The sequence below is a fragment of the Colletes gigas genome, unplaced genomic scaffold (assembly GCF_013123115.1).
Source record: "Colletes gigas isolate AHSC1104 unplaced genomic scaffold, ASM1312311v1 Colletes_gigas_Sc00002, whole genome shotgun sequence".
Lineage (NCBI taxonomy): Eukaryota > Metazoa > Arthropoda > Insecta > Hymenoptera > Colletidae > Colletes > Colletes gigas.
In genome coordinates this window covers 5,257,996-5,546,353 of record NW_025106631.1, presented here as the reverse complement: position 1 = coordinate 5,546,353, position 288,358 = coordinate 5,257,996, and the positions used below count along the sequence as shown (strand labels likewise).

The following is a 288,358-nucleotide window of genomic DNA, read 5'->3' as shown; positions in this document are numbered from 1 at the left end:
CATCCGTTTCATATAAAACACGACTTTGCTTCGAAACAACATTTAATACTCAAAAGATTATGTTGTTAAATAACTTGTTACAAATGTTAATAATTTCGTAAGAAAATATGAAGGAATTATTTAGTCGTTTCGATAAATTAATTCGAAGCAACATTTAATACTCAAAAGATTATGTTGTTAAATAACTTGTTATTAGAGGATTACGTATCGTATAATAGAAGGACGACACTGTTGTAAATGTTAATAATTTCGTAAGGAAATAATGAAGGAATGATTTAGTCGTTTTGATAAATTAATAGAATGCTGATCGTTGCGGGTAAAAAACCGAATGGAATATTTTCCATATTATTCATACGGTTATATCAGTCTTTTCGTAGAATTCGGGAGTCAGAAAGTCCCGCGGCGATTTTTAAGACGTTTTACGCCTGTTTCGGGGTCCGCGTGGCAATTTAGTGGAATTAAATAATAGTCCGTCCCATTAACGTAACGACTCGGCCGGGGATGTCCCGCAGGAACCACGAAAGGATATCGAAAACGGATGGAGGCATACCAGGTACGGTTCACGTTTTATTTCATCGTAACGTGCCACGAGGTATATGTATACCTTCATCTCAGAAGTCAGGACCCTCCAAGGTTATATCCCCGATCCTGTGTGGTCCTGAATGGCTCCTCGAATTATTACCGCCGATTTCGGGGATTCTTACGTCAATCTTAAAATTTGTCAGGAGTCCCCTATCTCCCGATCTCACGCTCCCGTTCACATATTCCGGAACCGATCCTCGTGAAAACTTACAAACATTCGCCATTGACGCCATCCATCTCTTAATTTCTGGCAGGATCAATTATTCGTAAAATTATCCAGAGTTTTCACTTTATTCGTTATTTCGAAGCTCTGGTTAATTTTGTTTGACAAATTAGGTGAACTCAGGCTATTCAACAATACTAACTGTTAACACGTTAATTGCCAGTTTTCCATGTCCAAAAATGTCCTTAACATTTGTTCAAATTATAACGTGAAACATAGAAATATTTGATAATTTAATGGTGAATTTATTATTTTAGAATATTTCAAATTAAAGTAGCTTTATTTACTATTTTATATAGGATTCTTCCATTGTAAATAAACACGTTGTAAGTTCGAAGTGTCGGTCACCGGTGACCACCATGGCGATCGTGTTAATTATGTGTTTTTTTTGACAAACTCTGTTGTCAATTATAATTTTCTTTCCACATACAATTGATCCTCGAACAACCCAAAGGTTAGTATGTACTCTTACAATGGAATTAATTGGAGAAGAGAAAAAGTTATTTTAGAGGGAAAATATACAACCTCAGAACAGAACAGTCATATATAATATATTGATTAACAAACCCAAAATTAAATTTCTGTCATCGATAATACTTTAATTATTGTATCTTAACTTTTAAAATATAGTTTGCAACAATTACGATGTCTGCTATTGCCTGCCAAATAATTCTATTCATCTTACATTGTTACAATTTATTTACGGTATCTCCAAACAATTCAAATATTTTTTTAAATATGTATATTTTTTTTAAATGACCTTTAATCGAAATTTTCGGAAAGTTATCTTTAATTTTAGATTACATACAGTTAGTATGAGGTTTGCAAGTGTTTAACACGGTATGACGTAAAGATGGAGATGTTCCTAATAATAAAATTTGATGAATTTGGACCAGTTGCAGGTCATCGGGGTTGAGGTGCTCACATTGCAACATCGTAGACAGTTTCTTAGCGATTATGTTCAAGCTCGAAGCACACCGGTATATCTCTAAGTGATCCGCGCACGAGACCCACCGCAGCTTTGTGACATCACAACTTTCCGCTGCAATAACATTCGCGCCTTTACAACAACAGCTCATCTTCTGAGACGAGAGACCCACTCTGCAACAATAATACTGCATGTGTGGCCGCCACAGTGGTGCTCATGCTATTGACATCGTTTACCACCGACACCAGACACCAAACTCAATATTTTTCTATATTTGTTCGATCTATATCGAGGAAACACCCACCTCGATACTCGAAGAAGTGTACTATTTTGTTTTAATTTTTACTCGAGTTTATGCAGTGAATTGACTTGGAACATCTTCAAACATGGTGCAACTCATCGTTCGTCACACAAAACTACCATTTGTGATGAAAGATCATTAGTTTAGGAGACTTAGATACTCGAAATTAAGTATTTTTGAAGAAATGTATTATTTTACTGTAATTTTTACTCGATTTTTATGCAGTGAATTGCATACAAACATCTTCAAACATCTTCAAAAGTACCACTTGCGATGAAAAATCATTAGTTTACAAAATATTTTAATAATATCATACTAGTAATGCTACTATCCAAAATATTACTCTTAACATACTTTCTAAACTAATACTTTTTCGCCATGAGTGGTTTACTGCTTTTATGTACGATAGTCTTATCGAATGATGTCTTAAAAAAATGTGTAATTTCTTTCTGGAAAACAAAATTGACCTACGTGAGCTCTTCATCCATTTATTTAGGAAAAATTTACTCATATCAGAATATATGTATTCCCTGAAACTAAAATTACGAAGTCAATTGAGACGATTTAAATGGATCACCTCTATGGAAATGGGTTAATTCCTCACAAATAAGTCCAACATATATCATGCTTAATTATATTCCCAAAGTTAGTAAATATTTTTAATATTTTGGGGTTGCACCTCGAGCAACGGAAATGAATTTTTTTTTTCGATAGTAGTGGTTTGTTAGGATTGTTGATTGTCCTCGAAGGAGACGCTGGACAACGGAGTACCTCTGTGAAGTTTTATAAAGAAGCTATAATCCGAAGAGAACTCACAAATAATGTTTAATTAAATTCCCAAAGTCAGTAAATATTTTTAATATTTTGGGATTGGACCTCGAGCAACCAAAATGAATTTAGGATTGTAAATTGTTCTCTAAGGAGACGTTGGACGACGGAGTACCTCTGCGAAGTTTTATAAAGAAGCTATAATCCGAAGAGAACGCGAGGGAAGCGTGAGCCGGACTAAGCGACGCGGCGAAGAAAATGTTCTAAACTACGAAGGAAATATTTGCAAACAAGTAATGGACGCATTAGGACGGCGCCTCGATAAGTGACAGACCGTCCCCTTGTTGTTCGAATGGGCAGAAATGTGTGAATGAATTTTCTGTTCGCAGAAAGCGCGGAAAGTTTCACAAGATTTCCATTCACAATGACCGGTCCCGATGCTCTTTCGCTTCCTTCGCCGTCAATCATCGGGCCGTTGTACGAAACGCACGTACGCTCACGGAAATAACGCAAAACAGTTTTAAAACGACGGCGTCGAACACGTGGCCCTCGACCAGAAGCTTGAAATTGATTTTATTCGGAACTTTTACGTCGGTTCACCGCTCGTAAACACGTTGGACGCTTTGGCAGAAACGTTGTCAATCTTTGGATTATTATAATTTATAAAATAAAAGAAATATAATACAATCTTTCTGGGGGAAGGTTATTTTAACACTTTTTACGAAAAATAGGATAAGGATTGTGAATTTTACAAAAATGTTATGTTATATAATTTATAATTGAAGACCTTGTAGCGAGAGGAATGCAACTCAATTTTTTTTTAAATGTTTTATTTATGATGTGTAATTATATAGGGTGTTTGACCACTCCTGGACAAAATTTTTGATCGATTTTTTGACTGAGGCTTCGTTAAAAAGTTATTAAAAAATTAAATTGAAGAATTTCAAATCATTCTGGAAAAATTATTTTTGGTTGCGGAGATCGATTAAAATCATTTTTGGTGAATAGACATACCCCCGAAATCCTACGCATTTTCGAGAAAAAAATTCCTTACCGAAAATCTAATGTGAGGCCAGAAATGTCACTCCAAAATTCCTTGCGTATCTTTAAAATGTCATAACTTCTGAACGGATCGGAGGATTTTAACGTTTCAAACGGCAAACTACGCGTATTTTAATGGAGAATATGTAGACATTCTAAAAATATTCGAAAAGTTGATGTTTGATCCTGCAAAATGAGAAAAACCCCATAAAAGTGGTTCAATTTTCAAATAGTCATAACTCCTACAATAGTAAACATATTTCAATGAAACTTTTCTCTGAAGTAGAGCTCATAGATACCTACAAAAAAGTACTAAACAAAATTTCCGTAGGACGTCAAACGAATTTACTAAAAATGAAAAACGGGTTTTCAAGAAAAATCGACCAGGGTAGGCGCTTAAATTTTGTGCCGAAAAAAACAATTTTGAATCGTTCTAAAAAAATTATTTCTAGATTCTGTGGTCAAATACAACCGTTTTTGGTGAATACACATACCCCCAAAATCCTACCCACTTCCGAGAAAAAAATTCGAGAATGTGTGAAATTTTTCGGCGAAAAGAAAAATTTCAAATCGTTTTGGAAAAAATATTTTCGATTGCGGGGGTCAATTGCAATCATTTTTGGTGAATAGACATACCCCCAAAATCCTGCGCATTTTCGAGAAAAAAATTAAGTATTACATTATTACATTTTCGTCTTATTTTGTCTTCTAGAATCTTTCATTAAAATTTTTCCCAGAGATGGCTGAACACTCTGTATATGTAAGGAAAATCTGTATCATTTGAGAGAATATTTAAAAATATTTAATTATATTTTCGTTCTTAGAAAGCAACAAAGGGGATAAATCTCCATTAATTTGATACTTTTCATTCTCATAATATTTTGTGTTTAAAAGTGAAATATATCTGGAAACTTTCAAGTTTGGCCAATTAAAGTTTGTTTAATTAAGTATGAACAATACGTTTTATAATCGTTGACTCGACGATCGTCCTCGAGATTGGATCTCCTCGAATAAAATAATAATGTAACGGAAAATATTGATGTCAGGCCTGAAATACTAATACATAAACGGGTCCATGCGAACACGGTCGGTTGTTCGTGGCGATAATCGTACGTAGATACGTGTAATAGAAACACTGACGCTGATTGAAAAATAAATTCGAGACATCAGCGTGCCTTCGATAAGATTGCACTTCGTTTGTTGCTGTTACTCTCTCGTTATCGTGCCTTATTTATTGTTTGCAGATACACCTATACCGGTGTCCAGCGGCGATTAGACGAGCGCGTGTTCCATTTTCATCGAATCTGCCGCTAATACCAATTGACATGATTAATTATGCGATTTTAACGTGGGGGTCCTTTTCTTTCTCTTACGTCCACGAACAAATCCTATCGATAAAATCTGTATAGATTCATATTTGAAAACAATCGTTCAAATTATTAAAATTTTTTAGAATAAAAATCGTTAAGTAAAAATTAACTTCTACTAAGATGAATATCAATTATTGTCAATTCTCAATGAATGGAGTTATTAAAGAATCTTAATTTTGATTTATTCAAAAAGTTGTTGAACATTTAAAACGTCAAAATAATTATTACAATTTTTTAGAATAAAAATTGTTAAGTAAAAATTAATTTTTATTTCGTTGAAAGTCAGTTGTCAATTCTCAATGAACGAAGTCATTAAAGAATCTTAATTTTTATTTATTCAAAAAGTTGTTGAACATTTAAAGCGTCAAAATAATTATTAAAATGTCTGTCATTCTATTCTCTGTTTCATATATTTTCATTCTTTCTGTAAATTATTTTAAGCTGACGATGATTCAGTAGAGAAAAAATTTCGCCGTGCATATTGTTTACTGGTAATTAAAGAAATATTCGTCGAAATAGATTACTGTAATTAAGAAAGAAATTTAATCATTTGTAATGCTTAATTAATGATCAAATAATTTAATTACGGATATCAGTCCATGCGTGTCATAACAATTTAAAATGTATCTCGTGGCAGTTATGATATCTGAATAAAAATATACTTCGTTCGAGGAAATGGATGCAGTTTCCTCGTTAATCGGGCCAATTGTGCCTGCACGATCGAGTTGAAATTGCAAACAATTTTCACTGACCGATGATAGAAATAAACAATTGCATTTTGTTCGATTTGTAATAGCAATGAAGAACTTTTTCAAATTTATCAAAATTTAATACAATTTTGCACTTTATTGCATTGTTACCAAAACATAATTGAGAACTAATGCAACGAGTAGATAAACAATTAGAGAAACGAGAAAATTCGACGTAGAAATTAATATTGTGATTAAACTAAAATATAGTAATTTCAATTACAAAATCTTGTTTCCATATTTATAATTCTATTAGTCAGTTCGAACGAGGTTCGATATTATAAAATATAAAACGAATCTCAGATTGAGCGGCAAATATTGTTTAAAAATTCCATCCGGATAAGGAAGTAAATGTTTTTTCGGAAACACGTCCGTCGAATGTTGTTGGAATAATTGGTACGTGCAAAAGAAACGAAAACGACGTTAATTTTTGCGGTAACGACGAAGGATCAAGCATAAATGGCTCCAGGAAATTCAATGACTCACGAAAGTATTCGAACGCTATTAAAATTTTAAACAAAGACAATAAACATACTGCCATATGTAATAATAATGGACAAACAAATCTAGAAAGTATACAATAAATAATATAGTTAATATATAATTTTCTGAAGAAATCGGATATATAGATTTCATAAATATCTATAATTTACAATTCGATTTCTTTTTAGTTCTTTTGCAATTTATACTTGATTTTTCCCCATTGAATTTTAACTGGAGTATTTTAATTTCATAGTTCAATTTGAGGGATAAGAAATAATTCAATATTTATAAATTAATTATTAACAGGTAACTTCTATAGAATAGAGTTGCACAGATCAGCAAATTACATTAATTTCGAATAATTGGAGAGGCGTTTCAAGAACTTTAGGGCAGTAATTCGATAGCCAACTTTGAACCACATAAAAATCATATTGCGAGTCGTCATCGGTATAAAATTAAAAATTATTCAAAAGTCTCATTTTTTCGGTACTTTAAATTATTCTTTAATTATTATTTTCAACTAAATTTACTATTTACCAAATATTAATCTACCAAATTTACCTCACGTTTCAAGGTTTATCAATGGAAACTGATACATGTACGATTTTAAATTCATTCACTGTGTTTACTAAAAAATCACAATTCACTATCACCAAAAAGTGTTCCTACCTATACCAAGTTCGATCAATTTAAAAATCATAATATTTACAGACTTCCAACGTCCACTACACAAGTCTCAAAGTTCGTGATATGTGAAATTTTCGATGCGTATGGCGGTGCCTTATCATTTCGTCCCAGCAGTGGGGTACCAGTCGCCGGTGTTCGTTACCGAAGGCAACATAACAACGACGGGACTCGTACCGAAAAAGAAGTTTCTGGGAAATACGACGCTGAAACGGGACGTGTCCATGGACGAACAAAAGATCTGGCTGGTTTTGAAAAATGGTCAAGCCCGTTCACAAAGCGGACGGGGCACGGGCACGTGGCCCGTGGAACGAAGGTTACCGCGGTCCACGTGTCGACGTGGTATAGCCCACGTGTCGATGAGACTGGCCCACGCGAATGCGTTGCGCGGTTAATCGGAAGACTTAACACGGCTCTTTACGCAAGCGCCAAGTACCCATCGTACCAACGCAAAGCCGTCTTATCGAGTTCCCTCGCGTAAGCCGTGCCTAAGAATCGTTTAATCGAGGATCAGCCTGATGTTACTGCCCATAAAACCGACCGACCGAGTACCCGCGGATTAAATGGAAGAGGCTGTTGGTCGACTTCCGACTCTCCAGAGGGGTTCTACGCCGGCTCCAGGACCGTTTCTAACAGGTGATATTAGCGCAACTCGCGACCACTGTCGTTTCTCGTTAATGTCAATGTTAATATTAATGTTAGCCCTTTGCACTATGGAGCCACCTCTTGGACGTGGCAGGACTATTTGTCCCTGAAACTCTTGTAAAGACCTGAAATAAAACGTTTTTTTGTGATTGTTAACGAGAATGTTATTAACCACGTCGTTAAGTGTTAAAAAAAACAATGTTTATTCAAAAGTTGTGCAAAACGAAGACGCTGGAGCCATTCTCGCGAGGCGTGTTGGAGACTTGAAAGTCAACTTTGTTTCTTTAAATGGTATACTGTACTTTTTATGTCAAAATATGGAGGAATATGAAATTTTGAGTAAAGAAGTGTTGAACTATGTTAGCTCTATACCTAATAACTAGTAAGTAATTTCACTTCGTTTTTTGACAGTTTTTTTCAAATTGAAGATTCATCCTTATCGCAGATTGTGACAAATGTCTAGTGGTAACTGTTGCTTCAGGAGAAATGTTTATGATTTTGAAGATCATAATTTGAGTTCTGGAAAAACTTCTCCAATAGTCCTATATCACATACATTAAAACAAAAGGATGAATTTGATTGATTAAAAGTTGAATAAAATTTAATTAAATTTAATATTAAGCATGAAGGTCGCCTATGTCTTTATCGACACGATTAACTATAATAAGACACAATGCATATACAATAATTAGATCGAATATAGAGAAAACCAACAGCTAATTTCCAGTCCACCAAACTTGCAAGGGTAAATCATTTTGTGGTCAGCAAACGCCAAAAGAATGTCAGCATTTTGAACATGATGCATCAGGTTGCACGACAAAATATCGCCAAGCAGTAAAATTACAAGAACTGAAAGGAAAAACTTACGGCAGAATATTACCAAAAAATATCGCGATGAATTTCATTTTAGTCGAAAATATAGATCAAGTTTCTCATTAAAATCTTTATTTTCACCGTTAAATCAATTATGAAATATATCTGTACTATTTAAAAAATTTATCTACAATCATTTTTCCTCCTCTGTTAAAAAAACAGATTTATTGAAAAAGACTATCCTAAATTAGATCTATTTTGTAATTTTGAATTTAAACTCAGTTTCCATCGAGAGTTAGAAGTTTAATTGACGCGCAAAGAATGTTATTTATTTTGAATGCGAATGATAATGGTTAATTTTAAGTGCTTTTATAAAAACATCTTAATTGCGTATTGTTTTCGTGGCACGTGACATAATTCATCCGATTTTGTACTCTTACGTAAAGCAGCTGTCGAATTAGCGTGCATATTATTATATTAAATGTTTGATCGATCACGTCCTTTTTCTCGCTGTCCTATAATTTCCTCCGCTATTTATTGATAAATTTCCTTATCGAACGATTGAATTAATTTTATCATTTCGTACTTCAGCGATTCGAGTGATTATTTACACGCTACCAAATATATCGCATTGTCCATAAACCGGCGTAACGCTCAGATAATGTCGATCATGGTTAAGATTAATCATCTTATCGCGGATGTTATTTCGAATTGGTACCGACGGTTTTTTCCACGATAAAATACCTTTATGCAGAAACTATCGATTACAGAATATTTCTATTATTTTTAATAGCATGATTAAATACTACTTGAACGTTAAAAGGGGGCATATCGGGGAACATCATTGATTTTCACAAATAATTTCTTATTGGCTTTTTTTTCACTCTATTAATAGATACGAATTATTTTATTTAGAAATTATTTTATAATGACGTTTTCCATATTATTAATAACACTAATTTGTTCATATTTATGCATCCAGCCTGGAATAAATTTCACTAATCGTTTACAACTTTATTTTGTTTTCCTATTGTAATTTTAAACTCTCCTTAAACGTAATTTTGTTTTGAACTTTATTATTTGTACGTTTACATAAAATAGTATAGGAATGGTAGAATTGTTCCAAAGTTATTAAAAAAGGAGTTGTTCAATGAAATTTTTCAATTCTGAGAAAGTTTGTAAAATCTTATGAAATTTGTATATATAATGAATACTATAACGAGTATTTTTTATACTTTTTACTTTCGTTCACTCATTGATCAAATTTTATAAATGAAATAATAATTGTTAATACCTTGGTTAATGTTTTGGGTCGAGCAATGCTTTGGTGGAACTCGTAGAATTTAGTATAGTGTCGAAAGAAAGTTGTTCAAATAATACAAAAATACATCTTTATCGATACATAGCCAATCATGTTGTCTGATAGCACAAATATTCTGTTTGACACAATTTCGATAAGGAATTTTATCGCATATTGCAACTCAAAGGAAAAGGTGTATAATAAGAAATTCTTACTCATGGTTCTTCCCTGTACAAGACAAGATGATCGGTGTCATCGGGAAACAATCCTGGTTTTTCCCTGAACACACCTTTCACAGTTTTAATTCTAACAAAATCAAACTATTCGATCTGTTTGTTCGAGAAATCTTCCTCCTAGGTATTAGTTTCAACAATAAGAATTGATATTTTGTTCCACAATATTTAAAAATCTCTCTGCAGTTATAGATATTCGTTAATAAATGCATCTTCATTTTTGTGGTTAAATTACAGAAAAGGATTCTTTAACTCGTTGAGGTAGTTGAAGGTCAAAACTTGCATCGTCTAAGCACTAGAGACATCGAATACTTATTTATTAAGCTTTCGAGAAAACCTTAGGGGAAATTTTTAAAAATTGTAAGACTTCCAAGGCAATCAAGATTTAAAATTTAAAAATTCAGATGAGAAGCGACTCGAATCGATTCGAAATGGTCCCAAATCCCATTACAATGCATGAAACCACTGTGTCTTATGCGTTTAGTATCTTTGAGAGTCGATGAGTGAATGAAAGTATCAAAAATTACTAACAGGAATCTGTAGAAGGCCTCAGTGATTATTAAACTTGGCTATCAGAGTTTTCCAAGGGTTTCTAATTTTTTCTGAAAGAGTGACAAATGAAAAACGATTCAAGTGATTCTAATTCGATAGCTAGGATAGTATATTAGAGTTTTCCAAGGGTTTTTAATTTTTTCTGAAAGAATGACAAATGGAAAACGATTCAAGTGATCGTAATTCGATGGCTAGGATAGTATATTAGAGTTTTCCAAGGGTTTTTAATTTTTTCTGAAAGAATGACAAATGGAAAACGATTCAAGTGATCGTAATTCGATGGTTGGATAGTATATTAGAGTTTTCCAAGGGTTTTTAATTTTTTCTGATAGAATGACAAATGATAAACCTTTTGAATGATCCTAATTCGATGGCTAGGATAATATATTAGAGTTTTCCAAGGGTTTTTAATCTTTTCTGAAAGAATGACAAATGAAAAAAGGATTCCAGTGATCCTAATTCGATGGCTAGGATAGTATATTAGAGTTATCCAAGGGTTTTTAATTTTTTCTGAAAGAATGACAAGTGATAAACGTTTCGATTGATCCTGATTCGATAGACAGGATAATATATTAGAGTTTTTAATTTTTTCTGGAAAAATGACAAATGATAAACCGTTCGAATGATCCTAATTCGATGGCTAGGATAATATATTAGTTTTCCAAGGGTTTTTAATTTTTTCTGAGAGAATGACAAGTGATAAATGTTTCGATTGATCCCGATTCGATAGACAGGATAATATATCAGAGTTTTTAATTTTTTCTGGAAAAATGACAAATGATAAACCGTTCGAATGATCCTAATTCGATGGCTAGGATAATATATTAGTTATCCAAGGGTTTTTAATTTTTTCTGAGAGAATGATGAATGATAAACGTATCGATTGATCCTAATTCGATGAGCTAGGATAATACATAAAAGCGTGGAATTTCGCTTTTCCAACTTACGTCGGTGCGATTCGAGCGATAGTGGAATGTGTCGGACAAATAAAAGCGTAGACAAACATAAAGAGGCTACAACGAAGAGGTCGAGAGGAATGTTCTCCGCAGAAATACAGCTCGACTGGGCCCAGAATGTCCGGTTAAAAGTGTTTGCATAAGGGTCTCGTCCGACTTCTTCGCCGGGTTCTTCGATGCCGAAACTCACCGCGAGGATCTATCAATATCAGTTGCCATCTATGTGGTTACCGACGAAACGATACGTGGAATTCATATCGATCGATCGACGACCAAAATTGCATAAAAATGAACAATTTTAATGATAATGAATAATCTTTTAAAAACAAGAGAAAGCTTTCGATTTGTCGTAGTATTTATTTTTCTAATCTCTTTAAAATTCAAGTGTCCTGTCTAGATTTATTTCTTTCAACATTTTCTCTTGAGAATCAATCTTTTTAGCTGCTCAATGAAAAGTTGTTTCATCCATGTATGAATTAGAAACAAATAAAAATAGTATGACTATTTTGTACATTTAGTAGTCTTAGAAAATGCAATTGCACTCTTTTCATGAACCCATTTCAATGTGACTAGTCAATTTTCTAATTTCTACAAAGAGATCTTACATTTGGTCGAACAATTAACAAATCGACTATTCGATTCCAATTAAAAGAAGTATCTTCAGACTATAAACTTCATTTCTATCTCTTAGAATTACCAAAAATAAAATCGAGAAACAGCTAAACTTTCAGGAGTTAATTTCGGGCCTCGAAATTAATTTAAAGTGAATTTAGGCAGGAAAATGTTTTACACATCGATGCAAATTCAAAAACAGTCGTAGCAACTATACAGTAAACTTTAATACAAGTCAAAACGAAACAAATGAAAATAAATTTAATTTGGTTTGAGGATCTTTGTTTCTCATTTTTAAGAATGTCAACGATAGTGAAATTGTTTCGATAATGGCGCAAAAATCGATGCATCGAATATTTCTTCCACCGTGGCGCAAGTCTGAGTGGAAAAACAAGTGCCAAGCGAGTTTAGCAAATAATCGAGGGATTAATGATTTATTGACACGACGATTGCAATAGTTATGTGTAATGGGCAAATAGGAATGCGTGCTTTTTCCGTGAAAACGAGAGTACGGAATACCGATCGGAACGGCTCCACCGGAAGCTCTTCGAACGATGACTGTTTCCTGACTTTCGCAATTTTCTCTTCACATATTTGTGATTATTCATCGACGTTACGATCATCGGAGTACAATGGCGCCATATACTCAACCCTTAATCAGTATATTTGCAATAACTAGCATCGTGACACATTCATCTACTCCAAAATATATGAAAAAACAGTTAACTTCCTTGCACAATTATTTTTATTTTATGGAATTAATTGCAATGAATAATAGAGTACAATATTGATTACTAAAAGTTTTTAACCCAGTTAAGGGTTGAGAACAACTTACAAAAATTAGTTAATTAGACGTATAAGATTGTTCAATAATTTTATACTAAAATCATTGACAATATTATTTATATTTCCACTGTAATCTGAGGAATTGATGAGAGTTTCGTTTCACAATGACGATGCATTCTGATACTGCATTTATGTGTTTTATTTTATTTTTGACGTATCATAAAAAAAACACTGATAACTTTAGTAGCAGACTATAATAAATTTTTTGATACGAATCGTTTAAAATTGAATTTAGCAAGTCACAAAAACCGAACATCGATAGTTCTGGAAAAGTATGTTAGTAAATTTGTTATTCTATATTCGATCATCACATAAATTCGTTTCAATTACTAATTTTTAAGATAAAGTGTTTCGCTTTAAATAATATCCTTACTTTTCTATATAAGATTCTCCAATAAAAAGTTATTACCTATTATATAAATATTTTGACTACCACGTCACCCATAAACAATTCACCCAAAATTTGCAACCAGAAAAATGAATTCTCAAGTTGAGATGTCGAGGAAACTAAATTTGGATAAGATGTATGAATTTCAGCGAATTTTACGTTAATAAATTATGTTTTAACACTATGAAACTAGAAAAATTAGTTCTGAGACGTCGAGGGAAAGTAAATATACGAATTTTTCCAAGGATACAAAATATAACTACTGAAACAATTATGATCTAAAAATTTTAATCTTGCAAAATGTTATACGGTTTTAATCTGTCAACTTGTGAAGTTACAATTGTCAACATCGTCAAAAAGATCCCTCCTCCAAGCATCAAATATCAAAACAGTTTTCTAAACATGAGATCGATTTAGAATGTTTCGAACGTTGAGATCGGAGATATTAAAGATTACGAAAAATGTGACTTATCGAGGTCTTCGTCTTTTAATATAGAAAGAATAGCGTTAAAAGAAGGCGACGTGTACGACTTACCGTATAAAAATCCGATTCGATGATTCCTGCGTAGCACAAAAGGATAAGCAACCGGAACGTGGGCGACGGGAGCACGCATTTTAATATAACTAAAATCGATCGCAACGAGACTCACGGTGGACTGTAGATACGCGAATGGTCGATGCCTTGGCGTTGGATTTGATGACTTATTGACTCTGGTCCCGTGTTTACCGGACTCGGTACGACGGCCATGCGGCGCCAAGCTTCGAGAAATGCGGCCACCTTTGGAAGCGAACACATCCGACCGACCGATTGATCGATCCCGTTTTTTTTCCCCCCCTGCTTGTTTTCCAATTCGTTTTGCTACCTTGGTCGGCTGGGATCATCGTTATCGTCGCTTAATTTACGAATCTTAATCCATTTTCGTGCCCCATCTTGCATTTAACCCTTTGCACTATGTCGAGTGCGATTCGATTTTTATCTCAGGAGCTCCTTCGTCGAGTTTTAAGTCCAGACCAAAGAGATATCGTGCACTTGAAAATTACAGAATGCAACAACAGTGTAAATAAAACAGATATTTTAACAGGTCAATTTCAAATAAATGCTCCTTCGTCGAGTTTTAAGTCCAGACCAAAGAGATATCGTGCACTTGAAAATTACAGAATGCAACAACAGTGTAAATAAAACAGATACTTTAACAGGTAAATTTCAAATAGAACACTTAAAGGCATTGGGAGCTGCTGGTAACAAAATTGAAATATAATTCGGAGTGCAAAGGGTTAAGCTCTTAACACTCGTGCCAGTGACTCGTACAGTCACCTCGAAATGGCCATTTTGTGCTAAACTTGCGATACTCGCGAGCACAATCGACACGTTTGGCGATTAACGGTGAATTTTTTATAATTGCACTGCGGATGTTCATGCATTTATGAGAAATATTTGATGTAAGATACGAGTTGTTATATTTAGGGGTTGAAACAACCCTCTACAATGCACCCGTTTCATTAATTAAGAGAACCATTCCATGTTAAATAACATTTATTGGACACTCAATTTGATAACAAAATTCAAAGATATATAGCTGCATTAAAATGCGCCGTGATTGGTCAGTCAAAACGAAGCCCCATCCGACATTTTTGCAAAGGAAATTGTTGTTCAGAATCGTCTCAGCTACCCCCCATTTCCGGTTCTTACACTATTTACGGGACACCCTGTAGATGTTGGATGTATTCAATATTTTATAGAAGTTTCTACTCATGCTAATCTAAGCTCTACCTTCACTTTTCATTTTGATATATATTTGAACATTGCTTGTATATTGAATGTTAATTAAAATATTACAGAAGTGTTTGTTGACAGTTATTAGAGAAAACTAGCACGAAAACCATTGTTTTCAACGTGGCATAATCATTGACAAAGTTTTTGTTTTTAATTTATTCAAACACGAGCCCTTAAATATCTCAATATTTATACCAACTTCAGAAAAAACGGTTCAATTCATAAGAAACAAGTTCTTTTTCATGAAGTTAAGTGAATCACCCATTGTAGTGTAGAAATACGAGTGGGAGTGACTGTATATCAAGTAGACAGCAAAGCAGGATCATCAAATATATTATATATAGAAAAAAAACTAATGGACTAGGGGAAAAAGTAACATTAGATCTATTATGACCAGAAAGTGGAACGATTTCTAGGTTATCTTCCAATTCGAAATGGACAATGTTCGTAAGCATGGTAATATTTCGATTTTAATGGAATCCAAGTAACGTGGAACATTTTTTACGCGATTTCGATTTAATATTTCTTTATTACTACATAGTTTTGCGAAATATAATTCAGAGAAGCTTGGATCGCCATTTTATGTGCGTCTAATTCAAACAAAGCGCCATGAATACTCAGATACTTCCGTTTTTAAACAAAACTGAGTATTTTAATTTCAAATAGCAAATTTTATTCGCGTACAACGAGTAAAAATATTAAATTCGTAAACTTTCTCGATTTAAATTTTCTTCAAAAAATTGTTCAAACATTCTTGTGGAATTTTTTGCGAATAAACTATAATACCTTTTGCAGTCAAATTTCGAAGGTTCATTTCTACACGTTTCAGTGACATTTTCAAATTTTTTGGACGGAAAAAGAGTTAAAATTGGTGGCACTGCATACTCTCAAACATAGTCAAACATAGTTGCTTTCAAAAAAGGTCGTCTCGCTATGTCCATGACTCAGATTCTGTTTGTTTAAGATGAAATAACGTGAAAAATTCTTAATTAGTATGAGTTTTGCTAGAACTGGTTACACTGAACAGTAAAATCATGCAATCAAATGTAATAAATAAAATGTTTATGTACAAAAATAGCCACTGCAATCAACTGCTTTTCACAAACATTGAAGAGAGAGAACAGAATGAGTATTTGAGTCTATAATTTGAGTCATAACATTGAGCAGTTAAATCACGTAGCCAACTTTAATCAAAAAGCTGTTTACATACAAAAATTGCCACTATCAACTATATTTGAGTACATAATTATTCACAGCACCGTGAATGGTTGCCCGCAAAAGGGTTGAACTTACTAAAAAAAAAAGCGTAAAATTTTGCAGCAGTTGTACGTTAAACTTGTTTTCATTCGAATCATCGAAGGCGTCGTGAAAATGGCCGTTATGAAATTCGTCGAATATGGAGTACATGAGCCGTGTTAGAGGATGAACAACACATTAGTCAAAAGCAGTTCACGTGGTGGACGAGTACGCGCTTGGTATTTGTGAGCTGTCTACCAATTTGTTTCACCGTTTGACAAATGCATTCGGGGCCAGGATGGGCAAGTAGTTCGGCAAACTCGTTTGATGGAACGAAACGGCGGAGGGAAAAGTGGGGAAAAATAAAGTGATACGAGTACTCCCCGTGCTGGTAACGACGTTGGTAGTGGTGGGTCTTGTATGGTAGGATTGACGTTCGCGTTTGTGTTATCATCGTGGGTATTGGTCTTCACGTTCAATGTAGGTGTACGTGCGTGTACGTAAATCGCGAGGATGTCGGGGTGATATCGATGATGACGGTGGAGGAAAAGAAGCGTCCGTATTGGTCGGAGACGACGACACCGGTGATTGGTGTGGCAAGAGGGGAGTACAACGGAACGAAAGGGGAAAGGACAGCGAAGGGTGGTGGCGGCGGTGGTGGCGGCGGTGCTCTGATTTGGGTTACTAAACTGTAAACAAATTCTAACTTTTCGTTCCATCGATTATCGATTGGCGCCGAGTGCACAGACCTCCGAGTACACTGGCACGGTATGTGCGGTGTACACGTCGATTTCATGAGTAATACGAGCGTGGATGATAGCGGGTGTCTCTAGGAGCACTATTCTTCCGTAACAGCCGACGACGATCGTAAAGAGATCACGACGCGAGTTACGATTCAAGTTACGATACAAAACTTTCTTCCCCCGGGCACCGAAATTATGAAGTATTCATCGGGCCGGACAAAAAAAAACGATAAACACCGATTTGTAATGTCGATTCTTCCTCGAGCGGGAACAAAAGTTGCCCGAATTTTAGATTCGTAAACCAACTTCTGTTTACGCGTTGTTCGTAAATCTTTTTTAGGTCTTCTAACGTCAACCTTCGACTAAATCGATCTTGAAGTTTCTTAAAGAATATAGGAAAATATATAAGGAAAATGTTATGCTTGAACTCCTGAAATTAAGTTATTTCAAAGGACGTGATTTCTAATTAAAAGCGTCCAGGATATCTCAAAATTTACTCAAACAATTGGCTTACAATTTTAAGTGCACGTTCTGTACATATATCACTATAGCTTGTACCAACATGAACCTAAAATTTGTATTTTTTATCTTACTTTAAGCCCCCTGAAGTTTACAAAAAAAAGCATGAAAAGATCGATGATCAAACTTCGAAATATTGTCATTTCTTTAACTATCGAGTTTTTTCTTTTATTTTACTACCAGCTATATCTAAACTCATGCTAATTAATATACAGGGTGTTTGGCTACCCCTGGGAAAAATTTTAATGGGAGATTCTAGAGGCCAAAATAAGACGAAAATCAAGAATATCAATTTCATGAGTTATTTCATTAAGCAAACATAATTTTTAATATCAATGATGCAATTGCACACAAAATGTTTAGCATCATCTACAACCAGAATGAAATATTACCGAATACTTTTATATTTATCTTTAGTTAATTATAATTTGACATATTTCAAAAATTTCATTTATTCCAGGAGTTACAGAAGTTTTAGTATAGCCACATTCAGTAGTAAAATTGTTAAAATGTTTATTTTCTGTAGTTTGCAGTATAGAAATAAAAAATATTGTGCTACCTCTTTGCCCGGTAGTGTAAATTGTTTTTTTATGCACAAGAACGTTTGTTCGAAATTTCTTTTCCTTATTCGTCGGTATGGAAACGCAACAAAATATTATCGAGCGTCATCGATGAAGAATTTTTATCGGATACAAGATGTACGACGATTCCCCGATGACAATCGAGGGCGAGGAAGACCGCGACGTCCCGCGTATTCGCGACAAATATAAAAATGCAAATGCGAGTGGAAAAGGCGAGGTAGAGCGTAGAGGAAGAAGCCCGCGATCGTAAACCGGTGTGACGCCAGCAGAGACGCGCGAGAATTGCAACTCAAACATAATACGGCTCCGAAGAAGGACGAAGAACTGCTGGTTGCTTCGTTGGAATACTTTCGGCTACCGCGTAATCGGAGTTCAAACCGGATCGAGGGTGTAAAGCACGTCACTACCGGGGGACCCCACATCGAGGAACACTCTATGTACCTTAATGGCGCCGTGGAAACAATACTTTATCAAAAAAGATAGAGTCACAGAACCAAAACATTCGTAATTAATACTCGTAACGCCCAGTAACTCGAAAATCGGAAGAAATCTGAATAGAATTTGAAAGAGATGGCTGAAGATACTCGTTCTTCCTACGAATTGGGGAAGAACACTTTTAACATTAGAACTACCAAACCAGTCGAAATGACCCATTCATAATTTCTAATAAAACTTGTAAAAAATTCACTCGACTGAATTTTTGAAAATTTATCGTAATTTTCTAGAAGAGAGTGTTTTTCGTTAATAATTCAAAAACGAAGCCCCATCCGACATTTTTGCAAAGGAAATTGTTGTTCAGAATCGTCTCACCTACCCCCCATTTCCGGTTCTTACACTATTTACGGGACACCCTGTGTAAACACTTATTTCCATTGGATCTATCGTTTCAATTTCTTTGGTACAAATAAACACATAATTGTCAGTAGTTCTGGTGTTAATATTAGGTTGGTGCACAAGATATTTTAATGGACTAAAAAATCCTCTAGAAAATTCTACAAAACAATAAAAAAAATTAATTTCCTTAAGGAGGTATTTTATTGTGAAGCTCTAAACAAATTTTTTTTTATATCTTCTTGAAAAGTATTTTGTGAAAAATTTAGTGTGAAGTTATGTCCTTTCGTATCTGTTTAGTCCACGAAAATAATAAACTTTTATATTTTCTAACTGGTTTCAATGACATCTGAAAATCTACTCTTTAATGTGCATCTTCGATATATTTTTTTATTATATGAAACAGAAGATTCGAAGTCGAAAATTTTTCTAGTTAATTAGTAGAGAATAATAAGGTTGATTGTTTCTTTTTACCTTTTAATAAAACTATAATGGTAGGAGCAATACCAGTTGCATCATTCTTCTTACATAAATCGATTCTGCGTGAAAGGTGTAAGATCGTCGAAAACTGGACACTTTGGGAGACATTTTTTTCTGTTTTCTTAAATATTACAATTATCTACCGAAGTATCGAGTTCTCGATAACCATTACCTTATGCTTTCTGCACGTAGAACGGTCTACTTCGCTCCAATTCAGCTAATAACCACAATCTGGAAACTAAGAGCACTCAAGATACAAATCTATCGCAAACTGATTGAAATGTGTTTATAAATCGCATTCCTTTCTTGGCACTTGAAACCACGGCCATCGGCGCGTTGCACAATTTTCAACAGAGAGAAAAATACGAAACATATAATCATTCATAAATACAAAAAACACCTGCATACTGTATACAAAATTGAATATTAATATTTTCAATTCTTTCTTAAACAGTTCTGATACGCAATCGTTAAAATTAACGTGGATTTCACAATCCAAATACCGCGTCGTGTTTCATTTCATTTTCATCGCGAAAACTTTTTAATAAAACATACTCTTTTGTTAATAAATTAAAAACAATTGCAGACAAAATTTCTTATTTGAATCTAATTTCTAAAAGATTCCATATTTTCTGAATAGAAAAATTGAGATTTTCGATCTTTCATAGATTATTCGAACAATTAAATATGGATTCGAGTCTTTTTACAGTTTTAAACTAATTTTCTCACATCTAATATATCGTCAATTCATTTATAATATTATCATGACGATACTAGCATCCAATTGGAAACAGTCATTCTTTTTAATAAAACACGATACTCCTTTGTTAATAGCTTGAAAACGATTGCAGACAAAATTTCTTATTTGCATCTAATTTCTAAAAGATTCTATATTTTCTGAATAGAAATCATTCTATGCATATTTTTATTATTGAGGTTTTCGATCTTTCATAGATGGAATGCTCAAGATTTGGAATTAATTCTAACAAACAAATATGGAGTCTTTTTACAGTTTTAAACTAATTTTCTCACATCTAATATATCGTCAATTCATTTATAATATTATCATGACGATACTATCATCCAATTGGAAACAGTCATACTTTTTAATAAAACACGATACTCCTTTGTTAATAGCTTGAAAACGATTGCAAACAAAATTTCTTATTTGCATCTAATTTCTAAAAGATTTTCCGAATAGAAATCATTGTATGCATATTTTTATTTTGAAACATTTTCTCGATCTTTCATAGATGGAATGCTCAAAATTTGGAATTAATTCTAACAAACAAAATATAGTCTTTTTACAGTTTTAAACTAATTTTTTCAGGTCTAATATATGCACGGTGAACTGTTAAACTTGATAAAATATCTGTAACGTGATTTAACAATACGGAACCGCTTCGAAAGTTTCGACCAGGCACGTTTCGGAGGAAATATTTATTATCGCGTTTAAACTTGGACGCGTACGACTTTCGATCGAGTTAATTGATCGATAATGGCGCCCGAACGAGCGAAAATTTCCAGATTCCCGAATAAAGTCGTCGCGGTTTTGTAGGAATGATAAACAGCGAAGGCGGTCGTTGATTATTACGTAAAAAAAAGTGATACTTTATTAGAGCCAGTTGGTGGGTATTAAATCTTGCAATACCGAGGATACGGTGGCGGTAAAGGAAGGTCTCCTATACAGTTGTGGCATCCTTTAGCTCAGCATGAGGTACATTGTGATGCATTCGAAGTTCCATCGCTTACTTTTGCTCTCTTTGAGGGCTGACCCATTCTCACGGACCGGAGGAGTCCGATTCTCTCTCTCGGTGAATACAGCCGATGTATAAATGACCATTCAAATGAGGCTCACGATCGCGCGGCCATGACGTTTGTTTTCTATTCGGCTTAAATCCAAATGGCAGCCCGAGCCGAGCAAGGAGGATTAACGGCCGTCTTTTTTTCTAAATGGTCCGCAAGGAGGCGAAAAGAGAGGACGAAATGTCGTCAGTCCTTTTCACTTTTTCGCTTAGCATTGTGCCCCTTGTATGAAAATCCTTTTCAATACAGAGCCAATAGTCGCAAGACACACGCTTGTCATCGCTAATAAACCGCCTCGACTTCCATTAACGTTCCGAGAAACGTTTTTCACCTACGTTTCGTGATCGCGATTGTTTCGCAACCGCTGCATTTCAAGAACCTTATTCACTATACCGTAAATACGAAATTATACACTTTTCTATACAGAGTGAATCGTCCGGGATGTTGAAATACTTTCGAAACCGCTGGCTGTATTCCACATCGTTATTCAATGTAATTAGTATTTTTCTATATGGATGAGTGGATGACATTTGAAGGTCAAAGATAGAAAGAAGGTTAAACAAAATATATTTTTTGATATGCTAATTGATTCAGCTGGTCATTCTCTATAAAAAAGTATAAAGCTAGTTGCATCAAAGAATCTTTACTTTAGGAGATATTTTAATTCAAATATGGTACAACTGGCAGCCATCTTGTTTTAATCAGATGTGGTACTTTTGTCTACAAAGTGATAGAGTCTAAGGAGTTGGATTTATCTATTATTATATTTACTGAAAAACCTTCATTTTCGAAGATATTTTAATTTAAATATGGCGGAATACTGATACGACTGAATGTAGATGACATTTGAAGGTCAAAGATGCTTTTTAAATAAAATATATTTTTTTATACGCTACTCGATTCAGCTGGTCATTCTCTACGAGAAAGTATGAAGGTAATTATATCAAAGAACCTTCACTTTAGGAGATATTTTAATTCAAATATGGTACAACTGGCAGCCATCTTGTTTTAATCAGATGTGGTACTTTTGTCTACAAAGTGATAGAGTCTATGAAGTTGGATTTATCTATTATTATATTTACTGAAAAACCTTCATTTTCGAAGATATTTTAATTTAAATATGGCGGAATACTGATACGACTGAATGTAGATGACATTTGAAGGTCAAAGATGCTTTTTAAATAAAATATATTTTTTTATACGCTACTCGATTCAGCTGGTCATTCTCTACGAGAAAGTATGAAGGTAATTATATCAAAGAACCTTCACTTTAGGAGATATTTTAATTCAAATATGGCGTGTTACTAGTACTGCCGAAGTCACATGAAAGATACTGCAATCAGAATTCCATCGATAATGCAGACATTCTTAGATTATGTATTACGTTTTACTTGAATTAGTATACAAAACGTTATCTCTAGTAAACATAATAACGTATAAAGATAAATCCAACTCCTCAATCTCTATCACTTTGTAGAGAAAAATAACTCATGTAATTAAAACAAGATGGCTGTAAGTTGTACCAGCACTCTGCAATATTTAAATTAAAATATTTCCTAAAGTAAAGGTTCGTACAACTAAAAAATACATAATATTTAAAAAAATAAATTTGACGTACGTTTGACCCGAAAAGAAATGGTTCCTTCCATGTTGCACGATTTATTTTTCGCTCATGCTCGGTTGTAGTAGCCGCGTGGACGCGACTTCTGACATTTAGACCCGTTAATAGAATTATTGAATTATTACGCCGCGCGTCTTACAAATCAAATTAACCATGAAGGATTGCTTTATGAACAGAGGAGAAAGAAAACTCAAACTGCGACTTTAACCGACGGCTGTTCCATTATTGCTAAATCCCTAACAAACGGCCATTGTCGCGAGTGTCAACGGCTTTCTGGACGCATAATCGAGCCAAGATGAACTGCAACGAGCCCAAAAGAGGAGGGAAGAGATTTTCGTCGGCCTAAGCTGATTAACTCGACCGCCGTTTAGCAACCGGTGATCGAGACTCGTTCTGGATATCTGCACCCGGGATAAAGGGATCCTTTCCCCATCTGGTTTGCTCAGCTGTGTGAATCGACCTGCAAACTCCGCGTTCCACCAACAAATTGTTTGCAACCGTCGGTGGATCGTTTAAACAACTAGTTGACCGGCACAGACTTCGTCGATCAGGATTCATCGATCAAAGCACGAATGATCATCGAACGTACAACATTTATTTGTTTGCATAGGCAATACACGTATTCACGTGTTTATTCGTATCTTATTAACGGAAGAATTTTTGAAGTGGGTGTAATTTAGATAAGGAAAATGTATCGATTCTATTTTCAGGAGATTATGATGAAATATCTGTGTAATATATTCTGTATATTACGAACAGCGATAGAATAAAATATTTATCCATTTTTATGTACAGAGATTGTTTGTTAATGCTGGTTAATTAATATTGGTTTTTGAGAACTCTGGGTCGGCCATTTTAATGGAAACAGATAATTATTACGAGCTAATATATTTATAATATATTTTATATAAAATTTCCATGTAAATATATTATTCCAGTTTGCTTCTATTTTATCTAATTTATAATAACATTTTATTTTTCTGCTCAAATTTATAGAAAAATTGTTTGTTAATGCTGGTTAATTAATACTGGCTTTTGAGAACTCTGGGTCGGCCATTTTAATGGAAACAGATAATTATTACGAGCTAATATATTTTATATAAAAGCATTTCCATATAAATATATTATTCCAGTTTGCTTTTATTTTATCTAATTTATAATAATAGTTTATTTTTCTGTTCAAATTTATTTGCATATGATAGAAGTTTCAATTTTAAATCAAATGTTCTTTTTGTACCTGATTTTATCAATTTGTACTTGGTACGTATCTCAAATAACTTGTTTTAAATTCTACTTGAGTTGCAGTTTATAATTAATTTGAAAATAATCACGAGAAGAAGTAATTATTTTTGTCTAAATATCTAAACAAGAATTATCAATTTAGATTTGATACATATCCTAAATGACTCATTTTGAAGATTTGCATTGCACTTTATAATTAATTTAAGAATAATCAAAAAGAGAAGAAGTAATTACTTTTGTCTAAATATCTAAACAAGAATTATCAATTTATATTTGACACATATCCCAAATGACTAATTTTGAAGCCATCCATTTGCATTGCACTTTACAATTAATTTGAGAATAATCACGATGAGAAGAAGTAATTACTTTTGTCTAAATATCTAAACAAGAATTATCAATTTATATTTGATACATATCCTAAATGACCCATTTTGAAGACTTCCACTTGCATTCCACTTTATAATTAATTTAAGAATAATCACGACGAGAGTAATAATTTTTGTCTAAATATCTAAACAAGAATTATCAATTTATATTTGACACATATCCCAAATTACTAATTTCGAAGCCATCCATTTGCATTGCACTTTATGATTAATTTAAGAATAATCACAACGAGAGTAATTATTTGTAAAAATATCTAAATAAGAATTGTTTAAACTAAACATGAAAGTTGCCAGGGATTGAACGATTGGTTCGTCGGTCGATTAGCCCTAAACGGGGCTTAATTGTGAGCAGACTAACGAGGTGTCTGGTCGTTTTGTCCTCGTCTGGCCTCCAGCGTGGGTGGTACTCGCGTGGTCGGGCCTCGAACGAACGAGGTTCGAAAAAAATCCATAGGAATCGAATAACCGAAATCCCGAAAGCCAAGGTTGTATTACGTTCTGATTGGCAGACAATCATATACGAGCCGGTAAATTGAAAATAAATACCGTGCCGTGGAATTATAATTACTTGTTAAAAAAATCTTTCAACGCCCCCGTCGCCCCGGGGCAGAAAAATATTTTTGTCGAAGTCCGGGAGGGGCGTCGAAAGATATTAGCGAGCCATACGCCGCCCTTTTCTGCGCGCCTAATATACGAAGAGCTGCGAAGCGACGAATATAAAACCCCGCCGCCTGCGGTCGTTTCTTCTTTCTGCCAGCAGGACTAATGGCTAGCATGGTTTTGCAACTGAAAGGAACAGCGACGCGGTTGAATCCGCCAGCGTCAGTCCGCGTAAATTGCCTAATTTAGACGCGAGGCCAGACGGGTCACCGTTTCTTAGCGAGGGCAATCAAAGGTACGCCAGAAGGGCTCGCGTAGCTCATTAGACTACCGCATTCCGCCGATCATACGGCTTCTGCGTTAGACCCTTTTCGGTTCCTTTTCAATTAAGACGAGATTTCTGTTAGAAAGTACGGAACAGAGGCGGGGATCGGGCAATATATGGGGAAAACTATCCACATAAAATAGAGAGAAATCATAGCGTGGCATCGCCCGGACGACGATGCATCGCAACATTCGCGCCCGGAACAGTACATCCTGCGGGATGGAGAACAACTATAATGCTTTGATCTATTGCTCCGCGAAACGCGAAAGCAAGATGCGAGATAAAGGTTGCACGATCGTAACTTTAAAAAAATTGCGAGGCAAAATATTATATTCGATGTTTATAGCATCTGATAAATTCATCACCAAAATAAGAAAGTTTCATTATAGATAAAAATATAGTTTTTTGATCCACTTTTATTTGACACAACTTGTATTAAATGTTTTGTTAGGGATTTGAATCACTTTTTAACCAATTTTCGGCTCGATTATTTTCAATTTTGCTGAATACAATTTAATTTTTTGATAGTTGTATATTTTTGTGCCTAACAATATTCTACATCAACCATTCTAAAGTTTAAATATTTGGCTGTACGAAGTACCCTTCTTCCATTGAAAAATCAAATTTTCGAATCTCTCAAATTGTCCACGAAAACGAAATTTTGTTTTTAAACAATTGTAAATTAAAATTCTCATAATTTGTCATATAATTTATTATTATAGACTCGTTGATATTCCCAATTATTTTTTTTTAAATTTACTCATGAGAATTGATTTTTTCAGTTCCTCGATGACAAACTTATTACTCATGATTGATGTGGAATTTAATATGTTAACTCTTTGCACTCCGAGAGTCTTCATTAACATGAACAATTAGCAATTTTGACTTTAAAGAATTGCAATGTATTATTGCAGCTTGAAATTCCAAGAGTCCTATCTAGATTCATCGATCTTGAGAAAAATCATGTCAGCCATAAAGGGTAGCGAACGTGTTAAGAGGTAAATAAGTCCACGTCGACCATAAACGACGCGGGTATCAGAGTTGTCTTTTAACAGGAACGAATAAAGCAGTCGGTCTGGGAAGTGGTTATTGAAACGACGCGTAATCGTCGCGGTATGAAATAGTGCAAATAATTTTACGCTATTTCGAATCACGTGTGTGCTCCATATAGAAACGGAGCGGCGCGTGGCGAGCGCCCGAGGCGAGGCGCAAACCTCGCGTGTCACAAATTACTTTGGCTTGTCGAGGTTCAGTAGGTACAGCGAGGCATTTGCACGCTTACTTATTTACTTGCTCGCTTTGGAACATAGTAATATATCGACTTTACACCGTACACCACTACCGTCCGGGCTTCCGTTATCCGCAGCCTCGATGCACCGACTCGGACCTGTATTCTTTCCGTACTGTATTTACTGCCTACGATCTATTTCCCCGTTTCTGCGCGTAGCCGGCCATTTTGTTGACAGGAAACAACACGCCTGTTACGTGCAATTTGTCTTTCCGCGTTATTACCGCGCTCCTTTACGGCTCAATTTAGGAAATCGACGCGTCTAGGATTAGAAAATGAATCGCACTCGTATAACTTTATATTTTTTACACGCACGCTGTATTAACTTTACGGCCACTGAAACATACCGGGCTCCTCACTTTGACAACTTTAACGAATTTCCACTCGACGGTCTGCACCCCGGGATGATTTTACAAAATTTACTGTGTTTAAATTATTTATATTTTTTATTTAAATATTATTACTTATTAAATTTTAATACTTATTAAAAATTATAAATCACTGAACTTTATTAGAGAATTCCATTTTGTTATGTTTCAACCCCCGTCTAGCTTCGGGTCCATTTTGAAACGTGCAAGCTATCTACTTCAGAGACACCTATTATCGAGTTTTAGTAAATGAAAATAATAGTGAATATAGCTGGGAAATCGTGTGTATGTATACAAAGAACGATTGATTTAGATTTGGGTGAAAATAGACCCATTGGGTGAAAATATAGATCGTAGTTCGAGGGTTAAAACTGCGTGAAAACAGTTTGTTGTTTGGGTTCGAAGAACGATTCCCCGACGATTTGTCATTTAATTTCGAAGGGGGTTGTCAGGTCGGAAGAAAATCTGATCCGCGACGAAGCGTCAATGGAGTCTGGGATCAATAGAGCGTTCATGCTCGAGATTCTCCGCGAGTAAATACTTTGATAAGCCATCATGGTGTTTGTAAGAGGATTCTTATGCAGTCGAAAACTTTTAGGTATCCGGCTATCTTATAAATATGTACGAACACCATGTGCACGTATATCAAACGAGATGGGTTGAATGTCTCGGTTTCCTCGAAGCAACCACGGCGAGCCATATATCGATCAATATAGCTCGTAAATACGACTTTACTCGTATCTATTTATTGGCTCGGTATATAAATAGCTGTTGCTTGTAACCTTTTATCGTCGATATCACTGAAAAACAAATTTCTAATATTATAGTCCGCTTATGGGAACTTTTAATTCGCGACAGGCATCTCTACACTGTTCCATGTCGTTCGTGGCACGAAATAGGGGATGATTCCTCGAGAAGAAATAAATAAAACTTTCCATTAAAACTGTTCTTCGACCAGATATTTTCAAACTGAACATTATATATTCAAACAAATTGAATTTGAAATTGAAAATACATGTAATTGAATTATAGAAATTGAAATAATATGTTTTGGATAATAATTAATGATAAAATTATTTATAGCTGATCTGATTAATCGAATGGATAAGTATTATGGTTGAAAATATTTAGTTTTGAATAAAGTTTTAAAGTAACTGGATGTATGAAAAAGTGGGTTCATATTAAAAACCATAAAAAATTGATAATCAATTTTATTACTGTTAATATTCATATTAGAGAAACGTAAGGACCATTTTCGAGTTTTTTTTATTTAATCTTCTACGAGATTAAAGTAATGAAATACCAAATTTCCCTGGAAAACTGTTTCGAATTAGAGAAATCAATTTCCTGTATCGACGATAATTAGATAATGGCGGCTATTGAACAGTATACGCCAGAATCTTGTAAGACTCGATCGACGTGACAATACGAGAGGATAAATTCATAAAATGACAACCACTGTGCCTGGACGAGCCGCGTGGCCGCGGAAGATAACCAAGAGCTTAATTGTTTCTGGTCTGGCAACTCTCTATGCAGTCTGCAATACGTACCAGGCGAAGGTGCGCCTTTGTTCATCGAATCGAACGCAAAATTTGCATGCACGGCCGAACGTAAGCCGCCCTCTGAACTTTGAACCATTTCAGACGCAAAAAACAATGACCACACCTTTCTCCAAATGCGATTCATTTATGCAACATGTTGATCCCCGGTTGCTTTCCAAGTATTGAAATTGAAGCTCGTCTCGAGCCGCGTGTACATCCTCGATTTAAAACTCCGTTTTATCGGGTCTTGATATCTCGATAGTCGGGACAACCGTTGCGTCCTTTGGCTGTATTTCAAGATACAGATAAAACTTGGAAACAGGAAATCCCATTTCGCGAGATTTAACCCGGTGTCGCGGCCAACGCGGTACTGATTATTAATTTCACAATTATCCTTAATATACAGCCGGGCCGAATTCGAATCTCGCGGGGGGAAAAAATCTTCGAACCGCGGAGATATTTCGTTTTATCGAACTTTCGATGGTGAAAAATTCAAATTAGAGAAATAAACGGAGTCGTGAAGACGTATTTTGATCTTCAGCGCTCCTTTGGATAGTAAATTAACAAAATTGTTATTTCACCCCTTAACTGGAGTGGTGAGATATTTCAACTCTTCGATGATTACATTAATTTATTCGTAAATAATATTGTGGTCTGTTATTATGTGTGACTAAATGCTTGGAATGAAGTAAATCATATAAGTGCTGCTTGTTACTTTTTCAAAGTGATATTTTGAAATGCTCCACGATTTCATAATTATACAATATCAATTAAGGGTTAAAGAGACTGTTTTTACATTTGTTACTGTTGGAGCTTTGAGGTGCAAGCAGTGTCTTTACTTAAAAGGATTACTGTAACGTTTAACCCTTGAAATCATTCAATATGAGCAGCATAAATCTCTACAATTTGCACAAATGCATATATCTATAGAAACAAAATGACAAAGAGTCACATTTACAGATGAAAAGAGATTTAATTGAGACGAATCTAACAGTCTTGTTACTGTTATCACAGTAGAAGTAAAATGAACGTACAATATCGAGGCGTCAAATTCCAAAATGGCCGAAGCAAATTACTATGTTGATAGAAACGCTACTGTAAAGAATATACAGTTGTGTTCTGCAAAAATAAAAACACTGAATACAATGAAAATTGCAAAAGAAACTTCTCAATACGAAAGACTGGAAAACAAAATGGCGAAGAGTCAAAAGAAATTTAATTGAAACGAATCTAACAGTCCTAGTTTTTATTATCACGATAAAAGAAATAATACTTTCTAAGCTGTCGTATAATGGAAGCTAGGAGAATAATGATTTAGTTAAATAAAATGTATAACACGAAGGATAATAGTAAATAGTATATGGTGGATCGTAAAAGGGCAGTAAAGGATTTAGGGAAAGCGTAATCATTGTTTTATATCCGACTTATTCGAACTGGATACTTGGAGTACCGTGGTTATTGAACAACTGTGAGTACTTTGGTAATTAGGGTTAGCTGCAGCGAGTATTAGGGTTAACTACAGTGCTTCCAGAATGGCGCAACTTCGCCATAAACGTTACACGCGATACTAGAAGGTAAAACCAATTTGTTTTTATATTTTCTTTTGCTATTTCGAATCTCGTTCTAGTTTCAGTTTCAGAATAATTTGTACATGTATTAGTATAAATGATCCAAAGCCAAATAGATCATTTTTGTTCTTTATGAATTTTTAATGCCCACATCTGTTAAACGTACGAATATCTATTTTATGTTATGAAAGGAATACATTGTGATAAAATTTCGAAAAAAGTTTATGGTACAGAGAAACTCGTTTTGAGAATCCTTGATTATGCTTTGACTATTTAAATTTACGTTTAAGTCGCATATTCTCATCCTGCAACCATATTCGAATGGATAATAGTTACTCACGATTTATATAAAAATTGAAAAAATCTTTTCTGATAAAGAAAAATTAAATGAAATTTATAGATCACGTTAATAACGTTCACCATAAATTTTGTAATTAATATATTCATGAAAATATTGTTTCCTCTCAACAATTATCCTCAATGTGAATTAAAGTGAGTTTATCTCTGTTCACTCACAGTTTTAATTTCAAAGGACTTTTTATTTTGTTTATAAAGACAAAGATATTAAAAATAATTCGAAGAGGGAAAATATTTCCATATTTCTCGACGTGGATTTTCAGAAATTATTGGATGCAGAACACAGAAAATTGCAGAGAACATTCGTTGAACAATCTATGACTAAACCACATTTCTCTTAAACGCGAGAAGACACTAAATCAGACATAAAAATAGGGGTGTCGAGTTTGGAACACATTCTCAACGATCATTTACACCACAACTTCGTAAATTTTAAAATTCCTCGTAATTTTTCGCATCAGATCCGTTAACATAGATTCTGAAATAACAGATTTCGTGGAGAAATTGATTCAATATTAAGAAACTTGTAGGAAATAATTTAGTTAATTTTCCTCCCGCGAGGAACCGAATGAAAACTGTCAATTATGGACGATCATGACGAACACGAACGTTATGATTACCGCGTGTTAATTCGTAACATAATAAAGACGTTAAACCGCGTACGATTTGATCGGATGATTCACGAATCGTAGCGTAATTACTATATAAAATGCCAAAACACGGCTGTTACGGCGGAATAATAAAAAGAGCACTAACAAAACTGGCCGAACGTTTTAGCGTCTATAATGGCCACCCATATCCTTTTATGCTCCATCCTCCAGCTTTCCACTGTGCTGTTCGAGGCCGACTATATAACATCGACGTGTGCGTCGAATTTAAAAGAATTTTTTTAGGAATACGGGTATCTCGGTATATTTACCAATCGCCTTTAAATTTTACGCCGCCCGATCTATCGATGCTTCAAAACTTTATCTTTGACATTTTATTATCATAAAAAAATGATGGTATTATAACGTACGAGCTCCATAAACATAGGTGTAACGTAATATACGACGCGTCGGTTTATGATTTTTTTTTTTTTTTTCTTTTTTTTCTTTGCACCGCGCGTGTATTTGTTTACGCGTGTGCGGACGAGAAGAAAAAAAAAAAACGAAAGATCGCGCGTATATGTGTCAGCGTACGTACGCGGCGCTTATTTAGTGGCGCGTCGGCGCCTTTTTCCCCCTTAGGGCCTCGAGGTCGTGGGGGTCAGCTGGGCGGGGATGGAAGTCCTTCTCTTCTCTGCCCTTCTAAGACCCTACCCAGATCGCGTGTCTTTAGAACGAATGAATATGTAAGTATAGGCTCTTCCAAGTAAACCGACGCTAGCGCCGACTCACCGCGTTCGCGATTCAAAATCACGGGGAATCCCAACAGGGGAACCGCGAACGACCGCCAAACAGGCGGCCAAAAACTTTACCAATAAACAAAACTGACAGGATTTACCGCTTAATAACTTTGGTAACAGACTACATTACAACTGTATACAATTTTTTGATACGAATCGTTTAAAATTGAATTTAACAAATATGGAAGTGAAATTGTTATTTTATATTTAATCGTCACATAAGTTCGTTCGAGTTACTAATTCTGAAGATAAAGTGGTTACTTTAAATAATATCCTTACCTTTTTATATAAGGTGTTCGAATAAAAGGTTACTACAATACTTATTATATGAATAAGTTGACTACCACGCCACCTATACACAATTCACCCACGATTTATTACTATGGAGTTTGAAAAATTAATTACCAAGCTGAGATGTTGAGGGAAATGAATTTGAATGGGATTCTGTGAATTTTAGCAAGGTTACTAAAATAAGTACTGAAACAAATTTTAGGTTATGTTAATAAGTACGTGATTTACTACTATGGAGCTAGAAAAATTAATTCTCCGGCTGAGATGTTGAGGGAAATAAATTTGTATAGAATTCTGTGAATTTATCAAAATTACAAAAATACGTACTGAAACAAATTTTAGGTTATGTTAATAAATACATGATTTACTAATATGGAACTAGAAAAATTAATTATCCAGGGAAATATGTTCGGATAAGATGTATGAATTTTAGCAAGTTATGTAGATTACAATGGTCTAAAATTAAAATTTTAGTCTTGCAGAGTATGGTTTCGATGGAAATTGAATTTTATGACAAACATGAACACTATTATTTAAGAACGAATGAAGAATGCTATTTAAAATAATTTCTTTGAACAAAAGAATATCAGTTGCATTTATTCCAACTAACCGAATGTCTTCCCACGTACAAGTAGAATGTAAAAAGTTTGTTACGCGTCCATTAAAAATGATTATTCTCGGAATGTGATCCTTTGTTAGCTCGCGCCAATATCCTCGTCGTTTAGCAATTAAGAAGTCCGCTGCTCAAATTTCATAGCGATTTAACGACGTTTCGGGCGAAATTTAAACAGCTTTTCCTCACTCGGGAATACCAACATTATAAAATAACGAGCATAATGCGACGGAGTTTCGCGGAAAGACCGTAAGTCGGTACTTTATTCGGTGAAACGGGGACTAGTAGCCGACCAGATACAAGAATGATGTCGCAAATTTACAATCAGTAAAGTCGAAAGGGGTATAAGAATGCGAAGGTGGACGACAATGCGTAAGTGCTGAGGAACGGCGCGAAAAGGAATACGTCGCTATTGCCCATAAATAAGAAACAAGCAAGGTAATCACAAAGCTGTGAATGTGGCTTTCCTCGAGAGGTGGAGTCCTTCCTTTATTGTTGGCCGGATATCTTCCTTTCCTTGCTCGTCTTTTTGCCCTTTCTTTGGCCCGTTTCTCTCTCTAGTTTACTCAACAACCATGGCTGAGTTCTATGATACTTTACACCCATCCTCCATCGTCTCTTCTTCTTTCCTGGTTACACTTAAACGTTGTTTACTTCTTTCCTGTTTTCAACGCTTCCCTTCTCCGTGTTTATTCTCGACACATTCGCTGCCGCGTCATCCACACATGGGTGAAATGAGTTTTAAGGAATAAAATTGATTCTCAAGATTATATGTTAAAGAAAATAAATGACAAACTGTGGGTTAGGTTCCAAATTATCTAAAAAAGTCTCGCTTTCGTGGACTATTCGAGAGGTTTGGCACTTAAAGCGTTAACGTTTGCAGTTGTTGTGGCCAAACTTGTCCAGAATAATCGGTTTTCTTTGCTAGATTACGTTATAATGTGTGTATAATCTTCCAAACCGATGCTTTATTCGTTCTTATTAATAGTTAACTTTAGAACGTATCTAGATCGTATCGATCTTTCACTAAGAAGCTAAAAAAATGAGTTCTCAAGATTGGATATCGAAGAAAGTCAATTTGGATAGGACTCTTGGATTTTAACGAGGCTATAAAAATTGTGAAATTACTAGTTTCTAATTGTCTAAAAACAAAGTCTCAATTTCCTGGACAATTTAAGAGGTTTGGTAGTCAACGTGTTAAAGGGTTACACTGTCTATTTCACGGTATTATCATGAATTTTTTGCAGGAAATATGTGCATTCAATTGAAATTACCTATTTACCATGTACGAAGTATTTCTTAAACTTGCGAAAACAATTTTTTTTAGAAGTCTACGTTCATTTGAAACGAAGAAAATGGCGTTTATTCCGAACCATGTAGCATACGCTGATAAACGTGATAACTGAAGAATCGTTCGATCGAATTTAATGAAATTTGGTACATATATTTCCAAAGATCTCTTTTTTAAAACCGCTATAATCTCCACAATTTTTTGAAATTCAAAATATGGTTTACGAAGTTTGTTTCTATGAAAAACTTCCCGGTGGATGAGAAAAACCCCATTTTGTTTTTACATTTGGCACGCCTTTGGAGATCGGTTTCGGTACGGTGGATGAGTTAATGTTTTAATGGTTTTAACGCGTATGTTCTAGCGTATGAAAATACAGAAAATCGTACGTGTACACGGAACCTAGTATCTTAAATCCTTCGTTTCCATATATGTGCCGTAACAGTATATTTAGGCGCTGTCCGTTTGTCTCTTCTTTCCACGCGTCCCCATCCTGCTTTCGTTGGGTACCACGTACCTTCCGCGCGGCAAAGGCTGTAAACATTTTGGCACCGCAATACAAGAACAATAATTTAGTGTTCGCAAGAGGTCCGGAGAATGCGCCGGGCCTTTTTTGTCGGTACGCTCCGGCCCTCGATGTACGTTGCAAGTGGTGTAACCAGGCACGAAACGCGCGCCGCACGACGTCGACTTGTCGATTTTTGTGAAACGACGCGTATCCATCTTGTCCGTGCCGTTCCCAGTCGTTCACTTGCCGATTCTCGCTACGAGGGTATAAGCGGATTCACACGGGACGATAATTAGCAGTAAATCACGGAAGCCAATATACAGAGCTCGGTTTGGTACTCCGTAAAACACGAGGACGGTGAAATTATAATAATCGTGCCGCGCGCGGCAAAGAAAAATTACCGGCCATTTTTGTGCCTCGAAAACCCTTCAAACGACCGACAAGAATTCCTCGATCGCTGCTTTATTTATTTATACAATCGTTTGATGGAACAAATCCAGCGAAAATTATTCGTTATTGTTATTGTCGTTTATTAAAATTCGGTAAGTCCTGTCTTTGAGACGAATATCTTGTGTGGGTCAAAATGGCCCCAAAACTAGACGGGGGTTGAAGGATAACCGAATGAAATTAAAAAAATTCGACGATTTATAGTTTTAATGAGAAAAATATTTACAGATGAAATACGAATATTAAAACATAGAAATTGTTATCATCGAACTAACTTCTTTTCCCCCGGTTATTTTTATGAAGAAACTGTTTTAGCCTCTGTTTGGTTTTCATTTTATTACGTTAAAAATGTAAGATACAATATAATTAACGAAAACCACATTATACTGAAGCCTAGAGAGAAATTTAATAAAGAAAACCGATCATTCTGGGCGAGTTGGACCCAAAAAGTGCCAAACTGCCAGACCAAACCTCTCAAATTATCTAGGAAAACGAAACTTTGTTTTTAGATAGAATTGGTAACTAGCATACTCATAATTGGTCATAGAATTTATTTTTACAGCCTCCTTTAAATTTTAAAATATTTATCTACCTACTTTCTTTAATATTTAACCTTGAAAATTAATTTTTTTAGTTCCTTAGTGAAAAATCATTTACTCATATGTGGGTCACGTGACACTTGATATGTTAACTGAACAATGATGTGAACAATTAATAATATCAAATGTAATTTTCTGATGTGACTTCTAAAAATAAAAAAATATCTTTTTATTTCATTTTGTAAATAAGCTTGCTGAAGATTCTAATATTTTCTTGCTTCGTTCGCGTTTAAAACACTGTTCTATAGTTTTGTCTACGTATTATAATTATCTCTCTAAAATCTCTGGCAAAATTCTCATTATAAATGAATATACAGTGGTTTTTGTAAAACAACAATTTTTATATTTTTGAAGATTATAATATTTTCTTGCTGCATTCACTTTTGAAACACTGTTTTATCGTTTGGTCTACGTATCATAATTATGTCCCTAATCCAATAGAACGCTATTTCCTGAGATTGAGCCGGTTCATGTCAATTTAGTATACTCGAGTTCCTGTTTGCGTTTAAAATCATGAATGGGGATTAGTATTTGTTCTGCGTTAGAACATCGTGCAAAGCTGTATGGAGAAAACAACAATATCGATAGGTTATTCATTAATGTTAATAAGTTCTGCAAGACTCGAAATTTTGCCTCTAATTTCCATAGCTTTGAGGGGTCATTCCCCTGTGGAAGTTGCGAAATCGAGCGATTTACATGAATTTGTTTTAAAGCAAACACTATGTCTAACCTTGCGATTCTTTTTTGTAATTTATTTAACAATATTTTAGTTATACATTCACATTTTTTAAACAGTTTTACGTAATTGATTATTAATGTTATTTCGCTTAGAACAAACACGTATTTAAAAATCACGTCTCGTCGGTCTAAATGATTAGGAGCTCTCAGGAGTGATTTAAAATAAAAAAATTAGAAAGATTCTTACTTAATATGTTTATCATTATCGTCTGTGACAAAATAAATGATTTATATTGAAAATTGACTAAGTGGTCAACGTTGAAAGTGAAAATTTCAGAATTTCGTGCCTCTATCGGTAATTTTTTAATTAAAAAAGCTTTATTATATTCAAATTAAAAATATAATTCTGGTATCAGTGAGAGCTAGTTACACGTGGAATAATCTGTGCAAATTTCAGAGCAATCGACCCTGTAGTTTTCGAGAATTTATTTATGCAAGGTGAACAAATCACGTTTCGCGTTCAAAAATTTATATTAAAATTAACTACCAAATTTTTGAAGACGTTACTCTGAACAATATACTTAAAATTTTTCTTTAGAAATTAAACAGTGGTACTTGAAGGGAAAAATGAAGGGAAAAAAATCGACTTTTTGAAGGTGTCACAGAGTGTCCTTTAAACGTCAAACTCGTAGTTTATTGTCATCTTTAAATTAAATATTAACCCTTTGCACCCCACTGGCGCCAATATAGTGACAATATAGTACAAATTGATACAACTTGAATTTAGGAAATATACGAATAAAATTTAAATCATAGGTATTTATACATTTTACCTCGTACAAGGAACTTGTTTATTCATTTATAATGAGAATTTTGCCAGAGAGAGATTTTAGAGAGATAATTATTGGAGACCAAACGATAGAATAGTGTTTTAAACTCGACCTGAGTAAGAAAATATTACAATCTTCAGAATGACTTTTGCTAGGGCCAGCAAAGGATCGGATATCGTTACGAGGTGAAATTCAGCGCAGAAGAACGATCCGTTAATTGCAGTAACGCAGATCGAATTGCGTTTGTCGACCGCAATCGATGACAAGGGCGAAGAGGAAGTAAGTTAGGCGAAACGTAACCGCAGGCCAGAACAGGTATATGCATACACGTTAGACGTATGGATGTACGTTACGGGACGCCATATAGACTAGCGCCACATTATTATTTTTAAGACTGGTCGGATTGAATTTTTATAGGTCTGTTCGCATACTCTTAGCGGGTCAGTGTCGCTCAAACCGGAGGATGAATTCCAATTTTTATGGTATCGTTAACGAGGCACTCCCGATGCTTGAACACCATCGGTACGGTAACAAGGCCCACAGACAACCCCATGAGTCGTGTTAGCATATGAATGCCGGAATGGTGGAGGTAAAAGGAACGAAATACAGCTAATAAAAGGAAGAAGCTTTGAAAAGGGCGCCGCGTTGGATCGGTTTCGTATAATAAGCCCCTTCCTCGGTACCGAAGGGTGTTAAGGTCCAAGTAAAAAAGGGTTGAATCCACCCTTTGAACCTCACTACCATTGTTAAGGATACAAACGACTTCGGAACTCATAATTTTGGATCGACTGCCGACCGAGGAAATATTTTATCCTCTCCAAAGAAATCCTCGCCGTTTGTCCTACCTCTACGCCCGGTTAATCGTAAACGAATGCTGCTTTGTGAGACCGAAATGAACTTGTTAGGCTCGTTAAGGCCAATATTCGAAATAACAACTCCCAACCTATAATTATTAATAACAAAATTTTGTGCAATACCAAACTTAGTCTTGAAGTGGATGTTACAGCTTGGACATTTTTTATGAGACATTTTGAACGCGTAAAACTTTAGAGAGGTGGTTTGGAAAATGTGTGATTCGAGGGTGTAAAATTCGGGGTAAATATACTGGTTATTCGCGTGCTGGATAATCGGAATACTGTATCAAGCTATTAACAAACTGATGACCTCATGAAATGAACCGGTTTCACCATATTTGAATAGAAAATTTTACTAGGTTCTTGAAAGATCCCAATATTCCAAAGTTGAATGACAAAGAAGTTCGAGTTTTTTCAAGATTTTCAAGCTTTAATTTTAAGTTTCCGACTCCGTGGCGATTCACCGTCTAATCTACTCTGGAGAAGTTCGTTCGGAGGATAAGATCTTCGTTCCGGAATTCCAGGATAGGTTAAAGATCGCGCGGTCCAGAGACGCCTTAATTGTCACATTTAGATACCAGATTATCTATAATGTTCTCCCGTCTCCTTCCTGTCGGGATGCTACCCGCAATCGCGCTGCGAATTCATAGCTCCGTGAATAGAAACCTATTCACCACTGCCAAGGGATCATAATAAAATAAATTCTCGGCGGTGATCGCGTGTCAATAAGATCTTCTTCAATTTTTATCGTTTTACACGGCCATAAATTCTACGCGCTAACAGCTGTTACTAAACACGTCATTCCTTGTGCGCGGAGGACGTTCGAGATCGTTTCTCAGGAATCCTTCCTGATTGATTTAAACCATGAAAGGGTTAACCGTGCAGAGCGGGCCCAAAAATAAGTAGGAAGGAAACGAGTAATGGCGATTTCAGAATGATAGACGCACTGGTGGACAAATTAAAAAATTTCCTGACGCTGTATTTATATTAAACAATATTACGTGCAATACAAAATAATTTTTAAGCAATATCTTGAGGAAGGAATATTAATAATAAACTGAAAATTTGAAACAGCGTTTGGATAAAATTATGAGGTATTCCCAAAATTACTAGATGAAGCTTTCAACACTGTTACGTACAAAACAAAACTATTTATTTTAATTTGAACCGATATAATAAAACTTCCCTTGGATAAAATTATTTAACATCCTCAGAATTAGTGGAATAAGGACTTAATATCATATTTAAATTACACAATGTTACGTGTAAAATAAAATCATTAATTTTCAAGTAATATCTTCTTATATATTATAACAAATTTTCAATTTGAGTAAGAACAATACAATTTTCCTTGGACAAAACTATGAGATAGTATCTTTGAAAGTGTACACAATTTTTCTGTCTAAATATACATTAAGGTAATTTATTAATTTTAAATATTACATGGATGCTAAATAAAATTGAAACGAGGACTTGAAAAATAATTTAAATCCCAGAAAAACCATCACTCTAATCAGAAATAATTTTTTAGTTTCATCTGAAGAAACGAGGCTTCCAAAAGGATGATGCCTGAGGCTGTTAGGCTTCTCTAGGCTCCCCCTTGATCCGTACCTGGAATTACCCCAGATTTCCCTGCGTTTACATGTACATATGTTAGTGACAGTCCTGTGGGGTGTTTTCTTTTTTTTATTCACCAATGTATATAGCACACACACAGAGAGAGAAGATAAAAAAGGGGTTCGCGTGCTGTCGGGGCCACGAAATATACACCGTGTACCGAGTCACGTCCTAGGATAAAAGAAAAGGGAAGAAAAGGGAACAAAGGGAGTGGAAGAAAGAGAAGAAAAATTATGGAGAGCGAGCCCCGGTAGTAATAACATCAGCGCGTCTTAATGGAGGCATCAGCCAATACTTGTGGCACAATTTCATGGGGTTTACGATGGCGTATATCAGGAGTCCTGCGGAGTGGATCAGCCCCCGGGGTACCAGCGTATGTCCCACTGTGAAATTCGTACCTTTGCGTCTCCGTCTTGCACTTTCACACTTTCGCACGTCCGTCCTTTTCTTATTCGCGTTCCGTCGACCCTTTTCGATCGTCCCGGCTCCAATAGAAACGGCAGTAAAAGGTGTTTTTGATATCGCCATAAAAATCCGTTTATGACGTCCTCGAAATTTTTGGAGGGGTGCACGACCGAGGACGTGACGGGGGAAAACGTGGTTGAAACCGTAAACACCGCGTTTACTGCGCGTGGTGGAAAACAGTAAATATAAAAGTCATACGATAATCGCGAAAAAAATATTTTTAAATTGCTCAAATATTTATGAGATCTGGGGAGAAGTTTACGAATTAACTTTTGTGTACTTTTAATAGTTACACGACATGTAAAACTTTTAGAAATATTTTCGTTTCTCTAGTATTAATAACTTCCACAAATACTGTTTTTCAATTTATTTTATTATTAGTTAATGTACTAGTATTGATCTATGACTGTATAAACATTCTATATGGAAAGAAAGTTTACCAAACCGAATATTGCATCGTGGATGCATCGAGATGATAAAGCTAAGTCCACTTTGCATCGACGAAGATTAATTATATCGCAACGATTGTTTCGACGGATAAGTGTATCTGTAAAAAGAAGACTTGCAAGGCTTGACCGACAAGTCATCATATTGTAACGTATTACGTCAACACCGATCAATTAAGGGGGAGCCATCGAAGTTGATACGAGAGATACGATCCGACGAGTGGGAGGGCGTACTCTCGAAGCAGGTGATGGGCACCATTGTCTCGAGTCACTCTGGCCCCAGCAGCCGACTATAATTTCTTTCAGATCCCAGATAACGTCGACATACCTCCAATTGAGATCGATATATGCCCAAGAAGACACTGCCGCTGACAGCTTAACTCGAGCTCGATGGAATTGAATTGAGAGAGGTCAAGATCGCTCGAACTATTGTCAGAGTTTAGGGGAGTCTCGATCCTCCAAGTCTGGGACCCTTCGTTGACACCCAACGCGGGTCAAAATTAACCATTATACAGCAAACGACCCAATTATTATATCTCATTATTTAATATTTCTAATTTGAGACTAAGTTTCCTTTCTTTTTCTAAACTCAATTTAAGAGGAATGTTTTGTAATCTATTACTGTAAATTCTAACAATATTCTTATGTATTTATGAAAAAGGTTTCTCCTTGTATTACTCATTATCTAATATTTTTAATTTTAAAAAAAGGTTTATATTTTTTTTTTTCTAAATTCAATTTAAGAAGAATGTTTTGGAATCTATTATTATCAATTCTAACAACATTCATATCTACTTATCAAAAGCATTTCTCCTTTATTTCTTATCATTTAACATTTTTATTTCGAGAATAAAGTGCCAGTAAGTTTCAAAATTTCTATGTTATTTTCTAAATTGAATTTAAGGGTAATGTTTCAGAATCTATTGGATCGAATTTTTAATACCCCAATTACTACCAACTGACCACATACTATCACGATAAAAATCAATTGCTTCAGGACCATTTATAAATAATAATTGAGAACATGCCAGTATCAATCAACTTACGACGAAAAATACTTAAAAATTCTAATCCAGAAAAATAATATACACACTAAACGTGTTAACGTGTACGTGTTCTAAAAGACACGAAAGTCTTGCGGTTTTCTTGCGAAAAATTCCTGAAAAAGGGGCCGGAATAACCCCTCGAGTCGTGACGAGCAGATCGTTGCAAGAATTTCGAGAGTCACTGTATCTTTTTGTAATGGCCTAGTCCTAGGATCGCAGGGGCCTAAACAGTATTGCTCGCAGTATTTGTTTTCGAACACGGCTCGGATGTATCGAATAATTTCGTCTCGGTCTACGGGGCTGCATAGATACCGCCGTGGAATGAACTCCGCTCGAGCGTGCCTGACATAGTTCCGATGATCGATGTCTCTCGATCCGACGATTCTGGAGGAGGTTCGGGATGTCAGGTGCTTATGGAACACCATGTACGCTCACAGACAGTAGAGAAGCAAGAATGAAGGAATCTTGTTTTTTGAGGACAGTCGTCGTTATCGCGCCACCCTCTATTAATCATCGAACGATGACGGGCACTCGCCCGACGTTTCTCACGCGTTCGATTCATTTAACTTGTATTTCATGGCGAGCCAACAGCTCCCTCTATCTGTTATCGAGACCCGAAGCTACCTTAAGCCCCCTTTGATCCGACGGCGCTACCGTTGTCGTCGGATTTCTCGCGAAACAGCCGGGATAAGATTGCACACGTCGCTGCCATAATTGGATGGATTGTTGCATAAAAACATACAGGCCGAGTTGCGTAACTTCGCCGACGCGAACAGCTCTTAACGCGTTGATTGCCACCGCGGTCACCGGTGACCGACACCCACAACGTATTACAATATTGTTTACTTTAATTTGAAACATTGTAAAATAGCTCATTCACCATTGAAATCATTGAATATTTCAGAGCTTGGTAAATTTTATTCGCGAACAGCTCTTAACGCGTTGATTGCCACCGCGGTCACCGGTGACCGACACTCACAACCCATTGCAACATTGTTTACTTTAATTTTAAACATTGTAAAATAGTTCATTCATCATTTAATCATTGAATATTTCAGAGCTTGGCAAATTTTATTCAAGAACAGCTCTTAACGCGTTGATTGCCACCGCGGTCACCGGTGACCGACACCCACAACCTATTGCAATATTGTTTACTTTAATTTGAAACATTGTAAAATAGCGCGTTCGCCATTGAAATCATTGAATATTTCAGAGCTTGGCAAATTTTATTCAAGAACAACGAACACAGATTTTATATGCATTTCTAAATTTTTGATTAGTTCGTATAAATGGTGCATATTTTATTTGTGTTTGGATATAAATATCTATTATCGTTCATTTAAATCTATTCGTGTATAATTTATTGAAACGTTTTTTTTCGAATTAAAAATCTTTATTCGTTATTTCTGAATAAAATTTGCCTCGATTTAAGGGAACACAGAGGCCCACAACAGTTTTATATCCTTATGTCAATAAATCGAATATCAGAATGCCTTTTCCACGTTTCGTTAAACAATTTATAGCGTCGTAAAATTGCTTTGCTCTAAACCTAATAATTAGCGAGATATTTGTTAAAAAAGAAAACAATTATCTATGGAACACTTTCTCGTGGAACCCATACTTAAGGAATTAGTCGAGAGGGACAATTTAAGTTGACTCACCCTGTGTATATTTTTAACGCCACCGTCGATTAAATATCATTAATTAATTTTATATATCGCAATGTCAACGAATATATTATACAATGTCACTCCTCGTTTCGTAATCGAGCAGTTTCGTCGCGATCGAGCACTCGTACTTTGAAAGAGAAAGCTATCAATTACGTATTTTCTTCATTTTTACATTACATCTACGATTATTGAATAAAAACTTTTCCCAGCCGTATAGAATGGAAGCAATAACTCGGTTAATTTCAGATTAATCGTCGCGTGGAAACAGTAAATTATCTGATTTATTTATTCCCCTGAAATTATCACTCTTTCATAATCAAGCAGTTTCATTGCGATCGTGAACTCGAATTATCAAAGGGAAAGCTATCAATTAAACAGTTCACTCGCCAAACGAAGAAACAAAATAAAAAAATCGTTCCGCCGCTAGATAAATTTTTTTAATAACCACGAAAGGTAAAACGTTTCCTTCCTCAAACGAGGAATATCTCAAGAAATATTTCATCTGGAAGATCTTCCGCTGTCCTTGAATTACTTGCAATCAGTCGTTAAAGATATTGTATCGTTACATTTATTAATAAAAATGTCGAGCGCAAGGTTCACTCGCTCCAACTCGCCGATACATATTGTCTGCAACACTAGATTAAACGCAATGCAATTTTATTGATATTAATCTGCACTTAAACTCAAATTAATATATTTTATTTTTTAACGAAACTGCATGCATTTGATTCGGGCAATTACTTATTTAGTATAAACACACTGATTTATTTATTTATTTCGTTTCATTTAAGGTCGTAGAAACATGTCAACAAATTATATCTTTTTATTTTAGATTATGTTATATACATTAATGTTCTTTAAAAAACTGATAGTTTCACTGTGTTTTGAAATATCATTTTTATTTTCGTGTTTTTCTCTACTATGATGAAAATTATTGCATTCAAGTATAATATGTTTCATACTGAGATTTACATTACAATTTGGACATTTTGGAGCATTTTCCATTGTTGTTCGAAAGTCTTCTCTTGATCTCACTGTTAAGATTTTTATATGAAATTAATTTAGAGGTGTTTATGCGATGATATCCAAATAAACTGAATGCCTTTATTGTTCTTAATACATTTTGAAAAAATTGCTTGGATTTCCTGAGTTATCATGTCAACTGTTTCGAAAGTCTTGAGTAGCCTCAAGAGCATTTTTTGGATCTGATAAAATAGCAAACTGGTTGTATATCGAGTTGTCGATAAATTCTAGAGCTTTTTCGACAGCTCTTACTTCGCACAAGAAAGACAAACAAAGGTTTAGAAATTTGATTTTGCAGCATCTGTATGCAACCATATTTTCTTCTACAAAACATGACTTTGTCTACACTGAATAAATAATTACCCCCAAAAGAAATGCATGCAGTTTCATTTCTCGTTGTAGAAAAATATATTAATTTAAGGTTGAGTTCATGGTAATATCGCGTTTAATCGAGCGTAAAACGTCCCTTGTACGCTCTATCTCGTCTCGCCAGGGTAAGAGAAAAATAACGAGAAAAGAGAAGACGAGTGGAGGGTCGCGGAGAGGAGACGAGTCCCACGAAAGTTCCAAGATGAAATTTAATTTATAATTTCGTAAGTGCTGCAAAAGGAACGGGCTGTCGGGACGTAGGCGCGGGGTCCGTGGCTGTCACCCCTCCGTAACGTGCAACCACCCTCGAAACACGCGACCAATACGATAAAACTATCGCGCCACGTGTACGTACACGCGTATGTGTCCCCGAGCAAACCCATGTTCCACAGATTGGCAGCCATGGGAGTCTTACGAGGGATCCGAATTCAATTTCACAGCTCGTGAACGAACGTCAGCTTCGCCCGGCGAACTAGACGCCGCCAACGTCTTTTTCTCTACGCTTGTTATGCGAACGCATACCCGCGGGCCCACTTTAGACCGACAGAGAAGCATATTAATTACGAGGCTGGCCCATCAAACGCATAATTCAACGGAGACGCGGGGCGAGTGTCCCCCATTAGCGACCTCTTATTATGTTTCGTTTCACGCAATAACGGGAACAGTATCCCCTGCACGAGACACGACTATTATATTATTTTACCGGTAAAATTCTAAGTTCTAAGGATATTAACATTTATGTAAATTTTGTAAAATGTAAAGAAAGGTAATTACTTAATTTGGTTACCTCTGTTTTCGTCTAAGTCTCTCTCTCTATCTTGCACGTGAGTCGTGACGTAATGTTTACTATTTACTGCTTACTACGAGCACGTGAGGTCAACGACCCCGCGGTGTAAACAATGAAAAGTAAACAAACGCTTCGAAGCTTTATATCTCCGGAACTAATTATGCTATCGACTTGAATGAACACTCATTTTAAAGGGCACTTCATCCTCTATTATAACAACTATTATAATTTATGCTGCCTTCTATATTTATTTCGAAACTACGTACCTAAAGAATACCTTGATTATACGACTCGTGTGTGATAAAACTGGATTATTAATTTAAATTTGTATACAGCATTGTTTCTTCTGGTATCGACTTGAGACAAAATTCGTTTTCAAGGTTAAAAAATTTCGACATAGTTTGTAAATTTTCTGTACGAAGTTAAAGTACAGAGAATTGCACATTTAGAGTAAGAGTTTTAAATGTTTTTGTACAAATTTATAAAATGTATGCTTCAAGAAAAAATATGCGACGTAAGAGAACAAACACATAACTATCTATACATATAATGCAAGAACTAGGAGTACATAAAAAAGAAAAAGAATGATAGATGAGCCGACGGTAGGTTTGTCGTGAAAAACTCGTGCAGCATTTTGGAGGAAAGCGAGCGAATTATTTACGTAAACAGGGGGAAAGGATGACTTCTTGTGGACCGAGAGGATCCCAGGACCTTTTCGGCAAATGACCACCTCATTACATTGTCTTAAGTTTCAAGTTCTATGAGAACCTTTTGGACAGGAGGTGGGTCTGCGGTCGAGTATGACGAGGGTGAGGGTACGTACGATATCAGAAGAAGGCGAAGAGCAACGAAAGGGGGAGAATACGGAGGAAATGGAAGGGGGGGTCGACCTCGGAACAAAAGGGCCCCGGAGTCGAGTGTCGTATTATTTCAAGTTTGCATACGTTTCGTGTTTCGTGTTTCGGTCCATTATATTCACGAGAGATTCCCTCGCAATGAGCGCCAACGCGTTCACGAAAATGTTCTGATCATTGCCTAAAAGGGACGTCGAGGCCCGTAAAAGAGACGCCGGGGCCAGAACGAAAAATAAAGGAACGAGACGTGGAGAATTTCACGGATATCTACCTGGATTCGCGGTGTCCTGTTATTATTGCACGCCGGGTATCGACTCGAAATGTATCAGTGTTAGGGCAATTACCGACAAGGTTTGCCGTGGCGATGAAAAACCGACGAGAATCGTCGCCGCGCGTCGAGATGGGAATTAAAAACAATTCGAAAGGATAATAATTGCAAGAGACGTCGTACGTACCGCCATCTTGGCCATCCATCGTGCTTTCTTGTCGACGGGAGAACCCAATAAAATGGCAGAACAATTTAGTAAACGCGTCTTTCTCTTATTTGTCGCAGTTATTTCTGCTTCGTTTTTCGTTACTTTTATCTTTCGGGGATTTTACGTCCTCGTTGTTTTCTTTTCTTGGTAACGAGCAATATTCTGCTTAGCAAACGATGAATATTCTCACAGTTTCGAGCGGAAGACGCAAGATTTTACGACCGTGCTTCGAATCGCCGGGCAACCTTCAAATTCTTTATTGCTCTGGATCGAAACAATGCGTTTCAAAGATTTGTGTAAACAGATGGCAATCTTTGTTCGAATGAAAAGGAATAATCATATTGCTCGAATGGTACAGTAAATGTGTAAAAAGCAAAATTGTCGCTTTACTGAAAAATAGCACACTTTCTGAATTTGAAGAATATCGTTGGAAATTCTATGAGTTTGGCAAGCTCCCGGGAAGGATTTAACGCTGGTTCTCTTTGTTTTTGATATTATTAAAATTAAAAATTTTTAAATTGTATCTTTTATGGTCTATTAAATTATTTTTAACTGAACGAAGCGCTATGGTTTGACTGATTAGAAGATATCGTTTGGTAGAAAACGTTTCGACGATCAGCTATAGTGAACCGATCACGGTATACGTGGACTCGAACAGAGGGGGATGACTATAGAAGGGATGAGAATGGGATGACACCGTTACATGTTAACACGATTACCGGACACCAAACGTTTCCAAAGCTTTGCTCCTCTACAACATACTGTTCTACAAGCTCGTGTCTGAGGATCAAAATGACATAGGGTTATTGCCATACCGCATGCTACTATCTGTTCTCGGAGATCAGCTCGTAATTGTTACAAATCGTTCCGTATCCACGCAAACATTGATCCACTCTGCAAATTCAAGGATAGTTAACCGGAAAGAAACAAGGTGACTACAATGGCCGGCCAAACCAGCGTGCAGCGACCGACTTTCAATATTCCTGCAATTCTACTTGCGATAATAAAAATGGAAATGGAAGAATATCGTTGTTTTATCAATTGCTATTTCTGTTTCCATTTTTGCTCTAGGGGCTATTAAATATAATATTCGAAAAGTAACTGATCTATCAATTTTTGTTTTATGAAATTATTGTTAATTAGGGACGGGTTTATAAATTCTACAAATGGTATCGACTTCATTTCAAATTTTAATAAATCTTTATGTACTCTTTATCTCATTTAAGAGGTTCTCGTGTAATTTAAAAATGACTGATATTTTACAATTTTTGTTTTATGAAATTATTGTTAATTTGGATTGAATGTATTTTTGTAGCAAAGGTTTTATAAATTCTACAAACGTTATCGACTTCATTTCAAATTTTGTATGTACATATAATCTTGATATTTGCGTTTTATAATAATTATAATACTTTCAAAATTTAAGGGCCATTTCTCTGTGACAGCTTCAAATAATCGATTTTTTTTCTTTTAATTTTGTTCAAAGTACATTCAAGAAATTTAAAAAACAAATGACTTAAGAATGTATAAAATATGTAAACGTACGATTAAATTGTAATTATATAAACTAAAAAAAAGAATTGCAACATTAGATGTAGTATTTACTCTAAAAAAATTCCTGAAAATTTCTCAATTTCTTCCCTTAAGTTTATATGCATGTATTTATTATTTAATTTGAACAGTGATCGTTTGAATACTATCGTCAGCCATTCTAGTTACGTATGAAATCTCAGCAGCTTAAAATTAGTAATAGTATAGTCACAAAATAGGTATAAAGTTGCATCGTTAAATGATTCCCAATTTTGTAGATAATTTTAAGTATCATGGTGGTCGTCTATTTTTCTGTTAGTTTAAGATTGTTTTATGACACAAACTCCAGCCACTGAGGCCCTCAAATTAGGTGCAATTAAGTATGCATAATATAGTCACAAAATAGGTATAAAGTTCCATCGTAAAATGACTGCTAATTCTTTAGATAACCGTAACTATCACGGTAGACATTTTGTCTTCTTATTAAAGATTGTTTGAAAGAAGAATTGCGGTAGCAGGTACGAAGAAACGTTCGCGTGGTTCTGTTAGGCGAATAACCTGAAAAACGACGCGGTTGCTAAGGCGCGTAATCGGTATCGCGGGTGATTATGTCAAACTTATTAAAATGGCCGGGCGAAGAGGAACGCGAAGAGGGTTCCGAAGCTATTACCGTGGCGTTGTAATACAGAGGTGTCGCGTCGCCATTGAAGCTATTACTTGGTAGCACGTATAGTAGCACTGGCTGAAGCAAGAACGTTCTCCACGGGCGAAAGGGACGAGGTACGAGACACGAAAGAGTGCTGAGATGATCGAGCAAGCCTGGAAACGAACGTGGACCTAATTCCATTACGCGAGTCGGTTATAAAGATACGTTACTCTTATTATAATAAACATTACCGGCGAACGGCAATAAACGGACATTATTGTTATTATCGCCGGAGTCGCTCGTACCGGGGCACGTTTATGCGTGTAAAATCGTACGTAATATTGTCCGCGCTGTGAACCACCGCGTCTGGTTCGTTGCTTCTCGCGGATTTTACGTCTTTTATGCGCGTATTAGACTACATCCGTGCATTAATTTAATTTAATAACTCCGCGGCCGCGTTAACGAATCCGCCGCACCACCGAACCGTCCTCCAGCGCGTAAATATTTCCGCGGTTCCGTGTACCGAATATTTATAGCCCGAAAGAAATGTTTACGCTCGGTTCCGTGCGTTTCTTTATTCGGAATTTTTTAATGCACGAGATTTATAAGTTGGAGAACCGTGGAAAAATAGGTTTCAGAACCAAAAGAAAATTGGCGAATTAATTTGCCAAAATTGTGAAGAAATTACACAAAATCAACTACTCTCTTCCATTGTTTTTTTATTATACCTTGTAAAGCCACAGTAGAGACTTGCAATGGTGTCTTAAATATTGTAACTTCTTCTCGAGAAGGAATAAAATTGTTTGAAATAGAAAAAAAAAGAATTAATAAAAATAAACGCCTGGAATTCGTAAAGAATTTTCAAATAATAATTGTGACCTCTATAAGTAAATTTAATACTTTCGAATGGTCGAATATTAGCTAAAGAATGATTCAAATATTTAGAAAGAAAATTGAAATTAAATTGAAGAAAAGCTAAATTTGTTTTAAAATTTGCCTTGTTTACATTGCGTATTGTACGAGTCGTAGCGAATAACGCGAAGCGTTTTTATATTTCAGTTTTCCAGCGAAATATATCAAAGGGGTGAGTTTTGATCGCGGTCGGTATTTCGCATGAAAAATCCTCAAGTGCTCGCGTCGCCTTTAAGTAACATAACTTTTACAACCGAAAGTCTACCGTACAGTGGTATAATTTTTCGAAGGACGCCTTAAAGACCGCCATTCCGATACGATACGTTAACCACATTCGCTTTTACGGGAGAAATTACAAGAGTTTGTGCTTGGGTTACCGGTTTCCGTCTTACAGATGTTATCGGGCGCCACTGCGACGCACGCCACGTCTACCTTCGCGATTGTAAAGCAGATGCTTCTGGTTGTATTACTCCTGCTTTTAGGGTCTCGGGACTATTCCGCCATTTTCTGCAACCTCGCCTTAGAAACCATAATCACTATGCAGAGTCGAGCGAATTCAAAATTTCCACAATTCTTTAAAGCGTAACCATTCATTTAAAACAATCAGGGGGTTTCGAAACTACTCCGCCATTTTCTGCACTCCTCTCCTCTTCCTTGAACAATATAATCACACTGCAGACATAAACTAATTGAAAATTTCGGTTTTACTATCCTTTGAAGTGTAACTAATGCATAACCTTTTCGTTTAAAACTATTAAGGGTTTCGAAACTATCCCACCACTTTTCTCCAACCCTCTTGCCTCCATTAAATAACATATTAATTGCAGTAGAGAGTGAAATGAATAAAAGATTGTGTGTTCCAAATTTGTTTACTATAATTATACGATTTGTACATTTGTTCCTCAAATAAATCCTCTTCGTTAAATCCTACATTAATGACTAGCAATGGATATTACAAATATGTTTTTTATATTACAAGGATTCAAAGTAGCGTTTTATTTCGTTGGGCGCGAACGAGATCGATCGAATCGGCGAGCGGTGGGCGTACACGGTGGAGGCGAGACGAAAAGCTGAAGAATCGGATCCCAGCGTCGTATCCGGGGCGCAAAAAATAAAGAATAAAGAAAAAAGAAACCGTTCATTTATTTTCCTCGGCAGGAAGCTGCTCGCAGATCACGATTTTCCGTGGCACGCACCGTACATGTAAATTAAGAACACGGCGCCGAGAGAGATTCCGACTGAGATGTTGCGATCACAGGCCAGCCTACGAAGAGGTCGCAATCTCTTCGTCGTCGCGAGGGAAGAGAGTCCTCCATCCCTCCCTCCTCCTCCCAACCCCTCGACGCGTACGGGAGATCACGACGATAATGATGATGACGGCGATTACGAGATGACGAGAGAACGATGAGGGCGCGAAATATGGCAAAATGGCTCGTAAAACAAATCGACGAGACTCGTTCGATGTTGGTCAAGTTACAAAGGTGTATCTCGGCCGTTTACGACCGTCGGTAACGATCCTATCTCGACGGCCCGTTGACAGACAAGCTTAATACCGTTAGACCATTTCATTCGAGATTCGTTTATGCACGGTTACACGTGTTGACACGCATGGCCGATGCAAATAACGCCGTAGCCTCGTCTCGGGTAAACTAGACGACTCGGGCAAGAGGAAACGGTCGCCTCAGTTTTCGTCTGTCACGTACGTACTTTGATCCGACTACTGGAATTATACTTGGATCTTCAGGTGTTACAAATTTTAATTTACGTAGTTTACAACTGTATAAAACCGAAGCTTTGGTTAATTTAAAATCAATTTTGTTAATTTAACAACGCTCGACGGTATAACCTTAAATATCAAAGGGAGGCCATCTTGGTACACTCTTTTTACTACCCTCAGACACTTGATAAACTGTTCCTGAACTCTCAATTTATATAAATCGAAATTTCTAACCAGCTCGAGTGACTTTAAGCACGAGTATACTTCGAATATTATTACAAGCAATTGCATGAGCATACAAGATAGAAGTTGAATCTGAACAAGTTAAATATGGACGACTGAAACTATAAAATCCACACAGAATAAATGAAATTAATATTCAGACATTAGTCTTCGCTCTACCGCGATAAATCTATGAATATTAGAAAAATATAGTGTTGAAATACAGGAGGTCGAAAACGAGCCACACACACGCGATCCAGATACGAAGTTACGGGACCGATCGGATACAAGTAACTTCGTTTTTTACATTCGTAGTCCATTTTGTTCATACACGCGTGGTACTCGTATCGCGTCATTGAAGACACGAGTCAGCTTGTGTGCAATGAAAAAAAATAGAACGCAAAGGGTGGGTTCTGCGTCGAAAAGTTTCGAAACGCGTGTATATGTAATGACACGCGTAAAGGGCGAAGAAAGGCGAGAATGGAATGCGAGGACGTTGCTCATTAGCCATCGGAGCAACTTCAATCAGATTATGGAAGTTGCCTTGGCAAGGCTGGTGGTAGCTTGTTCTGTTCTGGCTGCTCTGATTGGCCGTGGCGTCGATACTCTTCGCGAGACGAGGATCTCTCCTAAGTATTTTATCGAGGACCACGTTCACCGAATGCTATCCGGGATGACTTTATTATTTCGCGTCTTCGACGCCCGTAGGCTCATTATGCAACGATTTTTATGCACTTGGACGGTTTCATTGTACTTATAACGAATGATGTTGGCGAAGCTTTTGTCATTAATATTACTATGTGTCGACGCAAACTTGAAAATCATAGTTTTAGACTCATTTAACACTTTCACACTGAATACAGCAAAGAATATCGTAAATATACAATTAAAATAGGGTCAATGCACCAGTCAATTAAAAAACATAAAACGTTGTACCTGGAAATTAATTAAAACGTTCTTATCATTGACAATTTTCCATTAATTTTTGCGACACGTTACTTCTACGTTCCATTAGCTAAACTAAATGAAAACTATTGTAATTAGAAAGTACCAAACACTCTCGTCGAAAAGTGTAATTTTAAATATCGTCTTTCTAATGAATTTCAGAAAATTCGTCAAAGCTAAATTATTGGATGCAAGGAGGATCTGTTTAAATTTATCACTATTTCATAGCGTAATTTATTCTGTTCGAGTTCGCTAACAACTGACCCTAGAATAAGTGTTTGCGTATGTTTGTTGCGTGTTTGATACGAGTATTCCAGCCTAAATCGTACGACAGTCCCCTTTCTACGTAAATGGACATCGGTAAAACCTCCCCCGTCAACGTCGATCGATAAATCTTCCGATCAAACGAAGCCAGATACACGGATAGTCTCCTGACAGACCCGCCTAGACAACATAATTAAGCAGTTGCGACACTTTCTACGCGTCACGTCGGAACGGAACCGTTACGGTTACATCTACTGTTACACTGTTCTCTGAAAGGTATAATTATATTGTTGAAGTGAAATTGATCGTCCCGAAGTGAGGCCGCTTTTTGTATATCAAATTAGTGAATCGATGGGCGCGTCGGGCGCGAGAAGCATACGCGTGTAAGCGAAATGACGATAAAGGGAACAAGCACGATGAAGACGAGGAGAACGGTCTCTTACGAAAGATAGACCCCGTCGGGAGACCCCGGTGGACGGAAGGAGAAAAGAAAATGGAGGAGGAGGAGCGATCGAGATGCAGAGCGAGAACCGATCAATCGAGGCCGAGTGACAGGCGGACGGTGGTATCTCGAGCATCGACACGACAAGTACCTTGCACACCGTTCCGAGTTACCTACGGGCCTTGGAACGTATCTTCGTTTCATTGACGTAGGTAGAACGCTAACACCGACGTGTTGAATAAACGCAACCGATCTCGTAGCTATTTAAATTTGGCAGAACAGAAGAAAACAAGCCGAACGGCGATTTAAAAATAACTCAACGCCGGTGTCTTCCGTTCAATACATCGTGCACGCTCGATACTTCGCGTATAGCTCGAGGAAAAACCATTTACGAAAATTTAGAACACTTTCACGATGCGTCGAGTACATTTCTGGAGTCAGAAACCCGAGTTTTACTTTTTATTCGAACGCGATACTTTCTTTTTCGTTGTAGATTTTACAGGTTCAAAAGATCCTCCTATGTACGAACAGTATTCGAAAAATCGATTATCGGAACAAAGTTCGCTACGTTTAGTAATGACGCAACTACGAATGAATCATCGAAAAAATAAAAATAAAATTGTTGTATTTTTCAATTTATAACTGTAAAATTATTTTAACCGCATTGCAGAGCTTTTCCTAATGAAAAGGATACCAAACAAGGCCATATTTGCTTTTACGGATAAAAATTAGAAAAGAATTAGAAAATATTGATTTCTGATATTGCTAAATTATAAATAAAACAGTATAGAAGGCATAAAATATTATATTTTTTTAATGGTTTAAAAAAAACTAGGGGAACTCCCCTTACTACGACCACACATAGCTAAATTACTAAACAGAATCGGATTAAAAATGCGATATAAGATAGATCGACGATCGCTGATGGATGCGTTAAAAGTGATAACGTTATTAACAAATCAGTAAAAAGCTACGTAACACAGAAAACAGCAATTCCCAGAATATCACGCCTCCCTCGATAACGTTCTCATCCCGGACCCAAGCTAACGAACATTAACGAGGTATCGCCCGTAGCCAGCTCTATATGCTACTCGAGCTTTCCGTTTTCAGCACAATATTGTCCATAAATACTTCCCGAAGATGAATACGATCGTTAACGTTCGTACAAGTGCCTCGAAACTATCATTACCGCGGCGGAGGTGCTTACGGATCTTCGAAAACAAGTTTCGCTTATAGCGAAGCGGCGCGGCGGACGCAACCGGAGCGTGTATTAAAATCGCGCAACATATTACACAGTTGGGCGATGGTCGTGGAAAATTAAGAAAACGAGTGGCGAAAATGCAAAGAACGGAATGGACGTTGCCGCGGGCTAAATTGAGACGGCGATTTTTCGTTGGCGAGCCGCGACGCCGCAAAGGAGACCCTATCGTCGCCGTGTACCGCGCGCAAAAGAGGCGGTTACAAGAAAGACTGCGAGCAGATGGATTAATGTAAAGGCGTACGACTCTAACAAGCGAATTATCTCCGAGATATATTGTGCCGCTTCATGGGTGGTTAACTCCGCGCGAGCAGCTTCCCAAAGAGAAAGAACGAGAGAGGACAAGAGGTTCCCAAGAGTGCTGGTAAAGAGCCGCGGCGGCCAGGAGGAGGAAAAATAAAGCGAAAGAGGAAGTGGCGGATACAAGGAAGAGGAACGAAGAGGGTGAGGGGTAAGAAGGAAAAAGACGAGGCGAGGTCAGCCAGCTTCCAAGTTGAGATGACTCTATAGCCAGCCTTCTTCCGCCTCGTCTCGTCGTAATGCCTTGTAAGCTCTACTAATCTCCTTACCGGTCCTCTTTCTTGATTTACCGACATGTTTTCATTGTCTTTGCGGACTTTACCAACCGACCATAAAAAAAAAAACTCCCCCGCGAGCGCTCCTTCCGCCGAACCGTCACTCCTATCACGCGAGAGAACCTTCGCCGATTCCCGGGCACGTTCCGATTATGCGTTCGAGTTTTCATGTACTTACAGGGTCTTTCCGATTTAAATGGCCGGGACCATCGAACAAATCCCTCGGGCCAATAAATTTTTCCTACGCGAGCCACTCGCGAACGTACTTCCGGTGGTTAAATTTATTTGTCGTTCGCTTCACGATGGTCGTACCACAAGAAAAGCTTTTTCTTTACATTTTCTACCCGAATAGTTGCAAAGACGAGCTTTCAACGAATAGCACTGTTGGGGGAAAAAGTTATTTGTTAAAATGATTTGCACGTTGTGAGAAATTCTGTAGTATTTTTGTGTTAGAAAGTAAGAAGTTTCGAAGAAGTGTCTAAATAATTTTGGGTCAAAGATGATTTACCTATGATTCTACCTTACAAACATACATAAACAGTGTGCTCGTGCTAGCTGAATGCAATCTAAAATGAAACATAGTTTTTAATGGTCGAAAATTTTCTTAACGCATCATAACGTGCGAAGAAACGTTGTTGCGTGGTTATAACAGTGGAACGAAGGTCCATTTACGATTAAAAAAACGTTCGACTAAACGTAAGTTCTTCCGATAGTTTTCATTGATTACTACGGTGTATTTCACGAATGTTTACTACGGTCAGTAAAGAGTATTACTTCCGGATGAAAATAGTAGAATGCTGATACCACAGCCACCGTACTCCCGCGTGTTTCTCTTCGCAAGAATGAAGAAAACTATGAAAGAGACGCGTTCGAACCGAAGACATCGAAGAAATCAAAAATCGCTGAGCAAATCGAACGAAGAAACGTTGACACAAGTGTGTAATATTCAACGGGGACAATGCAAATGCGATAGAACAAATACATACTTCTTCAAATAATCAAAAATTGCACGAACTCTTTGATCAAACCTCGTATATTACGTATAATGTGATCTAATAAAATAAAACGAGCACTAGATTATCTTTTGTAATTTTCATTTGGCTTCGATCATTGTATCACAAAATTGTGTTGCTCTTATTGAAAAATCCTGTTTTATATTCTACTTTTATATCCTTCTGTTTTATTTTATTACTGGTGCACAAGTTTACTCTAGGATCTTTGCTTCGAAAAATAATTTTTATCGAAACTATGGGACCTTGTGCGTTCTATTAGGTCGTTCCATAAGTTCGTGATTTTCTTGGATCGACAAGGGATGAAATTCATAGCTTAAAACATACTTTTTTCGACAAGCCTGAACTAAAAGCTGTCTTAACCCTTTGCACTCCTATGTCGAGTGTGACTCGACATCAATTTTTATCTCAGAAGCTTCTTTGTCAAGTCCCATTCGACATTTTTTCAAGTACAAACCGAACAGATATCATACACTTGACAATTACAAAATACAACAACAGTGTAAATAAAACACTTAAAAGCATTGGGAGCCGCTGGTAACAAAATTGGAATATAATTCGGAGTGCAAAGGGTTAAAACTATCCTAAAAGCGAACTATTATCTTTTGATAGTACACGTTCACAAAAATTGCAAAATATTTGCTTACACACTTATCTGTAAATTTTTACAATTTAACACACTCTTAAGGGCGGATTTCATTTCCTGAACACCCGTTTCGATAAAATTGGTGTAAAGTATCCAAACGTAGAAAGTTCAAACTTTCAAATGCTTTTTTTTTCATGAAATTTTAATAAATATTAATGAAATTAAGCGAATTTGAAGATCGAGCTATCATAATATGTCCGGCTTTTCGGGGGCAAACACCCCGCTGTGCGACGGTTTGCAGAAAATCAACTCGAACGGCCGTCCGCCATTCCTCGGCGGCGGAGAGCTCGAGGAATCCTTCGTTCGCGGGGCATCCGACTTTTTCTGGGAAGAATAATATTTTCTTATGACGAGCGGAATAGAGGAAACAACTCTCTCCTCGTGTCCCAACCTACCGTGCCGATCAATGGGGAAACCGAATCCGCCTCCACGTCTCCACGATGAATTTTTCCGCGGCACGCACCGACGAGCACAGAATATAATGGCGGTACATTGCACCCCGAACATAAATTCTGCGATCAAAGTGCATCGCGTCGCGCCAGGGCGAACTTTAAGGATTTTATGTGATTAAGTTCCTCGACGGCTTTCTCTCCATTTTTCTTTTTCTTCGACTCTTGCGTTTCCTTTATCTTTGCTGGTCCCCCTCGCGGATCCCTCTTTCGTCCGTCTCGTACCACGAATGATTCACTGTATCCTTCCCCCTTCTTATTTCGTTGTTTTCATTTACTTTTTTTTTTTTCCTCTCCATCGTTTCATTTCCCACGCGTTGGGTCTCATCCTCGATATCTTTCCTCCTTATCTGTTCAGGGCGGTAGTCTTGGCACCGATCGATTAACCGCGTCGTTCCTCGGCCACGGCGGTCCTCCTCCAAGCCCGGTAACACGACGCGATGGATTTTAGCGCTTTATCGAGTTCGACTCGAACACGGACGACAAATCGTCCAAGTTTTAAGTATTTTCAAAAAGAATCCATCCTGCGAAAATATCACAGACGCGATGTGTGGAACGGTCCTCGGTGTGCTGGTACTGGCTTCCAATAACGGCGGTGGTGTCGAGGAGGGGTGGTTTCGGCGGAAAGCGGGCGAGATGGGAGAAGAAACGTAGGGAAAGAGAGAACAGGGCAGAGATAAAAGGGAAAGAGACGGAAAGCTGAGAAAGCTAGCCATAAAATACGTGTGCATGGATGCATTTACGAACTCCCAGGCTCGTGGCAAACCGGGGCCGAGTTTCGGAGGATGAGGGATGAGGATGCAGCGCCGGGGCGGTGGTGGCGGTCGCTGCTTTCACGTACCAAAGTTGTTGCCAGTTGTTTTCCCGGGGGACAAATTTATAACTTCGTCTCGCTCGAGAAGTTCGTGGAGAACAAACCAAAAATCGCCGCGCCGCGAGATCTGCTATTGGTTTTTCATGATGGATCAACGGAGAATACATATCCCGGCTACCTACGTTTCACCGGATCTGTTCAATTAGCACGGCTTCGATGGACACTATTTCCCTCGACCCACTTTTCATCGAAATTTTCACCAACTTTCTTACGTCGAACATTCTGCCGTCGGTATTCTAAAATTTTTCACCGTGATCGGTATGGTTGGAGCAAGGGATACTTCAAAGTATAGAAAACAGTAGAAATTAGGGGGAGAAGCTGATTATAAAACTGTTAAATTGGGCCTTGTTTTAATTTTCGTAAGACACTTTACCTTGAAACACTTTCTTTCGTTTAAATTGGCATTTTTATTATTAAATAAAGGGTGGACCGTGGGATACTTTAAAATATAGGAAACAATAGAAATTAGGGTGAAGAGGCGATTATAAAACTGTGAAATTGGGCCTTGTTTTAATTTTCGTAAGAGGCTTTACCTTGGAACACTTTCTTTTGATCAAAATGGCATTTTTATTATGAAATAAAGGGTGAAACGAGGGGATACTTTAAAATATAGGAAACAGTAGAAATTAGGGGGAAAAGGTGATTATAAAACTGTTAAATTGGGCCTTGTTTTAATTTTCGTAAGAGGCTTTACCTTGGAACACTTTCTTCGGTTCAAAATGGTATTTTTATTATTAAATAAAGGGTGGAGCAAAGGGATACTTCAAAATATAGGAAACAATAGAAATTAGGGGGAAAAGGTGATTATTAAACTGCAGATGTTTATTCATTTATGGGAAATTTTAATTTTCAGAAAACTACAGAACGCACTTAATATGCAAGAGTATAAGGAATACTTAAACCAAGATATGAATTAATATATTTAGAGATTGAGACAACCCTCCAGAAAGCTGTGATTTCATTAATTCTATTAATAAAAATATGAATTTGCATAAAGATCCGCAGTCTAGTGATTATAAAACTGTTAAATTGTGGCGTTGTTTTAATTTTCGTAAGAAGCTTTCTAATAAGAATCTAATAATTTTTTTGTTTTTAATATACAATGTCTTTTTCTCTTACAAACTGTATTTTTTTAAATTTCTATCGAACCATGAAAGTGACTATAGTTGTTGTTATCTTGTTTAAAGAAAATAATTTGCATTAACAATAGAATCTGATGTTCTAACTGTGCTGGTAAGTATGCGTCCGCTATTGTCGCGAATTTACGAATTTACGAATCCGTGCATCTCATACTCGAGATTGCATATTTTTGGTTTTCGCGGGCCAATGTGTACGTGTATCCGCGAATTGCAAAGTGCAACCGTAATAACAGTAATAGTAGAACAACCTATAAACTAAAAACACGGTTCTGTTAAGGGAAAAATACTTTGCATACCGTATTTGCGTAATCGTTGCTCTACATACCTACTTGTATGAATTGTTGTCATCGAGATCTCTGACCTACAATGGGCTAAAGTATGTATTCTAGTTCACAAATGCGTAAAATCAATTACTTTAGTCTTTGTTGCTAGTGAAACGATGTAATCTTCTCGAATAAAGTCAATTTCATGTTTCTGGATTTAACAGGTGATGTAAACCGTTTCGACAATAGTAAACCGACAATGAAATACCAAAAACTAATATTATCCATAACTTTCTCGAAAAATGATCATTAAAATCACTTACTTTCAGCTTGTTACATGAGAACTTAACCCTTAAGTGGACTCTCAATCTCGACTGAATTATTTCACTTAACGTTGATTTTTACCAAACTGATAAATGGAAATCAACTTTCCAAGAATACTTCTTTCTACTTTAGAGAACGTTAGCCTAATGTTATCGACAGTTTTTGCAAAAAAAATTCATAAAAATCGCCTATCTTTACTTTCCAAGTTCTATTCAGTACTCCAAACGTAAATACTCGGATCGTTCGATAAATAACGAGTGAAATTCAAATAAAAAATTCTATCCCATTCTTCAAAGATGTCCCCTTCCACTCTACCAAGCGTCAGTCCAACATTATCCACAGTTTTCCCATGAAATATTTCTAAAGATCACCTAAATCTCGACTCGTTACGCGAGGATCCCCACTTCAGGATTCGGACACACGGCGTGTCGGAGATCTTTTTAAAAAACGTGGGCGGCTTCCGTAATTTTCTCGAAAACGTGGGCGGGCTCCTGTAATTTTCCCGCGTTGGGACCATGACGCGTCTTAATTTTCACTCGGTTTACGAGCGACGAAGACAGTGTTTCCCAACACGGAACGAGCACCACTCAGACAAGGCAGTTTCGTTTATTTCGAGTGGGACTAGAAAATTACATTCGTTGTTTCGTTTTCTTCGTTTCGAGTGCCTAGTCGTATTGTACTTTTTCCAGAATTTGGTTGATTATCACGCTGAAAGGGAAGGTCACGAGGTACGATCCGGAAAAGATTGGGGAACACTGAACCCGAGGCATCCAGGCGTCTGGAATCCCGGTCGAAAATTGTGCTAATTCCTTTAAAGTGACCCGTGGTTTCGAATGATCGGCCGTTCAGGCATAAGTAACACAACAGGTAGGTAGAAGCAAAGGATCACCCGGATGATAGTGTGAAAGAGAGAGAAGGACATAGGTTGGAAGAACAAAAGCAACGCCCAAGCTCCACAGGTGCTCTCGTGAGTGGCTCTTGGTTCGTTTGGATAACTGCGGACGAGTCGCCAAGGCGTTAAAGCAAACAGCGACCGAGATGAACTTTCTAACGCTATGCTGATACCCGGCCGGTTGGTCTTCTTCCTCGGGTCCCTTCAAGGTTCCTAACCTCTTAAATTACCTGTGCATTTCCTAGTGCAAAACTCTGTTCCCTGGAAAGGATTCCTTTTTTTTGTTCGTGGAAATCGCGTTTCGTGGAACCGTTCCTAGTAACTTTTTCGAATCCACGGTACGGAGTAACATAACAACACGAAATCTTTGTATCATGTAAAGTAGACGTTAAAATAAAAATAAAATAGTGAAACTTATATTTTGAAATGATCACAAGATAACTCATCTTCGAAGAAAATTCTCCAAATAACCGTATTCTTTTTGCTTTTAAATATTGTTAATACTGTTAGAATTAATTAGATCGTGAAGAAACTATTTTACGTACTGCTTCGAATTTTAAGGGCACTGAATTATTTTATGTTGTTTATTATAAAAATATTTTTTGTAATTTTACTACAAAAATTCGCTATAAATGTTTGTTCAAGTTAATTTATGTATGTGAAATTATTCTAGCAAATTATTACAGAAGCAAGCTAAAATTGAGTTTGATGAATGATGAAGTAGGAAAAAGTATTATGAAAATTCATCTCTTGGGTTAACAAATGCCAAGAATATAAATTTTTGAAAATAATTAAGTTGTGCAAATAGCGGAAAGAAAGCATCGATGCAGACAAACAATTTTTTCTAAAAAAAATACTTGGACTTCGATAAAAATTGAAACCATATAATTTCCAAGCTCGCTGTACTCTAATCTGCTATTATATTCCGAAAACTTGCAACGGTGCATCGAGCGTAGGAGACAAAAATAGAAATGCAAGATAAAATATAAATTTAAATAAAAACTAAATAAGATTTGTTTATCGAATTCTTGTTAAATCTACTTGTAAAACCCCCGAGTCACTAAACGGAAACTATTGCTAGGGATATACGCCAACTGCCCGGAAATTTCCAGGCATACAAGTAGCGCTATCTATCAGCCAATCAGAGAAGCTTATGGTGACAAGTTTTAACCCTAAACATGATTTTATGCAGCCGGTTGCTATCAATTTTATATTCTGCATGTTTTCATATTGTTTGTTTCTTCATCCTCTGTAAAAATTGTCAAACCCAACACCCTATTTACGGCCATTCTTTATTTACAACAGCTTATCGGAATGTTCCTACAAAATGGACGACCAAAAGACTATTTGGCGTTAAGTTAGCCCAGAAAACTAGCTTGTAGTTCTATTTTTCTGGAATTAAAAATTTCTGTCTTGTAAAAAACACGATATACAATGTTGAAAATAGCTGGACGTCTCAATTTTTCTGAATTTGTCTCTAATTTTGGTTCGATGTTCCTTTGTCACCAAAATGGACTCTCGAGACTAGCGTGTCCCGATTTTCGAATGTTCATTTATTTTTAGAAGACTTTTTCAACTAATTCACCGCCATGAATCTACTACTGATTATTAAAAGCAATCTCTATTAAAATAGATTTTTTTTGTAAATGAGTTAATACTTTTGTTCAATCTAGAAATACTATTTCTCTAAAAGGGGCTAATAATTCATTGGTTATTCTATCCTCACAAAACTTTTCATGATTTTATCGTTCATGCATTGTTACGTAATTTTGCAAAAGGAAACTGCACTAATTTGAACCGTGACAATTATATTTTTCATCATCAATTAACAATTTAAATAAAAACATCTCATTGCTTGCTCACACTTTTGCTCGTAAATAAGGAAAGAATAATTTCACTATTTATTTATTATTTTTAGGTCATTGATATTTGACATCCATTGTGCAAAACTGGGAGGGCAACTACGTTCTATCGAAGACCAAGTTTCACTTGATCATTTGTTTACAGTTATGCTCCTATCTACTAAATCACTCGTACTATCTGATTAATCCATTGAAGTAGACTGTTGGGCAAATTTTATTCACGAATAACGAATAACGAATAACAAATAACGAATAACGAATAAAAGTGTTAAATTCATTCGTAAACTTCCCTTTTCGTTCGAAAATACTTTCGTAATTGAGAACCTGTTAACAGATTCTTGAGATCGATATCCAAGCGTTCAATGCTAGTTTAGAAACGAGTCTAGAAATTTGATTATTCGCGAATAAAGGCCAACTCTGTTGGCAGAAGCGACAGGAGAAGAGAGCATCGGCCCGGTACGGTTCACGAGGATCGTCGCCAAGCGTTTTACGACGGTCGATGAACACAGATCAACAATCGGGAGACGATACCAGTCCCCAATGAGCCGTAGTAAACTAAACTTTATTGTGAGGTCTAAAGCGTGGAATATCCGAGCTGCTCGGAGAAGCGCAAACGCGTCTCGTAACGGCACCTGCTCCGCTCCTACTGGATGCACTTTAAATACTGGTATCGAACAATGCCCGGGACCGTACGACGCCGGAATTTGATTTACAGCGGAATTCCTACGACGCGGGACGTAAACAGGTACACCGCTACGCCCACCGCTCGATGTTGATATATAAATCGCGAGACGTCGCGAGTTTTCAAACGAAAATGGTAATGGCCGTTGCGCAACCGCCCTGTCAATGCGCGCGCGAATACTGTTAGCTGTTCCGGTTACTTTGCAGGGAAATTTTGCAAAAAGCACCTTCAATTCGGAGGAAAGAGTCCGGGGAATATTTGGTAAATTTTATCGGTGAACGAACAAAAATCTTCGACTGATACGTAAACTAATTTTTATCATTTTTATATATAAAATTTTGATTTTAGACCATTGTAAGCTATGTAACATAAAAATTGTTTCAGTACTTGTTGAAATTTACAAAGTCTATTCAAATTTATTTCCATCGACGTCGTAATTTGAGAATGAATTTTTCTAATATTCAATAGATTTCTTTTTAATCGATATCCAGCAACCAAAAACTATTTCACGATCGAATTTGTATACAATCGGTTAGATTCTACCTCTCAGGATCGAGAATGCTTTGTAATTGTAAGTGGATAATTGCAAAGTTAAATATCGAAAATTCAAACTTTCTTAGACAAGATTCCACTTTAAGAAGACATTCGTTTACAACTGGACGACAACTTCAATTTTATGTAACAAAATAGAACTGAATAAAGGCTCTCCAAACGCAGTCATAATTAATACATTGATTGCCAAACCAGGACTATAAAATTGTAAACTACGTAAATTAAAATGAATCCTATTTAAATTAATTTCCTTCACAATCTTGACTTGAAAATTAATTTTCTGAAAATAGTCCTTTAACCTATATATGTCGTAACAAGACAAAGTGTTAAAGAAAAGAATGTTGCAAGCTTATTACGACACCGAATATCATCGCAACAGCGAATGAGCAAAATCAACGTAGCAAGAGTCTCGTTTTTACGGATGCAGAATAAAATTACTTGAATTAGGAACGTTTCCTCCGCTCAGTTCCGATACCAAAAAGATGAACGAGTCTAATAGTGGATATTGAAATGAAACGTTATTATTATAAAAGCCGATAATATTCCAGATAATCGTTGACCGATATCTGGATAATATGCCTCCAAGTACTGGAATTCTGTATCGGAATAAGCGGAGGTAAATGATCCATCGGAGCATTCGTTCCTTCGTACTGTTAACCTCTTTTAATTCCTCGTACAGTCCGCGACAAAACTATCAAACACCTGGATTTTACAGTATTTCTCGATATAAATATTTTTTTTTAACGAAGCTAGAATTTCTCTTCTCTCAGTGCGTGTGTTCCTAACGTATAACCTACTTCTAAAAGTCCCAATAGTAACATAAATATAGCATCTATAGCGGAATAAACTTTATTTGTTGAATATGAAAATCTGAACGTCTCAAAAATATTACAGAATCTGACGAAAAAATTGGGACGTAAAATAAGTCTTCCATTTTGTTTTCTCTCGATATTTTCCTCGTATTCGATCCTCTACACCTTCCAAAAATTTTATTTCTAAATTTTAACACTTCTAATATCATCCCTAATAGTAAAACAGCTTTTTAATTTACATGTGTCTTTAAAAATAAAAAATTTAAGAAATGCACCTATTTCTATATTCTTATGACAAAAACACTATCCAAACATAATTCTAATAAAAAACATTTGTCAAAAAACATTCATACAGCAATGAATAATAAAATAAAATAATTGGGAATTTTTTTAAATCCCCATTTTTGCATGTCTCGTGTTTTTTTAATTATAATTAAACAGTTCTAACCTGTTCTGTGTGAAATTCGATTGATTGTTTTTGAGACAAATTAAATGCAAAAGTATGAAATACATTTCGACAGCGATTTAACATTTGTTTGGGCATATTAGTGATTTTGTAATTCTCATTGAACATTCTGAACTTCGATTTACGACGCATCGAAGATTCTTCTTACGTTTGTTTTACACAGACTTCGAACGCGAGCTCTAAATTTGGCGAACTTACTACCGTCAATAATGCTTGCGACACACGATCGGGCATAAAGGGTGAGTGTCACGTTAGTTTACATTCCTTCAACGAATTTTACGACGCGGTTGCACGTTGTAAAAATCATTGAAGGAAGTTTGTACATAACAGAAAAAGTATCGGAACAAGTACCACCGGGGAAAGAGACGATGCGTTATTCTTTTATCGTTGCAAAGACACGCTGACAATTGACATTCATTGCGTTCTTATTTGTATCCAGACCCGTTATTTAAATTAAACTTCAGTGGAGCTCAACGTAAATTGCTGAAAAATAATATTTTTTGCTTCTGTTGCTTCGAGTACAAAATTTGGAATGATTTTTTAAAATCTCTATCGAGCTTGTAAATGATCACTCGAGATGCTTTCGAGTTACTTTTGTTGGGGGGCGCAAAATAAATTTTTAGTGTTATATTGCTAATTCTGGAAGATTAAAATGCATGAAAAAGTGACGAAAAACCTGATTTTTAATTGCTTTAAGTATGGCGTATCAAATTGAAGGAGAATAATAGTGAAAATAATATATACTTCCCGTAAAAATTCTTACGAGTTTTTTATTTTTTATAAGTTGGATTTCCAAGAGAAAAATTCTATAATATCTGTATCTACAACTGAAATGACGCTGATTTTTTTTTCAAAATTTTTAACAAGATAGGAGAAATTGGCCAAGCATGTAATTTTCAATCCCTCAAGTCGAAATTTGGTACGAATTTGTTATTAAAAGACTCGTAAATTGAATTTAGTTTGGAGCACCAATAACGAAGTTTCTTCCAACGATTTTTATAAGTGTCGTATTTACAGATACGTGTAATAACAAATAACTTTTGCAACGCAGAATTAATGCACCCATCATCGAGGATAATTAACAATGCTATAGACAGATCACGATAATTAAGAAACTTGTTTTCATAAATTGGTAAACGTATCTCACCGTAGTAAATTGTGTAAATTAACGCAGTAAAAATGAGTAAATTATGTGTGTTATCTTGTTACACGAAAAAGAGAAACACTAAAAATTGTTTGCAAAAGTATCGATTCGATGTCTTTGATCTTACTTTGATATTTGCAGTATTGTTTATACCAGGGGTGACGAACCTCTTCGCTGAGTCGCGAGAGTTCCACTTTCAGCGAACCGCTTATCCCACTATCAGGTTCCAGACTAGTTAGGGTCTCAGCGATCCTTCGTCCCAACTCTGCAGAGTAGGCATAGCGAGGGAAGTTCCTCTGCGCTTGAGCGGAACAGAAAACTAGGAGAAGGGGCCTTACTTGACTCGCGATGGACTCAGATCGTCACCCTTGTTATAAACATTATCCTTAAATCACGAAACCAACAAAATGTAAATTTTCATTTAACATCACACGTCAGCTATATTTTGCTAATATGGAAGAACGTTTGCCAAATTAAAGTGAACAGTAAAATTTGACATTTTCACTATTATCTAGTGCATATTCATGTTCACTTTAATAATCACATATGTTATTCATTTTCACAATGTAATAGGAGCAACATTGTATTTTTCTATCAAGCACAGGTAGGTGTAGTTTTACGAAAAATATTGCATAAACTGTTTGGTCGAGGAAGTAGACAAACGAAGAACCAAAAGTATAGATAGACGACAAATTAATTTAATAAAAATATAGTGGATAGGATTCACAAAAGAATGTTTTATAAAATTGCAATAGATCCTGAAGAAGAATTTCGTCCTTAGATCTCGTAATTACCTCCATTGTTTACTATTTGAAAACAACTGACAAAGAAAGAGAGTACAAAGATTTAATAGGTTTATTCCAATTCTTTTTGCGAATAACGTTAAATAAAAAATAGGATAATATATTTACGAAATTATTTCATAAAGCATACCTCGTAATATTGATATCGCGATTTATTAAAATAATAAACGCGTGGAAATTAGAATGAAATGATCCAAACGATTTCCTAAACTACGATTCGAATAAAAATCGTCCATGACAGTTATGAACGTCGTCGATCGAGCGGCGTTAAGTCGAACAAATTCGTAAACAGTTGTTAAACTTCCAACGGTGTCAGAAAAAGATGAAAAACGCTTTTGACAAAACTGCAGATAAATAACCGCGGATTGTAAACGTCAATCTCCGTAAAAAATACAACCTGTTGTGGCATGTCCGATCCGCGTAGGAGGCATATTTTGGCGGGCTTCTTCGCCGCGCGTTTCACGTAACGCTGCACGGGATCGATTATTGCCCGATTATTTATGGCCAACTGCAAAAGTCAGCGGACCACGGACGCTGATAATGGCGACATTGCAAGCTGTTTTCGCGTGTGCATAATCGCGAAGCTCCGTTGCGTGTCCGCGATTATAACGAGCCAGTTCCATAATCGTGCATCGATATATTAACCCCTTAACCCCTCGTTTTACGATTTGTTTTCGAGCGAACGCACACAATTATTATAAATAAAATTAATATTCTTCAATTTTTATTCAATTTTATTCAATTCTCAAACACGATATGCAATACTTAGGCTACTCGTCATCAGGTCTTATTTTTTCAAATTAATTTACATTTTTACATTCATGAGGTATTTTTAAACAAATCTAAATTTAAAGAAAATTAAATTTGAGTTTGAAAGATTATTTGTAATAAATCGAGTCAAGAGAGGTAGCTCTCAAGCACTCGTTATTTTCACTTAAGGGGTTAAGGGATTATTCCGATCTAGAAGTTTAAAAAAATTTTTTCAAAGTACCAGATCGCATTTAGTAGGAGATGTAAACATTTCTTGTTATCTAATTCCAAGCATCGAAACATTCTATCACACTTTTGTATAAGTATATTGCATATAATCGGACAAAAATTTCCAAGAGAGAAATCAGAATTTTCTTGGACTTTCTCATGAAGATCAGCCATTTCTTAAGATCTCAAAGTCGGACAATTGCAAGCACCGAAATATATTATCAAATTTTTCCATAAGTGTATTGCATATAATCGGACGAAAATGCCACCGAATAGTTCCCAAGAGAGAAATCCGAATTTTCTTGGACGTTTCTTAAAATTTCTGAAAATCTCGAGGAGGATTCGTGGTACTTGCGTTGCAAGGGCTTCAGGGTGACCGAGTCAAGGCACCTGGCACCTTCGCGATGCCCTTTTCTTCCGTGTTCTGCCTTGCGGCTTCCAACGACCCACTTTTGCTCGTCCTCGATATACGACATGATTACGAGCACGAATATAAAGGGGAAGAGAAAAAGAGTAGGATAGAGAGGGATAGGGGGAGAGGGGAGAAAAAAAACGGCGGAGGAAGATTCAGGAAACAGAGGGAGTGCAAGCAGGTAAGCGTGGAATCGCGATTGGATCGGTGCCAATTCCTCCCGGGAGATACGACGATTTGAAATTCAATGCGATGAAAGGTTTGCCTCTTCTTCTCTTCCTTTCATCCCTGCCGCCCTCTTCGCCTACGTCTTCAAGCACGCGCTTTCGGCCGCGTCCAACTCGCTAAACTATATAGTTCGATCCTGTAATATACGCTGGCCCTGAAGTATATATCCCAATTCGCTAACCCAGAGACCGGAAGCACTGGCAGCCTTTCAAGTTTCCCAGGTTCGGAATCCTTTTAATTCAGATTGGACTTTTAATCGGGAGTAGTATTTTTTTATAATTTCATTAACCCCGCCACCGATCACGGCGATCACGAATCTCTACGCCGCCCCCTTCGTTTCGAGATTCGCGCTGGCGGAAACGTTGCATCGATCCGGAGACTTCTCCAGTTAAAAATCAGTGGAAGATATAGTTGCACGAGATTTCTGAAATTTTTTCTTGCTGCCTACAAGTCCCACAAAGTATCGAGATCAGAGGAATCGATGGAACTGACCTCAAAGTAAAGTGAATTTATCGTAGATCATAATCACCATTTAACGCAACACGCTCTTCCAAACGCTCCATTTTAAGTTTTTCGTTTCGTTCGCGAGGAAGCATCCTCGCGTGGTCTTTATTCTTGAACTTTGATATTCGATGGGAACTGTTGACCTTTCGATGCTTCTTTTAATTTTTGGGGAACAACCAGAAGTCCGATACTGCCAAATTGGAATTGCACAGAGGATGTAACCTTCTGACGTTAAAAATTCTATCACTGATGCTTGGTACGTGACTCAGAGCTCGTGATAAATGCCACTGTTATGCAACGAAGCTGCACGGAAAACTGAAAGTTTTGAACGTTTAGACTAAACACTCGAGGTTATCGTATGCAGATTAGAATTTGTTTGCATCCCCGCTGCTTGTACAATGGTATTGTTAGAGATCTTAAGTATCAATTAACCCTCACATTGTGTAGATTTGGCTTTTTCATGAGTGCAAAATCTTTTCATAAATATTTTTAAACACGTCATAGAAATTGTCAAGAAAAAAGTAGCTGTTCTATGATAAATTACATTTCTATATGTTTGTCAATTGACTGTGCATAGATTTAAACAAATAATCAAGTAATAGTTTAAATAGATTCAACCCAACACGTTTGTATTGTTCTTTAGAGTCACGAATTATTTATCGAATACTCTTTTGCAAGTAAAATTTCTACATTTGTTATAAACATATAAAACGTACAAGTTCTCCTATTTTTCCTACTTTCTCAAACTATGAACTTGCAAGTGAAAGGATTTCCACATTTCTGCCACGTTGTCATACATAATTATTATAAATTGCATCTATTTAACATTAAACATAATCCAGTCTTTCAATTGATTTTCGATAAAGATAAATGACGGTGAATGTAAATATAAAAATGCTCTTTGGCATCAGAAATTTGAATTTGGAAATTCAGTAGTGTTCTCAAGGAAGATCAAATGAATGAAAGGACAGCATAAAAATAATTCAAACGATCTTCCACTCGTCATGAGAGACGAAGAATTATGTGAATAAACTCCTGATAGATAGAGGATGATGGATGAAAAGTTTTACCGCATCTATACTTTTTGTTTATAACAAACTATCCAACGAATAAGCATTTTAAGAACAGTGACAAAGAAAAAACAGTTGAGACAAAATTACGGTATTAATGACTGTTTTAAATAAAATTAGATTGCAAGAAAGATTTCTCGAAGTCTGTACAATAAATCGAAAAATAATTGAATGTGTGCACTACGTTGAACAAGGTTACTACAATTTGTGTGGTTTCCAAAGGAATGGTGTTAATATTCGGAGTTGAACAAACGGAAATAGATTAATTAGAAACGTGTCGTTGAACGCAGAATCTTTTGGAAACTCGCCCCTCGCGTACGCGGGCTCTTCGTGCGGTTGGAGAACAACAAAATGAGGGGCAGAACGTCGTTGACTCGGAAATATCGTGCAGGACCTCGCGTTTGACGAATCTTCACGTGCCATAAGAGCCATTATCGCGGCTACGAGTATGTGTCACGAGGGTTTGGGATACTATCCTCCGTACAATGTCCCCCGAATACCTAACAAATTTTACTTTCGTCGGGAACAAACTGTTTTGCTTTGGAAACTCTCTTCGTTTACAAATCAAAGAAATAATTTATTTCAAGGTATTTTCCGGGCAGGGAAAACTCGGGGAAAATATTACGCAATATTCGTGAGACTGTTAATGTTTTGTGGAAAAATTTTGAGACGATTTCGATCGTGTAGAATTATTTTAAAAGGCGTGGAACTTAAAATTAATGCACACGTATCGAAGTGAAACATTTTTAATTTGGATACAAGTAACTTTGATGGGATTGATAATGTTCGAGAGCAAACAAAAATATCATTATCTGAACAACAGTAAAGAAATCTCGTTTCCGGTCGTCAATGTGTTAACTGTCCGCCGACGCGACGAAGGTGTGTCGATTCTGACTCGTATTCTATCTTTGTCATCGGACGATTTAGAAATTGTTTATAGTATTTGAGTTGAGAACTCGGGCTCGAATAGTTTTTCAACAAGCTGCAACTCAGACATTTTTTACTTGGAACTTCGAGAAGGGATCAAGTTACATCTTCGTCCAAAACACGCTTTCTAAACCTAAACACTTTCTATACTTGTATTTTATATTTAAACATTAACGTAAATAATATTTTATTCAATGTTTGAAGTATAGAGTGTAAGAAGATAAAATATGCAATCTTTACTTCCCATGAAAAGCATTAAATTTGTATTGTCATTATTTTGCTTAATATAAATTTTCTTCGTGAAATCGAATTTTCACAGTTTTTACAGATTTAATATTTAAGATTTAAGATTTAGAAACCTTTCTAATATAATTCTGTACCGCTGTTTCTACATTATCTGTCACGTGTTAATTAATGACGGTGAAGAACATTATACTTCTCTGACAAATTTCATTTTTAAATACACTCGAACATTTTCGCGAACACAAACATAGCAATGTTAACAGAGTTTGACTGTTGATTCTGTTGAAAGCTAACTCCTCGAGAAAATTTATGTTAAGTAAAACAACAAAAAGTCCATGTGTCTGTCTTATATTAATCACATTTTTAAGTAAATTCACTTTCGTCGAAGAAAATTTGTAATTAAATAAAGTAATTACAATAATACGGATTTAATATTGATAATTGGGAAAGTAATATATTGTGCATAGCACGATGCTTTTTATTTGTTCTATACTCAAACATTGAATTTAATATGTATTCTGTGTTATTAAGTTTGATTTCACCTTTTAAAATTTCAACTTGAAATTGTTTTCAAAGTTTCATCACATTAACAATTATTTGCATCCAAATGCAAAAGTTGAAAACACGATTTGATATTCGATTAATTCGTCTCTTAATCGAGACGTATGTGATAGGAACAAATACCTAGATTCACTATAGGATCCAATATTTTCCTTTTCGTTCGTTTTTGTATTTATATTACATTATTACGTACGACACGAAGGTAAATTCGATGATGAAAAAAAATTGCATCAAAGAAATCGAGAACTGCTGTATGGGATAAACGGTGAACACTTCGATAAATCCCAATCGCATAAAAATCGTTTGGGGTGAAGTTTGCACAAATGGTAATCACATTAAAAGAAAAAGAAAAAGACAATATCTTTCATTTAAATATTCACAGACAAACTACTAAACACGATCGACATTCAAAGCGTGAAATTGAAATCCGTTACCGTCTAACAGCAACGTCGAAAATCGTTGGTTGCATCCACATTACGACCGCAACTTTCTTTCTTCGATCTTGGCCCGCAGTGTGTCGAGTGAGAAATCAAGAGGTAAACTAAAAGAAGCTACGCTTCTCGACGTAACTACGAAGACACCGCGTACACATATTTCGTGCACTGACCTTATAACGAACATGTGTCTCCCGTGGACCCTGGATGGACAGTCATTGGGTATCACACGGGGTGGCTCGTAGTATTTAGACGACGGTGGTTTAAGTATGTATTCATACACGCACCGTGCCGGCACGACCTTGACGCGGCGGGTACTCGGCGATGGACACGCGTGCACGCGACGCGCCGCCGTGCGATCCTCGTGGCGCGTCCGGGGAGCAGATTTACGAACGATCGAGCACGATTAAATCCTCCCTCGGGCCGCCCGTTTATCACCACCGACCAGATCTCTCTCTCTCTCTCTCTCTCTCTCTTTCCTCGTTTCGAGAACTATTTTTTTTTTTTTTTTTTTTTTACTCGTACCGTTCGGACCGAACTTGCCCTTTAAAATCACCGATCATGGTATCGACGACGCGAAAACACCAGAAAGAGTGGCCTGGAGGAACAACAACGACGAAGACGAAGACAACGAGGACCACGACGACGACGGTGTCTCGTGGTGGTGGTCGATAGCGCGGCGCTCTACTGACGTCGCGACGCTTCGTCGTGTCGTGGCCCGCGGCTCCTACACGCCCTCCCTCCGCCGCCCCCCACGATGCCCTCAACTCACTCCGGAACAACCCGGAAACTGACGAACCGCCGCCCCCACCTTCGAAAACTACCCTTATTTCGTACCCCCACCGCCCTGCCGACACCACCGCTACCACCACCGCCGACGACGACCCCCCCTCCCCTCACCCTCCACCACCTCCTCCTCATCCTCATCCTCCTCGCCGCCCCACCGCCATCGCCGCCTCCGCCGCCACCCTCGCACGAAGGACGAAGGACGATGGCTCGACTCTATCGCGCAGACAACTTTTCCGCCTAGACAGAACTCCCCCCGACCCACCCCTCTTCTTTCTAGCCTTTCGACCGAAAGGGAGGATTGGTATCGTCCGGTGATTCCCTTCCACCCTCGATCCACGCGCTAAGGGTTCGTTCGCGAAACCTACTTCCGATCACCGGATCTCTCGCTCGCTACGTCCGTCGTCACCGCGACATTTTTAATTTCCTTCGACGCAACAAGCATCGCCGAGGACAAAGTCGAAGGGCTCTGCTTCGACCAATTTTACTCATCCATCATGGATCTTCATGCAAATTCTTATTTTTATTGATAGCATCATCGAAATGCGAGCGTTATAGAGGATTGTCTCAACCCCTTAATATAATAATTAATATCTTACTTTAACCATTTCTTACATTCCTGCATATTAATGCATTCTATAGGTTTTTAAAGTAAATCGGTTTCAATTTTTAATTAATTCTGGCGTCACAGTTATATTTTTACTTTTACCTGTTCTGAGAAAATGTTTAACCACTGATTTTTATTTTTTTCGGAAACGGGAACAAGTTCTAGTCCAGAGGGAAACAGTTGTTCTGCTTTTAACAATCCTTGACCAGAATTCCACTTGTATACGAACGTTTGTAAGTGAAATGGGATTCGTTGGAGAGTCTGTGTTCACGAGGAACAATAATGAATCGGTAATGGTAGTTGATACGCGATCATTCGGTATGTAATCGTCTCTGATAAGCTAAGTATCAAACTTCTTTATCACTAAACCTTTTAATCCAAAACAATAGACACATTTCACCTGTCAATGTGACAGATTTCGACAAATGTCTGTAAACCTAGCGTTGCTAATTTTTCTGTTGTTTAATTACCACAGAAAAAACTACAGAATGCGCTTGATATGCAAAAAGGTAATAAATACCCTCCCGTCTCATTAATTCTATCAATAAAAATATGAATTAGCATAAAGATCCGTGGACTATTAATTACGAGGAACAGGTTTTTCGTCCGACATGGGCGTAATCGCGATTTAGGTCCCCCCTGGCCGCGGAAGTGACTAGTTCCTTCTTGGCTGGCGCGAAAGAGTTTGCGGGGAAGATATTTCTGGACCACAGGATGCGTGACATTTTAAATTTCATTGTTGGAGTAAACGTCGTGCCGGATAAGAGACGCCAGATTTTCATTGAGTGGGTTTCTACGATGTATAAATCTCCAAGCTGCAGTCCTCGACCCGTTTCCTCCTCGAAGACATAAAGACACGGGGGTAGTAAGCGAAAGTCGGAAAAGTTCTCGCTGGGATTTCGCAGCATCGCGTCCCGGTCTCTCATCGCGGACGAATCGCCATCTCATTACTTTACTTGTTTACACTTCATCCAATTTATTCCTTCTTTCCTCCGCGATCGTCCCGTTCCGCCCATCTTTAATCTTATTTTCGCGATCGACAACCGGCTCCATAAATGATTTTTAGGTTCCACGATTTCTCCATCGCCCGCGGAATAATTGATCCGTGATGCTTGCACGGTCATTTCGATTCAAATTTCGTTTGCGAAAGAGGGATGCGCCGGGCAATCGACCGACTTCCTGTAACAATATCCTGCATCCCATGGATTTATGACCCCACTGACGATTTAGATTCCGTTGCACCGGATGGGAGTCGTGAGATTTTCAAGGAAAGAGTTTCAACGATATATGAATCAGCGAAATACAGTCCTCGACCCATTTATTTCGCCGAGTTAGAAAGGTTTTCAGACAATAAGAGAATATCGCGAAACTCTGCGCACGAGCTCGACGATTTTCCTAGGAATTATCCTTCACCGATTACCCTTTATTAATCGGGCACATTCGTGGCGATACGTTCGCACGCGGGAATCAAAAACTACCTTTTAATCGATTTTATCGAAACACCTCGAACGAAACAAGTTAATAAATGAACGTCGCTGGATTTGTAAATTAGATAAGAAATTCGGTGGAGAAATGCAGAATCGAGACATTACATAAGATGATTTATTCACAAATAACCGAATGACTGTGTGAGATTCATTCGTGACTCTGAAATTTTTATTCTTTATTAGTGAATGAAATTTGCCTGATTGTCGGAGTATGAAGATGTATTTCTTACTTTTTGGACAATTCGGAAGTGATACGATAAACATGGCAGGGTTCAGGTGAATTCTAAAAGATTTTTATAAGCTAAAATAGAGAAACTATTCTTAATTAATATTGTACACTGAGTTTTTAGTTGTCTTTTAATAAATAGACCTCACATCCAATGTATTTTTTCAACCCAGTTTTCTACAGTAACATTACTATCAGGTTACACAACTGAACGCAAACGGAAGTGAGACAGAAAATTAAATTAAATTTTCCAGAACGATTTTATTGAAAAATTTCGCCACCTACTCGAATTTTTTCCTCGAAAATGCGTAGGATTTCGAGGGTATGTGTATTCATAAAAAATGATTGTAATTAACCCCAGCAACCGAAAATAATTTTTCCAGAACGATTTGAATTTTTTTAATTTTGTCGAATTTGCCCACCTACTCGAATTTTTTTCTCGAAAATGTGTAGGACTTCGGGGGTATGTATATTCACCGAAAGTGATTGTTATTAACCCCCTTAGCTAAAAATAATTTTTTTAGAATGATTTGAAATTTTTTTTTTTCACCGAAAATATTAGGCATCACCCTGGTCGATATTTCTTAAAAATCGTTCTTAATTTTTGGTAATTTTGTTTGACGCAATACAGAAAAGTTGTCTAATACTTATTTGTAGGTACCCATAAGCTCTACTTCAAGAAAAAGTTTCATCGAAATATATTCACTATTATAGGAGTTATGGCTATTTGGGAATTGGACCACTTTTATGGGGTTTTTCTCACTTTACGGGGTTAAGCAACAACATTTTGAATATTTTTGCAATTTCTACATATTCTTCAGTAAAATACGCGTAGTTTGCCGTTTGAAACATTAAAATCCTCCAATCCGTTCAGAAGTTATGACGTTTTAAAGATACGCAAGGAATTTTGGAGTGACATTTCTGGCCTCACATTAGATTTTCGGTTAAGAATTTTTTTCTCGAAAGTGCGTAGAATTTCGAGGGTATGTCTACTCACCAAAAATGATTGGAATTGACTTCCACAGCAGAAAATAATTTTTCCAAAACGATTTGAAATTATTTTTTTCTTTCAAATTTGTTTTTCATTTTTAATAAACACAACCATATGTAATGTAGGAATACAATTTATTAATAAAAAATAAAATAAAATAAAATCAAAGTTAAAATACAATACTTCTCAATCTGTATATGTGGGTGACATCTTCATAAAAACAAAATTTCGGTTTCAAGGGCAATCTGAGGAGTTTGGTCCGTTAAATAAATTTTATCAAAACGATTCAAATAGAACCAAGATTTCCCGTGCAAATTAAATTTGATCGCCCGATGGCGTATCGCAAACAGGGGAAGCTCGAACGACGAAAGCACCGTGTGTTTTGAATTTATACAAAAGATTCGGGACGCACGATTCAATGGACAATTAGGTGCAGCAATTTTGGCGGGTGAAAGTGAAATTGATCTTTTCTCCCTACGGTCGCGACAGACGTTCGCGACGGAGATGGACAGGCTTTCCCCGACGTTGGGCCACCGGGGCTTTTGTTAAGTATCATTGCGTGCGCGCGAGCGGTACGCAGGGCACGCGACCACGTGCCAGGATGAAAGAGTGAGACAGTGGAGAGTGGAGAAAGAGAAAAAGAAAGGTGGAAACAGAGGGAGAAAAGGAGAGAGAGAGAAAGAGAGAGAGAGAGAGGAAATCCCGCGGGCAGTTGGTCGACCACGTGGGTGCCGCCCCTATGGCTCCTGGCATGGCCACGTGCCAAATAACTCACTTGGCACGCGTAAACAATTACTCCGAAACTCATGTTATCGCGCTACATTACGCGAATATATCTCACGTTGCCTGTCCGCAAGGCGTGCGTTTCGCGTCGTCTTAGCACTCAACCTTCGAATTCATGCTTGCCCCGCGCGGGAAACTTCTCCCACGAGAGGAGCCCGGCGAAACGTAAACGGAAAAAGTGATCAACGATCCTCCCTTCGATCGTCTATAACAACAACTGACAATTGCAGAATATTAGTTCTATTGTAGTTATTACGGTATCGAACAAAAATATAACACACTTCACATATTTCTATATCTTCTATACAGAGTGTTCTGCATTTTTCCGTACACACTTCAGCAGTGTGTTCCACAAGCAAAACTAAGACTGAAATATTATAGAAGGTGTTCGGCCACCCCTGTGAAAAATTTTAATGGGAGATTCCAGAGGCCAAAATAAGACGAAAATCAAGAATATCAATTTTTTGACTGAGGCTTCGTTAAAAAGTTATTAACAAAATTAAATTAAAAAATTTCAAATCATACTAAAAAAATTATATTTAGTTACAGGTGTCAATTACAATCATTTTTTATCATTAGACATACTCTCGAAATCCTACCCACTTTCGAGAAAAAAATTCGAATAGGTACCAAAATTTTTAGACAAAATTAAAAAATTTTAAATCATACTAAAAAAATTATATTTAGTTACAGGGGCCAATTACAAGCATTTTTCGTGGATACACATACCCCTGAATTCCTACCCACTTTCGAGAAAAAAATTCGAGTAGGTGCCTAAATTTTTCGACGGAAAAAAAAATTTCAAATCGTTCTGGAAAAATTATTTTCGGTTGCGAGGATCAATGACAATCATTTTTGGTCATTAGACATACCCTCGAAATCTTACCCACTTTCGAGAAAAAAATTCGAGATTGTGTGAAATTTTTCGACAAAATTATACAATTTCAAATCATTCTAGAAAAATTATTTTCAGTTGCGAGGGTCAATGACAATCATTTTTGGCCATTAGACATACCCTCGAAATCCTATCCACTTTCGAGAAAAAAATTCGAGAAAAGTGTCTTATATTTTTGTCCAATTCTATACATTGTTACAAATTAAAATGGAATTATCTATATTAGCAAGAGAAAATAACGTAGTTCTATCTTCTATTTCATTGAGGACAACATAATTGTATCATATGTTCCCAAACAAATGAATATCGAGGACGATAAATAATCAGAAATACACGCTTTGCAACAATATATTGCAACATATACATGTAAACCGAAAAATAAATTACTGTTGACAAAACATGTTCGAGCAACGAAAAATTTATTCCGACCAATGGTAAACTATAATTTCAGTCGCTACTTGATTTTGTTTAAACGTGGATGACTTCGCTCGCGAAGTACGTTCCCAACAGGAAAGGACTGTTTTACGAACGCTATAAACAAAACGAAGAAACGTTACGCACGTTTTACGGTCACAAAATTATGTTTTCGGAAAACCGAAGTTTAACCACCGTCAAAACATCTATGAATATAAATGAGAATTCGACTTCCGCGTGCCGACATCGGTTTAAAGTTCGACTCGATGAAAGAAGTAAATAGAACAGTAATATTAAAGAAGTCCAATTTAATCAGACATCGACGTTGGAAAAACATTAAACTGATTTCAGCTCGAGAACGTTAGTACCAAACTACGGTGGAAAATATGAACGCTTATAAACAATTTTCAATGCCGAACGTACGACAAAGCGTGTATGCAATTTCGTCGAGTAATATCGATGATGTTATTACTCGTGATATTAATTTTGAATCGTGTATATTGCTGACGATTAAATATCAGCCAGTGATATATAAATTTTCAATATACGTTCTACAGTTTTAATTATGGCGTATGTATATGTGTACGTCAAATCCCGATTTAATTCCGAAATATATTCTATTGTAAAAAGTAACAATTTCGAAAACAAGTGAAATTTTATATGTCTAATTTCTGAAAACGTCAATATTCATCAGACGTTAATTTAGTTGGAAGTCCATTATTTAACAGATATTTATTTTTCAAACTATATTAAAAAAATTGATAACAATATACGATATAACAATTATTGCAACGTCAACGAGATGAAATTGATAAGAATGGGAAATAAAAATACGTAAATAAGAATTCAATCTTTAAAAAGGACAGTAATGCATTAACCTAAAATGGGAGTTTTGCCTGGATCTAGTAATAGTATACGATATAGGTTGCATTAGGGGATGAAATGGAACATCTATTTAAACCTTCGAGATAGAAGTAAAACTATCGATACAGATATCGATAAGACGTCGTTGGCAAAAGTAAAGACACAAGAAATTGACTTTCTACCATCGAATCAGGTCTTGTTTACTATAAATTATTACACATTTTAAATATCTGTAATATCAGAAGAAATAAAAATATCATATATCTTTATTTGATATATTGTGTATATATTTTCACTTCGTATTTAATCGATCTAACAGGACTAGTAGATTCTACTGTGCAAAGCTAGAAAGATGGCAATAGCTAGAGAAAGAGCTTCTTTTCAGCTCTGCAATATACATTTTGCATTCTTCTATCAAAAATTGATATTATTGCGTGTATTTTCATTTGTTGTTAAAGTAGTCACCTGGACATTAAATTATTGAACGTTTCGATACAATAACTAATTGAAATAACTTGAGATATTCTTATTGTACGTTTTGTTTTCGCTAATCAATAGTGTAAATTCTAATTTGAGGTAACACTGATACTGATCCATTATTATTATTATAAAATAAATTTTATGGACTCCACAGGATAATGTTTAATGAAAAGTCTTTAAAATAATTATAACCCGTAGGATAGCGTAGTCAGAATTAAAATAAATAAATTTTTTCTTTGATGCTCCACATTATTTATTTATTTCCGTTTTGGGTAAAAATCTTTTCTAACGCTGTCCAGGAGAACCCGATATGGCTTTGTTTTTATTCGCCCGATATAGTAGGCGTGATTAAATACTTTGGCCGCGAGCTAGTTCGGTATCAGTGTACACGAATACTGTATTATGATACTTAATCAGGCCTATACGAGAAATTGGACGTTTCTCGGGCAGCGTACCCCCTGTGTTCGCGGATCAGTGGCTGGGAGTTCTGCATCTGCAGATCGTTTTGAGCATCAGCCAACGTCGATTCTCGACATCGAGGGTTCAGATCCGCGGTTACGCGCCTATTCGATGTTCGGAATTCGATATTTCCACTAAAAGAATGGCCTGAATCGAGTTTCTCCGATAAAGTATCCCTCTGTATCGCTGTCACGTTACACTTCCATCGCTCGTCTATGGTATGCAGATCAAACGCAAGGACCTCTGGTCACGAATTTCGCGAATTCAAAAAGAAAGGAACGTTAATTTCAAAATTTGTATAAATAATTATTTAGTATTCCGTTCTTTGACAGCGGTGTGCCTGTCATTTTGTAAACCATTTCGTGTCGTCGATTCTATTTTCTTAACCGAACTCGTGACAAATTAAATATCACGAATAAAGCGTATAGCGAACCAGATTGTTTTTATTTGTAACTGTAAAATAAAATGTGTTGGAAATTGATATGTAATTTCTATATTCGATCAGTTAAAATAAATAAAATTACTATTCGTTATGGTTTCACCATGCAACACGTAATAAAAATACACACGATCAATATTTCTTGGATATGGTCTCTGTGTTTCTTTGAATTACAATTGAAATTTTGTAAATTTTAACAGTTGTAGCTTATTTTGAATGAAGCTCGAATAATTTTTGTCCACTTTGAAAGAAATTAAATGCAAAACTATTTTAGGTCGTATATCAGGTACCTTTGCATATACACGTATGAATTATGTTTATCTCGACGGACGTCAGCTATTCTGGAACCAATTAGTACGTATGTTGGGGGTGTGACTGTACAATTTGGAGAAGAAGCATTGTCCGGTGGTCGGATTTCGTGCACGAATATTGTCACCTTCCGTTCCGGTGATCAGCCCCAAAACGAAATATATTCGAATTGCATAATAAACGGCCGCTCGTTGGCGCATAAGTTATGCAAATCGACGCCGCGAATGATTTAGATGATAAACTGGATCGCGTTCCGCTGACCACACACGACGCCAGCTCGCACCTTTCCCTCAAAATTGTACGGTGGCTGCCCTAAATCGTTCTTCGAAGCAAATCCGTTCCCATGATTTACGGACGTGCATCGTACGTCAAACAAAATCTATCAATATTCGACTTTATATCAACGGTTTTGAATGAAGAATGTATAAAATGTAACTTACACCCTTTTTTCAGAGAAAGAGATCTACTCAGCTCTAAATTTATGCTATCAAAAGGGTATTATTGTATAGTATTATTTTTTGGTGAACGTATTTTTAATTTTATTCAGTGTCATTGTCATACTATTAATATACAGGATTTAAATAAATAAACTATGCTTTAATTTGTGAATATGTGACTTCTGTTCAATAATGTTGCGTTGTTATTCAAAGCTTCATCATTTTACGAATAAAAATATTTTTCATTTATGTGCAGTCTATTTAAACATTAATTTGTCATTAGATTTGTAATTAGTGACACATGGATTCGACAAAAATGAGAAATAGGGGGCTGAATCATGCTCACGATCGCACGAATAATTAAAAATGATTGAGTCAAGTTTCCAATGCAACATCACATTTTTTCTATGATTACAACGTGCATCTAATTTTGAAATATTTGGACAAACGAGTAACTATGAAAATATATATATATATTATAATGCCTCATCGTCCGCCAATTATGTTATTAGACTGTTTAGCTGCAGCGAACTCTAACTCTTGTAGGATCCAGCTAATTAAGAAGTCCAAATGTTGACATTGATCTCTAGAATACGAATGTCTCGAACGTTAGTTAAATATTTGAAGGTCTTTCCGGTCCGACACCTTGATTTTGACTGTTCCCAAGTTCCAAAGTCCGTTTTTCTCTCCCTTCGCGTTGTTCGAGCCGCGAAATGCGTGGGTGTGACCTTGACACAAAGTCACGTCCGATTGGTCGCTTAGCCGGAAGGTGGAAAGTCTCTTTGGTCGACCTTGACCAATTCGAACGTGACGGAATTTAGAAGGAAAAAACCTTACTTTGGATTAGCGGCTGGTCGCGGTTTATGGCAGGTATCGACCCACGATATCTTCACTACTTCTAAGTTTAATGACTTTTTCTCGATAAAACGATATTAAAAACAAGATAATTCACGGTTAACAATTACTTTCACACTTGTTTACTTTTGAATGCAAATCGAAAGACACCATTTTGGTCGAAATAGACAGAATCAGTGTTAAATAATACTTCTAAGCGTTATGATCTTTTCTCAATAAAGAAATATTAAAAATAAAATAATTGACGGTTAATAATTAATTCTACAGTTATTTATATTTGAATACATAGGTGTCGAAAAACACTGTCTGATTAAATTGTGCTCCAATATAACTATTTAAAGTTTTTCGAAGATTTATATTACATTTGACTTTTGATGGTTCCAAAAATATGTTAATATTTTGCCATCGTGGAAGCTCCTATATATTCTGATTGAATTAAAAACCGTATTTGGGCGTAACCGTGGACGCGACGGGTTTAAATAAAAATAGGTGGGATCGATTGTCCATAAATCTAGTGTTGATAAATAACCGCAGCTGTACCAGCGTCGGAGAAGCTTGTATAACCCGACGTCAAAGATAGAAACAAGCATCATAAAGGAATAAACGACGTTATACCGCAGCCTCGATAAAACCTCAAATAAAACGTTCCGCTGACAAGAATCCTAGCTTGTTAGTGCTACAAGTGCCCCAGTTACGGGGGCTCTTTCGATGGAAGTTCATGAGAGTTTATTACCACGGAGAAATAGATTTCAAGAAGTTTCAGGTAAAATCGCAGTAAAGATGTTTAATTTTATATCTTGCTTGGAAAAACTGTCAAGATACGTCTCTTACAGAAGTCTCGTACAAACGACAGTCAAACACAAAAATTCCAAATGGGAAACAGATCGTTCGATCCTCGGGAATAATCCCCAAAAACAAACAGGCACAAGAACCGTCCAAATTCATTGACGTATTCATGTAAATAGAATAAATAGAAAACACAAACAAGAATAGCTAAGGTTCTCGGTTTTTTACTCGCATGTGGTTGGAACGACGAACGTTAAATATGTAAAATTTTGTGCAACACATTTTCCTGGAAGCCACCATTTCAACGTTCAAAGAAATGAATTATAAAATGACCGAATTAAATGTTCATTAAATATTTGAATTAAATATTCGAGAATTAGGCAATGAAAAATAGAGCTTCGTATTCAATAAAACTAGATCACTAAAATATGAAACGCTTTTAATCGAAACTTGAATCGACCCTCGATATCGCGAAACTATTTAAAGGATTGCCCGAAATCCGCGCGGTTCGAGCACATTTTCGCGATATTCCATCTATTTTGATACGCGTCGTGGCATTGTGATCCACGGCCTATTTTCGTCCATTGAAGTCTAATTCCGCGAAGGCGCTGTCTGCGATCGAAAAACAGGAAGGATCGCGTGGGCGGACCTTCCTTTGCTTTCGCTCGTCCTCCCCTGTCCCCCCTTTTGCTCTTGGGTTGCAAATTAACTCGACGCGTACATGGACAGTAACGCGCGGAGCAAACCAACTCTTCTAACTTCTTTGAATTTTGCGTGGTTGAATAATGATTTGTTGACACGCGTCGCGTTTAGGCGCCACGCCGGAGCGGCCAGATTCCAAACGGCGCCATCGCGATATTTATTCAGCGAAATTCCTGCACTTAAGATATTCTAAACATATTCTTTGTGCTTTTTTTCTCGCGAGGACGCTGCATTTTGCTGGGTAAACCTGCCTATTACCCGCGACTGCACTTTTTTGCTCCTACACGGTGTGATTAAAACACACGAAAATAAATTTCTCACCCTCGAACGTTTTTTACGATTCCATAATGTAAATTCCTTTCGGAAAAGACGTTTTTTTAATCACGTTCGGATTTTTTATATCTTAAGATATAGTATCTTCGTAAAATAGATCACATTTCTAGCTTCTTCCAAGTGTAGGGTTGGTTTACACCCCTCATAGGGTGACTGACGACAAGAGTGTCATTCACACAGTAAGTTATGGCATAAATTAACTTTATATCAAGTTTTATTCCACGCATATAACATTTTTTAAATTATATAACAAGAAGCTTTGAACCTCTTCTCGTCAGCTTTGAAGGGTGGTTACGCCCCTAAATACGAAAACGGAATAAAATAAAAAAATACGTATCGAATATGTTTAATATTTGCAAGCAAGGACAAATAAAAGAAAAAATAAATGTGAACATCAACGAGACTGCAAAAATAAATATCCACTACGATAAACGTTAAATTATGCAGTTTCCTATTGCTCAAAAGCAAAGTGTTTACCTCGTAAAAAGTACCTCAACACTTTGTCGCAGAGATTCAAAAACTACAAAAATCAAATTACGTTTAAAAGAAAATTGCATCGATGCATAAAACTGAATAGAATTTAGTTTGTACGTCGTTAGCGATTCGGTTTAATTTTGCCTGGTGAATATTTTTGTATCTCCAATATCGTTTCGTTCGTGCAACGTTCCCAAATTGCGTGGGACAGCCCGTGTTGCGTCACGCTCGTCGTTAGCTTTACGTTAAAGTCGAAAACGCCTGTTGTATGCAACCCCATCCTTCCGGCGCGTCAGACGTGTGGGTTTTCGCCAACGTTGCGCCAACGATTGCGTGATCCGTGATATTTACTAGCGAACACTTTTCACCCTTATTTGCTATCCGTTTCCATTAAGCTCCGTGGCTTCCCTAGGATGACCTTCGACCTTCCGCGCTTTCGTCGCCGAGGAGCCACGAAATTTCGACCGATTTCACGAACCGTCGACGACAGACGGCAGCCGGGATTCTGGTAACAGCTCACAGACGGAATTCCTATCTTGGTACTCCCATCATCGGGTCGACAATGCAGAGGTTATCGACAATGGCGCACGGCCAGAAATAGCAGACGGTGCATTGTGTTTAGCAGTGTATAGGATATCCGGATAGAGGACGTCCACGAGTGCCGGGGCTTCAGGGAGAAAAGGAGAGATACATTCGTGGTTCCGGATCCATGGCCGCAGAACGGTCTACATTTGCATCATGTCGCAGTTCCAGCTCAAATATTTCTGGCTTATGCAACCGCTAATTACAATCAGAAAGTAGGGCTCTTGTTAGGTCGATCTCGGTCACCATGTTTGTACTTCTTACCCCCTGGCTCTTTAGGGGACCGTTCGAACCTAGCTCTCGCTGACACGCGACAGTGAAATCTTTATTGTTCTATTATCTTCGATCGTTACAACCCTGTAAATTAGCCTTGCATATTTAGGAATATTGTTTAACGCTTTGATTGTCGAACCAAACCCTTGAAATTACCCACCGAAACCGAAACTTTGTTTTTAGACATTTGGAACGTAGCATGTCGTGACATTTGTCTGAGAATAAATGATACCAAGTTTGTAAATGGAAAAAAATATCAAAACTGGGGAGAGACTGTTAGAATACAATTGTAATTAAACGGACACAAAAATAATTACAGCAGAATTTCGATTATTCCAAGTTATGTGGACCAAGACTACCTAATATCATATAAATAATCTCGATATTGCAAGAACTATAAAAATTTAAGTTAAATCGCACTATCGAAGAAACAATTTGAAACCATCGATATCAAACTTCTTTTCGAAAACACTGGCCATCTATTTACTATTTTCTACAAACACGAAGATATGTTTCTATAAAATTGATCTAAATTGTATTTTTTGAATAGTATAAAAAACAAACAAACGAAAACAAATCTCGAAAATTATAAAGTGGATGAATTTCTATTTCCTACTTTATTATGTATAAAAACAGCTACCAGCCCATTTATTTAAAAATAAATAACAACAAAGCGTGAGGTAATAGACAAACGTGTACGAAAATAGTAGAAACCTGTTCCACGCATTGTAAAGTGTTCGAAATAGTATCGTATTGTAAAGAATTACACGTACTAATGCTTCAATAAATATAAGTACTTTATTAGTCGATAAATGTGTTGGCGAGCACTAAAATTTAAACATTAAGGTAAGGCTGCGCGACCGCGGGTGAAAGTGTCCAATCTTTCGAGCAATTTATAACAGTTTTTATTCGCGTCGTAATGCAAATTAAACCTTGGTACGTTAACGTGCAGTTATGAATCATCCGGTATATTCGTTCTTCGATAAAGAACACGTCACGATTTAACCGAAGTATAATCGTTGTACGTGCGTCACCGAAGTTGCGTCAGATGAAAAACAGATCGATAGAATTTCGTCGAGGAAGAAGAGGTCCAGAAACGACGGGCAACCGAAAGACTACGATATTTGTATTTCCCCACTGCTACCACCGTTTTCTTCGACAAAAATTACGCATCGACATTTGAACGGGCCGAAGAAGGAACTATAATCTCTAAATTCAGGGTAGTTTTAGATGCCTAGAAAATTTTTTTATCTTTCCGAAGCAGTTTGAATTTTTAAACGATTCTAAAATCATCCTCGCTTTCTCGCTCACTGCTCGACGTATATACATAGATCGTTCGAGGAAATTCGATCTATTAAAACAACCCCAAGAAGATTATTCGACGACTTCTCTTCCGAGAGTTACAATAACGCCAACCCTCGTATTTGCTAAACCACTCGATAATATTGTTTGCTTCTGGTAATATGTATTAGGATTTCAATCCTCTGCGCTTGGACAGTCGCTTCTGAAGTAGATTTTCTTATCAGATTAAATGTTTGGAACATTTTATTTGATTTACCTTGTAATATTATACAATTATATTTTTGTAATAATGTTTGGAACACGCAATGTAATTATAATTTGTTTGTCTTCACTTGGAATTTTTCTATTTGAACATGTTATATCACACGACAAATAGTATGCTCAATTTATGAATAAAACTACCCCCGATTTTCCCCGAAATAAATTTATATTTAATTTGCTCGTACATCCATTTTGGTTTTAAGGTCACTCTGTATACTAGGAGCTTGCAACAGAGTATAACTTGGATTTTAATAAAAGTAGAAACAGCAAGTAATGGACAGACGTGGCAAATCGTGCTCGATTATCTTAGAAACGAAGGTTCGAACAAAAAAAATGTTATTCACGCACGTAGAATCATCCCTTCCCGGTGGTACCATGCTAGGACACCCCGTATAATCGCCATCTCTTTGTATAATTCGAGTTGTTTGCAGACCGTCTCCTCGGGAGGGACAGTCGAGTGCAAAGGGTTAATATTGTTTAATATCGTCGATGAAAACTGGCGTTGGATTCTGGGCGATTTGAATGGAGCCCCGTGAGTCACCGTGTGCAAGGTTGAGCCACCCGATCGAAAGAATTCCCAGGAGGAATCTCGATATCGATCCGTCGGAAAATTTGGAGGAAAGGAGAGTGTTCTCCGTCCGGGAAGAAGAACGTACCGACGACGGTAGTCTGGCTTCGACCCTCGCGCTCCTACGCCCACTCTTATGAATCAGTGGATGAATGAGCCGACTTTGCCCCACTTTTCCACGCGTAGGAGTATCGTATCAGCCGACCACTCTGACATTTTCTCGTTGCAACCACCCCTGGCCAGGTCAGCATCGCGGCGACGTCGTGGGCGTTCCTAATTCTATATCTACCTACGCGGTAGACAGAAGTCTGGGCATACGACCACGCAAAAATTCATTCTCAACGAACGCTACGATTTGATAGGGAAATAAAATGATATCGTCGCGGATGCCAAACCGCGGCAACCACCCGCCCGCGCCGCCTCTATACACACGAGTTATGCCAGCCATCGTTTGCTCTGCACCTTTGAGGGCTATCGATCACGTTCGATCGCCAGCTCTCGTGGTGACGTTGTTCTCCGTATTCCGGGGTACGAACGTCGCTGAAGCACGTCGCTGAACCCGAATTTATACCTCTTCATCCGCGACGATCGTTCATTGGAAAAATTATAAACGTTGCTTTCGTCTGCGTTTCGTTCGAAGTGAACATTAGTACCGCGATGAAGGCTCGTCATCCTTCTTGTCATGAGCATCCTCTCTCGATAGTTATTCATGTCATTGTTTATCGTGAAAATTTTACGTTATCTCGAATTCTCTTTAGGGAGAATTGTGGGTGAAGTTGCTTTCTAATCGAAACATTAATGATTTTAAATTGAAAACAAATTTTGTATCAAGTCTGCTGGTATAGTAATTACGTTAACATTCTGTATACAAATTTAAATGCATTTTCAATTAAATAAACAATTTATAATGCAGTTAGTATAATCAAAATTGCTGAAACTTCTTTAACGATATAGCGTCGAAGTAAATATCAAAATAAATTATAACAGTAGTTATACTAGTCGGATAGAGTATAAGGAGCCCTTTAAAATAATAATAACGATTCTTGTTTCATGTCGATAGGGTAGCTGGTTTCGAAGATTTAAGGGTTCGAAGCGTCTGTTTACTTTTCAATGTTTACGTCGCGAGGTCATTGACCTCACGTGCTCGTAGTAAACAGTACATTCTTGGAGATACTATGACTTCCTGATCAGGACTGTCACGACTCGAGAAAGTGACTCAATTATGGAGAAAACTTAACAGTAAAATTTAACAGCTTTTAATACGCCTTGTTAGACTGTCCTAAGACAGTGGAAACTGAAGATTCTCTCCTGTCATCTTTGCTATATATTTCCTATTTGCATCGGAAGCTAACCAGAATTTGATACCAAATTTTCTCCGGTTTTTTACAGAAAAATATAAATCGTAGTAGACAAGACAGACTACATATTTATCTCAGAAAATAAACAAATTGAATACTGACGATTGTACGTACACTATAAGTCGTGAAGTTAAATGGCACTAAAATAAGCATTTTCCTTTGGAAATTCTAAACGAAATTTTAAAAACAGTCATTTGACCGGGTCATCGTAGGTTCGATGTTAATAACTTTTAGCAGTTTGACGTTTTTCGTTGCGTTTCGCGTACAATTAGTAAATTCTATTTTTATTCGCGCAACCGAATGAAACGGCGTTCGGCGCATTTTTACCGCCGTTGATTCCGGGTAAACAAGCGATAAAGCTGTCGCGGGTGATAGAACGCAAACAAATTGGAACACGACGACCGTTTATTACCCAGACGCAACTACGGGCGGGTCCCTCGAGTGGCAAGAGTTTTACCAAAGACCTGAGACAACGTGAACGCTATCACGGTTTAGCGTCCTCCTCGCGGAATCGAGCACGTGCGACGGGGAATTACCGCTTCATTATATGGCCGCCAAATAGAAGCAAACGAACTGACAGAGTACACGGTGTTGAGGCAGGCTCGAGCATACCGAGCATAAAATAAACTTACGCACGCACGAGATTCTACGTATGCCTCGTGCGTGTACCAAAGCTGGTGTGTGACTGGAAATTACAGCAAACGTCACACAATGTGATTTAATATCTGATCTTCTCACCCAGCCTTCTACGGAGCAGTGAAATTCAAAACTTTATTAGACAAGTTCCTATTCGTTAATAGGAAGAACGATCAGTGAAAGCTTGCTTTAGTGCTTTAGTGAGACTTGGAAGACATTTATAAAATTTTATCGAAGTATTCTCTTGATATTTTAGTTTTAATGTGTCGTTTCATTGCTTTCGGTTGAAGGATTGGTGGAAACTCTTCTATGATACAATTAAACACGTGATTCGTTCAATTTTTACGATAAAAAAGTTTATAAACTGCAGTCAGAAAAATGAGCAAGAATCTTTTTGTTTAATATAGAATTGAAACACTGAATTTGTTTGGTAGAATTGTACTTTCAACCTTCGTAAATCGATTTGCATCCTCTTAGAAGAAATATTAGGAGCCTTAGAAGTTATCAATTTTTTCCCAAATTGTATGGTAAGTCCTTGTTGAGTTTACACGTGGTGTGCTGACTAATAATTTTGGTCCAAAGAACCACCTTCTTAGGTGGAATACACTAAGATTTTAAACTCTGTCTCATTCCAAGAACTTACTGAATAAGTGTTGAATATAAATAAACTTCTTCTGAGAAGATGAATCATCGAACCAAAATTTTTACTCATCGCAAATTGAACAAACCATAACCACCGTGTGACAGCCTGTATTTGAAGAGGTTGCATCGACAGTCCCATCCCCAAAGGCGATTAAGCCAAGGAATACATCACCCCCGTTATTTCGACCGTAAGGCCAAGTACATATCGAAAGAAAATAGAAAAAAACGCGGAAGGTATCCGATCAATAAACAAAACCATTACCAGTGATTTACGTAGCCCCTAAATTCACGTGAAACCGATGGCAAAGCACGTACGAAAAGGGAATTTGTATCATCGATCGCAGTTACCGCGATATCCACGCATAATGCCGACGATAAACCAGAATCTTCTTCGATCCGTCGTTTGTTTGCCGGAATATTCGTAATATTTATACCCGTATCGTCCTCGAAAATCGAAGATGATATTACGAGGGAACGTAGGCGGTAGGTGGACGCCGAGCCACCAGAAGCATCTATACGTACGAAGGAGCTCTAAGCGTATATCGGTTCGAACGTAATTCAAGGAAGCGAGACTTCCACATTCTTAGATATTGTGCCATTCTATTCGATGGCCACACACAACTGCACCCTCTTGTCTCGACGGTCTTACTATACTGGTCTCATTCTCGTCCGAGAGCTCGTTCATTCAGAACGCGAAATCAATGAATGTTATTTTCGACGGGGTCTGTCGTTTACCACCGACCAACGTATACTACGCGTGTCTTCCTGTAACTGCATATTCGTGCGTTTCCGTGCTTTACGAGGCTCGTCGCGAAAAAATCACACGCACGATTTAATTTACCCGGGCGTATGCTGCTTTTTCCACGGTACGAGTGAATTCTTCGCTGAGACACTTATGGCACAACGTTGCGTTCCTGTATACTTTTTTGCACGACGATGGACCAGGGCGTAGCCAGGCTGAGGCAAAACGAAATTCAACAATTTATTGAAAATCAATCAGAACCGATTTCACAAGGAAAATACTATATGTAGAAAGCAAAATAATGATAGAAATTGGAATTTAATGGTATTCATAGAAAGTATTTTATTCGACGTTGAATAAAATATTATTTATGTTAAAATCCCTACTTTTAGTATTTTACCGAAAATATGTATATACAAGATCGTCTTTCTTTCAAAATCGTCTAAACGTTTTATAATTACATAGTTAATTTTGTTTATATAGATACGGAACTATTGTTGTATTTACTGTATCGTTTGTGGATAATTACAATTTATATTACAATTAATATTATTCGTTGTTCGATCGAAAGTAACGGAATGAATTATTCTATACTGACGATAAATATTAAATGGAGAAATAGACAGTCCGTTCGAATTAGTTGGAAAGAGGAACAAGATGCTTTTACCGATCTAACTGCTTAGTATGGCGTTATACATAAACGTTTCCTTTAGGGGCATACCTCTTAGCCACCATGGTGCCAAGAAATGAATTTCAATTACAAGCATGATCAACTGCGAGTTACGAGAATCGATCCAATAACGAAAGAGCGAAAGATTTAACTTGTTCTATCGCTTGGAAGCGGTCGGTGAACGTTAGGGTTGACTTTAGTAAATTTTTCGAAATTAATTTATGCAAAAAATCGATTGGACAACTGGAAAAACACACTACAAATAAAAGACAGATTTTATGATGTTATTCGATCGTTAAAAGTCATTTTAGATTAAACATAACTATAATTTATCGTAGCAGGAGCAGTTATTTATCAAGAATTAAAAGAATTTCTTCAAACAAGAGAGTTTGAAGTAACAAGACGATTGAGAAATACGGTTGTAGCTTTAAAAGAAGCGTTAAAATGGAATATTATTGAAGTACGGTGAAATAACTTTCTATTAAAATATCAAACGTGTCGTTCAAATATATTGTATATATCGTCGAATTATTTTCTAGTTTTCCCCTGTTATATGTATCATATTGCACTAAATGCTTCAATGTATCAAATTCAATGTAACAGTGTATATATCATACATGTTTCTTGAATGTTATGAACGTAAGCGTTCGAACAGTTTCATGTACGAGTGCAAATAACGCCTTCTTGGCTCCAAGTACGAATTGTTCGTAAGGACGTTTTCTCACGTGTCTTCTTAGTTCTGGTTTGCTGGTTCTTGGAGTTCCTTGGCCCGCGGAGCTACACCTCCTTCGCTCGAATTGACACAACTGAACTTGCGAACAATTTCCACTTCGAGACTTTCTTCTCGGATAACATTCTCGGTGTTATCGAACAAGAGTATCGTTTTGATTCGGTGGACCACAGCAAGTAAGGATCTCTTTTCTTGGCTTTCTTGTTTCTACACCGAGTCTACGTGTTCGACTCATTCAGAGACTCGGAAATGGAGTGAGGATAAGCGTTGGGAATCTACTACTTGGCTCCACCAAACTGTCGGGGATCAAGACCCAGAATTATCTAGATCTAGAGTTCCCTTTATCACACGTATCTTGACTCCAAGTGAATTATAAGGATGTTTCTTACTCTTGTGTCTTCCTTAATCCTGGTTGAGTTTGATTTGCAATGACATTTCCAGGTCACTTGGTCCAAGATCCAAAGACCACTAAGCTAAAACTCACCCTATAGCTCCATCAAATTGTCAGGGAGCAATACTCAGAATTATTAGCTCATCTTATCGCTGATGATAAGTACTCTCTTGACTCCGAGTGAACTGCCTGTAAGGATGTTTCTTACTCTTGTGTCTTCCTTGATTCAGGTCGAGTTTGATTTGCAACAACATTTCTAGGTCACTTGACCCAAGATCCCAAAACCACTATGCTAAAATCTATCCTCTGGCTCTACCAAACTACCAGGAATCAAGACAGTTCCCCTCATCACTGATGACAAGTACTCGCTGACCTATTTTGACTCCAAGTGAACTGCCTATAGGATGTTTTTTACGTCTCCTTAAATTCTGGTCGAGTTTGATTTGCAACAACACTTCCAGGTCAGTTGGCCCGCGAACTGGATGGAAGGAGGATAATAATACAGATAGCCAGGACGAAACATTTTTCAACAGCCTGTACATAGCGCAACCTATCACGCATACAATATCGCCAAGCTCTTTAATGTGACTTTTAACGCTGTAATGTTGTCACGTTCGGATGAAAAATCGCAACGATGATTTTCGAGCAGGAAAATGAAGTGGCAGATGGAAAGAGGATAATAATATAGGTAGCCTGCGGCCGTGCCGATGATTAATAAATCAGGGACGGCGTTGAAAGAACAGTTTAACCTGTAACCTCTAAACGATGTATCTCTTTCTTCCTTTTATACGGGGCTCTATCGTTCTGTTCCTTTCTTCGCGGACCGACAAGCGCATGGTTGCGGGCATACATCTTTTTCACGGAGCCGCGCAGCCGAAACTGACTTTGTACTGATGACGCTGCTCCCCCACCTCTCCTCTACAGACGCTCATGGCGATACAGATACGTATGGCGGTCTGTGAGAACGGGCCAATTCTGAATGTTAATTGTTGCTTAAATTTATGACAGTCCGCCCTCCGCCTCGCCGGTTTCGTCTCGCGGCATCGTTCTCCCCCATCGAGCGGGGCCCATTCCACCTTTTCCATCCGAATAACCATGGCTATTCATTCTGTTTCACCAACGATCCCTCGAAACGAGCTCGACGATTAACCAAGTTTCGCAGCTCGGACCGCGAACAGAAAAAATTAGCGACCGTGAGCCCCCCGAACCGGGACACATACAAGGCATCCATCTTGTTTTCATCCGCGCGGTACTTTGAGCTCGCCGCGGCTTGATATTCACAGCCGTCCACGGTGTCTACGACCATCGATATTATGCCGATTTCACGCGCTCGGTTATTTGGCTAATATTGGGCGCTTGCCATGCATCTCATTATTCGGCAAACGCTCGCCTAATTCGGGATGCATACGAGAAATGCATGTCCACAGTTATCGAACAAAGTGTCCATACACTGTTCTATGCTCGGTTTCAACAATAATAATTTTAGAAGTAAAAGGCTCAGAGCAGCATCTAAAAGTGATGTTCTATTTTTATTTATTTTTTTTGTTATTTATTTCTATTCATTGTCACCTCTGATTTGTAGTTCATTGCTATTTTGTAACATTACCACATTTTGTAACTTTAGAAAGAGACACTACTGTTTTGCCATTTTCTAATCTCTTCAAGTTTCGTCGAAATAGTATTTCTCTTGCGATTTGTTTCGTAAATTTTTATTTAATCAAAGATAGTAAAAAAAAACAAAAAGATGGAGATAATACGAAAGGAAACAAATACTAGATTTTGTGTTAACACATGCAAGACACGCGATAGCTAAGAAAAATGCGACGCATGCGCGCACCAACCCAAAGTACAAAAATGGCCGCCCGGCGCTAACCTCTGAATAACAAATTTTAATCGACCATAACGCGCACATCCTTGCACACAACGAAGTACATGAAACCTCTACAACAATTTAAATTACTATTTAGAAGCCATACCCACGAATTACAAACGAAATACTATTATATTATATATTTTAAGTTGACAAAAATTTTGTTCGGATAAATGGAGTTCTACCGTATTGATGTCGATGCTAACGTATTCTGGTCGGTGAAATCTGTGTCGGTGGTTACAATGGGAGCCCAGAGACTACTGGAGCAAAACTGACAGACGGAATAAGATGTGGTGCGGTTAATGAAGGCGGAATAACGTGCCAGGTTTGCGATTACCATATGTATTCGTAAGCATCGTGCGAAGAAGCAGTCGCACTACCGAATGCACGCACCGTGAACGTTTATTGTGTGTGGTCCGTAGCATGCGCGCGTGCTTGTCATCGACTGTCAGCAGGGGCCAGCTTGACGAGCATCACTCACTTTTCTGTCAACGCGTTTCACACACACGCGTCGACTGCCTCGACGGAAGGACACACGTTGGACTTCCAACCGGTTCCACAATCACCCCGCGACATTATCGTGGTGTACTATTCTTCCTTTGCCACTTGCGCTGCTTTCGTTTCGCCATTGGCTGACAGATGTTTGCGGTTTGCTGTCCCCGTAATAATGGCACTGATATAACACACATCGCGAACATATTCGGACACCAACATGCTTTTGATATTATTCTCGCGTATGCTTTGCTAAAATCTTCTGTGAGACTAGTATGGAATATTCTTGGTGGTTCATCTAAATATCTCTTTTACTTGCAACGATATAAAAAATATTTCTTATATCAGTTATGTGGCAACGAAACAGTGTAAATAATTTGTTTGGACCAGACTCATCTTCTTCGCAGTTTTTAAGGTCGTCGATGATTTTTTCAAAGGATACGAAATAAAAAAAAATATATTATGTTACTTAAAATGCAGTGAACCGTTTTGTAAGGTACCAACAGGTTGTCGACGTTTTGTACGTCGATCAATTACATTCTCAGTGGACCGAGCAACCGATTGAAAAACAATTGCAATCGTAAACACTCCAATCAAACAAAGATTAAAGAGATTTTCAGGAGGAAGTAAATAAAATACTGAAAGTGCATGATATATCATTCGGATATACTTTGAGATAAATAAGACTTTAACTAACATAAGATAAAGGTATTATTGGGAAAGTTGCAAGATCGATGTTGCAAACTAATATGCTTGGTGTGGATGTTTTGCTAAGAAAGGGCAACGGAAAAAGTTGAAAGGAAACTCGAAATTTATAATGTCGGAGTTCCTTTGGAAAGAATGGCTCTCGATATTCTTGGCCCATTGCCGAAATCCTTTCCAGGAAATCGATTTCTTCTGGTAGCAGGGAATTATTTTACCAGGTGACCGGATGCGATCCCTTTGCTTGATCATTAACCTAAAAGAGGAACCGATGCTCTTACCACAAATGGGATTTCTCAACACGATCGAGAACGTTTGTTTCGGTTTAAATTGACTCGGAAAACGATTTTGGGAATTACAAAGGCAAGATCCGTGCAACGTTACAATACTCGTCAATTTGATCTAAAAAAATTTGAAAAGAAATTACAACGAATTAAGTATAGAACAGACGAGAAGAAATTTATTTGATATGAAGAAGAAAATTCGTTTGAAAATCAATTTTTAAATTTAATTTGGAAAGTCAATACGAGACTTAAGGAGGAAGTTGAAATTTCTAGTTTAGATCTCTGATTAGGCGAAAAAATTGCATGAGAGATTGAATTTTACTAAGATTTCTGTGGATGCAACAGATGTTTCGTTTGAAGAAGGAGTTTGGTTATTTATTTTGAACAGTTGGTCATTGTTATAAATTCAACGTTCATCGAGAAGTCAAATGAAGGGAGTTCATTTGAATCTAGACTTTTAAAAGGTTTCTTAGAAATTCTTATCAAAGGAGGGTATTTTCTTTGGTTCAGTCTGAATCCATATTTTCATTTCTATGCGTCAAGAATATCCAAAATTAGTTTTGTACGGTAATATTGAAATTTACAGAAGTTACAGCGAAGGTCTGTTAACATTTAGCGAAAAGCCAGATCCGTGCTCGTTCTTTAATAGAAAGAAACGAGAGATTTTGACCTTTGATAAGAATTATTATTATGGAATGGTTCCAGCATGGGTGTGCGACGGATTTACGGGTAGAAAAGGTTTCAGTCGGTGTCGAGGATGTTTGGTGGCCTTTGGGACGGTTTCACGAGGACGAAATTCCGCGACAAGACTTGGAAGAAAGTCAGTGGTCGGAGTTAGCATTAAAAAATTATTTTTAGAACGCCTTCTATTTTTTACAAACCCTTGAAGAAGGGTTGTATTAATATTTTATAATAAAACACGTAAGTATGTACATGCATGTGTATGTGTACTTGACATAAAGAGTGCAACTAAAATTGATAACAATTTTATTACCGTCCACTATTCACATTAATTGCCCAGCGTGGTATCACAGTCGAGTACGTATTTATAATAAACATCTCACTCTGTTTCGCGTCCTCTTTTTGTTCGTGGCGATAGCATCGTCGGCTATGTATCATGGCTTTGTGTAATGCAACACCATCTACGTTTAATCGAGCCTACCCGTGCGATAAGATCGTGCTGTTATCGATATCTGCTTGTATCGATCAAAGGGCTCGAGGATAACGCGAACGACAAAGTGGAGGAACTCGAAGACTAATCCAAGGGAGAACGGTAGAAATTGGCCAATTTTGGGCCTGGCTGGCAACGACTCATCACGATTGGAAAAGTTATAAAAAATAAGCAATAAAAATTTGTATCTTTTTCTGTATTATAGTGCATAGTAATGAGTATGAAGTATTGCATGTACATTGTAATTGTGTTTTATGTATAGCAATTAATTATTTGTCTTTTCTTACAATGAAAATAACGACAGTTTATTCTCTTGTAAAAATGTGTACCTTTTTCTGTATATAGTGTAGTATAATAATGAATATCAAACATTGTATGTGCATTGTAATTGTAGTAATAATTTGAAAAATGAATCATTGGAAGAGGATTTCTAATATAACCAGCTGTTCGTTCGAGTTCGTATCGAATCGAAGATCGGTGAATTATCGAACGATATCAGGTTTGAAACGCAACCATGCATCGCTAAAAACCAGCTAGCGTTCCATATGACGCGGCACCTCGCCAACAGCTGACTACGCCGTTAACAATATACGCTAATCTCTAATTACACAGTGTCTTAATTATCGCCTCATTGTTCAAGCCGCGTATATAAATAAATTGCGCGAACGTACAGTGACGTGTGGCGATTCTATCAGCGTCTGAACAATCAGCCCCCAGGCTGCCGTTCGGGTTCCGCCTAGACATACTGATCGTGCAATTGTAAATTACGCCCCATTGTTGCGTATTTAAATTCGCTGATTTTAGGACATTACAACGGTACGGGAACCGGAACATAAAAAAACGATGTGCTCGATCGCGTTCAGAATTCTGTACTCGCTATAGATTTCTGTAGACGAAACACAAACGATTACAAGCACCTTTCAATCACGATCCATTATATTTCGTATTTGTACGTGATAAAAAAAATTTTGATCGGTCCACTCTATGTATATTATACAGGGTGTTTTCGACGAAGAAAAAAAATTTCAAATCGTTCTGGAAAAATTATTTTCGATTGCGGGGGTCAATTACAATCATTTTTTATTATAAGACATACCCTCGAAATCCTACCCATTTTCGAGAAAAAAATTCGAGAAGTTGTGAAATTTTTCGACAATATTAAAAAATTTCAAATCGTTCTGGAAAAATTATTTTCGATTGCGGGGGTCAATTATAATCATTTTTAATCATTAGACATACCCTCGAATTCCTACCCACTTTCGAGAAAAAAATTCGAGAAGTTGTGAAATTTTTGGACAATATTAAAAAATTTCAAATCGTTCTGGAAAAATTATTTTTGGTTGCGGGGGTCAATTACAATCACTTTTGGTGAGTACACATACCCCCGAAATCCTACGCACTTTCGAGAAAAAAAATTCTTTACCGAAAATATACTCTGTGGCCGGGAATGTTTGTATAACTTTGTAACAAAGCCTGAATCAACAAATTAGTATCGTTGATTTTTTCTAGGGGTGGCTGAACACCTTGTATATGTATAAACATGGTCGTAATTACTTATATTACTTTTAGGTTCTCAATTTTATAGATTCGAAAAGATAATTGGACTCACCCTCCCACCAAATGATGTTATGTTATTAAAGTTATTCATGTTTTACGGAAGTTCGAAATTTTATGCATTTATACGAACGCAAATAAATTTAAAATGATAAAGAAACGAAATGAAACGTGGTCCTCGTTGCGAGAAAATTAACACGAAACGATTTGTCGGACGAGAGAGAGAGGAGCGACGAATTCGAGCTACGTTATCAACAAATTTCTGCCCGACACTGGGCGAGTTTTGTGTTTTCTATTCTCAAATGGAGAAATCGGATAAGAGGGCCACGATCCGGAACGAAGGTAATCGCGAACCGTCGGAGTTGGAATTGTAAACACGGCTTAAAGTCTGGATAGACGAATGCGGCGCCAACGTAACGCTGACGCAACACGTAAGAGGAGAGTAAACGTGAGACGATGTGTCTCACGACGAAAGGTAACGTCATATCCTGAATTTATCGGACGAGCAGACGGCTATTTACCTCTTCGATCGAATTTAACTTCCTCAATAACCGAATGGAAAGTTTTTTAAGCCGTTTCCTCGAGTCAAAGGAGAATAATTACGCGATCTTTTAGAAAAATAAATATTCCAATGGCTCGTACGGTATTTATTGTAATAAAAAATAATGAGAAAACGTAATTACCGATTTTTCCTTTGGTTCTAATTCGCTCTGGCGAAGGCTGGTCCTTCTAACGCGTCGGCCGCCATCTTGATTCCTATCGATCTGGAGCACGCCAGAAAATTCTTTTCGCGAGATTTCCTGTGTCAATAAAACGAGTATGTTATTTCTTAAATTAACTGTGATATTTTACAGGCGTTTGAATCATATGTAACACATTTTGAGAATCGATATATAAATGTTGCACAACTTTAATAAAATCTTTAGGTGTCCTTTATATATGTATATTTAACAAACATATAAATTGGTAATATTCGACGTCAAAGAGACGATACTTTCTCACGTTTATACGCTTATTCTCTCACAAACATAACATTTATATATTTATATTTTTGTCTTTGAATATAGTCCAAATTAATTTCCAAACAATAAGATTACTTTGTAGACTTTTTCTTGTTTATGCAACAAATCACGAACTGTTAACGATATAAGAATATTATTCGTATCATCGATGACACAGAGCCCGATTTACGAGCCAGTGTGATCGAAAACTGCAATCGTAATGGTTATTCACAGCTTTTATTTTATTTCAACTCGAAGTTCTATCGAGCTTACTGAAAAACTCGTTGCACAAAAAAGCGTTACTGTCAATCACCAATTCTGATGAAATTTGACACACTGGCAGAGCTACGAAAACTATCCCTCATATTTTTTCTCTCCTCCATGACGCAGGGGTGAAATCCACCCTCAAAGTGGAGGCTGTAAAACGTATTTGCAAACTATTAAAAATATTGGAACGGTGTAAATGAATTTTATATCTATTACGGCGAATTTCACTATATAGACAAATTGATAAAAACTTAGAATACGATGGGATGACCTGATATAAAGTAATCGTCGGAAATATACACAGATAGATGACTTTAACCGAGATTCTAACGATCGACTTCGTCTATAAAGTGTTCAAACTCTAAACGAGGGGCTCGATGATACACGAGTAACCTAATACTTCCTAATCGTACGAAAAGGAAAGAAATGGGCGTGTGTACCGAGCGAAAGAAAGCGTACGGAGGAAGATTTGCTCGGCCGGTTCGAGCGAACGGAACGAAATAAGCGAGATAAATGGAAAAGAAAAATGAGAGGAAGGGGGGAGGGGTGGGGGGGGATGGGAAAAGGAGAGAGGAACGAGAGAGAAAAGGGGACGGAGAATTCGCAAAATCGGCTTGGAGAGGGCCTGAAGGTGGATGGTGCGTAGGGCAATAAATATCGTGCGATTAGATCTTCGAAGCAGCCGCTGTTGGGGTTGTTTACGAACAGAGGGAATGTCTATTAATCACTCGATGTTAATCAAGTCGACCGCTAAGTAGGCTGCGCCGCTGCATTAAAGTGCATTGCCACGTATATCGCGTCGGCGTGGCAACCGGCGCGCATACAGGCGCGTCTACATCAAAAACTCCGCATAACCAAACATACGGACGGATAAATATATAGATGGATCGAAGAAGAAGGGCGAGAACGAGCGGATCCCGACTTCTGTGCGGTTAGCCTTTAGCCTTTTATTATTCGAGCGAGAGGCCCGTTCTACCTACCGCAGACCCCATGCGCGTTCCTCTCCTCATTTTTGAGGAATTAATCAGGGCTAATTGCCAATCTGTACCAGAGAACTCGAGCTCTTTTACTGGATAGAGTTACGAGCTTCCTTCCCGTCTTTTAGATCTCACGGGCTCCTAAACTCCCCCGGAATACCTTCTTCCTCCTACTATTTAGGCCAGTGGTTCCTAACCGAACACTTTCGATCACGTGTTTTGCACACCCAATTCATCGGTTATAATTTAACACTGTAACTGCCACATCTTCCATACGTGAACTTTTAACCGCGGATCTAAAACAATTAATTCTTAAGTTAAAATGTCAAAGAAAATAAATTTTAATAGGCTACGTAAATTTTAGTGAAGTCACGAAAGTAAGTACTACGACAGGTTTTAAGTTATACATATAGTTTACACGTGTCTAAAATCAAAGTTTCGGTCTCGTAAACAATTTTAGGATTTCAGGCTGGCAGTCAACGTGTTAAAGGAAATACGTATTTTGTTGAATTATTATAACAGAAGCATGTTTATTATTTTTTTAAGTATTTTAACAGCATTGGTTGTAACCATGTGTGATGATAAACCTGTATTCTATTTCCTCTACTATCATATTCAAAACATATACTATCGATCTTTCGAAACAATTATTATACGAATAAATAAATGAAATTTTGAACCTCAAGAATGTTCTGGGACCTTTTAAAGGAAGCTTCGACATGAAAATTATACCAAAAGATAAAAAGAACGTGTGGCTGTTGATTCAAATTTATTTATTCGAGAAGACTCTTTTCGAATAAATAAATTTGCAAATAATTAACAAAAAGAAGAGAATGAGACCAAGTAAAGAAAGAACAGCGATGTCTAGAAACAGATTTTCTCAAACGCAAATATAAAACTTCATTTTACTGCCCCCCCTCGATATTATCGAGAGTTCAAGCATTTGTATTCGCCTAATTCGCCGCTAGTAACGTGTTAAGAAGTTTGCGTTCGAACGTTGAAACGATAATGCCTTGGCAAGTATTCGTTTCGGAAATATTTGACAGTAATGGCCGGTCTGTGTCCATCGAGAGTGGATATGACGCGTGAATTTCGTATTCGTCGCACCTCGGCGTAATGTAAAACTTCTGCTAAACGGCTGGTCCAAAGGAGAAATTGGAAAAGTGGGAGAAAAAGAAGAGGAAGAAACGGACGAAAGAAAGAGGAAGCGAACTCTTTATGGACTTGTTTGTCGCTCAGCGGCTTTTTAGGATTTATTCGAAAAGTTCGGATCCGCGTCGAAACGCCTCCGCAGGATCGTTTTAACCGATCGCTCGACAGTTAGACGAGGCGATTTCCTCTTTCATAGTAATCCGGTATCGAATACGAGCATTTTTATAAACAAAACTTTGTACCGCCGGATCCTGTTTGCAAATCTCAGGTACGTAATTCCTTTATCGCGACGGACGTTTATGCAAACGCGTATTGTAATGGTATTCCGAGTTACGAAAATAGGAAAGAAATTTTAGGTTTACGGTGGTGTAGGGCCAACATTTTAGTACTACAGAATATTGTATTTCTGATCTGGCAGCGAACGTGTTAAATAACAATCCGACAATGACAAACGGTTGCTAATTCTGGGACAGCAAACGTGCAAACGTATTTATGGATAATTGTATTAATAAACTGTACACTCGAATGCACGCGTCGGGGTACGAAAACAGAGCTCCTCTCCCTAATTATCCGAATGAACGAGAACGTTCGCGTTTATCTTCCTTTCGTCGCGATCCTCTTTCTCTCTTAAACCGTATCTCTTCGAGCCGTCTTCTCTTCTACCTTGTAGCGCGTTCGCGATTCCATCGTGACCGGCAAACCTTACGGAAGGTGAACGGGCAACGAAATAAAATGATAGAAAGAGAGAGAAAGAGAGAGTAGGTGGACGTCGTTGTACAAAAATAAACGAAGTCTTTAAAAAGGCTGAAAATATGTCGATAAATCTAATGTTTAGCCGAGATAGGTCGCCGGCGACTGCCGGGGAGCAACTGACTCCAACGAGGACGGGCATTAAAACGACCCAAGTGGACTATTATTTCTCGTTAACCTCGAGCCGAACTCGACGAGAAGTTGGATACTTTCGAACAGCAGCGAGAAGGGTGAGAATCTTTCCACCTTGGAGAAAGTTTTCAAATCCGTGCTATCCGCCATCCACTCTGTTCCGCGATCGCGAGTTACGATTGTCACCACCCCCCACCCTCCCCACGGGGGGAGGTCTACGTACCCATCGACGCTGACAAATTATACATTTCTATATACGCGTGATCCACTTTTATCGTGACACACCTAGCGCATCGATGATATTTACTATCCTTTCGCGGACGGAGAACCGAGTCCGGTCTCAAAAATTCCTTCCAGCTCGCATATTTGGGAAAGTTGCTCGCTCGGGATTGCCCCGGCGGAATCAACGGAAACTCTTTTGTTCGATTGATCGCTCGTCGTTTCCACGCTACGCTGAAATAATCGTCCGAATTCTGTTGTTGTTCGCGTCCCTCCCCCGCCCGTCGATATAATTGGGTCATCCCGAAAGTTTCCGCGGTTATTGCTACGCCCGACTTTAAAGGAGTACCCCATATATGGAACTCCTAGGCTTTCGTTGGTTTTTTATTAAACATACACGGTACTTTTTCGAATCAAAATAATGAAAATTGAATTACAGATAAACGAAGTCCTTCGAGAAGAAGTGTCCTCATCGCTGACACGATTCCAGTGTTCCACGTTCTAGTAATCAGAAAAAAATATCTTCGTTAGAACAGTTATGATCCATATATGCAACTCTTAGGCTTTCGTTGGGTTTTCTCGAATAAAAATATTGAAAATTTAACCACAGATAAACGAAGTCCTTCGAGCAGAAGTGTCCCCATCGCTGACACGATTCCAGTGTTCCACGTTCTAGTAATCAGAAAAAAATATCTTCGTTAGAACAGTTATGATCCATATATGCAACTCTTGGGCTTTCGTTGGGTTTTCTCGAATAAAAATAATGAAAATTTAACTACAGATAGACGAAGTCCTTTGAGGAGAAGTGTCCCCATCGCTGACACTGATCTTCCTCGGAATAGTTACGACCTGAAAAAGTAAAAATCTTGTTAAATGAGAAAATTGTGGTACGTTGCAGGATCGAGGTTGTACAGTCGATAATCACGAAAAACTCAATCCTTTGGTACTTACTTTGCATTTGAGTTTGGCGAGGCACATTCCATTCGCGGGCACGGGTATGCGTGCGTATGATTTATACTCTTCCTTGTTTCAAGTTACGCATCCAAGAATCCGCTGGCCAAGATCGCCGAGAGTCAGGGCGTTACTCGCGTATGACGTGTGCAATTTCTCGGGGAATTATTCCACGCACGCCAACGGCAGTTCGTGATATATGGCCAGGCGCATAAGAGACGTGTCCCTCCTACACGCGTGACCCACGATCGGGGCCGAATATTGAATCACTTTAATATCTTGGAACGAGACACGAGACGTACGACGGGTCACGATGGCCCGCGTCGACCTTATCGTGTGTGTTTAATTGCCAGGGAATCGCGTGTAAGTACCTGGCTAAGTAACAATATTGCCATCAAACTTCATTCAACTCAGAAATTCATTCACACATTTCCACATTCTGGGAAATAGGGGAAATTCCCACAGTACTAAGTGAAATCAATTATCTCTTCTAGTGTGAGGTGGCAGTAATGTTATTGTCAAACTTCATTCACACACTTCCACATTCTGGGAAACAGGGGAAAATTCCACAGTACCAACTGAAGTCAATTATCTTTTCTAGTGTGAGGTGGTAGTAATTTTATTGTCAAACTTCGTTCCACTCAGAAATTCATTCACACACTTCCACATTCTGGGAAATAGGGGAAAATCCCACAGTACCGACTGAAATCAATTATCTCTTCTAGTATAAGATGGTAGTAATTTTATTGTCAAACCTCGTTCAACCACTCAGAAATTCATTCACACACTTCCACATTTCCACATTCTGGGAAATAGGGGAAAATTCCATAGTACCAACTGAAATCAATTATCGCTTCTGATGTGAAGTGACACTACTGTTATTGTGTCGTGTAACATGTTTTAAAGCCATATTGTCTATTTCAGTATTACCGATATTCCTACATGTAATACGTATACCTTCATTTCTATCGCGTAGATGGTTAAGATTGAAAAAATCGAAATTTTTTTTCCGGTTTTTTTTGGATCATAGGTTTAGTGTTAAGTACTATATACACTATAATTTACCTTTTTAAAAGTTACAATTAAAAAACAAATTTGACGGTACTAGGGGATTTTGTATACAATGGAACTTTTTAAGAAAAAATAAAATGTTCGGTTAATTTTTTTATTACAACTATATTATACAAATTACATCCTAACTAATTACGATACAAAAAAAAAACAAATAAAATATATAACAACGCCAACTTTCAACGGAACAAAAGTACTGGCACAGTGGTAATTTTACAGTGTAATATTAATTAGTTTTGCAGTTCCTGTACCTATTTTGTTCCATTATGTCCAAAGCACTTACATACCCACAAACACATAATTGTTCGCAAGATTTTGTATCAAAGTTTATTTTGGAAAACAGAAGCATCGTTTGATTTGCAGACCCAATGCGTACGAAATATCATTTTTATAACATTAGAATAGAAATGTGAATATATTTTCCAAATGAACTGATACAATAAACTCGTATGAACGAGTCTGTGAGCCACTGTATGTAAGAAAAGAAAAATAAATTAGTGAAAATTATTAAAGCATGTTGCTTCACCCAAGAAAATAATTCAGGCAATGTACAAAGGATTAGGAACTGTTTATACAAGATACAAATCAGTCAGAGTGATGTCAGTTCTTCGGCAAAATGCGTATATTTAGGTCTTCTATTTAGATATTTAGATATTTATTGATATTTATGATTTTTTTTCAGAATGAAACAATCATAATTGGCCACTCTGGATATTCTAAATCTTACAATTTCCATGGTTTCAGCCATTTTGGACGTGTGAAATGAAAAATGAAAGGAATTTCTTTATTAGGATCTATTTGGAAAATGTCAATAATTAAAAAAATAGCAACTCTCTGAAGTTTAATTATCGATTTTTTCGAAGAATTAAGAAAAACAAAATAAAAAATGTTTTTTAGAAAGACGCGTTTAAAATATTCTTTATGATTCTCGGGGAACTAAAAAAGTATGAAACTCGGAGTTTGGACACAGAATTCACCCGAATTATCGGAATTATTAATTTTTTAGCTCTTCTTCAATAAGTGTAAAAAAAAAAAATCGATTTTTTGAAAGGTTTACAGTAAAATACCCTCTTAATCAAACCAATTTTCTAATCATTTATTTATGCAGCAGATCAGGCGCCGTTAAAATTATCACTTACATCGATAAAATATAGTCGATCTCAAGACTTTCGAAACAGAAATTCCACGTCTAGAGTAACCTTTATATAAAATTGTTACATTTTATAAAAGATATGTTTTCGTATGTACTATTTAACAACGATCACATTCGTACATGTAACAAATTATATAGTAAATTTCAAAGGCGTAAAAACTCTTTCGTGAATGCAGTACACATTTGGTTCCCCTATTTTTCATTTCGAACCTATTCCTAGAATTTTGTGGGAAATAAATATTAAAATGACAAACTTTGGGACAATAATGGGTAATAAAAAACTCCAATATCCACCGTTGATTCGATAAGCTAATTAAAATCGACTTATCTAATTATTATAACATCGGTGATATTCAAATTTGAGAACGAAATGAATCATCAAATTTACGGAATTTTAATTAGGTCTAAATGCGAATTCGTTAACTATCCACCGTGGAAAAAATAGTTCGAACAAAAATTAAATTATTTTGAGATTGTCCCACGTAATCTAGCGTAATTATATAATTTTGAATGCACTGATGGATACAAACGTTAACAAATATTTTAATCTTAATATTGTTTATTATAATAGACTAACAAATTTTGTCACACAACGTACCACTTTGCAACATTAAGATTAAAGTATCTTCTTAACTGAAAGTTTCTCAACATAAATAACTTTTTATTCTAGGAAATAACGAACTGCATCCACGAATGCATAAAAAATTATACGAATTCTATTTAAGAAAATATATGTCACCTTTGTATGAAGAACTAATTATATTATGCTGTGTCGTTCAATATTCAAACCATTTTTTATACAGTTAGAAGTTCAGAAATAATTCGCATTTATAGATCAAAATCAAACACCCTGTATACCTCACGAGAGAAAATTTGGCGGGGTCGTAAGAATGCTACAATAAAACAAGACAAGAATAATTTGTACAATGTCATGCCCTTTTCTTCTTCTTACCCTAAAAAAAATAGTTATGCTTCTCAAGTATTAACAGATTAATTCAAAGTGTATGCACACAAACGCATCGATTAAATACTTGTTCGAATTGATTTCGTGATACCCAACAAAAAAATACAAATTCGTGGTTAACGGTACTGTTTTTGCTGAAAAAAAATGTACCACTGACTTCGTACACACCAAATAGCACTTGAAAAGAAATACTGTAGTTTGATGGTATTATTTTCAATTACGTATTAGTGGATTAATTGAGGAATATATGAAAAAAGCAGATTGATAAACTATTTCCTGTTAACAGTGTGTATTTCTCACCCTTATTCGTACACACGTATTATATTTTCACTAAATATTAATTAATTATTTCAATTTGCACACAGTATTAATACTCATAGCAATTTCAAATAAAACAGTTTCTCGTTATATTTTTATTCGCGAGCATTTACATCGATTACACCGTATTTACGAACCAGAAATACAGTTGTCGACAGTTGCTCGAAATGCAAATTCTGTTTCATAATATTTTTGCAATATTACTCTTTAAATACGACATAATCGATGAGAAATTTTAACAAACCGAATCGAACACCGAAGTCAACAACGCGGAATGATTCAGAAGGAGATATCACAGCTACAGAATTGCCAATTTCAATAAACTTTTTCTAAATGAAAAACAAAATTAAAGAAACACGAATTAAGCGATTTCTGTGGCACACCGTATAATTCGAGTTTTTTCTTAGAAAGATGATATCTGTTACTACAGTTTTATAGTTACTCGAAGTGATATCTTGTAATAAAGAAAAAGTAGACCAAGTGAATTGTATTATGTACACTAGATGCAAACAATCTTGTCCATACTGCCACAGATGCCACAATAAAACGTGTTAATCTTGTTTCGATATTTGGTAAAATCACCGATCTGATTTTATCAGTCGAAAGTCACCTTTCGTTGTACTGTGCAAAGCTGAAAAGATGATGAATAGAAGGAATGCAGGCACGATTAGTTGCAACGGATTAGTTACGCCCCTATCGTAGTTTATTATTGGTCGAAGCAGTCACGTGGGTCGAATGCTAGTGGCTAGAAAACTTTATCCCTGTAATGTCCCATTTACCTTTTTTCCAGCGATGCACAGTACATACAGAGTGTTAAATAAAAAGTTCAGGATTTGTAAGACAGTTAAAAGTCCTAATAAAAATGGCTTGATAAAATTAATATTCCCGGAATTATAAACAATTTTCTGTTCACGACAGAATCAACGGATTAATCTTACTATTTTTTCTGTTGGGGTTTACAAAAGATTTTCCATATAATATAAATCAAATTATTTATAATTTTGGGAATATTAATATTTCAACCCACGTTTCTCAGGACTTGTATCTTTCGAGGAAAGTATTATCTGTCCTGAAAATCGTCAACTTTTTTCGAATACCTTGTATATTGTTAACACGTTGATTGCCAAAACCCGTAAAATTTTATACGAAATCAAAACTTTGATTTTCGACCATCGTAACGAGAATTGTCCACAAAAATTCACATTTTTGACCAATTTCTCTCATCCTATTGTCTGAAAACTTTTGAAAAAAATCGGAGGCATTTTATAGAATTTTTAAAAAATTTTTAATTGAAAATTTAAATTATAAAAATGTAAAAAACCTCAAAAACTGTTGGAAAAAAGCCGGTTTACATTTAAGAGGAGCTGTTGTATTCTCAGTAGCGAGCAAAATGGCCGAATGTTAATTCACCGCGAAGTTTTTGAATATACGTCCAACATGAATTATATATTTTTTTCAACTCCTAACTACATAACAGTGGGAAACACTTATTTACAGATGATTCGAAAACATGTTAAGAATATTTCAACCTGAAATATACATAAATATTGCGACGTTTTGAATTTAAAAATATATTCAGCTAAAATTATTTTGAATACCTGTCTGTTCATTCCAATGCTAGTGTTAAAGATTAAGTAGGCGACTTAACACTGTTTGGAGAACGGGCTGAACGTATTTACAGTTTTAACGCGAGACAATCTTATGCTATCGTAGTTCTTTTATTTAAATTGCGTACTGATAATTCAAATCGCTTTCGAAAAAGATGTATTATCTTTCTATTCAAAAACCTAATCAAAAATGAAACACCTCCCGTCGCCAAGAAATTATATAACATATCAGATCGGTTGGCACTGATTTTCGATGGAAAATGGAGGACAAAATTTGAAGCAAAATTTAATTTGCAAAAGGGTGAATTTTATCTATGACTGGATTAATTTGGAGTGCAAAACCTATATTATCAATTGTCGAGAAGTTGGCTAGCTCCGCCCATCCCCACTCTAACGACAGTAAACTAGAGTGGGGCACCAATCAGACCAGCATTCCTTTCACAGTACTTACTTTCGTAACTCCATCAAGATCCATCGATCTCACTCGGATTAACCAACTTTTTAAAATCGCGTCTCGAGAATTAATCAACGTGTTAAAAATATAATAAACTGCAAACGTTCAAATCGAAAATAGAATAAAAGGAACAAGTTTGATTGAAATTGGCGACCGAAGTTAGCGATCCCATAGTTACTCCCTTCCGTCGACGGCCAAGTAATGAAACCAAAGAAACAAAAGTAAATATAATTATGATTACCGACAAGGTGCATTTATTTCTCGTCAACGATGCATGTAATCTTCAGAATAGCGTCTAAGGAACGTGTACAGAGAGAAATGGATTGTGAAGGATGCGCGACGATCCGTGATTCACCGATCGTCGACGTACAGTTTATTAAATCGGGAATTTCGTTATAGTGCGTCCAACAAATCTATATTTCCTCTTTCTCGTTCGAATCAGAAAAATGTCCATTATCGTACTAGTCGGAGCGATCGTCGTTGTCCGTGAAATGTTCCTCCGAACATCGGCGACGGCGATTTACATAAAATATCGTACGTTTAAGTAACACTATGCCTCCTGAGCGGCATATCGTCACTTGTCCTGATTAAATCGTCTTTTCGTTGGCCACCAGCGCGGTGGCTCGACGCGGCGAGCAAATTCTCCTCGAACGTGTCCACCGTGAAGTCCTGCTCTTTGGGCAGTTTCGGTAACACCTTGCTCATCTGGTTGTTCCGTCTGATCAGACGGGATCCGGATCTGATGGTGTTTCTGACGGACGTCACCATGTCGATTCTCATGTGCTGTTTCCTCTTTTGCGTGTGTATTCGTTTTAGGACAATGGGTCTGCCCGGTGCGGCAGACGGCGGTGGAGGCGGTGGTGGCATCTTTGGGGGTGGTAACCGGGCTGGTGGACCGGGCGGTAACCGAACTCCGACCGGTGTTCGATTCAGACCGTGCTGAGAGGGAAAACCCGGGGCGAGGAATCCTGGCCTAGGCGGCGGCGGAGGCATAACTGGTCGCAGCGGTGGTCCGTACCTGAATGGCCTCGGACCGTACATAGGCAGAGAACCAGGCGGCGGTGGAATCGGTGGCATGGAACGGAAATCTTGCGACGGGCCCCCGAAACCGAAACGCGGCAACGGATATGGCCCGTTTTTCGCGAAACCGCGTCGCAGAGGCAGAAATCCCGGCGGGCCCATCGTGTTTGGGACCGACTGGTTCCTCGACATCTTGAACAACGAACGCATCTTCTCCGCCTCGAACGACAACGGCGGGGGCGACTTCAAACTGACTTTGCTCGTATCGATCTTCTTGTCGCGCGGCGTCTTCTTCAACGCGTTTAAATATATTTCGCGCTCGATTGGGTATCCACGAGCCTCCCCGAACGCTGAAACAGGCACAATAAGCGTTCTCTCACACTTTGATCCGGCAGAACCTCGCGCGATTAGATCAAATCAGGCTACTCGAGCGGGTCATCTTTACCTCGCCAATTATTTCACATCCAGAGAGGGTTAATATACAAATTCAAGCATTATTCCTTCGGACTTTCTTTTTCGAAAATGGCCTACCTCAGAGCAAGGATAAAAACCTTTTTGAAAGACGTTTATTATGTCGTTGCACGTACAATTTTTTTTTTTATGTTTAACACGAGATATATGATAACTGTCCTAACCATCGAACATTTAGCGTTTGTTAATAGAATTGATCAATATTAAGAAGGTACACAGCTTATGATGTTGTTTGTTCTTTAACTTGATTCAATTGTTAAGCTCCAATGTAGAAATAAATAATTGTGACTCGGGCAACTTATAAGTAAATTAATTGTTTTAAATAAAACGATATTAATTTTATCTATTTTAACCAATTGAAATAACACGAAAGGAAATCAATAATAAAAACACTGGTTTTAATTCATGTTTCAGGGTTAGAACTTCATTTTTCCTTACTGGAACCGAGTGTGTACATATTGTACCAATTTTTTGACAGATCTGCATGCTATATATGTATATGACTATAAAATAGTGTGAATTAAAGAAACGGCATTAATAGTATTTAAACAATTTTAAACTTTTCAGTAACTACATTATTTTACTTCAAACGTAATAATTACCTTAGAATTTTATCAGTTTAATCCGAGAACATACTCTTCTTTCATTGATTTGTTCAACACTCTAACTTCAATTTAAATTGAATATTAAGGTCTTCTACACATAACCTTAAATTGTTCATCAATTTTCCGCGAATGATTCGAGCAGACAGTACGATATAAATTATTACTTTGCGAATATAATCAGTAACACTGTCAATTCTTATTTACTAATCAAAAGACCGGTTTAATGGCAACAATTAAAATATAGGTGTATCTAGATTACCTACCTTTTAAACAATTGTCAAGTTCCCAACCTAACTGTTGCACAAGATACCTATAATGAAACAGACAATTACAAATGTACTTAATTATTCACTTAACGTAATAAATACTTTCATACAATATTAGATACAAGTTAAACGATACGAGAAATTATATATGTATGTACCTATTTCTAAATAAATGATCATTTTTATTTAATTATAGTAATTGGTACAGCTTTACACTTCATTAATTCGTAATGATTTTTAATATTACATTTTATTTAGCACTGAAACGTACTAACCTGCAAATGAGGTAGCCAGAACGATTTATACCATGCGTGCAGTGAACGCCAATAATATCTTCTGAAACAAAAAACAAAGACATACTTCGAATAGGAATTCATTTCAGATCTCTGACAATTAAAAGTATTTCATGATTACAGATAGAAAAATGTTCGAACCAAAAATTGAATGGTTTTCAGAGGTGTATAATCTGCTGTAATTTTTTTTTCTCATTAATAAATCTTTTTTAATATATCATTCGATGTAGTCATTTCCTGTGGAGAACTATTAAACCATTTATTTAATATTGAAGCGTCTAAATTATTAAGTTGAAATATTTTTTAAACCAATGGCTTTTTGTCATAAATAATACAGTACTTTTTTTATCGGGAATGAGTGGTTGAATCGATCAATGCATTAAAAATACTGAATGTCATACGAAGGAGATCATTATTTTAATGATATAGTAGAAATATTTAGTTTGTTAACTTTTCCATGTCTTTTGTTTAAAATAGGTTCAATACCGGAAACCAACCAATTTGAGTAAAATTTTTCGTTTGTTGCATGCTGAGCTCTATGATCTATACACCAACTATGATTAAAAGACTCAACTACTATTTAATAAAAGATAACAAAGAATGGACTAAAAAAATATTTTCGTATTAAAGGGCTCCCTTCGTGTCTCTAAAATTCTAGCACATTAGAACGTTTAATTTTAATTTTAACGCTGTTACACGAGAATCCTCCTTGAGATGAAGGTGCAAGATTAGGAATAATCCGTGAGTGGGAGAGAACAACGGTCGTTAACTCGAGAAAATGCATGCAAGGATATTAGCATTTCGAGATATTTCATAAGGTTCGGCGAACGAGATAACCTCAAAGAGAAACCAAGCCCAAAATATCGTAAGAGCAGAGCGTACGTAAGGCGAGACGCACGATTTCACGGGTCATCAATTCAACGTGGGTCACGGGGTCGGCGCATCTTCGGGCACAGCAAGGGGCTGATTATAATATTATCGCAAATTACCAGCAAACGCTGCGACGAATTCACGACAATTCCCGGTCGGAGCTGGTGCGGGTCACGGCGGCACTTTCGCGGGGGCCAACCCTAATGAGAGTAGTCGCGCCAATAACGACCCCCGCAGCCCCTGCCACCTTTTTTTGACCCGTCAATTTTATTCTTCATATGTTACTTTCCCGCGTGAACCGCGTATAAATGCGCAACACTTTGGAACCGCTCGTGTGAACCCCCCTTGCCCCCTTTGGCGCGAGTTATACTTAATTAAGTGGCCATCGAAGACCCCGGGCAATGCGTTGCTCGACCTTCGCGAGAGCCTTACTAAACCTACCACTTCGTGTATACCCATTTCTACTATGACCGGTCAAATGACCAGTCTCTTTTTTTCACTTTTACGAGGCAATGTAATTCTAATTTTTGCATTATACAAGGCGTTCAGCCATCCCTGAGAAAAATTAAATTAAAAAATTTCAAATCATTCTGAAAAAATTATTTTTAGTTGCAGAACTCAATTATAATCATTTTTGGTGAATAGATATACCCCTGAAATCCTACCCATTTTCGAGAAAAAAATTCGAGTAGGTATTGAAATTTTTAGACGAAATTAAAAAATTTCAAATCGTTCTGGAAAAATTATTTTCGTTTGAGGGAGTCAATTACAATCATTTTTGGTCATTAGACATACCCTCGAAATCCTACCCACTTTTGAGAAAAAAATTCGAGAAGTTGTGAAATTTTTCGACAATATTAAAAAATTTCAAATCGTTCTGGAAAAATTATTTTCGGTTGCGGGGGCCAATTACAATAATTTTTTATGAATAGACCTACCCCCGAAATCCTACCCATTTTCTAAAAAAAAATTCAGAACGGGCGGAACTTTAAACGTTAATAACTTTTTAACGAAGCCTCCTTTAACAAATTAGCATTCTTGATTTTCGTCTTATTTTGACCTCAAGAATCTCCCATTAAAATTTTTGCATATATAGAAAGTTGTCTTTTGATGTTTATTCGTAAGATATCTTTCTCTTTTATATTAAAAAATTTGTTGATTTTCATCATATACAAGATAAAATATCCTTAAAACCAAATTTTGTTCCAAGTCAATACTGTAGTTAATTCTAGAGAAAACAACTATTTAAGAAGAAATGCTGGCTAGTAATTACGCAAACATCCTGTATTTAAATTAATTTTCAATTAAATAAACAATTTATGGTCCAGTTTCATCGTACACTAGTCATACGATCAGTAGGAATTACTGAAACTTCTTTGGGTATGTAGAGTCGAAACAAATGTTAAAATAAACATAGAAGACAGCATAAATAATAATAGTTGTTACGTTCATATGATGAGGGATGAAATGCCCTTTAAAATGAGCGTTTGTACGAGTCGATAGCTTCATTAGTTCCGAAGATATAGCGATTTTAATTTCGCGTCGATGCGGTGGCTAGTTTCGGAGATAGGGTTTGTTTACGTTTCGTTGTGCGCTCGCGAGCTCATTGATCTCGCGCGCGTGAAAATAGTAAACAGTGCGTAGTAAATTCTTGGAAATACTACGCCCGGAAACTAGGTCACGAGAGTCACGTTTCACGTGCGACAAAGAGGTCCAGCGCGACGCGTCAGACGGAGACAGAGATAGTCAAATTAAGAAAAATACCCTTCTACATAAATTACGATATCTCGAAAACGGAAAGTCCGATCGTCAAAATCCAAAAACCATGTTAAAGAGGAAGCTTTGCCGCTGCTAACGGCGGCTCGATTATGGAGAAAGTGCTAATAATTTCGAAACTGCAGGTAATCAAAGTTTTAGTAAGTTCAATACGGGTTAGTAGTCTACTTTAACACGGGAAGTCCTATAAGAGAATTTTCTAAAAATTACCTATTTACATAAATTACGATATCTCGAAAACGGAAAGTCGGATCGTCAAAATCCAAAAACCGTTTTAAAGGGGAGGCATTACCGCTTCTAATGATGCCTCATTTATAAGTTTGTCTAAGTAATTAACAGAGAATGGTTTGTATAAACTAATGCTAATTTTAAATCAGATGCCAATCATAACAGAATTTTTATATTTTATGTTCGTTTATATTTATAAATAGTATATGTTAATACATGTATAAATGTTTGTTTTTTCAAGTTAGTTCAGTACCATTTGTAAACAAATCCTTGAAAGAAATTCGTTTTAACATTTCGGATTTGATGAATACAATGAAAGACGTTTTACAAAACGACATCGAACGATCGTTCGATGCATCGATTGATCGCGGGAAGAACGTACAGATATGTTAAACATTTTTCCCCCGAAATTCTGTTTCATTTCCAACGGATCGTGTGCGCATTCGATTCGAAATAGAAGGCACGTATTTTAAAAACTGCGCAAGTAATTTCAGGTTTGCCCGTTTTGCACGTACGGAACAGGCAAGGTAAGCTCATTCCAGGTTTCTTATCTATCACAGGGTCATCTCGCTTTTGCATACGAAGCAACATTTATCTTGCAGAAGACAGAAATATTCTCGGAACACGTCGGCATCTAATGTGAATCTGGAGCAAGCACCCCCGCCGAGCGCTAAGATACTAAGGCTGGCAAATAAACCGATCCTCGGAGAGATTGCCAATGACCCACGACCTTTCTCATTCACTGTATTGACTTTCATGAACGATCAAATATCGAGCAACACATATTTCCCTCTTACACTACCAAACTTCCGGCATACGGTCGCGTTCGTACTTAATGCTTTCACAATCGCTATCGCCTGTATCTATCCGACTTTACTTTAATTCAACTTATTACGTTTGTCGAGGTTCAAATTTTATGATATCCCAACATTTATAATTCTTTATAATTAAAAAACTCAAGAATAACTACGATTTAGAGAAATAAAGGCTCTGGTGTTCCACAGAGTTTTCATGTAGGACATTTACTATTTATATTGTATATTGACGACATCTCTAAAGTATTCCAACACGCTAAATTTATATTATATGCCAACGATATTAAGATTTATCAATAATGCAATTTAAAGTGACCTTTATGGGATTCAGGAATGGTGCTTAAACAAATTATTCCTCAATCTAGACAAGTGTCATACCGTTAAATTTAGTAATAATATAGTATGTACAGTAGAATGTACAGCTTATTGTACATTAATTATTTTACAAAATTTTCTAAGCGATAATATTTTCTCTGCATAATTTTTATTATGTTTTTCTTTAAATATTACTTCTCTTTGTACTAAAGGGTTTTTCTAGGGTTTAATATTAATAATGTTCCTAACATCTTTGTGTTCACTTTGGTCTATAATGTTAATATAAAAAGTTGTTTCAAGCAGAAATCAATCGATGAGCTTCAGAAGCTCGGAGTTCATCGTCCCAAATTTCAACAAACTATTCAGAAACTTTCGATCCCATTTTACTCGACATTTTTCTTCGAATTCTGATGGACTACTTTTTGAGAGATCTGCATGAATAGAGGCACTGCCTAGGTCGAACTAAAATCAAACCGACAAACTTAGTTCTTTTGTTTCCTTTGTTGGAACCTCGTTCGTTTAGACTGATCCTCTGCTTGTTTGAATTTAGAGTTTTTACGTTTTTTTAGAATTTGGATGGTCCACTATATAGAACCTAGATCAAATTAACATTGAAACGACGAACGTTTCTTGGTTCCTTTGCCTCCTCTGCTGGATCCCCGTTCATTTGGGTTGATCTTTCGTCTCCTTGTTTGTAAAGTGTATTCGTATCGTGGCGGTAAACGCGTTTAAAGACAAAGATGGTTCGGTGATGAGTAGACGGGCGCATGCAATTTTCGTTGATGCCCGCGGGGGATGGTTGCGAATGAAAGAAGAAGTAGAGGCAGTTAAGTAGGTGGAAGCACCCGGTATCGCATGCCGTTGGTGAACGTTAAGGTTGGTTTTCGGGCTACCATAGTAGTCGCGAAGTATGACCCGAAGCGACGTGGTTAATGTGGCAATATGATATATGTAGAAGTGAGAGGTACGTCGGTCGAAATAGCCTCTGGTAAAAGGCTCTCCTTTCGTGTTCCTACGACTTCTAGTAAGGATAAATACCGACGGGAATATACGTTGGAAGCCGCTGAAACGGGGCCTGAAAGGACCTTAAGGCCCGAGCTGCCCGCGCGCATAAACACGAAAATATCGTCCGAGCGTACGCGGAACGGAAAGGGCTTTTTTCACTCGGCTGATTACTGCCGTCTTAAATCAATCGAACGATCGAACTTGGAGCACACTCCGTAAAACTCGCCTGTGCATGCACGAACAATCATAAACGCCTACCCATACACGCGCGTGAAGAGTGTTACACGATGCGCAGGATGGATGGCAAGACGATTAACGACATCTTACATTCCGCGATCGATAAATCACCGTGGCCACTGCAAATGGGCTCGGTTTACTTATCTCTCACCTTTGGCTACCTTCAAGAAACGCCGCATTCGTAAAATTCTAATAAGGGGATGCTGCAGCCAGGGTATATCTGGGCACTGCCTATAATTAGGAAATATTGTATGCATACAGTTTTCTGATTATGCCACCAGCGGAATAGATTAGTCACGAACGAAAGTATAGCTACACCTGAGTTTCGATTATGAGATTGTAACTCGAAGGAATAACGGAATTCTCAGTTAATTTTTGTACTTATTGTAACTAATCTTAAAATATTATACAAATTATATTAAAAGGAAAAAATATAAATCATACATCAACGACTGTCTTCAATGAAACGAATATATCGACACACCTGGCTTTCGATTATATAATTGCTTGTAAACCGAAGGAATAGCAAAGTATTTTTAATTTTTATATTAATCGCGGAGTGTATGATCTTACAATATTATACAAATTATGTTTTAAGTAATTATATTAGAAAGAAAAAGAACATGTACACCTGTCTTCGACGAAACAAAGTATCAACAGTTACGAACTATCCTTTTTCCCATAAATACAGATGACATTTGTATAACATTGGTACGTTGTTTATACTCGAGGAACTCCCCATTATTTGTTTAATATACAGTGAATGTTAGAAGGTTTTAGAAGAATATTACAAGTAGAATGTGCGCTCACCTTCGCCGCAAGCCGCTGTAAAATCATCCATCACTTTAAAGAATCTGTAAGGAAACAGAATAAATATATTTACTTTTAACAAGTTTAAAAGATCCTTAATTTGATAAAATTTGCATCCTATAAAGAATAAAGTCTTCACTTGTTGGAACAAATTTTTCTAGTAACTTATTTAAACTGTACGCGTACCAGTTTATGTTCTTCATTTTTATATTATGTTCTCTTTACACACTATGATCGAGGATCAAAGAAATTAAAAGTTCGATCAAATAAAAATTTCGTAATTAATATTTCACTTCTGTTTTTAATACTCTAAAATACTTCGTATGAAAAACACTTTTAAAAGTTTTAGACAATATCAATTTGATACAGAGAGTATTAATACTATTTGAACTGTGCATCACGTTATTTTTCCCCAGAAAAGGAACTGAACACACACACAAATCTAATATCCACTGAAGTTACTCTCGAAATCATCTTCGACATACGTAAAAGTCATAAATAGAATATTAGTCAGGATAAAAAGTACTCAGCAAGTAAAATGACATTTTACAAACTGAATCGTGCAAAACGATTGCATAATTAATTAGAAATGCTGGTCAGAAGTTATTTCCTTTTCCAGTTTTATAGCACGAGTCCCATTAAAAGTTCACGGAGGAATTTCTTTGTGATCGGAAAGGCAATGAAAGATATTATAAAGAAGAACGAAAGAATGAGACGAGAAAGAGATCCTTAAAGCTTGTAGATTCGAAGATAGGGCAGCGCTTGTAATAATTCATTGGGCGGAGTCCTGCATCATCCTTTTTTTTTTACTCTTTAACTAAAAGAGAAAAAAAAGAGCAGAAAGGAGAGGACTTATTAACGAATTATTCCTACTTCGACTACTCGATAAATTATCGCAAGACGTTCATTCCCCTTTCGTATTCCGTCAAGATTGCAGAAACATTCCAAGCGCTCCAAGCAACGTGGAAGATACCTTCCTTTCCTCCCTGCCTGATTCCATGACTTCAATTACTCATGTCAAATGCATGCAATTTAGTTACGAAGCTTGCCACGGTCGAGCAACAACAGAATTTATTTTCATGGAAAATAAACAAAGTAGTCAAAATCAGTGTATTCTTCTATGTACAATTACAAATAAATGTTTTAACTAATGCAGAAACGACGTTTTGATTATTTTCCAGGGATCAAGAATATTCGAAACCAAAAATTAATCTTACTTTGCCCAATACTTTTAGTACATTTTAATTGCAATAATCGTTTAAAGTAAAAGGATATTGATTCCATTTATTTCAAATAAACCTAAAAAGAACATTGTTTTAATGAATTTCCAAGGGTCAGAACATTTTATTTTAATCGTCCAATTATCGAAACAGTCGTCAGAACTTTATTTTTAGATTTACTTGGTCTGATAGGCGCGAAATCGTTTCGATCTCCTTCCAAATGCGTCTACGATGAACTTTCACGAAAAGTAACCATCTGTCATCGTGTGAGAATAGGGTAGTTTAATTGTGCCACTCTATAGAGACTTAATAGGATCGTTTCTAGCGCCGTTGGTCCCTTTTACCTTCGAGGCGGGCTCTTTATATTACCTATTAGCCTAACACGATTATAAGCACTAACTCACTCACCGACTTACAAGATGCTTCCCACCGTCGTTCGATACCGATAGATTGTAAGAATAGGGATACCTACAACCTATTATGCGACCCGACGTATAGTGATCATTAAGAACGAACGACTTTTTCCCCACTGATACTGCCGGATAATCATATACAACGATGGTAGACTGTCGAAAGATGTATTTCAGTTATTTATAAACACCGTTGGAAGCCCATCTTTTTCTCGGACGACGCCATTCGTAAATTCGTGATTGAAAATGCATTCGAAAATGTGCAATGACTTTCACGATCCTCTGAACACTACTATTAACAATAGTATTACGGTAATAACGTGATTAAATGTAATTTTGAACAGTAAACAATCAGCACCTTCTATGTTAAAATGTGCAATGACTTTCACGATCCTCTGAACACTACTATTAACAATAATAAGTATTACGGTAATAACATAATTAAATGTAATTTTGAACAGTAAATAATCAGCACCTTCTATGTTAAAATTTGTTACTGCGACTGTAAACTTTAACAATGGAAATTTACATAAAACTACAACGTTTTTAAACATACAAACGCGCCAACGTTGTTACTACTTTGCAAGGTATTTAGACGAGATCAAAATTGAAAATTATGCAGGCTTATTAATATACAATATGTATTAAGATCAATTTACGAAATACGCCATCGCCACGTTGATACGTATCGGTATAAACGCGCAGAGTATTCCGCTTATCGACGCGAATGGGTTAATTTAGGTTATAATTTCAATACTTGAATTCCAGGGACTCTTGGACGCCCACAGTAGAATACCCGACTGGATTCCATGACTCGTTATGCGCGAACACGAGTAGCGGGACAGCAGTAATTAGCAATAAAAAAAAAAAATAATGCAACGTTTGTATTTCTACACGATAACTAGTTATTAATTAAATTATTCGTAGATACGCGATCGTTGATATTATTTCTCATATTAAAGTAATTTCTACCAAGTCGATGAGACCGTTTAATTAGAGTACGAAAACAAAACTATCGGGCCAGTCTATTAATTCGTATTTTTAGGAAATTTTGTTTTCATTATTTGTTCATTTTTTTAATAGAATTTTGAAAGGCTAAAAAACAGTTGGGGAAGAAATGGTTCCTTTATTCACTTATTCAATTATCTAACTACGTTTCAAATGCCTCGATACAGCAACGCATCTATCGGATAAGCGTTATGGTAGATCCTGGGAATGAAATATCGAAAAATGGCTGCCGGGAGATCAGCGTGCTGCGGCACCGGCGTAACGTGAAAAATGACAAGCGTTAAATTAATTTCACTTCGAATTTGAATTACAGATTCGACACGGACGCGGAGGTGTCCGCGCAGCCAGGTCAATTGGACTTTCCCCGTCGAAAGAACCGGCTACATCAACGTCCACGTCGTTGTCGTTGCCCTTCTCGTAGTTTTCATCTTCACCGAAAGCTCAAAAACTTCCCCATACGAGATGGACGGACGTAAATATTTATAACCACGGTCGTCTATCAGCGCTACGCTTCTATTAATTGACATCGTAAAAACGGGATCTAATTCTCTATCTACGTTCCTGAAAACAAACAACGAACACTCACGAATCGCTCGGTGTTTCGTGCCTTTTGCCCTTCTGTTTCATTTAAATACTTTCTGTATATCTTAGATTGAATTTCATAAACGATACAAAATGATTTATTATCGATACGTTACAAATTCCATCTTGAATTTGGAACTTCGAACTCGTCTATGTTATTACCTTTATTTACATACTGTCTACCGTTCATTTATTATACACGATTGGTCCCTTCGTTATTTAAAATTTGAAATATCTTTATTTATATGCACTATGATAAATGCATTTTTAATTAATACGTTCGTCTATTGCAGATTTAAAAGATATTTATCTACATGTATGTATACTCTGTAGCAAAACTTAACCATTTTCCAAATAGGAGATTATGTTAATATTATGAAGAAATTTCATAATAATTCGTAATGCATTATACTTATAAATCTCTTCGATCAAAGTGAACTATTTATCCTCTAGAAGATGTTCAAATAGAAGAGCGTTTTTAACCCTTAATAACTTTGCTACTTCCTAATTTTTTCAAATAAAAGAATATTAATTCTATTTGTTTTAACGAATTGAATGTAGAAAATAGATATTGCAGAAAAGAATTTCAATTAATTTCTAGAGGATAGAGCATTTTATTTTTCCTTGGCCATTCGATTATTGAAACAGCTTCCCTTATACAAAATCGTTCAATGTCCGGAATAAAATTGTTACTAAACCGGGTAGTAGAACGAGGTGGCTGGTTGAATACATAATAGTTGAACGTGTTCCATTTGTCAAAATGTGACCTTTTAATTAACCTTACCTACAATAATTCATTTTATCAAGAAATTCAAAATTAAGCGTTTCACGTTTATAATACTTCGCAGAGGAGTAGTAGGCAATGTGTACGTGTGATACTTCAGTGCAATGTACTGAAGAATACCTCACTGCACCGACAGAATTTGATCCGTACGTTAACCTAATTTTATTTAACCCTTTTGCTGCTCGACAAACATAACTAAAACTAGCAGGTGGCGACTCTAAACGAACTACAAAAGTTAATATATTTTGCGATATTTGAATACTTTTACATTATATTTTAGATAACGCTTCATCAGTCGAGTGAAAAGATAAAATAGATTCAATTTTCTTTGACATTAGATTTAAGGAAATAAAATTTGAAAAAATTCCAAACTCAGAAAAGAAATCGATGATATCGTAAAATTAAATTTCGATTAAATTGTATGCATGGTGGAAATAAAATTAGCAGTCGAAATCACGGGGGATCAAGCAAGATAGTTTTAATAAGGAGTTTCAATGATCCACAGATCATTTCCGGAACACTTGTCATGGCGGACGCCTGTGGGTCAAGAGGTTCAAGGTCAGATCACACCTGAATATTGTTCACGCGACTGCCATGCTCCGGTGACCCCAAAATCTCGGGAAATTCCACACGCACCACCACCACTACCGCTCAGAGTTTTATCACGACGCAAGGATTTAGCGGCTGGAGTAGCAATTGCACGCCGTTTGCCTTGTACGTGAAATTCCGTCACTTTTTCATACTAACTTCAGACAGGGCGACTATACGTTATTCCTTCTTCGTCTCAATATAGCAGTTTTTATAATAAGTACGTTTATTACTTGCAGTCGATAGCTCGATAGATTGGGACAGCACGGACTCGATACACGATTCAGATTCCTACGGTAAGTTGCTTATAATTGTTTAAACATAGCGTTAACGAACTAGCTTTAGTGCAACACGTTCAGAAAATTATTACGTCCCTTCTCTTCTAACAAAAAGATTAGATCATCCATACACACGACTGTTCAAAAGTCTCAAATAAAAGAAACTCTCGATTAAAAATAGTCCGAGCAAAGTCGTGTTTGGACTCATTTTCACCGGAAAAGTCTCGCCAATACAGTGATAACGCTCCCGTGGAGGTAGAACGAAAAGTACAAAAGTTTTTAGTTTCTACCAGAGGCTGCCACCTGATACAAATGCGGCACAGCTTTTTCACTCGACGAACGTGAGCGCCTGGAATCTCAGACGCGGTCGTCGTTGCTCTCGTTCGCCCTCCTCGTCGGACGATTTTCGCGTGGCTGGATCGGATTTCGTTTTTCCCTCGCGAACAAATGGAAAACCCTGGTCCCGATTTTTTGCACGTATACGAACACCACCGTACCACTGGATCAAACGTTTTAGTCAGCCTTCGAAACGCCAACGACTGAACGAAAATTACTCCACACTCCACGTTCCCCTTACCGATGCTACCACATTATTCTTAACCCGAGTCTGACCTTTCTTTTCCCTCCATTACACGGTATTTATACTATTTATCTTACGCGGAACGATCCGGAACGTTTTAACTGTGTAAGTGGAAGTAGAAATTTGTATTCTATGGCTGTGGTTACCCACACCAATCGAAATATTAACCCTTTTACAATTAACCCTGACTAATAACTTCCCGACCAGATTTCTTCGAATCTTCGCTTAAAAGCTTAACTCACATTAAATGTCACTATTTTTTCTAATCGCGATAAGAGAAATTTTTAACTTAATTTGTTCGTTTAACAGAATATATAGAGGGAATGCTACGTGGTCCGATCGCTGCGTCCAGCCGTCGTGATCCTAGAATGGCCAGCGTACGACAAGAACGACAAACTCCAGGAATGTCGGGAATACGGCGCGCGAGATCACCGCAATTCCCACCGACTACAAGCAGACATTATCCAAGAATGACAAGAATGACACCCTGCGGCAAATGCTTAAGAGTGAGCACTTCGATTCAAAGTAACGCAGGCTTTTGCAACTAGTCTTCACTGTACGCTTTTTAACGCAGATGTAACGACGACGACGAAATGAAACTGCGAACAAGAACTTCGATTAATCGCTATCTAAATAAACTTGGTGTACGAGTACGGAAGCATCGTTAACTTATTTCTGGGAGACGCGCTAATTGCGAAAAGAATCCTCTTTGGAAACATCCTATGAAGCTGCTCCCGCTTCGAATCATTCGGAAAGGCTGTATAATGCTCGATCAAATCAAATTTAAATAAACTGTGTGATTAAACGTCATTTGAATCGTATGATTGTGTTTGAAGATGTCTGATAGATGAACATCTCTTTCTCTCGCGCGTGAGTCGTGACGTAATGTGTACTATATACTGTTTACTACGGTCACGCGAGGTCAATGGCCTCGCGACGTAAACAAACGCTTCAAACCCTTGTATCTTCGTCACTAATTATGCTATCGACTTGAACGAACACTCGTTTTAAAGGACTTTTCGTTCTCTGTCCGATGAATATATCAACTATTCCAATTTATGCTGCCTTCTATGTTTATTTTCATATTTACTTTGACACTATGCACCTACAGAAGTTTCAACAATTAATTATACGACTGGTGTGCGATAAAACTGGATTAGAAACTGTTTATTTAATTAAACATGAATTTAAATTTGTATACAGAACGCGTAACTACCAGGCAGCATTTTTTTCGTAAATAATTGTTCTCTCCGAAACTAACTATCGACTCGAAATAAAATTCGTTTCCAAGGGCGTTTTGAAAATTAAAAAATTTCGACGTAGTTTGTAAATTTTCGGTATGAAGGCGACTAAGAGTACATTTATAAATATATCTTACGAATAAACTTTAAAATACAACTTTCTATACATATAATGTAACAATTTGAAATACGTTGCCTCGTGAAAGAGAAAAAGAAAGACACTTGACCGGTCACGGTGGAAATGGGTATACACGAAGTGTCGGTAGGTTTAGTGTTAAATACTATCACGGCACAAGCAGCCTGTCGTGTGCTCGAAACACGCTGAAGAAGGCAGAAAGGATACGCGATGGGAAATTTACGTAATAAAGCGATCGTCCGGGTGGTCCCGAGCATGAGGCGCGTTCCTCGTCATCTCGGCGATGCTACCAAATTGGAGAAGACAAAGAAAGATGAAGAGAGATTTGAAGTCGACTTGTAATAACGTTGGCCAAGACCATGATCCGAGTTAACGACATCGGAAATATGACGCAACGTACACGCGTACTCGTATCATGAATACGAGAGGACGTAAAGTATCTTTTACCACCCACAATCGCTTCCCAAAACGTTTCTCTTCCGTCTTCGTGACAATGCCGTCACGTTTCATCTTTTATGTAGCGAACGTGATATACCGTAAAAATGTTTCGGTCGAATTTACTGTAACCGCAAATTCGATCACGGATTCTTTCGAAAGTCTTACGCGTTGCAAAAATAAGGTGCTCGGTGTTCTTGATTTAATAGTTTCTTTGTGCAGCTTTCAATCAAGTATCTTAACAGCATCGTTAAAGGCAAATTTCTAATTATTACACATTTTCCTCGATAAAGGTTGCAGCATACTGTTAATGTACAAAGGAAACTTGCAAGTTTGCAAAACAGTGTAATATTTAAAGGACAAAAATTACAATTTTAAAGATTTGATACAATAAGAATGTAACTCCTTTTACACTTATTTTTTTAAGAAAAATGGCTTTTTTGCACTAGCTCAGCAAATAATAAAGGTAAAAAGAAATATTTGATTACGAATGTCAATCAGACTCATTTTGGGAGCCTAAATTTAAGCTCTGGTTTAAGACAGAAGCTTTGTGTACCAGTGTGAGATAGTTATTTTCAGAATCTTCTCGATACCCGATCCGAAGACAGTTATGGTCGTGTTTCTCTATTAGTTTCGATAATGAGGGTTCAACTATACTGTTCGTTGAAACTTGTTTCGCGCGACGAAATCGTGTACGGAACGCTCGACTTCTTTTCGTGTTTTCACATGTTCCCCCGATATCAGCACAGTATTTCCTTGTATTTGTGGAATATATGAGCATTGTCTCGACATACAAGACAGAGAACACGAGGAAACTTATGTTCGATGTCTCGGCGAATAAAGACGTCGTTGTTGAAGCGTCAACACCCACGTTCCTCGTCGCGCAACGCGTACATTTAGTGGATTTGCCTCGAGAACCTCATGGAACACGATTCGAATGCATTTAGGAAACCAGAGTCCATATATTGTTAGCATGATAGTGAATATCGTGCAACCTGATCTCTGTTAGGTGTATCTTGTTACACTGACTTGTACAGTTTCGCGTTAACTTTCAACACGCTCTAAAACTAACTACAATTAACTGAAAACCGGATTCGCGTGCTTTTTTTAAATAACTCCGCTAAGTACAAGTACATCGATCGACGAAGCAAGATTTCTTATCGATGGTGGCTAAAAATTAATTTTTACACGCGTACTTATGAGTGAAAAGACGATATATCTTTCATTTAAATAAATATTGTAATAGTATGCTTATTTTGAATTAATTTTAAAATATCGAAATGTCTCTCAATATTTATTTTCGTATCAACTTTTTCAAATAAAAAGGATAATACATCGCCTTTTTCACTCTTGATTATTTACTCTAAACCAGATTCAGTTTAGCGATGGTAGATATAAGCGTAAAATTTATAAAATTTACGAACTTACGCGACGATCGAATTTACCGACGTGCTCCGCGTAATATGGCGCTCATCAAAGCCCAACGGACCGCTGAGAATTGTTTTTACCGGCGTTTCGTTTCACAATCATAAAAAAGCTGTTCAGTATTCATAGAATATGTGGTCGCATAGGCTGTGATAGCTTCATGCATATGTAGTGGCGTCAGTAACGAAACACACTCAAGTTAGCACAGTGACAACGATGAGAATGGCGTGGAAAAATAATACTATGTATTATACTAAAGTTGGGGGGCACACGAGCGTTGAAACGACGAAATTTTTAATTTCAGATTCTATTATTAATAAAAAAAACTTTCGTAGAATTTAACGATTTCGTTCGTAGGTGAAAATCCTCTAAAAAGTTTCAACGTCTTCTTTAATTTCCAAAAATTTGTAACTATTTGATCGTTGGGCATCATAGTTAAAAGATATGAAACACGAGTTGCTATCTTTAACAGAATTCAGGTGCAAAGTATAGAATTTGAATTTCTTGTTTGACTTAATATTCCACTTGAATAGTAGAAAAGCTAAGAATAGTAAATAAGAAAGTATAAAATATTTCCAAAAAATTATTCAGTGTCGCTTGTGTGCATACAGAATCTATTCCACGCAATTACAAATGAAAAGATCGAAGAAAAGTCTTTAAAATTAATAATTTAAAAAATTTTGAAATAGGTTTAAATATTGCTGAAACTAATAACACTAACATAAATATTAAGCTTCAGAAGAGTAAGACAACAATTATTTTCTGATACCACAAGATCGATGAACGAAATTTTGTAAATCTTTTTATACAACCGAATGTTAAATTCGCTTGAGATTAAATAAAATACTTGATCATGCATATATTCCATTAAAGCGATTTTTATAATGAAGTTAACGAAAAAAGTGCAAAATAAAAATTAGAGAATTAAAGAAGAAATGTTACTCACTTTCTCACCACATCCATGGTGGGAACTTCCCGCCCACGTACCATAATCTTCTCGTATTGCACACCATAATTTTTGAATTCCTGCAGCAAAATGAAACTGGGAATACACAATTGCACATTTTGTACTCTTCAACGAATTCGAAATTTCTAAAGGATAGAGACGAATGTGGATCGACCAAAGTTTAATCGAAACGAGGAATATTATTAAAAACAAAATTTCCTAGTATAAATATTTATCTCGATGAAATAAAGTGTTCAAATCTTTACGATTATTCTTGCACGATATTTGCATAAAAATTACCCTTCCCAGGGAAGCAAAACTTAGATAAACAATGCAATTATCGTTTAGACCTAACATAAATGAAGAAAAACACCCGAAAGCATGGTAACATCCGCGCTTTTGTATTCGTCGACGAATAAAAGCTATGTCAAAGAACTATGTATTTGGAATATACGTGAATCTGAATTTTACGAGTATTTATCTTACCTTTTCGTCATAGTAGCGGTCTGTGTTTGTGAGGTCGACGATATACTTGAGACGTGGAAACGCTTCCACCAATATCGATATTGTAAATCTACAACAGCAAACATGGTTGAATTACAATGTGCGCATCGAACATCGAATTTCGATCTTCCCGTCATTCGTGAACGATGCACTATGTACATTAGAAAAATATAAGTGCCAGGATGCTATAATATTTATGGTCTTTCTCGATACTGCGATATGCACATTTCTATCCAGAATGTGATTCTTTATTAAAAATTTACACGAAAGGAAGTTTCCTTCGTTAGAATTTTCTTCTTTTACAAAATAGATTTTCAATGCAAAAAATGTCTGTGATCATATTGTTCTATCAATTGGTTACATAAATTATGTATATTTGTAAAATAGAACAAATGCTTTATCGAAAGAAACAATTTTAAAATTCATTTCACACCTTTACAGGCGTCGATTTTAAAGAAATTTATGGGAAAGATAGTTATCGAAAGAATATTTGACACGTATCTTTTTTATCGGCTGACATCCACTTTGGAAGATTGAAAATTCGCTCGAAAAAATAACGCTTTCCGTATATTTCTTGGAAAAATAAAACTATAGAACTTTTTCGACAACAGTTCTGCTCGCTTTTTTTTATTAATCTTTTGAGAGTTCACACAAATTTTTTTTAGGCGCAAAATAATAAAAATTGTAGAAGTTATTTAATAACTCGAAAAACGTGACCAGATGGCTTAATTGAATCAATTAAACGTACAAGAAACAAATTACTAGCTCTAGACTTTATCGTATAGTTTTATTCGCTAACTGATAATTTTATAAACGTCAATGGGTATCGAAAATTAAAGTAAATCATCAGATTGCAAAAGAAAACATTGTTGAATTGATCAAATTTATTAATAAAGAATAAAGTTATCATGGAATAAAGTTATCAAAATGGAGCATTAAATAAGAACACTAAAAATAGAAGTAAAAGTAAAGGATTGCTCACCGATTTTCTGGCTTCAAGTTATTGCACACTACCTGGAACAAAAAAAGAAGAAAACTTAATCAATTCGCTTTTAATATACTTTTAATACTTAAGGTATAACGCATAATTGAATTAAGAGGCCAAAATTAACAATCCTGGCGGTTCTCATTATTAATTATTAATTCTACTTATTTTAACGAATCGATCGTATCATAAAAATAACAGAAGAATATCAACGATAGAACCGATTTTTATAATTCACATTTCATGTTTCGAATAAATAACTATTTTAACTATGTTATATTTTCACATTTTACACGATAGTTTCTCCTATTTTATATGCACATTTTTAAAAGTTAGTTTTGTATACATTTTGCAAAATTTTTTAATTAAAAGTTCTTCGTAACTATTTCAAAAATCTAAACCTGTATCATAATAGTTTTTAAGGGCATCATATAAGGGATATTGTCAGACAATGTGATCGAAATCCTGCTCTAAATAATTACACTGACACTTTGTTGCAATGTTAATTCCAAAGTGTGAGAGAACTAATTGAAAATAATTAATCTAAATAATATTTGATAGCCTCGTAGCCTTATGTAGAAGCTGTCTCTCATAGTCTCGTCCTTAGCCTCTTTTCTTGAGTCTCGAAAGTAGCGAAACCTTGGAACCCCGAAGACTCGAAAACGTGTAAATTGAAACTTTCGTTCGTTTTCTCGTAGTATCGTACTCACTATGGGTGGGCTAATAGTAATTACGGGTTTAGACTCTGCGATCCGATTGACTGGGCGGAGAGATCGTATCTACGAATGAGTGTGGATTGAGTATCGGTCGCATTAATAACGGGCTCGTGGTATAGCTTTCGTATCCAACCATAATCATATGACGTTGACTAGGCGTGGATCTTTTTCGTACCTTAATGGTACCCATTTTGTAGTTACCCGGCAAACGTGTAATCGTCGTTTTATGATTGACAACCACGACATTAATTTGTACCAATTAATACATGCATTTAAGTATTTAGGCGCATAATAAAAATTTATCAGAACTATCAGGTCGGTTCATAAATTCGTACTTTTTGTCCTCAAACTGACGAGGATAAAGTTCTTAGTAGAAGGAAAACGAAATTTAATTTTATTTAGTAATTGGGGATGAAGAATGAATTTTATACAATTCTCAATAAAAATGTTGCTAGACTGTTAAACTAAGGACCATCAGAACGATATTTCAACTTGGAAAAACTGTTTTCTGCCTAAAAGAAAAAACGTTTGTAAACAAAATACAGAATTTTTTTTAGAAACAAGATTTAAAAATGAAATTTTGCAAACTCGTCAAAATATGGGATACAATTTTTTTACAGATTTGCAATCTATTAAAGGAATATCATATTTTATTAAAAAATCAGTGCTTCCAAACTTTCACTACCTGAAGTCTAATTCGAGGAACGTTTATCTAAACGATTATTAGTAATTCAACGACCGAATGAAAATATTACATTTCACTGCCACGATTCAAACGTTTATCACGAATTAACCCTATTACCTGTAAACTGTTAACGTTACCTGTCGTTTGGGGAGCTATAATCAGCTTTCTACGTTGAAATTTGATATGAAGAAGGGTAGGAAAGTTCGAACTGTTCAGGAAGAATCGTTTTAAGAGAGAAACGAAAAGATAAGAGAGAAACAGGGAAGCAATGAACGCTACCCACCTACAAAATGTACTAACCGTGCCCTCGCGACAGTGGCAGTTTATTTTTCGCACGGTACAGACCTCCTCCCTTCGGATGAAAGCAGAATCGGTCTCTCTGCTGATTCCGCCATTCAATTTCACGAACCTTAGTCTAATATACGACCGCATCTAAATCAGGATTATCGACCGACGAACTGTGCCTCTATTGTGAGCCTTCGTGGCGATCCCTGTGTACGTCCTCGTGCAAACAGTCTTTTCGTGAGTGCATCTTCCCACCGCCTGTATCTTTAACTATTCACTTTTCTAACTTTCTTTTGCCCGCCGATTATTTATCCTTAACGCTAGATTTACGGACACTGATTACATATATTTTTACCCGAACCCCGTCACGTTGACGGTTTCATTAAAATTCGGTTTTTCTTCTAACGCGTAAATTGCCACGTCACATAATTTTCTACTAAAAAAATTCTCAGGATCAGACGTTAAAGGAAATCAGTCTAGATAGTGTTTATACTAAATAAGTGACCAAAACAAATGCACATAGTCTCATGAAATAGAGTTTCTCACTATAGAAAAATAGAATACATTAATTTGAAGTTGAATTCTAGGGAATATTGATAAGTTGAAATGGGAGAACATCAGCTTAACACATTGACTACCACATTCATGTATGGGTGACATAATTTTTCACTAAGGATCTAAAAAAATTAATTTTTGAGATTAGAAATTAAAGAAAATAAATCTGGATAGGACTCTTGAATTTTAACGAGAATTTTCCACTTATCTAAAAACAAAGTTTCGTTTTCGTGGGCAATTTGAGGAGTCGGAAGACACCCAAGAAGAGAAGACAAGCAAAGTATAAGAATATTCCAACTACATAATTGGTCAATTAATACACATTTTAAAGATTTGGTTACATTTTGCCCAATTCTGAATCCAACGTTAATAAAAAATGAAAGGAATAAATTAGTTGACTCTATAGATGGCAAGTTGTATTGAAAAAGTAAAACTATTCGGTAATTTAATGGTGATTTTCCTATTTCGTAGCATTCTTAGCGACAGTAGCGTTATTTTACGCGATTTTTAAACACATTGTAAGTTTTGAGCGCCATCAGTGACCGCCAGTGACGGCCAACGCGTTAACCGGGGCCAAGAAGTATGGAAAGTACACAAAATAAGAATGCGATCGCAAAGAAATTTGGCAGAACAGAAACACAACAGCTCGACGACCGTTAAATCACATATTTTTTTCACGCACGTGCACCACGAAACGCGCGCGCAAATTCGTATGTGTTTTTATTATAAGGGAAGGCTTTGAACGGGCAAAGAATGCTTTTTATATACTATAAAACATACGTTTTATGTAGTGTACGCAGTATATATCATACATGGCTTCGCTATAAATTTCACCCGATTGGTTACGTTCGAGATAAAGTAATTTTTGCAAAATCGGGAGGCTGCTTTTATTAAACACAGATTTTGTAATAAATAAAACACCCAAGGCAGAAAGTTGTAGAATCGACTAAAATTTCTCATCGCGATAGAAACATTGTTTTCTAGCAATAAACGTTATTTTAATATTCAAGTTAGCGACTTAACTTTAAGATAACTTTTTTTATTACCAAATAAAAACTTCGAGCTTTATAGCAATATTTTTATCGCGATCCATGTGACATTTTATTAAATACTACTCGTTTGCTCGACAAAGACCGAGGTTTTAAATTTATTCCTGTTCAATAGTAATTACTAAAATTCACGTAAAAATTACTATTTGTATTGTATACCAAATATATTTCAAGCACTCCAAGGATATTCTTTTCGCTCGAATGAACAAAATTTCAAGATGGAAGAGATTTAACGCCAGAACTACCAACAATTATAGTGTATTTATTTATACCAAGGAAATTAAAACACGATAGACACGTGAAGAAATGTATAATGCAATGGAAATAAGTTTAGTCATTCTCTTATTAAGAATTCAGTCGAGTAACTTTTTCACAAATTTTATTAGAAATCATGAATGGGTCATTTTGGCTGCTTTGGCAGTTCTAGCGTTAAATTCGTCTCGTTTCCGTATCTTTAAACGACATACTTGGTACGAAGACTACGATCGAGTTACGTTTCAAGTGCAGACACAATGAGGAAATAAATTTAATCAGGTGCGGATGCAGCGAAGGCTCCGTTGGGAAACCGAAATACTGGCGCGCGACGTAGGCGTCGACCAACGGTAGGTACCGACGATATTTATTGGGAATATTTACGAGGGGTGTCCTTTCATGCTTTCGCTGCGAGTAGGCCATAATACTTTGAAGATCCTCGCCTCGTCATGCGAAAACGATGGCGCTATTTCGGCGGGACTGCCGTGAGAAATTTCGAGGAAACAATCACGAGAGGTGGCGTCCACGAATTTAACCGCGAAAATATTTACGTCACGGTCACCTTCTTTCGCCAAAGAATGTACTATGAAACGTGTGGGAAAACATGATCGTAATCATCGACGAAGAAAATCGAGCAGAAAGTGTCCGAAGCGTATAAATTTGGATCTATACAAGAAATACAAAATCAGCAATTTTTTCGATGCTTTTATTTACATTAACGAAAATCGACGAGATTAGATTAATTTTAACTTGAAATTATATTCAAAGTTTAATCATTTTTTCTCGATAATAATTATTTCCACTGTTATATGCATCCAAATAAATTTGTCTGTCAACGATTGGATAATTATTTCGAAGAATTATACTTCGTTATAAATGAAAATAAAACGTAAAAATTGGTATCAATGATCATGTACATTATTGGCAAAACGGATCACTTTTATTAACATATCGAGTGGATTGAAAAATCTATACATATAATAATATTACGATCACGTTTGATAAAATTATAATTGTACTACGAGTCCATTACAGTACGCTCGATATTTGTAGAAAGTAATAAATTCGACGGAAATAAATGAGTCGACGAGTGATTAATAAATGTCTCGCAGAATTACACGCGTGCGTATGTTTTATGGAGCATAATTTGCGAATAGACATCGATAACGATCGTCCGTGACAAGCAACAGTACCCTGGATCGGCGAACATTACACGATCTTCGGCGCACAAAACGGTCGAGACGATTTCTATGAAATTCCAGCGTGGATAAGAAGCAAGAAGAGAAAAGGGCAGAAAGGATGGGATGAACAACTCGCGGGAAGAACATTTTGTTGCATCAGAACAGCCAATGGTTGTAGGTACTCATAGAATCGCATAGGAACGCCATATAGACTGCTATATTGCTGCCGCCAGCTGATATATGCGCGACATTATCCGTATCCACTTACTTCCTCGTTTGGCAAAAGATTTCGAGCGATTTAAAATGGGTCACCTTAGCTAGGCAGACATATACAACAGAAGAACGTGTCGGAAGTAACACTTGCTATAGGATTCTGGTATCGTTTCTACCGATTATATCGAATTCCATCAACCGAACACGCAAGGTGAATCAATTGATCGAATACTTTTAAGAAATTCTTTGCGTTAATTATTCATTTGGAGTTTATAAACGAGACGTTTACTATCAACGTCACTGCTGGATGCATACAGAGTTACAGTTTTCACAAATAGTTAGTTCAGAAGTGATTAATTATAGTTTGGTCTTTTCTCTTGAAACAGTTTCCCGGGTTTTCTTCGTTAAATTTTATTTTGATTGCAATTTAGATTACGAATCCTTATTAACAATAAAATCTGATTATAAGAGCTTGGATGAAGCCAAGAATAATCATGATCATTCCACAAACTTTAAAAAAAATTATCAATTTATTAACATAATTTGCAGTATTTTAATGTATCGACAATTTGCTAGGTTGCAAGCTATCAAAAGTTAAAAAATGATTTAAATTTCTTCAAGCTTGAAATAAAAGAATGTTAGAAAGGAAAGAAAGAGTAAAAACTAAATATAAATTGTTCACTTATTACGTTCCAATCAAATATAAATTTATATTTCCGATATTTGTAGAAACTCGAGATTATGAATTTCTAACATTTGACCCTACTGAATTCCTTCAAGTTCGACCAAACATAGAAGCTATTTAGACAACGTGGACTTCGAAAGAATGAATATTTTCTAGAATATTTATAAAGATAGAAGCCCCGTAAAAATCCACGATCCTTTGCAGGTGAACCGCCGCGTCGAGTCGGTAGCGACCATCGATTGTCCAAGCAATAATGGCACCGATAGCTGCGGGGGACCTTTTAAAAGGCTCTGTGTCGTTCCCCGCCCTTTTGTCTGTCCCTTTCAACAGATCCCACGCAACCGATAAGTGGACAATTAAAACGCGCTGGGCATCCTAGAAAAACCATTCGACGTAAAATCTATTTGGGCTGCCCCAGTAGACTCGAAGAATTTCCTCGGATGGAGGGAGCCCCGTTCGTGCTGCGCCGCATAGTTATTATTAGCTTCACTTCGACAGGACCATTTTTATTTCATCGTAAAGAACGCGATACAAGTGTTTAGGAATTCATTATAGCCCTGCATAGGTCCCGTTACGACGGTTATACGTTCGCTATTCTGTGTAGATAACGAATTAGTATAGACCCGACACGAGATTTTCTACAGTGCCATTAGACGCCATGTGTTTTCTATCGCCGGGTGTATCGTGAAACCTCGGGCCGAGGAACGTGATTCTGGCCGGGCATAAATAATAGGACCACGTCGGCAGTCACTATAATTCAATTCACACCTGATAACTGTGACCATAGAATTTCCATATTACAGGATGTAATAAAATTAAAAATATTTTCGGGGCGGTCCGCGCGCCTCGGGGGGTCCAGCTCTCTTCTCTTCTCCCGGGACGAACGAGCCAAGGATCGCAATCCTTCACATTTGCTGTCTTACAAATTTATTCCCCGCATTTGTTTCTCGATATCCGCGGTGGTCCTTCACCGTCCACGACAAATGGCAAACGCCAGACAAAACGAAACAGGGGCCGCCAATTTCACCACATTTTTAACTTCTTACTTCGAATAATCTCTCGAGAAACGAAAAGAACGTCCCTTCTCTTTCGTACGATATCTAAGATATACGGTTTTTATCGAATCTAATGATAAAAATGGCAAAAATGAATGGTAATTTCTAATAAAAATTGTAAAAAATATACGCGACTGGATTTTTGCAAATTTACCGCGGTTTTTTATGAGGGAATGAATAAACGTTTATTTCCATTGCATTAGTCATTTCTTCGAGTGTCTATCGTTTTAATTTCTTTGGTAGAAATAAGTACACTATAATTGTTGGTAGTTCTAGTGTTAATATTGTACGAGATAGACAAAAATTTTCCAATATAAGCGATGAGAACTTTGAATTTTAATAAAATAAAACTACGAACGATAATCTGGTTTTTACTGTTTTTTATGTACTTTCGATGACATACGTGAAATGACTCTGGTGCATGGAATCAGGCTGATCATATTAGAAGTAACATGAAAAATACAATAATTACAATTGTAAAAGTCACTTTATATATGACTATTACTAATAAATTATAATTTTGTAGTATAGTCTTGTATGATACTACAAAAAATATTTTTAAATTACTATAAAAATTTATGTTATCAAAATAAATTATTCGAACCGTAAACAATTTTGTTCTTTAACATCGTCAATTTCCCCCACTCTCGGATCGAAAAATAATAAAATAGTTAAACGTGTCGCCTACACAAATTCTTTTTCGCTCGACTCGGATTTATGGCAACCTGCGCGGAACCGTGTCGCAACTATTAGTCTTCCAGATGGCAATGAAGAGATGTAAAATATAACGTCGATAATAAAAATTACACGTCACGGTCGTTAATCCGAATCCGCTAATTAGTACCCATTAAGTTTGCACATTCCTCGAGTTTTTCGAGGTGAAATTTATCATTTCCTTGTACCTGCCAACAACCCGGCTGACGGCCATAAATTACCAGCTAACCAAAACTTCACCGAAGAATCAATTTCGCCGCCAAACAGATGAATCCGGTAACCTATAATCAATACACCTAATCCGCATCACACTCGAAGGCGTTATTTTTCCTGGCCGTGCCTCTCGCCGAAAATTCCTGATTCGTTTTCTCCGCTCGAGTTGATTGTTTTAGCTACAGGGGTGAGAATACATTATACATTAACGTATAAGCGGGCACGGCCGAAAACAAGATTAATGACTCGCTGGTATTTATGGCCGTGACTTGTCGGGATCGTTTAAACAAATGTTTGTTTCTTGCTTGAACGACTCCGCCTCGTCAGACCCGTAAAAAGTTCGATCCTGATTCAAGCCAAAACTATCCATTCCTTCCACAATTCAATATAAAATTATAACACCTAAACAAACATGGACAAACTATATACACTATTAGGAAATTTGGAATACTCCAAATCACATTATTTTCGGTATTCCAAATTTCATGTCACATTTCCTATTTTCCAAGTGATCGACAAATCGACACGAAATCATAGAATTAAATGACTTGAAGTTTTGGAATAATTTAATTTTTAACTTTCACTTTGAGAATTGATTCAAGTGGCATCGATCAACAGATAATTTGTCCGTATTGGATATTTCAAATTATCAACAATATTCGAATATTCTTTCTCAACTTGGAAATCAGGCACAGTGGACGCGTTAAACGCCAATCACATTGATTCCGCGATTTAGGGTAAATTCAGTTTGAGCAAATCGGAAAACATCATTGGTGGCGAACAACGCGAGGGAGACCCGCCGATCGACTATAAATTCGGCAATTTCTTGCTTGTTCCTGGTATATCGTTGACGTTTCTGTAAACACACGAAAGGTCGGAGAAATGGAGTTAACCTAGACATAAAGGGAAAAGAGCAACAGAGGATGGAAACAGGGGATCGACAAAGAGATGAAAGAAGACGGGATAGAGAAGAAAGGCTATAACGCAAGGGTGGAAGGAGTGGCAGGTAGAACAGAACGGTGGGCGCCGACTTATACGTGTGCCATTCAAAGGAAATTTATGTACATACCAGAAGCATAAAAGCAGTCGCCGCGTCTTAGACCCCCAATATTATTGCAGACATCTAAACCATCCGAATTCACAAATACTCTTTTTTCGCCCATTCTATGGGCTTTACCCTCTTCTGCCCAATTCATTTCTCCCTTATCTGCGGCGTAGCTACAATTCAAACCGATACTACATCCTACAAGTAATAATGCTGGACGCGGGGGTACGTAAAGCTGATGGAAAAGAGAGGAAATGCGAGACTCGAACGTAAAACGAGCCACCGTATACGGGTGATAAATAAAATTAATATTACTGTCTTTCAACGATTGTCACAGGTTAGCCATTATTCTTCCCCTTTCATTTGTACCTCTAGTTTCGTCACAACGTTGTAGAAACAAATAATAGATTTCAAGAATCAATTATAGAATTTCGAGAGTAAAAAAGCAGTTGTACAGTTATGAATATAAAAAGATTTAAAAAATAGACAAATGTGGAGAATATGGGACAACATCCATTATTTGAAGTATAATGAAAAAAGCAGCAAAAAATGAATATGTCGGTCATGCCTGGTACCATGAAAATGCAGTATTACCTCGCTTATCGATCGAACTGTTCCCTCGATAATTGAACCAGTCATCCCCGCCACTGTTACTCCGTCTTTTTTATTTGCGATGAACATGCTAGGCGAAACTTTAGCTTAAAATAAACTGACCGATAACTCAAAAAAAAGCAATTACTATCTGTGAGTAAATAGTTAAAATTGTATTTCAGATTGTATGAGAATAAGACTGTTTCAATTATAATTTCGTCAAAATATATATTCGAAAATAAAGAGTGGGTTAACACGATCCTTGATTAACTTTTGTGGAATACTCATCCATTTCAACGACAAATCGTAATGTATTGAATTTCCAAAACCACGTATTTTTATAACTTTTTTATAACGTTTGCATACGTGTAAGTCTGCTTGGTGTTGTTTACCTTTAGTTTCGAGCAACAGTCTGCTAAAATAGCAGATCAGATTAAAGGCTGGAGTATATGAAATGTAAAAGTCGACAAAAATGATCCTTTTTAGATAGTACAAGATGTCAACTAGAGCTAATATTTTAATTTAACTTTCATTTTCATAATTACGGTCACAGCAGGATCTAGAATCGATTCCTTGGATCAACAATGGAGAATTGAGGTCCCACGTGTTAAGTGTGGCTCATACTCCCATTTTCTACTTCATTTTCAACGCACTGACAAGAAAGAAACACTAGAAAACACGTATTTAAAAATCAAAAGATGAATCAGAACGAAGTATCCTTTACATAATGATCCAACGAACGAAACGAATCGGAGAATAGTTGAAATAAGTGAGACGTCGGAAACTGAGACACTAGGTAATGATTCCACTTTCGCGATCATTGTGGTGCACGCGTGTGTATCGAGTGCGCAATGACATGTGGCTGTAAATAGATACTACCTGCGTGTAACGAAGCTTCGCAAAATAAAAGAAACGGCGAAATACGATCGGACAAGAAGATAAGCTTCGCTACTGCGAGATCTCCTTTACTCCACGGAGTTCCCGGAAAGAGAGGTACTTGAGATGGACACTCGCCATCTCATCTAGCAGAGATAGGCCGTGGTCCAGCTACCATATCTGATGAAATGCGATGGATGGGACAACGTGACACTAAAGTACGAGACAAAAGTGTCCTCTGCGGCGTGCTTTCCTCTACCCCACCGGCATCCACACCCTCTCTCTCTCAACCACCACCTTTTGCCACCCACACCTGGAATCCCACACTGACCGCGCGATTATCGACGAAAAATTTGACTATCTTTTCATCAATCTGTTACCTGCTTTCGTCTAAGTCACCCTTTTACGCTTTCCCTCATTTTTCCTCTTTCACGTTCATACACGGCTTTCCAACTTTGGAAATAAAATGAATACGAAAGATAATCTGGTTCTCGTTCGTTTCATTTTCAAATTTCATGCACATTTGGCACTGATAACAGTGGTCGAGAAATTGAAAACAACAGTTCATGTTATTTACGATTGATTTAAGATATTTATTTATTCATCTATAGTGACACGGGGAAATAACAGAAGAATTTAAGGCACGATGAAACGCTTTTTTTGTAATTTGCTACTGAATTTCGGAATGTATCGTTACTCTGATACGACTTTTTCTGTTGCTCGATATTTTTCGACCTAACCGTAATAAAAAATTTGAAGATTGCTCGACGTTCGAGTGTTTGGCACGCGCCGGGCACTTGAATGCCTGGGAGTCTCAAGTTGCCGATCACTGCCATAACTGATGGTTTCCAAAAAAATTTCTCTGCAATCTTAACACAAGAAATTCGTCAAAAAACTTTCATACAATAATAAATAATAAAACTGGACTGTTAAGCAAACTGATAAAGTATAACTTCTGTCAAACGTCGAATTATCTGTGTATTTCCTACGGTATCCTATTGTCGTCAATGTTTGTAAATACTAGATAATACTAGATAACAGAATACGCGATAAATAAATCATATTGCTTAGTCGAGTAACTTCAAAAATTGAGAAAAAATATTTTCGAGAAATGAAATAATAAAAAATCGATTTTAAGGCTCTAGAGTAGAATGCAAAAATATATTAACTTTTGCTAGGCCGTATTAGGTACGTTCACCCTACAAGTACTATTACAGGTAAGGATATTTTCTCTTTTTATTCTGATCCGATCGTGAGTCTATCTTTCATTGAACAAGTCATCCAGGAAGGGAACTCGAAAATAAAGTGGCAATGAGTATCAACACTTGATGTATCTGGGCTATCGAGCCTCTAACCATCCGATCCGAAGATTACCAGCATCTACTCCCAGCTGCTCCACCACCAAAGGGTTTTGACCCAGAATTACCAGTTCCCTCAACGCGTATCACCGAGAAATGGTACTCAAACAATATCTTAACTCCAAATATTACACGTAAGGACATTTTCTTTTGAGTCTTCTAGGATCCAAATCCCCTAGAAATGTCGACTCCGAAATAAATAGATCGAGAGATCGAAAGAGAGAGGAATTTCCTATTTGCGTGAATGTTCAGTAAGTGGATAAAATATGCGAATGAAAGAAAGTGTTCCATATTATGGAGGTTTACCGTTTGCGAGCTAAAGTAGTGTGCGTCGGTTTGCATAACAATTCGACGATGCAAGTTTCATCAACAAATGACATGTTTATACGGTTCCCTCAGTGTCGAGGATCGGAACTTGGAAAGCAAAGTCGTTGTGGCGGAGTCGGTCTTGACATGACGCACGACCGCCTTCTTAGAGGCGCTAGTCTTCTAGAAGAGGAAAAGGAAGAAGAGGAAGAAGAAGAAGAAGAAGAAGAAGAGGAAGAGAAGAAGGCGTTCCGACGAAACGAAACGCGGTGTTGGAGTCAGATAAGATCGCTGAAACGGGGATCAGTAATATTTTACGAAGTCATCGAAGTTGCTCGCTAACTTCGGCATAAATTACAATGGCTGCCTCCTTCTCTCTCGCCCGCTTTTATACTCATCCCTTTCGTCAAGTCCATTCCCCCGACTATGGGAACATGGGAAATTCCACGAGCCCTATTCTCTTCGCAACGAGTGATAAACAAACACTTATTATCGCTAATAACATAGAACACTAACCTACCTCGTTGGGAACTAGTCAATTCGCACGCGAAAAGACTATACAATAATCTATAACTCTCTGGAATTGGCAAATACATAAATGCAAACACAAACACACCGAGTATCTCGTAATCGAATAAATATTTTTGTGGTAAATAATTGCAATGCTTCAAATCTACGTAATACTTGATGATTTTTAGACTAATTTTGTTATTTAGAAATTTTGAATATAGACAAATTCGTATTTTTATTGATAGAATTAATGAAATCAGAACTTTGTAAAGGGTTGTCTCAACTCTTAATTATATCATTATATTGTTGCATATTAAGTGCATTCTGTAGTATTTTGAGAATTAAAATTTCCCATAAATGCATCCAGTCTACTCCTAATTCTCAAAGCGATCATTCATATTTACAATAACAAATACTCCAAAACGAAAAAACAACGGTAAAAGAGTAAACTCATGTTATAATTCATGGATAATTCTTTGGGTTATACTGTTTCAAAATTTATTAAATTTTAATCACGAAATATACGAGGAGTATTAGGAAATTAAGAAAGTGACAAAGTTGCAAATACTTGAACGAATTTTCAGTTCGATAAATCATAGTTCCGGTCGCCATATGATCAATAAACTAAATAATTTGTAACTTTAATGATTTCATCCATTAACTATGTTTATGTCGTATTACTTATATTGCCTCTCGCCAACCTTCGATACATAACGACAACGATCGATCATTCGAAGCAGTAATCGCAATAATTTTTCGAAACAAGTCTTATTAAAAGAGTCCTCGACTTAAAAATTTCATTTTGAACGTTGAAACGTTTTCATGGAACATTTAGGGAGCACAAAGAACTGTTAAAGCGTAAAAATCGCTACGACGACGAGTTTCTAAAGAATCTGCTGTCGAGAGATTGAATACGCAACGTCTTTAGTAATTGCCGTTTGATAGTTGCCATTAGCTTCGAACGTTCTAAATAACGCAACGTTCAGATTTCATAAGTTTGGCATAAAAGTTGCGCGGAGCCATAAGACATCCACCGTGAAATCGAGTGTTTGCTCGCGAGATTAACGTCTGCGACAAGGTACAATGCCGCCGTTTATTATTTCCGACAGTCAACAAACCGATTACCATCACCGTGGACCGTTACTTAACAGTTTGCAGAAAAAAAAGGAGGAAACGAAAACTAAAAAGTTAGAGGGACATAAGGTCTGGACCATGACACGAATACATTCCACACTACGAAGTTTGCCAGGGACTTGTTCATAAATCATATCTGAGAAAATGTTTGCAGTCATGTGCGACATGTGCTAGCAAAATATCGCGTATGGCAGCGATGAATGATGGTTTTGGTGTGCCCAACAAATTAATCCGACGTTTTCGACGCGTAATTTCGAAGATTCCGATGTTTCTCGATTTTTACGCGACCGATGGCCGGTCTCAAATGTGAACGAGCCGCGAGCCGCATAAAGTTATCAAATTATTGAAACGTGTATTATTAATCAAACAAATCGTCGCTACGTGCAAAAGTGACATTGTAAATATTCGCGACGATTTAATATCGATGATATTCGTGCAATGCACTTGGGTCGTCCAACGAGTTTCTTCCGTTTTTCATTTCGTGCGACTAATTTTTGTTTTTATTTCACTTTATTGCTGTTGGCATTAGCGATAAGGGTTGCTCGGTGAAAGTGTAGGTTAAAAATTATGAAATCGTACATGAACATGAAGCAAAACCAAACCAATAAAGAAACTCTGTTCAAGGTATAGAAAATCATAAAAATTAACGAGAAAAAGTGCAAAATTGTTGAATCATAATTTTATGCCGACTTTTATTCATTCAAACGAATTGAAACAACTTTATTTTTTATTAAAAATAGTACTTCTCTGATTGCATAAGATAATAGCGTTAGTATCGCTTTCCTGATCTTGTTTACAAACACACAGAGCTTAAAGAGCACGATTTTGCAAAGAAAAATCAGTTTGAAAGTTAGAAATACAAATTTAAAAAATTTCTAACGAACCGAAACAACAAACACGCACAAATAACTCTGATTTGTAAAACTTCTGACCGCGTGGAAACAACAAGGGTGGTTTAGCCTGAGCGTAACCGAGACGTTAACGCGATAGCGATCTGAATGCCGAGAATTTCCAGTAGTTGAAATACAATATATTATATCACCCACGAAGACAGCCTATCCATCCTCGAGTGGATTATAACCTGAACCGAAACGAAGAATTAATATTCTGTTTCAACGTGCACAATTTGCTCCACGATCTCGAAGAAAAACCTGGCATTCGACCGAAATACATGGAATGATAAGATACCCTTATCTGATTCTCCTCTTCCCACGTGTCAGTCATTCCACATTTTTCAAGAATAAACCAGAATGTTTCTCCGTAAACGAAATTTTTATTAGCTAAATTCGCGTTTGACTCCACCGTGGACCGTTTGGAAAAATATATAAATACGTACGTTAGAAGTACAATAAATTTAAGATAAGTTTAATTTCTCTTATCTCGAACATGTTTTATAGGATTGTACGTTATCGTTTATTTAGTAAAAAAAATAAAACTACACGAAGAGTATTACGAAGAATTTGAGCTACCATCTTTGTTTATCCTAGAACATTTATTGTCGATACGTTTATGTAAATTAAATATAATTATTATCTGCTTAGTTGATTCTCATTTATTTTCTACTGTATTACTGTGCAATTAAGTGTTCAATAAAATCAGATAAATGTATCTACGTGTTTCATAAAATATAGACGAAAAAATTTTTTTAACCCCTTGACCCACGATTTAATTTGAGATTATGTGTGCTAAACTCGAGTACTGAATTAAATCTGCCTATAGTAAACAACAAGAAACAAACAGAACAATTGCAAGAAGCTTTCAAAAATTAATTCTTTTAAAAGACATCGAGACATTGAGCAACAATAAAGGTTGCAATCAGGTTTACTATGAGTTGGATCTTGTGATATTTATGCTATTATTGACCTGTAATATGGACCACGAATCTGACTCCTGAATTTTCTCCTATTAACGAGTACTATAATATGATCGTGATCAATAACAAAATTGGATAAAGACTGTCAGTAATCATTTAATTTTAATGTTACGACAGCTACAAGGGTGTGAAAATGATTACGACCAAGCCATAAAAATGTAAGTAGAAAGAGGTTTATATAAACGATGCTTTATTCCATCTTTCCTCAACAAGAACCCTCTGAGAGCACGAGAACACGTTGAATGCCAGACCAAACCCCCCAAATTGTCCACAAAAACGAAACTTTGTTTTCAGACAACTGGAAATTAGCATACACACATATCTGTCATAGAGTTCTATCTAGATTTATTTTCTTAACATCTTGAAAATTAATTTTTTTAATTCTTTAACGAAGATGCTCTTTTACAACTAAACGAGTTTATATAAGAAAACAGAGTTCTCCGATCAACGCGAGAGAAGTGAATCCCTTGAGATTTGAAAAAATACATAAACAGAACAATTAGCTTGGAAAAATTCGAGCAAGCGTGCAAAAGAACCAAGACTTGCCTGAAAAAGCTAAATGCTGCGCTAATCGCGCTATTAATACAGGAATTGCGTAAAGGATACGGGGCCCCAAAGGTGCCCCGGAGGTTCACAAGCCGCCGATTCGGTACCAAATTACACGCAGGCGAAATTCAATCCAAAATTAAAATCAACTTTAAAGCGCAATCTTTTACAATGTATATGTGACCAGGGAGTATTGTCTTAAATTCATCGAGACCGCCGCTATACCAATAAAAAGAAGAAAAGAAAGGGGAAAAGGTAGAAAGTGTACGGCGTGTCGGCGAAGACGGTATCACGTTTCGTGTGAGCCGATATTTGTTACACGTTCTTATAGAAGAAGATGAAAAAGCGGTCCGTCGTGCGTTCCACAGGCGCAGGAGAAGCAACCCGGGAATGGGTGCTGGCGCGGGCATTCGAAGGCCCTATTAACGAGTGACCCCCCGCGGCCGCCACAACGGGCCCAATCAACCCAAGTCCAATTCCTGGCCCCTCGCTTCGACTTGTTTTATGTAATGCCCGCGACGCCAGAATCAATTAGCCGGCCACCCTCCTATTTTGCGTATGCATGCGCGTATATGTATAGCGGCCAATCCACCCAAAAAAGGTTTCGAACTTATTTGCAACTGTCCGGTGTACCGGCCGACCACGGTAGACAAGAAAAACCGGTTGGTTGAGAGTTAGGCGGAAATTAAATGACCCAAGATAAACGGGAATAGCGGTGCTGTTCGCCACCAACGGCGCATGGAATTGCTCACGCCGATTTTGACATGAACATTTGTGGACTGTTGATACCACCATTTTTACCCTCCAGTCTCCCGAGATTTACCCCTCGGGGGCTGAATTAAACGGACCGGCGATACGATCATCCTTCAAATTTCATCAGAAATACCATTAGTGCCGCGTTGCGGTCCGCTATATGAAACGCGGAACGAATAATTGAACCTAACGTTAAGATCGTAATACGGGTATCCCCTATACGAGACGTCTCAATTTTTTAAACGCAAACACACGTGTGAGCAAGCATACGTGCTATCGAATACGACGTTGCTTCAACCATTGGATCAGGGAATCATAGATACGTTAAAATGTTATTATATCTGGCAGTCTTTGGAACGGGTTGTGAATAAAACTCTAGATATTTTCATTTATCAGGGATATAAACATTGAATGCCTGTTGGAAAAATTTATGGCCACAATCAGTTCCACCGTAATCCAGTAGAAATTAGAATCGAAGCGATACTAAAACTTCCTACGCTTCTGGGAGATTTAAATGATATGGGTCCTGAAGAATCAAAGAACTACTATCGGAAGAAGAGATTAATGAAACAAATTTGATAGAAATGATATCTGAGATCGACCAAATCAATTCAAACAGATGAGAACTCTAAGCTCAGAATTTCACCCTAAGACACATACTTTATCGACTAGATGTATCGGTGAATTCGTCGAACATACGAATGAAAACTTCAATAACAATATTTGAAACTCGAGGATCGAGAATGGGATAAGAATGATTCAATTTCGGTTACTCTCGTCGATAAGTGTCGCGTCTCAGAGAGAATCTGCTGTGGGCGCAGAAAGATTTAACACTTTAACCACCATTTTGACGGATTTCAAGATTTCATGCTTGAAATTATAGAAATCATGAATATTATTCTTCAGCAATTTATGTTGAATCTGATTCGCGTAACGATATGAATTAACTAATTCTCTAATTTAGAACTCGGTGTTATTCACGATATAAATTAACTAATTCTCTAATTTAGAACACACGTTCATAATTGGATTGTGGATCTTTATGCAAATTCATATTTTTATTAATAGAATTAAGGAAATATGAGCAGAGGGTTGTCTCAACCGCTAAATATAATAATTCATATCTTACTTTGAGTATCTCTTCTATTTTTGCATATAAAGTGCATTTTATAAATTTTCAGGAATTAAAATTTCCTATAAATACACAAACATCCGCAGTCTAATCATAACATTTGAATTGGGTCCTCCACAAATTACAATAACGATAATAACAATGCAATTATTTCTCATACAGACTGGTCCGTTACTATCAAAAGTTACACATGTAACCGCTATTCGATAACGTTAAGATATTAGACATGGGAGATTGGTTCTTCAAACGCGATACACAAAATAGCATCCTCGGTCATAAACATTCAAACAGTCACCACGAATATCCATAGAAACTATCTCATAACTCATTTTCTTACAGCGCCCCTGAAACACTGTTTCTCATGTTAATATTTCCGATTCATGTTCCGTTGATGTCGTTGCTTACGTCTTGATCTACGAGCCATTGATCAATGATACCACGAAAACGAAATCACCGTTTCATTTAAATACTATAACTATCAAATTGCCAATATTCAATTCATGGAATTCCTCTTTAAGTTACAAACAAAGTTCACGATTAATCAACTCGTTTCGAAAAATTTACGAAATAATGTCTGCATATGCTTAAATTCCCAATTAATTATTTTCTTTTTTCATTCATCGCGAATTCTTAACATTGTCGAAACTAAAACTTTCACTGTTTAATTTAAAAATTCTATTATAACTATTGAATTGCCAATATTTAGTTCACGAAATTCCTCTTCAAGTTATGTACAAGTTCCACAATTAATAAATTCATTTTCGAAAATTAATAATATATGCTTGAACTCCTAATCCATTGTACTTGTTTCTCGAGTATTTATTCTGAATGTACAACACTGTTGAGGGAATTGTTACAATCGATAATATTGTCTGCTGAAGAGCAACAGAGTTTCTTTTTCGATTGAACTGCACTGCCGATGCAGTTTAGCGTTTCATACGATCATAGTGACGAAAAAATTGAAAAAGGAGAGGGATAGAAAGGGGAGAAAGATATCATTATGCTCGTGTGCCCGTAAAATCGAAAGACTCTTGTGAAAGCCATCGGATCACAGCACGTCTGCGATACATCACTCAGCGGCAACCAGCATGGGAGCATATGGTCGGACTTTTCTTAGCTACTTACTAACCAAACAATTGGCCGTGGTATGCACAATCCAAAAAGCGCTGCCGCCCTGTGTCGGACAAAAGTGTGTGCATACATCAAACTTGTTTATATCTACGCTGGAGTCAGGACATGCAACAATACAGCAATTTGGCTTGGACCGATACGAGATCTCATCGGAGATGCCTTTCTTACCTTACCGTTACCAAGAGCGCCGATGGATAAATGGACCTTCTCATCCGTAGTGTCGCAGTGGTATAGAACCAACTTTTAACCAGTGAAATTTCCATTCCACAACTATTTTCATAGACTTCGTTCGTTCGAAAAAAGAAAGTTCTAATCATCGGGTTGACCAAAAATTTTGTGTATAATCGATGTCCTCAGACGCTCTAAAACGCAACTTTAATTCGAATCTTAAAAACACAACATTTAACCGAGTACTGTACCGAAGATACTGGATTTCTTTTATAATTCTGACATAATTTTACAACTGGACGTCCAATAGGAACGTTTTCAACATATTATGCCGACTAGTAAAATCGAAGTAGTATTTTTGTTTAAAATAAACAATTTTCACCATCTGTTTGACTCTATAAAATTCCATTAATGGACAAAGTTCTTTACGAGTTCTTTACGAAACAGAGGAATTTTTACGAATGAAAAATTATAAAACTGATCGAAAGATGGAAATAGTTGTAAGTTGGAAAGGAAAATTCATTGTTGAATATTTCCTACTATCAGAAAATTACATACTTTTCAACCTAATAAATACAGTTCGCTGATTGTGGTCGAGGCTTTCATGAACGTTGAAGCCCAAAAATGTTTTAATGACGTAATAATATTGTTACACAAATATTACTCGAGCGTTTTAAATTAATTCTGACGCTGTTTTCTGTAAGTCGTTAGCAATAATAATATTTTACGAGAGATTATTAACGAATGTTGTACTAAACGACAGAAGGGTACTGTAAAAATTGATTCTATACCACTGGCTTGCATCGACTTCACGGTGGCCCATACCTAACTCGCGCGAGATGCACCGACGCGTATGGCACTGTACCCTCCATTTCTGGAATTCGATGCGATCTTATCTCGTCTTCGAGGCCACTACGACCCCCGCAAAGAGGATCCTTGATTTACTGCAAGACCGCGGAGGGAAAAAAGAAAGAACAGTAACGCAACTCCGAAGACAGCGGCTGTATCTTCGAAAGTAACAGTTTCAGAAACGTCGCGATTTGAGAACGATATCCACCCTCTCTGGATTAGATAGCCTGACAATTGTTCTAACAATATATATATCTTAATTAGATCACCGCTTACGTTGGACTAAAGTTTCAATTGGCAACACTAGTTGTCTACAATCAAAACGATAAAACAGCACGCTCGATTTATTTATTATGAATTTTATTTATGCACAAAAAACCAGCTGTTTTATTTGATCCAATTACAAGTTCTCAATTTATCATTTTTCCTAACATCATGTATTTTTTTCCTCGATTGAAACATATTGAAAATCCCAACAGAACTTCTTGCTAATTGCAAATATACAAGCAGACTTGTTACGCCAGATTAGTTTCAAGAATTTAATAAAATAGTTTGCAACAACAAAAAAATAGTAGAAAAATATTTGAAAGCACAAATAAAATTATAAGTAGCCGACAATGAGCACTACTTTGCACCTCTCAAAATTAAAAAACAATGGAATAAAGGACATTTCACCGTTAGAATGTTTTATTTTTAACAATTAACGCGCATTTATTGTAGTAAAAAAAAACACTACTGAAGCTTTATATTTAGTGTTAATTCTTGAAACAAAACTGAATGTTTAATCCTTAATTTCAAAGATAAGGCTCCTCCTCAATGTGTTTCATTTGTTATAATTACTAGTTTGTCTTTATTACGACAACTCGATTGATTATATGTAACATTAGTATTCCGTATTTCACCTGAATAACTCCTATACTCAGAGTTTATGCCAGTGGTGCTATTGGGATACCGGCCGTACGCTCTTTGTTTACGGTCTTAGCAATAATGAATACAAATGTCCTTAATCGTCGTTTCAATACTTACAGAACTCAGAGGACACGTCTGCTCGTCACGACGGTTTGTTTGCGACTGATTTATGTAGCTAGATACTTTCAGGTAGCCGAGATTTCGAGTTTCTAGAGATCTCTAATTGTCGCCACGCAAAAATCACGAACGAAGAGAATCCTTCGTGAACGATACACAAATGCGCGAAAAGACTACGAGAGATGTATTTCTAATTTTAAAACGGAACTATTTGCTGGTTTATAAATATTACTCACCTCTTTCAGCGGTACTTTGAACGGTAGAATTTTTGTGCCACTTATAGTTTTTCCGAAAGGTTTGTATTCCAACCACCTAAAGTATAAAAGAACAATAATGTCAAACAAAACAATTATTAAAATTAATATGAAATTCAATTCCTTTACTATTTTCTACATTAAACAATGAGACATTCTGAAACGTAATTTTCTTCTCTGTAAAATTGTATACGGTCTAAAAAGAATTGAAAATAAAATTTGTAAAAGATATGAGAATTCTGTTGGGCAAAACTGTAACAATTCTATATAGTTTATGAGTATATTATTTAAAAAAAAATATAAACAGGAAAACAATTTGTTCAAATTGTTCCTCTTAGTCTTATTTTAATTTCACCCTATATGTGCTCAATTAGATTCAAATACAATGATTGATTGCCCTCAAACTATTTCAGGACGCTCTTTGCTTTACGTTTAGGATCATTATCCTGCCTAAAGAACTAATCTTTTAACATATTATATACGTGGAAAAATTATTTCTTCCACAATCTATTTACATTTTATTTGACTTGATTAAATTCAATAAAGAGGCTCTATTGTATCAAAAGCGAAACATTCCTGTATCATACCATTACTATCTCCATGTTTTATGAAACCTATTATTTATTTAGGATTAAATTTTATATTTACTGGACGTCTTACAAAACTAATACTATCTTTATGTGCTACAATGTTTTCATAAAGAGATGTTGTACCGTCCTACTTGAAATATTTGCGTAGTACTAACTGCTGGTGCAATACGCTTCGCTTATACCATTCTTTTACGACTATGAGAATTTAACACCCATTTAGAAATGTGTAACCATCAAGAAAAGGAAGATGTTCTATTCGCTCTTGGTTTAATTTGTATATCAATAACTTCCTTATTCTCGCTTAATTTTGAACTATTTCTATATCACTTTGTAGAGAAGAAAATAATGTTTCAAAAGACCCATAGTTTTCATTGATTCATAAAAAAAATACTAAAGAAATTTATCATCCTCAAGAAATGATTATAATCAAGTTATATTTTTGTCCGGTACTGTACATGTATGTTATTATGTCAGCAGGTAGATGCAACAGGTAAGGACAAACAAAAGCAAAAAGAGAAAGAAAGGAGTATATATAACTATAATGATAGCTTACTCGAATTTCATTTTAGGGTTAATTTCAACAAACAAAACTCGAAGAAATTTGAAAATTTGACAGTGGCAATATTGTTTACAAAATACTTTGCTTTGGAACAATTGATAAGGATTCGTAGTTTCAAATAAAAATATTTGATTTGTATACATGTGCTATTTCGTTCGAATAAAATAGCACCCTCTATTAATGACTCTATCTATGAAAAGCATATGCTTTTCAACCAATAAGTTAGTCACCATGCTAACCCAAGTCAAAAATACGTTTAGATATATTATATATTTATTATTAATTACTGTTATATGAGACACATAAAATTGAATTTCTATAATAACTTTTCGATTCATAATTAAACAGATCTATTCTACGACCTCAGCCTAGCGAAGAAATGAAAATATTCAAAAAAGTCGGCACAACATAACCTCTTTACAATGTGACCTTAGATTAAGACCAATAAATAACTTCGAATGTCTGAACAAACCTAGCGGTGCTATATAAAGTAAAAGCTAATTAATACTTACCTCTCGGGTATAGACTTCGGCATATTCGTCGTTTGTTCAAGTATTTTTTTTAAGAACTTAAAAGCGTAACATCAAAATGCAAACCACTAACACAGCACACATACGCAGTAGCGGATGCAGTCGATATTAGCGCGACGCAGAACGATCGATCGATCTTTCGATTTTCGCGCGCATCACCTCTTTATTAACAAATTATCCTCTTGCTTTTTATCGATCATTTCAAACGTATTCAACGTAAAATACGAACTAAAATATATTTATTTATTTAAGTAATTATTTATAAGCACAAAAACTGTTGCAATATTTTTAAATAAAATTGTCAAATACGTACGCAAGACGGTTTCTGCGAAATAATACGTCGCAGGGTTGGTTTAAATGTTCTAATCTTTCATTCATTATACGAATGTATATTTTTTTATATGAATTTCGTAAACGTGACAAATGGGCTGAACGAAAAACGAAAAAGTTTTAAAAATCGAAGGTTTTTATTAACTTGTTGGACACTGTACGTCACCATCTTTTCTTGCTTTCAGTTGAAAGATCTCATTCAACACTTTTTTCTCTAATTCCAAAAGCGCAGGTGGCTTTTTGTACTATAAAATAAATAAACATAGAATTTATGCATGAACAGTAAGACGAAATCTAAATGTTTTCCATACCGTAATAATTAAGGTATTGTGTTGATGTGTAAAAGATATTCTGTCTTGTTCCGGTTTTACTCCGACCCGTTCTAAATCTGGAACTCTTATCTTTTTAAAATATTTTTTATTACTTGTACGAACAGTTATTGTTCCATCATCCTCTGCCGTTACTGAATATACATTTTGTGGATATGGTAAATTTCTTATGCGCCATTCAAGTGAAGTTTTTGTTATCCTTCTAGTAATAAATGGCTAGAGAATGTATATGATTATCATTAATCATACTCAAAAGTTTTAATCTTTTGTACTATAAGGCCGGGGACACACGAGTTTTTATGCCCCCGGCCTAAATATGCCTAACAAATTCCTTTATTTTCTACCCTAGTTTTGTTTTAATATGCATAACATTGACTAAAAGCAATTAGAAGTTACTGATTATTTGACGTATAGATAAATTAGGATACAAAAGGTTAAATATATAATAAATCTTCTGCTTGTGTGGTACATTCGATATGTAGTCAATTTTAATAATTAATTGATGTTAAACAGAACAATTTATGAAAAGAAATATTAAGGTTGTTTAACACCTATCTTATGAAAATAATAAAATAAACTTTACGTACATTACTTGAACTTTCCTGAATTCCACAAATTTCAATATTATTTTGTGTAGGTTCAGGATCTCCAATTTCTATGTTCCAGCCTACATTTTGACCAAGTTTACCTGTTTCTTTCCAAGCTCTTCGAAGTAACACATTAGTTTCTATATGATATTCTTCTACCATTTCCCTGTCATCTTCCATTAAAAAATGAATTTTTCTTTTTCCTAAACAGATCACAAAGATATTGGTATCGAGAAATACATATGATAGCTTTACATTGTTATAAATTATAGAATATTAAACATTTATTTACCAATATTTCATAATTAAAATGTATGCAATAAACAATGAAATACAGATTTTAGTAAGTTATAAATTAAATGCAAACACATTAGAAATGTAATTACGTGCATCGTTAAATGACACATTTAGTAATGCATTATTTATCACTTACCTACATAAAATACATAATTAAACTAATATTTGTAAAGCAAACATTTCAAATGACAGTTACTTATTGATCAAACATTTCAGAGGTTAAAAGTATTCATTTCATAATATTACATTTTCAATTATTGTTCAAATAGAATTTTAATACAGATAAATACAAAATAACTTAAATATCAATAATCAGATAATAAATTTTTAATTTACCATCTTGAATAATTGCTGTTTTCTTAGCACTTTTAATCAAATTCAACCACTGATTAGACGCCATGGATAAATAAATTTAATAACTACACTAGCCAACTAACAAGGAATATCTGCAATTTCTGATCACGTTTTTGAACAAATTGCACGTTTGTAAAGTAACCGAGACGAAAGCACCGGCTAAGCACCGAAATTCAGCACTAATTTTTCGCTATAATAACTTAAGATTAAGGATTAAGACTTTCTACACAAATGTCTCTACTCTAATACTATCCTAAAACCTATTGAAGATATAAAGTTGTTTTCTGAACAAAATTTGTATGACTTTTTACGATAGATAGAACCATAGCTTCTTTATCAGCGGTACCTCTCACACCAGTACAGTGTCAATGTACCAGACGACAGACCTAACCCAGAGGAAATTACTAGATACCAGCTTCTACGCTTCGGGCAGCTTCGGGAATTCGAGAAAGAGGGCAAATGTGAGTCTATCCTGCTTGTTCTCGAAACAATTGAAATCCGATTTGCGTTAACTGACATACGATTTCGAATCTCGATCAATTCTACCAGACGACAGACCGATACCAAGTAAATTACCCCTCCGCTTACGTACAACTTGATAAAAAAACCAGTGGTCAATTGAACTACTTACATCGGTAAAGCTAGCAAACGTAGAAAAGTCTTTTTTCCCAGTTTCAAGGTGAAATCGAGCGGCCGGCGATTAAGGATGTAAACACAGACTGACTGAGCTTTCAAAACAAGTGTATCGGATTACTGATCCTGGCTTAGTAATATTAGCAATGGTAAGAATACAATTACTTTAAAAAAATATTGTAGAACACACAAGATATAGGCATAAGAAATATTCATATATTATTATATTCGTATTTTGATCGACCGAGTTATCTATGAATAATACAATATATCGATATTTCATCTTTAAGAGACACTATCGAATCTATCGAATGTATCGAAAGATAGATGTCATGCATTGTGACAAATCATTAAGTAATTAATTATGTGCTTGGTATTTTTCTCTATTTATTTTACAGTCGCAATTCTTACATGTATCATTAATGTTATTTTCAATATAAGATTTAACCTTTTCTTCGGAAATATATATCGAGAATCGAGATGATGGACCATGTGATCACCTACCCTCCCCAATTATTTCGCAACGGTTAACTGTCGTTTGGGGTCGCCATTCTTTTTGTGGAAAGTGGTGCAGTTAGACGCATTGACATTTTCGCGTCTAATGAGGTACATACTTTTTACTTATTGTCATCTAAACGTTTCTAATCGTTACTAGTACTCTCCTTCACTCTCTGTTGGCGTTTTCGTTTAATATTAACATGTATCTGTTACAAATTCAGTCGGAATCGTAAAAAAAGTTTAATCAACTTCGCGCGCCTTTTCTTTCATATCTTATCGACATCAATTATGATATTCTTAAACGATATCACCATCTAATAGAACATAATCATGTCCAATTGATACTTAATTAAGATATAGGTACATTTATTTTAATGCATTTAATCGTAATTTATGTTTTATTTCTATTACGAACTTTGGTTGCTGCAATTCGAATGGAAGGAACGCTACCGGCATGCAATCGACGCCATTATACATGGAAACCGCTAATGGAAGGAATTTCAAATCGAACATTAGTAAAATCAACTTTATTATATCAAATGAGTATGTACCTATATATATTTACATATTTTTGTCTTTTTATCGATTAAATTTAATACTGAATCGATAAATAGACAGGTCTGTGTGATTATTCAATTATTTCATACCTCAATTTTTTTTTCAGAAATTTTGATGACCGCGTGCAAAGCGGCCGGTAGAATCAGTGGTTGTTCCGTAGTATAGTTTTTTGTTTTTTGAAGCATAGTAGCTTCTAGTAGATTATCGTTTCGATTTCAGGGATACGCGGAGGTAGAGTCAGTGTTTATTGCGCATTCATAAATGTCTTTCAGAGCATGTGGACTCTCTTTTCTTTACTCTTTCACATTTTTTAGAATGTTTTTGTTGACAATTCAAATTACTTGTTACCGGTATTAGAGTCAGTGCATCACCAAAGAGAACCTATTGGGCGATGCTCTATGAACAAAAAATGTGAGTATAAATATATGTATGCTTTCAAATTTTGCAACCTCGGTTAAAAATTGTTAAATTTATTAAGAAGCTTTCCTCAGTTTTGAATAGAGACTTTCATATTAAATTAAAAATCTCTATAATTTTAACAAGAGATTATAATTATTTTTTTTGTGCTTTACAGTATCTAGATCTCTTCCTTACATCCTGGAAATCAGCAGGACCATGCAGATGATTTTGCCAATGATTTCCACTGAACATCATGACAGTATTACTTCATTATACTCAACGATTGGTAAGTCGCATGCGATCTTTTTTCAAACCACTATCATGCGCACGCAGTTGTACGCAGATTGCCGTTCTGCAGGCGAAACTTTAAACGTTAATAACTTTTTAACAAAGCCTCAATCAACAAACTGGTATTCTTGATTTTTGTCTTATTTTGGTCTCTAGAATCTCCTATTAAAATTTTTCCCAGGGGTGGACGAACACACTGTATAGTATACTTTATCAAAGATTCTCTTACTTGAAAATGATGTAATATTTATAATAGAAATACACAATGGTCATTAGTCTTTGTCAGTTGATTTCAGGGTTTGGTACGTACCTTAGAGTGTGAAAGTTGTTTGCAATGTTCGGGTGTCGGAGGAACCCCGGGGAATCCTCTCTAGTTTAGGCTCTTTTGCCCCGGGCATTATGTGTGAGAACCGTGGAGTGTTTGTTTGAGAGAATGCGTTCTGGAATTTTTTAAATATAGCGTTAGGTAGGTAGGTAGCTTTCTGGTATGTGTGCACTAGCCTTAAGTAGGTAGGGTCAGGGCAAGACTGTCACAGGTCTTGTACCTGTAGTTTGATCTGAAGAATCGAAACGTTAACCGATCCAAACGGATTGTACCGTTTATTTTGGTTGTACTTTCGGTTCTTGTTACCGTGCGGCGACTTTAGAGTCGCGGTCGTGGTAAGTTCCCCGAAACGCTCGCCCAACTCGAGTTCCACGAGACTTCTGATTCCTAGAATCGTTATCGGACTGTATACTGCATGGAATCTCGAGCCTAGGCTTAAGTTTCAGGCTTCGGCAGGACCGCCAAAGAAAGAAAAGGCTTTGTGCCCGTAGAGGCCTTGACAAATTGCCTCAAGAGTAGGCTGCAACAAATGGCTCTTCATCTTCATTTTCGGATGAGCATGGAGAGTCATTTTTCATTACTACTTTGTCACTATACTCGTCTGTAGTTTTTCAGATGGTGCTTGTACCACAACATCTAGTATTTTTTAGGAAGGTACAGAAATTTTTCGACGAAATTAAAAAATTTCAAATCATTTTGAAAAAATTATTTTTGGTTATGGGCGTTAATTACAATTATTTTTTGTGTATACACATACCCCCGAAATCCTACGCACTTTTGAGAAAAAAATTCCTAATCGAAAATATAATGTATGGCCAAATATTCCCCGGAAATTTCATGCGAATGTTTAAAATATTATAACTTCTGAACGGATTGGAGGATTTTAATGTTTCAAAATGCAATCGACGCGTATTTTAGCGAAGAATATTTAGAAATTCTAAGAATGTTGGAGAAATTGTTCCTTAACCCTATAAAATGAGAAAACCCCCATAAAAATGATCCAATTTTCAAACGACCATAACTCCTACAATTGTGAATGTATTTCACTGAAATTTATTGATGTAGTAGGGTTTATGAATACCTACCTAAAGCATCAAACAAATTTATTAAAAATGAAAAACAAATTTTAAAGAAAAATCGACAGGGGGTAGGTATACAATTTCTGTAATTAATGTTGGCACCGAAATGATAATGGGGCCCTAGGTCCCAGAGAATTGGGCCAAAAGAATGCACTGGATGTTACTTACATTTACATATGATAAAAAGAACAATAATATTTTTTCTATGTCAAGCAGAAAACTTTTAAATAATTCTACTGTGAAAATTACATATCAAGTGAGATTTTAAAGTATAGATCTCAGAATATTTAGTTAATTTTTATATACAATTGCTGAGAATAAGGACTTCCATATAGTTTTATCATTTGTCATTCTTTACAACACAGTTAATAAAATTATCCATACTAATAAAAATATTACATTTGTATCAATAGAATTCTGTAACTCAATATTGCTTGCAGTATTGTTTTAATGATTTCTCAGGCAAAAAACTGTGCGAAACTTTTAATTTTCTGCAATTATGCGAGGATGGATAAGTATCATCTACATATATCATATCAAAGTACATTCAGTACTTTCCCCAAAGGTTTATTCAGCTTTATTTATACAATATAGAAATTTTATGACATGGGAGATCTTAAAATCTGATGAATTAAAGATTCATATAAATGTGGTTCGTTTGTACAGTACACGAACAGAGTTATTATAAATTATTCTTTTTATAGTAGTCTTTAACAATATGATCTCCACTCGCTAAGTACAGTATGTAAAACAGCGCTGTCCAAACCAGGGTCCGCGAGCCCTGTGGGGTTCTTCCATTTCCTTATTGGTTGTCAAAGTTATCGCGCGATACTAGGAAAGCGACCACTCGTGACACACGACGCAAAAATGAGCCAATACTATTATTTTCAGCAAATTCTGTCTTATATTTCTTTCGTTTAACGTTTGAGGACGGCTAGATTGACATGGCAGCATTTTTAGGGTCATGCGATTTCTGTGACAATGTAATGTGGGGAGAGGGGGGCGATTAGAATGGGAAGTAGGCGCTCGAAAGACCCCCACGCTGGATAGCGCTGATGTAAAGACAGCCTACACCCAATAGTATAAATACAATTGTGTACGTAAATATTAATAAAGAGTTGACTATTATAAATTGTCGGCATAAACAATTTTCTTGTTTTGTTTGTTTTTTTTTAACATTATAACATATATCTCATTATTACTTTATATATATATGCATATACATAAATACATACGATTCGTATATATATAGTATTTATAGAAAATTATACTAACTACATTAATATATACATAAAAAGGCAAATGTGATATACCTGAACTTCACTCATTTCTTACTTTATAAAAATATGTGTTTTTTTTTTTTATGTTTGTTCATATTTTGATCAATACTATTATCAATAGTGTAGCAGTTCGATACATTGCTATGAACGTATGCACATACTTATATTACGTACTACATATTCGTCGTCATTGTATATTACAATTTATTATTAAATTTTGCTTGAATGAAGTACGCTAACTTTTCTCAGAGTAGTTTTCTGTACAGGGCATGCAATAGCTAATAGAACAATATGTTGCGTTCCACGTCTCAGACATTTGCCTTTTATCATTTTAATTGTTCCTTTTATTTTATTTCCATTTTAAATGCAGATTTAACGTTGCATTAGATCCTTATACTTCTGTCGTAATAGTTTATGAATATTTTAAAATCACATGAATGTTAAAGTAGCAATAAAAAGATATTTCTTTCACTGGCATCGTATTTCGTTTTATTTCACTTGCATCGAGTTATCTTATAATATACTAATGAAAGTGGTCATTCCAGTTTGATCAAAGTATGTGTATATTCATGAAGCTTGGAGCGTATACGACATTGGGCATACACGAGCTCTGAAAAATTAACAAGCAGAATTCACGTATGCTGAAAGAAAAATAATAATAAAAAAAAGGAAAATTATTTTAATTACAATTATTAAATAATATTTTGATGAATTTTAATATAAAAAAAGGTGTTATTTCGAACGTATACTACATGATAATTTTTTTCTTTTTCGTACTCTCTCAAGAAATATTGCGTGTCTACTATATCGTCGACTGAAATAATAAATGAAAAAAAAAAAAAAAAACTTTTTCGTTTAAACGTAACGTAGATTTGTAAAGCGTTGACTATCGTTTATCTATTTCTAGACATTATCTAATCGTTTCGTATTACTATATGTACAATCGGTGTTTATACGTTTGGTGATTATTTTCCAGTTGTAGAGAAAGACATAACTCAATGTGAGCTTTTTAAAATAGTTTTGTAAAGATGTCGTTAGTAAATATGACGTACAGACATACCAATTTGTTAAGCAATGAAAATTCTTCCAACACAAACCGTTCTTATATTATCGTATTTAATAATCCTAAGTAATTTTCGTTCTTAGCACCGCGTTTTCGTAACACTTTAAGTACCTTGAGCGTACGAAGAAAATTTTATTTTAAACGCGATCTCCTGATAATTTCATTCCTTGTGTTCTGGGTTGGGTTTCGTCTTCGGTTCCATCGTTGTAGAACGCGGATGATGAGGATTCGTTTGATTCCTTGGCACTAACAACACGTTTCCATCCGCTGATTGTTGAAGGCTATATTCGTACGGATGATACTGATTGCCATCAGGATCTCGCAAAGACTAAAAATTAAACGATATTGTTGGTTTCATTTGTTACGGTATTCTTCTTGATGAATTTCCCCGATTAGACCAACAATGATACAGTAACTGTTCGTACAATATTTGCGTCTAACTCTAAAACCTTGCATAATAGTACAGAGAAAATATTTTATTTTCATTTGATGGTGCTTGAACCTGTTCGAGTATAGACTCTTAGAATTTGACTTCATTTTTCAAGAATCGACTTGATCGGAACAGGGTGCGATAGAGTAAGTGCTAAAAGGGAAATATAAGGGTTTTATAGTCCCTGAAGAAGTTAAGAAAACACACATATTACTTAGAGTCAAGAGGGTGTGTCCCTTGTTTCTTTGATGACTGGAAAACTGAAAGAGAAATCTATTAATTCCTAGTGATACCTCCTTGAAGTTGTAAAGCCAGAGAATAGAAAATATTCACAAGTTGAATTTGTTAATTCAGCCAAAGAAGGTGGGGGGCTAAAGTGTAACCCTGTGGGCCAAAGAATTCCAAGGCATTCTTTTGAAGAAATTAATCTCTAGAGATGAACAAAGGTTGAGATGGCAAAAAGGTTTTTTTATCTGTTGCCAGAATTGAGTATCACCCAAAGAAGGATCTATTTTGATCATCTGGTGGGGTTGCAAAGATGTTGTACATTCATGTCACATCTAACACTGAGATATGGTCTGAAAAGGGATTCGTTAGACAATTATTACTTCTCCATAAAGGAAACTATTTTTTTTTGAATGGTTTCAATCTTTGGTCGAAACTATCAATATCTCGGTTTGATATAATTAATATTGTAAGTGATTATATACTAACTTGAAACACATGACGGTAAAGTTGACTAAATTTGTCTTTGACGCGTTGCCTCTCGAGAAGCATGAATTCGTGTTCTCGTATAAGTCTTATCTTACGGTCTCTCATCTCTTTCACTTCATCAGCGAGGCTGATAATTTGGTCTAGTTTGCGTTTTCGACAATTTTGAGCAGCGACTTTGTTCTTGCCTCGTCTTCGGATGTCGCGTATCAGGGATAATTGAGCTTCGCTGAGATCGTATTTACTAAGACGTTCGTTAAATTCGTCCATAGGTAGATTAATAATATCGTTCACTGGAATGGGCACGTTCAATGCTCGGGCTCTTTTCTCGTCTCTGGTCAGATGCTCATCGTTCTCACTTTTACGTACTGGAAAAGACAAATACAGAAGTAGGTGACGTTAAAATTAACACGCGAAACAATTGTAACATTTCGCTTCAAACTTTGAAATTAACCTTTTTTGTCACGAGAAACTGGACGTTGAAGGGATCCGGAACTCTCCGCGGGTAAATGATACGTATGATTATGGTGAACGTGTTCTATAGCGGAACGTCCTGAAAATGACAAATCTGTTATTAACATGCTCCCCACATTTCATCGATTTTGGGCATCGCAGAGAAACAAAGGTTGTAGAAGGAAAAGAATCGAACGATCGAATTGTTGATCTCGGATTCCAACCCAGATCTTTCGACTGTCGGACGATTACTTCGACCAATTAAGTTCCTCAGACCGTTGACGATTCGTGCTCACCTAATTAGATATCTTTTCATCCATGGTAGCTGCTGGATGCAAATGTAGGTCACATGTATTTAAGACACACGTCTAGTTAATATATTCATCTACTATTTAACCCCTATATCAATAACCAAATTGTTCGCGGTCGTTCCCATGCCCTATTCCAGAGCCAGGCAAATGTTATTCGCGAATAACGAATACAAATTTTCGATTCATTCGTAAACTCTTTATCCACAATTTTGTTCGCCAAGATATCGATTTAAAAAATTCTTTAACGAAGTACATTTAGAAGCGAATCTGATATTTTTATTCTTTATCGTTTATCATCATAAACGTAAACTCCAATGAGGAATCTTCGCTGGGAGGCACCCTCATTAATAATTGCTGTTTAATCATACACGAAGATTAGATTGTAGTTTAATTATTTAGAGGGAATGTATGTAGAGAGTGTATAAAGGATTTATCAGCGACGTGAAACCTTAGAAATGATTTCGTTCTACCTGTTTGATGACGAGTAAAATCTACGCTGCAGGTGTACTTCATTTCGGGTTGCGGTCCAGCTGCACCCTCGATTGGCCCCGTGTAAGCGTTTCCTGGTGCCCCAGCACCAACCGTATGCGAATCGTATTCGTATTTGATCGGTGTGGTTGGATGTGCTGTAGCACCCAGAGGCGAGCCTGTAATTAAATTACAATAAATTAAAGCCCATTTGCAAAAACGGTGTCTATTTTTGGTCGCTTAATTTTAAGTACACTGACCTGTTTCTTGTTCCTGGAAATATCGTTTCGCGAACATTTGATGCTTTTTTTGTGCCACCGGTGGCATGGTGCGTTCCGTTTGGCATCTCGGGGAACCACCGTTTCTGCCGGAAACGGAATAACTGCAGTCGTACGACATACGATACTTGCTGAAAATTACAGAATATACTAAATATTTTTAAGCTATCTGGTAATTAACATTTCGATAATACGGAGGAATCGTTACAGGTGTTGCATGCGTTCGAAGAAAAGCGTACCAATATCTTGACGAATCACTCGCGACATTCAAATTAATCTTATATTTAATACGACTATAAATACTATCGTTCGAGTAACCTTTTACTTTATCTCCCACACTCTTTATTTGCGAACGATCGGACTACGTTTCTTATCAAAAGAATACACTCTGTTGGCAGTTTGTACTGTAGCAACGATCAGGAAATACAAGGTTCTATACCAGCGTTTCTTGAACTTTGTTCTGTGCGTTTCGCGAAAAATTGTAATTAATAATTGGAAAACAGAATTTGTAGCCTATATTACTTCAATAGAATAGTCTGAATAACAGTTTATTTTGGTGGATTTTGCATGACGATGACATGTATGAAAAGGTAAAGTAATTTAATTTATCCTCTTGAAAACCATAATTTCAATTTTTGTTCTATAGATTTAACAATTTAACGTAAAATATTTAGGTAATTTTATAATTTGTATACGCGTGTATATTCTTATCTTTCGAAAATGCTAATGCATTCGAGGATTGAATAATTTCATTTTAGAAGCCACGAATGAATCAAACTGACATCCAAGATGATTCGAAAAGTAATCGATCGGTCAATTTCAAACACAGCTCATTTTCTTCGTAATACATTTCATCAGAGACTGAACCTAACATTCTTCATTTAGTTTTCATTCATGTAAAGGTTAGTTTATCTAAAGAAAGTTAATTTTCCTTTCGAATATTATACATTTTTTAATTTTCCATTTTTAATTTTCGTGAAGACAAGTTCAATACCAGCGTAAACTTTCTGACTTTAAGAAAATTGATATTTGCGATCAGATGAAGCATCGTTGAAGAGGTTAATAATATTCTATATTTATCAGTAAATAGTAAAACAAATCGACAAAAAAAGAATGGTTTTCTATAATTTAAAATTGCCTCTTCATACCCACAGAAAAGTACAATTCAAACCAATACGGTTCTTTAAAAAAGAATTCATAAATATCAGTTACTTTTAAAGCTGTTACTCGATAATCTCCAAATTAATGGAAGTTAGAAATTGTATCACATGCCATAGAGAGTATTCAAACTTAAAGTTTTACGTCCAGTTATACCTGCGCGTGGTACATTTCAGCAGGCTATAAATTCGTCAGTTTTACAAATATCAATTTAATATTTAGTATATATATTCTCGAGACTATATATTAAAAGAAAACGCAAAAAAAAATTCGATTTTTTTAATCCCACGAAGTAGAAAGGCCCCTTAATGGAACAGTTGATGGTACTCGACTGATATGGCGACAATGCTTCCGTTTCGATGGAATGATTTAATCACCTAGCATAATCCATGGTGTAATGAGAATCGGCTTGTGTATGGCTAGAGTTAGATCCAGTTTCCATCCATTCGCCATCGGAAATGGATGGTACCCGTTCACTGCCCATGCTGCTGACAGCACTATCGCTGGATGCATCCATCCTTTCGTCTGTTACACCCGGAAGTGTCGTAAGACCTGTTGCCGAAGAAGCGGTACCACCACCTGTCTGAACTGCTGACAAGGCCGTTGCTCCCGTTGGACCCGAAGCATTGTTGCTACCATTATCCAGCATGCGCATAGTGTAAATACCTGTAACATTTCATTCAATCCTCCATTACAATTTTTTTATTACAAATTTACGTAGCACTAACATAATATTACGTACAGGTATCTGCAAATACAATAACCTATCAAACAGGCAGATTACAACTTCTACGAGCAGGTGCATTTATCTCTGTTTACTTTTATATACAGTGTTTCTTGGAAACTAAATTAAATGATTCAGGAGTAAAGATAACGCGATACAAGTAAATGTTATCTAAGAAATAATAGAATAATACCAACTTTCGTGTAAACAAATTTAGTGACCCCTTGTTATCCTCTTAACAATTGCTCTGAAAGAATTTGTTGCACGTAAAAGTATTGAGCCATTTAATTGAAAAAAAGTTATCTTCGTTAGAGCCTGAGAACAGCTGGTTATATTTTATTTGAGCCACATACAGAAACATGCAAGAAGTAACCATTATTATTCAGGACTAATGACTGCTCGAAATCTAATCAAACTTAGAGACGAAAATATAGAATTTTAATAGGTATATTTTATAGGTATTTTTTGATTTTCTGATATACTGGGCGAATAACACAATTCAAATGATTTAGGGCTTGAATTGTATGGATTCGAAAGGCTTTCAAAGTATAACAAAATTAAGGTTGAACCTAACTTTTATTACGTGGGTGGAACGGGGGTTAACTTAAAAATGTTTAATGGAAACCCATACGAAAAAAATATATTTCTTCATCACATGCTATTGAAATTGAAATTGAAATTGCAATATTCTGATCCATGACTTATTCAATTCAATTAACAAACTATAAGTGCAACTATTTGTTTCTTTTGTGCACTGAGATACTAAATTGAAAATCATGAATTTTCCGCGTCATTAAGCGCGTCATACAAAGCGACAAGAAACCACAGCAAAGAAACAAATTATGTAAACAGATCATTTCTATCCAAGCAGAGTCGAGCTAGCATATTTAAATCTTCAATGTTTACAACCGCTTTTTGTAAAGATTGTTTGACCCTAGCAGGTAATATTTTAAAACTTGCTAAGTCATCGTTTCACTGAAAAAGTACACGACCCAACTATAGACTTCCCTAAGAATAGATTGTCTTTTAATTTGTTAACAAATGTTAGCATTGGTCAAAAGAATATTATCAAAAGAACTATTCTCCGAGTTTGATTATAGAAGCAATGTGTTACATGCATTACACATTTTCGTGAAGAAGTTTTGTATTCTTTTGTTTTAAATTTCTACCTACTCGAATAACTCAACAAGTATATTTTAGAGAAGTTCACTTCCAATGACATAATCGCAAATAGCGATACATATCAATTCCCAGACATGTATTAATAAAATGTACTTGTAACACTTCTTGTAGTATCGATATAATTCAAATATCATCAAGCATCATCGAGATCTTAATAAGGCATTGATGTAGCTAGTCTGGTTTCAATAATATAAGATTACGGTACAATAATAATTATTAATTCTAATACTTAAATGTAATTATTTATTTACGTATTTCACGATATTGTAATATTACTTTTATTATCGAAGAGGTACAAAAGCCATTGATTACTGATACCGAAAACTGGTTATAACTCCGATCAAGTTAATTGTTCGATCAGTAGCGTAGCAAGTAGGGCGTTACTTTTGATCTACTGCGATCAAAAACAAGTTTCTTATTTGCTTCTATTGGAAGCAATAACGCGGAGAAGCGTTTTCTTTGCCAGTGATTCACTGAATAACTTTAAGAGTTCGACAGCTTCGTAAACTTGCCGAGAAATATGTTTTCCTTGTTCCATCGAATCGTTTAGATGATACATTCGAATGTCAACTAGATCGCGATCACTATGACGCGGATAAGGAATAGTCGAGAGAAAAATAGTTCAAAGTTACGTAGAAGTAGCGTTGCTAAAGTTGATAAAGAATTCTTTAAGATCTATTATAAGCATATTGCAGTTGAGAAATCTTGACGTACGATCTATAGGACAACAACGGACAGACGGAATGGACTTCGAAACGAAAATTTTGTTAACAGGAAAACAAGAGAAATAACTTTGTAAACATTGCAGCTAACTTTTTCACTTTCTTCTTGTCTCGCTGTTCGTTCGATAATGTTTTATGCATATTATGTATGGCAAATTCACGTATTTTTTATTCAGTTTACCGAGTGCTACGAGATAATTTAATATTTTTTGCGATAAACACGATGAATTTACGATCCAAATTTCCAAAAGAAAAAAATTAACTGGTTAGTCGATCAAATGATTCAGACTGCAAAATAAACAACCAAAAATGCACTCTCATATAATATCAGCAAATGTGGCTTATGATTTCAATTGGTAAATGTTTACTTTTCCGACGACTTGGGTATTCTGGCGAAAGAAAAGAAGTAATTGTGGTTCGGTTTTAAATTTCGCAATACAATCATCAGAAATATTAAGCTTTAATGATAATTATATTTTAAAAACTAAGATGCAGCAATTATTTTTTTTTTAACAGAATTATTAACAATGGAATTACTCGTTTGTCTAATAAATGATGGTTTGTGTATTTTTATAAAGATTCTCCTAACGATCACAGTCGTTTTTTAATTCAAATGCGACGCGTGAATAGAAATTTACTTGAAAGAAAACGAAGATGTACTGGTGCAATGATATTACGTTTCTCAGAATCATTCAGCATATTCAGCTACCAGAGAATCGTACGTGCCTGGTGTCAAGTTTCACTCGTTCTTATCATCTAATTTGAGGAAGGAAATACAGTGCTTTATTGCAATTTTTTAGTTGTCAGCAGAATTACAAAACGCATACGTCAAGGTTCAACCACGGTGTATTTCAGAATCATTTACACGATACTATTTCGAACAGTATCCAACTATACAAAAATAGACCGATGCATCGCTGTGATAAATAATAATTGAAATGGGAAAGGTAGCAGCGATTTAAACTTATCTCGACGAGTTCGCGAAACGTTCGCGTGACAGTGGTAACTACGATTAATCAAATCTTTTTTTATCACACTTTTTTCTATTAGAAACAAGTTACAATCTGTCCGACTTTACGATTACTCGGTTTCGAAGTCATTACGATGAAATGCGCGCAATACAGTCAACCGTGGCGATGGTTAACGACATGACGTAGAGCAATAAAAATAGTACACAGGCGGGGACGTCGAATTATCGTGACTCAGCGTTTTCGATTTCTGCGATAAGGCTATCAAACGTTTCGATTCGCTCTCGAATCTGATCTATGGATCGTCAACGGGTTATTATGTAACTTTATATACTTATTCGGGGAAAACGCGTGCCTAAATCGTAGCCTCGCAACGCGTAAAACGTACGGCCGTTCCGAGTTCGGTGGATTCGATGCTGGTTATAGAGTCAATCCGCGGTACATGTAGGTCGATGGCATATCAAACACGTGACGTGCTCTACACATTGTGAACCACGTACGTAATCGTGCAGTCGAAATCCGAAGACCGCGTACGTTCTGTTTTTCCTTTTTCGTAGCGACGATACCGAACGAATCGCGGATGTTCATATTTTTCTGGACCTCTGATCGCGTGTCAAGGTCAATAAACATCGAACGATTAAAACATACCAATTACGAGCGCTAATGGTTTCTAATGGACGCTGAAAATCGAACGTATCGAAGAACAACCGGTGGCGAAAGTAACAAAATGTCGCGACGACGTACGATTAAAAAAAAACTCGCGGAAACTTTACGTATGAAGAACAATTACTTACTCGATATGTATACAATAACACCCATCGTCATCATTTAAGCCCCAGAAGAGGTTTGTTTAAAAATACACCTCGTCTCGATACCTTTTCTTTTCACTTTGTCGCGAATCTTCCCATTTAAATACGCGCGACGCGACGCTATTTCTCGAGGATTTTCACGGTATAGTAAATGCTGTAATGCGTGTAGGAGTGCATGTTCAAGAACGTCCGGCGCGAAATATTTTCTTGTAACCAGCTCTTTAGCACCTTTACTCCACCAGATGTTCCTTTCTCTCTTTCACAATAATCTTCCTCGGCGCACTGAATCTTGTACACTTGTATAAACACGAATATTCAACGCGTGCTTATTTCGCGTTTTTAATAGTGTTGGCCACGTTTCTCGGATACAAAAACAACCGTTGAACTTTAGGTCGAATGACCTGGCGTTCGGCATGTCGCTTGCAAAACGTGAAATTAAACTTGCGTATTGTCACGGTCGCGTATACCGACGGCGCCGTAATTTTCGTAATTTTCTTGTACCTGAGTTTTTTGTTTTTATAGTAAAACTTCGTTCGACGTTCGTCGAACCACTGATCACGAAGCCGCGATCTTCTCGATGTCGCGCGAGCAACGAAACACGACGCGTTGATTGTTCGATCGTTATCGCCTTTTCAATCAATCGTTCGACGTTGTAACTCGCGACAGTTTTGTTCGTAATGTGTTATGTTTGTCCAGACCCGCCGCGCGAACAACGCGGCATCGCGAAACACGTAAGATAGACATTCAATTGCGAGCGCAGCATAAACATAACTACTGAAGTTGGTGGCGCGAACACAAGAGGCTGACCCGACGCGGGGCGTCACCACTCGCTTGGAGAGGCTGGTGACTAGCGTCACTTTTCACTTTGTTATTGGACGGTCGTCGACGGTACGAGGGCGTCGGCGTGCCAGCTATATGCCGCTTGTTGACTAATTCGTCATAGGAGCAACTTCGCGTATCCTTGAACAATTCGTTCATTAATCGCCGAGTTACAATTTCACGCGCTACGGAAATCATAGTCCACTTAACACGTTTATTATTAGACACGGTCACTAAAATCAATTTTCGAATGAAATTTTGCTCCTACCAGGAATTGAAAAGGTTCCCAAAATAATTATTTTACGAAAACAATAACAATGGTTTGTGAAAACGTGTCCCATTGTACGGAAATCATAGTCCACTTAACACGTTTATTATTAGCTACGTTGATTGAAATCAATTTTTAAATAAAATTTTGCTTGTACCAGGGATTGAAAAGGTTCCCAAAATAATTATTTTAGGAAAACAATAACAATGGTTTGTGAAAACATGTCTTAACACGGTGACTGAAGTCAATTTTAGTATGTAATTTTTACTCTATCGTAGTGAAATTTTGCTCGTACCAGAGATCGAAAAGTAAATAATTATTTTAAGAAAACATGTGTCTTGTTTGACCTTGGAATAATTCTTTCGAAAGAAGAAAATAGTTGAATCAATTCCACATAATTATTTACGAATAAAGTCGTACTTTAATTCTGCAAACGCTTCGTAGAAAGATTAGAGTATTAGAAGATTATTCAGACACTAATATCTAAGCGATAAGTGGCAGATATGAATCTAATGTATGGAATTATTATTATAAATAATACCTTGACAAACAAAGAGAGCAAGACAGCCAGTCACAGAACTCAAGGTTTACGTTTAGACGCAATGTGTATACAGGTAATGTTGAATACGTTACACATGCGAAGGTAAACATGTACAATGTGTTCAAGAAGAAACTTGCTGGAACTCTAAAACAAGGTTAAATAGAACTTTTGTTGTTGTTTTCTTGTATAGAATCCATCTCTGAAGTGAAACTGTTATGGAGAACCTAAACGTCGAACTATATCGGTTCAAGTTAATGTTTAATCTCTCATATAAATTCTCTAATCGTTATTTTTTAGATTCTATAATATATTTATCGATATTCGAATTCGAAAATTTATTCGTAAATTAAAACTGTAAGTGAAAGCTGATCTACGAATGAATGTAAGATTTTCATTCGTTATTCGAGAATAAAGTTATTCTTGAATTGAATAAATCATGGTTTATATTTTTCGAACCCAAGACTAATCATTTTTTTTTCCTGTTATTTTCTATCTCACGATCGGTATATATAAATAAATCAAAAGATAGCTTGATCGTAAAGGAAATCGTTGGCCAGTGATTATCAAAGTTATAGTTGTGTTTGTTTCGTATTCCCAAGTCCCGTTTCCATGTAAAATCCCGCGTCTTCAGTATTCATTACAGACATATTGCATAATGCAATGTGAAACCTATCTCTGAATATCGAGACTTTAAATTTGGCTTTGAAATGTGATTCGTTGAAGCATGGAAATGCCGATCGTGCGTACATCGATTTAAAGTGGACAGTGGCAAAACACCTACGGTTGAAAAACTTCGGTTATAAATTTCCTTGTACACCGAAAGAAACATCATTTTTGTACTAAAATACACAAAAACTGATTTTTTTTCTTCAATTAATGTGTGTATATTGCTGCATTTTTATTCAATCATTTTAATACGTTTTGTTTACCCGGAAACGCTATAATATCTCACAAACTCTTGAAGATACGAAAAAGTTGCTGTTATAAGAGTTATAAAAGATTTTTTTTTTACTGTTAGAATAGTGGGGAATATTTCAAGGTCATGTTAATTTTCTTAAATGGAATGTTATACATTTTTGTCGAGATGAGTACAAGAAATCTGGTCAATCATAATCACGAGTCGTTAGGTAATTTAACCCTACGTGTTCATACTAATAGAAACTTTTACTAGCGACATACATTTTGCCCAAATGTTTCTGCTTTAAAAGAATAACAAAAAGAGTAGCAACTATGAATATTGATGGATTTAAAATTATTCATTTAACGTCGTGTATTATTTAATTGTTAAAATACATTAAAGATAATTGCCTCAATAATGGACGTGGTTAAAAAAAAAATAAACTGTTGTGTCCCCTAAAAATCATTTTTATCTCTAATCCTTTTACATTTTTAAAGTGATATAACTCTTGAACTATTTGGTTTAGAACTTAATAGTTTTTCGTAGAGATTAAAAAACTGCGTAGAACAGTTTAACCAAAATTATAGAGTTCCGTTAAAAAAGCTGTGAACTTGATACCGTTTAATTTTGTCTTGTGGTATTTTTATTCACCGTTAATCGTTTTGAAAATACAGCTTATGCCAGTTGCGTGGGCACCTTGTATACGAAATAATTATTTATGTTAAATAATACTGGCATAAAAATCCGCGTGCTAGACACGTTGCAAAAGTTGCAGAACGAAAGTATCATTTATACCGAAAGTAGTTGATATTAAAGACTGATAAATATTGCGTATTATATCATTTTTCTTATTTTTTTTAAATGCATTATGAAGTCGTAGAAGATGCTCAGACGATATCGACAGATAGCTATGCTAAATAGATGCATGCGACGTGCAAATGTAAATATAGTTTATAATTTGCATAATGTGCGTTAGGCAATCGTCCGTACATTTAGCTATTTAAGTAAAATAAAAGTGCATTTCCTACCATTTTTGCGTGCGACGTTTTGAACTTTAAACCAGAAAAGGAAAAAAAAGGTATTATCATTTCGTGGAGTATCGGTCAGACACGAATATACAGTGTGTTTATATGATTTCGAGTCGTTATTTGCGCACATATTAAATTCAAGAAAGATCGAAGGTAATTCATTAACAATACTGCAATGTAATAGCAACGTAATTGACAAAACTTCCTGATCAGCGTTTAGAGTGGCTGTTGGCAAAAACACTGTATTCGTTACATTAACCATGTATCGTTTCTAATGCATAGTTCGAGCGTTCGTCTACGATAATCATGCATAACAGTGTAAAGAAACGTAACTACATAAGTATGCAGCCAACAGTCATTCGTACTTTCACCGTCGGTCGTGGGTGTAGTTTTGCAAACTTATCTCGTGCGCGTATGTAATTATCCCTTTTGTTTGGCACATTCTGCTACGTCACAGAAATGTCAAAAGCATGGGAAACGTATCTTAACCTTTTCAGTACTAATTAATAAAACAGAAAGTTAAATCGGTTGACTGAGACATTTTTGTCATTCATTGGAAAAGTAAATTATATTCATGTTTGTTTAATTTAAAGTCTACGAAAGGAGCACATATTATCTTTCATATGTTATAATTTAGAAATGTGCATAGAGTAATAATATAGAGTATGAAGAAGGAAAAGTAGTGCTGCATGATCAATAACTTTTTTGCGTATGAAACATTTGAAAGCAAGGTATAGCAAGTGAAGGATATATCCATCGAAAATATCAGAATAGTTTCAACATTATTGGAATTGCCTCTTTTATATATATTTTATTATAATAGCCAAATAATGCATCTCTTTTCCCTAAAAAAATCCATACAAGAGCATTTTTAGTAGAGTAAAGAAAACATATTAAAATAGGTATTTCAGAATAAGAAACAATAATATTAATTTTTCGAAGATATAAGAACCGGACAGTATCTCAGAATATAATTCCAAATTAATATTCAACTATCTTATAGCTAAAAAATTAGCAATCTTGTGTTTATTAGCTTTTAATATTTTTAAAATACTTCCTTCAGCAAAAATTAGTGTTACCTTGGAAGAAACGAATACGGAAAATCTTTGCGACTCGTCTACAAAAATAATTCCAATAAAAAAAATAACTTTATCCTCTAAAAGATCACAGTTTGAAAACTCAGAGTTTCATCTTTTTAAACGCCCCCCGATGTACCGTTAAATCTAATTAAAAGACTCGATCGTTCCGCCATAGAATTTGCATCTGCATCCATCAAGATCATCGCGTAATAATTCTACATTCGTCGCTACGCACAGTCGATGTAACATCCGTCTTTGACCACCTGTGTCGTTTCAAAATTGCCAAGGATAAACGACAGTGTCGAGCCGTAATTTCGCAAGGCAAGAATGCTAACTATTCCTATCCCGATAGAACAACAATAACGAGCGGTACGGTTCGGTCGGTGCACATTTTGTAGAAAATTGGGCACAACAACTTCGTCGAGTATTAGCGATATTTAATATCTGAATGCTTTATCAAGGTGTCGAGTATCTTATCGCCAAAACGACGGATAACGTTCGTAGAAACAAGTCACTTTCGGAAGAAGGACGCGGGCTGGTCTTCGTTCGGCAACGACATCGAGATAAAATTGTTCCGTGCAACCGGCGGATGAATTTTCTCTCAAATTCTATCCGGCGGCGAGTTATTTAGTAGAGAAGAGAAGCCTTTCGAATAACCGAGGTCGCGTGACTAAGCATCTCAAATATGGATGTGATATCTGTTTGAAAACCTCGCCGAGTGATAATAAAGCACATGTAGTCGTGCGCGCAACTATTTATAGCGGTGGTTTCCGAGTTGATTTCACATGACGCGACAATGTTTTCGTTCGAAATGCTATCGCGTCGAAAGAAAATTTGACACCGTTTCCCTCAAACGTCTTAAACGCTTCCATATTCCGGCTATTTCGCGACTCGTTACCTCGTTTAACGCTTTGCAACAATACTTGCGAATCGTTCAACTTTTTCTGCCCTCTTGCAAACTTTAAACGCGATTTTTATTGCTTCTTATCCATCAATGATTTCTCCTAAATTTATATTTCTTTATGTACTGCAAAATATTACTAGATTCTGTATTTAAATTCTTGATTTCCGTGCTTTGCTTGTCCCAAAAAATCTGTCATTTTCTTTATAAATTTGCATCGATTCTTTCAAAATTTCTCTTAATTTTATGTTTCTTTATGTACTGCAAAATATTACTAGATTCTGTATTTAAATTCTTGATTGCCGTGGTTTGCTTGCCCCAAAGATCTGTCATTTTCTTTATAAATTTGCATCGATTCTTTCAAACTTTCTCTTAATTTTATATTTCTTTATGTACTGCAAAATATTACTAGATTCTGTATTTAAAGTTACGCGAGTCCTAAATATTATTTATGTGTGACAAGTGATAAATTAAATGAATTGAATTATACGCGTTCAAGAATCACCTAATGTTTGTCGTGACGGATACTGCAAAAAATAAGCTGAGCTCATCGCTTCACGCTACTTAATTAACTACACACATAGTTCGTTTAAGAATTTTACATCTAAATATCTCGAAAACCACGCGTTCGAGGAAAAATATTGAATTCGACACTTTTTCAGTTTCAAGGTGGAAACTATCCTGTTCATTTTTTATTTGCAGAGAGTTCTCAAGGTTATTTGAACTGAACGCTCGTTTAAATAGAAACATGTATTTTTATTTAAAACGAAGATACTTTTATACAAGATATGTATTCATCAGACTAAAGATATTTAATGAGATAAAGAATTTTTTCAAAATAACGAATGGAAAATTAACAAACGAAATTCTTTATATTTTTTTTTTGGTGGCTAAATGATAGTGGAAACAAATAATCTATTAACAATTTTAATTTTTTGAGGTACCTCTGTTCTATTAGAAGTTTTACAATGTACGAATCAAGACTAGGAGATATTGAGAGGTTGAGAAACAATATAGTAAGAGGATGCAAAAATATTCATAAGGAAACTAATAAATGTGAGAATCGAATTTCACAACAGATTACTTATTGCTTAGCACAAAATGGAGATCATTTCGAAAACATGTTACGAAGATTGTGCAAAACTATGATTCTTTTCGTATTGCAAGTCACGCATAGAATAATTACCATCGTTTGGTCCCCAAACAAATAAATTTCGTTCGTGTGGCTTAATTTTCACCTTCCACTTTGGGAGTAGCGAAACAAGAAATTTTTTTAAATATTCTCTGAAAAAAATGTCTCTCAAAAGGTTTTTCTTTGTCCCTCTTGAGTATAGGTTACTATTTTAAAAAATTAAGACAACGTTTCCTGTCGATTTGAACAAGCGTGTCCTCCGATCGATAATAAATCGTCGCGTCCATAGAATAACATCGATGACTTTGGATTGTGTTTGTAACGTAAGCAACCAAACACGGAGGGAATTGAATAAGGCATTATCGCGAAACCGTACAATAAATCAATGTCGTTCGAACAATGAAGACTTCACGAATTGTTTGTACAAGGTCTTTTCGTTAAAAATTCAAATTGCACGTTAGATACGAATCATCGAGTAAAGTACTTCTGTGATATCATTTTTTTGATTTATTTCAGTTCTCGCGAACGCGAAATTTAAACCTGAAGATATTTAATATTTAGAAGAAGTTTGAAGATTAACGCGCGTTTCACGTCACAATGGAAAAATTTCGCACATGTATTTGTCTTTGTCTTAACTTCTTCCTGATAAGTTAAATCATACTACAATTTTACACGCATTGCATTAGAACTAAACGCCTAAGAAATCACGCAGTAATAATATTTTTTTTTTTTAAAGTATCCTCATATTTAAAAACGTTCTATAAAGCAACATTTTGAGCTTCTTCATCAAAATACGAAGAAAAGGGAGCAAGCAACGTATGCAAAGCAGCAGTTATAAAATTTATTAATTTTCAGATTAATTACATTAGAGTATAAGAATATGTTTAGTTATAGTGTAATCGCGGATTATTACTTTCTATTAAAATAAAAGAGGATAAATTAAAAAAAAAAATGTTCCCTGGAAATAGTTGTCATTCGAAACAATTTTTTTTTTCGAACGAATCGTAAGAAAACGTTGAGAACACTTGTACAGCGACGAGCGTGTTAACCGAGTTTCAATTTGCAAGAACACATAGTATCCTTGGTCAGGGCCGGTGAGCGTAAACCATCCACGATGATAGATCACTGACTGTATCGCGTGTCACCTTCCAATATAACGATAATGTATTCCGCCAGGGTTTTTTTTTTTATCATTAAGGAAAAAATTATTATCAAAACATGTTGGCGTATCAGCGACATTTGCAAGACAAGTTTTCGTGTTTGCTCGAACTACATTTAATTTACGTAAATCGGGAATTGAAAATTGTAAATCGCGCACAATGAGCGGCGATTAAATAAATCACGTCGATTTTGTAACTTATTTCTCGATTCGACGTATCGATTACCACGTTAAATGTCGCTTTTGATAGTCGCTTTTTAGAAGATGACTTCCGGTTCAACTTCTAAACGAAAGAAAATCGCCTCATGTATGTTTCTTGAAACAGTCACGAAGAACTTTTATCCTGTTGGTTCTGTACTTTTTTTAGGTTCCATTTCAAAATATTCGCATAATTAAAGTAATAAATATGAAACACCAACAGTCAAAATTATTCGATAAACTTATTTCATCAGGAATATCGAAGTATGTATAACGTAATCTTAATCCAATCATCAAAGACACTAAGAAGTACCTTTTACAATAAAATTCTATCCGAATTTTACGAACGAAGTTCAAGTTTCTTAAATATCTAAGAAAGAAATTTTTGAACACTCAGAATTAACTATTAATTTAATCAGTAATCATCACGAACGATTTCTGATTAATTCAATAGACAATCGTGTACGATTAATTTCATGTAATCAACTACCGTCAAACGTGATTACATCTGACATCTATATTTTTTATCGCGTCGTTTATTAGATTAATAAGTAGAACAAAATTAATCGATTAATGTCCATTGTTGATCCACGCCCGAACAGTGATTTACATCAGTCGATACTATACAAATATTTTGCATATAAAATATTATGCGTACGTGAGTAAATGTACGGTTAAAATAATTATTATTCTCATCATTCACTCTGTATAGACGTCTATAAAAGTTTCAATAAATAATAGCAAAAAATAAAATGAAATTGCAATGGAATTTATGAGATGTAAAAAAAAATCAGAATAATAATGTTCAATTAATGTTTTGTGTTAAAATACACAATATTATACTCAAATCGTGCATTGAGGAAGTTTAATAACATAATAATAGCATAATAATAAAACTCACAAAATAAGATTTGTTTCATGCAGGTGCATTGTTCCAAACACATAAAAATCTCTTGATATTAGGATTAAAATAATGTCACTCGGTGGATTATATCCTCTTTGCTTAAGAATTTCAGTTTTTTTTACAAAATTGCTAGTATCCTTTGATGTGTATTAGATTTATTTTTTGTAAATTATTTATTTTGCTCATTCCATATCTTGTTACTATAAGCGACGAGCTATTATATCTGAAGCGTATAGGTGCTAACGCTGATAAAAATAAATCTTAGTGAATCATGTAACGAAACTGCAATTCTATTTGATGCCCAATTCACGGAGTTACGGATTTAACATTTGCATAGCCCCGCGTCATTTACGGATATTAATATTCCTAGGCAACACTGACCATATAATTATCTACGTAATGTCGCGCGAAACTGTACAACGTTTCTAGTAAAATATTAATCGTTCACAAGATAAGATTCTGATTATTAAAAACATATTTTGTTCGATTAATTTTTTTCAAATATTATTATGATTATAGAGAAAACAAAATTAGAAACTATCCGTCTGAAATGAAATTTTGCCTTTTTTTTATAGCTTGAACAAAGTATTTCAGTTACTTTAAATCGCCTGCAACATTTCGAAACGATATAAAGTAAACAGTTACTCAAGCTTTATTCATTTATTGATTCATAGTTTCCTTTTAACAAATGTTCATCGACCCCACTGGCTCGTATTTAAATGTTTACAAACACGTTCCGATATTTATAGTGCTTCCACGAACGATTAAAGATCCTATAAAATTAACACGTTGGTGTTTGTTCAGTTCCCCATAGTGAAACGTTCTGTTGCCCATATATAGGTCACGATGCAGTTAAAGTGCTAATGGTCCCTTAATTTAAAAGAAATTTTTATTCTATTAGAGAATGTCGCTGAAAACGAATCACCATTGCGGCGAGTGAATCAATTTCGTTCTATTATTACGATTGTCTGACGAGATATAATGGCAAAAGAAGGGAATGACTCATTTGCTAGCTTGACACATATACGCGAACACAGCTGCGTCTCGTATGCATAGGGCCGGCTTTACGTAGGAGCAAACGATGCACTATGTCGGGGCACACCTAATTAGAAATGCTTTAACAAGCAGGTGGAAACGAAAAATTAAAAAAAAAATAGACCGATCAAAATATTAACGAACTTTCCAGTTTCATTGCAAATATTTCTATTGAGGTCGTGTTAACCGTTACATTAAAATGTGGTTTTAAATTTGGATATATAGGGTATTTAAAAGGAAAGGTTCATGAGTCGAAAAGCTTAAAATACTTACCGGAAGTAGCAATATGTAAATGAAGAAATTGATTCTGAAGTGTAATAATTGAAGGTTGTCGACACAAGAGTATTATTAATATCTATAAGATAAATACAAACTCATTTAATTTGTTTTTTATTCCATATACGTAGGTAGTAAAATATAAATTCACACCAAAAAGTTTGATTTTAAGACCTATTCCTATAAGTACTATGAGGCATTCAAATCTTGGATCTCACTTTTTAACACCCTGTATACTCTCATAATATCAATCAAATTTAATATAAATTGCTCACAAATAATATTTATGGATTCTGTAACTTAAAGTGTGGAATCTGAAACTTGTCAAATTGACAGACTCCATAAATCTAGTGTTAAAAGTAAATAATTACAAACTACAGTGCTTTCTGCGATATTATTTTTACATGGATCATTCTAAACTTTGCATCTTAGGTATCATTGTCTCTTAATATGTAACATACGTTAATAGTAGAGTTATTATAGTCTCTATAACATTTATAAGATTATTTAGGGTCTGAAACAGTTACGAAAGATCAAAATAATCGTATTACTGTTATGTTGCATCTCTCCTATATCTCTTTTATATCTCTCCCACATATGTATGTATGCATTTCCTGTATGCTTCACATAACGATTACGATGTATTACGATGAACGTTGGAATCTGTATCTTGCAAAAAATTTGAATCTTTAAATTTTCATATTTAGGATTTATACAGTAATATCTTGTTAGTTACTTTGACTGCCACGTGATCCATATATGGATGACAGGATTTCTTGTCTGTGAAACTAAATTAATTCTCAAATTGAAATGTTGAAGGAAATAAATCTAGATACAATCTATGAATTATGGTTACAAAAATAAGTACTACGACTAGATCATGTAGTTTACAAATTGTCTAAAATTAAAATGTTGCTTTCCTGAAAGATTTTACTATTTTTGTCTGTATATTACCGTCCTGTGCTTTGAGAGAGATGTAACAGTTCAATAATTATTTCGGCCCTTTGCTCGACTATTTGAGGCCAAAATAATCCCCGTAATCTTTATATTATTTACTGGTTCTAAGGGGTTTCTAGATTGATAATTATTCGGATGCCAGTTGCTCTAAATTCTTAGATATTTACTGGCTCGAAGGGGTCCCTAGATTGATAATTATTCGGGTGCCAGTTGCTCTAACGTCGGCCCTGTGTACGCATATGTAGCATTAACCAAGTGTTCGTAACCACGAGGCTCGGATAGTCGATGACAATCATCGTGCTCCGGCTACGAGTCACCGCTGTACTCGCTTCTTCTTCATCCGGCCAATAATGCAAATCACGTTCCGAATAAACAGTTGTAAATACACCGCGGGCGTGTACCAGTACATCCAATTTTCCCTTGCGTCCTAACACGCGGTACAACTATCCTAAAATAACAAATTCAAGAAGCAAATTGTCATCAGCGACGTGGCACGCCATTGTCTTAAGAACCCAAAAAATACCAGTTATAGAATCGATATGAAGTCATCGCAGAACCGTTATAATAGGGAAAAAACGAGACTGGATCGGAATTCGAACTTGGATCATGATTGCCACGTTTAATCAGCTATCCAACTTTCAAACTCTTCGACGAGTAATATTATTATTACTTTAAAGTAATTCTCACAGTGCACGTAGAAGATACTCGTTATTATTACATAATAGACAGCTATCAAAGTGCCATCAAAACCTAGAAAAATAATTGAAACAATTTTGTCTTGTGTTTTATACAATTACCTCTGTGAAATAATATTTTCAAAATTTTATCAACATTAATAATAATTAAATCTCTTTTTCGTCTATCTGCTTAAAGCACCGTTTCCACTAGTTTTAACATCCTAGCGATTAGTTTGTTTACAACTTCTATTTATCTTGTAGAATATTTCGTAACTCTGTTTGCGACCTTGGATATTTTGTTTCTCATTTTCGCCATTTCCCAACCGACTAAACACTTCCTTGTTTTGGTCGTAATCAATGCTGTGAACATACAGCGTGTCCCATGAACTTTGTCCACTTAAATGCCTTGATTATTTCGAACAATGCAAGCAAATGTTCCTTGTAGAAGTTCCGAGTATGAAAGTACCGAAGTAGGTACACTTGTCCTGAAACTTACCTGAGATATTTGACTGTTTTCACGAAGCATGTTCGAAATGTTGGCCATTTGTAGCAGTGCAACATTGTAATCTTTAAACTTACACGTCTTATGGTTGGAGCACATTGTAATAATTCCTTGCCTCGTATCTTCCGGAATTGTCGGCGCGTCTCCATACACAATATTTTTCACAAGAAAAAATCTAAAAAAAATCTATCCATCGATTTGGAAATATTTCGTCAAGAGTACTTCTTATCAAGTGTTTCCTAATAAATTTGGTAATGTATTTTTTAAGAACATAAAAAGTGCTATCAATGAAATGACACTGAATTATTTGTTGCCCTATGATTCCACGCCAGACATTAATTTTGCACTGACCACTAATGCGTATTATGTAAATTAACACGTCCAGTGCCGGTGAAAGTAGCCTCACCGGTAAATAGCATTAAAGAGAAGAAATTTGGATACATTTGTAGCTTGAATCCATCCACAAAATCTAGTACTATTTACATAATCCACGTCTTGTCATTTCTGGTGAAGGCTAATATGGCAAGGATAATATTTATGACGAACGGGGATTCGTAATACACTGTTGCAGATTCGCGTTCGATCTGACGTAAACGAATATGCATATGAGGATTATGATACGTCATGACGAAAGTAATAAAATAAAAATAGACAAATATCTCAGAAACGGTTAAGTACTGTTATACTCAGAGTACGTCAATCTATCGAAATCGAGCATAAAAAATTAGACGTTCCATTTAAAAAAAACAAAGTTGACTTCTCATATCTCCTCTATGCTTTTACAATATTGTTTATTTCTATAAGTAACATTTTCTCGCATTGTTCGAAATAACCAAAACATTTGAGTGGACAGAGTTCGTGAAACACACTGTATATCCGTAAATATACGCAAGAATAGAGCAACGTGATTCGATAATTCACAAAATCATAATTTGTTAAAATAGACGAGTGTCCTATGACTCTTGAGCGTAATAAATTCACCGATGTCACGTTTGGTTGAGAATCGTTTAGAACTGTGCCAAGAAAAATTGTCGATTCATCCCATGAATATTCACCGTCATTGTATCGATACTGTTTTTTCTTCTTCGTTTAATTAAGTCAATAAACGTGAGCGTATTTAATTGTACATGAGAACGAAACTTTACATAATAAGTTCGAATGGATTTGGAAGACTTCCTATCGATCTTCCTGCCCGCCAGAATCGAACAAATTTTATTTGCAAATAACGAATAAGCATTCTAGATTCATTCTTTGTAGTAAACTTTGTAGCTTCGAAATAGCTATGAAGTGTCCAATAATTTTATTCGATATTTAAAAATTTCAACTGTGAGACATTGTCTACGGATACAAGGTCTGTGGAGGATGTCTGCACAATCGACGATAGTCACTGAGCTGACTACTGCAAAAACACGAGAGTTACTGTTTCACACGCATATGGTCGGTTGTTACTTGGGCTTACACGTACATATGCACGTAAACTGTTCACAGACAGTCCGTGTATATTGTTTCTTTTTTAAATGGAAACGAGAAATTGTGTATATGGACAAAGTATTATTTCGGATGTATAAAGCATACAAAACAGTCGTTCGATCAACGTGTTCAGAATTTTTATTTCGAACGAGTGTCTGTGGAATGTGAACAGTGCAGATTACAAAAATTGCAATAAAAAATGAATAATGCTATTGAGTGCTTATTTAAGAATTATGAGAGTAATATCGACGAGCCAGAAAAAACATTTGAAATTAGAAGATTGCAAAAGGAACATAAATACATACAATGTATATAATAAATATGGAACAGAAGGTGAAACGTTTCACAGTAACGTTAATCAAAATTCAAAATCACTTTTTGGTACTTTTACAAACTTTCTACGGTCAAAACTATCTTCTGGTCTTACTTCCTGAAAAGCATCACTTTTAAACTGTAATTGATACTTTTATCGTGTTAAAAATTTCCAGTCGGATTATTCTATAATATTTATTTCTATTACAATGTTATACATTGTTCTGTTGCTCGTTAAAGATTTTTCAAGTACAAGCAGGAGAATATTTTTTTAGAATTAACAAATTAATGCACTCACAAGCAATTAACTGACTCCCATCGTGTAATTATGATCTCCTATTGCCAATGTAAAAATTACAGATCATGTAAATACGTTGGAAATAATAAAAAAAATAGTAAGCAATAAAGAAAATATCACACACTATTCACGATCATTCGATACTTTAGACGTCTCGATGCTTTTATCTGATAAACTGAACGTTTATTATAACTTTACGAAAGTTTGTATTCCTTCGTTGTACTTTTGTCTCGTCCAATATTGTTATATTCGTCGTGATTGTTGGTTATACCTATACAATGTGTTATATGTGACACTCTGTGACGGATCGCTTCGTTCGAAGTAAGCGAGCTGATAAGATAAACGCGAACACTGCTCGACTGACGTCGATGTTAATTTTAATGATGCATTGCTTCGTTTTATGATCCTTAATCGTTTTATCGCCGATAATGTACTCTATCCGATTTGATCATTTTACAATGATAAAGTATATCTGAAGTCCGAGACAGTAAAGTAATATTGAATTGGTACAGAATTTTAATTGTACATCAGAAATCTGGCAGTGTTTTATTTGATCTACAACAATGTAGATTTTCTTCTTCCCGACAATGATGTAATTTGTTGCTTTCATCGTACCATTAGTTTGTACGTCTCTAAAGCTTTTATTCGTTTTCATATCTCTTTCTTTTTCTTTGACACTTTATTACTTTGATACGCTCTCCGAGTTTATGAGATTCATACAGTCAATTGCACACAGTTACACATTTTTACGTTTCTAAAAGAAATAAAGTGGGAGAAAGACAGAATTTACTTCTGCTTTCTCGCGTGGTTCAGTCTGAAAGAGGCTTTAAGGGGGTAGGCACGGGTAATGCAGCGCGCTGTAAACCGACACAATTTGGCCCGAAATAGGGGGTTTCGAAATAAGAGATATTACAGTCGATAGCAGAACATACATTGTATATACCTGTATGATTTGTGAATTGATAAAAGAATTATAAAAAATTTGTAGATGTATATTCAGTTATATACAGTTATATAATATTATATAACATTAGTAAGTTCTTGCAAAGTTTGCAACGTTAGAAAAAATATTGTGAATTTGTAAGCAATTATTTAGAAAATTTATTTAGAAAATAATGCATGTGCATAATCATTATTCCCTCATAAAATGCATAAATAATATGTACTTAATACAATTATAATTTCAATAAAATCATTATCAATTTATTATACTAATACATTTAAATAATTTAAAAAATTTTGAATTATTTTATTCATGTACTATTTTGTGTTCTGTAATATTCATCTTTAAAACTGATTAAGTTGTAAAAAAAAGTGATTATAGCCTATTGCAAATTAGAGAAAAATGATTTGTAATATGCGATAATACCAAAAGAGAATTATAGTTATAGAATTACAGATATTTCCAGGTTTCGTGGAATCGTTAAAAGCAATTATTCTACCTGTCAATAAACCTATTATCATAACAACATTCAAAGAGAACTTGACTTTGAGTGTTATTGGTTTTCATCTGAAACAACGTTTTTATAATACTATGTATTAATACGTTGACTGTAACTGCCATGGCAATTACTATATCCAGTTTAACGAGAACTGACAGAAAATATAAACAATAAGGTCACGTGATCGACGCTACGACCGCAGATGATTGGCTGCTGAAGTCGTTGTTCAGGGACGCCTTTTAGCGGCACCTGAGGACTCCCGCACAATGTATTAAAACATGTTACGATTGAAAATTGGGAAAAAACTGCGTTGAACGTGTTATTAAAATTGTTGAACACAAATTTTTGCAATTGGACCATTATATTGTCATTAACTGAATCATTTACAATTAATTTAAATTCTGATTGAATTAAATGTTGAAATATAGTTTTCCATACTTTAATTTGTATTATCATCTATTTCCTTGTTTACATTATTATGTAATAATATTAATAATATCATATTAATATGGATGAGTACTTTTTGTTCAAAAAATTAGCTTCTTTTCTATCATTTTCCTTTTTTGGCCTTTTCCTGGCCATTACGTTTCGGCCCTGGTTCAGCTGTTTATATTTCCTACCAATTGTCCTTGAACAAGGTATAGTAATTCTCACTTCAAATTTCCAACATAAATACTGTAAATTAACAGATAAATCTCTGAAACTTTGAATATATTTATTTTTCACGCTATAATATAAATAAATTGGGGATGCCCCTAAACATGAAAAATTGTCGTAACAGTCATCTTAACAATTTTCGAACAAAGCCAAGCAACGTAAGGAAATTCTAATATACATTTTGCCTTTAACCAAAAATATTTGAGATATTTTACTTAAGTATTTTCAAAGATATTAAAAATGACAAAGAATGAATTTTTTTAAATTCCTTAGGTACGATCTTTTAATAAATAACTTTATATTTGAAATGTTTTTCTTAAAAACTACAGAATTTTTCTGTTTTTTTAATTATTGTTTAATTAATGAATCAGGTTGTTGTCGGTACAAAACTTTGTTATAAGATATACGTGGCCCCCGAGTTTTTAATACGGCCCTGTGAGGCTCAACCGCAGTGCACAACGCGCATGCGCCTTCCTTGAAAACTCGATACGTGATTCGCAAGAATCGAGTATACCTCTATGTTGGATAACCTGCAGCTCTTTGTTCGCAGTAGCAACGGTTGAATGTCGACCGCATTTGAGCTCTTACGCTTGAACAGTTTCGTTCGTCTTTCGTTATTCAAAGAAGAAAATTCGACACATCGATTTGTTCGACTGTGTCGATTCTACTACTTCCGTTTACATTCCTTTGTGGACAATCGAAAAGTAAGTAGCGTTAAAAGTGACTTCATTCGCTGTCAATACTGTTATTCAGCCATGTTTGCCGGTAAATTTAATACTTTATTTTATCGGTATACACGTGTGTACCCACTACGCGTTCTACAACGAATTGAAGAGTATTAATTCCCTTGGCACTTAATGTCTGTTGTATACGTTTAAACAAAATCTAATATGCAATTCAGAAATTATTATTATTATTCGTGAAAATAATCGTTTACAGTTTAAAAAACGTAAACATTAACTAAGATTCTGTAGGACAGTACTTGGTACGTATTAGGTCAAAGAGGAAAAAACGTTCAACAAAGATGTGTTTGCTTTGTATCATTGTCTTCTGTTGATTCTCAGAAATTGAGATTGTGGTGTACGTATACGTAGATACATTGGACTCTTTGTATCGATTTTTATTTATTTTTACGAGTCACGATTTAAGCTACAACGTAATTGCAAACCCATATAAACGGTGGAAATTATTCTTAAATATCACTGAAATGAAAATAGATGTTCCAACTTTTTCTCTATATTTGAATTGTACAATAAGTAGAAGAAAATGTAGAAGTTACCACTGTGCACAGAACGTGAAAGAGACAAGTGTTGAAAACAAATAGTGTAAAATGTTCCCGAAACGTGAAGATAAATTCTACCAATTATACCGATGAAATGCTATTTTTTAAACATTGTCATAATCCTTCAAGGTTGTGTAATTTTAAAAGGACGCATTCCTGAAGCTCTATTTATATGTTATTTTTTTATTTTTTTATTTCTATTGTTAGTAGTGTATACTGATAAAATTTGTGTAAAGTATAGTTGTTTATCATTTCCGATAATATTTAAGAATTTGTAACTGTATCTACGCGTATTGTAACGAAACTGATCAATCTAAAATAAAAACTTTCGTTAGTTTTATTTTTCGAAAATTTTTTTTTATTACTTTTAGTATAATGGATGATTGGGGCGAAGATACTTATCAACAGTCTGCAAATGTACCAGATGTAAGTATATACTTTTCTGTTTGGTCATAATAACATAATAATTTATTAATACAGGTATCCCTCGAATTACGCGATTAATTAGTCTCTGAAATATTCTGAAATATATACAAACTATTATGTTTTATTTAAAAACATTTATCAATAATTAAATATATATTTTCTTTTTAAATAAAATTGTTCCAAAATCGCGTAACTCGAGGTATACCTGTAAAGCCTTATGTTTATACAAAATATTTTTCACATTTCAAAATTAGTTTGCAGAAGGTGGACGTAGCTATGGGAAAGGACGTGGGTTTGTAATACGGAATAACAATGACAATGAGTGGGATGCACGAAAACAAGATTTTAATGGCAAGAACACTCACAACGATGAAAACAATGATGACAATAATTGGCAATCTAACGATAATTATAATGATAATGATTTTGGAAGATCTGGCAGAGGAGGTGGTAAAAGTTACAGCAATGGTGGCGGCAGAGGAAGTTACAGAGGAAGAGGTGGTAATCAAAGAGGAGGATTTAGAAACAGAGGTGGAGAAAATGATGATGAAAACAGAGGTGGATATAAAAACAGAAGCGGAGAAAATGATGATGAAAACAGAGGAGGATACAGAAACAGGGGCGGAGAAAATGATGAGAGCAGAGGAGGATACAGAAACAGGAGCGGAGAAAATGGTGATGAAAGCAGAGGTCACAGAAGAAACGATAATTATAACGACGGCGATAGGGATGATAACAGAGGTAAACCAAGAGGAAAATTCGGTGGACGAGGAGATGACAACGAAGACGGTGAAGATCAGAAACCTCGAGAAATTTATATTCCCCCAGAACTACCCACCGATGAACAATCCCTGTTTGAAAACGGAGTCGAAATGGGGATTAATTTTGATAAATATGATCGTATTGACGTTAAAGTGAGTGGAGAGAACGAACCTATGCCGGTAGAGAGTTTTGAAACAGCGGGTCTTAGGACCATTGTTTTAGAGAATATAAAAAAATCGGGATACACAAAACCGACTCCGGTGCAAAAGCATGCTTTGCCAATCATAATGGGTGGTCGAGATTTAATGGCTTGCGCGCAAACAGGTTCCGGCAAAACTGCTGCGTTTGCGGTTCCTATTATAAATTCATTATTGGAGAACCCTACCGATTTAATCGTAGGTGCTCAGCATTGCGAACCTCAAGTTCTTATCGTGTCGCCTACTCGTGAACTGACTATACAAATTTGGCAACAGATTGTTAAATTTTCACTTAATTCGATCATAAAGACTGTAGTCGCATACGGCGGAACGTCTGTTATGCATCAAAGAGGAAAACTATCAGCAGGTTGTCACATACTTGTGGCAACACCCGGTAGATTATTAGACTTCTTAGACAAAGGAAGGATTACATTTTCTTCTATAAGATTTCTCGTATTGGATGAAGCAGATCGTATGTTAGATATGGGATTTTTACCTAATATCGAAAGAATCGTGGATCACGAAACGATGGTTCCCTTGGGCGAAAGGCAAACATTAATGTTCTCTGCAACTTTTCCCGATGAAGTGCAACTCTTGGCCAAAAGATTTCTGAACAATTATTTGTTCCTCGCGGTTGGTATTGTCGGTGGAGCGTGTTCAGACGTCGAACAAAATTTCTACGAGGTCGCAAGAAATAAGAAAAAAGAGAAGCTCACGGAAGTTCTAGAAAGGGAACACGATTCAGGTACTTTGAAAGGTACCTTGGTATTCGTTGAAATGAAAAGGAAAGCAGACTTCATTGCTGCGTTCTTGTCCGAAAATAATTATCCCACTACTAGTATTCACGGCGACAGATTACAAAGACAAAGGGAAGAAGCGTTGGCCGACTTCAAAAGTGGAAAAATGTCTATATTGGTAGCTACGGCGGTGGCTGCTAGAGGTTTAGATATAAAAAATGTTTCGCATGTTATAAATTACGATCTACCAAAGGGAATCGACGAGTATGTTCATCGAATTGGAAGAACTGGCCGCGTAGGCAATCGCGGAAGAGCGACTTCCTTTTTTGATCCTGACGACGATGGACCGCTGAAAAGCGATCTCGTCAGAATATTGAAACAAGCGGGTCAATCAGTTCCAGACTGGTTAATAAGTGGAAATGCAAGCAGAAACTTCATGCCTGGCAAAGGAAAGAGATTTGGCGGAGAAGATATCAGAGATGTATGTACACTTTAAGAATACTTTTTTGATTAAAATCAGCATGATAATATGAAATACCTCTTCCGTAAATTGGAACAGATATGGAGGTTTTATGCATGTTTTTTCTACTTTTTTTACAGTTTCAACCGGAAGGAGAACCGTACCCCGAAGAAGCGTGTACGCCTTCTATGCCAGTCGAACCAGAAGAAGAATGGTAAAAAAAAGAAACTGTTCATTTACCTATGCTATCATCGTTTTGTTAGGAAGGTGGTATTAAATATGTTTTGTTATCAATATCGCTCTATCAGGGGTACAAATAATTCATTACATTCATATAGTATTTATGTCTATATAAAAAAAAGTCACTAATTTACAATAGTACATTTTTTTAGTTGATTTCCATTGTCTACATATTTGATTAGACATTAATAAACGACGTATTTGAATAAAATGTAGACGACAACGTGTACCTCTTTAGAAATAGGTTAAGTATGCGATAATTCGATGTTATCTTCATTAATATGACAGATCTAATTTAAAGAAATGATAAATAATTTACGAAAGACGTTTACATCTGCATCTTTCGATACAGTTTATCGTACTTCTCCATCGATCGTACAAATGGTAGTTTTTAAGAACAAACTATTACGAAACAAAAATCATAGAAACGGTACTTTATTTTATAAAATGATACTCTCTAATATTATGTTAAGTGTTTTATACGTTCCTTTTTGTAATAAAAAAAAAAAATTAAAAATGTGTTTAGTATTTATTTTTTGAAACTCTTTTTTTCATTTTTTAGACAGAGACTACGATTATTGAAAATGTAGTTTCTTAGTGATTCTAGATTTGTTATTCCATAGAAGTATATGTTTAATCGAGTGATTTCTTTATCAAATTTATTATATGTATAAATACTCCATTAAAGTAATTATTATTGTGTAACCACTCTTGATTTTTCTCCGTAAATATCCTGATTATATTTTGTACGAATTTGAAAAATCTGTTTTAGTTTAATAGAAATGACAAGTTTCTCGTTTGATTACTTTCTGTTGGTTTTTATGAACCAGGAATGCTGTCTCGTACTAAAACTACTTCGATGTTTTGTTGAAAACAAATTTAATTTTTAGTATTAACTGTAGTTTAATTAAATCTTCAAAAAATATCCATAAAAGCAAATTGCCATCTGTTCTTCGTTTCATAGAACACGGTAGAAGAATTTGATCCATTAAATCTAAACCAGTTTTTAGAACGAGTGACGAATATCGACATTCACTTGCATTTTATATTCGTTCGAACCGTCGCATAGTAACTATCTACTCTAATTTGTATTTAATATATCGTATTATTTATTTTCTCCACTGGCTTCAACATTCTTCAAAATGTAGTTTTTATTTGATCACATTTACCTAAATTAAACATACTAGAATCGAGTTTTTTCACAGAATGACGACAGCTTTATAAAATCCACTACTTTTTATTTATTTAATGAAAGACTTCAGCGTGCCACTTCAGGGTTAAATAAAGTCGCGTTTAGATTCATTACCCTGGAGAAATATTGATAATATAATGAAAAATACGTGAACCAATGTTTCTGACGTGCTAAAACGATAAAAGGGCTAAGAAAGAAGGGTTGATTCGTGAAATAAAATTACCAACCTACGCGAGTGAACGAAGACGAACCGATTCGATGCTGTTTCGTTTAACTGGGAGATACTATAATTTGTTAGAAGAAAAATTGTGTACATACCGTCGTTCATGGCCATATCCATCAAATGCAGATCCTCGTCGTTTAGAAGGGATGAAAGGAAACCATCGGTAGTTTGATTGATCTGATCGGAAGTTGGTGTATGATAGTACATCATGTCGGTCGGTTCGGATTTATAAGCAGCTCCACTTTCTGTTCCAATCGGTTCGCTGCTGTTTGTTAAATTCATCGATGTTGCCACGGCTGAACCCAGGTTCGACGATCCACCTGTGGCAATGAGCATTTCAGATTCAAACGACGAGCCAAATAAGAATTGTTTAATTATGGGCTGTCAAAGTAATTGCAAGTCGTATTTGATTATTCTTACGACCGTGTATCGATGTGAAATAATGTTACCGATCGGAACTGGGGACAAACTATATTTAATTCCTCAGGTACGACACGATTTTCAATATCAAGCGATACGATAAAGCTGGTCATTTGAATTTTTAACGATTTTTGAAGGAGACACGTGAAAAAGGTCTTCAGGTGATAAAATATAATTCATAAAAATACATGGTTAAGCGTTGACAACTAATGAAGGTTTCTGGAAGGTTTCTGGATTCTTTTGCTTTGTATCTGTGACATCATGTTTATATTGCTTTAAGAATTATTAGAATCCGGATGATGAAAGTTTTGGTTAGTCTTGAATTTTCTTTATGGTGGTCGAAATTACCAGATTGTTCACCGATTGGTAATACATGGAGTATAATATTCTTTTTACGTTAGAAAGCTTTATAAACTGTGATTGCCAATTTTTAAGATAGGTCAATTTATATTCTAAATTTGTAATTTCTATACCATCTATATTATTTTATATTAGTGTTCTGTTCTTCTATATGTGTAAAGGAGCATGTGAGATAGAAATACGAAGCGCGCGACACTCGAGATATCGAGAGTTTGCTCCGATTATCATTTTCTTTTACAAGGTTGCACAATATTGCACTCCATTTTTTTTTTGTTCGTAAGATACGAAAGTCTACTCTCTGATACGATGTTAATTGGACACTCGGCAAACGACTGCAACTTTTTAAAAGCTTTACAGAAAGTTTGTTAGCTCTTCTTTCGATTTAAACACTATTACTTAAAAAGTTGCCAACATTTTATTCTATTTCAGGACTTGATAGAATTTATGCCTATGTGACGAATTTAAATTGCAGAGACCAATTAAAAATTTCTTGAAATCGTGAATTAAATGGTTATGGTTTCACAATAATGTTTTATGTACGGGTTCGATTCAATACAATATAAAATATATAAATTATAAGTTTATAATTTGTAAATTGTAATGATCTGTATTATTCAGACTACATAAAAAAAAACATAAGAAGTCTAACTGTGCGTGAAACTTATTGACATTGATTATTATCGATTTATATAGTTAAACAAACCATATAAAGCGATATGAAACTTCTGGCGGATAAGGCTATAATGTTTTATAGTAGTTAATCAATATTATAGATAGGGAGATATAATCACGCCATTCAAAAGTTTACATTGCCACGGGAGTTCCTAAATGGCAAACTATTATGCATAAAAATTTAAATTTAATCCTTTTAAGTAGGTATGTTTGGCACTGATAACACTAGTCAAAAAATTGTAAACATAGTTATGTTCTTTACTATTAAGCTCTGTTTATTTATTATTATTATTATATGCTTATTGAGCTGGTTCCATGGACCATTTCTATACCATGTTCCTCAAAATAACGTTTAAATATACTAGTTAAATCGATGTCTTTTAATCAGTGTTGAAAATCTTTGATCTACTTTGACAAAATATTTTATGACATATTTTTAATTTCCATGACGAAAAAAGTCATTATGCTCATTAGAGTAATCTTCTTGGTATGATGAAATAGTTCTCAAGTAACCCATTTTTACGAGTGTCTGCAGCAAAATTCTCCAACTTTTTTCACACCATCCCGCGCTTAGAGTTAATATTACTATATACACGAATTTATCAAGATCAGACATGTTGCATCGCGACTCTCATGAAACAATCTACGATCAATTTCATTTGCGTAGAAAACAGTACTTTTACGATGAGAAACTGGCAAGTAACAGAGCAATAAACTGCTTCGTTTCCGTTTATGTACTCCTTGCTATGCTTCTTAATACGTTGACTGCCATGGGGGTCACTGGTGACCGGCACTTTAAACTTACAATATTTTGGAAATCTTATGAAATTGTAATTAATACTATTTTAATTATAAATACTGTAAAACACCATCGAATTATCGAACATTTCTATGCTTTACACTATAATTTGAACATAAATGTTGAGGACATCTTTAGACGTGGCTAACAGCTTAGCTGTACAAGAAATAGTAAGTTTCGAACATCTAGTCGAAATATTTATTTTACAATTAGTCTAATTTTTATTATTTGGGGTGCAATTAGAAAATTCCATTTACATTAAGAAACGGTTATTTACGTTACATTTCTTCAGAACTTGGTTGCTTATTATACTTACACACGACAAGGGAGAATCCAAACTTTTGTTGAAGTGGAGCATGGTCAAAAAAAGGTTGAGAAAGACTGGTCTAATAGCTATCATAATGTCAAAGCATCGAAAATATATTTTTAAGCATAATGTATGCAACGAAAGTAAAAATTAAAAATTTCTATATGCAGGTTTGTGGACCACCAGATATTTATTTACGGTTCCCTTGGGGTTAACACATTGACTGCCACGTCACCCACATATAAAAACAACACTAAAAAGAAAATAAGTCTAGATAGAATTTTTGAATTTTAACGAGGCTATAAAAATAAATTCTATGACTAATTGTCAGTATACTAGTTTTCGATTGTCTAAACAGAAAATTTCGTTTTCGTAGACAATTTAAGTGTCTGGCAATCAACGTGTTAGGAATCACTGCGTTAGAAGACGCGTCGTTTGTTTCGGTGTTATTGTATCGTTTCGACGATTAGATGATTTTTTATTAGAATTGTAAACGCTGATATACTCACCTGCATTGTGATAGGGACTCGTCGAATTAAGATCGCCCACTGGTGGTGCTAGGGTAGCATTATGAAGCAAAACGTTACGTTGTGCTTCGTAATGGCTGTGGCTTATACCGTGCCCTGGGTATCCTGGATGCGCGGGATGCGCGAAGTGGTCTGGTGCACCAGGTAGGGATAAAAGAGATGCCAAATCCTGCCACCGTTGCTCCATGCTCATTGCACGCACAAATGGCATGCGACCCTACGACACAATCAGCGTTAGTTACGACGAGTCTCTCATTCACTGGTCCATCTAAACCACTTGAAATGCTATCCCAAAGGATCCTATTCCCATCAAATTACATTAGATTCGGGAAAAAGAAATCCATTACTTCCATGTTCAAATATGTATAGTCCGGGTCACGATATAGCGAGCTCGTAGAATCAAAGTAGGCGTCAAAGTAGAGATGTTTCAGCTACCGGGACAGAAATACGAGCACATAAGGACCTTAGACCATAATCAGGGCTCTACGAAGAAATGTTTTATCCAGTGTCGCCTTTTTTAGAGGTATCGTTAGAGGTAAAGGTCTTTCTCAAGTCTTCAATATCTTAATTTACCTATCTCGTAATATACATAGGTAGAAAATGAAAAAAGGTAGTGCAGTTAGGGACACAGAAAGACATTCCAAATGTTTCAGGCAGTGACTAGTATTTACACAAAATACCATTTATTAATTGAAATACAAAATCATATGTACGCTACCATTAATTTATTATTGGCACCCTCAAACAGTCATGTAGGTGAAAAATAATGGATTTCTTTTTCCCCAACCTCATATCAACCCTTCTAGAAATCTTTGTTCCGGGTCGATTGTTTGTAGTATATTTTTATATTAGTTATTATGTATATTCTTTTATAACACCTTTTCTACGACATAATTCCTCCAAAAATAGTTATGAATTAGGCAGAAAGATGTACCCTTATAATAGTAGATCCATCTTGTTCCAAAACTGTCGCAATGGTAAAAATTATTTTTTTTGCTATATTTTATATTAAGTTTCACAAGTCTATTTTAATATATTTGAACAAACGTTAACGCTAACATTTTTAACAGATATATTATCAGTAATTAGTATTAGTATAACCGGTATTCTCTGATAATTTCTTCTCAGGCATTCCATCTTGCCTGAACGAACGTAAAGGTAAACGTGGAAGATGTTAAAAGAAATAAAAAACGAAAGTGCAGCATTATTGCGGGACGCAAAGTTTCCGACGCGGTTCGGAAAGTTTCCGAGGGAAATCGGCCATTTTCAAAAGCGCGATAAAAATGTGTAAATCGGTAGCAGATGCGCGGTATGAAACGCGCGACGGTACTCGTTACGCGTGTTTGTGGCATAAATCTCGAATAAATCGTAAAATAATAAAGGCGCGCGGAGTAAAATGTTTGTGGGAGATTCGTCGGCCGGGGTACGACCGGACGACTGATACGCGCGTAACTGTGGTAGTGGCGCTTAATGCACTTTGGTATTGTCGTTAATGCGTTGGTCGCAAGAAGAAGATGAATAGGGAAGAGGCTGACGTAGTGCGAATCTGCCGCGATTGTTGTTCGGATACATCAATCAGTCGTCGGTGCAATCTGTCGAGCGCGAAACTTTTAAGGTGATTCTTGCTTGTCAGCGCATCTGTCGGGGCTATAAGCCGGCAAAATGTAGGACGAGACGTTTGTTCCGTGGCGATTTGTCGCGTACCGAGCACCGCGTTTCTAATAGCGCCACTTTACGCTCGTCCTGCTTCGATGCAATGCTCATGATTGAGCCGCGATAAGAAAAGTTACCGGATTTACACCGTTTCCACGAACGGCACAGGGTATTTCACGCGCACTCGACCGGCCAGTACACCATGGCGAAAGAATTTCTCATGGTTTTCGTGTTACTTAGTTTTGGTGATCGTCGTCGCTATTTCTGCCAGACGCTCGTTCCCTCGAGGAAGTACTGTTTCTTTCGTTTATACATTTATCACGCTCATTAACCGTGCACCGTGTAACGATGCCTACGTACGCTCCTCCGAATAATTAGAAACACAATCATACTTCTACATTTTTCACAAACAGCTCAAAAATTTTAGACCTTCCAACGAAAGGAATGCAATCCCATTTTTCACTTACGACGTGTAATATATGTAAATGGCAAATAAAATATTGCAAAATTTTAATTTGCATCCATTATTACAAGCACAAGGATAATCTCGTTTTTTTTGTGTCTACAAAAGGGATGATAACTCTATTGTTTATCACTTTATAGTCGTATAATATATGTAAAAAGTTTCATGCATATCCAATAGCAAATCAAATATTGCAAAATTTTAATTTGCATCAATTCTTGCAAGTACAAGTATAATCTCAATTTTTTGAAATCTACAAAAGGGATGATAACTCCATTTTTAACCATTTTTAAGTTTTAACGTGTAATATATGTAAAAAATTTAATGTAAATTCAATAGCAAATAAAATATTGCAAATTTCTAATTTGCATCGATTCTTGCAAGCACAAAGATAATCTAATTTTTTGATATCTACGAAAGGGATGATAAGTTCATTTTTGACCATTCAAAAAGTTTCATAGAAATCTGACAGTAAATAAGTTATTGCAAATTTTGTATTTGCATCAATCATAGCAAAGTATAAGTTAATTTTTTGATTGTCTACGTAATATACTTTTCACCTCTAAACCGTGTATGTAACAATGTGTGGTATTGTAAGTCGTGCAATTATAGTTGCGCGTCGTTATATCGACTCTGCATAAGATAAATCGTTGCGCGTCTATGGTCCCTTTTTCTCGTTTCTTCGCCGTGTTGATTCCGCTGTTAGACGTAACAGCCGCGAGCTGTGGGCACACACATCCTCATAGCGAGAGAGTAATACCACGGTAACTTCGCACACGGGTTTTAGTTCGTTTGACGCCGGTCGCGTTAGTACGGAAATGCCCAGAGGGGCGAAACGTTGAAATGCTGCTCGTAGATCCTCGCCAGATCGGGCCAGAGATCAGCAATGCACTCCGTCACATTGATTTGGTACATCGTATTCATTTTATTAGCATTATAATCGTTATCTCGTTCGTAGATCTCTAGCGCATAATAGATACACATGTTTCCGCGAGGTACGTTCGCATCGATTAAAACGTATCTGTTCGAAGATTTCAATTTCCCAGCTTCTGGTTAAAAGCTTAACGCGTGCTACCGATTCGATGAATAGCAAAGTGGCATCTTAGCGACAACTACATTCTTGACAGATTATCATATTATAGATAGTGTCAATCACACTTGACAATTCTCAGAACATAAACAGTACATGGCTAAATAAAACCGTTGATTCTCTATTTACTGGGGACTTTAATTTAGAACTGGATTAATTTTGCACAAAGAACCATATGAATTGGGTATCTCAATGGGAAAATATCGTTTTTACTGACGAAAAGAAATCTAATTTAGATGGTCCTGATGGGTATTCATCCTACTATTATGATTTAAAGTTGTTAGACCGGTACAGGATGCGATAGAGTGAATGGTGGATGAGAAGTTAAAATCGCGACTTTGGAACAATCAAGACAATAAAGGTTGGATTGAAAACAGGTGACACTGAATCTCCAAAGCAACGTAAAACTAAATAATTCCAATATTTTGCCCAGGAGATAATATAATTTTGCCTCAGAAATTCAAGAAAAATAGGATTTCTGAACCGAAACAACAACTTAACCGAGCAGCATTTACAATGTAAGAAAGTAACTAAAAATAAAATTGCTCATCCGTTGTGAAAGAAGAATTCCTAAAAGATGAGTTGATAAATCCGAATGTATTAGGATCGATTACGATTTCCAAGGTAGAGGTTGTACGATAACAGCTTAATCTCAGCTGTAAATCTGTGTACCTGAACCTGTGTTTGAATCCGTGCAGTCTGATGGCGCGTTTAATCGGTAAAAAGGAACACGCGCGTTAGATTGGGACTTGGCTGGTTTTTGTTCCATTCAATTTCTACTTATTTACGTAATGCCTTATCCGAGATCTCCGAGAAGTTACGTTCGATAGAAAACAGTAATTCGCCGAAACTCCCGTTGTTGGGGCCATTTGCGACAGGAGTTCATCTCCCGGTGCTACATCCAGCGGCCTATCGATCTCTTGCACTCGTTGCGGTCATTTGCGACAGGTGCAGAGCCGGGTACTACTCTCGACGGCTAATCGCTTCCAGGGTCGTGGATGAAGCCAGCGCGGTCATTCGAGCTTATCTCTGCTCATAGCGTTCAAATCCGCTCAAGAAATTCCCACTAGATCCATTGTCCCAACTCGTTCGCTTCCACACACACACGGAAAGTATTAGATCGTTCCATGTATGTTCGTGTCGAGGTTTCTACCACAACTTGAAGCCATATTTTAAACATACAGGGTGTCCAGCCACCCCTGGGAACAATTTTAATGGGAGATTCTAGAGGCTAAAATCAAGAATACCAATTTGTTGATCGAGGCTTCGTTAAAAAGTTATTGACCACACATATAAAATACACGTTTATTTTACTCGATAAAATAAAATTTATTTGACAAATTGACACCTTTTTTCCACTACTGGTCTTTATAAACCATCGTACGTGTATTTTATTCAAAGTGAAATAAAACAGCGAAAAAAATTGTAACTTTTAAGGGAATCGTTGCAAAGAGGAGGCTTTGATCTTCGAATTCACAGTTTAGTCGCATCAAAAAATTTTTAACTTTTTGAATTTGAAACATTTCTTCCGGGTAAAATCATCTTTGCTTTCTCGATCGTCCTCCTCGCGTGAAAAGATCTTCGAGGAAATTCGACCGAGGAATGTGAAAGTAGAAGGTTCAGAAAATAACTTTAAAAAGGTGATCGTACGACTCCTTTTCACGAAGTTACGATAGTCTAAATATTGACATGGTTTAGTCCTAATACTGAGGACAAACAGTTATACAAAACCTTTCATTGGTGTTTGGTTGGGAATTAGAATTTTTCGTATTGAGATTATTAATTCTTCGAATTGATTCGAATGTGCAGAAAAGTAATAACATTTTCGTAGTAATAAATATTCGTATTTTCTAAACGATGCACATCATCCTTGCAATCTAACTATAGTTTTTAATCGTACAAATTGAGTCATCCTAATACTTATGGCTAGACTGCAGATCTTTATGCAAATTCATATTTTTATTAATATCTCAACTCCTAAATATAATTATTCGTATCTTATTTGAAGAAATTCCTTATATTTTTGCACATTAAATGTATTCTGTAGTTTGTGAAAATTTAAATTTCTGCAGTCTACTTGTGACTTAGGAAGATACTTTAAGAAATCTTAAGAAGTCTTTTTTTGGTAGTTTCACATAATTTTGTTCTTGGCGAAGTAATCGATTCACATTTTGGCCCGCGATGGCGGCCAACCGGCCAGTTTGACACCTGTCAGCGTCGTTTAACCTAACATCGCCTCGATTCTCGATCGCTTACCTACTTTCCACCTCATCCTATCGGCGTGTGTTTTCGTACGTGACTCTCGGCAAAGCTCGTTTCTGTCACGAAAGTTGTGAATCAAAATATCGGAGGATACCGATTCAATCTCTCCCTTTACGGGCTGTAAAAAAAAATATTTTCCCTACCGTATCCATCATTTCGCGTTTCGAACTGTTCACATTAACTGGACAGGTCCGTAAATAAAAACTGTTATTGCTTTGCAACGAACGAATACAATCGGTCAAACGCTTATTACGTAAACTTTCTAATTTAAATTAAACTTTAATTTAAACTTTGGAAAAAAGTCAGATTTCATACGAGAATAAGTATTCGATTTTTAATTAAATCGTAAATATTTAGAATCAACGAAGCTAAGAAGAGATCGTATTGAATTTAATACTCCAGATTATTCGATGTAAAACTTGGAAAAAACTTACATTTTACTTCATTCTACGAACAGTAGACGATAGTTTTATTTATTATTGGACGATACAATCTTAGCAGTGATTTTTTAATAAAAAGGATGCGAACAATATTTTATGAATATTTATAGAAATTCAAAGTGAACTCAGTAACACGATTTAATTTAAACTTTCATAATTCCTGCAATATTGAGATTAATAACATTTTTAAATAACACTCTCTGCCTCTACGATACCATTCAAGTAAAAAGTTTCTTTAAATATTACAATAATAGTTCCCTGGGGGTTATCAAAATGTTCAATAATATTTCTTCGAATATAATTATAAGGTACTGTTAAATAACAAAATTTTGTACATAATAGAAGTTTGAAAACATCTAAAAAGGTCCACGAAGACGAGAAAAAATAATCTTAAATTCCTCTCTAGTGTCTCTTAATATTGTGTGTTGATTTTAAGTTGCGTACAATTAATAAACATAATTTTGCGTTTACAAATTGTGAAAGAATGGAAATCTCACCGATGTGAATGTTTCAACAACGAAAACGCGCGCAGAAAATTGTTGAAAAAGGTCGGAGGATTGATATCGAGCGAATAGAAATATAATTAATTGCAATCTAATATCGCGCCACTATCATGCTCGGAATTGTGTTTAGTCCTCAGACTCACGGGGGCAGCTTGATGGTTGTACAAAGAGGCAAATTCGTTTCACATATTCTAGATAGCCCATACCGGCGCGCATTATGCATTTCACAGCGCATAAGTCCAGCAGCTGTTTGGAATGTCTGACAAACGAAACGGACTGTAACATCACATTGCATTTTTTGGTTCTTGGTGAAAATTGCTCGGTCGGTGTGCACGCGTATAGGAACAAATGTGCGTCGGGGATACGCTAACGGCTGAATTTTTATTGCAAAATCGTCGCGATGCCCGTGCAAAAGAAAACCGGGGGATAAATCAATTCTTTTGCAACTGTTTTCGTTAAAACGGATTCCCCGGACCACGAGAAAACCGCGTTACGTTGGAAACAAACATCAACAAAATTCGATGCGTTTTTATCGGTGAGATGCAACTGCAAACATTCGATTATTATAAAAATCTGGCTTGCACGTCCTTTGAAAAGCAATCTACTGAATCTACTGACTGGATTGTTCAAAATTGGAACGTGCTATAATAAAAACAGATAAAAAGATTATACAAAATAATTCGAAAATGGTCGTTACACGATAAACAGGTGATAGAGATCTCACAAAAATATTAATGTGACGTTTCATCAAACATTTCTATTAAAGAAACGTCAATTGCTTTTTAATTATCTTGCAATTTTGTTCAACCAAAGTCAACTTATGTTAACATTTTTTTCTCCAACTTTTCTATTGTATGTCCTTCGAGTCTAAGATTTTGTTTGTTTATTGTTAATATTATATGCGATGTATAGGATGTATAAAATTTACAATACATTTCTTTTACAAGTAATCGAAGTGTATTATAATTTTGTTCACTCCTGTATATTACAATGCATTTCATGTCAGAAATAATATTACTATTATATATATACTATTTATATTATTTTGGATAATCTAGGAACTACTCTATATATGTCCATATTTTGCAAATATTACACTTGTTCATATCTATCTAAGAATGTTAAGATTTTAAATTATAAACCAATACATTCTATACAAAATTGGTTAGAATTAAAACAAAGAATCATGTACGAGATTTTACTCGTCCATCTACGTCAAGTGAACCAAATAACAACGTTAATAACTATCTGGGAATGCTAAAATTTCAGTAATATATAAAATTAGTCAGATTCAAAACAAAGAGTTAGATGTATAATAGGAGATGCTATGTTTTTACTTATTATATTAAATGTAGCATTGTGTGACATAACACCAAGTACAAAATTACATTGAAAACCAACATTCCATGTGTAACATAAACTATATCAACATATTATGAACTTAAAAACAGTGTAAAGGATATTGAAGATGCAAATACCAGAATCCTAGTCCAGTAGAATGGAATATATGTAACATAAGTTATATCAACATATTACGAACTTAAAAACAGTGATATCGAAGATGTATAATAAATACCAGAATCGTAGTCCAGTAAAATAGAATAATATAAATTTCGTAGTTACCAAGAAGGCTACCAAAAAATTTCATGGAACAAATATGAGCAAACGTGGCAAGGTTACCAACTACCTCGCAAATAGAAGCTGCTCGAAGCAAGCCTGAAAAGTATCGTCGTTTATTCGCGTTAGAAAATATCGATGGAGATTTCGCGGAGCGAGTGTATTTCGCTCGTTAAAAGTAGCAAGTACAAGAGACGGAATAGTTTGGTGTATGAGTGCATATTATTGACAAAACACGAGTAATCAAAGATACGCGAAGAAACCATGCGCATTACCTATGGTCGGTGGGTATAATCTCGTGGCTAATGGGCCGAGATATTAATTATGATTCATTCGGATAGTCATCAGATTAATGCACGCTGGCGCGGGTTACCGTAGAGGGCTCATGCCAAGTCCTTCAAGTATCGCCACAAGTGCATCCTAATGCCTCGGTCGGTCCTCGTCTTCTCCCCAAGCCCTCTCATTTCCATATTACATACCTCGTTTTTCTTATTAATTTTGTCTTACGACTCCGCGCGATCGCGATACAACACGCTCGGGCTTCTATCTCCACGGCCGTGCCTCGGATCGCCCTCTCTCACGATCTCCTCTGTCTTTCTCCTCCTTTATCCCGTTTTATCTCCGCGCCAGGACCCGCTTTCTTTTCTCTCTCCGATCGTGGCTCGATATTGCGTGTAAATATTATGAAAAGTCCAAGGATACTTCGAGGGTTCTTCTTCGGCGCTCAAGGTTCTAAGCAAATATCCAAGTGGCATAGCAAATAACATGCTACTGCTCGTGACCTAGCAAATCCTTCTACAAAGAGACGCGGGGGAACTCTGTCGATCACGACCAAAGATCGTCACCGTCATTTTATAGTCCCTCGATCAACAATCGTAATCGATTCTTTCCTCGATTTCCACCGATTCCATTTTCTTACGCGTTTTTCCTCCCTTGTTCCATTCCACCATTTCGACAGGTTTCAAATTTAATGTTACAGACCTTCTAAATATTATTTACCAGCAATTTATGTTGAATTTGATTGATAGAAACGAATATGTATCCTAATTAGAAGAAAAACCGTGTTTTAATGTAACCATCGACAGGACGAATTTCAATAAAAAGTAGATCTAGTGTTATTTTCAAGTCCCAACAGTGTTCGAAACTCGATTAAATATGTTTCGTAATAATTTTTAGTAACATTGATAAAATTACACACAAAATACTCTGGTTTTATATACAATTTTATATAATTATTGTCGATTATAGGTTTGACAAAAAAAATTCAGTCTTGTATTAGACGATTGCACACGATAAAAATAAAGCACGTGTTTCAACTGTTAGAAGCAAAAGTCGCTAGAGAAGATCAATTTTTATATTATTGAATAGTTTTATAACCATCAGAAGCTAATCACAACTTGATATTTTAAGAAACTTTGTCCATTCTTCAGAGACAAGATGAGAACTATCTAAAAATTTATGTTATTAATCCCCATATTGTACGAATTATAAAAGTTTAAATCCAGTTATGTTTCTACGTATAGTTGACCAAGTTGTTAAGACACAATACAAATGCCAGTTTTGTGGTCACAGAGGAGTTAAATTCAAAGTAATCGATACTTTTTTAAAATTCATAAATATCAGTTACGTTTGTTACACGATAATCCTCCCCTTATCATTCTGAATAATTCTGAAGGAATTGTCAAATTGTGTTTCACACACCATAGAATTCTTCCATAGCCTTTTTTATTTATCATAAACTTAACGTTATAATTTCTGCCTTCGTCTAAATATTTCCTAACAATTTTATCGATTGATATTTCCGAAGAAAATAAAACTGCAAGATTATTGTATATCGATAATCATTGCTGATTATAGGTTTGATAAAGTCAATTGCACATACTTCACCACAGAAATAAATATTTAAATAAAAATTCAGTCTTGCACGATCGTTTTTATTCGTATCAGAATGTATTGTGTTCGCAGACGAGTGAACTTTAAACCTTTGTGCTTCTAGGCATAACGATATTTGTATCTTCCGACTACGTTCATCAACCACGGAGGGTATATTATTTTCAGTACTTCCTACTTTGCTACTCGCTACCTTCTTTCATTATTTGCGGGGAATTCTTCAAGTTGCTCCCTGCAATTCCTGCTCGTTACCTGCGAGCAATGCATTAACGAGTTTCTACTTTCCGACCTATAAGGAAGGAAAGTATTGTAATCGAGAAAAATTTCGAAACATGTTTTTCTTCTGACAAACGCGTTTTAATACTCTCTGGTCACGTTTCGACTGTTCAAACAATATTTTTTAACGCATCTATACAAATTTATATTTAAATTAAATCGTCTCAAGCTCCGATTTCGTTTTAAGGAAAGTCGATTCTTGGATAATCATGGTTCCTCTAGATTTTCAGAAAATGTGAATTCTAAAAAATTGTTTGCACAAACCTTAAGGAGAATTGAATTCAGTACTACATTTAAAAGTAAAATAAATATTTTCTACCAAAGGAAATATTGAAATCCTATTCGTTGGTTACTTAAATCATATTAATAACGTGTAACATAAATATCATAATTAACACATCTATAGGAATCTTGTTTTATTCATATAATTATCATCTTCCACTAATATAGCGTTAACGTGACGCGACGGAAATTAATTTTAAATTATTTCGAGTCAATCACCTTCCTACCTTAGAAATCACTATTTTTCTCACTTTTTCCACTTCCTTCGTGTACGTATACTGCGATTGTAAATCAATTAAAAAGCAGAAGGAACACGTTAAATTTTCTATCAATAGTTCCACTCAAGTTTTTAAATATATCGCGTTATAAATACAATTTTATTTTGTCGATGCAATACGTATTGTGCTTAAGGAAAAATTTAGTGGAACGAGGACAAATTGATGACCATTTTTCGACTACAAAAGATAATCCATGGTGTGTCGTAAGAATCGTCTACTTAATTACGACTGAAATCCCTGGGTGGTCATTTTGCTGTCAAAACTGCGGTCACTAGAGGCTTTTAAGCTCTTAGGGACACGGATCGAAATGTTTCAACCGAAAAGCAACCGAGTACCTGTCGAATTCTCGACGGTCGATACCTGCACCTTGCGGCAAGTTTACTTTACGGTTACGGTTCCGCGAGAAACAGAAATTACTGGAAACTCAAAAGGTACTACATCGAACAATATGCTGGGTTGGTCATTTAACCCTTTTCGGTATGATTTGATCACAACTAATTCTTCGAAACGTGTACCATTTAATTTTGTTCGACCCTGCTGCGGTCTTCGAGGCATTTTTCTCCTAACGCGTCTCTTTTTTTATATTACTTTTTACTATTGTCAAGAAATTTCTCTTCGTTACTGTAAATGTACTTATTTATGTTCTTTCGATATTATATTAGAATTATGCAAAATGTCAAAATTAAGCAACATATAAGACCAGAAAAATGCGACTCTAGACTACATGGAATACCCCCTTAAACTCTGTACTTTATTAATAAATATTTCCGTTATTCATAGACGTACGAAAAAATTCCCTAGGATCAAATTACACTATTTTAGGGGACACGCGTAACGATAGACAAACTTTCTTCTCAAAGTCAGTTTTAAACATTTCAAATTTTTATAATATTTGTCTCTCGACTTGGTTCTGCTTCTTCAACTAAATATTCTGAGGGCAAAATGTATTTTTCTAAAATTTGCCTTTCATGCAATTTCATGCAATATAAATTCCTGTTATTCTCCAGCTCTTGGTGCGTCTCGCGAAGAAAAAACGAGTGTTTCGATACATCATTTTTATGATACTCGTTCAGCTAAACATCCTGGGGCACAAAATGTATATTTCTAAAATTTGAAATCGTAAATATGTTAGTTTGAAAACAAAATGCTCCAAACTCGCATAAATTTATTAAGAATCGGCAGGATATTATTAAAATGGTTTTCAAAGTTTGCAAAAGATTCCTATTGCGAAGCGAAAGAACAAATTTTCTTCGCGTTTTCCGCTAGCGTTCGCGAATTATTTTTACGGCTCGTGTCGCATGGTTTGTTTATCAGTTTTCCAGCCGCCGCGGGCCATTCGCGATAAACAATTTCGTGTTTCGCGGTAACCGATCGGGAATCGAGGCGTCGATCGGAGCGAGAGACGCGTCGAATCGAAAAGCTGCGTCGGCAGCAAGGTGTTCCGGTATCAAAGGTGATGTGACTCGTTCAAGGTTCTTTCAGAGGCATCGCGGAGCAGTAAAAATCCGACGATACGTAAGAACATAACCTGTGCGGCAGCCTGGCATAATGGGCCGTATTACGTGCATTGTCCACATCTTGACATACGGTAGCACATAGCAATTACAGGTGACCGAGGTCAGTGTTAATACGACAGTCGCGTGAGAGAAGAGTTCCAAAAATGATACGGTTCGCGCGCGACGATACCATGTTTTCTTGCGTAATACCGCTGCACAATACGCACAATACGTTCCTCTCTTAGGCAAAAGGTCCTGACAGTGGATTCTATATGTATATTAATTTAGTGCGCTCATTACGTGTAGACGCTCGTCACTGGATATTACACGTAGCCTTCGGAATCATCAACTCTGCGCACTTCCACGCCGGAGACAAGGTCACGAGACCCGTGTATACGTGCAACTATCACGAACACGAATTCAACCAGGGTGTGTTCCTTCGGGCACCTTTTCTTATAAAAATTTATTAGAATCGCCGCGCCACGACACGCCACGCTCCACAGAGAAAGAGAGAGAGAGTCAATCGTTAATTAAAACAGAAACTCGTGAAATTAATGGCCCAACGTGGCACCCGCCAAAAACGTCGATCCCGATATAGAAAATTTTTTTCGTGTTCGCGCGACAACGATTACTAAACGAATCTTGAAAATTACGGAAAAGTATATGGTACTTTAAGCGGTACAATATTGAATATGCAAAGCTAGCAAGACGCTCATTACACTCGTTGAACGTATAATTTAGACGTCGAAGATCATTAAACCACTTTTCAGCCTTTGAATGTTTAATCCTTCGTAAATCGACGTTTCTCTACTGCGTCTGTTACTTCATTATATAATTATTTACCTTGGAGTATGATAACGTATGGCTTATATGTACCTGAAAAAGACCTTCGTCCACGACCAGATTCCAACATTCTGAATTAGCTTGGTACTGCTGCTCGTATGGCATTTAAGAACCAATTGTTGCGCGTCATTCGTGCCTGATTTTTTCCCGTTGGGCGTTAATTCGGTGGCTGATCGGATCTCGGTGTCGTCGAGTCGTCGAATCTATCGAGGCAGGGGAGTTTAAAAGCGCCGCATTGGAACGCGTCGACAGCGTCGTGTCGGAGATACGGTTTCCTTCGGGATATCACGGAACTTAGGAATCGGTCGAGACACGATAGCCCATCGCAGGACGATCCTCCTCTTCAGGGTTCTTGCATCGCGAGCAACCGGTCGTCTCGCTTAGCCACCGCTGTTAGCGTGTCGAGCATCGTAGATATTCTCAGGACCGAGTCAAGGCACGAGAGTTATCGCCACGGACGAAAATCCAAAAATTCCACTTTTACGAAACCCGACGCCCAACGACGAGCGTTCGACGAACGCCGCGAAAGTGTTTAAAAATGTTTCGAAGCGCCGGAAACGGAAGGTCAGAGTGTTCCTCGGACGCACACTTTGCTCTACATTTTCGAAAGCGAATCGACTAGCGAACGGTCGAAGGGTTACAGTTCCTCTCGCACTGCACTTCGATCACAATTCTCTGAACCGAATTTCCACGGGGCGAACGAAGCCGGGGGGGAAATTTGCCAGTGACGGGAAAACAGCGCGCCGATTTTCCGGAAGGTTAGCGTTTACCTCGAACCGCGTGTCGTCCGCGAGTGTCAGCCGCAGGAATACAACGCGATCGTGATCGTACTCGACAAGGATCATGGAAGGGGCCTGCGACTTCTCCCATTGGCGGAACTTTTCAGGTGTATTTCTCCACGTGCATGCGAGTCCTCTGCACGTACGCATTAGGTTACGTCTCACCGGCCGTTGGGGACTATCTCGGTAGGTCATTGTCACGATTCTACGGTTGTCTAACGACGTGACTCCTCGTCGCGATGATTCTCTTCGGACCACGGTTGCCCCTCGAACAACTAGGGGGACTTGGTGCACGAAAATTGTAAAATTTTTCGAAGCCCCATCTTCTTTCTATTTAAAGGTCAACCACTGTAGTCTCTCGTTAGCGTTCGCTACTCTTTCTTTGACGAGAAGATCATCTGTATACAGTGTGTTCGACCACCACAGGGAAAAATTTTAATGGGAGATTCTAAGGGCCAAAATAAGACGAAAATCAAGAATATCAAGCTTCGTTAAAAGCTATTAAAAAATTAAATTGAAAAGTTTCAAATCATTCTGGAAAAATTATTTTCGATTGCAAGGGTCGAATACAATCATTTTTTGTCAATAGAGATACCCTCGAAATCCTAACCATTTTCGAGAAAAAAATTCCTTACCGAAGATATAATTTCAGACTAGAAATGTCACTCGAAATTACAGGCGTATCTTTAAAACGTCATATCTTCTGAACGGATTGGGCGATTTTAATGTTTCAAACGGCAATCAACGCGTATTTTAGTGAAGAATATGTAGAAATTTTAAAAATATTGGAAAAGTTGCTCCTTGACACCGTAAAATGAGACAAACCCCATAAAATTGGTCCAATTTAAATAATTCCTACAATAGTGAATATATTTGAATGAAACTTTTTTCTGAAGTAGAGCTCATGGGTACCTACAAAAAAGTATTAGACAACTTTTCTGTAGGGCGTCAGACAAAATTATTAAAAATGAAAAATGAATTTTTAAGAAACATCGACATGGGCCTAAATTTTTCGGCGAAAAGAAAAATTTTCAAATCGTTCTAAAAAAATTATTTTTGGCTCCGGAGGCCAATTAGAATCATTTTTGGTGAATAGACATAGCTCCGAAATCCGACGCATTTTCGAGGAAAAAATTCAGTAAGTGGACAAATTTTTTGTCAAAATTAAAATATTTCAAATCATTCTGAAAAAATTATTTTTGATTGTGGGGGCCAATTATAAGCATTTTTGGTGAATAGGCATAGTCCCAAAATCCTACCCAATTTCTAGAAAAAAATTCGCGAAGGTGCCTAAATTTTTCGGCAAAAAGAAAAATTTTCAAATCATTCTGGAAAAAATATTTTTAGTTGCAGGAGTCGATTACAATTATTTTTTGTGAATAGGCATAACCTTGAAATCCTACGTACTTTCGAGAAAAAAATTCCTTACCGAAAATATAATTTCAGGCCAGAAATATTTAATTATGTAAATATACTGATTATTAATGCGAAGTACGATTTTTAATGCGAAGACGATTTGACGTACGATACGGTTATCATTTTTTTTCGTTAATGAAGAATAATGTTTAATTTTTCATTTTTTCTGTGAATAATTACCAAGTATTACTTCGTAGAATTGTAATTTTTTTTCAACTAAATTTCTTATGCTGTTATTGTTCCGAGGCAGTACTTCCTACGATACAATCTTTATGATTTTCATTATGAGTGTAACATGGTAAATTAATTAAAAAATTTGTTTTATCAAAATTGTAAAAATATTTTCATAAATTCTATAGATCTGGAACTTTTCTACAAGAATATCAGTGTAGTAAAAGGGAAGATAAAAAACAACCGTAACACTGTGCGACTATAACAAACATAAAATTGAAACTTAAATTTCAATTAAGATATACATACATATTTAATTATATTTCTACAATACTTCTGGGATATTTTTAATTATATCAAATAAAACAGATTACGAAGGTATAACCGGAAAATAATGATAAAATATCAATATAAGTCCCTAATAGTAACAATGTATTCTTTATCTTTGTGAATATGCTTTTTATTATAAAATTTCATAGAATAGAAACATCTTGATAATTACTAGAATCGCTTTGTTTTATAATAAGATCAAAAATACGATTTGACATGCTATTAATTAGTTTCCAAAACATTTCTTCGCGGACATCCTTGTACGCAGTAATTATGGCAATCTTTAATTCTGCAATGTGGACGGTCACGTTAAAATGCTATTTTTATTTTTATTAGGATATATATTCGTATCATTGCATCAAACAAATTCAACATAAATTGCTAAAAAATAGTATTTATGAGTTTTTTGACCGATTAGTAAATCCAGTGTTAAATCCTCTTCAGTTCAATAAGACGACCAAATGATAGATGCAAATTCCAAGCACAGATCCCAGAGTCAAATCATTTTTCAAGGAATTAATGCTTGCTAAAGTCTAATCTCTTGAGAAAATCCATAATCATCGAAAAACTAAAGGGCGAATTAAACAAAAGATATATGTTGTTGGTAGACGCGATAAAACATAAGTGTACGGAAAATATATTTTCCATCCTAATTATTTAAGATCTTTCGATTACTTTTATTTGTCCCCTTCGCGATACGATGTTCGTTTTAAGCTAGTAACTCTGCTTTATTTTTCTAACAATACTGTCTCGCTTGTCGAGTTCAGCAGCGATAAGGCGAAGATCTTTATTCTAGTACTTTGTAGCGATTTCTTTAATTTTGATATTTATTCTAATGCTCGCATAATAAGTAGCATTAGACCTTGCTCTAGTATCGATACCCATATTTACGTAACATTCCTTTTATATTCAATTTTTATTTGTTTGCCGGTGAATGTTTCATTTTATAACTCAAATTTCCAATTTTATTAAAATAAATAACGGATACAGTGTTATTTATTCTTCATTCGCTATTTGAAGTTTTTGTTTAGATTAGAATTTTGGCTATAGACGTTTATAGAAGTATGCAGTATTTGCTGTCTGTAACTCGGTTCAAATTTTCTAATAAATGGAACTATAATACATATCGAAAATGAAATTAATGTCAGAAATCTGTAATTAAATTTTACTGATAAAAATATAGGTAAAATTAAAGTAATTTCAATATCGAGAATTAAAAAAAAAGAAACGAACCGGAAAAGGTAATCGAAAGAAATGAAAGGCTGTTAATGAAATTAAATATAACTAAAAATAATATAACCATGTAAAAATAATAAACGTGCAGGTCCCGCGCGATCGCGATAATTTAAAAAAGGGCAATAAACTCAAGATTGTACATACCTGAAAGGAACGATGGTGCGGATGATGGGGATGATGAAATTGCGGTGTGTGAATCATGTCGCCTGTCTCAGAATCTTCGCACCTGGATAACTTCTCGACCTCGATGTTGTTCGAGGTGGTAATGGCCGTTTCGTCCTTTGCACTCGCGGATTCCTCTTCACTGTCCTTTTTCTTTTTCTTCACTTCCGGCTTCGTTTCCTATTTAACAAACCTTGATATTACAATGTCCACGTCACGTTAACATCGAAGACAAGTGTCTACAATTTTTATCGGAAACGAACGTGTAAAATATAAACGCGCGCGTCATAGAATTTTTTAATAATCTTAGCTTGGTAACCGTTGAAACTCTCGGCCGTAATATCAAGCCTCGGAGTTTCTATCTCCAAGAATGATGTATCGAGAAGACAAAACTCAATCGTATCTCGAAAATATAGATTTTCGTTAAAATTTTTACGTTAAAAACAGTCGTCGTGATAAATGTTAAAATAAATATATCTTTCGAGATGTTTAGGTGGGGAGATTAGTATATTGGAGCGTTTAATTCTAATTTATAAATGCAAATCGCTCGTAGACTGTCCGCTGTATAAAAAGTGGTTTTACAGTGTTACGTTATATGGATGGAAATTAGGAAAGAATTATGAAAACGTAGAAAAGGTATCTGTGATATGTAATCTATGTATATCTGTCCTGGAACTCCTGAATCCTCATTTCTTATAATTATTACTCATTTTGTAACATATTTGCGACTTTCTATTGAAATATCTGAACGATCAATTCTGTAGAGGTTATTTTCTTGTTTTTTTAAATATAGGTTGATTTTCTTTTGGTGTATTGTTATGTATTTTTCACTTAAATATTGTAAGTGTTATTCCAGTGTTAATCATTGATATCTCACATTTCAAAAATCCTCTGAACCAGCAAATTTTGTTTTTCTACCAAGTTACGAGTTCCACCCTCGTCAATTTCAGAATGTTAAGGATCGAAAAGTTAGGTATTGAACGCGTAAGGTATTTCTGAATACGCAAACCTCTGTTTGAGCCCCATCGAATGAGTCATTTTGACCACTCCCGATAGTTCCAGTGTTAATCATTGATGTCTCACATTTCAAAAATCCCCTAAACCAATAAATTTAATTTTTCTACCAAGTTACGAGTTTCACCCTCGTCAATTTCAGAATGTTAACCATCTAAAAGTTAGGTATTGATCGCGTAAGGTATTTGTGAGTACGGAAACGTTGCACAAACCTCTGTTTGAGCCTCATCGAGGCCAACGAGTTGTAGCGCCTCTTCGAGATTGAATCCGTCGGGAAGACCTAGAGTATTGTTGTTGAGGAAACCTTCGACGTTAGCGCTTCCTAAGAGACCACCTCCGAGTAAGTCCGAAGGGAAATCATTTTCGAGCTCTAAGGTGTTGGTTAATCCCAAAGAATCATCGGTTAATCCGGCCAACGGATTGTCTAAGTCCAGTGACGCGTTCCTGAGCAGCTGATTGTCCTCCTCGGCCGAGTTGCTTCCGGTTCCTTCTTGATTGCCAGAGCTGAGTATGTATTCACCTGTAACACACGCGGACCTATCAATTAGGGCATGGTTCTTCGAAACAACGGACCGAGTACTGTTCAACGACGTTGAATTACTCGCGTTCGTACGTTTCGAGTATGATAATGACTCGTATAGTATGACTCACAGAAGGAATATTATACTCGAACAAATTATCGGTTTACGGGACGTAAGTAAGCGTAAACAGGTTCGCGTGCACGACGACCATTTTCGAGGATCATTTAGAATCATTTAATTGTTCGCAAGATTGTACACCGCACGAGAAACTACGTTCTTCCATTGTCAACCACATGTTTCGCAGTTTTCACATTGTGTACCACTAACTATCGTTCGCTGCAGGTCGTGATTAACTTCTAGCAGGTATTGTAACGTTAAAACGATCAAAAGAAACCGCGCTCGTATTACTCAGAGCGAGGTCGCTTTAAAAAATTTTCACAGTTCCACGTGTGCTTTCATTTTGAAATGCTTGTTATCGAGGAAACAGGACATTTAGAACTCTAATTAAGAAACGGAAATAAATCTTTGTTTCTTTTTTTACATTAGGGAAGTATACTTATGTTTGACAGAAACTTGAACGAAATTTCTATAGCTTCGACACATTTTTCTACTATATTTTAATATTAATGAATAGTAGTTTACGTATTACAAGTTTGACATACTGGGAATTCTTTTTTATAAGGTTGAAGCGTCAATTTTCAGTCAATGTAATTTTTTTCTAGCCAGAATTTTCTGTAGCTTTTCAATCTTATAATCTAATAGTTTGGTGGATAAAGTTGGCTTTAAGGCCTTTGTGATTCAGATGAAATACTTGTAATATTTTTTAATTCCATTGGACACGTACTTAAATGACTGGTAAGTTTAGGATTGTGTTTGATAATTCCTTCTATGTAAATCAAATACAAATAATTGTCATTTTAATGTTTTCTTTGTCCATTAAATTCCCTCGTTACATGACAAAAATTAAAACAACAAACGTTTGAAAGTAATATAACAACGCAACAATGATAGAAAACTATAGAAATTTCGTAGCAAAAATGTAAAGAAAGGGATAGAAATTATTAATTACTAAATGGAAACAAAGTTTCGCTCACTGCAGTTTTGCTAATAGAATTTTAATAATACATTACATTTTCTACTAAATCCCAAATCGTAACTCTAGCGGCGAAAACTGTCTTCTTTCCCTCGATATTCCACTAAATTCCCTTCATCGAACGTATTAAGTTTGTTTCACCATTTTCACAATGCACAATGCACGATTAGAAGCTTTTATCGTCCCATTTTATTACAGGAACCGAATCACTGACCACGTCGCGATGTTTACGAACCGATCGAGCGAACGTTTATCGATGTTTCGACATTGAAAATTCGTTAAGAACCGATCACGTATCGCGTTTCCCTCGATTCGGCGACCGGGGGGCACGCGGGGAAAAATTCACGATGAAAATCATCGGAGGATGATTCGACCGAACCGGATTTAATGTGACTCGACTAAAACTGTCCGTCTCGGAGGCCAGTACTTGAGAACTGACTGTAGCCGACGGACAGGTAAAATTTTGGAGGAGGGACAGGAAAGGAAAAAAAAAAACGTAACTAATTGAGGGACAAAGGGGTGTTGTTGAAGATCCACCTGCTGGTCTGAACAACCCCCAATGTTCCCGCCCTACGGCCAATCGCGCGTCCCCGTTTCTACCCTACTTCATCCCCTACGCACGCTCCGAACACGACCTGGCACGACCGTTTGCCTCATCGTCGCTCCACAAAACACGTAACGCATAAGTCGCGATCCATGTTCGCTGGCGGCCATGCACAATGCCCAAGGACACTTGACGGATTCAATTTGTCCCTACAAAATTGCAAAATTACATCCACACTTACGAACAAACTCTGGTGTACAATGTCACGATACTGGTCTTAGAATATTAACAATAGTAAGCTTTGCAATGGTAGGTTATATGGTTTTTCACTTTGAATGCATCTTTTTGAGGATATACACCTACGTAGGAACACTTGACAGGGTCAAACTGCCCCTAAAAATTGCAAAAATACATCTACACTAACCTTAGAATATTAACGATACTAAGCCTTACAATATTAACAAAATTATATGATTTTTCACTTTGAATGCATTTTTTTGAGAATATACACCTACGTAAGAACACTCGACAGAGTCAATCTGTCCCTAAAAATTGCAAAATTAGGTCTACAAGAACCAAAACTCTTTTTGTAAATGGTAAACGTAAACCTTATTAACAATGTATAATATTAACAATGTTCTATGGTTTTTTAATTTAAATGTACGTTTCTGAGAGAACATATAGGCACTTAGAGTCACCTAAAAAATTAGATCTACTCGAAAGAAAATTTCTTTCGTGGATAGTAAACGTGAGAGTGAATGCTTTACCTTCAATATCAACAAAATTCCAAAATTTTTTACTTTAAATATTTCGAAAGACCATATATGGGCCATAGGTGAAATAGAAATGTCCTTCTTTGAAAAAAAAGTCAGACGAATAATTAAAAAAAAAACTATAAAAACTATCTGAAACATAGTACAGAATGTTCTGGCTTTTTCCAGTAAAAACGCGATAAATGAACTTTCAATGCCATTTTAAGTCGCGTAAATATGGAAATTGGATCGATGACAAAGAATCGCAATTTATAGTAATTATTTCCTCGACTGATGCTCAACCGTTGATTTATGGGGTACAAAATATCTAATATCCGTATTGTTTCCGTCGATATACTTAAAAATTGCTTTAATTAATCGGTTTCATCTTGAATTGCGAACGAGAAAATAATTTCGAACCAACGAAATTTCGACGTGCAGAATCGTCTTTCCCTCCGGGACAATGTTATTAGTGATAACAATCTCATAAAATAATAACTGTTTGAGGACCGTTCGAACGGGTCGGGCAGAACTGAGCGACAGGCGGTTCGACAAAAGAAGAATTAGCTTTTCGTTCTTCTTCTGTTGGTCGTGAGTGCGGTACCTCGAGAAAGAGGAAGATCGCACCTCTGGGATGGCTATTACACTAACTAGTAGTGGCGGCCATTGTCTGGCCCAAATGCGGGACCGACCGCACGATAATGGCCGCCTATAATTTGAGAAGTCGAAGCATCTCCTCTTGTATAGGCTGAAATATTTCTTTCCTTTTTCTCCGATTCGAATAAAGCGCAAAAAATACCTTTCAATCGTATCCGAGGCGGGGAGAAGTACTTTGAAAAGCGTCTGACGATGGGGACGAAAACGGATAATTCGATTACCACGTTGACAAGGAGAAGAAGGTGAAACTGTTAACTCTCCGGGTGAAATGTTATAGAAAATAAATCTAGATAAGATTTATATTCGACTATATAAAAAATAAGCACAATACGAAATTTGTATTATTTCTTGCTTTTCTCTTTCGAGTATTTCCGAAGAATTTGGTTTAAAAAGTATATTTTACGGATGAAAAACTTTAAATGCATTTCTTTTAAAACTATATTGTCTTAACTGAGTTCCATGATGTCTCAAAATCTCTGACATAAAATTTGCTATGCAATTTAAGTTCCTTATAGGGAAACTCATCCTAATTAAAAATCTGTTTTCATTATATAAAAGATTAAATAAGAAGCTTTCTTTTAACTATGTTCATTGTCAATATTTTATTTTCTAAAAATAATTTTTCAACGAATAGGAGCATACAGGACTATCGTATCCGTATTTGTATCGTTTAGTCACTCGTTTCGAAGCATTTAAAGTCAGATTCTTAATCTTCGGCTTAGATAGAGAATATTTTGAGAAATTAATAAATAGAATGCCAAGGATTTAAAAGTTATTCGAAGCTAGATGTTTGACAAATCAAATATGGATCTTTTTCTTAGTTTCAAGCTAGTTACTCTCATGTATTATAAGTAGAAACTGTTATAACTGACATTTGAACGATTTTTCGAGTTGCAGCGACTGTTGACGAAATCCTAGTTTAGTTTAGCGGTGGCACGGCCACGGAAATAGCAACAAAAGTAATCCAGAGCTTTTTTCCCGGACGATTAACGGTTCGAGCAGTTGCATACTGTTAGGAGACACAAAGCGAAAAGCGAACGTCTCTCGAGGGACGAATCTCTTCTCGACTTAAATCCGACGCAAGGGAATTCGCTCGATCACGGTGCATTTAATGGCGTGGTTCTCAGTCTTTTTTGAATCCCCGGCTTCTTTGAACTCGCGGTTGACTTTTTCCACGGCCACGGGAACGTCGACAGATCATTTCTCACATTTCGCGCGCGCCTAACGACCATTTTCTTTTCTTTCCAGCTCCCCTCCGCTACCCCCCACCGCCTCCCCCCCTCTCCCGCGTCCCTGTAGCCCTTCTTCGGATAATAATTCCTGCGTTACTCGGCAGAATTTTTGGACCAGTGGCCCTACGGACCCGAACATCAAAAAGATATACCAGTGGTCGTGCCTCTAATACCATCTACTTTCTAGTGCCACGTACACGTACGCTCCAATACGGGACGAGAGAATCCATCGTCGTGAATGCGCCGGCACGATTGTCCTATCCCCCGATGATAAATATATCGAGAAAAATGTTACATTCGCAGCCCTCGACAGAAGGGTGCCAATAATCTATACCGACACGCTTCTAACGTCGTTTGACGTCTCATTTTTACGATTGCTTAATGGACGCGTGAATGCACGTACATCACTCTGCCTCACCTGGTGCACCAGTATAAACAGTTTCTATCCTGATCGCGGTCAGTGGTTTCTGTCCGGTCATTGATCGTTATCACTGACCGATATCGGGACGTTTCACCGAACCCCGTTCAACCGCACGCTGCTACCTTTTAACCGTAGGGCGAAGCCACCTAATATGGCCTAGCAAAAGCTAAATCGCTGTCGATCGAAATACAACTCGCACGTTCGCTTTTAACTTGTCTCGAAATAAAAATAAACTGTTCTGTATCCTCGATACGGCCCAAGAAATATTGATTAATTCGTGTATTCGAAGAACGCTTTTATCATTTGTTGGAACATTTTTGACAAATGGTTTTCAGTAGGATTACGTTTGAAATATTTTATTTTTCAAAAAGTTGGAATTTTCATATCGGGCGAATAAAATTTACTTTTATTAAAATTTATTTCTAAAATTTTTAGTCTGTTCTCAGAGTGTGACGTGAAATTATCGTGGTCCAATACATTGTTTACATTACTAAGATTCGTTAAAATTGCTGTTTTTTACTGTATTTTTTGTCAACGCTTTTCCTAATATTTCTCTATCTATAAATATTTTGTTTCTCCTGCAGTTTAGTTTTACTTCTCCACGAAGAAACGTATTTATTATGTTTGTTATCTTTATTAATTTAACCACGATTGGCCTTCGTTTAGTTCTCCTTCTCGTGTAATTTAACACCGTTTTATTCGTACTATTGTAACTCGAAATTATTTATGGTTTGTTTGTCGATGTATTTACTTTTTCTGTGCAATGAAATTTAGTGTGTGATGGTTCTCTCGTTTGACGTTTCTCTGGCCACTAGCATTCAATTTACGCGACCGTTTCGGCCAATAATAAACGGAGATGGAAAATGTATATGCTTAGAGGCGTGACTAATCCACTACGACCAATCGTACCCGCATTCCCTTCGCTCGTCGTCTATTTAACGCTGCACAATAGTTTGGAGAATGACACCTTTGGTATTTTATGCAAACTCAAACTTCAAAGATCCTGTCAGATGACCTTTTGTCGCTGAAAGATTTGATGGAACACGACTTTTATTTTTCTTATATGATTTCTGGCCCAATTCGTGCAAGATTTTAAAATTTGCTCATCAACAACACAAATTTTTTCTTTTTTTTTATTATTATCATTGTGTCATTTACTTTACTATCGTTTGTTACTTTTAGAGCCTCCATTTCTGACATTTTATAATGTTTCTTTACGGAGTTTATCGTCAATAAACGGTATCAATTTATCAAAATGAACTTCAAATGTTAAGAACGGAAGAACAAATACATTCGTATAAATTTCGATATAGTTTTATAAATAATTGAGAAAACCATGGGTTGAAAAAGACTCGAAGACCGTGAGTCCAACAATTTTTATTGCGAATAAAATATACCAATCTACAAAACGAGCATGAAGTGTAGTATTAAGGGCAGAAGAACAAATACATTCGTATAAATTTTCGAAAAAGACTCGAAGAATGCTCTAGGGTTAGTAGCTCGATACTTGGTTCGATAACTATAATAATATGTAGCAATTGTATTTCACATGCAACGTGCACGAACCCTCTTCGTCATATTAGTCAATATCCTGCGTCAACAAAGATATTTTCACTTAAAATATTATTTTATTCAGCGAACAATTTATCTTGATCTTCGAATCGAACGAACACTTTATCATTATCAGATGAAATGTTCAAAATTATTAACAATAAGTAAGTTTTAAAATTTCCTGTGATCTCTGATAGTTGTTCCATTTTTTATTTGCAACCAAAATTCATACTAATTTTGAACCATCATTTCTATCATTTGAAAGCTAATGTAGAAACTAAGCAGCATCGATTTATACGAGATTCAAGGCCTGTTTAGAAATTACAATATACATGGAAACTTGCAACATTAATATGATATTTAATACGAATTCGAAGTGAAAATGCATGCATATTGATTGAAAAGAACGATCGAAATGATTTATCCGATCTCCGCGGAATAAAAACGGCCTAGAACGATGAATTCTCAATAAGATATCTGATATCGAACTGGTAATTACGATAAATGGTTGTTTAAATAACTTGTTACATAACTATTCGATCGTGTCGATCTGTTTACTTCTAACCTTTCAGCTACTATACGCCTCTATGGTGGCTCGCTTGTTTGCCTTTCGTTGAAAATCGTGCAAATCTATTTCTCATGTATGAAAACGCCTTCGTACGTTTCGATTCCCATTTCTTTTCTCACATAACGCCCTAACGATGTCGATAGTATCAAATCTCTGTTATTTCGTCAAAATGCTATTACGAGGAATGGATTACTACTTTCAAGCTGAAACAGATACATCATTATCATCATCCTTTCCAACGTGTTCTCGATTTTTGAACATCTCTTGATCCTCACGCGTCGACGAAGAATAGAAATCGAAAATACATTAACCCCATGCGGTACAATGACGAAGTCTGACCCGTCATCAGTTTCACAATGACGAAGCTACTCTCGTTATGTTCTATTAAAAACAATTTATAATAACGAATCAATGAACACACACTGGCAGTAACTCGATGAATAAATCAACGAAGATACGCGTTCGCGAGTATTTGTGAAACAAATTTTTGGAAAAATGACTTGCAGTTAAATCGTACGTCAAGGGGTTGAACAAAACTAACGACAGCGGAGTAATAAAAGAAGACACCGTGTGAGAAAATGGAGATCGATCGTGCAAGAATTAGCGTCCACGAGTAAAGTAATAAAGGGAGCAGGTAAAATATTCCTACGGGCGTACCTCAGAGAATGCAATCCTTGACACGTGTAATCCATAAATGCAAACAACGATCACAGTACATCACAGTTTTCCCGTTGTCAAAGACACTGAATCGCCCGCAATTAGTATCACGAGCTATGTTCTCCGGCACCATTCACATTGCTCCAAAGTAACGACGAACGATCCTAGCGTAGCATGTTTCAACCACTGTCCGTAAGAAATCGGCGAACACCCAACACCACTCGGTCGCACTCGAAGGTTATGGCTGCCGTTGTTTATCGGTACTTTCGATGCTTGTCAACGCGAAGGTGCATCAAATGTTTCGTTGGATTCGCCGCGGTGACCCGTAAACGTCACCGACACACCGAACGATCCGATCACGGAAACGTGACGAGACTCGTCGCAGCGAACCGGTCCGGTGGATTTTCTATCATGGCAACGCGTTCATAGAGGTTCTAACGTTGTACGTCCCGACCTCGAGGCGAATCATAACAGCCGGCACTGCCAGATGATTTTGATGCAGGCACAGCATGGAGTCGACTGATAGTCTATCGTGTAGCAAGGCATTGCTTAACCACGTCCAAGACAAGTATTGTGCCAGGCGACGGGTTCTCCGTTAAAAAACGGACCAATCACGACGGGGTTGGCTGTTATTCCAATATGGCTGCCAGACAATGCGCGCTGGAGGTTTCGAGAGAAGGGAGGGAAGGTCTCTACCCATAATGCCATTCTCCGACTCCCCACTGTGACCAGGGAACGTATACCGAGTCTTGATCGGCCGACGTTGCCGCGCACGAGCTTAGCCAGGGTTGCATCCTACTACAGCTGGATCAAAATCAACTGACCACTCAAGGCCATTTCGTACGCTAAGAAATATATTAGGCGAGACTCCTGCTCGCGTCCCGTGACATACAACCCCTTCCATTCGGGGGACGAGGACCGTCGACCTGGAAATTTCTGCCAAGAAACGGCAAGTGGAACGCCACGATGCCACCAGTGATTCAAATCACGGAAAAGCTAGACAAAATGTCAGGCCACCTTTTTTATTGGCATCAAAATCACACTATGTATACGTTCACCACATTTTTCGACGTTTTCTGTAACTTTTGTAGTACTTACGTGTATACTAAATTGTTATGATTAAGTTAGAAAAGTGCTCTTTTCCAGTTGGAGGATAAGTTCACTTATAGAAAATAATTTACTTGGGGTAGAACAGTTTTTAATAGTCAGTTGCTGATACGCTGCTTTTTGACAAAATTCTTCTATTTAATTTTGATCGATTTCTTTCCATGCGTTTATAACTGCTGCTTTCAGCTTTATTATTCTTGTACACGCGAGAAAGCAGTGTTCTGTGTATGTTCAACTTGGGGTTGATGCCCGGCGAACGCGTCGGCCATTTTAAAAGTGGTACCATATTTGTGAGCTTTGACCACGATGAATCGTGGCGTTATCTTGCTGAAATATAAATTTTCTTGTGGATAACTCTAGCACTACTTAATTATGTATTCGTTTTTATTGAAACCAAAATAAAACTTTCCAGAAACATTGAAGGTTTCCCAAATTGCTCCCTCCAAAATGGTGTCCCAAAAAGACATTTTTCTCTTTTGGTAAATCATGAATTAGAGCTAGCCAGGCCATTTCAGTTAAACTTTTCTTCATCGCTACAAATAATCTAATTAATTGCAAGTTTGAAATATAATTCAAAATGAAATTGCAAAGATATCAGTACATGTGTGATAACAGCTAACCATGTTCCAATTTGTATTCACGTTTTCAGTAATGAGTTTCGAATTTTGGAATTATATCTTTCTGATTTTGTCTCGTCTAATTATCGAACTCTTTGCTACACCTCTATTGATCTTCTAAATTCAATTCTGCCTTATTTAGTCTCCACTTTTCGTTGAGTTTGATGTACAATTTGGTGCAACATTATTAGACATTTTCCAATGGTGTTTTTCTTAAAAGTGAGATTTATATTAATAAACTACGAACGATTGACGAGTTGAACAACATTATAATCGCCATTATTGGAACCCCGCTTATTTAACAGTGTAATAGAAAATTGAGTAAAATGAGTAAATTCCACAATTAATACAATGAAATTATAATAAAGTAAAAAACAAATATTTCAAATAGTGTGTGCTTTATGTTAATTTAAAGATGTGACACTGAATTTGGAGAACCCTGTACATCGAACGATTTCAAACTATTGGGTTGAACGGAAAGTTCGAGTTTTTATTTTAAACAAAGTCGACTCTATTGTTTTTAGAAAACGTGATTTACTTTATCAATTACGTAATTTCCATTTTCTCCCAATGTTTCGCGAGTTTTTTAGCACCATCTTTGTAAAATTTTTTTAGTTTAACATGACAAAATCTTGAGGGTTGGTTATAACTTTTTCAACTTTTTCCGTTCGCATAATTCTGTAACGATCCGAAGAGATGATAATATGAAATGAAATAGAGCTTATTGATTTGAAACGAATGGCTTAAGACAACTTTCTGAACCGATTAAAGTTCGTTTGATCGAAGTGTGGCACACAAGGATGTGAAAAGTATCGCTACAAGGAATTACAAAAGTAGAAATGCCATAATGAGCGTATCACGTAAGATTTGAACCTGAACAAACTCGATAAGTTGATCGAACGATAACATTGGAACAGATACAATAAAATCACGTACGCGTGATGGCGGCTGTCGAGCTGTCAATCCTTTGCAAACGGAGCAATTCAAGGCGATCCGATTTTTAGTTATAATTATACGATTCAACATTATCAGGTTACTTTCTCAACGTATGTCTTTTCTATAGAATTTCGAGATTCGCGTTAACAATATAGTATAAAAGAAAGACTTTTTATGTTATGCTTACTGGCTGATAACAGTTTTTACTAAGAATTTAATTAACATGAGCAAAATTTCACGTGAGCAGTAAAGAGCATAACCAAACCAATGTTAAGAACTTTTTTGCAAATCATTTATCGTTGCGAATAATATCGTAATAAAAAAAGTAACTTTTGCAACATTTTAAAATGAAATAAAGCTCCAAATCTATTCTCTTTTGGGTGTCTTTTAACCAGAATTTTGGAATCGATTTATCGTTCGTGTTTTCGAAATTCTCATTTGTCAATGCATTTGAGTTATGTATAATAAATTCCATCAAATCTGAATATCCTGAATGTTCGTATCTGCAAGTCCTTTATCAGCTGGAGTTCATCGTTCAAGAAGAAAAATGATGGATCAGAAATGTAACAGTTAATACTATATTCACATGCTCAAGACATCGATTGCACATATTTTTATTGTAATCCTGTCTGTTATTGACAGCTACATTAAAATGCTGATTTTTAAAAAATATATTCGTATCGTTCCATTAATCAAATCCAACACGAACTGCAAACAAACAATATTTACAAGTTCTGCAACGCGTCAAATTGACGAGTTTCATTAATCTATGAAAAATCGAAGGCTTTATTAATTTTCCAGATCTTTCCTCGCGAACGACGAAAGAAAATACAATAACAATTAATTGTAAACGTCGTCGTATTCTCGATTATTTTTCAAAATATTCCAAGGAGCGTGTTCGAATAATGGCGCGGTTTCCCGAGCATTTTTTAAAACTACGTTTCGTTGATCCTGACAGTGACTAGCAATTCCCAATGCCGACCAGTAGGTTAAACTGAACAGACGATAAAGGTTGTAAACCTCTGCTGTTACGATGGTATCTAAATCCTGTCAAATGGCTGTTTTATCGATACCTTTTATTCTTGTGTCGTCACTCTCATTCGAACTCTGTTCAGGATGTTTAGAATGTATCGTATTAATTCTATAATTACCATCGATACGGCTAAGCAAGAACAAAAAGGTCGCGCGTTTATAATAGTGCACTTTGGTACGCGTAAGTGTCGCGTGTTGGTTTCGAGAATAAACAATATTTACCAACTTCGAACAACTGAACGCAATTCACGAGCTTAATAGCGAGTGTCTAACAAATCGAGCAACTTGAAAAAGAATTATACGAACTGCCGTTTGTAAATAAGTTACGTCATCAATATGCAGCACGAAACGAATGTCTTCTCGTTAACGATTAATTACGCGACGGGGGGAAAAAACACCACAAAGAAAAGGATCGGCGGAAATTAATAATCAGCAGGGTCTCTTAATGCATGTACTCCAAATGTTTTGAGATCAGTTCAGCCAATGGAGATAATAATGTTAATTACACAGGATGTAATATTAAAGTTTATAAACGCGAGTCGCTTGTAAAATACGGTTTGGATCAAAGTTGGAATTTCTCATTACCCAAAGGCCTCAGGAAAAGTTTTTTATCATTGCAAACGATAACATATGCATACAGGATGCTGTCGTAACACGTTCAGATCAAAATCGTGTAATATTCTGCAGGACTAAAATATTAATTTCATATCATAGGTAAACCACGTAACGTAAAATTTGTTTCATAGCCTTGCTAAAATTTATAAATCTACGTATTTTCATAGCAGTCAAAGTGTTGAGTAGTCCTTCGATCTTCGTTTTCCCCCAAATCTCTACAAATTATTGTTATCGTTATTTTAAAGATATCAGACTTTCTATGAACCCATAAAATTCTCTTTTCTCCTGAGTTACGGATTTTTCACTGGTCAATTTACAGATAACCCGATGCAGCGATGAAAATCGGAGATCGTGTCGGCCATCTTATCGCGAATTCACTCCGGAGAAGTCGATGGAGTCTCTGAATAGCAAGTTCCGCGGGACCATTGATTTATTAATCGGTAAGTGCAAATCACCGGATCCCGCTAGTATCCACTATGCATAAACGAAATCCGATAGCCGGCAAAAGTATATAACGTAACAATGCGTACTCGATCTACTGGAACTTTCGCGGACGCGCGTAGCCTAGGACACCCTCTGTTTGCGATAAATAATAGTGGCTGGATGAACTTGTGCTTTTTCAACACCGCGGCTTCGTACAGCGATACCGAACGATAGATACGATCGTGCTCTTTTGACTTTTTCTTCCTTCCTTGTGAAAGGAATTACGCGACTTTTATTCTACGAACGGCGACTGGGAGATCCAGCGACCGTCGGAGTACGATACGGATCTATTTTCTCAGGATTCCGTACGGCACTCGAATCTTTCCTTTTTGCACGGAAAAACATTTACTGACCTTCCAACGATGCGATACTAATATCTATCGACAGTGGTTCTTGATCTGGACTACGTGCAGACGATTATTAAACGTCTAATCTCGTTGGGAACTAGGCTACCACTTTTAACGATTCAAATTTCCCGCTTTTGTAACTTGATTTCTCGTGATTAAAAACCGGGTCATTTTTTACCCACATTTAGAAAATTGGGCGAATTTTATTTGTAATTTAAAGAATCTGACGATGCATTCTAATTTTCTAATGAATTTACGAGTAAAAAGGAAAGGGTTAATTAGTTATTCGTAAACGAGAGCCTAACTCTGTTTACAACAGACTTGTTAAGCACCAAAAATTGAACTTTAGCAGATTTCTGTCTTTCTATTAAATTATATACCTATAGTTATAAATTATAGTTTACGATTTATCCACGAAATTGTTGCATTTCTTTATTAAACGCATACAAATACAACCACTCTATTTATTATAGATTTACACTACTTGGTTTCTTATAAAATTAGTTTTTAAAAGAAGATGAAGTAGTTTTTTAATTTCTGTTTGTAGTTCGATTCAAAATTCTTTATCAATTTTATTAGACAAATTTATGAACATAATTTCTGTCTTTATATTAAATTATATACCTATAGTTATAAATTATTTTTATTTGTTGCGTTTCTTTATTAAGCATATACAAATACAACCACACTATTTATTATATATTCACTAGTTTCTTATAAAAATAGTTTTTAAAAGAAGATGAAGTAGTTTTTTAAATTTCTTTTTTAACCATTTCTCTATCAATTTTATTAGAAAAATGTATGAACATTCAACATTATATTATGCAAGTATTTTTAGAGAAATTCGATCAAGAATCGAGTGCCACAAGTTAAGAACCACTGTCTTCCTGCACAATATCCATTAAATTATGACATTTTACAGTCAGTTCGTTGCGTGGATACTTTTTCCACATCCGTTTGATCGTTTGAACTTTTTGTACAACGCAACCGTAGATAAACAAAATCCTGTTTGTTCGGATCGTAAGACGTCAGTTGTCAGAGCAGATCTTAGCAAGACAGATATCCATCGAATGAAAATAAACATTAGGAGAATTCGTAAACAACTGTAAAATTTTCGATGGAAATTTGCATCAATTGCAGAAACATGGTGTCTATAATTCCTAGAATATAAGAATTAACAACGTGAAATTGTTTAAACAGTACTCATCTTGTTTCTGGAAAGTTAATTATGGACTTGTGTGAAATATTACGTTGTATGTAATTTAACTTCTGGTGGTTGTGAAAATAATCACTAATATTTCGTTATAATTGCTGAAGCAAGAAAATTGATCTTCTCTAGTTGGAACTCTAGAGTTCTTGTTTAAATATAGTTTATTTGTGTTAAGAATTATATATAATTGTTAAAGGAGACTATTTTGTGTGCAATTTCATCAATGTTAATCAAAGTTAGTTTGCAATTATTACGAAATATATTCGATCGAAGTTTCACTATTAGCAGATTATCCTTCGAAAATGAATTTTTAACTAAATTTTCTTCACGTTAGGCATCTTCAATTTTAGGTGGCTATAGTTAGTATAAACATAGTGTTTTGGTTGGTAATGCGTTAAGACAGCTTTTCGAAAAATAGGAATACTAACAGGTATTAAAAATTGAAGAAAAATGATACGATAAGGGAAATCAACTATTACTAGTATATAAAAATAGAAGTTATTCAAAACAATTTGCAACAAATGTAAATTATATGTCAAGTCGAAAGATTTTAATCACAGAAATTTATACGGAAATAAAAAATGTTGCATTTGGAATGTTACAAGAAAAGGTCATTAATTTTGATTTCTTTTTAAAAGAACGCCTTGGAATTTCTGTTTCTTCGTGTAAACAGAATCTTACTAGAGCCTCAAGAGTGAATTTAACACTACGTGTTGCAAGTTGTCATGATGGACGAATTCGCTGGAAGATCATAATGGCACGACGACCATATTCCATGACGAGACAAATTTCAAATTGGTCGATCGGTAGCGCCACGGAATTGCCTTCTATGTAGATCAGAAAGCTTTTCTTTCCTTGATGGCACAATCGTTTTGCTAGATTCTTTTAACGCGAGAAATTGAACTCTCATGAGAAAATATTAGACGCGGAATTTCTCTCGTTAACAGCACATGCCACGTTTACCTATTTGTCAAAGTGTAAAACACGGCAAGCGTTCCACTTTTTTTCAAACAAAATCCCATTCGACGATGTTGACTCGAAGTTGACTCGGTTTTCCGAACTTTTTGAGAAATTTATATTTTCTTTCAACTTCCAAATAATCCGTTATTGTATCCAGAGGGTGGAATAATAATTTCGTAAATCCAGGCTCTTCGTGGAAAGAATTTCTAAAGAAAAAAAGATGATTTAATACCATAATGACAGATCAGAGGTCGACTGAAGAGAGTATCCAGAAAGGGCTGATGGTACTTCAAGCGACAGGTCGGTCTCATTCAACACGGTTCGATACATATCTATCCTAAATCAACAAAGTTCTCGGTCAGAAAGTACGGTAGTGCAGAGGCTCTGCAGATTCTTGTTTCCTCGCCGATTCTTTTTGCATTCCCGCGCGTCTCCTAATTTGTATTTTGGCCCATTAGTACTAGAAACCCAGGAAACGACCAAATTTAAAGAACAGACACATCTATTGCATAAATATCTATTGATTTGAAAAAATTATCTACTGAAGTTCAACGTTACGAATTATTCCGTACAAATTTACTCGTTATTTGATGGATTTATGAGTTAAATTGAGGACGAGAAGTTGAAAGCCATTTTCTAAATGAATTCTCGATCAGATGTTTAAAAAGATTTTTTTAAATTGGAGAGAAGAACTAGAATTTGTTCCATTTTGAAACTAATTCGAAAATAAACATTTTTTTTACATTTTTAAAAAACCTTCGGTACCAGAAGAATCTAATTATCTAAGCTAATGCCAATAATACTAAAATTTATTACCATTATTTTCGCATTATTAATATTACTGTTTCATCTTTTACCAACTTTAGTTACTTGATTTTTCCTGTTTTTATTTTATATTTTCAAGGAAAGGTGTTTTACTTTAATTAGTAACTTCATTTTCCTTTACAAGTAGTTTAAATAAATGATTATTACAGTACCTAATGCATTAAGTTAGTCAATCGTCAATATAATGAAGAAAAAGTGTAGGAATCAAAAATCGAATATTAAAACACTTTTCTAACCATGAGATTGATTTCGAATGTCTCGTGTAAAGTTAGGAATATGCGATTTATCATATTTTTCCCCCCTGAAGTCTTCGAGTATCACGTAACTCGTGTAACAAATATGGCGGCCAGGACAGCTAGAAGTTCTATCGCTCTTATTGGAAAACCCTGTAGTTATACGTAATTTCGTATCTATTGTTGTTGTATATTTTCATCCCTAAGCTTCCTGGAAGTACCCTCCTGAATTCGACCGGAATCCGTGGCGTGCAACGAGCCACGATATGAGTAATGATGCATGCTCGTATTACAGGGGCGGTTATGGCAAGTCATGGCTCCGAGTATCCCTGTAACCCCGTACACGTCTGACTGGGCAGCTGCCCCCAACCGCGTCTCCCATGGGGATTTCTGACTGAAACAGCCAGACTAACATGGCGGAACATGTACGATTCCAAATATTGATTCTCCCTCGGGACTTGCCAGCGGGCTCGAAAAAATTGCTCCGTTTCTACAGAATTCCAACGCACAAAAGATTCCTCGGCGTTTCACGAACCCATTCCGCGACCATTTTGTCGACCAGCATCCTCCATAGAAAACAGCCACACAGAAAAGTTTTAACCAACAGAGCTTAACCAAAACTTTTTAGTTTTCTTTTAATCCAAAGTAGTTCGCAAGTTGTTCAACTGGGTAAATTGTAACGATTTAAAAAGTCACATAAAAATTGATTTAAACATACTACACTTATATTTCGTATATTGTTTACCAAACACTTGCAAAACTCTTTTATGTCCCAACTTTTTACTACGAGTCTGTCGTACAAGTTTACTGTTTACACGAAAACGTTTACACTGGCAAAAATAAAATAACAGAATCTACAATAGCATTCATTAACCTGTTTTGTCCCTACTTACATTCAATTTATTGCCAAAGAAGAATCTCATTACATATTATTATTATATTTGTCCAGGAGCAATCTAAGCTTTGTTTAGAGTACGAATTGATAAACATATCGGTAACGATCGATCACGAAAACTTTAACTTTAACTCTAACTTTAGAAAACAATGCATTTACAAGCATACTTCCAGAGGAAAGGTTTATTTGTTTCGTGGTCTAACATTCGTGCCTCGAGTCTGGCCATTTAAATCTGAAACACTCGGACTATCAACAGTTCGTCTTGCACTTAGGCTTGACTATTACTTTAACAAGTAGAAATTCTCCGTTTGCCTCCACCGTGAGATGCAGCCGCTTTTTACGGAATGGAAAACTCTCGAAACATTTGTTCCCAATTCTCTACCTACTCGAGCAGAATTTGCTACGCCCCGAGTCAGTTGGATATTATTTTCCTCCCTCTTTCCGAACGTGACGAATCGAAACGGAAATTAATACGAGACTGGAAATAAATTGCATCGGGATGCTTTTGATGTCTCTCTGCGAGCAATGGGAAAAGTCAAAAATACATTGCAGAGAGGACTGTGTGTCACCGGTTATGTTTAGGTACAATTAATGGCGGAGTCAAGTTCATGAAATTAATATTAAATCCGATATGTAAGACTCACTTCGTAGGATTCGATTATTATTGCTCGTGAAAGATGATGCTTGATTTAATACTTGTAAAATGCTTAAATATTGATTGTAGAAGCTGGTTTCGAACCTGTTTGGAAAAATGGGATCTCGTGCAAGTAGCCAAAGTACTCATAAAAGATTCGATCGTACTCGAGTAGGTTATAAACAATAGTAAACGATGGGAAAATTTGAACACATTAAAAAAAGGAAGAACTCTTGAATTTGGTAAAGAAAAAAGGTTTTGAAATTTATAATAAAATGGATCATGAAGTCCATTTTAATTTTCTCCATAAATAAAGCTTTTCTGACCATGTTTTCCACGTAAATTTCAAAATGCTTCACTCTGTCATTTTTTACACGAATTTTATCAACCGGTGTTCAGATAACAGATTCAAGAATCGTCTATCATTGAAAAATTAATTTCAACGTTAAAATTAAGAAAGTTACACAAGAAAAACAAACACAGAGTATCCAATCTTGGAACACTTAACCCATGATGCTTGTACGTTCTTATAATTAAAATTTCTTTTACTTTTTTATCTCAACGTATTATCGTAAACTGACCTATTGTTATGACCATGTTAATTCTTCAGGACCTACACATCCAAGGTAGAAACATTTATCAAAAAATGATAACGTGTCTATATCGAGGAACCTTCTCTTACGATCTTTAAATTCAACGTTAGTTCGAGTTTTCTATTTAATCTGATAAATATCAATTTTCATAAATTCGTGAACCGACTTCAGGACCTTCATCCAAGGTAGAAATATTTATCAAAAAATGATAACGTGTCTATATCGAGGATCTTTCTTTTCTTACGATCTTCGAATTCAACATTAGCTCGAGTTTTCTATTTAATCTGACAAATATTAATTTTCATAAATTCGTAAACTAATCTATTTCATGTTAATTCTTCAGGACCTACACATCCAAGGTAGAAACATTTATAAAAAAATGATAACGTGTCTATATAGAGGAACCTTTTCTTACGATCTTCGAATTCAACATTAGCTCGAGTTTTCTATTTAATCTGATAAATATTAATTTTCATAAATTCGTAAACTAACCTATTTCATGTTAATTCTTTAGGACCTTCATCCAAGGTAGAAACATTTATCAAAAAATGATAACTTGTCCATATCGAGGAACCTTTTCTCACGATCTTCGAATTCAACATTAGCTCGAGTTTTCTATTTAATCTGATGAATATTAATTTTCATAAATTCGTTGGATGCTATGGAAGAGTGACCTAGTTTTTTAACCATCGTCGAATAAGTATGCGATCGTATAGTTTGATAGGAAAGTAGGGTGAAAACTGTGTGGAAAGTACGCGTGCGTGGCTAAGTATCTATGCGCACGTATGGCGGATGCGGCCATACTTTCATGATCTTCCCCTTTACGATTTCTGTCGTCCACGCATCGGGTACTTGCGCACTATGTACCGCCCGTCCACGTGGCAGATGTTCCATTTTATACACTCACGCATGCGTTTCGTATCTTGGCTCCCCGCCATTATCGAATCCGCTATCCCCCATCCGATTCGATCTTCCCATAGGTCCACCAATCGAGGGACTCGCATTCCCTTCATTTATTCCCAATAGACAAACCCGAACCTTTTTACCTTCTATCGCGTGCATACAGGGTGTCCCGCATTTTCCCGTACACGCATCAGCAGTAAAACTAAAACCAAAATATTACACAGTCTGGGACAAAAGTAAGTGGACAGATGATGAAAGAGGATATCAATGAAATCTAATCAATACAGACCATTGCAATTACATGTTTAAGCTTTATTTAATACTAAATATTTTGTATTTTTTATTTAATACTAAATATTTTCTTACTTTGTTTTTCTTTGTATCTTCTCCTCATTTGTTCTTCTTCATAAATTTCAGTTTTGCGTATGAAATTATTTACGAGACCAAAAGTTTCATTTCAGACAATTCGAAACATAACTTAAAACTTATCTTAATATTTATAACATTCACGAACCTTGTTCAAATTTATTTTCTTTAACATTTTAACTTGAGAATTACAATTTTCAATTTGCTTCCTTCAAAAAGACAACGATACGTTTCTTTCATTTCCAGTACCAATTTAGTCCATTTGTATGTTATCTATAATAAAAATTGAATCCTGGATTTTTATCAGCAGTGTTATTTCTCTGAGATCAATTCAGAATAATTTCATTCGTTTCAATTTTGAACTATTACCTTAAATTCGTCTTTACAAATAAAAAAATGAAATAATGAACCTCGATGCAGGATATGATAATGATGGAGGGATCGATAGTTTTGACTAATATAAAAATTAGTTTACTCGAACATTTCCAGTGAAAATTTCGCATAAATCACATTTGTTTCTTTTATTTCCAGTACCAATTAAGTCCATTTGTATGTTATATAATAATACAGATTGTATCGTGTGCTTCTGTTGAGAGTGTCATTTTCCTGAGATCAATTTAGAATAATTTCATTCGTCTCGATATTAATATCGACCTCTGAACCCGTCTTATACGTATACCGTGAAGAAAGCGCGCGTCGAATAGGCGCGGCCAAAGTATTCGCGGCGAAACAATGCTATGATAATTTATTCCATGGATGCAACTTTTTATAAGATCCACCATGTAATCCATCATGCTTCGTCAAATTGGTACAAGCGCCTTGTACGTCGACTGTAACATACGGTATCTTTTTACTCTCCTTTTCTCCTCGTTCCTTTTCATGAAAGCACAAGTCCCGTGCGTGAAGATCGCGATTCACTTCCAGCCACGTCCATGTAACCGCAGGAAACGATTTGTAATAGTATTAGGATCACGTGTTGCGAATAAATTTACATGTAATCGTAAGTTCGCCCTTTCGAATGAAATTTCCTCAGAACTACGACAACACCTTTTCTCGAAACTTCTTTAAAGCATTCACTGTCGAACGGAATCTGCGAAACACGAGGCGAAAGTTTCATATTTGACGCGGATATTTATTTTTAGAATTCAATTTTAATCCCAGTGAAAAGTACCATCGATAATTACTCGTCTTTACAAGCCGTGAAAATACTGATTTTAGACGTTTCTCAGAAACTCCGATTGTAAATTGAAAATACATCGTTCTGAAAGATTGTTAGAGTTACTCCTTTGAAACAATAATTCTGGTTTACTGATTTGGAAAAACGATTATTTGTGATTAACATAGCAACTTGGAAGATGGATAGAAGTAACAATAGTAATAATTCTAAAAAAAAACACAGTTAATGGTTCTAAAAACCTTTTTATATTTTCTTTCTTTGTCATTGGACCTCGACTTGATAGAAAATTGAATTTCATTCGATTAAAATGTTTAATGGGGTCTTCAATTATACCGTACACTACAAGCATATAATATGCATCATATTTACCATATTTTCGTGGTCGTAATTCTGATCATTTTCTCCAGAATCAGTTTTTACCAATTGTTCAGTACGAAATAATACGTGTTTGAGATCTTCGAGCTGAGATAAGTTTGTACAAAACTTCAAAGGGCAACGACATATTTCCAACTCTGAAATTCTCGAGAGTTTGTTCGATGTTATTCGCCATGTTTTCCTGGTAAATCTTAAAAAATTGCAATGTTCAAGGAAATTGTGCTTTCTTTTGTCGAGCGATTCATTAATCACACAATGGCGTACGTCGAGTAGACTCGATCGATCGACGAGATAGGAACGTAATGAGCTCCCCGGTGCTCTTGTTAGCTGGTCGGTACTTTATAAAACGGACTTATTATTGCAGAATCAAATTAATTTACTACGCCTAGCTACTCGATGCAGCGGAACGGATTAGCAAACTGTAAATTATGGCAAATCCCAGTAATTGCCAGCCAACGTTTCGTTGGCATACAAACAGCAAAATAATCTATTTCGACGGGAACGCTAAACCGAAATAATGAGTCTGCGATATTTTTGCTGGTTATTTTTGAACCGACGTGGTTTGTGATTTCAAGAATCGAGCGGAAACAGAGTTGTTTCGTTTCTCAAATTTCAAACTGGAAACACTGAACGCGAGAGAGCTGACGTTTTTTGAAAACTTTCATACACTGACAGCAGATCTAAGCAACGTTAAAAACACGTTAAAAAGAATTGTTATAAACTTTAAAATGAAGCACGTATTGAATTATTCTAGGTTTAAATCACCTTTATGATTTTATTCTTTAAGCAAGTATTTCGTCTCTGCAACTTTTCTTACATCCTTTTGCAAGAACTCTTTACAAATATCAATATTAAATAATAATAAAATTGAGTTTGTTTCTCTACTTTGAATGTAGGGTTTGCACTCGTTGAACGCCAAGATTTGTATATCAATCTCCGCGACATAGTCCACGTTTTCACTAAAAATGGCATAAATGACTGAGCAAAAATGGTCAAGACATATTATTTAGCACCGGTCTTGTCAAATAAATGTACTTTCAAATTATCGGAAAAAAAGTCCCCTCCACATCCGGTCAGACAAGTTTCACAATTTTACTTTTTATTAACTAGCAATAATTTTTCTTTGGTTGTAAAAAATATTACGCAGAAATCGAGGACTTACCTTTTCCTATTTGTTCCATTTTTTGAGTATAATCTGATGCGAATAAAAACATTATCAACTTCGACTCGAGAATCAGAGAGACAAAATTAGTTCACGAAACAATCGAAGGGAGTATAACAGATCAACGTAAATTGTTGGTAAATAATGTTTACGGGCCCGCGAGTATACATTTTTACAGTTCTGCCCGCCAGGATTCGTGAAATCGATCGTGGAGCGTCGCTTTGTCGTTCTTGTTCGAGAGACAAGGCGAGGACAGATTCTTCCGCTTCGTCTAAGCAATAAAAAAAAAGAGAGAGAGAGGGGTAGGAGAGGGGGGAAACGAGAGGTTCGCGGATATGCCGACATTTTAAAAAGGTTTTACCGAACGAACCTTCGTCAAGCGTCGATACGAAAGCCGACGTAGAGTGGATCACGGCGGAGGGTTAGGCGCACTCTCGATCCGGCGCGACGCGACCGACGCAAAGTAATTAAATGCAGAGAGGAGGGGGAACCAAACGTGAAGGGCTGGCAGGACGGGACGGGTCGGCGCGGCGGCGGGCGCGGATGGTAAGGGAGGGAAGAAGGTAGCGAGGGCGTTTCTCAAGCCACTCCCCGACTTCTTTCCGAGTCATTATGGAACTGGAATCTGGTTCTGAAAATGCGTGCCCGCGTAACTACATATCTACTCGAATAAACTGCACCTTGGTGACTAGGTAAACGCAATACTTTTACCACCAGGGATCGCCCTTCATTTTATCCGCCTCGTTCCATACGATTTTTCACAATTTTTCGTCGCCCGGCAACGAAACACGCTGCTTTCGCTCCGTTTCACTCGGTCTCGGGCTCTACTTTCAACGAAACGAACTAAAACGCGCAAAAACAAGTCGAAAAGTCCTTTACCGTTTTGCGATCCGAGGCTTCGTTGTCGAGATACGAACGGTCGAAGTTTTCGCGCGGAAACACGTCCGCGCAGGCGCGCGATCAGCTGACTGGGGATACAAATGGCGCGCGCCACGAATCGCGCGGTAGAACTTTGGCTGCTCGTATCTCGAAACCAAAGCCTCCGATCGCGAAACGATAAAGGACTTTTCCATTTCTTTTTCGAGGAATTTACATTACCACTGAATGGTTTGGACGTAATTTGTCGCGTATAAGTTTCTATTAAATTTGGGAACTATAGGGACTATCTCTCTTGTTTACGCTTTAATTCGTTGGATATCTTGATACGTATAGCACAAGTAGGTATTTAATCCCTTGATTTTTCAAACGCATACTATTTAATTTTGTTTAAATTTGTTCGTAAAAGGAATGACCACGAAAAGAATAGATTTGTTTTACGAATACCTTAATTATCTTAATATATAAGACTTAATGACGAGTCAAATTCGTCATTGTACAACAAGGGGTTAAATTTTGTATGGAGATTGTAAAATCGCGGATCTGTCCATAAATTCTATCGCGTTTAGATGGTACAAATAGTACACGTGGTTTTGCCAGACTTTAAATAATCCGTCTGAAATTTGTTATAAGATTGAGAAAAATGATCTACACTTACCAGTTTCGAGATCCACGGTGTATGGAAGGCCTGCCCAAGGGTCATCTTCTTGCGCTTCGAACTCTTTTGCATCCTTCTGCAAACGAAAATTTGTGAATAGAAGCTCCACAAATGAAATTTATAGGAGTCTTGTAGAAAAACGTAAAGAAAAAGATGTTGTTAATACATCCAGACGAGATCAAAAAGAAACCTCAGGAAATGATATTTTCCCAAAAAGTGTTCAGTAACGAAAAAGAAAATACTCTGTAATATCAACGTGCAATATACTATTAATTGTTTTACTAAACACGTTACTTTTAATTATACAAAAAATAGTATACTTTTGTTAATTTTACCTAACTACTGTGTCGTACGTATCTGTAATTAGCTGTGGAAAGAAGCGACTAGTTCCGCGTGAAGGTGAATATTTGGCCTCAAATGAAGCCATTTTCGAATTCGGATATCGTGATCCGAATCAAGACGCCTTCTCATGGATAATCAAAGAATCGAGAACGACGGTTGCAACAATGATCGAATTCAATTGGACGGCATTCAGGACCGTCAAGGTCGACGATCATAGAAACGTCATAATCAAACGGTCCTAACAGCAACGTGAAAAAGGACTAAAGGGCGCTCATGTGCCCGGGGCCATAGGTCGGCCATGTCGGTGTTATATACGAGCTGCAGTGAAATGAGTTTAATGAAAACAGCATTGTAGTCGATCATTAATCATAGCGACTCTCTGATAGCGGCTATCCAGCCAGTAGCGTCTTTCTCTCTCTTCCCCCCGTTCCACCTACTGCTTTTCATCCCCCTCTACCCGTTGCTTCAGTCTCTTTTTCATTCTGCGTGATGTATCGTCGTTGAGTGGTACGTTATCCGAAGACATGGGGTTACGAATACAAAGTTCGATCAATCCTCTCCGCGCCTCGATCGAACAAATTCTACGAAATGGAATTAAGTGTACCGCGGTTCTGCGCCGCTAACAATTCACGCGTATTTCACGCGCCTCTGTTTCCCAATTGACCCCTCGTGCGTTCTTCGTTTTAACTACAGGCTCACGGTCTTTAAAAAATTATTAAAGTATCAGAGAATTGTAAAAGGAAACATAGAATTCGATATCGTTTAATTACAAAATAATAATATACTTGGCGGTAAAATTGCTTAGAATTTTGTGTTTTCTTACACAAATAACATCCACCCTTTTTTCAGACGGTAAATCTATTTGCAACGATGCAATTAGTTCTGTTACATTTTGTAATTTATTTGGCACCTTTTTATTTTTGAGTAGTAGAGGCAGCAAGTATAAAATACTGAAGTATCTTTAAAAGTACTGATACTGTATCAAAGTAAACATAAAGATGCTATAGATAATAATGAAAATGATTTATCGATAATACCGAATGAAAATCTCAATATTTTTGAATTCCTGACCTCACTTTCGTAACAACACATTTACTATTCCATCTTTTTTTTTTTAATTGTTCAGAAAAATTTGAAACAAGCAGAATTGTTTACAGTAGAATAATCTCTCGAGGGATACCAGAACCGAGACCCGGAAATCGAACGATCGAGGCAATTTCGAGACACGGTGTGACGTGTCGGGCCGCCATTTTGTCCCCGAAATTTCATCCAAGAGAAATAATCAGAGAGGAGAGACGGAGGCCAAACCTACTTTGGTTTGCTGGGCGCGTTTTCAATTTTCAGGACCATCAATACGTCCCTCGAAATCACTCTGCCATGCTGCTCCAATCTCTCTGGCTCTAGCCTCACCCCCCCCCCTCCCTTTTTATTCAGTTTCGTCTCTCTCTTTCTCTCTTTTTGTCCCTCTCTCGCTCCGCTCGCTCCGCATTGCGCCGGCCAACCGGCTTTCTTCTCCCTCACCCTAAACCTCTTCCATCGAACTTGGTCCATCAATGGCGCCCCTCGTGCAGAGAGATTGCTATACATCTATCATTTCACCAATTCCTCGCGATTGCATCTCGCGGAGCGAACGAACGCTACCCCCGTTTCGACGGTTTCGCGAACACTTTTATTCCGGCCATTTTTTAAACAAAAATTTCATTTCCACCAAAAAATCGTAGGACAATTAAGACTGACAAAATTATTTTAACGAGGTTTGTCGCATTACGTCATTGAAAAATACGAATTATTTACAACTTGATGCAATGTGTGAGATAATTTAAAAACTAAACGTGCACTCTTGCATTAGTATAGTTGAAGAGGTCAACGCTACTATGAGTTCTTTGCTTAAAAGTAAATGATTTCAGTATAATTTATTGCAACGAATATTCTCTACGATATTAACAATAAGATTACTATCACGTTTAGAAAAAATTTATCTGCTTTCTATTATAGTGACATAACAATCTATATTCTGGATGCAGATTGCTAGCTTTACTTAAGATATTTAAATTTGTGTGTTGTTACTCAATTTTCAGAATGCACTCAAAACAAGATACTAATTATTATATCTAGGGGTTGATACAACCCCCTGCAAAGCTCCCATTTCACTAATTCTATTAATAAAAACATGAACTTGCAATAGAGATCCGCAATCTACTTATCACCGTTTGTTTGAAGCACCTCTATGTTTAAACGTTCTTAAACCAATACACGCAACAGAGAGATTATCAAAAGTTTCGTAATAATCTCAAGTACTGTTTATGTTTCGAAAGTTCTGAAGTCGACCATAAACGGAGTACTTACGAGTGTGTGTACGTATAATATTGCGCGATTACGTATCAGAAAGATAGTCTTGAACTTTTGTTTGCTATTGTATCTCGCGGAGGCTCGAATACACTTGCAACATACTTGATATTCCAGTTACAACATTCCCACAGTCTACAGGGTTGATAATCAGAGTTGGGTAAATTTTGGCTCGCGTTTCGTTGAAGTCAATTTACGGGCGAATGTAAAATATTTGAATTTTGAAACTTTCCAGCTAGAAGGAAATTTGGTGAATCTTTTTTACTGTTTCGTGAAAGGCTACTTTTAGAAATAGTGAAATTATGGGATGATGTAACCGTATTCTGGTACGACGAACGGCTCCCGAGTGAAACAATTTCAAGATCGCGCACCGAGACAATGGTCGTCGATACGCGGAGGAAGAAGTTGAAGAACGACAGGACAGGTGACTGGACTTCCCTTTGTTCTCGTCTGTTCGCGAGCCATACTGTGGATCGATCTCCCCGCATTCGATCGGGATCGAGGATCTTCCCTGTATTATTGAACCTTCGAAGGCGGCGATGTGCCCTCACAAAGGTGGAACCCGCTGGAACAATGCGATCCTCGAAGAGGCAGAACTCGAGAAGACGGAGCAAGCAAATAGTGATGCAGGAAAAGGAAGAGGGAACGCTGACTACCGAAGGCCGTGAGAAGAAGAGAGAAACGTGGAAAGGGAGGTCGGGAGAGAAAAGAAGAGAAAGAACGTCAAGAAGTCTGATGGGCTACCCGCCCAGAACGTCGATGCAACGTCATTGTCGGTGACCATAGCACGGATGAACTCTCGTAGGCTCGGATCTCCCGGTTACTTTATGCTTTTCGTGCCTGTCGACCGAAACGCGAAGGAAATCGACGTTAAAAAAAGCTTCATCGACGAATAGAAAGTGAACGAAATCGGTCGTTTCATTTTAGTTCATCGAGGAAATAATAATATACATTTCTTGGAATATAATTGTCGATATTCTGTTAGACGTTACTAAAAATTATTCCTTCCTAATTAAATAATTTGGAGATCTGGGTTAAGTTAGGGTTACGTTAAAAAAGCTTCATCGTCGAATAGAAAGTGAACGAAATCGGTCGTTTCGAGCACGGATGCCATTTTAATTCCTCGAGGAAATAATAATATACATTTCTTGGAATATAATTGTCGATATTCTGTTAGACGTTACTAAAAATTATTCCTTCCTAATTAAATAATTTATAGGTCTGGGTTAGGTTAGGGTTACGTTAAAAAGGGTTCATCGACGAATAGAAAGTGAACGAAATCGGTCGTTTCATTTTAGTTCATCGAGGAAATAATAATATACATTTCTTGGAACATAATTGTTAATATTCTGTTAGACGTTACTAAAAATTATTCTTTCCTAATGAAATAATTTATAGGTCTGGGTTAGGTTAGGGTTGCGTTAAAAAAGCTTCATCGTTGAATAGAAAATGAACGAAATCGGTCGTTTCGAGCACGGATGCAATTTTAATTCCTCGAGGAAATAATAATATACATTTCTTGGAATATGATTGTTGATATACTGTTAGATATTACTAAAAATTATTCTTTCCTAATTAAATAATTTATAATCTATAGGCAAGTAGAGAATCTTACGACCCCTGTAGTCCAAATTATGTTTGGCTTTTGGAAACGATTAGGTATACAATATGATGTTTGGTAGACACTGGTAATGAGATATAAATTGACATTGATTTTTGTACAATTTCGTAAACATTACAGGGTGTAAACGATAGGCTGGACGCAATAGAGGGTAAAAGAGAAAGACTACTGTGAAAGTATGCGATAGGAATCGTAGATTCTTCCCACGTACAAAGAATTAGGCGAAAGACAAGATCCAAAGGCGATAGTTTGAGGTTTGATGCATCGACCAAGATCGTATCTGGTAGGATGGTTCCCTTCTAACTTAATCTCTCTGATGTCTACTGAACATGGCTTCTGTGAGTTCCGTGGGATTATACCTTTGACTTATCTTTGTGTGACCAATTACCACGCTTAAATCCGCAATGGCGAGGCTCGATAAGATTTCGAACAACGCGCCAATTTTTTCGTCGAACAAATCGCTGTGTCTTTTCTGGGGAACACTATTCCTGGATGGAAACTATGCTTTTCGAAATGAATGAGTCATAGGAAACGTTCAGACTCAAACTTGATTCTTTTTAAGAAGTTTAGGCTCTTATTTATATTTAGTTTCGCATATCGACGCTTCCAAACGAGCATTATGTTACTAAAATTAATTTTTCCGTGCATGTAGTTAAAATATCGAAGTATAGAATCAGTAGTGTGGGACAGACTCCATTTTATTCGGTAAAGAACGTAGTCTAATAGAAAATTGAAGCCTAGTCGAGCATTTCGTGATTTAAAAACTGAGAAATATAATTGAAAATAATTTTTTTCCCCATAATAGGATATACTTGAATTTGACATTAAAAGGGAAACGAGTTCTATTCTCTATATTCTATATTTACAGAACACTATCTGAAAAGATTTTTATCTTTTAAAAATAGTGGTGAAAAGACACGTGTTACTGAACGAAATGGAGGAAGTTTGTTATCTGACTATCGTAGGAATTTCACAAAAGTGGGATAAAAGCCTGATAAATAGAAAGATAAGCACTCTGATACTTCATATCGATAATAGTGGTGAAAATCGAATCTCTTGAAACTTTTCATTTATCGAAAATTTCAAAGCATTGGAATTTCAAAGATCCGAGCCCCATAAAAATTCGAGATTTAAAACTTATCAGGACTTTCGAATTGCACGGAAGCGGTCTTGTCGCTACCGATTGCAGATAGCGAAGGAAATTATACACTTGATTAATTGTGAATAGAAAATTTGAATATGTAAACCGGGTGGCTGCGTTATTAACTGGCTCGTGCAATTTTTATACGAGCAGAAATGGTCGGTCTACAGCTCGGAGATTGCAAAGAGATTGCCACCCCAAGTGCCGAATTCTTCGGTTAGTCAAACGAGTTACGTCACATTTGTTTAATGTCTCACTGTCAACTTCACGAATCGATACTGATCTATCGAAACTGACCACGTGCTTCCCATAACTGTATCTAACCGAATATTCAAACGAACAAACCATTTCCTTTCTTCAAACTGTTGGATTCTATAATAAATCCTACTTTAATACTTGATAAACTTTTACCAAATTACCAGACAATTAATAGCGAAAGATTCCGTTCACAACTGGATAAATTAAAAGAATAGAAATGGACATCAATATGAAATCAATGCAACATGATTTTATTTTAACAGTTTCGATAAATATATCCACTGTAATTACCAAATCAAAATAATAGTTTTATCATCGTTGGAATCTTTTGCTTCTTGGAAAACCCTCTTAGTAATTATTATTTGTGTTATACTGGGGTTGAAATATTTAAATTACCCCCAATTTAAATTATATAGAAACTTGGCAGGATCGAACATTTTTATAAAGAAACTTATTACACAAAATTTTAGTCAATTTACGATATTTTGATCAATCTTTCCCACAAAAACAGGATTCTGCCATTTCTAATTTCAAAAGATTCGTGAGAAGGATACGCGAAAGCAGAAGGCAAACCGAGACTCGATAAACAATACGTCATTAATTGCTAATTATAATCTGTGTCGTAATCGCGCAAAATCTCTTTACGATCTAAATTGCAGCGTTGGATCGTTCGATCAGAAAAAGACCGGAAGGGTGATAGCGGCGTAGTAACAATTTTACAAACCTTCTCATTGGTCGCGTTGATGGCTTCTAGAGTTTTTAGTTTCTCGATGTCGTCCTCGTTTCCCTTGTCTGACGTGTACGGTTTTTTCTCCGTGGTTGTTGGCTCGACCAACGTGAATCCGAGATCCACATCTTGTTTCCATAGCACCTCGATCAGATCCATATCCTGAAACACACAAAGCTCTGTGAGAAATTTCTTTCTCAACGTGTGTCTTCGCGTTGATTAAATTCTCCTTAGCGTCTTTGAGATGTCGAGAAACGAAAGGATCGATTTTTGCCTCCGAACACCATTTTGTTAAACTTGATCGATGACCTTTGTCTATTATTTTTGGTACTAATAACACTGATCAACAAACTTTAAACAATAATTTAAATTCTTTGCAATTAAAATCTTTTCTCGTGTATTTGCGTATACAGAAAAAGTTATATGGTTCCAGTTTGAAAAATATAAAGCATGATTTATTTAATTTGAGTACAGTGAACTAAAGTGTACGTGTGTTAAAATAAAATACATTTTAAAGTTTTTATGAGAGTAAAACTAATAAAATAATGGAGCCAAGAATATTACATTTACATAGGTTTATTTATTAAATATTGAACTTTAATTTAATATTCATTTTTGTAATTTGAATCGTGATAGGAACTAGAATAGTCAACTTAAACGAAAAATACAAATTTGCTGTTGCATCAAAAATTTTCTGTTCTTTCTTAAAATACGAATATAATTGTTTATCACATTTCGAACGAAAATACTATCCATAATCTATAATTGAAAGTTATGGAACTTATTTATTTCGTTGCATTGAAAATTGCAAATTTTCGTTGCTAGTTTTTATTCTTAGATCGACGGTGATTTGAATATCGTTCGCTGTACAGTAGCCCCTCGCTATAAGATCGCATTTTCTCCCTCGTTATAAGTCGAAAACTCATCCCCACTAATTTCTGAATCTGTTTCGACGTAGAAAAATTGTTATATTTCATAATTTACTGTCATGGAACTATTTAAATCGTATCTGAAGCTTTCATAACGAAAACGATATCAAAGGAGACCATGTTTGAAGGAATTTGAATAATGCATATGCAGAAAAATGAGTACGAAATAAATCTACGCGTTTATCGTATTAAAAACGTTCTCGAAACGAGGATCGAGTATCGAACTCGCCAAAAATGGCAGACGATTAATAATTCGAACAGTTGAAACGAATGTGTTTATTATTTTAAAGCTACCGCACGAAAATCGTGGATCGTTGATAAAAAAAAAATACTTCGACTCCCGAACGATTTCGAGATCCGTAATATAAATGGTACGGAACAAAATGTCGGGAGATTTATTTTTGTTGCGGCACGAGATGTCCCTCGTAGGGAGTTTCATCGACGAGTGTGTACAAAAGTGCATGATTAATGATGGCCAAGTATCGATGCATCTCTAAATAGAGGAGATCGAAAGGAGAAGAAAGAAGTTGGGAAAAGGGATCAATCACATGACGGGGCATAATCGTCGGGGCAGCTGGCCCCGTAGCTTTTAATTGAGCCAATTTCGCCAAGTTCGTATTCAAGCTCGTTAACTAATCTACAGATTTTCTTCGCTAATTTAAACTACGGTGTCGTCGCGAGGTTGCACGAAGCGCACGATCGACGCGATAAGCGTAATTCGACAGATTTCGCGATCGACTGGTGGATTTGTAGCTCTTTGCTGGGAAATTATGGTGTTTCGTAACGTCCATTCGCAGTAATTACGGTGTTTGCGGGAAAACAATGCAAGAATCTTACTTTTCAGAAGGAAGAGAGTGCATTGGTGACTTTAGATTAGTATGAAAAATTCAATTTTGCCGAAACGTGTCAATGAGATAAGTTAAACTCATTACAGAACTTACAAACTGACAAACTGACTAAATAGCCGACAAACTAATTAACTAACTAACTAACTAACTGTAAACTAACTAACTAACTGACAAACTAACTAACTAGCTGACAAACTAGCTAACTAACTGCAAACTAACTAACTAACAAACTAACTGACAAACTAACTAACTAAATAACTAACTAACTAACTGCAAACTAGCTAACTAACTGACAAAGTAACTGACAAACTAACTAACTGATAAACTAACTGTTTTATTTCTTGAATTAATGGTATGTAAAGTGGAAAAGAGAGTAATTGTGTTTGCAGAAGGCATCGTTCATTTAAATCTGCAAGTACCATAAGGGCCAAACGTGTTTGTTCAAAAATTTATTTCTTTTTAATTAAGATATAAAATAGATAAACAATTTCTTGTAAATAAATAAGAGAAGATTTTTCATTAGATTAATTCCGATTCTGATTCGAGTACTTGCAATAATGAATATGAATAATGAAATTGCCATTAAATTAAAGTTTAATGTGCCCTAATTTAATATACAAAAAATCATCGAGATATTTTTTTTTAAACTCAATTCAAAGGTGATAAACATCTAACATAAAAAATTGAGACCAATTGTTAACATTTTAAAATGATTGCTTAGCAGTTTGCAAGGTATAACATAACTTGCAAAAATCGAATTAAAAACTGCAAAATTGCAACAAGTTTCTGGCATCACTATCAACAATAAATTGGTAAATTCTGGATAGCGTTGAAATCTAGGTTCCTTCATTAACATTTTGGGATATATGAATTTATGAAACATAGGCTTCACAGTATCTTGACTTTCGACCATCGCTGGACACAGACTGCGCGCCCTCGTAATTTCTCGGGGGATCGATAGAAACAATCGTTTCGCCGGTACGCGTATATATATATATAGGATAACGACAGAGAGAGTCGGTTGACACGCGGTCATTAATCTTTGAGCATCGTTATCGGTGATCGCAAATTTTAACACGGCGCATCGGAACCCAAGGGTAACGGATATGTTTCTGCATCACGCTCGATCACGGACGCGCCTTTGAAAATTACTTCACCGAGCGTGTAATTTGATGGCTGGAAGGAACGAGAAAAGAAATGGAGGACGCGGCGCGAAAGAGAGACAGCGTGGGTGTGCATACGAGAGGTCGGCCATGTTGGTGAAACACAGCGGGATATCCGCCGCGCCCACAGCCTGGGCTACGCTCTCTTTCAGCTCTCGATCTACGCTCGGGACCGTGTTTCACCCGGCACCGATGCATACGCACCAATGATATCGACGCCTTTAATTTTTATTCGATTAACAGCGTGCCGAGATTAAACGAACGAACACCGACTGGGAGAGCCAATACCACCGATTCTACTCTCTTCCCCCCTCAACGCCGCGCCGCGTCGATTCGTCGTTAAAAAGCGCGCCATTGTACGGGTAAAAATTCATCAGTTTTCCCCGCTTGGTGCATGGAAAAGTAAAAGGCTATTAACCATGTCGTTAAGCGTTGAAAAAAATATATTTATTCAAAAATTGTGCAAGATAACAATGCTGGAGCCATTCTCGCGGAGACGCGTTGAATTTGGACACAAATCTGGAAAAAAACAAACAATTTTCTCTCAATCTACACGAGTATAGCTAGAGAAACACTTAGGGTCTTCGATAAGTTAATTTTAACATTATTTATTGGCAAATTATTGCCCCATTTTTTGTACAAAATTGAATTTTTGACTTCAAATACTAGCCAATCACACAAAAATTAACGTTTCAAAAATTCCCTACGTATTTCTTTAGCTATACTCATGTAGATTGGGAGACAATTTTTTGTTTTTTTCCAGATACAAATTTACGTCAGTTGCATCTTACGCCTCGCGAGAATGGCTCCAGCGACGTCATTTTGCGCTATTTTTGAATAAATATTTTATTTTTAAACACTTCACGACATGGTTAATAACATCCTTGAATATTATTATCCTTCTACTTTTCCATCCAACGAAAAAAATCGCAAGAAAACGCTTTATTTCCGGTTTTTACGGTGGTCTTACCCCTTAACCCTTTGAGTGAATTGTTTCATTGGATAAGTTGAAATTTCACCCTTTATGCCCCCAGAGTATTTATTAATACTCACAACCAGCAATGACAATTGCAATTTTGAGATGCAACTTTTAAAAATAAAAAAATATCCCTTTTCAAAACAGTATAAATATCTATAATTTACATTTTATTCGTATATTTTCTAAAACACTTTTATCAAAATTTATTAATTTCTGTTTCATACGACCTTACAAGACATTTTTAATTATCGACTGACCAGTGTTTATATCTTTGTGCAAAAATTAGCACAGTTTTCTAATAATTGATATTGTTATCATTCTTGCTACTTTGTTTAGAAATATTTTCACAATATTTCCTTCTTATTCTTCAAGGCTCTCGATTAAAACACTGCTCACTTTTTAAACCCTTCACATATAAAAACTCGTGTTGCAAACATATGTAACATGTTGCGTTATTTGCAACATTTTGAAAACTGTTACTAAAACAGAAAAATTTAGTTGTGAACAAAACCCTATCTCCAGTAAATTAAATGCAACAAAATAACGGAATATTTATTAAACAACGCAGAAATAAGTTTTCCTAAATTTTCTGTTAATTAAAATTAATTATCGTTATAATGTACGTGGAGTTTTTCGTTGCTTAAATTTTGCTCCCCGTTGTGTTGTTTAATCGTACCGACGACGCTTGATAAAAGTTGGAGAAAAGTTGATACACGTTTATCGATATTATCGAGGAGATCGATTCGATACGAAGAGGAACCGTGCAAAATAAAAGAAAGTCGATGTATCGTAAGATCAGCAATTACATGCTAGTAATGACTGTTATCTAACATCGTCCGTCTTTTCGATCGAAGGCGACTTGTCTCATATAAATTTCGAAAGTCCGAAGTAGAACAGGCTCGACGTCAAAGTCTCGTGTTTCGTTTCGATTCGTTATCTCGGGAAATATTTTCGCGCCCGATTGTTCCTCCGGCTCGGGATAACAGCTATGACGATCTTGTCGATCTTAATTGACCATACGCTTTATAACACGAATATCGGTCTTACAACACCGCGATAATGTAATTACTCACTATTATTGCTGATGGGATCGCGTAAAAACAAGACATCTTGAAGAATCGAGTAGTTCGAAGAAACGTCACATTATCACGTACACTTAATGGCATTTAAATCAATTATCGTAGTTACGAATTTTAAAACCACGTTCCACACGGGAGTAGCACAAAATTCAAACATCTTTCGGACAATTTAATTAATTGGAGTTTAAAATGTCGATTGTAAGAATGTTTGCAACTCTAAGAAATATTACTGAACTAAAAAAGAATGTTTCAATCGTTTTTAACACCAGATTTACGGGCATTGATCGCACCGTATATTTATTGATACCTTTCATGGTGACGATTACCTTACAATACGATTTTTCTTTTAATTAGAATATGTATTTATGACAGTGCATCAATAAAATTCAACATAAGTTGTTAAAAAATAATATTTACGCGTTCTGCAATTTTAAATATGGAATCAGACACTAAAATTGATGGTTTCCGTAAATCTAGTGTTAATCAATTGGAGTTTAAAATGTCGATTGTGAAAATGTTTGCAACTCTAAGAAATACTACTGAACTAAAAAAGAATGTTTCAATCGTTTTTAAATAAGTAAAATTCACACTGACATCGAACAAAAACAGGACATCTCGAGGAAACGTCGAATCATCACAGCTGTGTTAAAGTAATTTAAATAAATTGTCGTAAGGATCCACAATTAAAGTTTTTAATATTCAAGAACCCTGCATCATAATTTGCCCCCATAATAAACATGAGAAAACATTATATTTCTGTATATTTTTGTTTACAAAATTATAACATTTGCTTGTACATTTGACTAAGGATGTTTCATTTAAAAACGAGAAATCATATTTTTATAACGAACAGAAAATTCTTGCCAGACGTTTATTTTAAATCCTTTTGACTAACATTTTTTGGGAAAAAAATATACTCTCGAAGAATTCGATTCTTTCTTAAACCAGTTTGATTAGATTCCAATCGATGAATACGTCATTTCTTTCCTTTCTACCAACCTACGAACATTCCTATTAGCAGTAGTATGCTTCATTGATTTCCAAATGAATTACAATGTTTCATTTTTCGTATTAAAATAAAAATTAACACTACTTTATACAAACTTTGCACAAAGTAAATTAAACTAAGGACTCTTTAATCTACTGATATTGAATACTTCGATTACGAATGTTCTTATTTTAACACTAGAACTACCGACAATTATAGTGTGTTTAATTATACGCGAAGAAATATATAATGCAATGGAAATAAGTGTTTATATATTCTCTTCTAGAAAATTACGATTTTTCAAAAATTCAGTCGAGTAAATTTTTTACAAGTTTCATTAGAAATTACGAATGGATCATTTTGACTGGTAGTTTTAGTGTTAAAATACAAAAATATGTAATTGGGAGGGAGATGATAGATGCAGTAAGTTACGTTTGGAGATACGTACGCTAAGAGTCGACGATTAGTTTAACCGAATGGCGACCAGTGACTTGGAAAAGTGCCTTGCTGGTAATAAGTAATCTTTACAAATTGGTGGGTAATCTCGTTATGGCATAACGCCACCTCTGCCTTTCTTCGGCCGGCAGTTGTGCATCGAATCCTTTACGGAATACCGAACTTCTCAGCTAGTGAACTTGTCAAGATGTACCTGACTATGGCCGATAAATAGGCCTAATGGTGGTTCTACCGTTAGGTTCACCAGGTATTATCCTCGATTTTCACGCCACCCTTTCGTTTCCAACCAAAGAATTCACCGACAGCTTTATAGTCTTCTCTTTTGCCAGAAACGAAACGAACTTTCGGAGCTAATGGCAATATTCTGTTGCTTCCATCTACGTTTTAAAAAAAATATCTATGCCAAAAAGTGAATCCTCTTACCGAGAAAATATCATTAAGGTACGTAGACAAAAATCGCTTGAAATACTCTATTTTTGCAATTTCTACGTTCACTGTTCACTTTTACAAATGACAATGGGAAGTAAATGTTATAAATAGGAATTATTCGAAATTGAAGCCTGGATTAGATAAATTTTTGTGACTTGATTACATCCAAATTAAATTGATATTAGAGGAATTTGTATATTTGTATATATAGTCTGTTTACTGTTTCACCTAATTTACTAGTTTTAATGTTTCACCAAAAATAACAATTAACTCTATAAATTTGTGCATACGCAAAGAATGATTAATGTTCATTGCCTAAGTCGAGGATAATAACTATAAAATGTAAAGTGAATTTATCAAAAAATATACCTTGATCTCTGTTTACTCTTTCCCCTAATCTCGAACGGATTACTACGATAGCAATTTAACTTTGACGTCGCCGACGACTTTCGTGTATTTTGTTACTCAGAGCAAACAAAACCCAAGGACCAAAAAATTATTAATGTTCGTTGCTTAAGTCGAGGATAATAATCGTAAAATTTAAAGCAAATTTTCCAACTACAGGACTAAAAAATATCTTTATATACATTTTTATCATACAATAATCATTATTTACGACTGGGAAATTATTTTCAAAGTTTTTAAACTGAATCTTTAGTTTCAGATTGTGATTTGTGTTTCATTATTATTGGTCACTTTTTTCAAAAACGTAAAACGAATCATAGTAGGGAAAAGTTTAAGATTAGCATAACTGTTACAGGCAAAAATCATTTTAGTGAAGAAAATTATTGTTATAAATTTTCTTTATTTTGGCAAATAAAACACTGTAATTTTTCTGTTTGAAATAAGTTACGAATGAATATTTATTTATTTTAGCTATAGGATTTGTATAAATCATCGCCCATATCGTGTATTTGAAGTCATCGAGTAATTTCTTTTTAATCGAATCCATTATCGCTGTTTCTAAGAATATTTCACATATACAAAATGACACGTTAATAAAAACAGTCTTTCAAATATTATTTATTGAATTATACAATCAAGTACTAATACTAGCAACGACGCCATTTGAATTATTCTTTATTAATCAGCTCGCGAGTCACAACATTTGTAAACAGCGAATTACGTATATTGCATTGAATAAAGGAACAGAGTAAAAAGAAATCTATGTAAAATTATTCAAACGTTATTTAAAAGCGGCTGAGTCCATTGAATATAAATACACGGCAAAACTGAAGATTCGATTTATCAAATTTTTCAGATACGTTATTGATCTTAGAAAATAATTTCTAAGATTGAGTGTAAATATTCATAATTAAATCTCGTAACGATATAGATATGAATTTGAACTTTTCTGTATTTCAAAATAAATAATCCCTGAAGAGATTAATACTCTACAATTTGGGAAATAAATTATCGAACAATTTTTATTTAGTTGCTCGATCGAACTCGTAAAATTGCGAGGCGTAACTAAAATGGTGAATCTTCCTAAATAGAAATAAAAGGAACGGTTCTGGACACTTTGGACACTTTGAATATAAATATATGGCAAAACTAAGGATTCGATTTATCAAATTTTTCAAGTACCTTATTGGTGTTGGAAAATAATTTCTAAGATTGAGTGTAAATATTCATAATTAAATCTCGTAACGATACAGATATGAATTTGAACTTTTCTGTATTTCAAATCCACAATTTGGGAAATAAATTATCGAACAATTTTTATTTAGTTGCTCGATCGAACTCGTAAAATTGCGAGGCGTAACTAAAATGGTGAATCTCCCTAAATAGAAATAAAAGGAAGGAACCGTGGCGAACGATGTTCCGCAAATCCTGGCCTCCGTTCATAAATTACTTAGTATTCGTGCAGTTACAAGTGGTTTTGGACACTTTGCGGTAGACTAAGATGGACACTGACCGCTAATGGACCCCGTGGGTCACGCCTACCCATCTCCTCGGTTCTTTCAGGAAAAGGTTTAGAAAAGACGCTTCCCCGTAACGTTTCGTCCTTAATAACCGTCAAATGAAACGATAAATGCAGAAAGTAATTTTCATCGTAACTTCAGCGGACTGATTTTGATTAACAAATCAAAAATTAACGATCTTTCACTGTGAATATCAACAGCGGTTTCGAGACTGTTGGCTTCAGAAATTCGATGTATCGTTTATACTTTTTGTCATTTTTCAACCCCAAGAGATTTGATATACATTTCGATACGTTGGTCCTTGTTTCAAAAGAAACTGCACGTCGTTGATCTGACGCCATATTTCCACCCTTGCTCGCGATTCCTATGTTTTAATTTTGTGTAAACGAGAGCCGAATAAGAGTAATTTGCAACAAATGCCGCAAATATGAACTTATGTGCGTAAAAATAAAACAATGATCGCCAATCTTTCGTAGTTTTAATTTCGATTCAATGTTCCATCACTCTTGCGATACGTTTTAATATTGCCCAAGCTAATTTGAAACAAATACCGAATGTGTGAGCTTTAGTGGTGCTGGTAAAGTTGACATAAAAGGAACTGAATTCTAAATGTTGCCGATACCGTAACAGAGGCAATGAAAATGCAATTATTCGCCGTACACAGTTGTATGCACAAGACTGAAATTATCCACGGGCGCAAACAGAGGATACTCTTTTCTGTCGAAACTGGTTCGTTAGCCGATTCGAGACCTAAATTACTGCTGGCTCGATTAAAAAATTAAGCAACTTTCTAAAGACCGAGCACGTCTCGTCGAGAGAGCAGATTCAAAAGCATAAAGCATTAATTTCCTGATTTTAATTAATGCGTCGTGCACGCAGCCGTACAATAATGGCGACTGAACCTTTGTATGCGGAGGGGATAAAGGAGGGGGAAAGAGGGAGGCGCAGATAAAAGGGGAATTTGATTAATGATCCTACAGGATCTGGGACGCGAGGAGAGAGGGAGGAAGCGTATCCTGGGGACGCTTGTCTTGCCACAGAGCACCGATCGCTAACAGAACCTACCTTCGTTTTACAGAGCACAATTTTTCAGACTTTTCGAATACATAGTGATTCTAGTAATTGGGGATTCCAGTCGTTTAATTATTCCGGTAACAAGCGAGATTAATTGCTTCTACGATTGGATTGACAGAACATTTAATCGAAATAAAATGAAAACCACAAAACGTAATCTGGTACTCGTTTTGTTTCAATTCGATAACATTATCGTCAATATTTATAATTCGTTTCATTTTATTTTTATTACGAACGCTATTCAAACTTGCAAATTAAAAATTACAATTTGTTACAAATTACTCCCACTCAGTTCTCGCTTAGGCAAAATTATCATTGTTTCGATTTTGAGTCGATAATATCCAAGAATATTTATAATTCAGTTCATTTTATTTTAATTACGAACGCTGTTAAAGCTCATGCTTGCACCATTTTTACCATTTGTAACAAATTACTCCCAAATATTCTATTAAAACAAGGACCAACGTGTCGAACTGTATACCAAATTTTTTGGGGCTGGTTGTCATGCAACGTATTAATATTCGATAAATTATAAAAAGTAAACAGACACAGTCGAACGACAAATCTACGCCCGCCAATAAAAGTCACAGTCCCTGTCACGCCTTGTTAGTTTTAAAGAAAATAAGATTTTCCAACCCCTCGTTGGAGAATCGTACAGAACGAAATTAAGTCGAGGATTTATAGTGTATTCCGACGAAAGAAATCAAAATCACTTTATTATTTGGTAAAATTTCGTGAAAGCTCGAGACACTCCGGCACCCCTTATCGGTTCTCGGTTTCGATCGGAACAAGTAGCGGTTTCACGATAAGTTTGTAAAGGTTCTTCTCACGAGATGATTCGCGTCGTTTTGTCAACAATTCGTTTCACGTGGAAAGGAGGAAAAGAGGAGGAGCCCGCGTGAATGAAAGAGGACGCTGGTAGGAAGATCGATCGCGCACGAGGGCTCATGAAAAATAGTTCCGCCACTGTCGATGTCGGCTGGAGCCAAAGCAGCCCCTATCTCGTGTCCCATCGACGTATCATCAATGTAATTCGTATAATGTATCCACGCAACTCGGACTGGAGAAAGGTAGAAGGAGGATATAATCGCGGGGAAAGAAGAAGGAAAGGAGAGGAGAGGAAGATTCGTATTTATGTTGAGGTATACATCAGAGGCAAGCAGCCAGGGGCGGTGCGTGACAAAGGGAACGCCGACGGGGCCGTCACGATCGTTCACCCCAACAAGGGCGTAACACACACACGCGCATATTTTCTCTCTGCTCAACCTCTGTACCACGATATTCAAATCGTAGGGGAGATCGGAGCTACATTCTCTAATAAATTGCTCGGTTTACACTTTCAACCCCTTTGCGCTCCAAAGACTTTTCCAAAGAAAGGAGACGACTGTCGAACAATTTAGGCTTGCACACTCGCGTTAACACCAGAACTACCGAAGTGGTCAAAGTTACCCGTAATTCCTAATAAAAATTGTAAGAAATTTACTCGACTGGATTTTTGAAAATTTACCGTAGTTCTTTACGAGATAATGAACGAACATTTATTTCGATTACACTGTGCAATATAAAAGACAATGCTTCTTTCTTATTTGCTGTTCCTTTCTTCGATCGAAAGATAAAGGCAACTTCGAAGCTTGACGATGTTCATTTTAAGAATCATTACTGTACTTGAAATTCAAACCAAAACACGTACTGGATTGTCCAAGTAGCTCGAATATTTGATAAAAATCTGTTCAAATGTTTGAACATCTTGATTGCATTCAAGTTACTGTATCATACTATTCGTCGGATCGAGCTCTCTGTGATTAGTTCTTTCCTAAATTGCAAGGAACGCAATTTCGAAAGAACCTTTACGGACTTTGGAAAACGTGTATTTTCTACTAAGGAACATACTCAATAATAAAAGGTATTATTATTTTATTTCAAATTCGGTTCGGAAACTTTTGAGACAGGTACAAACACGCCATAGACGAATTGAGAAATAATTAGGGATGATTTAAAGAGAATGAAATATAAATGAAACAATGAACTATAAACGCTTGTAAACAGTGTTACAATGTACCGATCGAGGGATTCTTCTTCCCCCAAAACGCAGTCGAGAAGTAAATCGGTAGGAGTTCGTCAGTTTTACCAATGACGCCGGGAAGTTTCATTATGTTTTTCCGTACACAAGCTTGTTTTTCACCATCGGTGACCAAAGTACCCCGACGGCCATTAATAACCAATATCTTTTCAACATGCCGTGCGCGTACGAAAACGGGCAAAAGCGACGTCTACGATCAAAACGACAAGATCTGCAGATCCGAGGGGATTTTTTTAAGATACCGCGCGCGATTGGTTCGAAGCTTGTAATTACGGGCGGATGAAAACCGGTCTTGTGTTCGGCGCTTTCACGATGGACGCCTTTGCTCCGCTATAACCGCTATTAGCGCAAATAAGGCACTGGACTGTCAGATTAAATAGCCAAACTAATTGTGCCTCCCTTGAAAAAGTACTTTCGAAGGCGTTAATTATTTGGACAGACTCGATACATGCTCGTACGATTTACCATGCTAATAACATAATACAGAGGGCGAAATTTCCATAAGAACGCCATAGCGTACTACCAAAAAGCTCATTTCTTCTGTAAACATATTGGTATCTTAATATTAACTGCTCGTCGTATTTTACTTTCAGACAGTGTAAACAAATTTAACATTAAGAATATTTTATTTTTTTTATTTATTATATGGATAAAAACCCATTAATGTACAAGAGAAAATGTAATTATATTTTTACAATTGAGGTAAAATTTACATTACATATAAAATATTACTAAACATAGACTGATCCTAATCTCACATTTGCATTCGGTAATGTAAATCCAAATAACACGTTTACACCGTCTAAGAGTAAAACAGTTCCCATCGACTCGTAATATTACAAGAAAATTCTACGTCGAGCTACACCGAACTAATCAGAAAATTCCATCGTGTTTGTTTCTGTCTTTCGTTTGCTCGAAGCGACATTAGAGCCTCGGTTAAACATTGGGTTAACGCGTTAGAACGATCGTTGGTACAGAAACACGCTGTTACGCGTACTATCGGTTTCCCTGATCACGGAAAATTGCGAAATGTAACGCAAACTATAGAGGCCCCGGCAGATGTTACGAGCGCTTTGATTCGCCATGAGCTGCGCGCTTCTGTGAGAATCACACGCAGATAACTGCGGTGTATGCAGTTGCACCCACGAAGAAACTGCAATTCACGATGTAATCTCCAGGGAACGAGCATCGATCACACGGGGATCTTGCTCGATGTCAAAATATTTCTAGAGACATTTCGTACGGACGGGCAGAATCGTTTCGATCTAACAGAGGCTGCCTGTTCAATTTTGAATCTACAACGTTTTCCCGCTATTGCCCGCTCAACAAACCAGAAAACATGGCGGAACCGAGGCGAGGGAAAACATCGTACGCTTCTACGATTACACACTGGCTTCCAATTTTAATGTTCTTCTCGAAAATGGTGGTATAGTATAATTCTATAGTATATAGAATATAAGTATATAATTATACTTATAAAGATTAATTATAAAGATTATATAAGTATAATTCTATAGTATATAGAATTACTGTCTTTCAATATAGTGATGCAGTATAATTCTATAGTATATAGAATTACTGTCTTTCAATATAGTGGTTCAGTATAATTCTATAGTATATGGAATGTGTATATTACTGTCTTCTAATCTTAACGTTCCTCTAGAATATGATAGACGAAATTTCTTAAATTAACTCTCTTTTTATAGTATATAGAATTACTGTCTTTCAATATAGTGGTACAGTATAATTCTATAGTATATGGAATGTGTATATTACTGTCTTCTAATCTTAACGTTCCTCTAGAATATGATAGACGAAATTTCTTAAATTAACTCTCTTTCTATAGTATATAGAATTACTGTCTTCCAATCTTAACGTTCCTCTCGAATATGATAAACGAAATTTCTTAGATTATCTATCTTTCTATAGCATATAGAGTTACTGTCTTCTAATTTTAATGTTCCTCTCGAATATGATAGACGAAATTTTTTAAATTAACTCTCTTTCTATAGTATATAGAATTACTGTCTTCCAATCTTAACGTTCCTCTCGAATATGGTGGACGAAATTTCTTAAATTAACTCCCTAAAATCGTACAACCATTATTTATGTTTTTTAAGTCTGATTTAATTCTGTTTTTAAGTCGTATCAAAGTGTGAAAGCAATGTGACTTACAAATAATTATAAATAAAACAACTATTTTACAATATCTCGTACGAGGATGAGCACAGTTTGAAATTTACCTTCTAATTTGTATATTGTCATTAGTAAGTGTTTAACAAAGATCATATTGTGTAATTTTTTAGAGAAATCAAACATAATTTGGACTATGAAAGGTTAACCTAACGAACACAATGGAATTTATACCGAAGACGACCAATCTATCTCGTTGATTAAAAATTGATATATAATATGAAAATCATTATTACTCAATGAGATTTACAAAAATAAAAAATCGAATAGTGTACTATTTCCTTTGTAACGATGTTTTAGTTATATCGAAGCATGCAAGAAAGAAATGGAGATGAAAATGGAATTATTTATACGAAAGACTAGTAATCTATCGTTGGTTAAAAATTAATATATAAATATGGGAACTATTATTACAAAAACGTAACAAAATTGAATACTGTGCCATTTCTTTATCACGAAGAATACTGTATAAAGATCACACAAAACATCAAAACTTTTATAAAAAAGAAAAAACAAGCGCTTGATAGAGAAAATAAAAACAGACGAGACATTCAGCATACTTTATCATTGCATTATTAGTGTTACCAACAATTTTAGAACAGAAATTGTAAAAATATTGCGTTTTATATACATCGAAGCCATGCAAGAAAGAAATGGAGGTCAAAATGGAATTATTTATACTAAAGATGAGCAATCTATAGTTGATTAAATATTGCTATATAAATATGAAAACCATTATTACTCGATGACATTCACAAAAATTAACAAAATTAAATAGTGTGTGCTCTTTCTATATCACAGAGTATACTGCATAAAAATCACACAAAACATCAAAACTTTTATAAAAAAAAAAAAAACAAGCGCTTGTATAGAAAATAAAAACAGACGAAACATTCAAGTATACATTTCAGAAATTGTAAAAATATTTTTATATACATCGAAGCCATGCAAGAAAGAAATGGAGGTCCAAATGGAATTATTTATACTAAAGATGAGCAATCTATCGTTGATTAAAGATTGCTATGCAAATATGAAAACCATTATTACTCCAATGATATTCACAAAAATGAACAAAATTAAATAGTGTGCCTTTTCTTTGTCACAGAGTATGCTTCATAAAAATCACACAAAGTATGATTTATAAAAAAGAAAAAACAAATGCTTGTATAGAAAATAAGAACAGAGACATTCAAGTATACTTTACAGAAATTGTAAAAATATTACGTTTTATGTACATATATCGAGGGGATGCAAGGTAGAAAGGGAGATCGATGGAAGTTGTTCGCATAGAAGGTGGTGTCGGGCCTTCCTTATTGCGGAATAGGTGTAAGGCGTATCGTAGAGGGTCGTGGAGGTGGTTGACAAATGAATAAAACGTCTCCTTGAATTCACCGGGTACAAAGGGCTGTAAACGTATATATTCGACGCGAATGAACGCGCGCGCGCGCGCGGGTCGTGACAACGGTGAAGATGTCGAGTTTCGAAGCCCGCGGTGGCGATTAAAAAAATGTTAACGAGCCGGATATGGCTGACGGGAGAAAGGTTAAGGCGAGAATCGCGAATCCACCCGAAGGGTTCGATAGGTCGCGGGGCTCGAAGGAACCTGATGGATGGCCGATTGACAGAAAGAGACACCGCCGTGCCGATAATATCTCCGATATAACGCCTGGCGTTATTGTATACCGACAAACTGCGATTTATTATACGGCTGTCTTTGTTTCCGTCTCCATAATTGCTGGGATAATCACACGGTTTCCTTGCCGCTAATGAGCCAGAATTTGTCTCCTCGTGGTTTGCGTTTCTGCGGATATTTATGGAAAACTTTGATTCGCAAAAAGCTACGGAATATACTTAAAGTAAAAATTATTATATTATGGATCGAGGCTACCCTCTACAAAGCTTCCATTTCGTAAATTCTATTAATAAAAATATGAATTTGTACGAAGATCCACAGTTTACTATCACACCGAAAAGATAGTTTAAGTAGATATAAAGATAAATCGGTAAAATTATCGAAAACAAAGAATATGAACATTTACTGCGACCGTAAACTGTTTTAGACCAAAATATAGAACCGTGCAAATTTAACTTAAAACAGAAAAGAAATGAGTTTATAAAAGTTTACTGTTTGGTTCGAGCCCTGGTCCCGACTTTCTCTCCCGATGCTTTCTCGTAGTCTTCTTCCCTCCAAGTATCATTAACATTTCTCCAGCCCTCGAGGAGGGACGCAACACTATTCTACCTACTTTGTTCCTGACAGAAGGGGTCGACGACGCTTATGGTAATCTCACAAAAATTCTTCATAAACCCCCGCAGGTAGCCCGTTATGACCATTATTTTTCGGATACTTCGAAACCTTTGGTCATACCTCGAGAAACACAATCAATCGTTGCACGAACTATTATGTAATACCGAGTTACCTTTCGTTGACACTATGCATTTCTATTCGTTGCAATCTGCACGTCCTGACGAGATGTTTATTTACAAAAATTAATCTTACTTTAGGGGATCTAGTTCTCATAACTTCTAATAAAATAAAAGATACATTTCATTTTCTATTGGCTATTCTTATGGCAATAACTGGGTACCCCTTTCCATAATTCGTAAGATATTTTATAACAAGGTATATATACACTGTGACATATTTCAAAGACATTTGTCAAAGACACCTTTCAACATTTTACCTTAAAAAATAGCTGTACTTTTTGTTAAAAATAATATTTATAAAATTTGTCTCTGTGATTACAATTACAAAAACAACTGAAATTTTTTACTCGTTATTCATATATTTTTTCCAGTTCAGTTTCCATTAACGTTGATAAAAAATTGTACAATTTCTTGGATCGAGACAATTTTACCTGGATCGATAATAATTCGATGAAACAGAAATTCACTTATTATGAAACAGTATTAAAAAATTCTTTCTTACATACACATTTGTGATTACAGTATTTAAATTTAGAAAATAAGAAATCATTTCAATGGAATTAAAATTTTTAAAACGCAAGTAAATTTTTTTAAGCAGTCTTAAAATCTAGTAATAAAATAATAATTTAATTCTGCGGTAGGGGTAGAAAAAACAATTTTCCTTCGTTTGGGGGGAGTTTGAGAAACACTGAGGTATCGTGAATGAACATCGATGATATATGTGTTCTGCTCAGGTACTATTTTGAATCATTCTAGAGAACGAAGCTTGACACATTGACAACAATCTGATGTAAGACCACCTTCGCTACAACCGAGGCGTTTATCTTGCCTGTTATCTTGGAGCTATACAATTTGTCAAACTGAAGCCGACTTCCTAAAGGCACTATTCTGATTACATACTTGCGTTTATTCTAATATTAACGATACCGACTTTACAGTTTGTTGAGCAATACCCTTTTATTAATACCTCGACTGCCAAATCCATACCAAACCTCACGAATCGTCCACGAAAACGAAACTTTATTTTTAGACGATTGGAGACTAGTATTCTCATAATTTAAGAGCCCTAACTAGATTTATTTTCTTCGACATCTAATGTTAAAAATTAATTTTTTTTTTAGCTCATTGAAAATCATGTCAGTCAACGTGTTAAACTGAGAACGATATAGCAATACGAGACAAATTTTGAGAAACAATTTTTTACGGAAAAATGCAAGTTTTAAACCAAATCACCTTTTGATTTTCAAAGAAAATATTTCTTTTACGTATTTCAATTTTTATATTTTAATCTCAAGATTTGATTTTGATCAAAATTTACTCATGGAGAATGATAATTACTTCCCATTATACACAGGATGTAAAATAATTTAATGAATTCAACATGTTGATTGCCATGGTGGTCACCGATGACCGTCACTTTGAATTTGCAACGTGTTGCTATATTGTTTAAAATTTCACGCCTTCTCGAATTTTTTTCTAGAAAGTGGGTAGGATTTCGAGGGTATGTCTATTCACCAAAACTGATTATAATTGACCCCTATAACTAAAAATAATTTTTCCAGAACGATTTAAAATTTTTTTTTTCGTCGAATTTAGGCACTTGATTAGATTTTCGGTAAGGAATTTTTTTCTCGAAAGTGCGTAGGATTTCAGGGGCATGTGTAATGACCAAAAATATTTCTAATTAACCCCCGCAACCGAAAATAATTTTTCCAAAACAATTTGAAATTTTTTTTCCCCGTCGAAAAATTTCACACCTTCTCGAATTTTTTTCTAGAAAGTGGGTAGGATTTCGGGGATATGTCTATTCACCAAAAATGATTGTAATTGACCCCTACAACTAAAAATAATTTTTCCAGAACGATTTGAAATTTTTGAATTTTGTCGACTTTATCCACCAATTCGAATTTTTTTCTCGAAAGTGCGTAGGATTTCGGGGATATGTCTATCCACCAAAAATGATTGTAATTGACCCCTGCAACTAAAAATAATTTTTCCAGAACGATTTGAAATTTTTTAATTTTGTCGACTTTATCCACCAATTCGAATTTTTTTCTCGAAAGTACGTAGGATTTCGGGGATATGTCTATTCACCAAAAATGATTGTAATTGATCCCTATAACTAAAAATAATTTTTCCAGAACGATTTGAAATTTTTGAATTTAATTGTTAATAACTTTTGAACGAAGCCTCCATCAACAAATTGGTATTCTTGACTTTTGTCTTATTTTGGCCTCTAGAATCCCCCATTAAAATTTTTCCCAGATGTGGCACATTTCATTTTCATTACGACTTAGAAATTAAATTTCCGAACAAACTTAGCTTCCAAAAAAGGGTTAATTTGCAAAAGAAAGCCTGCAGTACCCACAGAAATGTCACCCACCGTGTTAAACGAGCTCCCGCGTCGATACTATTGCCCGACACTGTATGCGACGCTTATGGTGCAACACGTAAGTACCGGGGAATTTATCTAATCGCTCGACGGGCGTTCGATCGAGGCGCCTGTACGATACTAAACACGGAGTGCACGTGTACGGACAGTTCACGAAGCGATTAGTACGTATTTAAGTAGCGCCATGGGTCCGGCAGGTAAGTCAGTCCACGTCCGTATCTCCTCAGCGTCGACTTCTACGTGACGTACTGTGCGAATCGAGATTAGATTACGTGTACGATAAGTGTTTAGTGTGTTAGGCGGAGGCAATAAATTACGATCGCTTAAAGAATATAGTCTCCTCTTCTAATCTCTGCGGGCACGATACGTCAGCCATCGAAGCGACGATAGTTTCGTTATTTTTTTTTTAAACAACAGCGATTGAGAATTGCACGATCTCGAGAACGATTTCGTCGCCGTGTAATTCATCGATGAATTCACGTAAATATTTCGAACTAACCTAAACGGCCGCGACGGACGTTCACTCGTCAATATGTGGTTACTACGACTTACCACATTCGATATTACTGTCGTGCACATTTTCTCCGGACGACGGTGAACCGATTTTTCGAATTCGTATATCACTACGAATGGTTTGAGAAAAATATATCCAGTTGGTACGTTCTCACTGTAGGCTAACACACGCTGTACAACACGACTACGTCACCGTTATTTAAGGTAGTCCTCCCGTCGAACCGCACACTTTTAACTGAAATATTCCACGGAGCCTCGCCACGGGAAAAGTCGCGTAACGATTCGATGGCGCGGACGGATCCTCGACGCTGGCCACTCGTCCGAAATCCGCGTTAACTTGTTGATGTATACGTTTGAATTTACTGTACTGCGGCGATCGAGTGGCGTCGTTAACGGCGATACAATCAACGAGAATGACTTTGATGATGACGACCAGAGCGAAGACAACGATTACGACAGATTGCTCTGTGCGTGCGAAGAGATAACGACCAGTACGGAATAGGCAATATTGGAGCCGCGTTACCCACACCACCCAGCCACCAGACAATTTTGCCGCGAGCCAAACTCATGTTCGGTTTTGTCACAGTTTCGACGTCGATTATCGCATCCAGCGATACCAGACAACAAACAGAAAAAACTGTTCTGAATATTGCACGAAATCCTTCCAACACTCGTCTCCTTAAGATGAATTACAAATTACTATGAATAAAACAAAATCATAGACAAACTAATAAAATTTTATAATTAAAACTGTCGAATGAGAAAAGTTGTATGAAACTTTGATCAAATTGAAAAATGGCGTAAACAATTTTTTTAGAGTGCCAGCAATTTTTAATAGCTGTATTCTAATTTAGATTCGTTTATTAAATTGAAAAAAAACAGGTAGATAAAATTATTTACTGTTTTTAAATTTTAATATTTTGAAATGTTCGACATTGTGTTAACATTTTATGGCGCATTTTGTATTTTCGAAATAGAATAAACTTTATTATGAAAATGATCTAAGTCACATATTTCTAGTTTCGAGATATTTGAACGTTTTGCGTTTGATTAACTTAAGATTTCATGTCACTTTTTGCAATATATATATATAATAATATAATATAATATAGTAATATATAATATGTGTAATAATGTTATTATTAACAAGTGGCACGAAATCTTGTTAATTATAACATTTCTTCTATTTTTGAGAATACAAAAAGTCGCACGGAAATCTTAAGTTAATCAAACACAAATGTTTAAATATCTCGAAACAAGAGATACATGACTTAGATCATTTTCATAATAACATTTATTCTATATTCTTCAATATCAAGCCATATATTTAATGTTTTGAGATATTTAAACATTCGTGTTTGGCCATATTAAAAATTGAATGTTTTTCTAATGTGAAATTTATCTGAGATCGTTAAATTTCAAGAATAGCTTCCAAGAAAATGTGTTTTGAACAGTCGAGTGACTCACACAACTTTCAAAATTAATGTCCCAATTGATGACCTACGGCAACAAACATAATGAATTTTACTAATGAAACAACTTGAAAGAAAGTTTATTTATTTATTTTTGGAATTGTATTATTTATTTTATGATTACTTTCTCCATGAATTTTTATTCATTTTCTGGTCGAAGATTGCCTGTATTGCACGCTTAATTACTTTGAAAATATATGGCATATAAAATAACAAGTCCATTAAATCTATTTCTTAACCTTTTCTTAATTAGTTGCTTTAAAGTATTAAATAATAGAGACAACTGTTATAAAATAATTTTGTGTCTTCTCCTTTTTGGTAAAAAAGATCTAAGGCACGAAATTCCTCTTCAGTGTCCATTGTAATTTTATAAAATATTCAAAACTTTTTTATATATCGTATCCACTGCTATTCATCAGAATTTTTTATTCCTCGTGTTATTGCTTTTTTTAGTTCCCATTATGCAGTATTTTTTATGAAGATTAAACGATTTACTCGAATGTTTTGATACATATAAAAACTGTTATTTGAAGTATTTACTGCATTTCTAATATTCGAAATTAGTTTGAAAGGATAAAAGAATAATTTTCGAAATTGATTCTGAAATTTAGTGTCAATTCCAAACGCTGAGGGTGCTGAAATAGAATTCCGTTCGGAATCGATAACGTTGGAAGTGACACGGAGATGGTAAGACTGACAAATTTCGTGTAACACGAAAAAGCATTAGGAAATCTATTTTGTAGAACGTTTGCGACGAAGTAATGTCTGAGACGAGAAATATGGCTAGACCTTACATCCAATGTATTTTTTCAATCCATTTTTATGGGGGTTCTAAAGCCCCATTATCATTTTCGTGTCACTCGCGACATTACCAACAGGATACAGAATCGAACACAAGAGGAAGTGAGACAGAAAATGAAATCACAGAAATTTTATTGTTTTTTAACGGAATGAAAGCTGTACCATCCAGAATTGAGCATCAATCGATTAATTTCATTGGAAATATAAAATCATTAAATATGGCCTTCAGACTTCATCACAGTTTCTGTCAACCATCATTCTTGGAATAGTACTGCTTTGTTGAATTTCTTGGTGCTCTTTACGATTATAAAAAGATAATAGTATTAGAATAAACATGAAATTTCGGAGGAACATCTCTGACCACAAATTATATTTTCTTTGAGGAATTTATTTCTCGAAAATGCGTAGGAATTCGGGAATATGTGTTTTCACCAAAAATGATTGTAATCGACCCCTGCGACCAAAAATAATTTTTCCAGAACGATTTGAAATTTTTTAATTTTACCGACTTTGTCCACCTACTCGAATTTTTTTCTCGAAAATGCGTAGGATTTCAACGGTATGACTATTCACGAAAAATGATTGTAATGGACCTCTGCAACCAAAAATAATTTTTTTAGAACGATTTGAAACTTTTTAATTTCGCCGAAAAATGTCAACACCTACTCGATTTTTTTTCTCGAAACCAAGTAGGATTACGGGGGTATGTCCGTTCACAAAAAATGCTTGTAATTGAGCCCCGGAACCGAAAATAATTTTTCCAGAACGATTTGAAGAAATTTTGGCACTATTAGAATCGACTACTTTTTCCTCGAACCCCCGAAGCTATAGAAAGCGCCAGAACTCATATACAAGGTTGCTATGGATTAGTGTGTGTAAATGGAGGGGCAGGTTACACACACACACTATAAATATCTGGCCATCAATACTAATTCAGCGAATAGTTTCTCAACTGACCGCCGTCCATGAGAAGAGGACGTTAAAATCACCTCCGAATTTTCAGGCCGGTATGGCAGTGAGTATGAACCACAAAAATCAATAAGATGTAAGGTCTACTCATATACGTCATCTGTAATAATGTCTATTCTGTACCTAATCTTCGATAAAATATTATTTTACATACTTTATCAACAATTGATAAACAGAGAAAGAGATACCAATTTTATCGACGGATCGATCGACGATTTTACCGATGAAAGGAGAAACGGTCGACAAAACAGAACCGAGTGGATCATTTTTATGTTAAACTGTTTTACACCGATGCAATCAAATTCCTATTATTGCCAAACAAAGTTTATAACAATACTATAATTTAAAATAAATTGTAAAAAGAGAAAAGCACGTGAAGAAAGAAGCACTCGAAGTGGAGGATGAATAATGGCAAATAAGAAGAAAATGATTCTCAATGCGCGAGGTTATCACCGAAATTGCGTGGGTTTAACCCATGAAGGTTATGAGAACACTGCACTCGCAGAAGCGGATGTTATAAAGCACAGAATGTAGTTATTTTTGAAAAGGTGTTGTGACTGGTTTCGATCTCGCTGACCTTGTCTGAGATCTTCTTCAAACAATTTCTCCAAACAATTTTAAAGAATCGAGAAACGATTAGCATCCAGCACTTTCACTCAAATCATTACCAACTTCTTTTAATCATTGTCAATTTTAAAATACACGCTGCAATCAAAAAACAAATTAAGATATTAATTGTGCCAGGCAATTTATTCAAAATAAGCCGTTTATCCGAACTGATAGCGATACAAAGTTGCTCTAATAAATATTCTTTTGTTTGCAGTCGCTGTAGGAAAACCAGCATTGCAAATATATATTGAAATAACAAAGAAAAAAATAATTTTCGAACGATTGATGTTTATTGCTAGAAACTAATTGGATATAGTTAACTATCGTGTTCCTCCTAAAATGAATATTCGAGCATCCTAATTGCATATCCAATGCATTTTAAGCTTTTCGCTAATTAAAGATTCTTTCGAAGATGATTATAGCCTTCATTACTTACCTTCTTACGAAATTCTAATAATCTCAATCGATTACTTTCAATTCCGATAATCCTGAACTTTTTAACATTATTGTTAATCAAAAAAATCCCCGTGAAACACATTAAAATTTACTTGACGTCGTACAATTCCAACGAGGAGGGTGGAAAATAAATAATTTCTACGTTATTACATTTAGAAACATAACGTTTATTATTAGTGCAAAGGAAGGAAATTTACAATCATTTGATGACAATCGAACCGAAGAAAAAGAATAATGTGAGAAGAATAAGGTCAAAAAAGTCTCCGTACACATCAATTTAATCGACTGTTAGGTATTCCTTTTTATATGGAATAATATTTTTAATTTATAATTGTATATTTTCCCAATTTCCTTTTTATTCCATTTATATACAATATTTAGTTCGCATTTGGAGATTATGGGGGTGTGCAAAGTCGACTGGACATATTGTAAAATAACCGTTTTTTCAATTTCGTCAAAATATTATAACGTTGTCAATAAATATTAAACACCGAAAAAGTTCGTGCAAATTTTCTAAATGAATTCCAAATGCTCCGATTCTATTTAATTTAATGAAACAATCGCCATTTTACAACTCTTCTCCAACGTCCTCCAAGCTTATACGTTTCTCTTTTAAAAAGTTCCCGAGCTTTAGTTTCCAAAAAATAAACTACTGTTTCTACCGCAATATTGGGAAATTTCTGTTTCTGCAAGAAAATTAATCGAAAGGTGACGGATCTGTGAGGAGAACGAGATAGAGCTTCCCATCCGCCATCTTTTATTTTTCTATCGAGTTGAAATGCAACGCGAGGACGTGGTGCGTTATCGTGTAAAAGGAGTACACATTTTCTGTTTACGAATGCTGGCTGCATTTTTATGAATCTGCCATGGACATCCTCCAATTTCTTTGCAGTAAATATTTGCTGTAATTGTTTGGCCACGTGGGGGAGAATCGACGCGAATAATAACACGTGCAGCCCACTAAACAGAGATCAAAGTCTTCGAACGCAGACTCGACACCGTTCCATCGGCCATTTTTCATCACAGGTTAATATTCGAATCGAGAAAGCAAGTTGTTGCGTATCCAGCAATATTTATTCCTCAAACGATATCGATACTCGTTTATCCAATATGGAAGCTAAGTGATTGAAGACACTTTCTTGTCGTAAATCCATCACATTTGTGGGTTTCAATGCATATAATATTCAATCAAATTCATGACACATAGACGTCCTGATTCATTACCTTCCTTGAAACGTTTAAAAACCATTTTTGTGGCGTCCTTTCGCTAACAGTGCCTCTCCCACAAGTACTCAAAATTCATTTCACTGCGTTTCCAAGTTTAAACTCGTAAAATATAAAAGCACAAATTTTCAACTCGTTATCCACGTGTACAATCATGTATAAACAATAACAATGAAGCATATATGTCAACTACAAAGATTACGTTTTCGAATGAAATTATAAAAAAAGTTTTCAACTTCATGCATATCGTTTTACGAACAACGACCTTTTTCAGGTATCTAATATTAAATATCTAACACTAGCTGTACTCATGCACCCCTAATCGATCTGTCGTCTCTGTTTTTTAAATTCTGAACGTAAATTTCCGTAATTCGATTCGTACGTTTGTTTTTTCCAAACTTAATTCCTCAATATCGCTATATTTATGATGTTTCCATTGCAAACTGGCCACGCCTTTGTTTATTAATTATACTAATAGCTCTTCTCTTGGATATGTAAGTAATCTTAGCATCGAAGTTGATCTCAATCAAAACAAATTTGTTTGCAGACCATAATTCATAAAATGCGTCATCCATTTTGAAGAACAAATTTCACTATACAGGGTGTTCAACTAACCCTGGGAAAAATTTTAATGGGGGATTCTAGAGGCCAAAATAAGACGAAAATCAAGAATACCAATTTGTTGATGGAGGCTTTCTTAAAAAGTTATTAACGTTTAAAGTTTCGACTGTACTGAATTTTTTTTTCGAAAATGCGCAGGATTTCAGGGGTAGGTCTTTTCACCAAAATTGCTTGTAATTGACCCTTGTAACTAAATATAATTTTTTTAATATCATTTGAAATTTTTTAGTTTCTTCTAAAAATTTCAGTACCTACCTATTCGAATTTTTTTCTCGAAACTGGGTAGGATTTCAGGGGTATGTCTAATCACCAAAAATGATTGTAATTGACCCCCGCAAACGGAAATAATTTTTTTAGAATGATTTGAAATTTTTTTTTCGCCGAAAAATTTGGGCACCTATCCGAATTTTTTTCTCGAAAATGCGTAGGAATTCGGGGGTATGTCTAATCACCAAAAGTGATTGTAATTGACCCCCGTAACCGAATATAATTTTTCCAGAACCATTTGAAAAATTTTTGAATTTAATTGTTAATAACTTTTTAATAAAGCCTCCATCAACAAATTGGTATTCTTGATTTTCGTCTTATTTTGGCTCATAAAATCCCCCATTAAAATTTTTCCCAGGGTTGGCTGTACACTCTGAATTTCTGAACACTTGTATCGCGCAAAATTTGAATTTCTTCGCCATTTGTGCAATTTTCTTAAACGAAGAACAATCTTTTCTTAATTTCACAACTAAATCGCGAATCTATTTTTGAGAAAATAATTCTAGTAACACCTTTTCTACAGAATAGAAGACAAGATACTAACTTGCATCTTCGAATTGTTATACCAGTCTTATTTGTAAACATTCTGTTGAACTTTTCTCTGTACGGAGACTTTTTTTTTTACTACATTTTTGTTATTCTTCCTCGTCATTTTAATTTCTTTGCACCGATAACGATCGTTATGTTTCTGAATATAATAACGTAAAAATTGTTCATTTCTTACCTTCCCCATTGGAATTATGCAACGTCAAGTAAATTTTAATGAAAGGTATGGAGACTTTTTTGACTGGCTCTATTTCGTGGATAGAGGCACTTTCGTCTCTTATGTAAATTCTATGCATAATATAAACGTTATTAAAATTGGTTACATATGATGTATACGTAATTCAAAGTGTAAACAATGTTAATATAAATACACGAGATTTCTGGAAGAACCATAATTGTTATTAGTTATTACGAACTATTTGCAGTTCCAAAATTACCACGAAACGTATGAAATTAACCCTGAAATGGCACAGTGCCTTTCACGACCTCATATTTTCTTTATAAATAAATAAAAAGTGGCTTATTTTATGAGGTAGATTCTAAACAATAAAAAGTTCAAATTAATGGATGCTAGAATGAAAAACCATTATTTGTATTGTCACTCTCTGGTCAAACAAAATATCATACTTTTATGACAATTTTTAATATTCGTCTCCTCGAATAAATATAACTGTTTTGAAAATTTATTTAAGTGGTATTTTTTTCTGAAAACTTTAGGTGATAAATATAAATCCTTAGAAACGATTTTTTATTATTTAGCGTAAGATAATTGCAAATAAAATAGTTCTTATATACTCGAAAATAATTCAGTAAATTTTTACAGAATTCAAAATGTGCACAAATTGGATAAAATCTGAAAAAAAAAACAGTGTGCCATTTCATGGTTAATTTCACCACAGGAACTATAATATTAACAGAAGCGTTAATAATTGATTTCCTCTGTTACTATAATCTATTGAAAATTAACTTTGTGAATTTAAAAATGGACTTTTCAAACACGATATTTTGCAACGATTATTCCTCTACATTGATCAACGAGGTTAATTAGGGTAGAAATTTCGTTACAGAAGAACACTAGAAAATTAAAGAACATTCTATAAACAAAAAATTCAAGGCTTCGGGATGCAAAAAACTTACCGCGAATGTAAATACACTTCGTTAGTAAATGTTCGTGAAAAGTATTCTCAATGGTAAACGAATGTCTGGCGTGCAACTTAATAATAATTATAACGTAACGATAAGTATGTTTGTGATAAATATTTATGACGTAGAAAATTAAAATGTTAACAAGATTTAATTAACAGTTATCTTCCTCTTCGGAAACTGAATCGAGTTCGAGAAGAAGCTGAACCGGTGATACATACCTGAAACAGAAAAAGAACAATTCGTTAAATAAAATAGATTGTTAAAATTCTCTTACTGGCTAGTGCAACTCGATTCAATCAAATAACTCGAAACGTTCCTCAATAATTTCTTTATTTTATAAGATGTATACATATTATCTATTTCAATTTGGTAATACCAAATTAATCATTGTCACTAGACTTGATAATGTTTGTTTACTCGAACACGAAACCTTCGATATTTCTCTACTCTGCAAAGGTGTATGATATATAAATACGTCATTTAAATTTATTAAACTATATAATTTTAATAAAAATTTACTACTTGTCCCTAATATTCTGAAAAAAAGAAAATTATATAATAATTTAATTATAAATTGATATAATATCCAGAAATTTCTTGTAGAGTCTAGAATATAAGCTTGAAATTAAACGTAGGTCGTTTAAAATTTTTTAAAGAAATTATTACAAAAATACTATGTAATTTATATGCAATATTAATTTGAGTTATAATGAACTTAATTCAGAAAGTTTCTTTAAGATGGAGTATTAGTTGCTCTTAAGAGTGCTTTTCCAACATTGTATCACGTTAAAATCCGTTGTTTATATTTTTATCATAACTTTTGATAGAGTTTTAAACGATCTATGTTTCTATAAGAAAAACATACTCATTTTGGAAAGAACTGTTTAAATAACAACTAAATAATACAACCTTCCATTTAAAAAAAAAATCTAACAAGCCTCCATTTTATCCCTATCAGTTATCCCCAAAAATTTGCTCGAATCGTTTAATAACAAAAAGAAAAAAAAAGGATGATATTTTCAGTAGCTTTTGAAAGAAATAGCTTGTAAGATTTTATTTTTCTACTATACTTTTGGTTCTCTATATTCTTGCAATTGCATAAAAAAACTAAATTGAAAGACCTTAATAACTAAACCAATCAGTTATTAATAATTTTGGAAAAAATAGCTTGTAAGATCTTATTTTTCTACGACATTTTTGCATAAAAAAACTAAATTAAAAGACCTTAATAACTAAATCGATTCCTTATGTATATACAAGTACTATCTGCGACGATTACAAAAGTATTTGACCACTCGTATCTAAGCTGATAATAGAGTAATGGTTCGATTACCATTTTAAAGGAGTAAATAACGTACGTAATTGTTAAAAATATTTTTAATAAAAAATCTACGCGACTACAACGTTTTTGGTAATTAAAAAGAAAGTTTTTTTTTTGTACCGGACGCACGATGGAACACTTTGGCATTATGTTTCTTCTCCCAAGGTATCGGATAGCAACGATAACGACACTTTCCACGGAATACTTAATTATTGGTCGTCTCGAGTCAGAAACGTACATCGTCGGGCACGAAAACGGTGATCATTCGTGGCTGCTTCCTCTTCTTACGCGCCATCTTACGCGTCGTTACACCGGAAACTACTCCAACTTGACAAGTTCCACGTAAAAAAATACCGACTGACATAAATTCGTGTAGAACGCGGAGTCGCGCGTGAAGGCTCTAAACTGGGAACTCGAATCGTTGATCAGATACGAGGAAAGGTGTGTGCCTTTGTTCCTTAACCGTACCAGGTCGGCAGGGTTATCGTTTGCATGCGTTGACCACGCTGATTTATGAAAATTTATGAATGTTTATTTCCGTGACGCGATCGACGAAACTTCGCTCCTAAGAAAATTTATTTTCAAATCGTATCTTTCTACACAAACACCACACTTTTACGACTAACTTGTGTACAACGATAATATCAAATTCCCATAACGCAACAAAATATTATTAATAAGCTGTTCTTTCCATCAGAAGGTAGTCAACGAATCAAATAGCTTTTCTTAATTAATTTCCAACGCGACTGTATTTTTACAAATATCAAAACAAGTATTCACGATTACGTAATTGTTATAATAATTGCATCGAGGAAAATAAACTTTCCAAGAATGATTCGTAAGTGTTGCTTTCTAAAGTACTGTTCACATCGAATTGTTGAAATTAGAATGCCTATATTCTTCGTTCCTGTAATTGTTTAATAAATTTCGACTACGTTGGTATTTCATATTCAAAAATATTCTATGCAGTTTAATCTAGCAACGAATAACGAATACACAGACTATAAATTTTTATTGGAACAGTTGAATGTAGATCACATTTGTATGCGTATGAATTGTTTATAAAATTTATTATGATGGTACGGAGGTTTCAGAATATTTGTTTTAAATGTAAAAAGAAAATTTTTATTTATTAAAAAAATGTTGCGTTGAAGGAAATGTTTTTTATAAAATATACAAAGTAGTAATTCTGACATTTCTTTGTATTTTATTTTCTGTTCTGGCAAGTCTTTTTTCGTGTTACTATAGTATTACCTATATACGAAAGACCTGATAAGTTATCAGCAAATATTTCGCTTGACATTTTCCACTGTGCTAAGGTATTCAACTCGTCGATAGCCAAACCATAACTGTAAAATTTTCTACGAGACGAAAATTTCAATTTTAGACAATTGTAGCTACATATATATACGTCTAAATTTATTTTCTTTAACGCCTCAACTGGAAAATTAATTTGTTCAGTTCCATAATAAAAAATTAATTAAATTATAAAAATTACTTCAATCGTAATAACAATTCTTCCAAACAGCAGTTTAACCAAAAATGTTTCATATGGATAATTATCTGAATATTCCTAACACTATTTCGATCAAAATTTAGATGCAAGTAACTGTGAAAATAATTATTAAAAAAACAAAGAAAATGGAGGAAAAATGATTGAACTTAGAATATAATTTCCTTTTGTAAAAATGAAACTTTTCGTAAAAACAGTGACAAATAAGTTTGTTATAAATTTCCAGATTTTCGTTCGTCTTTCGCGTCAAATACTCAAAACTTTAAAACATTTAAAGCTCGTTAAATATTTTAAGACCGACTTGATATAACTGATGATTCAGAATTCTCGTAATAAATCGATTGACCCAATTCTTTACCATTTTCTATTTATAGCATTGTTGAATTTACAGCATTGTTTTTCCCTATTTTATTCAACTGTTGCTTGTTTGTTACCGATTGCATTGAGCTAAAAAAAATTCCTTTTCGTGGCATCGCGATTCTGGTTCGATCTGAATTCTCCGTACCAAGGAGACTGGTCGAACCTCTAGCGACTCGGCCTCTAGACGGCGAATCATTTTCACAGCTAAGTTTGATCTAAAGACTCCTTATATGGAATACACTTTCCAACTGGGCGACGCGCCTAAGGCAGAATTCGCTAAAAAAAGCCTTAACGACAAGTCCCCTCGAACGACGAATCTAGGACAAAATCATTTTTGTCGTTGCTAGCCTACCATCGAACCAAATTTTTATTTACCTCACCAAAATCTACACCTAACATTGAGCAGTGATTTATATATTTCTGTATTAGTTCAAAAGAGGACAAAATTCGTAATCTAGAATAATAAAAAATAAAGGCAGTAATTTGATCAAATAAAAATGTATTATTTTTGTCATTATCTACGTTTCAGTATATATTTCGTTTACTGTTTGATTATAATAAATTAATTTAATACTTTTGACATTTGAAATTTCTGCTTCCAAACATAATTCCTTTTCGTTTTCTTACTTTATCGTACAAAATTGTATTTTATACTAAATCATTGAAATAAGTTCCACCATCTTCCTCCGTCCCTTTGGAAGCTTCGTAAAAGGGATGCATTTATTTCCATTTTGCCAAATCTAATTTGAATGCATAGAATTTCATAAATAATAATCGAAAGGGGCAACGTCCAGAGAGAACGTAGAATAAGATGGAAAATCCTAATCAAATGCTAATAGCTTCAAAGAAATATGTGGTTTAGATTATCACGATGAAATGATACGCCTCGGTTGTTTGCCAATCCTTGGGCGTTTTCTTTTCGACGGCTGACTTCGGCTCTTCCAGTCGAACACAAGATTTTTCCGAATTGATAGTTTCGTTTGGCGGAGCTCTTCCAATCTCGCCAGACGTATAGCAGAACTTTCCTCGAATGAAGTCCAGATTTGGTAACGAGCAAAGAGCCTTTCCGTCGCTTGACCTGGATCGTTCGCATTCCACGTTTATACAAACAATCCAAATTTCGTCCACGACTAATATTCTTCAAAAACGAGTTTCCTTTAATTATTGTGGCCAAGCAAATCGTGCATGGGCATTCGATCCATCGAGTTTCGCTTCGGAGCAATTCGTGTTGTACGAACTGATGCACGTAAATTCCAACTAAATTCTTAATAGCACCCATATTCGTGGTTAAATCTTCCGAACTGTTGGTGAATTACCCCTGTACACGGCACGAATCTCACTAGCAACCTTCTCAATGCTACTGCCTTTTTTAAAGCAGTGAAACATGCTTCTCTATCATAGCCATACTGATGAATCTGTCTGATATGTTGCGAAAAGAAATGTACCTTTCTTTTTCACGATTTTCGCTCCTTTAGATGAAATTGCTCGTAAATGTTAAACGGAAGTTTTGAATGTCCATCGTGGACGAAGAATAGATCGAAAAGTAAGCGAAAACTTTAGATCAAAGAAGGTACACCCACTGACAAATCAGATAGAACAATAGAGTTGCTCATAAAAGATCATACATCGACTCTTTACTTAGTTACAGGAAGAGGCTTTGAAAAAAGGACTCTGAGGCGGGAAAAGTTCTTCTCACTTGCATAAATTAACGATAGAAACGAAACGATTGAACGAAGAAATGAACATAGTAGATTGAACGTTCATAAATTCATGAACTTGCACATTCTACGCAAATCATTGTCAATTTTGTGACGCGTGCACCTGCGATCGTCGTCGTCGCAAGATTACGCGACACTGACGCCATCATCGGGCGAACAAACTCTCTGAACCGTTGTACGTGCGCAAGGTAGATGCGCAGAAAGTCGTGCGCCATCCGATACGGTTTTGCAGAATCGACGCGTGCGATTTTGCCGAACGAGTAATTCAAGAACGAATATAACATAATTTTAGACGCGGTATAAGCTGAAATCATGGCGTTTTCGATTCCGAATTACTCGTTTGGCAAAACGCTCGCGTTGGCCTTGCAATTCGTATCGTATTACAGTGGATAATGAATAATCTTCTGCGCATCAATCTTGTGCACGCGCAGCGCTCGAGTGACGATTACTTCTCCGCTGATGACGCAAATGTCCCATGACCTTGCAACAATTTCAATGATCGCCGATGTACATGCATACTCTTTGGAAATAATCGTCTATTTATTAAGGGTGGGCAAATACGACTTTTACAGTGACAGGATTAAGAAGACCAACGAAAAGAATATTCTAAATCTCACAAAGGAATCGAACTAGAGATACACGATAAAGTGATTTTATTTTTTATAACAATAGTAGATACGGTACAGTAGAGATACCTGTATACAACTATTCTTCTATCTAAACACTTTACTATCCGAACGTTCTGTTATTTGAATAACAAATCGTTTGAATAATAGTGTTTTTAAATAGAATATTCAGATAATTGATGTGTGAATATAAGAATCTCTACTGTATTTCGAAATTGGGGACTAAAAATATAATAATACATAACTGTTAAACACAATGCAAGCATAATAGGGATAAATTAATGAAACAGTTTCAAACAAAAATTTAAAAAACTATTTTAAACAGAAGTTTGGTGAATATGTGAATTCAAAATAATGTTAAGTTTTAAGGAAACTGATAACAAAAAGTATTTATTACACAACTGTCCGGGGATATTAGATACGTTCTTTGTTTCAAATTTCACGTTCAAAACCAATTGAAAATTTACATAGTCGATTAAACCAAAATTCCAAACATGGTACAGAATATTATTTACACTATTTCTCGATACCAAAAATTAGGATTACGTTAACTTTTCAAATATATGTACATTTATGACGAATTTCAGATATCGGTACTTGTATGATTCACGGTTGATTTTGTGGAAAGCATTGTGTCTTAATCTAGATTTAATGCTTTAATGTACTGATAAATTGTGCATGGAATTCGAATATTAAAATTGTTCATTGTGTCTTGAATTGTATTTCACTGAATTTGGATTCGAAGCCCGTATCGATCATTGTTAAAGAAATATGATATTTTAAAAAAGAAAACAATCAACCTAAAATAAAAACTTTTCTAAAAAATAACGTGTTTGTATGTTTAAAAAGCATAAGAATTACTTCGACTGAATTAGATACAATACTCCCATGCATTTAAGAAACAATTAAATGCTATCGTTTAATGCACACGTCAATGTCAAATAAATTCTTCCACATTAATTTATTACACATTGTGTATGTACGTTCTAAACAAAGTAATCGAAATATTTGTATATCTCAATTAAATTTGAATAAGTGTTACAATTTCCTCCACGAATTTTCTATAAATATTTAAGAAAAACTGCTAAATGTAGTATGTTGAAAAAAATCGGCACTTTTTTTAAGGAATGAGTGTACCGAAGAATTTAGTTCACTGGACTAAAAATAACAGAAATTTTGTACTCACTGTAGGTCATTACAAGGATCCATGGATATATGCTATAACGTAAACTTGATAATAATGTCATTCACATACATTACACGATGACGTTCAAACCAAAATTCTTTTCTGTCTTTCGGCCCGTCTATTTTTTTAAAAAGATTTTTCTTTCGAAGGTGTTCGCGCCACGTCAGTTATTTTCGACTCGCGAAGAATAAAATAATAACACGAATAACTTTATCAAAGAATTTGTACAAATATTATATCTATATCATATTTGTTTTTAAACAATTTTCCAACAGTTATTTACACGCGTTATATAGAAAAATATAAACATCTAGATAAAATATAGAAATTTATAACAGCGAAGAAGAAATCTGATTTTTGTTCTGCAAACACGGTTCAAGTAGAAATACAAATTTCTATGTATTTCATAAAGTTTCTGTTGCAACTTTAATGTAAATAAAAAAAAAAATAAATTTGGGATATACTACTATTATAATTAGAGCACACGTATGCATATGCGCTATATTATACTGCTACTATTACTTGCATATATTCTAAACGATATCTCAAAGTGCTGCATAATTTAGTTCGAGCCTAGAATTTAATTTATTTAACAAGCATAAGAGAAAATACCTCTTGGGTAAGTTCCGCAGTATTAGCCGGTTCGTCAGGACTTTGGGAAGCATTTAGCGGATCAGGCGACGTGATATTTCTAGCCGGATGTCTTGAAATACTAGGCCCTGCTACAGCAGTATCTCTCGTTGATTCTTCGACATTTAACAAATATGCATGGATATTGTTTAATCCAGAATTCAATCTGTTGTATCTTCCTAAGGAATTTAAGTCTTCGAATAAATCTCTCTCATAGTTTAGTAGTACCGTGTCCAGATTCTTTGGGTGCACGAACATAGGACGATGAATAATCGTGCGAGCATCGTTGTGCCATCCGGACCCATTGTTTAAATCCAAAGATCCTACACCGATGGTTTGAATATCCAAACCAAGGTAAGACTCTGGATCCACCCGTAACAAAGAAAGCAACAGCGCAAACTGCAAGAGTTCCTCGCGGTACAATTTCTTTAGACACAACATCGTGCTTTTTTTTTTTTTGTTTAAATCCAATCACCTGTTATCGTTAAACTTATTTCAACCTCAGGGATGTAACTTATTGTCACAGCGGCCTGGCAGTTATATTGAACACAAAGGCTAAATAAGTCGTCATGAATGTATAGTGGCTCATGTTGAACTTTGGTTATCACTTTCAGATTAAATGTCAAACGTTTATACACAACTGTTTATATTTTAACGTCCGAATTGTACACACGATTACACGTAATAATTTTTTAAACGACGAACAATGCGAAACGATGCTTTTAATTGTTGTTGAAATTGAACTTCACTGTTTAAACCGACGTTCCCTTTGTTTAATGTGACCGAGAGCGTCTCGAGAAACGTTAAGAAATACGATCGTCGAAAGTGTTCTCGTTCGAGCAACTTATTCGACAGACCATCGGAATGAAAATAAAGATTTGGAGTTCTCTTTAAACAAGTATAGGTCAGTTACACGAATACAGAAATAACCTCAAAACACACACTAGCCACGTCAAACATTCAGTGTACGTCGCGTACATCCTACGCATGCCTCGGATTTCATTTGACAATACAAAATGGTATTCCTTCGGTTTAGCGGCAACACTTCTTTAACACTGTCACAGTACGCCAGATACTATACAAAGCAAAACCTCCAAGTCTACTGGTAGAAACTGACAGTTTCACAAGGGCGATACCGGGTTCCGAACTGCTTCAAATTTATTACTGGTAGCAATTCGAGGCCCGCGACATGCGCCAAAAGCTTCCTCTGCTAAATCATCTTGCTTCCATGGTGTTATAGTTTTGGCGACGATAACGTTATACTAATGCAGTAGAATGCATTTCACGGAGGACGACTAGCACACCTTGCTGGGAGAGATTGTTCACGATATGTGACTCAGCACTCACTCAAGCAACGTAGTTCTCAGGGCCGAGCCAAGCGCATATTTCTCCCCTATTTGCTTAAACAGCCAGTCAATCTATTTAACTTCGCGTTCGTCAAATTTAAACGTCCGACACAAATTCGTCAATATTGTTTATATGATTTAAGATTTAAGATGCTAATGCAAACAAGACTATAAATTAACATGACTGCCCTGGTGATTACTAGCGACTGATACTTTGAACTTACAACACGCTATAATAATGTTATTTACAATGACAAGTTGTAAATAACGTTATTTTAATTAGAAATACTGCAAAATAACAGTCACGCTACTGAATTATCGAATATTTCTATTCTTTACATTATGATTCGATCGAATGTCGAGGACATCTTTGGACAAAGCAATTAACGTGTTGATATGGCGATTGATACTTGTATTGTTTAACGTTAAGAAATATTTAAACGTACATCGAAACATTCAATATACGTTTATGCCAGTTATTAATTGTAGGTAAAATAGAAAATGTAAGGCAAGTGTGGCAACGAAATTAATTATGCGCAATACATACCTACGTGTTTTGATTTGTTTTGAAGCAAAAAATCTCGATACTGCGTTTAATCGTATTAAATACACGTTTATATAACCATGTGTATTATCGTATTTTCACGAACTTCTTTTTATCGAAAGAAATGCGTTACGTAACTATTTCTTTCAATTCCATTCACGTTTTTGTTTTTCTTTATAATCGTTACGATATTTTTCACGTCTCAAACGTATTATAATATATTTATATACGTTTTATAATATATACTTGCAGCATTTTATAAACAATACTAATGCAGAAAAGACTATAAAGTAACTTGGTGGTCGCCATGGTGATCGAACTTACAAATATCGTTAATAATGAAATAATTGTAAATAACGTTACTTTAAATAGAAATGCTGTAAAATAACAGCTACGTTGAATAATCGAATATATTTATTTTTTACATTATAATTTGATCAAATGTCGAGGACATCTTTGAACATAGCAATCAACGTGTTAATATGGTAATGATTGCAATATAATTTATGAAACTCTTCTATATATTTAATGTAATTGCCACTTATTAATTGTAGGTAAAACAGAAAATATATAGCAAGTGTGGCAACATATAATAAGTGTTTCAATTCGCTTTGAAGCGAAGAATCACGATACTGCACTGGATCATATTAAGTACACATTTATGTAACGATGTATATCGCATTTTCACTGGTTGTTTTCTTTGTCGAAAGAAGTTCGTTACGTAAGAATTTCTTTAAGTTCCATTCACATTTTTCTTGTCCTTTGTTCTTTGTTTTTCCCAAGCCCATTAATAAACGCGTCCACGCAACTCCGTAAACTGTTTTTTAGACGTCTTCGAGTCGTCAAGGTTGCTTTCGATAGTACGTAAAGAAATAGTTACATTTTTATTCACATATTTGCTCGTTTATTCTTTATAGCATTATTTGCGATGGTAAATGATCATTATCCACTCGAACAATATTGTGCGAGATGTATTTACGGAAGTAGAATAACATGTAAAACTACGTATTTACTGTCATCGATATAGAACTAGACAATGTCCGACGTATGTAAATCAAGTTCATAGGTGAACTATGACGATGATACGGGACAATAAATTTTCCGTCGATAAATTGCACTCGATCGAGTTCGTGTTTCTCCGTAGGTAACGACGCGAAGATGTATAAACATAAGAAAAACAAGTTGTAATTCCGTTCGAACGTGTTGGTGTTTTAAATTCTGTATACGTGTGTCTTGTAAAAAATGAGATGCTTTGACGAAACGCGCGATCGAAGTCGCAGTGAAGGAACTTCGATCGCGATCACGTTGGCACGCTGTGTACAGCTGCCATGCTTAAGTTACCAACACCAGCCAGCGAATGATCGAGCAAATACGTGTACGTATCGTAAGGCCACACCACATATGTACACGCGTACGCGTCATCCACTACTCGTACACGATCGTACTTACCTTGCACATGAGTTTTGTTGATTTTGAATCTGTCGCATCGTTGCCAGGCGACATCGATGTCATTTGCGGCAAATCCTCCATATGAAGCATGATGTCTCGACTTATCTTTAAATTTTAAAACATACACTGTGTGGCAGTTAAGAGGAATCAACCGAGCAGAGATCAGACTGACTGGGGGGAACTCCGGTGCTGGTAATTTTCAAGTATGGAAGTGAAACACGTCACTGGAACTTCGAGAATCACTCTCACTTCGATGAATCACCCGAAAAGTGTTATGCCTGCGTGTCGTCCGTTCAATGTCTACACCACATTTTTATTAATATCCGTTGACAGATATTCCTGTAAGAGAGTGTATCTTCGTCCAATAACGAGGTTATTAGAATCGAAGAGAAAGCAACCGTGTGTCGTTCCAACACGAGATAATTAGAATTTTTCTTGTGCAACGTCACCGCCAGCGACTGCCGCGCTATTTGAACATGGCGCGAGCTACCCGCTGCCTGTTTACATTACAACGACCGTTTCCGTTTTCAGCGATCCGACACGTCGGCGCAATAGAGTCTAAAGTTGATACCAAAATAAGAATTTCAAGTGCATACATAGTGATATGTGCGTGTGTGCAGTCGGTCACACTGGAAAATCGTCCACCGTTACTTCTTTTTATATTGGTATACGTATTGCTTATAAAACACAGTTATGAAAAGAATACATATTTTTACAATGCAAATATATCAAATTGTGGTCATTTTTAAAAATTCCTCTCATCTCTTGTCCCTTTGCGGCGCAGAATTTCAGATAATAAAATAGACCAGTGTTGCACAGAAATTTTACTGCGTTTTAAATTAAACAAAATTGGTATATTTTTATTAAGAAAGGTATTACATAATGTAAAAACATAAAAAAATAGTAATAGTTTGATTAAATTTGTCGCAATAAACCTTCCGCTTGCAACAATTGATAAACCTGTATTAACTATTGCAATATTTCGAGGTGGAACTAATAATGTCCCATCGTGCATTACGGTGCATCAAAAAGATGGGATATTTTTAATCCCAGCGTGCCCCAAAGAGTTATAAGTTTAAGACCTTAGTTATTAATCGATCTTACGATAAACATCTCGATCCATAAACATTTTTTTCAACGAAAAAAGAGAAGACAAAATGAAAGACGTACGAACGTCTGTAACATGAATTCCTGTTCGATTTCAACCATAAAATGAACAATTCTGGCATTGTACTGAACATTATTTGAAGCTACGCCATAAATGTAATCGGTAATTTAAATAATTGTTTGGTTGTGAGTTGTAACTAAATCAGTGGTTTCATAATGATGTAGGGGGAGTTCCCCTAGTATTGGACACTTAAGGTTTTTTTTAAATCATTGAAAAAATATAATATTTTAATTTAACAATATTAGAAATCAATGTAAAGCAACAAAACGAATAATATTATTGTAATAGTTAACTGAAACTGGTCTCCATTTCTCCAACGCACACCACCGGAAGCCAGAAGGGCCAACTTAGGCTGTCTGACAAAGAGAGAGAGAAAAACTATACTATATTATGTGATTTTTTGTTATACAACATTTTAGTCTTAGTTTTATTTGTAGAACACACTACTGAAGTGTGCACGGAAAAATATGGAACACCCTGTATATAGTAATTTGAGTGTCTTGTTTCGTTGGACAGGATATAGGTTTCTTGATCTTTTTATATCTTGATATATTTGAACTTTTGGTCTCTATCGCCTGTTTTATCATGGCTTTAGGAATATCTTATCTGTATAGTAAATACAGGGGGTTTATCGTAACGGTCTTCTCGATTTTTCAGACATTCGCGGTAATTTGACGAAAAGATGATTCACACAGAAGTTATTCAACACTTTGGTGGGAATGAACTGTAATATTAGAAATTTCGTTAAATCTTCTTATTTGATGAGAAATTGAGATTCTAGACGCCAAAATAAGACGAAAATCAAGAATACCAATTTGTTGACGGAGGCTTCGTTAAAAAGTTATTAACAATTAAATTCAAAAATTTTTCAAATCGTTCTAAAAAAATTATTTTCGGTTACGGGGGTCAATTACAATCATTTTTGATGATTAGACATACCCCCGAATTCCTACGCATTTTCGAGAAAAAAATTCGGATAGGTGCCTAAATTTTTCGGAGAAAAAAAAATTTCGAATCGCTGTAAAAAAATTATTCTCGGTTGCGGGGGTCAATTACAATCATTTTTGGTGAATACACATACCTTCGAAATCCTATCCACTTTCGAGAAAAAAATTCGAGAATGTGTGAAATTTTTCGTTGAAAAAAAAAATTTCAAATCGTTCTGGAAAAATTATTTTCGGTTGCGGGGGTCGGTTACAATCATTTTTGGTGTATACACATACCCCTGAATTCCTACCCAGATTCGAGAAAAAAATTCGAGAAGGTGTGAAATTTTTAGGTGAAACTAAAAAATTTCAAACGACATTAAAAAAATTATATTTAGTTACCGGGGTCAATTACAAGCATTTTTGGTGAATAGACCTACCCCGAAAATCCTACCCACTTTCTAAAAAAAAATTCGAGTAGGTACTGAAATTTAAACGTTAATAACTTTTTAACGAAGCCTCCATTAACAAATTAATATTCTTGATTTTCGTCTTATTTTGGCCTCTAGAATCTCCCATTAAAATTTCTCCAGAGATAGCCGAACACCTTGTATATTGTAATTACAATATAATTATAGTAAAATTGCATTGCAGAAATCGTCGTGGTAAATGTAAACAGATTGTATTTTGCCCAACGCTATTTGAAAGGTACCGAGGAAAAAGTTTACAAAATATCGCTAAGAATGAATAATGTTCAAATTACTTTAAACATATAATATATTCATTTGTATGCTTGTACATATTTCATATTTATTTTATACAACAAAATATCTATGACAACAGTACAGTAAAGAACGGTGTACAATATACAGTATTTCCCTGGAAGATGTCTGCGGCTCGGGATCGACGATGAACACTTTTCAAGGTTCGGCATTGTCTATATGTATACGTTGAATTGGCCTTTCTTATCTTCGACTAGGACAGAGCTCGCAAGTACGCTCGACGAGGACACCGAATGGGACATACGAACAGTAAACAAGACAGAGCAACAACAATGGAGTCTTGACCTAATCGGCCCACAGCCAAGAGTGATTCTCATCGTAGAACGAGCTTTCCTTTGTTTCAAAATTTTTATTTTTACTCTTTCTGTTATTTGAACAAAAAGTTCACTGTAAAAATTCGATACATTGGTAATACTCTCGTAATAACGAAATGAAAAATATACAAATTTAATTTTTCATTATAACTATTGGATATTCGAAACTCTTAAAAAACAGTACAATTTATAATATTTAAAAGTTATGAAAGTTGAGAAATGAAATGAAAGTAATACATCAGATCAGTAATAAGTATAATATAATATTATATAGGGATGGGTCGAATAATTATATTAAATGAAAATTTGGATCAGGCAACGATAATAAGCTCGAAAACTTTCCAACGACTGAAATTAAAATGGAAAACTTGATTGAAAAATTATGGGAGAGCATCACATTTCTGTCGTTGAAAAGTTCCTGTGTTTATTATCATCGATCGATTTTCGATTCGAACCCGAACAAGGGTATAGTTATAATTTTGTCTAGGAAGGGGCAGAAATGCTAGACTAAAACTTCATTAAAAATTACTTATTCTTTTATATAATATACAATATTTAAACAATAATCGACATAGAATCGAATGCTTGCGAGTCTCGTTTTACTTCGATCCACTTATTTCCACACTTCTCGTCCATTTATTTCCGAAGAAAAATAAATCTTTTTGTTTGCTTATAAACGCTCTCGATTAGACCCATGGAATATACATTTACCGATGAAATATGATCATTAAAATCTGGGACACTCTGTTTATGCTTATTACTAATTTGATGCATTATTTTCACTCCATTTTCCAAACTCTCGTCAATTTCTAATATCGATCACCCTTGCCTGTCGATCGTTGATTGCATAGTATGAATCTCTCGACTCGATCGCGTCAAATAACTTGTGTATTATTTGTTATAAAAAAAAATATATTATTACATGGTATCGTAATACCGTAATTAATGTTCTGTTAAATTTTTTATTGTGACATGAAAGTTTACTTTTTTTTATATAGAATGAATACTTTTTCTTTGTGAATATACTGTGTACTTAAGTTTAATAATTACCGAGATATTTCTAAACGAATTATCTCGAATTAGAAAACAGAGTAACGATGAATGAATAGTTGACACACAATTTGAAGATTTATACTGTTCACAGAGATAAATCATGTTTATCATCACAGTTTTTGCTAGATATTTTTGTGGTAAACATTACATTCAGTATGAGTTTATTTTTAGAGATAAGTGAGAGTATATTATTAGAGCACGTGCCCCAATAACTATAAAAACATTGGAAAATGTTTAAATATCCAATTAATAAACAAACACTGGACATTTCTTAAAATAACAATTATTTATCGTAATTATTATCTTCAGATCTTACACAGTGTGTCATTTATGCAGAATTTGAAGGTCTATTTAGAATTCACAAAAAATAGTATCTGTTCTATTTAAAAAATTTAAGCTGATCTTCGTATCTCGATAAGAAAGTATCAAAATATTGATTACGGTACTATATGCCACCCTCGATACCACGCAACTTTTAACATTTTTCTCTGTAACAAATAACGGACGAGTTATTTTAAGCGATCTGGTCGCGATCTGTAAACAGAGTGAGTCATTAAAAGGTATTATCTAAAATAACTCGTTATCTGTTGGTTGTACAAGCAAAACTTTTAACCAAATTTTGTTGTATTTGAGGGAACTCATCCGGCAGATGCAGTTTAATTTTGTTACATTTCGTATTATTTGAGATATGAAGGTAATTTTGAATTCTTCCAAGATCAATATATCTTCTTTTTTTATGTTGCATTGTACGCGATAAAAAGACGAATTAAATGATTTGTAAGGCAACTTTGAGTCGATCCTGACCCTCAGAATTGAACAAAATATTGTAATGGTTAAGTTCTTTTGAAATCATAGTAATCCATTACTTAATTATTTCTGCAAGCAGAAAAGCAGAAGATCAGAAAGCAACAGAGAACTCTTCAACGACAAGTTGTCTTTAACACCAGATTTACGGAAACCGTCAATTTGACGGATGTTAGATTCCATATTTAAAATTGCAAAACGCGTAAATATTATTTTTTAACAAGCATGAATACATATTCTAATTAAAAGAAAAATCGTATTCCAAGGTAATCGTCACCATAAAAGGTATCAATAAACATACGTGCGATCAATTCCCATAAATCTAGTGTTAACAAAAATATCCATTGACCCTGAAAAGACTGAAGATCACCTTGATATCTCAAAAAGTATAAAATGTAAAAAAATGAAATCACATCCATCTGAAAAGTCTCTTCGGATACAATGCAATTAATTAAAAATGTTTTTCGACACAATGAACAGGTAAACGAACTATTTCGGATAATAGATCTTATCGACGAAGTATAGCTCGCTCTGATCGATCCCCAGAATCGGAGGGAACAGTGATATCATCAGGTTTAACGTTTAGAAGGTTTTGAACGTCTTTCAAGGAATTACTGCATAATTATATTAATAATTAATTAATAAGTCTGAGATGCGAGTCAGCCTCATTCTCTTAAGATGTAACGGTATCGGGTTGTGATTGCATAAAATACATATAGGCATGTACTCTTTTCTTGATTACTCTGATGTCCCAGTCTTTCGTTAGAACTTTTTCTTTTTCTCATCTGTTTTACTCCGCATCGAGTGGGGGAGGGGGCTAGATTTCCATTCAAATCGCTTTAGACTCGTAAAGAAATATGTATTATTATTATTATTCGTATTCGATGTTATTTGTAACACATCAATATGAGCTTTCTCTAATACTGTTAGACCATTTTAATAGTAACGGAAACAAAAACGTCGTCGACCAATTTGTTGTGAGAGATTGAAAAGAATCAACTAGTAGTAAACGATTCTCACGACGATGTTTCTGAATAAGAAACAGATCGATAAAGGAACAATGACAATCTGTGCGATTAATCGTCTCGAAACAAAAGCAAGGAGAGAGTTGCATATTATTCCTTAAACGAGTACGTTCGGATATTACACGTTGTAAAATAGGCCAATCGGTTCGTGGATCTCTCTGCGTACTCAAATTTTCGAACCATGAGCGCTACCGCGAACGTCGCGGAGCGATTTTTTCTTCGTTAAATCTTTAACAAGAGAGAATATCCGTTAGTGAAAAAATATGCTATTTACACGTAAGGTATCTAGTTGTGCGTCGATTTATTAATTCGCCGTTGGAGTGTATCAAAATCTACTTAAAGGGCTAATAAAAGATTCATGCAGCCGTTATTTACAGAATTTTTTCCCATTCCTATGTGGAAACATGCGTGTATAATTTCGGCCGGAATAAACTTTTTTGATCCGGTTTTTAAAATCGACGAACTCACGAAGGGAATCGTATTCGTCGGGGATTAAAGTAATTGTACTGTGATCGAAAACATGTACAAAATGGCATAAACCTCGAAAAAAATGCTACTTTCTCGGGATGGGGGTAACGTTTGACTTGCAAGCATCGTCGGCAGTTTCTTTACAATAGATCATTTGATAGAGATCGATCGGTTCTTCTATGTGCTCTACCGTGACAACAACTAATTAGAAATGGTGAATCTCTTTTTTTTAGCAACGAATAATGCTTCGTTCTTGAATGAGAGTGATGGGGAGAATACCCGAAGTTCAATATTCGTGAGATTTGGCCGACTACTAGGTAGAAACCGTAAAAATCAAGCTAAGAGACGCGCAGGAAATAGTCTTTCGTCGGATAATAAAATCTAAACCGTCTATATGTTGTCACGACATACTTTTTTTTTTCTTTTTTTGTGTTTGATTGGGATAGAAATTTCATTCGTATTCGTTCTTATTTACCTCGTGCTAATATCCACGATAC

The 288,358-nt window shown here is 35.7% G+C and overlaps 4 protein-coding genes across 5 annotated transcripts; 1 reads left to right on the top strand and 3 right to left on the bottom strand.

The window, feature by feature from the left end:
- Positions 1–106,965: 106,965 nt before the first annotated feature.
- On the bottom strand, positions 106,966–153,127 carry LOC122402029 (RNA/RNP complex-1-interacting phosphatase-like). The gene is made up of 9 exons (XM_043404543.1): positions 152,998–153,127; positions 151,319–151,394; positions 130,179–130,210; positions 129,179–129,266; positions 128,693–128,772; positions 119,060–119,103; positions 112,986–113,046; positions 112,708–112,754; positions 106,966–111,718 (listed from the first exon to the last, which is right to left on the bottom strand). The coding sequence occupies exons 1-9, from the start codon at positions 153,018–153,020 to the stop codon at positions 110,889–110,891; spliced, it is 1,281 nt and encodes a 426-aa protein (XP_043260478.1). The 5' UTR covers positions 153,021–153,127; the 3' UTR covers positions 106,966–110,888.
- A 358-nt stretch (positions 153,128–153,485) lies between these two features.
- LOC122402099 (protein DPCD) lies at positions 153,486–155,274 on the bottom strand. The gene is made up of 4 exons (XM_043404638.1): positions 154,895–155,274; positions 154,262–154,464; positions 153,657–153,890; positions 153,486–153,590 (listed from the first exon to the last, which is right to left on the bottom strand). The coding sequence occupies exons 1-4, from the start codon at positions 154,956–154,958 to the stop codon at positions 153,486–153,488; spliced, it is 606 nt and encodes a 201-aa protein (XP_043260573.1). The 5' UTR covers positions 154,959–155,274.
- A 5,351-nt stretch (positions 155,275–160,625) lies between these two features.
- On the bottom strand, positions 160,626–279,659 carry LOC122401943 (endoplasmic reticulum membrane sensor NFE2L1). The gene is made up of 13 exons (XM_043404413.1): positions 277,965–279,659; positions 243,040–243,204; positions 236,608–236,683; positions 212,820–213,127; positions 211,576–211,773; positions 194,389–194,623; positions 191,417–191,641; positions 165,222–165,510; positions 163,669–163,817; positions 163,411–163,587; positions 162,631–162,729; positions 162,180–162,544; positions 160,626–161,363 (listed from the first exon to the last, which is right to left on the bottom strand). The coding sequence occupies exons 1-13, from the start codon at positions 278,421–278,423 to the stop codon at positions 161,196–161,198; spliced, it is 2,913 nt and encodes a 970-aa protein (XP_043260348.1). The 5' UTR covers positions 278,424–279,659; the 3' UTR covers positions 160,626–161,195.
- LOC122401978 (ATP-dependent RNA helicase vasa) lies at positions 186,191–190,332 on the top strand. 2 transcript variants are annotated; one of them, XM_043404470.1, is made up of 5 exons: positions 186,191–186,506; positions 187,456–187,510; positions 187,765–188,068; positions 188,156–189,687; positions 189,807–190,332. In XM_043404470.1, exons 2-5 carry the CDS (start codon positions 187,460–187,462, stop codon positions 189,882–189,884), a joined length of 1,965 nt encoding a protein of 654 aa, XP_043260405.1. In that variant the 5' UTR covers positions 186,191–186,506; positions 187,456–187,459; the 3' UTR covers positions 189,885–190,332. The 2 variants fall into 2 exon arrangements, with proteins under 2 accessions (XP_043260405.1, XP_043260396.1); XM_043404461.1 differs by having other exon boundaries at positions 186,192–186,506; positions 187,765–189,687.
- Positions 279,660–288,358: the final 8,699 nt, after the last annotated feature.

What these genes read in the sequence shown, in the direction of transcription:
- LOC122401978 (XM_043404461.1), top strand. Translation starts at nt 187,460, where the DNA reads ATGGATGATTGGGGCGAAGATACTTATCAACAGTCTGCAAATGTACCA. An exon ending in AGTCTGCAAATGTACCAGAT is followed by an intron (nt 187,511 to 187,764) that starts GTAAGTATATAC and finishes TTTCAAAATTAG; the next exon opens with TTTGCAGAAGGTGGACGTAG. An exon ending in GCGGAGAAGATATCAGAGAT is followed by an intron (nt 189,688 to 189,806) that starts GTATGTACACTT and finishes CTTTTTTTACAG; the next exon opens with TTTCAACCGGAAGGAGAACC.
- LOC122401943 (XM_043404413.1), bottom strand. Translation starts at nt 278,423, where the DNA reads ATGTTGTGTCTAAAGAAATTGTACCGCGAGGAACTCTTGCAGTTTGCG. An exon ending in AGTTTCTCGTGACAAAAAAG is followed by an intron (nt 162,545 to 162,630) that starts GTTAATTTCAAA and finishes TGTCTTTTCCAG; the next exon opens with TACGTAAAAGTGAGAACGAT. An exon ending in TTTACCGTCATGTGTTTCAA is followed by an intron (nt 161,364 to 162,179) that starts GTTAGTATATAA and finishes TTTAATTTTTAG; the next exon opens with TCTTTGCGAGATCCTGATGG.
- LOC122402029 (XM_043404543.1), bottom strand. Translation starts at nt 153,020, where the DNA reads ATGCCGAAGTCTATACCCGAGAG. An exon ending in TCAAAGTACCGCTGAAAGAG is followed by an intron (nt 130,211 to 151,318) that starts GTGAGTAATATT and finishes TTTTTGTTCCAG; the next exon opens with GTAGTGTGCAATAACTTGAA. An exon ending in TACAGCGGCTTGCGGCGAAG is followed by an intron (nt 113,047 to 119,059) that starts GTGAGCGCACAT and finishes TTTTTGTTTCAG; the next exon opens with AAGATATTATTGGCGTTCAC.
- LOC122402099 (XM_043404638.1), bottom strand. Translation starts at nt 154,958, where the DNA reads ATGGCGTCTAATCAGTGGTTGAATTTGATTAAAAGTGCTAAGAAAACA. An exon ending in TTCAGGAAAGTTCAAGTAAT is followed by an intron (nt 153,891 to 154,261) that starts GTACGTAAAGTT and finishes TACATTCTCTAG; the next exon opens with CCATTTATTACTAGAAGGAT. An exon ending in ACAATACCTTAATTATTACG is followed by an intron (nt 153,591 to 153,656) that starts GTATGGAAAACA and finishes TTTATTTTATAG; the next exon opens with TACAAAAAGCCACCTGCGCT.